At 41.4% G+C, this 258,929-nt stretch overlaps 6 protein-coding genes and 2 long non-coding RNA genes across 24 annotated transcripts in view; 5 read left to right on the top strand and 3 right to left on the bottom strand.

The window, feature by feature from the left end:
• The window catches only part of mtpn (myotrophin), a 16,884-nt gene extending 3,446 nt beyond the window's left edge, over positions 1–13,438 (top strand). The window contains exons 2-4 of the mRNA XM_037760598.1: positions 2,031–2,144; positions 4,368–4,451; positions 12,123–13,438. Of these exons, the coding sequence (XP_037616526.1) occupies positions 2,031–2,144; positions 4,368–4,451; positions 12,123–12,209 (285 nt within the window). The 3' untranslated portion in view covers positions 12,210–13,438. The remainder of the gene's footprint in view (positions 1–2,030; positions 2,145–4,367; positions 4,452–12,122) is intronic.
• Positions 13,439–21,854: 8,416 nt separating this feature from the next.
• On the top strand, positions 21,855–60,562 carry LOC119482751 (protein FAM180A). 4 transcript variants are annotated; one of them, XM_037760595.1, is made up of 4 exons: positions 21,855–22,004; positions 50,735–50,795; positions 58,052–58,149; positions 58,482–60,562. In XM_037760595.1, exons 1-4 carry the CDS (start codon positions 21,981–21,983, stop codon positions 58,809–58,811), a joined length of 513 nt encoding a protein of 170 aa, XP_037616523.1. In that variant the 5' UTR covers positions 21,855–21,980; the 3' UTR covers positions 58,812–60,562. The 4 variants fall into 4 exon arrangements, 3 of the variants coding, with proteins under 3 accessions (XP_037616523.1, XP_037616525.1, XP_037616524.1); XR_005205526.1 differs by lacking the exon at positions 58,482–60,562 and adding an exon at positions 23,591–23,752 and having other exon boundaries at positions 21,874–22,004; positions 58,052–58,122; XM_037760597.1 differs by lacking the exon at positions 50,735–50,795 and adding an exon at positions 23,591–23,752 and having other exon boundaries at positions 21,874–22,004.
• Positions 60,563–67,261: 6,699 nt separating this feature from the next.
• Positions 67,262–131,235, top strand: sema3c (sema domain, immunoglobulin domain (Ig), short basic domain, secreted, (semaphorin) 3C). Of its 3 annotated transcripts, XM_037760855.1 has the most exons (20): positions 67,274–67,368; positions 69,469–69,684; positions 72,873–72,983; positions 91,250–91,417; positions 107,269–107,429; positions 108,078–108,140; positions 112,877–112,996; positions 116,362–116,452; positions 117,872–117,991; positions 118,670–118,812; positions 118,898–119,012; positions 119,533–119,602; positions 121,297–121,441; positions 121,608–121,830; positions 124,067–124,155; positions 125,710–125,751; positions 125,984–126,141; positions 126,867–126,934; positions 128,476–128,606; positions 130,037–131,235. In XM_037760855.1, the coding sequence occupies exons 4-20, from the start codon at positions 91,288–91,290 to the stop codon at positions 130,460–130,462; spliced, it is 2,295 nt and encodes a 764-aa protein (XP_037616783.1). In that variant the 5' UTR covers positions 67,274–67,368; positions 69,469–69,684; positions 72,873–72,983; positions 91,250–91,287; the 3' UTR covers positions 130,463–131,235. The 3 variants fall into 3 exon arrangements, with proteins under 3 accessions (XP_037616784.1, XP_037616783.1, XP_037616782.1); XM_037760856.1 differs by lacking the exon at positions 69,469–69,684 and having other exon boundaries at positions 67,262–67,368; XM_037760854.1 differs by lacking the exons at positions 67,274–67,368; positions 69,469–69,684; positions 72,873–72,983 and adding an exon at positions 86,723–86,895.
• On the bottom strand, positions 79,679–93,659 carry LOC119482947. The gene is made up of 4 exons (XR_005205582.1): positions 93,382–93,659; positions 93,136–93,141; positions 83,137–83,145; positions 79,679–79,689 (listed from the first exon to the last, which is right to left on the bottom strand). It is a non-coding gene; the product is annotated as an uncharacterized LOC119482947 (long non-coding RNA).
• Positions 131,236–134,488: 3,253 nt separating the features above from the next.
• cd36 (CD36 molecule (thrombospondin receptor)) lies at positions 134,489–139,649 on the bottom strand. Its single transcript, XM_037761246.1, has 12 exons — positions 139,516–139,649; positions 139,006–139,166; positions 138,753–138,897; positions 137,749–137,904; positions 137,549–137,640; positions 137,251–137,300; positions 137,090–137,159; positions 136,644–136,831; positions 136,414–136,532; positions 136,253–136,326; positions 134,756–134,810; positions 134,489–134,659 (listed from the first exon to the last, which is right to left on the bottom strand). The coding sequence occupies exons 1-12, from the start codon at positions 139,636–139,638 to the stop codon at positions 134,489–134,491; spliced, it is 1,404 nt and encodes a 467-aa protein (XP_037617174.1). The 5' UTR covers positions 139,639–139,649.
• A 5,889-nt stretch (positions 139,650–145,538) lies between these two features.
• Positions 145,539–167,984, top strand: gnai1 (guanine nucleotide binding protein (G protein), alpha inhibiting activity polypeptide 1). The gene is made up of 9 exons (XM_037760720.1): positions 145,539–146,039; positions 157,644–157,686; positions 158,863–159,004; positions 160,520–160,677; positions 162,509–162,637; positions 164,489–164,618; positions 164,782–164,935; positions 165,362–165,586; positions 166,772–167,984. Exons 1-8 carry the CDS (start codon positions 145,922–145,924, stop codon positions 165,550–165,552), a joined length of 1,065 nt encoding a protein of 354 aa, XP_037616648.1. The 5' UTR covers positions 145,539–145,921; the 3' UTR covers positions 165,553–165,586; positions 166,772–167,984.
• A 42,556-nt stretch (positions 167,985–210,540) lies between these two features.
• Positions 210,541–258,929, top strand: part of magi2a (membrane associated guanylate kinase, WW and PDZ domain containing 2a) — a 238,717-nt gene continuing 190,328 nt past the window's right edge. For 3 of the 12 annotated variants that reach the window (XM_037759922.1, XM_037759923.1, XM_037759924.1), the window contains exons 1-3: positions 210,541–210,834; positions 213,052–213,101; positions 215,277–215,869. In XM_037759922.1, coding sequence (XP_037615850.1) covers positions 215,566–215,869 — 304 coding nt within the window. In that variant the 5' untranslated portion in view covers positions 210,541–210,834; positions 213,052–213,101; positions 215,277–215,565. The remainder of the gene's footprint in view (positions 210,835–213,051; positions 213,102–215,276; positions 215,870–258,929) is intronic. The other 9 variants (XM_037759912.1, XM_037759911.1, XM_037759926.1 and 6 more) reach the window with 8 other exon arrangements.
• Positions 215,879–216,917, bottom strand: LOC119482436. Its single transcript, XR_005205425.1, has 2 exons — positions 216,780–216,917; positions 215,879–216,298 (listed from the first exon to the last, which is right to left on the bottom strand). It is a non-coding gene; the product is annotated as an uncharacterized LOC119482436 (long non-coding RNA).

Here is a 258,929-nt window from a genome sequence, read left to right as displayed (position 1 = left end):
CAAACATATTGATTATGGCATTAAAAAATCTATTTCAAAATCATAAAAAATACATAGGTGATACATAGGTGAATTGATTTTGTTTCCCACCCTTAATGCATATACCCTTGGAAAGTTAGAAGTAGTTTTACATTTGAGGCTCTTCCGTTAACAGGGATGAATTTTCCATCCACAAGGGAGGATTTTCTCATATCTGATGGTCCTATTGTAACTCATAACCATTTCCTTATCTCCACAAGTCTGGGTGGAAACAACTGCAGTGCTTTATGTCTTTTCTATCGTGGAAATTAAACCATTTCAATTGTATCAGCTGTTGGAGCTGCAGCCATTGAAGGTAACATTTAAACACTATTAGAGGTTGAGGTTGGATATCCATCATGGCTAATGGATTCAGTGGGATTGGGTGTGAAATGAAGAATTGTCTTCAGTGGGTTGTGCTTGACCTTCAGTGGAGTTTGTGATAAAGGTGTGTGAGCGTGTGGCTATAATTATTCTGTGGTCACAGTTGCAGACCTGAACAGGTTTGTCTGCAATTGGTCATTCACATTCACATTCACTCACAGTGTATTGTACAAGCTGTATAAGGTTTTCTGCTTTTTTAATGGTTTGCATCAGAAATTTAATTTTTCATATTCTGACTTGTCACGGTAAAGCATAGGTGGAACATTGATGATGGCCCAGTTCCATTTAGGTGTGCAGTAGCCAATGCATATGAGCCATCATCCACAACACCAGGACCCTAGAATTTGCACGTTACTGAATGCAGACATAATTAATTATATTCACTACACCCGTGCTTTTCCTGCCATCACAAGTCCAATGCTGTGTTCTCAAATCGGATACTTCCATGTATATACAAAACACATGTATAGCTTATATTTGTATAGTTCGGTGTTCGCCGTTTCAATCGCAACCGCTGCAGCTTCCTCGCCTGTCATTTTCACAAGATTGAAACATGATCCCTCCCTTTCCACTATGTAGCATAGATGGTGACTTTGAGAGTGAGAAGTTTCCACCGTTCCACACTCAACCTTTTCACCGTTTTGAGTACAACATCCGGGTACTTAAAGTGCACTCCATTTTTCCATACCTCTCAGTGTGAACACACTCAAAATAGCAAGTGTAAGTACGGAAGTATGCAAATTGAGACACAGCACAAATGTCTGCTGTGAAAAAGGCCTATTGATGGTACTGCAGCAGGTAGAGGAATTCAGTTGTCAATTTAACTCAGCCAACAATGGATAAATTCCGACATTTGTATCATTTAACTGTAATGTGGGAATTAGGACCAGGAAAGGACAATATTTAAGCTGTAAAATAATATTATGATATCAAGTATTGCAGATTGTGTCTAATCTCACGCCAATATAATATTAACACAGTATCTTCCAGTTGTGCTATTTTCCTATTCCCTCCTTTGATCGGCATCTCGGCTTTATGAGATTTGCACTTTGTTGCCCCAGGGGAGCCAGATAACCAAGCTAGCTCTGTCATCCCCACATCAGGTGTTCATAATATGAGGTTCTCGTGTAACAAGATATACCTAATACTAAAAAAAAATAGCACATTCTACTCCTATATTCTGTTATGGAGGCCTATTTTCTGAGTTCATTAATACTTTTTACCCCCACTTGCCTCCGTATTTATTCAGACAATTAGTTAGTCATATACAGTTTTGAGGAAGACCTGAACTGACAGCCACAGCTGTGACTGATATGTCTTCCATTAGGTATTGTCACTGGAGGGCCACCTGGCGCACTCTAAGCTGTGTGTGTGGTTAGTGTGGGTGAGGGAACGACGAAAGGTGGCGAGTGTGTCTGTCTTTTCTCCTGGCTCCAAGGCTGACAGTCTGAGGTCTAACAGCTCCACAGCAGGGAAGTGAAGGGCAGCGGATGAATGTCAGTGTGAGCTTGCATCAACAGTGAGAGTGTCCGTTTCGAGATCTCCCTTTTAATGCACACTGTTCGCTTGTGACAGCGCCGAGTTTATTTATTTCAGCCCTGTTAATGTGTCGTCTTTCTCTTTTCCAGGCCGAAGACGTAAACCGGACCCTCGAAGGTGGGAGGAAGCCTCTGCACTACGCTGCAGACTTCGGTCAGAGAGAAGTGTTGGAATACCTCATTTCTAAGGGGGCCGATGTAAATGTAAGAGCCACAACAACCAGCTCCCATCACATTGTTTTTGATTTTGAAATCGATCTTTTTTTAAAGGTCGGCAGAGGGTCCATGGGGGTTCCGACCTGCACCCTCACATTTTAAATCCAAAGTGGTAAATACTACACATACAGTAAAGTATGGAAACACTTTGGGTTTCACACATTACCAGGAAAAGCAGGGTTGGACATCACGGCTGAAGCTGCATGCTAACTCTGTCATGGACAGGAAACGTTATCGTATTGCGGTAACGTGCGGTCAAGCCAGCCGTCACTCACATCTCCGTGGTCAAATCGGCCGACGCTACGACCGTAGATCACCCACATATACTGACAATTATGTTAAATGCATTCAAACGGCCCTGATGGAGCTGACCATGGATGTATAAAGAAAACGGAGCTGACGGGAGAGCTAGAGACGGACTTGGCGAAGTTAGCGGAAGTATCGACAAGTGACTACGTCCGGTTTTCAGAATAAGGTGTTAACAAAGGGAACTATATACAAAATACATTTATGGAAATAAGATTGATTGGATTATATTATAAGATTGATTGGATTATATTCACCAGAAGTATTTAACAGTACAATATAAATTAAAGGGGGAGTCCGGGGAGTTTATTGTGAAGGAACGGAAGGCGTGAAGTGGTGATGCGCTGCAGACTGAGCCTCTGTGTTATTAATTTATTATCTTCATAGAGTATCGGAGCGACGTAACCCTTGGCTACACCAGCTAAAACTAAAGCTGGCAGTATGTAGTCGGACTGTTTAGATTAGTTTGTCACATATCTTACCTGTAAACTCATCAGCTGGCTGAAACAAAACAGCCCCTCTTCCCTCTATCAGCCCTAATGTTAGCTGCAGCAGAGGGATGAGTACAGGAGGAAGGACTGATACTGACTGAAGTCTGTCTTCTTCAGTCTTTCTAAACTTCACTTAGTATTTTCATGTCAGGAATATGATTTATTTTATTAACATTTTAGATTTGTTTCCAGTGAGATTATTTAGGAGTTTATATGGTGACTTTGCTGTTTTAAACATTACTGTTGCTGCTCTAGAAACAACATTTAGGCCTACGCTACTGTATTTTAACATGGGTCATAATAGTGGTACTTGGAGAGCCAAATATTTTCTGAGGTTGGTACTTGGTAAAGCTTGAGGACCATTGGTCTAGTGCAAACAAACTGATAATGCTCACGCCAAATCAGGCAGTTAAACAATAACGTAGTCTGGCTGTTAAAACCAGTTTATCATATACTATTTCAGCCATTGTCCATTCTCTCATTCAACAATTGTCTAGGCTTCCCACGCCTCACATTTAGCCTCATAGGCCCCCTGAGCTTCAATAGTCTCTTCTGGTGTCGTTTTTTTGTAGTAGATTGATCCGTATCCACTAAAAGGGCACTTACCCATCCAACAGTATCGACATCTGTAATTCAGTGGAGCTTTTTTTTTTTGCAATTTGCAGCTTTTTCTAAAGGTCTCATGTGCCTGTTCAGTAACCAGTAGAATTGTATGTGCAAAGCAGCATGAATCTCCCAATACACTTCTAGCCAATTTAGCAGGAAACAAAGCTTTGTGATAAGTGTGAAACCAACTTTGGATAAATAATATACAGAACAATTCACAACACCAAGATGCTTGTCTGTTATTTATGGATCAATAGTGTTCTATACTGTGAAGAGTTTCTAGGGTGCTTCACATTAGCTAGGTGCATCTCACCCCATGCCTGAGATTGGATACAACAACTCAGCATCACAGCATCCACTGGTCCGGCCTTCGCAGACAGAAGGATTAAAGTTGTAGCAAACATAAAGTCTTTCCCAATCCCCAAAATGTTTGCGCATTTCTCTATTTCTCTTGATAACCAGCTCAGCTCCTGAAACATGACAGATAGATATAATGTTGAAGTGCAGTGTGCTGCACATGACATGGTTGGTTCCTTAGGTTTTCTAGGTTAATATGATGCTAGAATCTTCAATCTAGTTTCACTCTCAGAACAGCGGTCGAGTCAGCAGGCAGGCTGTCGGATTTTTAAGAGGTTAATTAAAAACCGACACAGCGTTTTGGAGAATCGATACAGTTTTGCAAAACATACTATCGCGATACTCATGTGTATCGATGTTTTCTTACACCCCTAATGAGGATTGGGGTCGTACCTATGATCTGCTTATACATGAAGTTTTTCCTCCCACTCATGCCTTCCCCCCTCCGCAGGCTCCAGACAAGCACGGCTGCACTCCGCTGATCTCCGCCTGTTTCGAGGGTCACCTCTCCTGTGTCAAGCTCCTGCTAGAAAAGGTTGGTACTTTTATTTGAGCATGCATTTATGAACACAGAAAGCGCTCCGGTGTCCTTCACCCCTCAGTGCATGTCGATGTGTCCGAGGCTCCATGTGAGCCATGAGTGCTGATGAGGTAACTCATTGGACAAAAGGCCCTTTAACACAGTCCTGTAGAGGCTGTGCTGGAATGTCCATAGAGCATGACACGCTGTTCACTTGTTTTGTGCGTGTGTTTTTGAAGCGGTTTAATTCACAGGTGCTCTGCCCTTTGCTGTATAAAAATATCTGCCCCGTCCTTCAGCCTCTGCCTCCCTCAGTAGTTTAGCTCTGTAACTATCTTAAATCCCTCTTCCAGTGTGTTTTGACATTTCTATGATATTCCATATTTATTTGAGTCATTTCCTGATTGATAGCCGATGCCGTTTTGGAGGTTTGCCAGCCTCTAACAGGTCCGGACGACGGGGAGCGTACAACTCTCAGCTCAAGAGAAAGCAAGAGACAAGTCCCGTTAGAGAAATCAACGAATCACAGTGCAGCCCAGTGCGGTGTCGGTGCTGGGAGCTGAGGCGAGAGCGGGCGGGGCCGGTGGGCAGTGCACCTCAAAAACTTCCCGAAACAGCATTTCTAACGGCGGACCTCGGCAACATGTCTATCCGTCCTCTGGTGCGCTGTGAACGGCGTGCGGCGGTGCGGCTCCTCGGTGTAGCCGCCAGACGACCGCCTCGCCAGGAGGACGCGTTAAAGAAGAGAGCGAGTTAGAGGGAGTCGCTGTGTTGCGCTAATTCTTGTCTCATATGTGGTCTGATAGAAAGTAAATTCATCTAAGCTGCTTTCATCTAAACTGGGTTGAATCCCCATTCTCTGTTTGAGAAAGAACCAAAAAACAGGAAGTAAAACTGTCTGGAGGAGGGCTTTAAATGATACCTCGGTCACATAGATGCATGTGCACACAGTTGTCACACCTGTTAGGAGAGAGACAATAGTAAATCAGGCACAGCTGGCACAGGCTGTAGAAATGCAACCAAATAACAAGCATACCATAATGAATGTCCATTCCAACCAACGTCATCCGGCAGCAGAAAAACGGATTTGTTCAGCTCCATCACAGTCGGAATGGAAAGCCTCATTTGTAGGTGGAGGAGCTTTCGCTTGGAAAGGCAACTCCTCTCATACATCTTAACGTTTGACTCAGAAGTACACGCACGGCAGTCGTATACATATAAATGACAGATCTTCTACGCATCTAGGCTGGCGGAGTTCTGTTTCACCACTGTCCAAATGAGCCAGACTGCAGTAGGATTGATGCCCCTGTGGACAATGAATGTCAACACAAATGGAGGCCACAATAGCTACTTGTCTTTTAAGACCTCCTTCAGCTTTTTGCCTCTGGTACTCTGTCACTTAACACTCATCTTTCATTAGAATAAAACAGGCATGTATAGCTGACAAGTGTTCCACGGTATATCAATACCAGAAATGTATCGCGATACCCTGTCGTTAAATGCTGTAAGATACCCCCCTTTATCAGTACAGATGCTTTAAGAATAACAGTGTTTCAGTATGAGCCGTGAGTTGCGTCGATGTGGCATTAGGATTGGGATCCCGCGGGAGCAGGCAGTTATAACTTTGCAAAAAATGGTTAGTTTTAGTCTGTTGTTTGAAACATAATGGCTCAAGCTCAGCCCCACTATGAGAGGGGGAGCCTTCAACTCAGAGGACTGCATGATGTAGATGGCTCGCACGCATTTACAGTCAAAAGTCTGCCTCAAACCGCGATGTGTCCATGAGAAGATAGATATTCCGGGGCTGACGGAGAGTGAGCAGCTGTCTGTTCCCAGCCAGGCTAAATGAGGCAGGGTAAATGAAAGCTCCTCTACAGAGTTGTTTCACGGCGGCATCATCTTGGCTCGACGAAAGCAATGGGACGAGGGGAGGGGGCATTCACAAGCTAAGTCACACCACCGATTAAGGAAGTCATTTTTTTTTTTTGCACTCTATACAATCACATATGCACCATTCAGGCCGACTTTAATCAGTTCTCAGTTTCAGCTGCACTTTGAAGAAGCCGTTTGAAAAAGAGGAAACCGTAATCTATGTATGGGAAAGACTGGTGTTTGGTTAGAGAGAGACACTTACGTGGTACTCCACTGCTTACTTATTCCTGTTGGCATCGGCTGTATTAATCCCCCGTTTTCATCAACACAGCCGCACGTCCCGGCCCTCGCATCAACAAGCCAGCAGAGCCTTGCAAGCAATCGGCCAGCAGCTGGCCGGCAGCTGGCTACTGCTGTCAGCTGGCCGTCAGTGCTGTTGGCTCAAAGATAAACCGAAAGAAGCTGCCAATGCCAACAGGAAGAAAAAGCAGTTTACTATTCACTCAGTTATTTCTTATGACGCTGGTAAGCATGAGCAGGTACATTTCTCTGTCTTGAACTTCTACTCAATACAAAACTTTTGTTTATTGCGGTCTTTAACCCTGCAATAGAAATGGTCCACCAGTGCCGAATGAATGCTCTGGCTATTATGGTTTTTATTTTAGATCGATTTAAACAGGAACTGTGGCTGTGTTTTTAAAAGGTTAAGCTGTATGTATCTGCGTGAGCCTTTTCTTGGAGGTAGGTCTAGTAAGAATGAAGAAGCACCGGCTGTAGTTCAAGTTCAGATCCGAGCCGTCTGCTAGATGACGCATTTTATGTCCGTAGGAGTTTTTAACATCACGTAGGTGTCGCCTCTACATCACAGCATGCTGTCCCCTTTTATAAAAAGAAATAAAAAAGTCTTCAAAATTGACTGCAGTCATTTTCCCTTTATTTCCCTCACCACCAGTCATATACATATCCACAGCTGCAGTACATCCTAAAAGCCAAAAGCTCCTCTTCATCTGAAATAGGCAGCAATGCAATTTCCACCTCTACATTGGAAATTAAAGCCCCCTCGGGTGGACCTCTTTAAAAAAAGCCTTTGTCTGTGATATCATATGAGAGAGGACAGGCAGCCATAGCTCATCTGAACAGGGATTACGGTGGCAGGCGGAGATATGAGCGAACCCACAGGTTTGCTCCTCTCATGGCGTCGCACTCATCTCCACTAAGCACCAACAGGGATTTACACCCAGAGGCAGCCAAAAGGTCATCAGTCACCACAGAGACCAGATCTCAATACATCTACCCCTGGCAAGCTCTGGAAAACTCGCCATGTGTCTTAACATGAGATGAATAGATTGTCCCGCCGCCGCCCTGTTGACCGTGCCGCTGCATATCCACTCTGTCTGGCAGCACCTGTAGCACCACATTACAGTGGATAAAGGGGAACCCACAGAGAATACTGAACAGTGACTATTCAACTGTCAGACAGTCTTGTGTTTGCACACAAAATGGCTTGGTTCCCTGGTGCATCATGGGAGCTGACCCATGCCCCCCCGCCCTTCCCCGACTGCGTGCTGTGCTGTTGTTGGCAATGAATTATGAAAGGCCATTTTAACCCCAATAGGTGACCCAGCCGTAAGATCCTGGCCGAGAGTGCTGACTACAGCCTGCAGTGGCCGCCAGTTAATTTTACATCAACAATGAAAGGGCACACACACATGAATACATCCTTTTTTTTTCTATGAGGAACTGTGTACATGACCATTGACTAGGAAGAAATGCAGTATTATTTTGCAAAGTCAGTTCCTTTTGTTGCCATGACTTTTAAACCTGTCTCTATAAGGTGCCCTTTGTGTGTGACCTCAATACAAAGTAGGATTGGCCATTTATTTTTCTCACAGTAGTAGTAGTAGTAGTAAGTAAAACAGGCGGGTAGCTTTGCCAACATGATTGACTTGACAATTTCTTTTTCTACACTTTTTTTTTTCTATCTGTTCAAGATGTACCTATAAGGTAGATTTGTCAAGTATTAAATACTCGTATCAACATGGGAGTGGGTATATATTTATTATTACTGTGATATTTAACATTGCATTGTGTCTGGCTTCTCCTGTCAAGCATCGCTGTGCCGCACACACAGCTGTGACCGCTCCGTCCTCCGCACGGCGATTGCCTCATTAACGTTATCGTTCCCTTATAGCATTGGTTTTAGATCCGAAGTATTGCCGAATTGGAGCTTTTGCTTTTCGGTTTGACACCAAAATCCTCCGCCATCACCTTGTCTGTCAACTCTCTCTTTTCCCGTGTGTGTGAAATCGGACTCAAGCTGCTATGTGCTGAGACTCCGTACGGAGGAGACACTTTCACTTTCAGTTATCAGCGTACGTTGTTCGACTGTATTGATAACACAGCACTGATACGCAAAAAATAACGAAATGGGTTTTATTTCTTTTTAAAAGGCAAAACGACGGTGGGGGCGGCAGGCAAGTAATGTAATCGGTGTATGTCCGAACACCGTGTAACACCGGTAACACCGACTACCGCGGGAAGCCTAACGTAAGCACACTTCATATTTTGTTTTACAGGAAGAAAAATGATTGGGTTTTGATATAAAAATACGAAGAAATTTATGTTTTGTTTTTAATATATTGTTAAATGAGTGCACAATATGACTGGGGATGTGACCTAAATCATTTCTTAAAGAATGAAATGTGACCGTGTGAACTCCAATCGGCCTAAAATGACTCTTCTTGTCTGCTTGTTTGATGCAGCTCCTTAACCTTTACCAAATATATTTATTTTACCCAGAGCCTAGCTGACACAGCTTCCTCCAGTACAGATATTGATCTTCCATCTTTTTTTTTTCGCTGGGTGTTATAAAACTTGCCCTCTTACAGATCGGTAATGTTTGACTGCTGCCAGCAGGTCAATAGTCTGATGTAAGCGTTGCATTTCAAGTAAGTTTTGAGCGATTCTCTGGCCCAATATTTGAACACCTCTGCATGGGAGGCCTTCAATTCCATTCACTAGTGGCATAATGAAAACTTAATGGACACTTTGGCAGGTCAGTGGCATTACGTTACTGACCCAGTGCTGCTTTGTATGGCTCCGTGATCCAGGATGATGATGCATCTCGGTTTGACTGGAGACACCCTGGGAGTCTATTCCTGTTCATTAGGCTGTGTCTCACTTGGCCACCAGCCTCTCTTTGACTGGATCATGTTTGGACAGTGAGGTGTGCATGAGGGGTCATTATTCAAGTTGGGGAAAGCTCATTAATGTAAGTGGTGTCAGAAGTATGCCACTGAGCTGGATGTCCATTGGGGGATGTAATGGTGTATCCTAAGAGGCAGGGAGGAGCATCAATCTGTGGCAGACCGGAAGGGGATGCTCATTTTCAGATTGTTTTACCTCAATAAGATGGTGCACACAATGTATACAATTCTTTGTCAGATAGATGCCTTGTTAGTTCCCAGGCTAGTATAGATGGTGAAAGGGCTAGGATAAAAGTGTAATGCTGTTTTCCTGCCACCTAAATGAGGCCTGTAGAATCAGTTACTAGGTCTGGTTTTGAACCAGCTACTAATGACCTCCCCGGAGCTGGAGAAATAAGAAAGCTTCCCCCCGTATCTTCCTGTCCTCCCCTTCAGCCCCTGAACTCACTAGAGTGGAGAGCACAATGATTGGTCACCAGGTACCTGATAGAAATGAGTCAGCAGCTATCGGAAAAGTTAAAGTGACACGACATATACTTTATCACTATTTATACTTTGGTTCAGCTAAGGAAACTTTGGGTCACCAGTCGCCCTAGTTCAAATGTGACACAACAAGGCTCTAACATAACTGAAGTGTTGACAGGTGCACACTTCCCAGAAATATGAAGCATGTTATGAATTGACGAAAACCGTCTTTTACTTTCTTACTTTCGTCTCCTTACCAATTAGGGTTTCAGATCTGACAGGTTAGCCGCTCATCCCTGGTAAATCTCTCCTGCTCGGGATGCGCTCCGTCACTCCTGTGGCATGGAATTTGCACCCAGACGAGCATCCCCACAGTGCCGGGCACTTGAACTGGGTCGCATTGTTTTTGATGCCCTGCTTCTCCACGCAACAATAGACTCTCTCTGCCGTGGCTCTGTAAGCCCTTCGCTAAGAGGCTAAAGTTGGCAGGCCAAACAAAGGGACGTCTCTCCACTCCATGCCCCTCCACTGCTCTGTCGCCCATTAAATCTTTTGTCACTACATGTGCATTCAACACGTTGCCTGTCTCATTCTCTCTCCATTTTACATTTGCGTTCTGTCGTTACTAATCTGAATGATGGCGTCCACTCACATCTCTGTCACGTTCACTGTGTTATCCCTCAGTGCTCAAATGAAATTGTGCCTCTGCGTCTGTGGCTTTGTTTTGCATGTTTTGTCTGGATAAAGTCAGACTGACAGGGAAGTGCTAACTGACTGAGTTACAGGAAAATAAAAGTGACAGAAGTTTTGCCATTTCTGTTTTGGGTAGCTGTTCAATAAGGGCCTGTGGCCACAGGCACTGAGGGCACTGTTGGCTCTCCATGGCACACAGTTGACCACCCCAATATAGCCCATTTCCAGCCCCAGGAACCTTACCTGTGTATCTACCAGGGTCTAAATGTAGTATCTGGTCCAAAGTCCTGGCTGCCCTGTGTTCCACTAGCTACTTTAACTCAACTCAATCTCTCATTGAAGGTTTCTTTCATCTGTCTTTGTGAGAAAGTGACAGCACTCGTTGACAAGCACTCGACTCGCCCTCTTCTGTCGAGCTGGGGACGTTTACTGACGATTAACTAGGACTTATGGGAAGTGGTGTTCGTTAAAGGCAATGTGTGTTTGCTTGAAGTTTTCCTACTTGTGGAACAGAGCCCAAAAGGTCCAGGTCCACTTCAGCTCTTTAGAAGTCCCAGCTCTTGGGGCAGTACATTCCGATGGCCCGTAAACAATCGGCGTCGAGTTTGCAGTGCTGAACTTTACTCTCTGGTCAATGACAAACTTCGTGACTGCTGCAACTTGTGAAGAGACGTCATTCACACAGCACATACAGCGGTTGCAAATAGTGTTGTTATTATTAGGACGAGTGTAGGGATGTCACGAGAACCGATACTTCGGTACCAAGTTGATGCCGAAACTCTGAAAACGTGGCTTTACTCATTTTTCTTCCCATCAGGACTCGAGACTAACAGCATACCATCATCCCTCGGACAATAGAAAATGTGTTTGGGATGCAGCCAACTCACTATCTATGCGTCCAGGGGACGCATCCTATTTTTTCCTCTGATAATGCTACATTTCGAACAACAAATCTGTGTTGAAATCAGCAGGACGAGAGCTAGTTAGTGTTAGCTGTTAGCTCCATGCAGGACTGTACCGCTTACCGGCTGCTAAGAGCTAACGCTAACTAACTCTTGTCCTGCCAGTTTCAACATGGGAGTTACATTATGATGCGTTCAAGCTCTATTCAATAAAAATGAGTATTGGGTAAATAACGGAGTGTATGTTGAAGTACATGGGATTTATTATTACTTGAGTAGTAGTTCTGATTTCCCGCGAGTCATGACAGAGCGAGATTATAAAAGAGAGGGAGTGTGTGCCAATGATCCTACCTCTGCATGTCTAGTACCTGGCTCTGTTTGGTGGCAAATGGGCATCGGACGCTTTATTCAACAATCTATAGATTGAGGTTGCCGCTCCTCACCTTAACTCCTGACTCAATGAAGTGGAGCTGGCAGCATCATACTGTGAGGGAGACTTGATGCACCTACTAAGCATATTTAATATTCAACTGTTCTCTCCTCCACAGGGAGCTGACAAAGACCGAAAAGGCCCTGAAGGCATCCGTGCCATCGAAGCCGCCGAATGCGAAGATATAAAGGCTCTGCTCAAGTGAGACACCACAGTGTGGGAGGTGGCTGGACAGGTGGGTGAACGGACGGACAGACAGACGGATGCAGTGGTCCCCTGACAGAAGATTGGACTCGTCCCTTTCACCCCTGATCAACCTCTGTCTTTAACACTGCTTTTGTCTGTTTGTCGGAGGGTCATTTTGTCTGTCTGGTGATTTTTCCTTTTACCTTTTTTGTTTTTCTTTTCCCCACATTTTTGGGATAGGGTTTTCTCTCTCGTTCTGGCCTCTGTTTGTAGCCATTTAACAGAAGAACTTGTCAATTATGTCTCCCTTAGGGACCAAACACTGGGGGAGCGCTCTCGCACCTGGATCCTAGAACACTGCTCAGACTAGAAATCACTCTGTAATGTAAACGCAAAGCTTAGCACTTAAAATACACATCTCTCATTTGCAGTTGTTTTTTTTACAACTTCAGTATAAGTATTGTATGGCCAGGGCTTAATCTCATAAAACGAACAGTAGTTGCACTGTATACTAGATAGAAAAGAAGAGAAAGGTTGTAAAGTTTCATTATATTAACATTATGTGTGGCCTCTTCCTCTACCTTCATTTCTTTTCTTTTTTTAATAGACCAAACTGTCCCTCCAATCCTATCTTGAAATTTTGGAAACGTTGGTTGAGAGAGGTCAAATTTTTCCTTTTTTCTACTGGGCATATCACTTGCATATCAAACGGTGTTTTTGACAAATTTTACGTAGCTAATGCATAAAATGAATCACCATGCTGGTTAACTAGAAAAGACTTGAATGTTGCAGTTTTAAGATCTGTCACTGAATCCCTTTTTTCGATGCGATGTTAACAGCACATAATAGAGTGAGGAATTCTAGAAATTAGTTAATTTCGTCATCCCTGGAGTGAGATTTCAGAGCGGAAATTCCTGTTTTTGTTGCGGCTTCTGTGTGTTTTTGTAATTGACGGGCTCTAGGGGGCTCTGAGCGACGGCTAAATGGGGGTTAGAGTTGAAAACCGGATGGTGGGGACCGTTGGCGTTCCCTTTGCCTTGGATTTGGTTAGAAGCCCTGCCTGTTTTTTGCTGCATGTCAAAATTGCCTCTGCTTTTATGCTATGAAACGGTCGCTGGTCCTCTCTTGGTTGCTTTCAAAAATGAATTACTACTATGTAATGGACAAAAAAAAAAAAGATGCTCTTGCTGACTTTGTTGTGACAAAAAGTCTGTAAAAACAGAAATAAAAATATCTATAAAAAAAAAACTGTCATCTGAACTTTTTTGAACTCAAAAAGCACCCAAAAATGTTAGTTTTTGAAACAAAGCAATCTATTGGAAAACATACTCTGCACTTATTTGACAGCTGACACTGAAAAAAAAGCCTCAGTTCACTCAGAATTTGCCACCTTGTATAAATGTAGCTGCCACTCAGTCCACTGTTTTCCATTACCATAGAATCACATGTTGTTTTCAGGGGACATCATGCTGTTTGACAAATTCTATCCCCGGTATTCTCGTAGCCTTGGGCGATCAAATCAGTATTTGTGAACTTAAGCGACCCTGTCCCAAAACATTAATAAAAGTGCAGGCTGTAATCTTTGTTGTCATACCAATCTACCGCCTCGAGCTGTTCCATTAGGAATCACAGACTGACTTTGACTCCCGCTAGATTTGTCCGGATTCAAATAACCCCCATATTATAATCGGAAAGTCACTTCTAATACAGAAAATTATAGCAATCACACCAAGTATTGTCATAACTGCTTTCATCAGATCATTTTGTGTGACCGCCGCATCGCAAATTAAACTCATGGCTTATGATAACAGAACCATTGTGAGGGATTGCATTGTCAAAAATTGGATTTTAATAAACAAAATTCTATGAATTAAAGGCCTTATTGATAACAATTTTATGTGGACGAATATTTTTAAAGAAATAATACACCCACAGAGCCTTTTAGAAAGGTGCTGAATAAAAGCGTGGCTTTTCCTGAACAAAATATGATTGTGAATTAATCATTTAAAAAATGTTGGCAGGTAAAAAATTAATGTTTTTGTTTTATCTCCGTGGAAGATATCAGACTTTCGGTTCCCACTTCTATCAAGGCTTGTGAGCCAATAGTAAAACAAAGTTGGTATCTCCGGTTAGTGTGGTAAAAACAGATAAATGGGTGAGATTGACGTTACGTGCCTGACAACACTTGTTGTGAAGTAAATTCAATGTAAAGGGAGAATGCGACATCTAGTGGCTGAATGTTATCAATACCACCTTTTAATCATCATGTGCCACTTGCAAAATGGGTATTTGGCACCTGTTGTCTGCTGTATTGTTCAGCCCACAACACACTCTGGAAAAGCAGTAACCAGAAGAAAAGAACACAAGCACATAAACGATCACCCCGCCTGATGATTTTTGAGCTACTGCGTCATCATACCGATCCCCACCACCACCACCTCTATGGGAACCGCTCGGGGCTCTCACCACCCTGGCAGAGTCAAGAGTTAAACAGTCCCTTTTTGTGGTTCTCAGGTGTACATTCATAAATATTTTATTCTTTACTTCCCACTGTTCTCATTTGAAACAGGTTGAAGACAGAAAACAAATCCCAAAGTAGGGTACAACAGCAGACAAACAGAAATTGACTATTTTTTTTCTGTTCTGTTTCATGTTCTGCTCAAAAACCTCTGCATATTTGATGGAAAGATGTTGATATATTTGTCATGCTGTAAGCTAGTGGTTCCCAACTGTTTTTTTTTGTCTGACATACCTCCAACAGGATGAGAAAAAGTACCCATTTCTGGTATCCCTTCGATAAATGGGATGCAGGGTTGAATGCCGGGAATTGCGATCTAGGGATTTCCCAGGATTCCTCGCCCAAATCTGCTCCGGTTTTCCCCGACACAAATACATTTTGTAACATTTAAGTTAAATTAAACATTTTCTTGTGTGTTTGACGGAATCACACACACACACATATACATATACAGTATATTCTGTATCTACTTTTTCCAGCACTCTGCTATATTACACTTGCGTTGAGTCAAAACTTTAAATCCAAAATAAAAGATGTCTTGTGAGTCACTTCATGCACATTCAGCCTGACACATTTGGAAAATTTGGAAAACCTCGGGATCGTTATGAAGTATAATCATATAAAGTTATGTAGGTTTGAACCAGTGGGCAACCTCCGGCCAAAGCTGAAGTGCCTTAAACTTGCATTCTTTCTAATAACCAGCAGGGGGCGACTCCTCTGGTTGTATAGAAGTCTATGAGAAAATGAGCCTACTTGGCACTTGATTTATTACCTCAGTAAACATTGTAAACATGAGTTTATGGTCTCAATCGCTAGTTTCACGTCTTCTTCAATACAGCATGATGTTCATTTAGTAAATTATGGTCCCATTTAGAGTCAAATAGACCATAAAGCAGGGGATGCTTTAGGGCGTGGCTACCTCGTGATTGACAGGTCGCTACCACGGCGTTGTTAGTATGTTCGTCTTAAAACTTTCACAATGTGTTTCCAGTTCATGAAAGTTAATTATAACCTTTTTGGTTACCTAAAAAATTCTATTTAGCTCCACCCTCTTGTGTCACTTCTGGTTCTAAAAAAACAAGACGGCGACGACCAAAACGCCAAACTCCAGGCTTCAAAACGGCAGTCCACAAACCGATGGGTGACGTCACGGTGACTACGTATACTTCTTTTATACAGTCTATGGTTTGAACCCTGCTTGTCCACATGACATGAGTTAATGAGATGATGAGAGTCCATGAGGTCGGAGGAGGAGGAGTGGGTGAAATCAATAGAAGCACGTAGCATGTGGTGACAAGCAGCATCAGGTCAGACAGACACATGCCTCTCTAGGCCACTTGCCGTGTTTGTGTACTCACGCCCGAGAAGACAAATCAATTATTGCAATGTGGGCAAACACCGAGATGAAATAACTCGGCCACGTTTTGACAGCCTCGTCTCCTCGCTTCCACCCCCCCAACCCCCAACCCCCAACCATCTTATTTCTGCTCGTTTAAATTACTTTCAAAGCAAACGAGCGAGTCAAACCGAGGTCCGCTCCTGTTTGACAGCGACATTGTTGGAATAATAAAAGACCCCCGTTTTTCCCTTTTGTCTTTGCCGAGCCATCAAATAATCTTGATGTCTGCAGAAGAAAAGCGTGTGATTCAGGCTGATGATAAATGTGAAATGAATCATCGCGGCAATACATTTTCATTTAGTCTTCGAATTGCTTTTCCGACCGGCTCCGCGGGCAATTCCCGGTGCTTTCCTCGAAGGCACTAATCCTGCTCGGGATCATTAGTTTAGTATCATGTTTACACTGTGCATGCAGCACGCTGGTCGTGTACTGTGCAGATCAGTGGTTCCTCAAACCTCTTTGCATTTCTTTACTCCAAAAAATATGAGCATCAGACCTTCTGAGAAGATGAAGAGAAGTCATACGTAACTTTAATTGAACTCTGCTCCCACCTGCTGTTTTACAAAGAAAACTGCGGGAAATGATCTCCTGAATCTGAGGGGGGATTTTTTGCAACAAAAAAAACATGCAACCACTGTTTTTTATTTAAACAGAAAATGATTAGAAATAACTAAAAACTGTATTTATGATGATTTGTGAAATACATCCCCTCACAGGAATAGAACCTAATTGATTGCTAATTGTCTCTCCAGTGATTACCAGATGCTGTAATTAGACACATGTGCCCACATACATGCAACAGAGATGTATGCACAAACACACACTCTTTGTGGCTCATCTGTTGTTTTTTTTCCCCCACACAGTTGCTACGGAGACCTTACGCTGAGCTACCCCCTGTGATCAAGCAGCTCAGAAATGGTGGTTAATGAAGTGGCAAATCTAAATCATTAGCATAATTAATATGGACTCCCGATTGCCTTTTGGGTATCTTCTCCCTCCCTCCTCGCTCTCTGTAATCTATTATTGACTCCTTGTCTGGCGCATTAGTTGAGCTTATGACTGATTTTCGACAAATCTATAACTTATTTCCCTAGTTGTAGTTCAGCAATCACGTGAACCCCGAAGTTAAGCCGACCGTGAAATCGAGCATTAAATCCAAAAGTGAATCCCGCAAATTGAAAAATCGCTGCATAAATGTGGTGTTTTGATTGAGCATTTGAATTTGGTTCATTTTGTTTTAATAAGACTTGTATAGCTGTGAGGGGGGGAACAGCGTAATTGCCTTGGGAGACGGTCTGTGTGTGTGCTCTGTTTTACTGAACATCCAACATTTAGCTGCTGGTTAAAAAGTTAACAGTGAAAATACAGAGACATACGGAGTATTTTGTCATTTTTTACAAAACATGCTCATATACAGATTCTCCATCTGCCATTTATAAACTTACCTTGTTAACTGATACCAATGCTAATATCAAAAATGTCTGTCAATTGCATGATTATCTGTTCGCTACAATATGTTGGATTCATGTTAATGTGTATTTAAAGACATTTAAATTTGTGGGGGAAAAATACAGGGGGGAATAAAAAAAATAATTGTCTAATCAACCAAAAATGAATATAAAATAATAATAATTAAATAATAATAATTAAAAAAAATGATAATGAGAAAATTTCGCGACCCCCCTGCAGTACCTCCGCGGACCCCCTAGGGGTCGCGAACCCCCTGTTGAAGACGTCTGCCCTAAAGCATTGGTTCTCAACCTTTTTGAGTCGCAACACCCCCATTTTTTAAAGTTTTATTTAGTTTGGATTACTAGCTCCTCAGCGTTGTCCAATGTGCTCTTGATGCTCACAAACACACTCAATAAAATCTATTCTGAAGTTAATTATAAGACTGGTACAGGCGATGTAATATAAAAAAAAGGGGCACACTAAAGGAAAAAGCACATAACACATCTTCTTTAAGCTCAGTTGAACTGTTTATGTCGTAATGTCTTATTATAACACTATCACACACTCAGGCAGTTTAACAGTCATTTTATAAGTCGTGGTTGAGAAAGATGGAGAATTGACATTTACATCGTTGTCTCCCAAGTCCATTGAGCAGCTATAAGAAGGCAGCAGGAGACATTTAAAAGCAGCCAGTTGTGCCCTGACGAGCTCATAATACACATGCATAAGCATAAATCTCTTCTGGGCTATTTACTTATCAGTCCCTCTTTGTTTGTACTCTGAGCCAAATCCCTCTAGATGCCTCGGTGCGAATGTTCTCAGCTGAACAGCCATTTGCAGAGAAATCGATGCAACCACAATGCTATTAGGAACATTTTAATTGGATATAAAAGCGGATTCATTATTACTGTTATGACGGCTGAGCAGCACGTCGAATGCAGCGTGGCTGCCAGCCACGGTCGCGCGTGCCGCCGAGCACTCAAGAGGAAGGGCTGGGTAATTTGTCTGAAGACGAGCGCAGTTTGACTTTCTGTTTCAGCCACTTTGTCAAATTTCACTTTGTCCACATGACTCTATTTCTAAACTTCTCTGGAGAAGCCAGATGGAGATTTAACAATTTTTCATGCCAAGTGGGTCCCACATGATGATGATGATAAACAATGACATTGGGATTTCTGTGCAGGCTACGAAAGATAAAGGCATATGCTTACACAGATCATAGAAATATGAATAAAGATAAATAAAAAAGATAGAAAAATAAGAATAAATACATAATGGATGATAATAAAGATAATAAAATAAATAGCTGATGGAAAATAAATCATCCAGGAGCCTTTTTACTTTACGCCAAAGTTAACACGATAATGTGTTAACGCAAATTCGTTTTAACGACACTAATTTCTTTCACACATTAATGCAACTTTTAGGTTGTAGTGGGCTCAGAGTGAAGATACTGGCATCATATGAAACTAGAAAAACATAATCCATTGGTACCAACCATGTCATACTAGCTTATCGCGAAGAAGGATAAATAACGCTCCGAACGTACGCTACATTTTGGCGAGAATAAACTGGCAAGGCCATTTTCAAAGGGGTCCCTTGACCTCTGACCTCTAGATATGTGAATGAAAATGGGTTCTATGGGTACCCACGAGTCTCCCCTTTACAGACATGCCCACTTTATGATAATCACATGCAGTTTGGGGCAAGTCATAGTCAAGTCAGCACACTGACACACTGACAGCTGTTGGGCTGCAGTTTGCCATGTTATGATTTGAGCATCTTTTTTATGCTAAATGCAGTACCTGAGAGGGTTTCTGGACAATATTTGTCATTGTTTTGCGTTGTTAATTGATTTCCAATAATAAATATATACACACATTTGCATAAAGCAGCATATTTGCCCACTCCTATATTGATAAGAGTATTAAATACTTGACAAATCTCCCTTTAAGGTTCATTTTGAACAGATAAATAATGTGCGATTAATCGCGATTAAATATTTCTAATTGATTTACAGCTCTATTTGTTTACTCAACATAACTAATCCACAGTCGTTTGCACTGATTCCATATTCAGCTCATGCCCTCCACAGTAAAGAGTGCGTTGCAGGTAATCATGAGTCCGATGAACCTCTGAAACCTGTAATCAATTCAGAGGGACGGAACAATCTGTTCCATGTAGCAGGTTAATATTACAATCATTAGGTTGATGCGATGTGCAATGATGTTTCGTTCACTTACTTGATTTTGTAGAGGTGAAAAGTTTAAGTCACAAGTTCCATGTAAAACAAAGGTGTTTGTTTTTTCACTGGAAGATGATTGCAGTTCAGCTACATGTCAGAGTAGTCAGGGTGTGTGTAGCATGATCACTTGGGACAGAAGAAACAATCGTGCAGAGAGGCATCTCACAAAATCAAGTATTAAAGTGCAGCGTCTGCGTCCTGAGATCGGCCACACTTCAAGGTAAAAACAAAAAGATCAAGCTAAAGTGGCCGAGTTACGGTCCTGTCACCACAATTGGATATTTGAGAAGTGGGAGGAAAAGTGCCGCCTGCTGCAAATATTGGTGTCTATTGGGACATGTTGATGGCAGGGTGAGAATTTGGTGTAATAGCTTGAATCCATGTCTGGGTGCCAACAACGAGGGTTGTAAAGGTGTTGTTTTTCTGAGCACAAATTACCCCAGAAACCTCAACAGTGTTTGCTGACCATGTAGGGCCGACACTTCACGGCCACAGTCTACACTTACCAGAGGGGGAAACCACCGAGTTATCAAAATAGGTCTGAGAACAGTGGAAAGCTATGGGATGTGTGAATTTGTTACAACAAAAACAGAAGAATAAAATTATTTTATTCTGAGAACAAAACTAAAATGAACATTAACATACACTTAATCTAATTACTATGTTTACTTCAATAGGGGCCAACTGTATGGCTCTACAGAGCTCTTTTATCTCATTGTGTTGGTTTTATGGCACATTTAACTGCATGGTTCAGGTTCAAGAACTGCATCAATATGGCACCACGATAAGAAACATTAAGAATAAGAAAGCAATTAAAACTAATTATGTGTTTGATAAATTTCTTGTGTACCGATGATAATTTATTCTGAATTTGTATTATTTTTTCTTTATATATATATGTTTTTTTTATTGTTCTTATTCATTTTATTTTATTTTATTACTTTATGAAAGTACCCCTGACATGAGCAGTTGTATACTGTTAATGTACTGATATTCTCTTACATAATAATAAAAAAAAAAAAGAAAAAAGGTGAATGGGGGCCTGTCATCAATGTTACCTGGTTAGGTCCTTTTTTGTTAATTTAAAAAATGACTTTGATTTAAGCCGTGCTTTGTGTGATTCCCTTACTGAAACTATTTTCCATCTTTTCTGGAAATGTACACATACCCGTAAACTGTGGCAAGATATTTGTAGGTTTATCTTGGAAAATGTTATCTGTGAATTTTAACTTCTACTGGACCTGCAACGAATCCTGGTTGAGGAATGGAACGCCATCCCACAGCAACGTGTGACCTGGTTGGTGACCAGCATGAGGAGGAGTTGCCAGGCTGTTGTGGCTGCATATGGATCTTCCACCCTACTGAGGCTTCTAACGGTGTATTAAATGAATAAAGTGTAAAATAGCCAATATGTCTTGTTTGTTCCTTGTTACTGATAGAGAGTTCAATCATCCAATCCACCAAACAACTCAAAACAAGAGTCAACACCAACAGGAGAATACACTGTTTACCACTGGCAGAGCATTTTGGCAATTTTTTCTTGGGCGCTACCCACATAATCAGCTGTGCTGCTCATCCCACTAATGCATGATCCTTACAAGTTGGACATCACTGTGAAGGTAAATAAACAGGCTTTCCAACCATGTAAAATACAATGCCAGTTAGCATTGTAAGAACAGAGAAATAATCCACCAAACACAAGTTTCCAAACTTTTTTTTCGGAGTTTATAATAAAAAATAATAATAACATAAAGAATAACTTCAGCAAAAATGTAATTAAAATGGTGAGACTGTGCTTCCAATTTAATGTTTTTACTTAAGTTATTTTGTATTTTATTTATTTATGTTTTATATTACTTTATTTTTTATTTCATTTTTTGTTTGTTTTTTATTGAGTTGTTTTTATCCCTTCATTTTCTTTATATGTATTTACTTATGTATTGGTTTAATTGTTTATTATATTGTTAACAAATGTAAAAATAAAGTTTATTTAAAAAAAAGGAGCTGAGGTATCGAGGCCCCGCCCACACACACACCTGAGCCAATCACGAGCCGAGATCGATATCTGTCATGTCCTCTATCAGAGGTTTAAAACAGGTGGTGGAGGTTAAAACAGAGCTACAAGAACAGCAAATGTTGGATTCATCATCTGGCCTGACACTCCAATGAGAGGTTAATGTTGCTCCTTTCTGCTGGAAGGGTAAGCACACAATTGTAAGGTAGACAACGAGCTACAACCTCATTTTAATCAACACATTTAACACATAACGTTGGTCTCTATGTGCAGCTGACTGAGAGACCAGAGGTCAGGGACTGTCTACAAAGTGCAACACAGAAAAGAGAAAAATATTCATAACTTCAGTATTATACAGTGTAGTACCACCAAAATTACTTCACACATCAATGATCTCTTCATGGTTGTACTACAACATTTAGTTTGGAAAAATATGCTTTTGCATAATTTTGGTGAATTTTTAATGGGGAAAAATATTCAATAACTTCACTTTTATAAAGTGTAGTGCCATCAAATTGTCTTAATTAGTTTAATAAGTATAATCAGGAAGAGACCATTGATGTGTGAAGGGATTTTGGTGGCACTATACTGCATAATACTGAACTTATTGAATATTTTTCCCCTTTAAAAATTCAAAAGAATTATGCAAAATAATATTTTTTCCAAACTAAGTGTTGTAGTACAACCATGAGGAGATCATTGATGTGTGAAGTAATTTTGGTGGTACTACACTTTATAAAAGGGAAGTTATTGAATATTTTTTGCCATTAAATATTCACCAAAATTATGCAAAAGCATATTTTTCCAAACTAAGTCTTGTAGTACAACAGTTGTGAACTTTCCTGACCAACTTGCTGCACCGCATCCTTTCAAAAACACTCACGAAGGACTTTCTATCTGCCATTTCTCTTCGTCAGAGTTAACGAGGACACCGTGGTGCTCAGGAGTATAGCTCTGTAGTGACCTGTGGTGCTGGGAAATCTTTTCATTGTCTTTCCTATTGATTCATTTCATTTTCTCAAGGCGCTGTTTGTTTGTCTGTCTCTGTGTGTGTGTGTGGCGGAGTGATGGAGGGAACGGAGTGACTAATAGTACAGGTAGCACTTGAGGCTATAAGACGGAGTCCATTATGACGGGGCTGATGTCTCCACTTGTGTCGTCCCCCTTTGACTAATGTCAGCATCTGCCATTGCTGCCATGCATCAGGACCATCTCTCTTCTTGTGACATCTCTGTCCTCTCCTCTGTCTCAGCAGGAGGACTGAAGAAGAGGGACACAGTCATTGCAGCTCTCTGTGTTTATTCACACACAGTCCTCCCTTCTGTTTTAATGGGAGTTTCTGGTATTTGTGGTGTGAGAAAGACACAAAGCTATTGGTAACAGAGAGGACTTCCAGGAGCTTAATCATCAAGGAGCATTGTGGCCTCATTAAGAGCAGCACAGTCAGCACATTAATGTCCTTCAGACACTGATACACTCCTTAATACGGCTCAGTAGAAGCCTTGTAATAGGACCACTCTAATAAACACAATTTTTTTTTAATGAAAAATCAACATATATAGACAACTCTGCGGAGATCCCAGGAGGTGGAAGAGCTCACATTACAGTTTGTATATGTGTGTTTTTTGTATTTGTGTTATGCAGAAGACCAGCGGTGAATCCTCCTGGCATGTCTCAGACAGGCTGTATTTCACAGCATTGATCAAGTCATTAAACAGTCAGTGGGGTGTTGTTTATCATGGTTATTATTTCTCTTAATATTGTGTGTCCAGGCCGAGGTGTCAAGTTGCAGAGCGTCAAGTTGCAGAGCGTCCTGTTAACGCCGTCCAGGAAGCTGTCTGAGGTCCAGGTAAAAAGGCATGCTGGAGGAAGAGACACCAATTTACCCAGTTTATCTGATCACGCTCCACTTCGGTGACTCCACCTCATGAAAGGTACTACTTCTACACTTCATTTCTAGTTTTTTGCAACTTTACAATTTGAAAGTAAAATCCAGAAGCTAGGAAAGCTGAAGCCAAAATCTATTCATTGGTGTAGGGCCCTTATGAAATCCGTTTTATTTTTTCCCAAATTACGTGTTTTCTGTTTTAATTAGCACATTTTGTCATCAGAGAAAGAGTCTAGTGGAAGAATAAAATATCATAATATAAGTCATAATATATTAAAAATTTGATGAATTTCACATTGCACTATTTTTTTAATCAATGAAAGTGTTTCAATACAGCTTCAAGCAAAACATTCCGTCCTTTTTGTAAAATAAAGAGCTCTAAATTTATTTTTAATTAATTAATTAATTAATTTTCTCCCCTCAACCCATGTCTTGCGCTCTCATTGGCTGTAGCTCCTCCACAGGCCATTTATTTATTCAAATTTTCAGTTAACTTTATAAGAAGCCGGGACCTCCCTGCAATTTTTGTTTTAAAATAATATTGAAAAGTTTTCTTTTAATTAAACATATGCTTTAATGCATTTCAATGAAGTTTTGTGTTATTCCCATTTTTGACACCAAAGTTTTAATTTTTTCCTGCAAATGTATATCGGTTCAAAATATCGATTATCGGTCTCCTTGATTACTAATAATCGGTATCGGTACTGAAAAAAAACATATCGGTCGATCCCTAATATGGATACAGGCAAGCTACCGCTACCTGGTTGTAGCCAGAAAGCAGAGGTTGGTGTACCGCCTAAAGTCTAGTCCAGACATGGCCAACCATGGTGAGAGCAGTAGTCTTTCTCTTCAGGAAACACAAAAAGAAGGGTCAGTTATTAATAATTTACTGTCTCTGTATCTGTCGAGAAGGCAGAAGCACCACCACTGCACTCCATCGCTCCTCCACTTTTTCAGATCACTGTTCAGACACACAGCATCTCCTAAGTTTAAAAGGAATAAGCAGTGACCATTAGGTTTTCTGAAACGGACCCCATACTGCCAGCGGAAGGTAGTGAGGTTTCAAATCAGGAAGATTCATCGATACAGAGGCCCCAGGGACTCCCGCTCAAAGCTGTCAGACAGATCGCAGCCAATTATAGGGCTTTTTTCAAATTATCTCTGAGTCCTAAACATCCCCATGCTCTGTCAGAGCTGGCAGTATAGCAGCAGTGGCTAATGGCTGCTGGCAGCGAGGCCACTTGTTTAACCCATCAGCGAAAGCTTCTCAGGGGAACTGATTACGCTTGTTTGCATCTGTCTCCTTTTTCCTTTTGCTTGCTGAAGGAATTAGAGAGGACCGCGATGCAGACGTATCATGGGTGGCAGGCTACCGAATGGTGGGATGAAATTACAACGTCAAGCCCGACTGATGGCGGAGGTTCAAGGTGTGGGAATTAAAAGGATGACGTATATTGTGTGTGGTAACGCCTTTGCATTTGCGCATATGACTGAGCCTTAATATATTAATGGGCAGGTCCATCTGTGTTCTCTTCTTCTGGAGTTGTATGTATACTCACATGTTCTGCGAGGTCAAATGTTTTGAGAATGGAGTCTGGTCTGGTTTTGAAGACCCCAATATAACGGCTTCAGTTACTGTAAGAAAGGCTTTCTGACGGCGAGGTAAAGCGTCTGTAGACGGGAGCAGCAGAAAAACGTATTTTAGCCACCTAAAAAAAAGTCAATATCAGTTTAAGTGTACACTATATTTAGAATATTTTTACTGCTTTACCTTGCCATCAGACAGCCCTTTACGTCAGGGGACGAAGCCGTTATATCACGGTCTTCAAACAGTAATTTTACCCCCCAGAGCACAGGAGTTGCCGGTCTACCGCTGCATTGATCGGTTAGTTTGTTTGTGTTATTGTGTGACTTTCGGATCCGAACTAACGTGGCGTCCACAGCAGGGCATTGCTTTTCTTCCGTGCCGATTCTCCTGTTTGCTTCTCCAAACTGGGAGCATGCCGACCGCCATCTAAATTACTGTATGAAAAGCCCATGTTTTTGGAAGGGCTTGGGAAAATAGCATTTTGACACTAAAACATACAGTACATGCTTTGACCAAAATTTGAATGTTCGGATTTTGAACACCACTGTGAAGCTACAGAATGATATGAAAACCTCAAAAAACTCCAAAATAATGGACCCGCCCTTAAAACATATATAAATATTGCAATACTTTCTTCAGTTCCAACATTGTGTTGCCTCCTTCAGCGATAGACAGTGACTGAACAGACATTTATTTAAATGAAAATCTTCAAGATTGCCACTAAAAAAACATTTTATGTTTGTTATTTTGTAACTTTCAGGAGGGTGTGCTCATTTTTACAACATGGCCTTTTACCATTTTGACCATAGACTGTATATAAGAAGTGGACGTAAGCACAGTGACGTCACCCATTGGTTTGTGGACTGCTGTTTTGAAGCATCGAGTTTGGCATTTTGGCCGTCACCATGTTGGCTTTTTGCAACCAGAAGTGACACGAGAGGGTGGAGCTAAGTACAACCCAACACTGAATAAGACATTTTCAGGCGACCAAAAAGGTTATAATTAACCTTCAATAATTGTAAACACACTGTAAAAGGGTTAGTTGTAAAAGTTGTAAGACGAAAACACGGACAACTTCCAGACCCAACAACGCCGTGATGGCGACCCCTAAAGCATCCCCTGCTTTATGGTCTATTTGACTCTAAATGGGACCATAATTTACTAAATGAACATCATGCTGTATTGAAGAAGACTTGAAACTAGCAATTGAGACCATAAACTCATGTTTACAATGTTTACTGAGGTAATAAATCAATGGAGAAGTAGGCTCATTTTCTCATAAACTTCTATACAATCAGACTTCTTTTTTCAACCAGAGGAGTCGCCCCCTGCTGGCTGTTAGAAAGAATGCAAGTTTAAGGCACTTCAGCATTGGCAGGAACATTACATCCTATATGAACCCTAAATATGTCTTATTTGTAAAGAGAAATCACTGAATTTGTTGAGTTTGAGACTCATTTATGCCGTATACTGTATTTACTCGCTCCAGTGGTCTTCGTGCAAAGTGACGGCGGTGCAAATACCTGCACACCTTAATTTTCCCTTTTGTTCTTTTACTGAGAGTCAAGCTTTTCCTCCAGGCTCGGAGGGTAATTCAATTGCAATCTTTTGAGAAGAATAGATTATGTGCACTCTATTAACCTTTTCAGTACCTTTTAGTCTTTTACCGCACACTTTATGAATGTCAATGCTGCATCCGAGCTCAGTGTTTGCCATTCTCGCAGTCTCGTACCGTGATGGATGTTGAGGTACAATAGAAAAATAACTACAGTTGGATATGCAAATGATGCAAAGAGGCTGTCTGCAGGGGAGAAATTAAATGTTTTGCTTGGAAACTAAGTCAGCTGTTTCATTGCACATCTGCTTCACATGGAGCCTCAGGTTTGGTGCGATGCCAGTAGAATAAATGTGTTGGTTTTGGCTGTTGGATGGAAATATTTCATGATTGTTTTATGCATGTTTAATTTTAAAAGCCAATTTTTAATCACATTGTTTTGTAGTGTTTTGCTCTTGTTATCATCGCTGAGCCTTAAGAGTGTTATTAGTGAAGGGCTGGCAGCTTACTAAATTGCTTATCACTTTTTAATGGATGATGTACAAATTGGAAATGGATTTCTGAGACTTTGTTTGCTCGCTTCTCTTTAAATATTCCCCACCTGTACCAGTGCGCCTACACTTCCAGCAATATTGTTCAGACGAGACTGGAAAGATAACGTTTATGTCACGACTTTCTCTCACGAAAAGTGTTCGAAAAAATGCAATTAGCTCAAGGCGAAAAGTGCGTCAAGCATAAAATACCTCTACTAATTTAACGAGCAACTGCTTCTTTGTTTTATGTAAGACTTCAAGGAAATGTTTGTTTGAAAGAACACAAAAGCAGCATAAAGAGATGTGATGTTAATTGACTTATAGCACGACTCTCCGTGGAGAAAAAACACACTGACTAAGACATGAAATGTTTAAAAAGTTAAAGATGCAATCAGTAACTTTGAGCAAATATGATAAAAAGTTCCTTCCTGCCCGTTCTCATTTGTTCATTTTCACTACGTTCAGTTTAATTTTCATTGTAAAAATGCAGTCGTTTTAAGCCCAACCATGTTGTTTTTTCATAAACCTAACTAAGTGGTTTTGTTGCTTAAACCTAAACAAGTGTTTTTGTTTAATTTTACAACATTTTGCACGTGTTTACTGCGACCGTAAAGTGACGCCGAGGGGACGTTACTTAAGTTTAGTGCAACGGCAAGGAGTCTGACAAAGCGTCAGCATATGACGAGTTGGGATGAGAACATGTTGGTCCTCCTGTGCTTCCTCCGCGCCCCGGACCAAAACAACCAATCAGAGCCGAGCCGTCTCTGGTCAACCTGTCAATCACTGTTAGCCAAACGTGCGAATTCCGATCAAACTAGGCAGCGCTGATCAAATATGAATCAAGATTCTGTTATTGTAACGCCTATTTCTCGCCTCAGATGTTTTCTTAAACATATTTTAGCGTACTGTTTAGCTGTAAAATGAGAACGTTTTCTCCGGCCGGTGGGCGGTGGTTCATTTATATCCCAACGTTAGCTTTTTAGTTTTTACTTCAGGCGATTGCATTCACTCTACAAAAAACATAAAAGTGGTTTTCATTTTTTTGGAGATTATCTTGCTGAACAAAGCGTGTAAGTATCATAAACGTTTGTTTGCCACAGATCTTATTTTCTGCAATAATCCAAAATCCAATGGAAAGATCCCATTGGCTTTTTGTGGAGGGAACCAGTGTGACGCTAACTTCTTGGTTCGCCTACAAATCATCCCTGCACCACTCTACTGGGAGGACTGGGAAGACGCAGAGAAACATGATCTTTTTTTTTTTTTTTACAGATTATCTGTCTCATGCACTACTGTCAGGATATAGTGACAATTTAATAAAAATAACTTTACATCATATTTTCTCAAAGTTACTGACTGCAGCTTTATTGACCAGATTGTGCCACTTCTTCTAGTACATTGCTGAAATTTGACGCTATGGATTTATGTATTATTGTCATATTTTCTTGCAGTCAGTATACAAGAAATCAGTACTCTTTACCATTTTGTACTATGTATAATGATTTTGCAAAATTTTTATTATTTTTATGGCATAATACACATGTGTGCTCTCCACAAGAAACTCATGAAATTGACTCGCCATTATCCACAATCTGTCATGTGTTGCAGCTGTGAGTGGCTCCTATTATTTCTTTTGAGAATTGCATTGTGGTAGAATAGTCCACACCAAACATCAAGCGTTTTAGAACGTACGCTGACTTTTTTGATTATATGAAATTTTTGTTCAATGTTAAAACACATGACACACTGAAAACCATGTTAGGAGTAGTATGTAGTGCGGAACTGGGGCAAAGCTGTGATAATGCCAGTGATTGCTATGTTTAAGGACACCTGACTTGGTGGTCACATGGGAGGAAGAAGTTATATATGTATCACCTGTGTCGCTTCAGAATGATGACTTGGTGTAGAAAAGTGTGTTTTTGAATCTGTTGCCATGAGGTTGAAAACGCATTCATTGTGTTTAACATTACAACTAATTCAGTCTCACAGGACATCTGTGATCCAGCTAATAAAATAAGACAGAACAACCAGAAATGATGAGATCTCATTTAAGTCTTTGAGATTGATGATCTGAAGTTTCTCTTAAAGGCTGATGAGATAGTTGAGGAAACAACAGATTCAACTTGTGACAGAAGATCCTCTCTCACATTTCCTGTATTGATCACTGCAGAAACTAATTGGGTCCGACGGAAGCAGCTGACCTTTATTTAAAGAACACTGGTGAAGGACTTTCTAACTGTGTTCTCTCTCTTGGTGTTAGCTTCACTTTTAGAGACCGACTCTGACAGAAGGGATGAGACACTATTTTCCATCCTTCTCTTTTTTTTTGAGATTATTTATTTCCAAAATAACTTTGCATTAATTCCTCGCGGTGCCGCCATCTGGCTATTATCTTTACAAGTGGAAAGCAAAACTGAACAGCAGGCATAGGTTTCTGTCTTTTATTTATTTTATTTTTATTTTTTCTTGAGTGTTTAGAATGTATCCTGGGAATCTTTGGGAAACTAATGCAAACTCAAATTAGTGTTTGAAAGTTTTTTGTATACTGCCTTATACCATGGTGTGGCTGAATATTCTGATTGACTGCGGGGTGTCCATTAATTCCTGATAATGAACACGTACCAAGTAGTTAGTCTGTTCACCGTTCTATGTATGCACCAATCTGACTTTTCAGTCCCAATACTGACAGCGATACCGAGTGCCGATCCGATACTAGTTTTTAATTAATAAGCTGTATGCCTCACTGTGTGGAAGTGCCTGGGATCATTCTTCTATGTGTAAGGCAACATAAGGCTTGACTTAAACATTGCTTTACTAACTTTGTATAACTAAATATAACAAATAAATAGACTGATGTGAATTAACTGAATTGTTAATTATTATTAAAATAATAAATCGTACACAAGTAATCTTCTTTGGCAAGTGACCATAGTATAAACAGGATAATGCTTACGTATAATAGGCCGTTAAAGGTCCCATATTGTGCGAATTTTCAGGTTCATACTTGTACTTTGTGTTTCTACTGGAGCATGTTTACATGCTATAAGGTTAAAAAACAACTTTATTTTCCTCATACTGTCTGCCTGAATATGCCTGTATTTACCCTGTGTCTGAAACGCTCTAATTTAGCACATTTCAACGGAACTGCAACGGAATTGCGTTGCTAAGCAACAATTTGGGTCAATGTTTACTTTTAAAACTGTGAAATGGTCTAAATATTGTGTATTTGTGACATCACAAACGGACAGAAATCCTAATGGCTTGTTTCAGCGGCACAGTTTCTGATTACGCGCTGTGTGTATTTCTCTGGGGATTGAGATACTTTGACCGTATTTATCCAGCACTTAAACCTGCTTTATAATAGAAAAGACATGAAAATCTCACTTTTTACAATATGGGACCTTTAAAGCTAATTCGTGAACAGCCCTTTTTCCCGTCTGCAAGACTTATGATGTGCTGATTAGACCTAATCACCATCACATAGCACACTGACTTATACGTGTCACATTTAGCACTACAACCAGGCTATTTGCCTCTACCATCACCTCTATCCAACCACTATTTCCCAAGATCATGTACATACAAATTGCACTGAAAACCTCCATGGAGCTCGGCACAAATGGCATGCCAACTCTGACTTTTAATTTGAGGAGTGGGCGGCAAAAAAGATAAATTTCACTTCCCTCTCTTCGCTTCAGAGGCCAGTGGTTCTTTTAGACAGAAATGAAGACTGGCTTCAATCTCGTAGTGATCACCGCTTGGTGCTTTTAGATGAAATAACATAAAGGAAGTGGAGGAAAAGACAGCAGCAGCAGCAGGAGGAGGTGTAAAAATAGAATTTAAGATGACTAAATGGAGAGATGGCATCGCACTAAAAATTGTGGCACCGGTTGTAGAAAATGATTATCCTCTTGTTAAGGAAGTGCCGCAATTTACTCCCTGCACATTCCCAAGAAATGAAAGCAATAGTAGTAGCACATATCTTAATTTCAAAATCAATATGTCATTAGGTATACCTCTATTGGTGAGTTGTTTTAAATTGCTTTCATTCCTCAAACAACCAGGTCATTTTGGCCTGAACCAATGGCATGGTTAGCATCATCTAACACCTGGAAGCCTTATTTACGCCTTTGTGCTGTAGATATGTGGCACGCACATCTAAAAAATCAGTATCAATCTCTAAAAATCACTCCATATATGTTTTGAGGTAAAAGTGACTCACTGCACGCGGACATACAGTAGCTGTTTGTGACAGCGCTACACAGATGTTTGCAATCTAAAAAAAAAAAAAAAAAAAGAAGAAACAATCTGGTGCTTTGACTGAGACTTTCAAAGGTCACCGAGTAAAGTGCTGACAGAAGAGCAGCAACTCAGGAGAACCTGGAGAGGGAACAGGTGGCTTTCAGGTGATGACTCAGATGGAAAAAGTGAAAGGAGGGGTGTAAAAAACTTGGGAGCTGCGGTGTTGTGCTGGCTAAGGTGTTGGGGATGGATAAGCTGTTAAAGGGAAAGCTACCATTTGGGAGCTCGTATGCTGGTTGTTCTGTCAAGTGTTTTCTTTTTTAGACATGCTGAAATACAGACATGCTGAAATATGGCTCTAGGGATGTTTTCAATATCTACTGGATGGGTTGCCATTACATTTTGTTCAGACATTCGTGGTTCCCAGAGGATGAATCACACTGACTTTGGTGATCCTCTGACTTTACCTCTAGCGCCCCCATGAGGTTAACATTTGTGTTTTTTAAGTGACATGTTCTGATGGATTGCCATGGACTTTGGCATAGAGATTCTTGTCCCGAGTTTAGCACCTTTAAGTTTTGGTTTATGCAAGTTAATAGTCTTATTGATAACATTTTTATATAGACGAATATTTTTTAGAAAATAATACATAAATATAAAAAATATTATGATTGTGAATTAATAATTTTTTTGGCAGGTCCAAAATTAATGTTTTGTTTATCTCTGCGGAAGATATCTGACGTTTGGTTCCCACTTCTAACAGTTCTTGTTAGCCAATAGTATAACAACGTTGGTATCATGTGGTGTCTCTGTGTCGTCAGTTAGTGTGGAAATGAAGTATAAATGGCTGAGATTGATGGTAAGTGGCTGGTTAGAACACAACATTTAGTGGCTGAATGTTATCAGTGTTATCAATAGCGCCTTTAACAAGTGCTATGAAATAAAATCATATTTATTTCCTAATAATCAGAATAATAAATTAGGCATTGGTCCAAAGATTAGAACGTCTGTGTGACTGGAGGGTTTACGGTTTGATCCCTGCACCGGCAGGATACATCTGAGTGCGGGAATGTAAAAGAGCAGTGCTTGCATCTCCCTCCTTAACACAACTCGGGTGCCCTTGAGCAAATCCCTTATCCCACAAAAGCTCCATTGGAGCTACTTCAGTGACTCAGACTGGTCGTACTGGCAGCTTGCAGGTGTAAATGTGTAACTGCATGCAGCAAAACTTCCCTGAATAAATAAAGGTTAAGACAAAGGACGGGTACAGTACAGCATAAACAGCTGTGAACTGAGACACAGGTAATTGAGTACAGGTCAAATTTAACATAGTCAATATGTAGTTTTATCTCATTATGTATATGTCCCTGTTACTACTTTGACATTTCATCATTTTCAATTAATCCTTTCTATACCTCTCAGCTGACCGCGTTCACCTCTCAGACAACTTCTATTAACTCCACAGGGAAGGTCATTTTGGTTGTTTATCACTACTTCTGGGGGTGAACAAACTTTTCTCTGAGCAGCAGCAGCAGCAGCGGGTATCATCTTCCAGCCTGAACTGTTGCTGAGTCTGAATGCTGTGGTCCTCAGTGTTGCATTGTGGTTAATGCTTTTCTATAGAGATCTAGCTAGAGTCACCCACCGGTTAAAAAATAAGCATCGCCATCTTTCATCGCCGATGTGTATGAACTGGTGTGGATCTTAACGGGGATTTTAGTTTGGAAAGTTGAGCATCTGCGGTCTTGTTTACAAAATCCTTTTTTTTGAAAAAAAAAATTTTTGCAAGTTTGGAAAGTCAAGACAGCTTTTTAGATATGTTCAGAAAAACACAAACATCCAGACCAAAAGGCCACTCAACTACTGACGAGACTAAACAGACTCAAAGAAAGTTGCTCTATTTGGGGTGATTAAGCAGCGTGGCAGCGGCAACATTTAGTTTTTAATGCCTCACTGACTTCCTTTTCATTTCTTGAGCTGTTTTACAGCCACAAACTGCCATTCTGTGCTTTTTCATAATTAAACAAATATCTCTTAAAAAAAAAAAACTGCCAATAAACAAATAAAGTCACTAATGAAAATGCTATTACATTCATAAGCCAGCGCTCAAGGGGTGTAATTTATATTATTTCAGGGCTGATTGTTGAAGTAGGATTGTGAATCTGCACTGAAGTAATTAAACTATATGAAAATAGTTTTAGCATCTCATGCATGTGTTGCTTTGTAATTTCCAGCTGGTTGGTAGTGCCACTAATGCTTCCAGTTTTGCCTCTTTCTTTCATTGTCGCTCCACCTGGAAAAACCAAACCATTTGTTAAGAGCAATCCCGTTGGCACGAACCGACCTGATTAATGTAGCCGTGGCGCCGGTCGGCTTGGCAGAGCAACGCAAAGTTTGGACTCGTGGAAAGCCACGGCGCTCTCAGGGTTGACAATTATTGATTAACGACGTGATGGAGAGCTCATTTGGAAAGAGTTGGAGCCATGTTGCCCAACGGGAACTCCAGTCATTCTGTTTGTCTAACAAGCAGCACGGCCACAAGTTGGTGATTTTTCTTCATTAAAAAAGTGAAAAATTAGATTTTTGATTTATGTTGAATGCACAGAAGGGTTTGTACATACAGGATTACCATAAAAATAGATGCAGGGAGACGATTAATCAGACTTAACGCGCGTCGTAGGTGACGCTTATTTCCCTCTGGCCGTGCATTCATGCACTCACAGTGTGTGCCTCAGAGTATGGCGCATGTGTGTGTGTATGTTTTATCTAAGTAGCTCTCCGCCCAAGGGGCATTTATATCAGCTGGTAACTGAGTCATCTGACCTGTAGGTTCTGACCGTCCTGCTGCTGATTTATCCACCACTGTCATAGTTTCTCATAGTTCAGCGTCTGGATGCTCTAATGTCTGCATTTCTAGACTGAATACATCATGACGGGTCAACAAGGTCCATCTCATTTCAAAGGCTCCTCCGCATGCATCTGAGGAATGCAGGACACAACCAGTGAATACTACGGACTAGTCATTACAAGTAATTTCACAAGAAATAGTCCGTTTTGCTTGTCCGAATCAGAGCAGAATTCATACTTTGGGTTTATTTCCATTTAGTCTAGTTCTGTTTTATAGTACACAAATTAAAGGGGACCAAATAAAAAAAAAAAAATTTGCTGAAGAGCTTGTACGAAGAAGCAAATGTATCTTATTCGTCTCGAGAGCTGTCACTTCTATGCAGGGAATCAAGGACGTTTGATATAGCTTACTGCTGTCGAAGTTTTTTCACATTTCCCTAATATTGTCTTCGTTCTCAGTGATCTATATCCGCATCAGAAACGTGGGAGAGAAAACAAGCTGTGCAGCTTTAAGACTTTGGTAATTCAGTTGTTCCTAATCTTTAAAACACAGACTTGTGACGGTTATGGAAAGATGAACACTTGAACATACATCAGCCTGATAAGAACTACCTAAAAATGATAGAAACCATCTTTGGGGAAAATGTATTTGACATGTACTTTGACTTTTTAGTTTGGCCCGCGTCCCATCCGCTAACATGGAGGGGGTGGGGCTTTATGACATATATATATACTGCAGCCAGCCACCAGGGGGCGATCCAGATGTTTTGGCTTCACTCTTGGGGAGCTGTCAAGTCGTCCATCTTTATATACCTTCTATGGCCGTGACTATCAGGTAGCAGTAACACACGTTAATGAGGGGCCCCTGAATGCATCGTTAGCTTAATTCTCTGTGACCATCTGGCTCAAGTCCTTCGATGTGGCCTTCAGGGCTCTGTGAAGGACCGACGTTTGTGGGCCACGTACTTGGATAGGATCCAGAACTGAGACATACTAAATATCCCAGACAGAAACTTCTGAGTACTTTCATCTACACATACAATAAGAAAACCTTCCCCCCCCCCACAAGCTCAGATTCGTGGTAGAAGGGGGTCATTTCTGGAGCATCTAGATCATCATGTCGTTCTTCTAAGTCCTGCTGAGATGGCAAAAGTTTCCCCCGATGTTCGCCATCCTCCACGCTCTCCTGTCAGCGCCGTGGAAACACCGGGACAGCTCCTCTCTGAGAACACTTTTGTTGAGATCCTGTCTCATCCCTGCCGTGCTCTCTCTTTCCTCAAGCCCCTCGCTGTCAGCAGTCACTGGCTTTTAATTGCACAGGGGCCTCGGCTTTGGTAATTATGTTGTCAAACGCGAAAGAGTAGCGGGTGCAAATAATGTGAACGGTACAGCGACTGGGCTCTCCCTGAGAGGCTGATTCGTCTTGATCGCGGGGAGACGACGTCGCCGCTTTGAGAGGAGGGAGAAAAAGAAAAAGCATCCCAGGAAGCAATTGAGCATACAAAGAACATTGTCACCTCATTTGCAATCAGGCAACTGTGGAAAACTATATTTTTCTCCATGCCTGAAATAGAGCCGCACAAAGAGAGCGAAGTTCTGTATTGTTCAGTTTTATAAAATAAAAGGCGTGTATCATGTTGTCAAGGAAAAGTGATAGTATAGGTGTTAATTATGGTGCAGCTACTTGGGAGTGTAATTATACAGAGTGTTGTGTTTATCTGAAGTTCTTCTCCGATTTTTGAGAAGTTTCACCCAACTTTTAATGCTAATTCACCCTCATGGGTATAAGTGCTGTGAGTAGGGAGCCGTGTTGGAGTTTTCTGCTTTTGTGTTGAGCACAATTAAATATTTATGTGTTGGACAAAGTGTCTTCAGGGAGGAGTTTGACAACCTGTTGGTGGGAGGCTTGAATCAATGGCTGGCAGTTTCTTGAACAATGGTGAGCCCCCCGGAGGAGACGCTGCAAGGTCGTCTTACATCTTGTGATGTCATCAGGAGGTCTCTCCACAGGCGCTCTCCATGCAATTTCGCAGAATTCAAGGGTTTTCATCATAACTGATATATACAGTTTCACTGGATAAAAAATCATTCAGCGGTTCCCTTGAAATTACTGTCTTGATACTTGGGTGCCGATTCGATACCCCATTCAATATTATGATTTATTGCGATGTTTCTTAACTTTTTCAACACTAGACCATGGGGAAAAGTCGAATCATACACTTTTAGGGACTTTTACTTTGGAAAATATCAAAAATGATACGGTAAAAATGTTTGATTTTCAGCATGTTTGCAGTCAGAGATGTCCTGAAGTCAAATATATCAGTCATTATCAGGAATTATCAATTTTTTTTTTTTTCTTCCAGCAACCTAAAATTCAATGAATAAAGACATTTCTCTCACAAATTAGTGGTATTTTCTTATTCATTTATAAGGGACATCTAATGTTTTATACTTCTGGTGAATATAATCCAATCAATCTTATTTCCATATATGTATTTTGTATACAGTTCCCTTTGTTAACACCTTATTTTCAAAAATGGACGTCGTCGCCAAGTCCATCTCTAGCTCTCCCGCCAGCTCTGTTCTCTTTATACATCCATGGTCAGCTCCATCGGGGCCGTTTGATTGTATTTAACATAAATGTCAGTATATGGGTGCTCTACAGCTGTAGCGTCGGCCGATTTGACCACGGAGATGAGAGCAACGGCTGGCTTGACCGCACGTCACCGCAATACGATAACGTTTCCTGTCCATGACAGAGTTAGCATGCAGCTTTAGCCGTGATGTCTAGCTCTGATTTTCCTGACAATGTGTGAAACCCAAAGTGTTTCCATCCTTTACTGTATGTGTAGTGTTTACCACTTTGGATTTGAAATGTGAGGGTGCAGGCCGTACCCACGCCAACCCTCTGCCCTTTTCTACTTTCATGTTTGGGCGCACTGCGGTTTGTTTTGATGAAGGATACGGAACAGATATGACGTCACGTTACTCAGACTACAACAATAAAAGCGATAACTTCCTTCTACCTCCGCACAGACTCAAATGAAGCAAATATATCGATTCTGGCATTAAAAAACTCTATTGAAAAGTAAGCAGAACTCCAGAAGCATCACATCTAATATTATCAACTTCATTGGCCAGAACATATTTTTAAAAATATATAAATAAATACTTTACCTCCAACCTAATATCTTTTCTCATCTGTTGCAAAAAAGAAAAAAATCTATTGGGATTCTGAGGCTGCGTGTGCTCTGTGCTGATAACGCCTTCAGATTTAATAAATACTATTTTATTTTATATATTGCAGTAAAGCTTTATCAGTGCAAAGCAAACCTCAGCCGGGGTAATGCAGGATTATGGGTCCAGTGTTGCCTCTCTGTGCCCGGGAGTGTGTCGCTGGCTCCGACATGCTGCGAGGGATGATGGGGAGGCTGCATGTTTGTTTGCCGTGTGAGAAGTGATCGATGGGGGCTCCTGCTTGCCAACAAACTATCAGGGTCAGTGTTCCCCTCAGCACTGGGGAGTATCGGCAGAGACAGAAAAAATCCATAAATTCCCACTGGTGGCCTCGTTCACACACGCTTGCATGAATCCATGGAAAATTCTATGCAGGCTCGCAAAGCCCTCGTCACACATGTAGATGAGGAATGAGTATGCACGGCTGCGGTGCGATGTCTTTGCCGGGGTCAGAACGGTCATCGCCGAAGGGGCCCGGAACGCAATCTCAGGGGGTCAACCACCAGGAGGCGTGACAAGTAGAGGACAAATGATGGTAAACAAACAAACAAACAAACACCGAAGCAGCGTGGCCAAAGAGGCGTAATGACCCCGCGTGACCTCGAACGAAAAAAGCGTAGGCAGAATCCTGACCCCGCGTGTGTGTGCATCTGCAGGGTTTTTTTCCTGACGCCGCTGTGCTCAAGGCTGGGTCACTGCCACGGTTTATTAGCCTATATCTGTGAGGCGTTGATTATGAAAATTGACCTTGAGGCTGCAAGCGAGAAAAACCGTGCATCCCTAACACCAAGAGGGAGGATTAAAGGGAGGGACGTTGACAGAAAGACAAAGAAAGTGAAAAACGGGAGGGAGGGGCTCGGGGAGTTAGAGCGAGGAGGAATCAGAGAGACATAATGGAATAAGTTATGAGTAGGCAAGATGGACAGATAGAGAGCATGGGGGAGATAAATAACAGAAATGACAGCTGGGGAGGAGAGACACATCTAGGACAGTGCTGCTTCACAATCTGGGTTAGTACGCAATGTTGGGGTGCAGAAAGATTAAAATGAATCCAACAGATTATCCTGAACTGGCTCCAACAGTCTGAGGATTTTGATTGAATAAATTCCAATTTTTTTTTGTGTTAAGTCCCTCCGTTTATTGTGTTGCCTTTTCATCCCCAAGCCCCCGTATTGTAAGTAAATGAGATGCTCAAGGCGAAAGTCAGAAGGAAGCTTTCGCTTCACAATTGCCCCTTAAAATCAATTTAGATCATCAGAGGGGAAAATATTCTAAGAGGCTTTGTTTTAAAGAGATGGGAAGGGGAGATGGCAGAGAGTGGACATGAGGACACCCTGATCTCCAGCACATTATCCTTCCTTCCTTCCTGCTGATACGGCAGATAAACCCCAAAAATAGCCTAAATATTAACTAAGAAATGTAGTAGCCTTTTGAAATTTCACCCGAAGCACAAAAGTGGTAGACGCATCCACACGTCTATCGTCTGTTTACATCCTGTGCCAGCAGGGATGCACCGAGAACAAAGACTTAGTTCAACATTTTGGGAAAAATAGACTTTTTCACTCTCTTGCCAAGAGGTAGATGAGAATATTGGATAGCTTAGCTTAGCATTAAAGACTGGAAGTACTGGGAGGCCGCTAGCCTGACTCTGTCCTAACCGAGACTGTATATAAGAAGTAGACGTAGTCACCGTGACGTCACCCATTGGTTTGTGGACTGCTGTTTTGCGGCCTTTGAGTTTGTCATTTTAGCCGATGCCATGTTGGTTCTTTGCAACCAGAAGTGACATTAGAGGGTGACACTAAGTACAACCGAACGCTGAATAAGACATTTTTAGGCGAACAAAAAGGTTATAATTAACTTTCATGAACTGAAAACACACTGTGAAAGGGTTAAAGTTGTAAGACGAAAACACTCCACGGGTCTAAAAAGTGAAGCCAATGCTGAAGTTGACTTAAACTTGCATTCTTTCTAACAGCCAGCAGGGGCGACTCCTCTGGTTGCAAAAAGAAGTCTGATTGTATAGAAGTCTATGAGAAAATGAGCCTACTTCTCACTTGATTTATTACCTCAGTAAACATTGTAAACATGAGTTTATGGTCTCAATCACTAGTTTCAAGTCTTCTTCAATACAGCATGATGTTCATTTAGTAAATTATGGTCTCATTTAGAGTCAAATAGACAATAAAGCAGGTTTTTTTCTCTGCTTTAGCTTGGGATTGACAGGTCGCTACCACGGCATTGTCCAGTCTGGGAGTTGTCCGTGTTTTAGTCTTACAACTTTAACCCTTTCACACCTAAAAATGTCTTATTCAGCATTCGGTTGTACTCAGCTCCACCCTCTCGTGTCACTTCTGGTTGCAAAAAAACAACAAGGCGACGACCAAAATGCAGAACTCGAGGCTTCAAAACAGCAGTCCACAAACCAATGGGTGATGTCACGGCCACGACATCCACTTCTGCCTCTGCAATTATGCCCGCAATTCTAACGGGATCAAAAAATGATTTGTCTCTTGCCGTTAACTCCCATTAACTCTTCCCATGGTGGTCCACCAGAAGGAGAGGCACTTTGTCTCTCTATAGAGGAAGGCGGGCTTGTCTGATTGCCAATTTGAAAAGTTACAGAGGTAGTCTCTCCAACTCTAACACCAGAAAGATTTGGTGGGATGTTCAGCAATGTGATGAAGACTTTATTTAAAGCATACTGACTCCTTTTTACAGCTCTTACTTTTTCCCACGAACACGTTCTTTTGTCCATACAAGCCAAGTCAAAATTGTCTCGGTGAATATAATATGCCCAGAACAGCTAGGGTAGCTCTCCAAGGCACTGATTCATCGACTAAATCTGTGTGACTAAAGATGTAACTGTTAGTTCATGACATTTGGACTTGTTACTGCTCCATTGGGTGGTCCCCGTTTCCCCATAACAAGACGGCAGAAAGAGAGAATCACTCACCGCAAAGGAAATCAAGACTTAACTTTTGGACATAACAACTGAGCTATTGCTTTTTATGGCAGCGCTGTATAGCTGAGTAGCGAGGCAGATCCCAGGCTATTTGCTGTCGCTGACTGGTCCTGAGGATGTGAGAGGGAGCGAGCAAAGCAACCAGAGCGAGTCTGCTCCGGAGGAAAAAGCCTTGATGGAGGGAAGCTTTGAGAGCTGACTTTACAGCTAATGAGACGAATGAATGAGGCGGCAGAGGAGAGGAAGGGATCACACATAACCTGAAAGAGAAAACAAAAACAAGAGAGGAATCGCTTATGGACACAAAACTATGACAGACTAATTACCAGCTGTTTGCACGTCTGTTTAGGAACACATGTTTCTTCACATGTTGTGTACTGTAGGCGCAAATCACGTCTCTTTGCTCATTTCATAAATCTGAGTGCATATGTCGCATGTTTGTGCTTTCATGAGGGCTTTGAAATGTAAAGATGGAGAGTTTAATTGTATAATCCAGACTTTGTGAGCCGGGGATATTGCAGGAGAACCGGCGACAGATCTGATCTAACAAGGCACTTTGCTCCGCGGTAGACAGCTTTGAGAGGATTGGGGGGGAGAGAAAAGAAAGTGTGAGATTTTAACAAGGAGAGAGATTTGGATTTGGTCGGCTTTGTGACTGCTTGACAGTCACAAAGACGGGCGCACAATGAAGAGAGAAAGGCAGGTTCAAGCTGAGCTGCCTCCTTCCCTCCCTCCAGATGTTGTTTTTGAAATCGGATACAGAAAGTCAAAGCTCGAACGTCGTCGGCGGCTGAAAAAGATGAAGCCCAGATCCAGTCACATGAGCAGAGAGATGAAATGATTTTGAAAGACGGTCCTCGCGTTCCCAGCTGTTCACTCCTCTGTGCATCCACGCCGCCCGCGTCGAGTTTAACATTGATCCGTTGCCACAAATCCACCTTGTTTAATATGTTTTTAATGAGACATGGCTTTCATCAATAGTGCTGGTAAGGTCACATGGCTCAAATTGGATTTTGAGTAATGGTATGTAATCGATACTTGTGGGTTTTATTGTTCATTCTGCTCTGAGAACAATTCTCAGCTGTATGTCGTATACATAACACATGGACACATTAATCCCCCCTTATCCATTTCTGACTACAAATTAACAACATTTCATTCAGAATTGTAGGATTATCATTAGTATTCAAAATCATAACTAGGGCTGCAGCTATCGATTATTTTAGTAATTGAGTATTCTACCGATTATTCCTGTTTTGATGCCGGTAGATGTGGTAGGGTGATAGTTTCATGTAGGATACTATCTGAGAGAGACCCCATTTTTTCGTTAATCACATTTGATTGCCCCGTTGAGCATGCAGCCCCGCTCCACAGGCGCACCACGCTGTTTTGCCCGATGCACTTTGCCGAGGCGTTTTTGAAGCGGCCGCGCCTGTAGCGCCACGTCTCAGTATGATCAGCCCCTAAGGCCGTAGTTATCTACCTTTATGCAACCTCCTCTTGTACTTGATCTTGAGTACTTTTCATCATATTTCCTGCTTATATCTTTTTTCCTTTTTACTCTTTCTACTGGCCGTTTTTTATGTCAGCTTCTTGGGATTACACTTTCCCACCGATTAGAAATCATTCCACATATCTGTAGTCCAACTACGCTGTGTCGGTGTGTTTCTATCAAAGGGTATAGGAGGTGCCATTGAACTACAATTTTATGCACAAATTTTTATTATCATCTGTTATCACACGGCCGTGTTGAATACTCGATTCTGATTGGTCAATCACGGCGTTCTGCGGTCTGTAATTTCTGTATAAAAGACCGTTGCTATGGGCGCAGTTCAGATGTCGGACTCTGGCGGACCGTTTTTGTGTCAAATTATTGATCTTCAGTAAGTAGCTGTGTAATATGCTGCAACCATGCTTAGTCACACACATGTGTTCTGCTCTTTCTGTATTTTTTTATTATCATTTTTGGTAGTTTATTTCCAAGTATGTAGGTAATATTTTCTAATATGTAACAATATTTTATCCACAAACTTAATTTTGTATGCTCCTATTTAGCCACCCCACACACACAACCCCCTTTTCTGTCCGGAGCTCCAGAAATGATCTAGTTTTCCTTCACCATTTCCGTTTTTTCTTGTGTTGTAAAGTGCTTCACATTCTTCAACAGAATGATTCAAATTGTCACAAAGTAATTGCTGCAAAGACAACCTCGTGGCCTTCAGGGGCCCACGAGGGTCAGGCGGCACCCCGGAGAGATTTCCAGCTTTGACCAGTCGGAGATTGTTTTCGTCAACCTCGGAGGTCGAGAATGAACTGTCGAGCTCAACTTGGACAAGAAGCCATAGAAGTGCTCACAGTAATGGAAAGTTCCGTGTCAAATGAGGACCGTGTTATAGAGTTGAAAGCAGAAACTGAAACTAAGACGAAAATAAGCAGTGAAAAATATTTTTAGTAAACTGAAACTAAATAAAAACTATATCCTTTAAGAAAAACTAAACTAAACTGAAACTATATTTCCTGGGTAAAAAAAGGATTAAACACCTGACAACCGACTTTACTGTCTTTCAGAGGCTAGAGTGAAGATACTGGTATCATATGAAACTAGAGAGGAAGTCCATTGGTAACAACCATGTCGTACTAGCTGGTCACGCTCTATTTAATCTAGGCAGCCCACAAAAAGCTGACTGGGTTGTCTTATTTTACATTTTGTGGGTTGATAGGCACCCTAGATACCCAAATGTATGAGTTTTTCATGATATGTCCCCTTTAAAAAGGTACTTATTTAATGCTAATTGATGCTTATATAAGAAACTTAAATGTTAAATAGGAGATTCTGTTGGCTAATGAAGGTACAGCAAAACTGAAAAAGTTTGGCATGGTATCTACCTATCAACTTCTTGGTCTGAATCTGAGAGGAAGCCGCTCTACTCCCTGTGTCACCCAGCTGCTGCCTAATAACTAGAATAATGATGGATGTGTATACTTCATTTCCTGTGTAATCACCGCAACGCTCATGCTCGAGAGTGCGTCGGCGGGCTTGTGCATGCTAATGAAAGGCGCTTATGGAGTCGTGGTGAGAGGCAAAACACATGGGCAGAGCGCTAACATCTGTCACTGTGATCATGACCGATGCACGAAATCGGACTCACGATTTTCCAGCAACCATCATCAGCCGGTCATAAGTAATGAGGATGTGTTTGCCGAGCTCGATCATCAGCGCCTCCGTATTAACACACCCCGGAGGGGGAGTCGTCACGATGCGAGCCAGAGGCAGCGGAACAGACAGGGCCGAGAGTATATAACGAGGTAATGAAAAAGCTTTGGCACTATGAAATATATGTTTCGATTTTTCCCCAGGAAGTGTGTACTTTTATTCCAGGGAAATTCCAAGCAGTTGGCCAAAGAAGAAGAGGGATGGTTCAGACTTTTTATCGCTGTTTTTTCCTGCCTTGTGGAATATTTAAAGGTTTTGTCGTCATGGCTGGTGTGGCTCTATTTCTTTGGTTGTTTCTGCACCTTTGTACCTACGTGGTACAATTTAGATCATGCGCTGTAACTTTAAGTATCAGAAATCTATTGGGAACCATACTGTAGATAGCATTCATTCAAGACCAATGTTCCCTTTATCCTGGTTCAGTTTCATGACATATGACTGACTAAAAATACTTTTGACTGAGAGTTTGAAAGTTTTGATGGAAAAACTTTCAAACTCTGCTTTCAAATCAGCTTGACTTCTCTGGTTTTAAGCAGTGATTAAAATGCGTTCCACCAGCAACGACGTCCAGTATGCACCTCAGGCCTTTAAAGGGACTGTATGTAAATTTTTCACGTATAATTTTTTTTTATTGCCAATGTGTGAACAGGTTGTAACCTAAAAAATTAGACCTTTCCTGACGTTTTTTTTTTTTTCTATTTCTTAATGTGAAGAATGCGGGCCGTTTTTTCCGGGAAAATCCAACAAAGGTGACGTCATGCGCGGGTGACGCATTTATTTTATTTTCAGTTACAGGGCTAAAAGTGTGCAACCATAGCTAAGGTTCGGTTAGAAATGGAGTCCTCTAACACCAACTAACATTACTGCCCAGCGCGTGAAATACATAGTGATATTGTGGTTTTAGCTGGCTAATGTTGCTAACGTTAATCAACACGATGCCTGTCAATCACGTTCAGTCTCGTGTGTGTCGTCTCGCTGTTTTGACCGATGCTCGCTTGCATCTTCGTAGTGCGTGCACAAGTGTGAGCAACAGGACGCTGTGTCACTGTTAACAAACAATTTGTGATTTCTACATAGAGTCCCTTTAATTTTATTTTTTTTTTTCACTTTAAATGTTTATTATCGTACATATTCAGTTAGTCATACGATGTATACCTGAGTGCGGCACAACTGCTTATAAAGTCAGTGAAAATATGCTAATGGCCCCAAAAAGATGCTAAAGTTGCCCGGGGCGAGGCAAAGTGAGTCAAGACGCCTCCACGCTGATCCTGAAGCTGTATGACTTCAGACAGGAAGCAGAAGAAGTCTGGAGGGGAAAAAGTGAAGGAAGTGAAGTTCCTGGAGAGTCTGAGTCGGATCTGTTCAAGCAAACACTTTTTTTTTTGGTTTTATTGTTGTCCTGCCGGCGGACCACAAGCCAAATATTTCTCAGTGTAATGCAAAAGTTTTCTTGGACTTATGTCAAACTTTAAAAAAAAAGTATCCAAGCAGTATATTTTCCTTCATGGCCTTTTCAGGGCTCTGTTGCTCGACATGCTTGACATGAAAAATAAAATCTGCACTCTATTTCAGTCAACTTTAAAGCACATGACTTGAAACTCGGCATCATCATCTATCTGACACCTGCGCCTCTTGTGGCACCTTCTTCAACCTCAGCGGACAAAAAGCTTCCCAGCACCTGGCTCGCAGAACAAAGCCCGCCGCTCTGCGAGACATCACCAGGATGAATGAAAGATGGAGAGCAGCAGAGCACCGGGCTGAAACCAGCCAATGAGGTCAGCTCCGGGTCTGTGTGTATTATTATTTGTGTGCAAGGTCGTCAGACTGAGGTTGGGAGGTGAGTTTGGAGAGGAGGGTTGAGGTGTTTGCTTTTGGCCCTGAAATGGAGAGCCGCGCAACACATCAAAGCTTCTGCAGCCACCGACGACCCCAGATGGGTCAGAGTGTGGCCTTTTGCTGATGATGCAGCACTCTCAGTAGAAACAGGTAGAGAGGCACTTCCATCTAACTAGTGCTGGGAAGACACTATATAGGTATGACTAAGGAGAGGAAGGAGAAGAAAATGTCTCAGGGTCATTTGTGGCGGTAAAAGAAGATATGCTGGGAAAAAAGGGCCATTATGTAAGGGATAATGTACAGAATGTAAAGAATCCCCGACAGGTCAATGCTTCACCCCTGCGCTTCTCCCTGTCTGGGATTCTTTCACAACAATGACCGGCTCGCTGTACATTATCCCATACATATGTAGCTACATACTTCTGAGACATTATACCTGGCTGACCATAACAAAAACAAACTACTATAAAACAAAATATATAAAAATCAAACCTTTCTGAAAAACTGAAAGTAAAATCAAAAAGTCAAAACTAAAAGAAAATAAAAACTAAATTGAAATTCCTAAACTATTACAACCTCGGTTGAAAGCTCCAGAAGCAAGAAAGAGATGACAACTGACACTGCAAAAATACATTTTCATCACATTTATTCAGTGATCTGCAACTTCAGACAGCTGATGAATATTTCATCAAATCATCACGCTGTTACTTCTTGTCGCTGATTGTGACATAAATCTGCGCTGCTAAAGAAAGTTATTTATTTAGTCCTCCAGTGGCTGCCATCTGGACCTGGAATCAGGTCATTATAAATTAACCGGTCAAGAATTACAAGCGGGAGTACAAAGGAGGACATTAGCAACGTGATCTTCACCAAGACGTTAATTTCACTGCAGTTATAAAGCTTTATTTACTCTGATGACTAATTACGCTCCTGTATGCCACAGTAATGAGACAGGTGGTCTATTTAGACTGTGTAGCTGTCTCCTCTCCAGTGTGTAGTGTATTTCAGGCAGACAGGTAGCTACTTTTTGTTTTTTTTGTTTTGGGTAAAGAGACACCCGGCACCCTTCGAGGCCAACCATGATAATGCAAGCTGTCCAAGACATGCCAGCTCCATTTAAAGCCCCGACGCTGAGCTGCGACTGCGCTTCTATTCAGATGAGTCTTGATGAAATTGTTTGCGGAGGTTGTTGATGGACAGTTGAGGTAATTATTCTGCTTCAGGTATGATGATTAGGCACACTCGGTATTTGGTGGAGTTTTTTTTTTTTTTTTTGATGCGTGATGTGCCTCCTGCCTCCTGCCAGCCAGGTAGAGACGTGCTCGACAGCCTGTTCTCACTCCGGCCTCGCTTGTTGTGACGGCCGCCGTGCTGCCACTAACTACGGTCAATCAATATTTTTTAAAACTTCCAAAGAGTTCATTTTCCAAACTTTTTCTCACTCTCGGTCCAGCTCTCTGAAAGACAATTATCCTCATGATGCACCTTTCTCTTGCTCCCATGTTCCTGCGTTTTCTCACCTCTTCTGCTCTAACTCATTTAAGTGAATATGACCTTCCAAAAAAAAATATCTCTGACTTGTTTTTCTTTCATTTTCACCTTTTTCAACCTTTCGAGCAGGAACAAAGTCTCATTTACAGCGAAAGCCCGACAAAGGCCAAAAGCTTTTCAGCAGAGCTTTGGTTTGGGAGATTAAAAATAATTAAAATGTCTAACTCCTAACCTCGTAAAGGCTTCGGCTGGGTTTTACACAGACAAGCAGAAGTGAACTGCAGTATATAGCAACAATGTACATACTGCTCAGTTAATAGCTGGAGGCTGTCCTCCAGGAAGTAGTGTGTTTTACATGCAGCCTCCTGCTGTGGCCTCCAGGCTTCACTTCCTGCAATCTGTCAGAAACAATATTCGCTGTATTATAGCAGGTACTTTAACTTTGAGCCATTACTCAGAACACTTCCCATGAGTTATAGTCCCTAGGCTGGAAACAAAAAGTACAACACCTCAGCATTACAAATCTCAGCATCTTCTATATTTATATCTGAGAAGTGAAGCCAATGCTGAAGTGCCTTCAACTTGCATTCTTTCTAACAGCCAGCAGGGGGCGACTCCTCTGGTTGCAAAAAGAAGTCTGATTGTATAGAAGTCTATGAGAAAATGACACTACTTCTCATTTGATTTATTACCTCAGTAAACATTGTAAACCAATGTAAATTATGGTCCCATTTAGAGTCAAATAGACCATAAAGCAGGGGATGCTTTAGGGTGTGGCTATCTTGTGATTGACAGGTCGCTACCACAGCGTTGTCCGTGTTTTCGTCTTACAACTTTAACCCTTTCACAGTGTGTTTTTCACTTCATGAAAGTTAATTATAACCTCTTTGGTCGCCTGAAAATGTCTTACTCAGTGTTTGGTGTAGCTCCACCCTCATTTTTTTTGCACCCAGTCAATTCTGGTTGCAAAATCACAACATGGCGACGGCCAAAAACCAAGGTGGCGATGGTAGGGCTGTCGCAGTGAAGGAATTTCACCATAACGCAATATGCAGTATTATTGAATTTTTTTTTTTTTTTTTTACAAATTACTTTATTTATCCTGATTTTAGTGCTATATAAATAAGCTTTATTTCTAGGCTATTATTAAGTATATTATTGCTTTTAAATGACAAAGTTGACCATTTGAAATTTAAAATGAATTAAATACTTGTTTATTGTTAAATGCAGAAGAACACAGAAAGGCAATGAGGCGCATCGTTTTCTTTCAGCTGCGCTTTGGTTGCGTCTGGTTGTAATAATAATACGGAATATCAAAAGGACGGACCCGCTGGTCTATGTGTATTCATTTGTCCTCCGTATATCGTTACATGTAGGATGTGACAGTTGGTCGTTGTGGAGTTTTACCCAAAGTTGAACATTTTTCAACTAAAAACAAACGCCATACGTGCGACGCTCAGCGCAGAATAGACGCTCAGCACCTCGTCACGCTGCTTGAGCTTTTAGCAAAGTGTAAATATGCAGCACACAAAGAATTCAAAAAAGAAAAAACATGAAGATAGCGGTTGTTGCAGTTGCATGCCTGCGGTTGCCTTGTCAATATTGCGGTTATTGCGACAGCTCAACGGCGACCAATATGCCGACCTCGAGGCTTCAAAGCAGCAGTCCACAAACCAATGGGTGACGTCACGGTGACTAAGTCCACTTCTTATATACAGACTATGATATTTGCACAGGTCTCAGGTGAGGCATTTACCTATCATACCCTGACTCACAGCTTTGTGAGGTGAAACTGCAGCTGGAGACGGTTTTGTGCGACGCCAATTTGCCTATTAAACGAGCCTCACGAGAGTTCACATGTACGCCGGCCTCGTACCAATTTGCATATTCGAGGCATTCCAGTGATTTATAGCACAGAAGCAATTAAACTAAAGGATGTCTCGAGGGTCCCCACCTGGTCTGAACCCAAACAACCCTTTGATCTGCGTCGAGTGGCTGCATTCATTCACATTGTCAGACCTTATCTGAATAGAATTCAATTATTTCTGAATTCATGCAGCATCATGCAGAGTTGGGGTGAGCGGGCGGCAATCACTGCAGGATCTTGGGAGAAGTTTTGGATCTCTCTCAGGATGTGTGTCGAACAGTAACACTGCCCCCTCATGGTTGTAACCGGAGAGGTTTTTTTACAGCCTTGTGTGTGGAGTATTTGTGTGTTTCTGACCCCAAACATTCAGGGGTCAGCATTTTTTGCGTTGCACCTGCAGGCAAACGGGAGACGAGAGCTGCAGCGGGGAGGCCATTTTTAGGCTTTTGTTTTGTTTCGCCCCTCAGAATGCCATCTGCCTTCGCCTGATGTGTTAGTCATGTGAATCACATGCAGAGTTACAGCTTGTGCACTGAGGCGTTCTCCCAGCTTCCTCATCCATGTAAATGCCTTTTATGTTCTGCAGGCTTACAGAAAAAAAAGAAGGGCATCATACCTTCACATCTGCTGGGAGTAAATATTCAAACATATGGCGGCGACTAGATTAACATGATTATGTTTTATGTCTCCTCATCAAGCAGTTTTTTTTGTTGTTGTGTTGTAAAATTCCTCCACCACTTTATTTACCAGCTTTGGAGCATTAAAACTGAGCACATGAGTTGAACTTTTTTTCCCACACAGAGACATCAAATTGCTTTAAAAGTATCCAGATAAACGGATCCCACGTGTACACTCAATATTTTTATCGCCGCCGACAGGGAATATTTAGCTGGAAAAATGTAGCGCCTCATGATTCAAAAATTGCGCACGCATACCAGACTTCATTGTTTATTCTAAGAGCACGGCGTCGATAAGGAATAGTGCACTCTTATCAGCGTTACATTGTTAGAATAAACATTTAAGTTTGATGTCTGCAGCTTCAATTTGAATAATTAATGGTTGCTCTCTAATCTGCACATTACTGGAATAATATCTGTATTTTATTTTAGCAGATGCAGCCTTTGATGCCGAGCCAAGTATTCAAACCATGTGAAATCCACAGCACCTACACAGTCTATTATGTGCGTTGGCACTAGAATGGGGACTGTGTGTTTTATTGCAACATATTCTGTGACAACAATGAGCACAAGAGGCTGTGGAGGAGAGAGCATAAACACGGGGAAAAGAGTCTCGACAGCCTTGAATCAAGATGCTCTGAGTGGTCCTCGACAGCCGTCGTCGATGTTGACTGTTGACACGTATAGCTGTTTGTTTTCCGTCTGTTTTTTTTTATCGTCGTCTGGTTGCCGCACGCCACCTACGATCAAACGGGCCTTTAAAGTCAGCACTTTGTTGTTTGTGGCGCAGAATTTCAGTTAATTAACCTAGAATTTAAGCCAAAATACATGAAAAGAAAGGTTTGTTTTAAGGTTTAGGGGGGAGAAAGATGATTTCCCATTTTTGACAGAATACATTAAAGGAAAAAAAAGATACTTGGATCTTGTTGTAATGGACCAATTGCATGCTAACATGCTGATGTTCTTCTGTCGTCAGGGGTCGCCACAGCGGATCACCTGTTGCCATCTTGTTGGTTACCCGGCCCTCGACCGATCTGGTAGGAAAGTCTGATTTTATCACCCACATATTTGATTTAGCGTAGGTTTTATGCCGGTTGCTGGTCACACTGACACAAATTTATGTTATTGCCAAAATATTTCACCAACCACTTAGGGTTAGGGGGGTTAGGGTTAGGTTAGGGCAGGGGTCAGCAACCTGCGTCTCCGGAGCCAAATGCGGCTCTTTAGCCCCTCTCCAGTGGCTCCCTGTGGATTTTGAAAAAAATCAGTGGAAATGAATAACTGTTTTTTTGTTTACATTTTTTCATTTTTATTTATCATTGTTGTAGGTCTATGGTACGACGGTACGACGGAGTATTAGGGCCACATTGAGGGAAAAAAAATAAATCTGAGATTTTGAGAATAAAGTCATATTACAAGAATAAAGCATAATATTACGAGAATGAAGTCATAGGTTTACGAGAAAAAAAGGCGTAGTATTATGTGAATAAAGTCATAATATTATAAAGTAGTAATTTTAGGTGTTATTTAATTTTTTTCTCCTAAAGTTATGACTTTATTCTCGTAATATTCCGACTTTTTTTCTGGTAATATTATGACTTTATTCTGGAAACCTCAGATGTTTTTTCCCTCAATATGGTCCTAATACTCCATCATACATTTGAACTTTGGCCCTCACTGCATTAGACTTATATACTATTTACCTAGACTCTACACTGTGTTACCTTCATCACAATGATCAAATGTTTTGTGGCTCCAGACAGATTTTTATTTATTTTTTTTGCCTAAAATGGCTCTTTTGATTGTAAAGGTTGCTGACCCCTGGTTTAGGGTCACCAGCCGTCAAGCTGCAGTGCTCACGCGGGCAGTCTGGCCCAAGCGTAAGGACACCATCTGTCTCTTGTACTAGCTCTGGTTTGGTTCTGGCTCATGGGATGCCAATATGTTCACTCAATCAATCGGCAGGTCAGTCAGCCACTCATTCAGTTAGTCCATCACCTCTTTATCCAGTCAATTGGAGAGTCGCACAGTAACCGAACCAGTCAGCCAGTCGAGCAGTCAGCCAGGAGCTGTGAGAAGAGTCCAGCCAAGAGGGCAGGCGTCCTCCCAATCCTGATGGTTTCCAGATGAGCGCCCAGACGGCCAGGCCTGAACGGAGAACACACACACACAGAAAAAGAAAATAAGAAAAAGTGAGAGAGAGAGAGGATGGAGGGAGGGAGGGAGGTGGCAACAGAAAAAAAAACAAATGAAGGAATGATCATGCGTATGAAACTGGTGCGTGATGTGAAATGCCGAAACTCAACAGTCAGTCGGAGCGTTTTCATCCACCGGTGTGATGTTCGTCCCCTGAGTGAGACGGGAAGAAGAGTGTGTGTTGATTTTGTGTGTGTGTGATGATCAACATGAGGCAGTGGTGGGCTCTGCTCATCACTGTTTACCTGTCCACGCACCTGGCTGTCACTCAGCACCACAGGAAAGGTAGGTAGACTTAACAGACTCTATGCATACATTATATCTCTATCATGATCCCGTAGACGATTTGCATCCTTGTTTAAAATATTAGAAAATGGAAACAAACATTTGTGATGGTTTAATCTTAGTTTGCTTCTGTGTGTGTGTCTGTGAAGGAATGTATTTATCTATACTGGAAACACTGCGACATTCAGGACATCAACAGATCGTTTTCTAATGAAAAATGACCGGCCTGTTGTTACTGGATCCACTCGCTGAGGAAATTCCTTTCTCAACACTCACATATCTTGAAAACATTGGATAAGTCACATGATGCTGAAGCCAGCTACAGTAGAGAGACAGGGACATTGACAGGAGTTTAATAATACTTCGACTAATAACAGTCATATTGTTTGATTGCATGTCCTAGAGTTACTACGAAGCTGTTTTGTAAGAGTTTTTGTCCAACCCTGTCACCACCAGTAACGTGAAACGATTGGTTAGGTTGAGGAAACAAAACCACATCATGGTTTGTAGCATAACAACTAGCCATTGATGCTATTGTACAACACTTAGGGCTGTCAATCAATTAAAATATTGAATCACGATTAATCACAAACTAATTGCACATCTTTTATCTGTTCAAAATGTCCCTTAAAGGGAGATTTATCAAGTATTTAATACTCATATCAACATGGGAGTGGGCAAATATGCTGCTTTATGCAAATATATGTATATATTTATTATTGGAAATTAATTAACGACACAAAACAATGACAAATATTGTCCAGAAACCCTCACAGGTACTGCATTTAGCATTAAAAAAAATAGGCTCAAATCATAACATGGCAAACTGAAGCCCAGCAGGCAACAACAGCTGTCAGTGTGTCAGTGTGCTGACTTGACTATGACTTGCACCAAACTGCATGTGATTATCATAAAGTGGGCATGTCTGTAAAGGGGAGACTCGTGGGTACCCATAGAACCCATTTTCATTCATATATCTTGAGGTCCCTGGGTTATTGTGAAGGACAGTATTTGTGTAAATTTGACATATGTGACCATTCTCCAGTATCTCCAATCATCACTAGTCTCCCCAGTATTTTAATATCCACCGTGTCAGATCCTCTATCTCATGTTCCCTGGCGATACTTAGTGACTTCATTGCAGCTTAGCCTCTCGTAGATTTGTCTCACAGTGGGGATATTGACGGGGGGAAGTCTGTCTACATTGTAAATGGTAGATTTTGCATCTGAGCTGCTTGAAAAAAAGCCGTTTATTTGGATTTTAACATCATTTCGAGGTGAATTTAAATGCTAAGCAGAAGATGGGACCGTGCGGCAACGATTTTATTCCCTCCCGTGTCCTTTTCACCCTCTTTTTACCGTAAGCCGGAGGGATCCAGACGTCCATTTTGTTTGTGTTTTTGTTTGTTTTTCTCTCCCCTCTCTCTCTCTCTCTCTCTCTCTCTCATCAAGACATCCCTCCAGCCAGGAATACCATTTAGCCCTGCTAATTAATGGATCTTTGTTGTTCCCTCATCTCCTTGCAAGCAGTTAGCGGGAGATTACAAGTTCCCTGCCTGTGCATAATGACATTGGGGGAAGCCTTCCCGTCCAAACACTGATTGTTTGAAACGCTGGAGGAAGGGAGGGGAGGCGTTAAGGAATGAACAGGCTTTGGAAGGAGCAGCGGGAGTAGCTGAGATGTTGTGAGGAGAGGCCTCTGTATTAGATATCCCCTCCCTGCCCTGCAGTGGCCCTCAGCTTTTCCCCACTCCTTATCATCAGCTGACCTCCACACCCAGCTGTGCACCTGATCCCAATCCTCTCATCAGCTCCTCCAGTTCCCTGCCAGATAGTCTTCTTCTGTCTGCCTTCCTCTTGTTATTATTCTTCGCCTGTCTTCTTGGACTTCTAGCCTGCCTGCCTTGCCCTTTTTTGTTCTGCTTCTCTGTCCTGACTCCCTGCCATGTTTTTGACCACTTACACAGTGAACTTTGCTTTTAGCTTAAGGCTGGCCAACACTAAAAGATTTTTCAAATCTTAAGCCCTGTTTACATGTATACAGGTATTTTTAAAAACAGATATTTTCCCCTCCGTCCATGTGACCTTCAGTTTACAAAATATCTCCGTACTAACTTGAACGCAAAAACAACTTGAAACGCGTGATATTTCCTGCTTTGGCCTCCTGTGACTGGAGCATTTTTCAAATGTAAAGTAGTAATTAATCCGAGCAGTGCTAACAAAACGTTAAAAAGCTGGTACTCTGCCATCTTTGTTATTATTTATGGCGCATGCTCATTACACAAAGCAACAATGGGCATGCACGACATGAGGAGAGGACGTCACCGTTTCCCAAACGCTCCATTTTACACGTCCACACAGATACAAAGTAACCGGAGTTTATAAAAATCCGCACCTTAGAAGGTGTTTTCAAAAATATCCATTTTTGTGACCCAAAACTCCATTTGCGTGCGGACGAGAGGATAAAACACAGAGGAAAATATCACTTTATAAAAATATCTGTATACGTGTGGACATGGCCTCAACAGATAACAATGTTATGATAAATTTAACAGTTTTTTACCGATAGTGTGTGCAGAGCAACGATTTGGATAAAACAGCACACCACACACTAACAGATTCATGAACAACAAGAGTCCCGACTCTCAAAACTGTGAATCTCGCAAAATCTCACACGATCAAACGTGATTTTAGCGGTATTAGTTTTTGCACTACTTTTACTGAAAATTCTCGAAGAAAAAAGAAAAATGGATGAAATCATTGAGACACGTTAAATATACACTTGTGTTGTTGCCAAAAATTAAGTAGTTGGTCCTCCATTTCTGAGGTCCATCTTACTACTACTTTATGCTTCGCGTTTTGCATTAGCCCATGCATTCGCCCATGCATTAGCCACGGCCGCCGTGATGGAGGTTGTTGTCCTTCCTTCTTCAGTCAGGTTGGTTCCCAATTGGTTATCGTTATTTCCCACGTGACTGAGTCATCGGCTGTCCTCAGGGTTTCCCAAATACAACAGGATATCCGATCGTAAATATTGAACATTTCATATTTGCGATTTGAAATCTGATGATGATCTGGGGATGTAAAAAACATTCTTAACATACGTCACACCAGGAACATCTGGAAAGATCATCTTTAGAACCATCAAACAATCGGGGCTTTACTGACCATTGTTGGGAGGGGAGGGAATCATAGTGTAGTGTGTGCCCGGCATCACCTGTTAGTTGTATATTTGAGTCCTGTACCTGTTTCACTTAGCCGTTACAAATGTGCAACATTAAATTGATTGTGTTTTCCTCGCAGGGATTTCTAAATGTTATAAGATACATGGCCTGTGTCTGGAGCGGCGCTGCTCCAACCATGTGAGCATTAACCAGCAATAACACTTTATTGCAAACTGCTGTTTCCCGCCGCTGGAAGCATCAAACACACACTCTCCTTGCATGCCAAAGCGCCATTGCGTGCAGCAAACAATGACAGAGAGTGGTAGACACAACCTTTATGTAAATTTGAGATTATTCATTTTAAATGTAAATCAGCATCGGGTCGGCCTCCAAGGTGTCATTTCCCCGCAGCTCCTCGATCCTTTAACAACATAACCCTTGTTCTAATGAGAACACTTTCCTCTGGGTGTTGTTTTGTTTACAAAGACAATTCCCCGCCGGAGCCGGAGTGTCTCTTAATACGACTGCACAGGCATCCCTCCTCCGCTGCCGATCGTGCATTCGGGAGTCACTCGCTCAACGATGAGTGTAAATTTACACCTATAAGTTGTGATGCACACGTAGCTGAATGTCAATGTTGGATCTGGGGAAATATCCTCAGCACTTTTATTTGGTGTTTGGGGGTGTTGGAACAATTTAAAGAAGGATTTATGTGCATAACACTCAAATTACAGTTTTTTTTCAGCTGATTCTGATCTTTTTTTGGAGTCTTCATTGTGGAGAAAGTCTCGAAACAACTTTTTTTCACGATAGAATTTACAGAAAATATTTTAGCACTCAAGAAATAATTAAAAATTTCAGTGCAGGTTTGTTTGGTGCAGATTTTAGAGGTGAAAGGTTCAAGATAATATGTTTAAGGATTACGCAAATGTGCCAAATTGGCAGGCAACACTGGAACATACAGTAGAGCAGCAGTTTTTCTTTACATTCTGAACGGTGGCTGGGTTGTGAAAGCAAAGCCGGAGCTGAGACTGGCAGTCGCCCAAGCAGGAAGCAGGTACATGGGGAGATCAGCCAGTGCATGTGGCTTTGGCTGGCCTCCCAAATGCTATAAAGCCTAAATGTATCTGGCCGACGAGGCTCCGGGCAGCGGGGCCGATCATTACTGCAGAATTGGCGAAGCGGTGCATCGTAGATGCCGCCGTAGGGTAGGAGGCGGATTGTATCCGAATTCGAGCCCAGTGTTCATACTGTATACCTCATTGAGATCCGTGTGTCGGCTTCCACGCCGAGCCAAGCGCTGGATGGCAACGGCATATGCTAAGAAGTGGAAAAAGAGAGTGAGATGTCTGGAGGAGCTCAAAGGCAGCTTCAACTTACTTCATTTCGCCGTGAATCCCCTTTCAGCTCCAATCGACTTTGCTTTTCACGTCACCCTCCTGACTGAATTGGTCTTGGAGTCTCACACAGAGGGCGTTATAATATGAGCATATTCAAAGAGTCTGGGACCAAATGAGTGTTGGATTACTCTGCAACCTTGTGTGACCCCTTTACTTTCTTATTTCAGCCTTGTTTAGACTTGACCTCCGAAAGATTTTCCATTACCAGTGGGAATATATGCTCACTATCAACACAGGGCTGAAATGAGAACACAAATATGGTGCCGTAAGATCAGGCGAGTTCATAAATCATTCTTTGGACACGTATGCCCCCCCTGATTTCATTAAGAATTTAGAGCCAGCGAACTAAAAGATGTCTCTTTGAGCAGCTAAAAGCTACAAAGTGTGAACTTTGGGGTTATTTTTTTTGAGGGTTTAAAATAAGTCCAACTTTAGTTTGTTTTTTCAGAGTTTAAAAATAAGTTCTTATATAAAGAAAGTACTGAATTTCAAGTATTTACAGAGACAATGTCACTAGATTATGGGTATAAGGTGAATAGTGTAATAAGTAGTCAAATCCTTTAAAGGTGCAGTGTGTAGGATTTGGTGACATCTAGTTGTGAGGTTGCAGATTGCAACCAACTGAAACAAAAATAATGGACCCGCCCTTTAATGCTGCTTTATAGCTAAACGATAAATTGATAAATGTAGTGAATTATAACATAGAATACTTAAACTGAGTAAATGTACTTAGTTACTTTCTACATCTGGATTAGAGGTGTGTGACCATGTGGAATTGCCTCTGGTTATCACCTCCAGTAAAATATGGATTTCATGGTATTTTATCACAGAGATGTATCCGCAGCAACTGTTTCCACTAGCTGAGAGCGAGGGGGTTTCATTCCAACCCTATCTGGACCCCTCAGATTACGGGGTCTCTGGTCTGCTACACATACTGGACCGGCACTCTGAAATCCGACCAAATGAGGTCAGCGGCACCTGCCCCTCCGTGAGCGCCGATATCTCACCTCTGGGTGCACCGGCCACTTGCCACTTGTAAATATAGGAGCATCTGTGGCTCTGGTCGAAGACCAATTACCCTCTGCCCAGTTGGAGCCAGATTCTATGTAACCTGCATAATATTTGAGCAGTAATGTAGCTGTGTTTACTCAACCTCTGGCCCACCCACATGTGTCGGATAATGTGGTGCCTAATTTCTTGAATACGAGGGAGATCCTCTAATCCAATTTCCTGTGCTTGTGTGTTCTAGCTCTGTATCCATCTGCGTATAGGATAAAACGCGGGGCGTATTCGCTGATCAACCCAACGTTCCAGCGTTCGGCGGAGGATGTCAGCCTGCTATATGAGGTCAGTTTCAGATCCTAGGTGTTGAAATAGTTAACGGCTCAGCGCTTCACTGCAGGAAACCGCTTTAAATATGTCGAGAATGTACAAAATATCTGTCCAAGTTACACATTTGCGGTCCATCTCCTGTCTGCTGAGAAACTCAAACAATGTGCGCCGCTGCTGTCCCGTTAATCATGAGCAGAGATGTGAAGTATGTGTTGACCAAAGATTTCCTGACATTGTTGAAAGGATTATGATTTAATATCTTATATAAAGTCAACATAGAGTCTCTTTGGTAACAATTTATATTCGTTAAATAGTTCCTTAGTATTTTTCTTCATGGATTCTGCCAGATCCTGCTCGCTGGAATGCAGATCCAAGGTGGCGAGCACGACATGCTGATCCCAGACGAGGAGCTGGCCTCCCTGAGGAGCGTGGAGAAGCTGGAGGTCATCTGCGAGGACGTCCTGCCCAAGAGGCTCTCAGACATTCGCCGCTTGACGGCGGAGCTCGGCCAGCGCAGACAGCGTCTGAGCTGGCAGGACTTTGAGAGGACGGTGCTGACCCTGGTGTACGCCATTCAGACGCTGGAGCGAGTCAGCAGCCAGCAGCAGAGGGAGGCGTGGACGGACGCTGCGGTGCAGCTGTTCAGAGCCGTTCAGAAGGACCTCCGACCCTCTTGAGGAAGAATCAGAAAAAACATTTTTTTGTGGTGATTTCACTCGCTCATGGTCACCTATATATGACTTTGTACCAGTTTTATACATACCCTACTTACTAATTCTATACAGTATACACTAATTGTACTAACAAATCCAACAATAAAATCACCTCAATCCGTTAACTCAAGGTCTACTAACTGCTGTGGTAAAAGCTAGTAAGTGGACCTTGAGTTAAGCTTGTCAAAGTGTTTCCGAGGTCAAAAATGAACTTTTAAACTCAAGAAGTCGACGCTACTTTACTGTTTTGTACGAACAAATGGTGCAACACACGAGCTGTCTGTGAAAGTTCAACTCTGGAATTCACAAAGAGAAAGCGAAATATTGTTCCCCAAAAAGATTTCATCCTTTTTTTCTTTGTTTTCTGTGATCTTCCTTAAACTGTCTCACCACTATCCATAATTTACTGTCTTGCAGCATCTCCTCCGCTCCCTTTATGCAATGCTTTATGGGACAACACCACCACCACCAGCAGCAGAAGCAGCACACACACACACAAAAAACCAAGTGTATTTCGTATCTGTCCCAATGCACAAACTTGCAGTCTGGAGCACTGAAGTGTACATTTACACCTCCCCGATTGGTAGGCAAGTTTGTCCCATGACTGAAAAATGACAACACACAGTACACTTGGTGCTGAATTCACACCAGAGCAGCAGCAGCGACATGAAAAGCTGCAGCAGTCGCTCCCGAACTCGGCGAGCTGCGGCCGTTTGATTCTGCGTCGAAGTGCGGCCAAATTAAAGTTGGGAAAGGTTTAACTTGTAGCGACAAAGTGCAGCCAGACAGTAAACAGATCCTGTGACTCCTGGGACATGTTGATCTGTGTTACAAAGAATTTCTTCCCGCCTGAAACACATGAACACGTCTCACGGCCTCAGAAGAATGTTATTATTGCGGTGAGCCACACTTCTCCGCTGGCTGGTGTGAATTAGCCAACACTTGATGCTCACATATCTCGATTCCACTTTGAAGCAATATTCAGAGCTATCCTCATAATATCGACTCCTGTCAAACATGCAGAAGTTAAAGTTTATACCATGCTTGATTCAGCCTGAATGTTATTATTTACGCATAAAACACTATGTAGTAATGGCAGAACCTCAAAAAATATATATTCTTCTTGATGAAACTAGAATATCTGAGTGTGTAAAAACCAGTATGTATCCTTTTGTCAATGATTGTGAAAAATATGTCGCTTCTCTTAAAGGTGCAGTGTGTAGGATTTGGCGGCATCTAGTGGTGAGGTTGCAGATTGCAACCCTAAACGACTCATTCTAAGGTAACGAAAACAATTCTTATTTTCAGGTGATTATACACTAAAGAAAACATACCAATAGATGCCAATAGATCCCCATGAATGCTACACACTGTTCCTTTAAGATTTAATCAGATAGAAACCATTCAAGATAATATCACAATATCTCTTTTTTTTATGTAAAGTACATCTAAATGTGTCTTGATAACTTCATTTAGTTGCATTTTTGCCTTTTATTAGACAGTCAGAGAGAGAGAGAGAGAAGGGTATGACTTGCAACAAAGGTCTTGCAACACGAGGACACCCTGATTTAATTGCTTTATCAATGGTATTACTCCTCCCAGCTCATAAATGTGCAGTTCTCATCTGATTCTAACTGTACTGTACATTGATCCTACTTATTTGTTCATTATGTGGAAATGAAATAAAACCAGCCAAGCATCTGTGCTCCCATGTATTTGCCACATTATGGCCCTCATTAATCAAGTGTGTCCCAGCGAGCTCTGATGCTCGCGGCCTTAACGGGCACTCGGGCACTGTGGCGGTTACTGGAAATACGTCACGAAAAGGAAGAGTTCTCGGCAAAGAGTGTGGATCCGTAGTTTGCATACTGACTTTTCTGATTATTCTGACCTTTGGCTAACTTTAAATATATGCAGCACATTAGTTTGACAACTCCACGCCGAGTCCCCTCCATCACCACCACCACCCCTCCTGTGCTGACTGCGTACATATTTGATGTCATCAAATGACTTTAGGCGGCATTAGAGGCTTCGCTCCGTCTAGAAAAGATTGCTCATCTCATTTGATTTGCCAGTAGAAATCCCTTTGAATGAAAACTGCAGATTTGTACTTAAAGAGTCTGTGTACATCAATACCCCTGATTGCTCATTTGAGCAAAATGTTTGATAGATGTTTGCTTCAAAGCTACTCATTTCCCCCCACTCATTTTTGGGAAATAGGTACTTTCCGTAATGGGCTTTCGTGCAGCTCACTTATCTTGGAGTGGATAGAATATATATATATATTTGTTTTGTGCTGTTTTACCTCCTTGAGGCAATTGGTTTTATATTTGCTTACATTTTGGTTCAATTCAAGCCCTCTCAGTGTTTGTCATATCCTGCCTCCAGAGCTGCATATTCTCTACGAGCATTTAATTTCTGAAAATGTATATGATGATCACAGGATTATTTTTTTGCTCTCTCTTTCTCAGCATGTCGGCATTCATCCGATTGCCCCCGAGCTTTTTGGCGCTGACTCGGGAGGACTGATTGATGAGGAGGTAGTGGAGGAATTTCAGGATGAGCCTTCACTCCCTGCACCGCTTTAACGATGATGATGAGTTTTGGGATGTTTCTGGGCCTAAAGAAGCAAAAACAGTAAAAAGCTCAAGATTTTTCTTCCCAGTATCGACACTTTACAGCCTCTGAGACAATTCCCAGATTGTATTGCCTCGTAGTTTTGGATGGTATTGTTATTCGCCTCTGGCTTAAAGTGCAACCATAATTGTCTGAAAGTTTTAAAATGACTCACTTAACTGCATCGCTTCTCTTTATCTCCATCTCCTCCTCTGTGATTGTGGTGCAGATTTAATAAGAAAAATGAGGCTTTTACCCGGGTTATTAACTTATCAGTATAGTACATGAAAAATGAGTCTGTAATATTTTATCCATTTAGTGTATTATCATAACCCCGCAGCAGCATAATGCATGTTGAGAGAGCAGCACCAAGTGGCTGCAGACAGAGCTGCAGTCTACATCTGAAACTTTAGCTTTGTAATCTAAATTATTATCATCAAAATATACTTAAAGTATCAAAATATAAAGTACTAATTATGCAGAATGGTCCTGTATATTATATTATGGGATTACAACACTGGTGGAAGAAGTATTAAGACCCTTAACTTCAGTAAAAAGAGTAATACTACAGTGTAAAATCACTTTATTACAAGTAAAAGTCCTGCATTCAAAGGCTTACATAAGTTAAAAGTGCAAAAGTATTAGCAACTAAATATACTTAAAGTATTACAAATTAAAAGTATTCATTATGCAGAATGTCCCATTTCGGCATGACATATATTGTATTATTGAAATATAATTAGTGACATAGATACTATAGTATACACAATATATTAGAATACACTGTAAATATACCGGACTACTACAACTATCTTAGAAAATCAAAAAATGCATGTGTTCATCACTTTAATGTTGCAGCTGGTAAAGGTGGAGCAAAGTTTATGTACTTTATATATACTGCTGGGTAACTTAACATGTGATAATACATCATATTATTTATTTATTTATTTATTATTATGTATCATAGTAAAAAGTACTATATTTACTTTCAAAATAGAGTAAAAGTATAAAGTAACATAAAATGTAAATACTCAAGTAAAGTACAGTTTTACAATTTACTTGAGTAAATGTACTTAGTTACATTCCACCACTGAATTATAATTAATGATGCATTAATATGTATAACACTTTAATGTTGCAGCTGGTAAAGGTGGGGATCATTTTAATTACATACAAAAATAATATCTTTTCCTATATAACATTACATTGCAAAAGAAGGAATCTGTCTCCTCTTCCAAGCTCTGCAATATAAGATCACGAAACCATCCTAACACACAACGTATGTCTTTTTATAACCATCCAATCAACAGAAATCCATTAGAGCAGAGAGCCATATAGCCCTTAAAGCCTTATATAATGAGCAATAAAACATAAAATGGATTTTCATCTTCATTCTTACCTTAATAGCATAATAAACAATGCCTCTCCTCTTCAGGGAGACCATTAAACCGCCCTGTTTCTAACAGTAATGTGCCTTGAACATTATATCTGTGTACATAATCTCAATTATCAGATGACCGCTAGGTGGCAGCATTTCCAAATGTTATTCCCTGTTGGACCCTTCATGTTATCAGTCATGATTTTGTCTCTTTTTATTTATTGATTTGTGCAGATGTTGTGAGGAATAATGGGCCCAAAGGGACAGCTGGACTTAAAGTACTAGTGCAATATGTATTAGTGGTAATACTCTGTCTCCAAATTACAATATGTTTTTGTTATGCTGACAGAAGACATGCTGCCAGAGACGTGGCATTTCTACTTTAATTCCTTTTTTGGGGTGTTTTGAGGCGCCTTAATTAGAGCTGAATCTTGTCAAAACTGGTAGGAATATTTTGTGATCACCTGAAGTTGTTTTAACTCAAACTCATCAGCTGCATATGTTTTACCCCACACAGCTGTCAGACATATTTGCATGCTTGCTGGCAGAGAGGAACCGACAGGACATCACAACGTGTCACGTGCATACGCTCTGTGCTTTTCTGCAACTCAATATCTCATCCATTTATGAGATGATCTGAAAGATTGGATAGATTTTTTCCTCTTGTCTGCCACTCAGATGCCTCGCGGTTTAAGTTGGCGTTGTCTCCCCGGATATTATGAGCTAATAATTCAGCCTCATCAAACGCTCTGGCCGTCCCATTAAAAACATTCCTCTGGCAGTAAATCAGCAAGCGGCAGTCCATACAGGGCACATTCTTCTCTTTGAAGATCCTTTGACACGATATGTTCATGTGGAAATAGTAGTTTTCTTATTAGCCAAATCACTGTCAATCCCAGTGGGAATAAAACACTGAATGAAAGCTCAAAAACACCAGATGTAAAGGAATCTGGTTTATGAGCTGGTGTCATGCCAGCGTCTTGAGTGGGCGATTCTGCAGTTTTCTTGCACTGTTGATACCAGTTTAAAGGAACAGTGTAACACTTTGAGGATCTATTAGCAGAAATTGAATATAATATTCATCACTATGTTTTTATTAGTGTATAATCACCGGAAACTAAGAATCGTTGTGTTTTCGTTAGCTTAGAATGAGCCCTTCATATCTACATAGGGAGCAGGTCGTTTTCAAGGAGGGTGAAAAGAAGAGATGTTGCGCATCATCATCATCATTGCGCATCATTTTATTGGTGGTACAACACATGCGCAGTGTGCTGCACGAAACTGAGCCAATAGCAACGCACGACCGCAGCTTCAGTTACACTGTACAGGTGTCATACCCCATAGCTCAAGACCCGTGTGTCAGCCTTTTTCAATAAGCCTTGGTCCTCTTCACAGAGTCCGCCATGTTGCTCCACCATATTTCTACAGTAGTCCAGAACGGACAAACCAAATAGTTCTGGAGAGAGCCTTTCGCACTTTTACGTTACCTAAAGGTCACCGTAGTTCTCTGACACACTTCTGAAAGTGTTTTTATATATATATATATATATATATACATATATATATATATGTATATACAGTATATATGTGTGTGTATATATATATATATATATATATGTATATATGTATATACAGTATTTATGTAATAATTAAAAGTATAAATCCCCAAATAGACCATGAAATAAGGAATAATCCCACATCATTATTCATGTTCAACATTAATTAGTCTCAGTTATTCTCAGACGGATATCGCTGTTTGTTGTGTGTTGAGGTGTGTGTGTACAGAAGCGCGGCAGCGGCACTGAAACGGGGGAGATGGAGACAGAAGAAACCTTTGCATACCTTCGAATATTTCTCAGCGAAGCTTCGAAGCCCAAAAAATGATATTCGGGACAGCCCTACTTCCGTTGCTCCTAAAGTAGTGTTATTATGGTAAGGATGTGAGCGAGGCAAACAGCGTTACCACGGTTTTGCACTCGGCCGCTCACGTTACAGCAGTTTTGGAAAGGGAGGAGTGAGCGGAGCAGCAGTTGGTTGCAATCTGCAACCACACCTCTAGATGACGCCAGAACCTACACACTGTACCTTTAACTGACACCGCCCTGCATTGTCTGAAAAAATGACTCTTAAAATTATGATTGTGCGACTTTACCGCATTATAACAGTTCATTAGTTGAAACCACAACTCTAGAAATGGTCATTTTTTGCAGTCCTCTTATTGTTAATGTGTCAAATGTGGTGTGAATAATAGAAGCTGAGCCTAGAAGAGAGACGGCGCCAGAGGGGTTGGATGGATTGATGGATAGATAGTTGGATGGATGGAGGTGGGATGCATTAGTCAGGGAGTGGGATACCTCGCTGTGGCGGAGAACTAATTACACAGCGTGAGCCAAGAGCAGGGAGGCTGCTCAATACAGCATCCTGCTCTCTCTCCGTCTCTCTGTCTCTCGCTCTGGCTTCCAGGAATCAACTCAGTGTTTCACAAAAACATCACAGCAGCTGGGAGACCATCAGGGGAAATCAGAAACAAAAAAAAAACACAGTGTTGTGTGGATTGTCCTGATACAGGATTCAAATCATTAAAAGTATTTGTCAATATTGTTCATTTATGTTGCACACAACCATCCCAGTTGTGGGATTCTTTTCAGCTTTCCCACCGCGGTGATTTGTTGGGTATAACCGAGTCTTTGATAAGGGCAATGGGAGAAAGTTGGCAGGCCGTGGGATTGAGGATAATGCTCTCTTACCCTCCCGAACTCTTATCACACATTGTTATTATGGAGTTGTGGTATGTGTGTGTTTCGACACAGCTGCCCGGGTGCCTGATTTGATTTGGCTTGGTGCAGTCGAGTCCAGCCACAGGTGGAGCGTTCTCAGACGGCCCGGCGTGATGAGTGATTGATAATGCTGCAGTGTGTGGATGATGTTCTGGGTGCCTTATCTTACAGACTCTTAAAATCTTTTTTCATTCAGCCTCCAAATTAGATACAATTGATGTTATTCCTATGGTCTAAGACAGTCCAATATACATTAGTAAACATGAACAACTCTCTCTCAAATCCAAAAAACTTGTGTGCTAAAACTCAAATTTGTGATACCCTATGACATCACAAGTTTGAGACGTTATTCTCTGGTTCCTGGCTTTGAGAGAGAGTAGCTCATGTTCACAAATAATGATTGAACTTACTTAATCACTGGAAATAACATATTGGAATTCTTAATTTAGGTGATGTTCCCCTTTAAATGCGAGATTGGGAGCATTTCTATTGCCTCAGCACGGCTCTCAACATGGTGGCGGCTAGCAGCTAACGGTCAAAGAACGTATATTGCCAAGAAGTGAAAGTCAATTGTCCGTTCCATTGAAACATCCAACTTGTCAGGCTAGGCTAATTCTCTGCAAGAATATGAGCAAGTGTATTTCTCAAAATGTGGAACTATTCTTTTATGAGAGGCCAAATTACTCTGTGTAGTGTACATTGCCTCAAAATAGGCTACAGCAGTATTCAGTAGATTGCAGCACAAAATGTGTAGGAGTCCTGTCTTTCTCTCCTTCTTGCAGTAAACAGCAGTTGTACCCACTTGGCAGAGCGCCGTGACAGCAGTAAATTCACATTTTAACTCGTCACCGTCGATGGAGACGGAAGCCGTGACAAATGGCATTTTCCATCTCATGTTCTGCTCACAGCTCTTTGCCTTGTCATTTACTGAAGACGTATAGGATTAACAGAGGGAATTTAAAGGTCCCATATCATGCTCATTTTCAGGTTCATGTATTTTAGAACATGTTTACATGCTGTACTGTTCAAACAACCCTTTATTTTCCACATTTTTCACCCTGAATATGCCTGTATTTAATCATAACGGCTCATTTCAAAGGTGTTTCAATACTTTCGCAGTATTTATATAGCACTTAAACCTGCTTTATAATAAAAAAAGACATGAAAATCTCACAATATGGGACCTTTAAAACGTAAAAGACGATTGTTTTTGGATTTTGATTTGCTTCAGATGTGTTGCGCGTTGTCTTGATTCAATCAAACATCTCTTGTCATGCTCAAATCCACGGCTTGCTGATGAAATGTTATAGCAGGGTGAAATCACTGTGGTTCAAAGCTTTTCTTGACCCCAGCCACCCTGGTCCTCAACACTTCATCACATAACCACTAAGCCATCCATATTTCCTGTAATGAATCCTTCCACGTTAGCTCCGTATGGCCCCTTTAGCAGGCATGCTTTTGATATAAACTCATATAAAGTTTCATAGCACTCTTGATATGCAGGATTGTGGGCTGCAGAATCCCTCCTAATATAGCTCTGCAAATTTTGCAAACTCACCCAGCTCGCGGAGATTTCTTTACGAATGAACTATGGGCCAAAGATAGACCCTGGCGGGACTCCGTGGAACCAGATCCTGCCCGTGTGAGTGATGAGTAAACAGCCGAGGCAGGAGAGCTGGACTCCGAACGAACGAACGAACGAATGTTTGTTGATACTCAGCCTCGCTTCCGTTGAACTCTGTGATCAATGGTAAGTGATACAGCAGCGGCAGGTGGCCGAGACTCAAACACTTGACTGTAGATTAATCCAGCTCCTCTCTTTGGCGCGTTTCCCTGTTTAGAGAAGAATTAATCATTAAGTGACTCAGCGGCGTTGTTTTAACTGCAGCCATCTTAGTTTGGCTTTAATGAACGTTGTGTTTTAGCGTAAACACGCTCAGGAAGCATCAGAGCGGGTGTTTGTTTCCTAAAGAGCAAACCGTGAAATGCAGTGTTTGTGTGTGAGGACTCCTGCCCCGGCCAAAATCACCAGAGGGCTGCCTGCCTCATTATGTGTTTGGTGTCAAACTGACTGTGAAGAAGTGCACAGGGCCTCTGGGAGTCATATACCAACCGTTAACTCACACTTTGCTTACGCTCTCATTTCTCCGTCTGATTTGTATATCATCTGTGTACACTCTCGAGGTGTAATAAACTGCGCTGGCAGATGTCCTCGTCCTCACCCTGACCTCAAAGTGTTAAGATATGTCCCTGCTTCCACTCGCCCTCAACCTCTTAGAAAAGGGCTTTGTTTTCCTTGAGAGAAAGGAAACATTTTTACAAGGAACAAACGATAGAAAACAATGATTCATTGGCCTCCAGTCGCATTTTACAACGGTCCAATTTGAAGAAGCAGATGTGGAAGCAGTCACAAAGTGGCTCCACAGATGCTTTTGGGTTTTGGAAGTTGGACAGCTAAAGCTCTGCTCACCACACAGCAGACAGACACTCGCTCTGACATGTGGGACTGAATGTTCATTTAAATCCCTTCTTTCCAAACTCCGACCTACTGAACGTTTAACTTCAGCGTCACGGTGAGTGGACAGGTGGGGTGTATTCTTCCAGAAGAATCTATAATTGGTGTTTATAATTAGGTAGGTGAGGTATGTGTAGCTTGTGGGCATTCTTTTGAAAAGCATATATGATGGGGTTCCTCCAAATCCAGCCCACTTTAACCAGGAAATCCTTGTCTGGTTGCGGTGCCAGGGTTACCCAAAGTCACATGAAAGGTTTTAAAGGTCCCATATTGTAGAAAGTGAGATCTTTTTATTATAAAGCAGGTCTAGGTGCTATATAAATGCTATGAAAGAATCAAAATGCTCAATCTACAGAGAAATACACACAGCCCGTATTCAGAAATTGTGCCTTTAAACGAGCCGTCGGGATTTCCGTAAGGTTGTGATGCCATGATTACGTTGCATATAATCAAACCAAACCAGAACTGCTTATATTAGCGGACAGAATAATTACCATAAATTTGATGGTTTGTTTTTCTGCATTGACCTCATAAAGAACGTACTTAATTTACATTATTGTTTTAATGAGCTTTACTACTCTGCATGGCTGGCTTAGTACTGTACGCCATGAGCAATGTTGCAGAATATGCAATCAATACTGATCTTTCAATACAACTGTATGTAGATTGATTGTGCAGGTCTTGGCCTAAACAAAGATCTCCATAAATAATACCACAATCAATTTAGTAAGTCAATATTATAGAATGTATCTTCATTAATACCCAGATTGGATATATCCTCATTCTTCAATACAGCTAATGTAACACTGGTTGCTCTTAGTGTTAACTGTAAACTTGATAGTTACTGAATTACTGCTACTTTTGGGACGAAAATTGGGCGACTTTGGATCATCTTTTCCCTGAACTCCCTACTGCTACTGCTTAATACGCACTTCCAGCTTCAAAGCAAGAGTTTTCTGTCCTGCTGTCGCAACTTCGGACCGCTGCAACTGATATGCATATAGTCCATATTTTGACTCTATTGTGTTGGTATGTGTGTGCTTGGCAAATGTCAGTAAGCTCTAAGGCTGCTGTCGGTTTTATTGCTTTCCCACAGATATGCGTGTGGGCAATTATATAAGAGTAAACACAATATGAGTGGAATTATAGCTGGTTTTATTTTCCCCGAAAATGTATAAACAATATCCATTAATAGTTATTTACACTTTTTACACAATTTAATTTATTGCATCATAAAAATATAACCTATAATAATGTGGCTCAAGCCTTATTTGATCATGTTTCAATGCCAAATGCCAGTAAGTACATTAATTTACATCGTCTCTTCCTCTCTAGTCAAAACACACCTTTGGCTCTCAGTGCGACCGTGATTACAGCGGCGGCCGCTACAAAGTCACCGCTTTCCTGCTGAAGCGATTGACCCACTTTGAGGCAGATGGACGTCCAACCCAATCTGGACCCTGAGACAAAGATGTCCACCCCACAGTCCCCCCCCTGGGAAAAACGAGTCCATGCTGACCCAATCAATCAGAGCCTTGAATGGAATTACCTGTGAGTATTCCTGATCATCCACTCGGCTAATTAGCACTGTTCATCTGCTCGGGGTTGGAGACAGTCCCACGGCACTCACAGGGTCAAACTAATTAAACATCTTGGCTCTATTTGGCTTCTACCCTCCTCCTCCTCCTCATTTACTGAGCAACTCTGAGGGGGTTGGGCGGGACATTTCTTTTGGACTGTAAGACTGGATTTGATTATTGATCCGGACCTGAAGACGTTTGAATGTTTAGACGTCTGCCGAGGGGTCACCCTGCAGATGTAATCAAGAAAATGGGGAGTGACAGGTTGCAGACCTCGCTGTAATTGAATTGTGTGGCAGGCAGAATGACAAACAACTCAAAGTGATATAGAGAGAGGGGGAGGTGCTGATCAGAATGAGGACTCATGAGTGATTTACATACTTTAGCAGTTTGTCTTCCTTTGGCAATCAACGAAAAGCTGACGGTTGCTTAATGATGGGCGTACGTACGGGTGTTTCTTCCAAATTTTTGAATAACCTCCAAGCTCCAAATGATACCTTAATGTTGCCTCTTGCTCACATATGTTTATAATCCTCGTGATGGCCTGATTGTTTGCTGTAATGAGCCTCATCTTGTGATGGAGCAGGGCTAACAGTGGACAGAGCAGCAACAACCCCCCATATGAGAGTGAAGTCATCGCTTCTATAATATAATCTTCTCTCCAGTTCCAAGCTTTAGAAGGTATTACACTCAACAGCGTGAGTGATTCAAATCAGAACTAATAAGGAAAATGGAAAATTTGATTGCCAACGGTTATACTCAGCTGCTAAAAAATGCTGCATTGCCTTCACGCTGCAGGACCGCTCTCTGGCAGAGGAAGCAACTGGAAGTCTAAATGATACTGCAGATCTTTTTAAAGCACCAGAAAATACATTTAGGTAAAACTGTGATTAATTTCTCTAATCTGAATTGATAGCAAGAACATATATTTGGCAATGTTTCAGCAATCCAGATGGTTATTTACGTGCACTGCCTAGTTCCAGCAAGCAAAGCAGTAGCGATAATTAAAGGTATTCAGATGACATCGTCTTACTGCTAATCCTGCGCGTATTGATTAAGCCGTCTGAGCCTCTATCGGTGTGTTACTCAGGGTTTGATTGGCTTGGTCTTTAGGGTGCCCGCGGATTGAAATGTAAGCACGAGTAAATAACGGCTACTGAAGCATTGAGCCATGTTAATAAAGCATGTCAGTCACCTGAATGACTTGAATGACTTGTTGCTTTGTTAACATCAGTCCAGCTTTATTAGAAAAGAAGGAATAGTGTTAAGCTTATGACACATTATAACTTCATAAAGTTTTTATTGTGTCACACTTTGAACCAGGGAACAGATATGAACAATGAACATTGAACACGACTATCTACATGCCAGTCTTGCCATGAGATTATTCCAGCTGTGTGTCACGCCTCTTTTATTTGTCGTGGGAGCTGAAAAGACTTCCGCAAAGCATACAATGGAGTATCCTCGTTTACAGCTCCTCCAGAAGCCTCCTCTCGCCTCTCTCTCCTCTAACTTTTGAAGATCCTCGAAAAGTCAGCGTAATGAAAAGCACCCATTGTCTCAGTCTGTCTCTCTCTGTCCCTCCTCTCCAGCCACATTCCCTGTTCCCCAGGCCTCTTCATTGCCATTTTCCAATCATCCACCAGATGCCCTCGGACTTTCCCTCCTTTCCCCATCACCTGACTGCCCCGCCCATCTGCTCACCTGCATCTCATTCCCTCATCAGCCCCTCAGTACATATACCGGCCCAGTTCCATTCATTCCCTGGCAGACCATCATAGTTGCCATGTGTGCCTTTGTGTTTCAGCCATTTGTATCTGATCTGTTCCTGTTTTTTTTCCTGTTACCTGTTCTGGATTTACCTGGGTCTAGACCTGCTTTTACTTGCCTCCCCCTCGTTGGATTTGCTTGCCTCTATGAACTTCCTTCCTGGTGTCGACCCTGGTCTGCCTCACAATTCTGTAAGCCTATATATACGATCTCTGCTGCAATAAATCATTGTACTCTACCAGCCAGTATCAGCTTTACCCTGCACACACCAGCCGTGACAGCGATATAAAAATGTTAACCTACAGATATGAACCCCAAAATACTAAACTGAATGCACATGCATACTATTCTGAAGTAATCTGTGATGTAACTCAAGTGTTACGTTAAAGCCCTCTCAGCTAAAGCAGTGTCAGAGTGGCAGAGTGTATACGCAAGCTCACTGTTAAAAACCTCGTCCGTCAGAATGAGTAACAACAGGGCCAATTACAATGAATTAAAGCTCATTGAATTCTAGTATATGCCGATGACAAAATGCTTTCAGACGTTGATTTATCTTGTGATTGGTCATGCTCGTCAGTTGACCCCTGACCTCAGGAAGCATATAAAACAGCAGGAAGTTTACGCAAGCCCCAATTTATAAGTGATGGGTGACACAGGGCCAATATATACTGTATACCCTCCCTGCTGCTGCCATCCAGGCACTCTAATCTGATAAATGGGCCTTTGTTTCACAGTGATTTATACATTATGGGGATGTAAGTCTTATACGCTGAGTCTATACATTTATTGAGAACAGTCATGAGAAAAAAATATGACATTATTCATCATGTGAATCTATAAAAAAATGACTGGAAACTGGAGCTGGTAGAAGTATTTTCAAAACTTTACATTGTTGTAATTTATGGTTTGACTTTACTGGTATACAGTTGAGACTAATGTAGGGGAAAAAGCAAAACCATAATGCTATAATGAAGTGGAAAAACCAGTATCCCTGGCAACACATCGCGTTTAGAGCGGAGCCTCATTGTGTTTTTCAGTGTAAAAACAGCTGCATGAAATCAGCTTTTATGCGGTAATGACACAAATAACAGTATTGGATTCACATCTGCTCACTGCAAAATATACCTTCCGTTCATCCTTAAAGCTGTAGCACAAAGTATCAGTAGTTGCTGGATTTGTTCTGTGAAAAAAAGGGCAAAAGTTGATATTCCTGGTGCCTTTTTTTTAGGAGCGTATTCACTAAGTGGAGGGTCTGTGTAGTGTTCAATATATAATAAAAAAAAAAAAGAAGTGCACTAGGAGTTGCAAGGCCAGGACATGCTGAAACCATGACCTACAAGCTGACACATAATTTGAACATGCTCTTGTACAATGTGCTTCCTTCCACAGGTGAATGGCTTTGGTGGGCGTCTAGGGGCTGGTTGGCGGTCGGAGGGGAACGGCGGGTGAAGGTGAATGGAAGAAAAGCGCTGCGGCTCCTCTGGGACTGGATAATTTGAGGTGGGTATCTGGGACCTGAAGGTTCACGGTTCATGGTTAGTGGTTGCCGGGATTGCGGCTCCGTGGGGAAGTCTTAGGCGTGTCAGAGGGTTTGCAGTCACCTTCCAGTCCCAACACATGGGAGCTGACATCATGCATCTGTGTCTAATGCCAGGGTCGGGTAAGGGATACGACTTGACCTTTGGCCTTTGGTGAAATTCAGCCATTCGTCATGCGTCGCCGGATCAGGGGCTGCAGCTCCTGGCACATCTGTTCATAATGCAGGTAGCGTGTGGGGGCTGCGGCTTCTGTGAATCCGAAACAATCTGCTGATGTATATAAATTGATGGCAGTTGAGCCATGTGCTTGTAGAGAGAGAGAGAGACGCTGGCTCTCAGCCTAATGAGGTTGTATATCCTTTGAGTTTCAGCCACTCTGAGGCAGACAGTACTCACCTTTGAACTTTGGAAAAAACCCAAAAGAATCCTGATGAGATGCTTTGAGAGATAGTAGAAAACGCCAATACATCAGGGGGCGTTATTTTTGCCTGTTAATGCATACAGTATCCATCCATCTTCACACTTCAAACAATGCCAGGATTGTTGCAAAGTGTCCCATTTAGCTGTCCGCTGGTGTTAAAATTGATTGTGGAAAAGGAGCCTTTAGGGAACTTCAGGTGTTTACATTGTCAAAGACGGATGACGCAAGCTCCCTTTAGCTTGAGCGCTCTGTGTACACACGTTAACTTTTTGTTTGGTTATCTGTGATGCAAGACTTCCATAAACTCTCATAGTGCTGCTCACAGAACAGAAGAGAAGTTTTATTAACAGCATTTATTTAGTTGATTAAAACGATGAGCGGTTTTGAGCGGTTTCCATCACGATAAAGACCCTGTGAGGTTGAAACTAGGTGACGTTTTAAACGATATGCCCGACTAAATAAAAGCTTTTAATGGACTGTGTGACATGTTATGGTTTTACTGTTTCGTTAGTGTAACTGTGTTGACATATTAGTTCAGTCAACGGTAGACAGGCTCTCACCAGAGACTGGTGTTCGAGACCGGTGAGTGGTTTTGTTGCCTAAATTTAACTGCGGACGTTTGCGAAAAGCGGCATACAAATGACACGTGAAAAGGCTAAAATGCGTACTCATGATACACGGAATGTCCGTGTAATGTCGTGTTATTTGCATGCCTTCCCGTGAGACTGGGTTGTATAATTACGGCATTGGGTGGAGCACTCTTTTAAGGTTTCTTGGATTTACCACGTGTGAAACTGATGGAGCACTTGGCCTCTTCATTCTTCTTTATGCTCTCATAGCCCTTTTGATTAAAACCATTCACGCCATTAGCAGTCGATATGTTTTTGACTTGTGGAAGGAGTTACCGCGACAGCAAAAAAAAATCTGCATCTTCTCCATTTCTCGACTCGGTCAGCGAGGTCAGCCTGTGATTGACACCAGGACCGTGATAGACAGGTGACCCCCTGACCTTCGATGAAAGCTCAATCGGACAATCACGACCCTCTAGAATTGACGCTGTCAGGATCTCCTTAAAGCCGAGAACGCCCACAGAATATATATGGCCATCAAGCGTATTGAACACAATGGAAACTATTAAGTGACCTTGTAGCTCTGAGCCGATTGAGAGGAAAATCCCTGTGGAGAATCCCCCCCTCCACCTGATTGAAATTCCTGTGGAGGAGCTGCGTGGAGATCTGAAGTCGCAGCAGTGATCCACAGTGACAGTCAAATTACAGGAATTCAGATGAGGAAGATAAAAAACTTTTATCTCTGTCTCCATCCTAAACTATTCGCCGAAGTCATGTAAATTATGATAAATGGCGCTGGGGTGGAATGTACTTGTCGGAACAGGCCTTTTCGTTTCCTTTTGAGGACTGTCTCCGATTGATATGTAGTATCTCAACAGTATCAATCACCGAGGGTGTTTACTGTCAAAGTAATCACTGTAGATCTTATCTAAGTTTGGGTAAATCAGCCACTCTGCTGATCTGAGAGTTTAACTGGAGGTTAAACACAACATGTTCCTGACACAAGAGAGAGGAAAACCAACTGATAAGAAAAACAACTCTTCCTATCAGCTGATTTTGCTCAAAGTTATTTTTGGAGGGTCAAACAGTTAGGTTGATTTACCCGTCATTAGCTTTCCAAGCACTGTCTTTGATGCTTTTTGTTGTGAATTGCGCTTGATTTCAAGACAGAAAGCAGGCATGTTTTGCATTCCAAACAATATGTAGTTGTAGGATGAATGTTTGATAGTATTTTCATTGTTAAAAAAAAAAAAAAAAAGAGGGACACTGTGACAATTCGGGGAAATGAGGGATGAAATTCAATAAAATGCAGCAGAAGGCACAGTAACGAGATGGGAACTGGCATGGCAAGTTAATGAGCTGTGGCTGACGGGCTAAAATGGATTTGCCTCCGTGATGATGATGTTGAATGAGAATGTAGCAGGACGGGTGGAAGTGTCCTGTGTGTATAGCATAATGTACCGTCTTATAGTGCTCAGTCTTCAAGTCCGCCTTTGTCTCTCCGGCATGCTCGTCATTAAAATAACTTATTTAGCTGATAGCATCTGCTGAGTGGCGATGTGTTTGCACTGTGAATAGCAGGCTTTCACTATGAGGAGCATGTGGGGAATTAAATGAGTTCATAGATTTGGAGATAAACCCGCCCCGCACTTGCATATATACAGAAAAGATATGCCAGAAACACCTATATAATCAATTTAGATTTCAAGATTGAATGAGGGAGCTTTTTTTAACCCAGACCTGAAGTCTGTATAACCAAACTTATCACAGACCTGCTAGACCTCATTTCACTGATTCCAAAGCTTTTTCCTGACTTCCATGCTGGCTGCTCAAAGAAATCCGGAAAATCCTCACCATCTATCAAAACAACAGGGACAAAAAAATGGCTCCTGTCTTCTCCTACATCAAGGAGTTCATGTCTTCAATCTTGACTTGACAATCTGGATGAACACATCAACTGGATGGACCAGGTGGTTCAAATTGGGTTATGTGACCTCTTTTCTGCACAGACGCTTCAGTGTCAGCGAACTTTTGGGGCGCCCCAAATACAGAGCTCCACTGCTTCCTCTTTTCTAGTCACAACACTATCCTTTGATGTTGTAACTTCTTATTCTACTGTACAAGAGCCTGTCTTCTTCCATCAGGAACCCAGAAGGCTGGCTCCACTCCCCACTCTTTCCTTCTTTTTACGGGTCCCGGAATTGGTAGCAAAGCAACAATAGAGAAATTCTGTAAAATACAGATAAAGTGCAGCAGCAATGACGACGCGGAGCGTTCAGTTTGTTATCCAGATTGTCTCTGGGCTGTGGGTGGACGTTTCCCCGAGACTACCCAGGGCAAAACTGTTCCGATGCCAAACGTTCCACTTTGGTGCTGCTTACATTTGCCACTTCTCTTCACAGTACATATGAAACATCAAATAACGTAATTGTCACCTAACACATAAGTGGTTGCACAATTTTAGGGAGTAGCATGCTTAATTCCACCCACCCACTTCGAATGTTATCAGCCGATTGAATGGGTGTTATCAGCGGTTATCAGCCTCATAGATATGGGTTAGACGGGGCCTTCTACACCTACTAGTAGGTGTAGAAGGCCATTATCATCACTATTGACTTTATATATCACTATTGACATGTATGATCACCAATACGAATACAAGAAGATGACGACGACCTCCAGTGGCCGTAGTAATTATGACGAGAGCAAAGGAGGAAGGCAGGTGGCGTACTATAAAGAGCGACAAAGCCCACATGGAGTGGCAGTCGGGGGTGAAGGATGGGACAAACAAATGCAAACTTATACCTGGGAGACCGCTGTTCATGTCCCGTGTGAAACCAAAAGTCAACATTGACTTATTTTAGTGTGATTTTGTTCCTTAACTTATATAATTATTTTAATCCAAACCATGATCTTTTCCTAAACCTGACCCAGGTAGTTTTGTTGCCTAAACCTAAAGCTGTTTTGTTTGAATTGATAATGTTAAATTTCCCTTTCACAACGTGTTAGGTGCAGTTCAGCCAATCTGAAGTATTAGAATGGTAGTGATAATCGCTGATAATGCCCATTCAATCAACTGATAACATTCGTAATGGGTGCACCACCAATCTAGACTGATATCCCTATCCCAGACTGCCTTGTAATGATTGTAAGGCTTTCTATTGAAACATCGAAAAGCTATTCCTCTCCAAAGACCTGCTGCTTATTACATCCTCCTGAACATATGCCAGCCCCATGATCTCCAGGCATACTTCAGTCCTCCAAGATTACCTGGCAGGAACAAGCTTCTTGGAGTGACAATCTGGACCTCACTGTCATCGTCTCAGCTTGTCTACTTGTCCTGAATTTCATACTCCTGAATATCCATTACACTCCGTAGACATTTTTTAATTTCCAGCTTTCATTGGAGCAACACCACTGCCATCTTCTTAAAACTCCTCTCTGCACTCAGTCCCTTCCAAGCTCTTGTGTCATCCGTCATCTTCAGACCTGCTCTTCACTTCAGAGACTGGTGGCTCAGTAGCTATCAAACATCAGATATTCAACCACCTGAATGGTATCCAACACTGTCGGCATTCCAAACACCCAAAGTCTCTGGCCACCACTTGTTTTCTAGGAATCTCCCCAGAACTACAGTCCAGTTCGGTGTCCAACAACTCTCCCAAACCTATCATTCTTACAACCTCTCCTCCCTCCAGCAAGTCTATTATCCCAGGATCTGCTTCCAGGACTCTCCTCCCAGCAGCTGTCACTTACCCAAATCCAACCACTCCATCCAAAAATCTGAGTCTCTGGGGATGGTTGTCTCATCGTGTCTAATCCCAAAGTGATCATCCAGACTAAGAGCCAAATACCCAGCATTGGTCTTCTCAATACAACGTTTCCAAAAAATCCCTGCCACCCAGGCCTGTTATTGTGTTACTCATTTGAATGTTTTCCAGCCTTTTGAAAAGCTACTTTGCTGTGTTTCATGTTTTAATCAACCCTGTCTCCTACAAAATATGTTCCCATACAACTAAACTGCATTCTCAAATACGTTTTGAGGGAAACACATTTACTCCTGGATTATGGTTGCACTTTTAAACGACTAGTGTGTAGTATTTGGGGGATCTCTTAGCAGAAATGGAATATCATATTCAGAACTATTCTTTAGTGTATAATCACCTGAAACTCAGAATCGTTGAGTTTTCGTTAGCTTAGAATCCTTCATATCTACATGCTCCGCCATGTTTCTACAGCCAAACACTGGCTCTAGCAAGAGTCTTTCGAGTTTTTACGTAACCCGAAAGCCACCGTAGTTCTCCGAAACGCTAATGTGAGCCACAGAGCGCATATCCGTGGTACCGCCAGCCGCCGTTGCTCCTAAAGTAGTGTTATTGCGGTAAGGATGGCCTCTGAGCCAGGCGAACGGCGTTACCACGGTTTTGAACTAGGCGGCTCACGTTACCGCAGTCTTGAGAAGGGAGGAATGAGCAGAGGGCTACTCAGATGGTTGCAATCTGCAACCACACCTCTAGATACTGACACATTTTACACACCGTACCTTTAAACTGTTTTTAACACATAGTTAACTTTCTAAATTGAAACAAAAAATGCAACAAAACTACGTCGTTAGGTTTAGTAAAAAAAAACAAAACAAAAAAAACATCATGGTTTGGCTTAAAATGATCACAAAATTTAACAAACTACTTGGTTAGCTTTGGTTAAAAAAAAGCATGATTAAAATAAGTGAATGCTGAATTTTTGTTTCACAAGGGACATGAACAGAGGTCTCCTGGACAAAAGGCTGGTATTTTGTTGACCTATCCACCGCTGTGGTCTTCTCCCTATGCAGACATTACAAACGTATTTGTGATACATCAAAAACAAACGTAATCCGCGACAAAATACGTTTCCCTGAAAACACAATGCAGTTTTGTTGTATTAGAACGTAATTTTTAGGAGATAGCGCTGTTTTTTCCCCATGAAACCAGGAGTTCAACTAAGCAATGTCGTATTGTACATTGAACAACACACCTTCACACTGTCTCATAAATTCCATACATTTCTCACATTTATGTGTATATTCTGTTACAATTTATTCGGCAAATTGTGGAAGATAAATTGTTACATGTCAGTCCCTTGGGTGAGTTGTGTCACTTATGACATATTTAGGTTTTCTACAGTGTAAAAGAAACCACCAGCGGAAGGAAACCATCATTTGAACACAAAGAAACTTAATATTTCAACTCCAGGCTGGATTCCAAAATTTCCAAAAAACACCAAATATGTCACACTGAACTGCAGCGAACAGGTGTACAAGACACCTAGATTATTGTGTGTTATGTGATTTCATGGTGCATTTGAATAATTTCCCTTCATACAGACATGACATAACTCCAAATAAGCCTTGGAACAAACAGATGTGGAATACACATGTGTCATTGTCATAACAGTCTGAAGAAAATTGGAAGCTACTTGAGGGGAAACCTAAATTCATGAGGTTGGATGTAATCTTTTGGAAGTAATCCTGCTGGTCCCTAAAGACAGACAATGATGATTTAAAGCATTACAATAAGCATACATCAATAAATGATCAACACAGACCACTTCTCTATCCTGATGCAGAGCTTTTATATCTGGAAAATTGCTTAGAAACCAGTGAACAACATATAAATCCAACAGGCTTGTAAAGCTGCCTCTGGAAACCACAACTACTGTAACAGTGGCTGTTTTACGTGTAACTTCATTAAGTTTATTAGACAGACTAATAAACTTGTGGATTGCGTTCTCTATTAAATCTATTAAGTAAGCGTGGAGCTCTGCCGTCTCACGTGCAGTACAGCAGCTACACAAGAAGCAGGAAGTGGAATAAATCATAACCAGATTCCATTAGTTCCCATGTGGAAGTTAATGCCTCGAGTAGAGAACTTTAAATTTGATTTATGATGTCCCCCCCACCCACTGAGATGGAAGTGTGGAGGACAGGAAATTATGGGAGAGGAGACACACATGAGAGATCACCAGTATAGTGTGTCAGGTAAAGCAGGGACAGATGGGCTCCACACCGGCAGTTTTCTAACCACGGCGCTCAATTTTGTGGTCAAAAATAGCCCAAAATCATGCAGAAATGTACCCTCCCTTTCTGCTAAACACAGTGGTACAGTACAGTGCTGCATGTTTACGAGTGTTACATAAGAAAATACTTGTTTGGTATCAAAGAACTCTGATTCACCTTTCCTCATTTTGTTAATTTATATTGAATTATAGTGAAATCAAATAAAGACCCCATTGCCTCATGGGTTATGGGAAGGTTAACAACAGGAATGCAGATCAACCTGTGTGTACGTAATCCTGAAAATTGCCTGGAAATTACTTTTCGCTAATGCTGCGGACATGTCGGGGCATTTGCTGTGGACGTGTTGGCATGGTGGTCAAGGTAAGGCCGCTAGCCACGGTGCAGGACAATGACTGCAACAACAAAACTGGAAGAAAGCGTAGAGCCGGAGATAAACTTGCTTTTAACTACACATCGTAAGCGCATGCCGCTGCCTTGTGTATCCTCAGCACGTTCTCATTCCCAGGATTTCCAATACCGATGCTTTGTCACGGCTGTCCGCATCTGATACCGCCGCACAAGACACCTTTTAGTGCCGGTATGAAACGCAACGAGCTTTCCATTAACTACAATGTAAACCCATCCGGGGCAACAGTAAACGCTCTGAGAAAGTGCGCCGGGAGTGACTGTGGTGACGTAGTTTAAAAAACAAAAACACACTAAGGGCGGGCAGAAGGGGAAGTGGATGGGTCCAACAAACACAGGGCCTTCATCCAGGAGACCGCTGTTTGTGTCCCATGCGTAACGTTAGTCAGTTAGTTCTTTTATTGACACAAAAAGATAAAAAATTTGGGTCCAAATAATATACAAAACAAAGATAAAACTGTGATATACACAATAAACCCATTAGTACAAATTAAGAAATATTATATTGCACTCAACTTAAACTTTGTTAGATTAGTCATATACATACAGGTACATGAAATTTGACCTCTGCATTTAACCCATCCTTAGGAGTAGTGGGCTGCTGTAGAGCAACCGCGGAGCAACTAGGGGTTTAGTGTCTCGCTCAAGGACACTTCGACATGCAGACAATAGGAACCGGGGATCGAACCACCAACCTTGCGGCAACCACTCCACCCGCTGAGCTACAGCCGCCCCAATCAGCTGTTTGTTCATGTCCCGTGTTCACAACGTTCAGTGTCATTTTCACTTTACAAGCGTAGTAAAATTAAGCCTAACCATGTCGTTTTTTTTCCGGCGGTATGTGACGAGCTGGGATGAGAACGTGTTGAAGCCCGGTCGGCCACACGCTAGTGTACATTATCATTAACTGGGTTTAGATTCGTACCTACAACATGTGGGTCTGGTTGTGTTTTTTTTTGCAGAGGTTAGATAAATCACTGTGATGAGTTCACTAATAGTTTCCTCTCTGTAGCTCATCACCAGCGTTGTCTGTCCTCTCCCTTTTCACCTTTCCTCATCCCCCTCCTCTCTGTGCCACTCTGTGATGGACCTTTATGCTTCATCTGCAGCGTGAGATCGCACACCGCTGATGTCCTTCCATTATGGAAATGACCCTCTCACAGAGAAAGTCACACTCTCCATCTCATTTTTCAGCCCCAGTCGCTCCGCATTACAGAGCAGAGAGCGGTGCAGGCTCCATCAGCACGCAGCGCTGTACTCGTACAGTAATGTATGGATTCCAGCGGATGACTTCAGACACGGAGAAAGAGGTGCAGGGAGATTTCTCTCAAGCTGTTTTGACACGGAGCGTGACTCTGGCAGAATTCCTCACCTCTTTTTGCACGGGTGGCCAAACCACTCGATTAATCTCCACAGAGTGAGCTGTTGAAAGTGAAGGGCGCTGCCTATTCCTGTTTAGCATTAATCAGATCTGCCCTTTGGTGCCCTACTGCTAATTAGCGATCCCATTATTCATGCCTTTTTGTTTTCCTACACTTTCACAGGCTTACAGAAGTGTCAGCCACAAGTATGCACCGGCTGCACAGATGGAGCGAACATATGTATAAATCAGATCAGCTGCCCTGATGGGAATCATTTGTTTTTATTTCTAGAAACAATATGTGCAGCATACCAATCAGTGAGAGGTTCAATCACGCGTCAGGCTAGAAAATGGCAAGCTGTTTGTCTCCTTGATATTTCAATAAGAATCATTATCAAGCTATCATCAACCAGCTAATTGGGATGTTTTTTGACTGGAATGTCTATGACCGCTCGCTCATAAAATAAGGATTAAATGGAACATTTTATTACTGTTGGTGATAACCTCTCAGACATATTTTGGAGAGTGTTGGACAGCCCATTAAACTCTGTCAGAGTAGACCTGTCAACACTGAGCATGGACTTTTGAGTGAAGTAGAAGAACCGTAACATCCACTGGTTCCAATCTAACTATAAAGCGAGAAATCTCTGTCTGTCTTTCTGTATGATTTTCGCATAACTCAAGAACCGCTCATCCGGTCGACTTCACACTTTGTGGTGGGTGTGTTGATGGGGACCCAAGGGGAGAGCAGTTTCAAATGTGGTGCAATTTGGCCAGATCGTGGCACTATAACAATGAACTTTATGTTTTGGCCTGTAGACAGTAAGTAAGTCCATTTCTGGGTCCAGATGAATCTAAATTATCTATATAAGCCACGTCCATTTGCGTCTAGATTGATTTTCTCCTACACATTTTTAGCAAGAATCACAAAATTTGGTACAGAACATCTCTGGATCAAGCCAGAAAAAGTTACTGTTACAGATTTTTGAGGTTCCATATAGTTTTGCTATAGCTGGCCTTTAAATTTAGCTAAAATGTTATGGGCAGGGCTTATATTAAAAACAATGTCATATCTCCTGAACGCTTTGTGCTACTTCGACCACATTTGGTGGACATGTGTAGATATGATGTCTGAGTGACCATGGCCAATTTGGTGCCATTTGGCCAGTAGGTGGCGCTGTAACAGCGTCATATAACTACAAGGGAAAGAATCTCTGTCTTTCTGTGTATGTATGCATGACTGCCCTTCGCATATCTTGTGAACCGTTCAAGGGTACAAGAAGCCATACCATGGTTCTCGACAACGCTGCACTTCTGCACAGCACTTCTCTGGGCGAAGCAATCGGCCCGTTCCGAACGGGCAATGCACTAGTTTCTTAAATGTGAAGACTTGCCGCTTTTCTGTTTTATATCATTCTAAAGAGGACATCACCGTACGCTCTGAGAAAATTAAGATTTTTCTGACAGTTTATAGTCAAAATAATCATTAGTTGCAGCCCCACCAAAGCTTCAGATGCCTGTGATCATTTTCTAATAAATATTGGGAAACTATCTACTGTAGAAAGAAGAAAAATTTGTCATTGGAAAGCTAAGAAACATGCAAACCACAGAAGACTTTTCTTTGCTTACAAATATGTGAGCGTTCCTGGTTGTTCATTTTTATAGGAAATTAATGGATTTCCTGTGTTCTGCTGATCCTGTTTCTTTCAGTCTTAGGTGCACAGGAAACCATAAAAGAAAGCAGTGACCTATAATAAAGTCTTACAGCAGTGGTGATAGTATATTAGCATGCTGCAGTTGAGCCTGTGATCTTGCCAAGTGCGTACATGTGCATGTGATACGGCGAGCATCATGGGAGGGCCCCCCCTGACCTTGGCCTGCGCATTTAACGTCAGCGTGACGAATGCGTAACATCTGCAGTGCTAACAAGGGACAGGTTGTGTGTGTGTGCATGGGCAAAAGATCAAGCGGGAGAGGAGCATTGCATGCCGCCAACACCATAAGCCGTGCCACCTGCAAATTGTGCAACAGAGACGTTGTTGCGTGACCAGACTGTATTTGTGGTCTGCAACGTAACATCATCATTTCTGGAATATAAACCGCTTTGCCACACATCACATTTTTGAGGATTTACGATCATTTACTGTAAGACACAGCTCCCTGTAATCATGTTACACCTACGTGGTGTTTGTCGCCCGGTTACGCTCTCTTTGGCTCATCACACTCATTAAGTTAATTTACTGCCGAAGCTCTGTCGCGATGGGTAGTAAAGGATACTCCTCATCTCTCTATTTCGCTCTCTCCCACCTCTTTTCCATTCTTCTTCTCCTCCACCAATGCCCAGCGTTCATTCGGGGCCCAATGAAAGAACCTGCACGGCTCTAGTGGGCTATCCTGACACTTTAATTGGAGAGGCGTAAATCAGGCTCCATTGTCAGGGAGAAAGGTAATTATTTCCTCCTGTCTCAGCTAAGCAGCGATCCCCTCTTTCCTCCCCCCATTTCACTTTCCCTGTCTGTCAGACGCTTTCATCAGAGACCTGGCTCATGCACTCCCTTTTCCTCTCTTTCCTGAGCTGTGATTTTAGCAATTAGCTTTAATTCTATACCTCAAAGTGTAAAATCCCTCACATCCTGGGCTCATACCTGCAAGTGAAGTCACATGTGACTCTCACACAAATGCATCCATTCATGAAAATGCATAGTTTTTCCTCTCTCAGTATGGAAATAGTTCAATCAAATCCATATTACTAACACATCCAAGTGTTTCTAGACTCCTGACTCCTCTGGTTTGGGCTCGTGTTGAAGCAACAAATCTGTCTTGGGATATAAGCGTTTATGTTGATGCAGCGTTTGGCATGGTTTCAGACCCTCTGCATCGCATTTTGAGATCCCTGCGCTGAGCAAGCTTTCCCCAACGAGCCCGTTAAAAGCGATTGTGTACGTTTTTTTCTTCTCTACAAGTCGGGCTTTACGTGCTCCTGGTTTGAAACGGAGCGTGCTTCTCACAGCGAAAAGCATAACCTCATCTTTTTTTATAGCTGACCACATCGGATGAAGAATGTCCTGTGTTATTACTTTACTTCACTGTCTATTATGATGATTTAATCCATCACTTCCGTGGCAGGATTACTCAAAGGATGATATTTGAATATACTGAATGGTAAGAGCAGTTTAAGAAAGAATGGATCAGCAAAGGAAAAAGGAATATAACTCAGCCAAGCTTGATATTCAGGGTGAAAACTCGATATTCCCATCAGTCACAGCTGCACTTTGTGTTCAGTGCAAATTAGCAAATATACTCCACCAATTTAGCTTTGCACTCTTGTAACATTGTCATATTCATGATGTATGTAAAAAAAAAAAAGTGTATGAAAGAGATCATCCTTTGTTATTCCACACATTCTTCTTGCTTATCAAATCCGGGCGCCTACATTACCCACAGTGCATCTCGATCGCCGACAGTTCGGTCTGGGCTTCGCTAATAGCGGCCAATATAGCCTCTAGCCGCTGCTCATGCATGAGCAGCAGGCTACAGTTGTCCTGGTAAGCTCATGTCTTTCTTACTCCACACTAGGGATGTCACGGTACCAGAAATCTAGTAGTCGATACCAACATCAGAGAATTTACACGATTCTCCATACCAATTCGATACCACGGTAATAAACCCCAATAAATCCCATGTAATTCAACACGAACATTACAAAAAACAGAAGCATGTAGCCTTTAAGTAACAAATAAAAAGAAACGTCTATAAACATTGCAAAACAGAACAGTGGCATGTAGCCTTCAAGTATTTAAAACAAACAGTATCGTCTGGATGTTTGTCTTCGAGGTGCTTTGCTAAATTGGAAGTATTTCCTCCTTTGGAAAGAAAAGTACGACGGCACCGTTACCGCACCGCATACTGTTTTTTTGTGAATCTGTTATTACTCCTTGTAAATCCGCCTCGAACGCAAAGTACTCCCATACCCGACTCTTTTGCTATTAGTTTTCTCAACGAGTTGAGGCGGAGGTAGCCCTGCAGCAGCTGCCATCTTTCACGTCTCGTGTTGTTGTTTTTTTCCGTGATGTTATGGCGTTCTTCTTCTTCCTTCATTTCACGGCAGATGAGAACACTGCTCCCATTAAATCCAGAAGAATCGCGTCTCCAGTATCTCCGCTCCGGTACCAAATGGCCATTAAAGGCATCGTTCGGTACCGAAGAAAACGAGTACCGTCACATTTTTAGAATTTTGGTACCGAGTTGGTACCGAAGTATCGGTTCTCGTGACATCCCTACTCCAAACCCCCAGATTTCTTTTCTTTTCTGACTTTCTGATGCTGACTCCACTGACATCACTTGGCTATTAGAAAGAATGCAAGTTTAAGGCACTTCCGCATTGGCTTCACATCAAGTCGCCGCCTGGTGTGAATGCAGCCAAAGTCTTATTTTGACCATTTTCAGTATGACTCTCCATGTCTGAGTTGTAATTTCTTGGCATAGTTTTATGTAGCCCTGGTTGTTAAAACAGTTCCAGCAAATACTTACAAGCTGATTCATTATTATGGAAACTCTGAATATGTGGCTGAAAATAGACACAAATTGAGAAAATGTTTTATTTCATATCATGGAGAATGGAAAATGTGATTTGTGCTCATAGTCCTGAATGTGTCTGACCTTTTTCCGGCTTCTCTCTCTGCATGAGGTACGAATCCTCCACCTCTCTGATGTGTTGAGCGGTTCATGTTAAAGTTTGCTGTCTAGTTAACAGAGGGAGGGACGGGGGGAAGATCGTGGAGGGGAGGGGAGGAGGACGAAGAAGAGGAGGAGGGGAAGGGGGAGGAGGACTTCAGTGGAGAGTGTGTAATAGGACACCAGCCCTCTCTGTCTTTTCGCTCTCCTCCCTCTCTCCTCTCTCCTCTCTCAGTCAAGCCTGCTCTCTGAGCTCTTAGATGGAATAGCAGCATTTTTTCCTCTTTGGTGTCACTGGTGGAAACTGGAAACAAGGTGTTTTTTTAAGGGGGAAATAAGATCTGGTTTGGTACCTGGCTTGTTGCACTGGGAGGAAGCTCCTGAAAGGTGAGTTCCTGGACCAGGGACTGTCTGGATCCTGTCTCTCTGTAGGTAGAGGGTCTACCTGCCTGCTGTACACTGCACCATATAGTGGAGCAGACACAATGGATGCAGAGAGAGAGGCTAACAGGTGCAGAGTCCCACCAGTGAGAATAGCTGGAAGTAAACTCAATCTGACTGTTGTAGAGTCTGCCAGATGTAAGAAATGTAACTTGCTGCTGCTTTTAAATCTTGTGCAACATTACATCAGAGTACTGTGGCATGCTTTGGGAGTCTATTTTAGATATTACCAGAATGTGAGTCGTGACTTTGTTGCCGTTTTACCTTCATAATAATAGAAAATGAGTGTTTTAAAATGGTTATTTGGTGAGGTTAGTTTAGAGAAGCTTTCTGGTCTTGCATAAGCTTTAATTGACCTTTATTTATTACTATAAAAAAGCCCTTTATTTGTGAATCAAAGGTTTTTTTTTGAGGAGGATTTTCCAGAATCACAGGATCTGATCAGTGCTGATCACAAGATTCATAAGTCTGATAGTTTAATACTTGAAAAACACACATTTTACTGTTCAGAGCTGCGCCCCGCTAGTCATGAGTGTGTGTGAAGGAACGTGTGGTTTGTAACAGAGCCGCTGACACACTGAATGACAGGGTGTGGTATGGACACACACCGTCCCGTTAGAGACGGGACAGACGCAGCAACTTGTCTACCATCTTTAGTCTTGTTTTCCAGTCAAGGAAAAAAAAAAAATAGAGCACAATACTAAATAATAAATCCAGATGGGAGGACTTTTCTGCTTCCATTTCTCGTAGTTAAATAGTGTTCATGTGTTTAAAGCATTAACCAAATGGGGAGCCAAACAATCCCAGTTTAGAAAGATGAGGGGGAAAAAAAGACTTGTACAGTTTTCTGCTTTTATCAGTATTAGTTTTTGAGCAGTGCCTCTGAAATAGTGAGATGGAAAATTCATTAGGCTGCCAGCCAACGAATGCACAATAAACACAATTATCATCACTGGAAATATAACTCTCCACTCCACTGACCTCCTTTTGTGGAGACATCGCAGAGATTTCCTGGCAGACTCGACACTGGAATTTCTGGAGCTCAACATAATTAACGTATTTATTGTTTTTGTTCAAACACTAATGCACCTTTTTATTGGTGGACCCATTAATCCAGGCGAGCGTTACGGGGGCGCTCCACAAGTGTGATCGAAGGCTGGTTAGTGAGCTCATTCATGTCTCGGGAGTGGTGATCATCAAAGGAAGGAGCAAAAGGAAGTGTCTGAACCTGAGCTGGTGGGATGTCAGAGGACGCTCGGAAGGAGACGAACTCCCCTGACGATGAGTTTAGCAGCTGTGAGACCAGAGATTCTCCCCGGGAGATCACGCATCTCTCTGAGCATGCTGGGAGTTTAAACAGTTTAAAGGGTCGATTCACTTAAATAACAGACTAAGTGATTATTCTCACTTAGTGGTAACTCAACCCCGAACGCCAGACGAGTCTGTAAAACCCCAGATTATATTCAATTTCAATCAACATTTTTATGTCCAAAGCTTTTTAAATTTCTGCATATGGCAACTACAGTTTATAAGCTATAAACTATGGTTGTATGATTAAGTTTAGACAACAAAAAACACCTGTTTAAAGTTGGGGGAAAACCATGTGGTTAAGGCTAATAAAAAGGCATGTTAACTGGTCTCCTGCATGAAAGTCAGATGTGCTACACGCCCATCCAGCTCCCCTGCCTCGCAACACAAAACACACTACTCACTGCGCTGGCTCGGAATAATGTCATAAGATGTGGGTTAGTACAATATGGACATCATTTCTTGGATACTGGGCTGGATGTGTGAATGTTTTGGGTTTTTGTTTTGCCACATAGTTGTCTGACATTTCTGCCCCCCACCCAACACAAATTGAATTTTCTTTGTGACTCTCACAGCATTAAAAAATTACTTTTTTTACAGAATGTTTTGTCCTGAAACAGAGGTCCACATTCCTGTGGATAATCCAAAGACATCAGCAGTTTACATCGAAACTAAGGCTGTAATCGCACATTTTTTATTTGTTCAAAATGTACCTTAAAGGGAGATTTGACAAGTATTTAACACTCTTATCAACATGGGAGTGGGGAAATATGCTGCTTTATGCAAATGTATGTATATATTTATTATTGGAAGTCAATAAACAACACAAAATAATGACAAATATGGTGCAGAAACCCTCACAGATACTGCATTTAGCATAAAAGATAGGCAACAACAGCTGTCAGTGTGTCAGTGTGCTGACTTGACTATGACTTGCCCCAAACTGCATGTGATTATCATAAAATGGGCATGTCTGTAAAGGGGAGACTCGTGGGTACCCATAGAACCCATTTTCATTCACATATCTTGAGGTCAGAGGTCAAGGGACCCCTTTGAAAATGGCAATGCCAGTTTTTCCTCACCACAATTTAACGCACAAACCATGACATGGTTGGTACAGATGGATTCCTTAGGTGTTCTAGTTTCATATGATACCACTCTAGCTTTAAAACCGCGCCCGCTACAACCTCCGAAAGTTCGATTGCCTTAATGCGTTAAAGAGATTAGTGGAGTTAAAACAAATTTGCGTTATCGCGTTAACTTTTTTACAGCCCTAATTGAAATTACTCTGCACCAGAGAAGTTCTCTCTATTCTCAAACACTGTAGGTTTATGACTTAAATCACAAAAAGGAGGACTTAAAAGCAAAAAGTCCTGAGGGTCTTCGCACGGCCACATACCTTGGAAATTGAATTATGCATTCAAAGAGCTTTGCCTCAGCTATTAACACAACTTTGAAAGGAAAATGCTCAACATTCAGAGACTTAAAAGTCTAGCAGTTGACTTGATTTTGCTTATTGACACTTTTTTTTCCCCTCAAATGACTGAAAAACACGTCCAATTCCGTTTACCTATTGTATGGAAATGGAGGCAGAAATTTCAGACTGATATGTCATGTGAAACCAAAACTATTTGGCTGCATAGCACTACAGGTAAGAAAGGAAATATACATTGTAATTTGGGTGAGCCAGCCCTTTAAGAATGGTGACAGAAGCCAGAGCAGGACCAGGGCTGAGCCTCAGGATGGGGTCCGAGCCATCCGACGCCCGAGCTGCAGCAGGCTCTGGGGGGAGGGTGTGTGTGTGTGTGTGTGTGTGTCTGTGTGTGTGTGGATGATGCAGTAATGCAGCGGCCGGGGCCTCATGCTGTTTTATTTCTCTCCAGCGCAGCCAAACAGATCTCCTTCCTCTGCAGTTTTCCATCTGTTGTCCTCATGCACCTGAACTGTAGAATTCCACCTCCGTTATACATCAGTCACGCTCCACTCCAACCACACACACCCACATCTCAACCTATTTGTACTCTACACCCCAAACTGAAATTTTCATAGCATCTCCTGGCACATAAATTTTTCATTGCACATCTATAAGCCATGAAAGCAGAGATCCGCCCCCCTTGTGTTTTCTTTTTGCATGTAAAAAGGGATAGTGCGGTGTGTTTTGTGCACACAGGTGTAGTGTAACAGCCAGTTTGGGTGGTTAAAACGGCCGAGCCTTTCTCCAGCAGTGGAGTTTTGCATTGCAGGAGTTGGCGTCCCGCAGGCAGTACAGTACCTGCCTCGATCAATTATTGAGCCGGTCTTGTCCTGTTATGGAAGAGGAACAAGAGGAGGCTGAGGGGAGGCAGCTCTTTTGTGCAGATTTAACTCATCCATATTTAAGAGACGCACATCTGCAAGGATATACTAAGTGATGGGATTTAACTGACATGTTGTGCTCTCATCCATGTGCGTGGTTTGTGCAGCGCTTCGCTTTATAAGTCAGCACAGCTGGACCTGTCAGGCTGAAGATTTAACTGTAAACGTGTATTCTCTGTGTTATTTCTGTTCTTTTGCATAATTGATTATCCTCACAGCAATGGATAGTATTTAAATTAAGTAAATATGATCAGATTGTGATGTGTTTTACATTTCCAGCAGCAGAAATTACTTTGTTTGTTGGGAATACCAACGGCCAGCGATTGCTAAGATGGTCGAAGAAACAAAAGCATAAAAACTCGGTCCTGTCTAGAAGGTATCCCAAGAGTTGTGAAACTCTCGCAAGATGATCTTATATAGTTAAGGTTAGGCGAGGTCGTCGGGCAGCGTGTCTCGTGAGAGTTTTTGCAAGTTTTTGCAGATTTCAGATTACATTTCGCAATTTGCGGGTTACCCTCTAGACAGGACCCAAAAACTCAAGATGAAGATGACTTTGTTTTTTTAGTAATATTACAGATTTCCAACAGGAAAGAAAAACTCAAAATCTTTTATTCTCTCTTTCAAACGCCTCCAACAGGCGGTGTTGACTGGTCGCGGTTCCTGAGCGGTGCAGTCATGGGCAGGCCGGAGGGGCTGGCCAGGCCACCTCTGGTGTTAGCTTTGGCGCTCCTGGCTCTCTGTCTTCTCTCCACGGGGGTCTCCAGCCTCCCACAGCCGCTGCCAAGAGTCTTCCTCTCCTTTGAAGGTAAGAAGAAATAAAAACAAGCAACCCCCCCGAAATTAATGCAAAACCAACTTGGAACTCTTTGTGTTTCAATTCAATATTCTTTATTGGCATGCAGATGTAATGATGTCATGTGTTTTAGTGCGCTAATGCTGAACAAATGGTCGATAATCGAGGCTAGCTCGGGGCCACAGATTACCTGGATTTAGCAGATCTGCAACTATGCTGTTGTTTTGGATCAGACTAATCTATGATAACGTTTCAATCGCACACTTCAGGCCTTGAAGCTTCATTCTTGTTTGTCCGATATCCTGCTGCAAAAAGTCAGACCTGGTGGCAGTGCTTCTCAGACCTACCATGAATCTAGTTAAACTTTACGTACACCCTTCCATACACACTGCAGGCCTGTGGGCATTGTTGCTGCATCTGGTTTTGATTATCTTGTTTAATTTCTTTGATTATATTATGAATTTCTAATGCTTCCTTTCAATGAGAGTGTACTATAGGGGTCTGCATGCTTGCGTGAGTCAGTGTGTAGATGATCTAGCCGATCACTCATGCCCCCAACCCCCACACCCTCGAGCTATGAGCCGTGCAGTAACCTTTTCACGGTGGCTGGATAGTGTGCAGGGGCTGAAGGAGACGTTTGATCACCTTTCACTACCTCTCGCTGTGGATTAGTCAGCGCAGAGCAGCTGAGACTGTCCGTCAGCGAGGTTCCTGCACCCAGACAGTTAATAAAGCCTTGCGGTGTGAGGCTAAAGCAGGTGTTTTCTTTCTCTTTCAGTTGCCTCACTTGTGACACATCTTTTCCCAATTTGTTCTTTCTTTATATATCTTTTCACTTTTCATTCCTTCTGACTTTCTTTCCTTTCCGTGCTTTCTCTGATTATTGTTCCAAACATCTGAAACCAGCCCGCAGTCTGTTTCTGCTCTGCATATTGTCTTAGTTAAATATGGCTAAAAAAATAATGACTGAATACTGAGGGGAAAACATCCCTATCACTATGTGGTTTTGACCACTCAAGTCCCATTATCCACTCACCCTTCACACCTCCAGTGTTTCCAAATAGCCGGCTTAAAAGGTCAGAGGTGACCATGCTGAAAATGAGCCAATCCCTGTAATCCTGGAGCGCTCGATTCCCCCCTTCAGAGTGCGGATTAGAGTCGTCACTGTAGTTGCGTTCGCCTCAGGGAGGACCATAAATGGAGACTTTGTGATGCACTAATACTTTAAGAGGCTCTGGACTTTTTAATGTTTATCTGTATGTATGATGAGGCGAATGTGTGTGTTTCGCTGCGCTATAATTACCCACATTTAGGTGAATTTATGAGAAAAGAGGAGGAGAGATTGTTGAAAGCTAAGGCGTGAATTTACATTCCAGCTTTGATTTAGCACCTGAGCTTAAAACCCCAGGGTGCTACGAGTAGATGCACCTTTTGTTTTTGAGTGAGAAATCATTTTGAACTAAGGGGGATGCGGGTCGTAACTCCCTCTTGGCTGCAGGGGAAAGTTAGGCAGATGTAGGGAGATTCTAAAGTCAGGTTTATACTTCACAGATGGCACGCGCACTACGAGCGCGCACAAAGACTTTTATGCACAACGCATTGTCCGAAATCCCAGAGGGCAAACGTATAAAATATGTAGTGAAAAAGCAAGAAGTCAACTAGTGTTACCGGCAAAAACGACATAAACCAAACTCCTCAATGCCGAGGAGGACTTGTAATTAACTGTAAACTCATATCTGATATTCATGGACATACTTTATCAACTTTATACGATCCCTGTACAGAAAGGAGTCATATATTAAATGTATTATAATGAAACAAAGGTTGAAAAGTTAATATCCTGTAAATAATTTGATTCGTCTGGCAAAATATTCACTCACATGTAAATTTCTAAGATCTCGTGCTTTAAAAGCATTTAAAAACGAATTGGCCGTCTTTCTATATCATTTTTAATTCTTAGCGCACTTTAGTACTACTTTAGTTTATTGAACTTATTTCCCAAAAGAGCTGTTAACGTTAAATATCAGCCGAAATGAAAAGTCTTTCTTTAGGAGTCATACAAAGTCATACGTTGTGATTTATGAGTATCATCTGTATAACGGGGAACCCAGACCTGTTAAATCGAGCAATATGTTAATGGAGTCTGGACTCCAATAACTCCGGTGTGTATTTTCTGAACAATGCGCCGTCGGACAGCAGTCCCCCGTGTGTGTGACGTTATTGGTTGCATGTGAGGCGTTTCAGGGCAGAGATCTGTTCAAACTGATGTCAGATATGGGTCAGAAAACCAGAAACAAATCTGAATTTAAGCACTGTAATGTGAAGGGCCCAAGGTGGAGGCTCATTTCTCCCATAAACACTGGAAGCCCTTGCCGAGGGAAGAATTCAGGGAGTTTGGGCTTCATCCAAAACAGCCAGATAGATGTATAAAGAGTCATCGAAGAAGACTAGAAGAGTCTCCGAGGAGAAGGAAGCGCAGGTGGTTTGGCACCTGCTGGTTGGCCAAAAGGTTAGTCTGGATTCTTCTGCTCCCAGATGAGAAAACCTGTTAATTAATACGAGCTGGAACATCAAGAAAGTAAACCAGCGAGTGAGACGTTCAGGTTGTACATAGACGCTTGAATATCCTCCCCCCTTTTTTCTCCCCGTGTCACTGCTGTAATCCAATCCAGGGGTAAGGCAGGTTCACGGCGTCGACTCGCGTCCTGCAGAGAAGTTGCTGTCTCTGACATTCCTCTCTCGCTCGCTCTGCTTACTCTTGTGTTCCTCAGGCGAACGCAGCCAGACCACAATTAAAACCGCATAATAAACAGTGAAAAATGCAGCGAACCTAAATAATAAACCCTCGAGCGGCGCTTTTCTCTTCCCGTGCCTCGGATAATAAACACGGGCCCCCTCCGTACAGAAAAACTATTTAGGGATACCCAGTGTGATAAAAGATACAGTAATTACTCCTCTACATTTGCTTTAAATATCTCTACTCCTCTCAGTGTTTATTTTGGCCTGTTTTGATGTATTCGCTGTCAGAATGAGGCTGAAATGTAAACAGATCTGAAAGAGAAAGTTTAGCTGCAACTGTGCAGAGAAAAAGAAACTTTATGATCAATGTCTGCTTCAAACATTAGAAATATTTTACTATCCACATCTGTGGAAAACAATCTTGAATATCTAGACTGATATAATTGGTATACTAGATTTGGTCTTATCACTTTTCATTTTGTAAAATGAAATCCCAGAACTTCCAAGAAGCCTGACTTGTTTTGACAATTAAACAGCCCTTCAGCCTTGTGGTGGTGGTGGTGGTGGTGGTGGTGGTGTTGGTGTTGGTGGTGGGGGATGATCGAACATGTAGAGGGAAGCAATTCCACAACTTGGGTCTGGCCACGAAAAAAAGGCACGGTCACTTTTACGCCTGGAACGACCGTCTGGGATGGAAAGCAGCAGCTTCTCCGATGACCTCGGTGTTCTCGGAGGACAGTGGGGATGTAAAAGGTCACTGAGATACGCTGGAGCTAGCCCGTCCAAGGCTTTAAAAGTGAAAAGTAAAATCTGTAGTCAACTCTAAATTTCACTGGTAACCGGTGCAGTGACATTAAAATATGGCATGATTTTTTTTTATTTTGTTAGCAGACGTGCGGCCGCAGTTTTGCGCCAACTGGAGGTGTGAAAGAGTAGTTTGACTGACTCCGAGATACGGTGTGTTGCCAGGCGAGAACAAATAAAAGCGTTGATTATTGTTGAATATCTATAAAAAAAACATGTGCTTGACCTTGCTTAAAACTCTAAGATGGTAAAAAGATGACTTAAGAACAGTTTTTATTTGTTTATCAAATTTAAAATTGGGGTAAAATAAAATGCCAAGACTCTTAGCGTAGGGTTTGACATAACCAGAGAGCAGTTCTAGGTCACCAGCTACATAAGTATCTGGTCTGTCCAGCAGCTTCCAGAGAATGCATATTGTTTAAAATGATGTATAACTAACTACTTATGTAGACAAAATACTACATTAAGGAGTGTTTAAGAAGTTGTTCTATTTACATTGCTTTCATTTGCAGTTTTGTTCCAAACAGGCTGATAGGAAACAGCACGTTTAATATGTTGCATATTGGTTCCGCTACTGTATGGGAGTTTGGCCTCGCCGTTGCCTGAATACCATTCCAGGAATGGTGGGATCAAAAATTCAGCCTCATTTATCCCTTCAGTTGGCAGCTGGTGCAGTGGTCTGTGTTTATGATCGGGATCATTTAACCTCATCAGCGGTCTCACCCTGTTCTGGCAAAACTCCAGTATTCAGTACAGTATTAACTTAGAAATACATACAGTGTGTATAAAAGATGTTTATTTGAAAGTGAGCAGGCCTGCGCATGCTTTCATGTAGATTTTTGCGCACACGTGTTTGGCGGAGACAAAGCAGAGATTGATTAAGATGATGGTTGTAGTTTAATGAGCGCTCCCTCACACCGGCACGAGCCACATGGGCTTCATACACGGCCTGAACAGAACCAGGCGTGGAGATCAGGGAGCGGATACACCGGATCCCTCCGCCTCCACAGCTTTTTTCATGCCTCATTACTACCTGCACTCACCCCCTATTATTCATTCAGCAATGATACTGCTCATATACACTGTAGGTGGATGTCAGTCTGCTGAGGGTGTTTACTTGTTGGAGAAAGAGTCCGTGTTTGTCCGTGTTAAGTGCCTGGATGTGCATTCCTTCGACTCTATTGGATTTCAGTGGACAAAACTTTCCGCTGATTCATTGTTAAAACTGTGGTTTTCCAGCTTTGCAAGTTATTAAAAGAAATCTGCAGGATATTTGATAAGTGCATACTTTAAATACTCGAAGCCCAAGGACTGTTTTGAGGCTTTCATCCATCTGAACAGTACTGTGTTTTCTGAATCCATTCTGCCTGAGCAGTCTGAGCCGGCATTACATTAACCTAGGCTAATGTGTCAGATTTAAATCCAATATGAGTGGAAGAAGGAATAATTTGATGCTCAGGAACTTCTTTTGCCTGAGGTTTGAAGGGATAGTTTGGATTATTTGAAGTGTGGTTGTATGAGGTACTTATTCATAGTCAGTGTATTACCGACAGTAGACGGCGGTGTATGCAATATTTAGAATATTTTCTGACAGCGAACTGAACTGAAAGTGAAACGTATCTATGCTGTTTTTGTAAAAGGAGTCTGGTGGCTTTGGAGAGAGCATAGATAAGTTTCGCTTTCAGTTCTGAGAAGGAAAGGGCTGTCTGACGGCAAGATAAAGCGGTGAAAATACTTTCTGTTTCTCCACACTGGGGATGTGCCGACCGCCATCTACTTCAGGGCTCGAAATGAACTTCGTTGTCCCTGTCTGTCCCGCAATTGTCCATAATTTTACTTTCAACTGTCCCAGAACTATGTGAGTTAACTCACATCACTTCATTGACTCACTCTGATCCACCATGGAAGTTCTGCTAGTTGTTTCCTGCACTTATATCTGAATAAAACATTTAAATCACCCTAGGTGTTTGGCTACAATCAGTTTTCATTATTCTTTTAGTCATAGGTTGATTTACTGTTTCTCGTTTATTTCTAACTGTTTTATAGATAAATGCATCACTGCAAACTGCAGTGCAAAAATGCAAACCTGTTTGTGATTGGTATACAGCGATGGAAATTTACATACACTAACATATTTCACAGAAACTTTAAAATAGTATCAATAATCTTTCCATTTTTTTTCTAAATTGTGAAGCTGTTTGTAAAGTCTGTTAAATATGAGCGTGGCTTCACTCTCTAAAGTTGGTAAAAACAACCATGACGCATAATATAATTTCATTTGTAATGATAAGTTTCTCTACCGTCCCAGACACTGTATCTTTGTGTCCCAGGTGATATTTTCATTGTTCCCTGGATTTCCTTAATTTCGACCTTCATCTACTGTAGGTAATACACTGACTATGGATACCTCATACAACCCCACTTCAAATAATCCAAACTATGCCTTTAATTGCTTACGATAAATCATCTCACTTTTGTCTTTAAACAGCCAGTTATATGAACATCGTGATCATCCAGCGACGCAGACTCCAGACTTGGGAGGGTTAACGGCATGTGTCGTCCTTTGAGGTCAAAAATGTCAAAGATCAATGCTGACGCGTAGCCAGAAGCACGCCAGGATGTCTACGTCTTTGCCTAAAGGTTAATTCTTTGCTAACGTGGGACAGCTTCCTGTCTCTGTTTTACATTAGACCTGCACATTAGCATCTCCACTTCCCTGTGGTGAACATAATAAAGCCTGTGAAGTTAAAATCAGTGATGCTCTCTGATTATAGGGAATTCCTGGCAGGGCAAAGCATAGGCCTGTCAAATCTGTCGGCAAAGGGCACACAGAGACATGCTACAAATAGCTATAGGTTAGCGGTACATGTGTGTGTGTGTGTTCTCCGAGCCTGAATACTGGTGCATACATGGCATGAAGAGAGCTCTTTCTTTGTGTCTGTATGCATCTCCCCCTGACTCATGTCCTGAGATGTCCATCTAATTGCCTGAGTTGCAGCATGGACGTTTTTCTGCAGGGAGTGCGGTGAGCTCCAGCTTGCAACGCCTCGGGGCTGACAGCGAGAAGAGATGTTTGACAGCTCCTCTGTCAGCCCGTCTTTTCTCTGTTTAGCCATTCCTGCGTCTGACCTTGCTAGCCCTGTTGAATGTTTTATTATTCCTCCTCCTGAAACGTGTTGAAAGGTAATCAATGGCCATCAATACGAACAAAGACAGCGTCCCGTCAAGGGTAGCCAAGGTCAAACTGGAACATCCTTGAGTCTTAGATTGGCATCATCGCAAAGCAATTACCTATTCTTTATGAAACTATTTATGCAAGTCTTTCCTTTTTGTTGTGTAGTGTATTTTGTAAGCTTAGGTTATGTAATTGTTAAATAACCGCTTTCATATTGGAGCTTTTCCATCGGCTGAGCTTTAGAGGTAAAAAACAAAAAATCTCTGACTTTAGACGGATTCCTTTTCCATTATTACAATATTTTACGACTTGAACGGATTTCTTCTTTAAGCATCTGGATCTACAGCCAACTTAAAAAAGCTTTAACAGGTGCATTTGTCATTGTTGCCCTCGCAGCAACCTTCACTCAACACCTCAGAAGCAGCCCCTCGACCTCAGTGACATCATGTCACTGAGGAAATACCGCTTTTTTAACCTTGAAGATGGCAAAGCGGAGTCCCGCCCGGTTGAGCTCTTTTCCCTTTTTCCTTTGGCCGTCCTCCATGACCAGTAAACACATCAACTCTGAGAATCCTCTGACCCGTATCTCCTGCAAGCCTCCCCTCGCTCCGAGAGCCTCCCTGACTGTAAAATCCCAGAGATTTACTGTCTGCTGGAGATGAGCAGCAACTACAGGCTCCTAGTGTGGGCAGGTGAAAGGTCACGACTAAGAGACGGTGGTACGGGTCGGGTTGTGTGCGAAGAAGCAGTCAACGGTGACATGTGAAGGGGAGGCCAGGTGCTAATTGGAGCATCGGGGACGCAAACTAGCTGGCTTGGCGGCGCAGCGTGATGGACAGCTTGTCAGCTCAAGTTTCGGCTCCTACAGGGAACATTAGCCAACGCCTCAGCCGGGTCAGGCGTGCAACGAAACCGGCAGTTGACATCGGTGCTGGATAACATCACGCCGCACAAACACACACACACACTTAGCCAAGGGGAGAAAGTACACTCATGTCATATTTAGACGTCTGCTTTGGGAAGCCAATGTGAGGGAATACATAAGAGCTCAGGCATTCTGTCCTGCCATATGATTCCCATTACTAAACGTCTGGATATAGATAATTGGCGACAGACAACAATTGGAAAATTAATGAGACGTAATAGATATAAAGCCGACGCTGGCTTCTGTCCACGACAAGGACAGTAAGCTTGTGCATGCTGTTCACATTTCAAGCGCTGAGAATGTGGAGTATGCGTGTTGGACAGACAATCGGACGACTCTGTCAGCCAGGCGCCCTGGGTGGTCTCCACGCACTGCGACGACACCTTAACTTCCCCTCTGCCATACAGTATGTATACGCCACCAGTCATTACTGTATACCATCAGGCTGGTCCCCAAGGAGAATGGATGGTTGTCTTGTTAAGGCAGCAGCCATTACTTATCTCTAGAGGGGCCTGCCAGTTGCCAGGATAACGTCTTTTACTGGTGCAGTATGCGCGAGAGGGCCAGCACTGTTTTAGGTAAGTGCAGCCATCCAGAACTGAACCAGAAGAGCTCTTAGCATCATCCGGGACAAAGAGCAATGGCATTTGGCACCAGGTTTGAAGTCAGGCCTCCGCCATGAAACTCACTCCATCTTTGAGAGGGGAGATGAATTGCGAGGGGGCGGTATAAGCCTCTGCTTCAATATTTATCAAGACGGGGCGATTGGGGTCCTCCCATCGGCTGCCCATGGCAACCACAGAGCAGATTCTCCTCGGACTGAATGGAAACAAGCCTCATTAGCATGGAGTTAATTTATTCATGCTGGCCTATTCAGGTACAAAGCCAATTGATGAGGGCTTGCATTTGCAACGGGGAGACACCGAGGTTCATCCACCGTCCAACCCTGAAGTGTTAATTAGGTGCAGGGACCTTTTGGCTTGCGTTCAGACACTGGTGTTAATCGGAAACCCCAACACTCCTGCAGTCCATTTGTTTAGAGCTGCTCATCCCTGCTTCACAAGGGCTAAGCTAAACAGTAGGGCTGGGACGATACACCTATTTCCCAATTCGATACTACCACGATACTTGGCTGCCGATTCGATATGTGTTGTGATTTTTAAGTATTGCGGTTCGATATTTCGATTTATTGCAAATTTTGTTAACTTTTTTAACACAAGACCATGAGAAAAAGTATAATCATACACTTCTAGGCACTTTTACTTTGGAAAATATCTAAATTAATACAATAAAAATGTTTGATTTTCAGCATGTTTGTAGTCAGAGATGTCCTGAAGTCACCAAATTGTCGCCCCATGCTGATTTATCACCTTTTTATGTGGACAGAAACGTCTGTTGATGGATTTCATGAGGTGAATCTTACAATCCACAGCTGTGTTTTTCAGTCTTAACCACATTCCCCTACTAAATTAACCACAGTTTCCTTTCGCGTTCTTCCACCTCTTGTTATCTCCCATCAAATTGGAAGAGAGGATGTTGTAGTGACACCAGCTCGGTCGGTTGGCACCGTCTACCGAAACCTCAATCCCGGGCGGTCCAAAACTACAGTCGCCTCTCTCATAAAGATCCCACATTCTTTCCAGAGACAGTGAATCTCTAATTTTTACGACGCTGCATTATAACAAACCGCTCCTTGTACGGACATGCCAAACCAGAACCATGGAAGCGTTGTTTACTGCTGTTAAACTCGGCCTCCAAAATTATTCGCGTGATCAAAAAAACCAAGTCTGTCAGAATGTCTTATGGGTTGAAAACCTGAGGGAAGCTTCCTTGTGGTTGTTGCCTTTCCTCTCTTGGCTATATAATCACAACAGGGAAAAAAAAAAAAGTGAGTACTGCACACTTTAATTGCTGCCATACAAACAGGGGCACAAAAACAGGTTCCTTTCTTTTGCCCACATTTTTTCTTTCTATTTCTACTTGGCTTTTCACCACGAACACATTAAAGAGCATGTTTGTTTTTTACTCTGTGAGTCTCTGTGGCTTGTTGCCTCTTTGGGTTATTACTCTGCAGCCTGTGCCCATGAACAATCAATTCTCCGACGGTTTACAGTGGGCTGAATTACCCGCCACAACGATCACAGCTTGTAGTTTCTTCAGATATCTTTGCTTCAAAGCTGAAGTGACAGCACAAACAAAAAGTGCGGTCAGCTGTCATGAACCAAAGGGCTGCATTTCATTTTGAAACTCCAAACATTATGTCAGTCGGGGATCAATTTGACATGGCGTACATGTTTAAAGATGAATGTGAATTCATCGGGCCACCCTTCAAATGACCATTGTAGGGCTGCAACTAACAAGTATTTTCTTTGTCAATTAATCTGTCAATTATTTTCTTGATTAATTAGCTGCTTGGTCTATAAAATATCAAAAAATGGTGAAAATGTCGATCGGTGTTTCCCGAGGGATTTGGGAAACACTGATCGACATTTTTCACCATTTTCTGTCATTTTATAGACCAAACAACTAATCGAGAAAATAATCAACGGATTAATCAACAATGAAAATCATTGTTAGTTGCAGCCCTACAGCCCATCCTCCAACATGTGAGGATGAAAGTTTCGGCCGATAGGATCTCCTCTGCAGCAAAGAAAGCAACCTGCTGTTTAATATTGAATGAGCACCATTCTGCCCAACAAAAGGCTTTTGTGCTGCTTCCGCTTGACCACTTCACACAAAAAAAACACTTCAAAGAGAGAGTCTCGGCTCTCCAGACGCCACCTTGCCCTTTCCCTCTAACCCCACCGGCCGTCGCATGGATTAGGGTGGATTGTATCACCATTGGTCTGCCATCCGACCACTGGGGCACTATGGGTCAAAGCTCAAAGTCAAAGGCAGGACACTGGGGACTGCTGTGAGGTCCGCAGGGAGGCGTAAGGCCCACCTGCCCACATACATAATAGAAAACCCACCAACTGTCAATGCCTGCTTCCTCTCTGTCTTTTCAGTTTGTCTCTTTCTCCACCTGCAATGAGGACAGAAAGACAAAACAACACAGAATAAGACATTTCATCAATCACATTACCTCAGCTTTTCCAAATCCTACCATAAAGTGTGCGATCCCTTTTTCTTTTAACAAAGCAGGACAGGTCTATTATTCTATTATCTATTGTTTAGCCCTTCAGCATCTGCAAAATTCTTCCATTAACCAAAAAAAGCGCTGTCCTTAACGTGCTGCTCGCCTGAGTGAGTAATGACGTCCACAAACACTTTAGACACCCTTCCCTCTCGGGAAGTTGTGTGATCTCAACAGTGAGGAATGCACATGAACTCAAGACTAACAAACCACATGTGGTCCAGAGGGTTTCTTCATCACAGACACGAAAAAAACAATTGTACTCCAACTTTGTCAAAGTTAATGTGATAATAACGTGTCAACGCAAATTTGTTTTGACTCCACTAATTTCTTCAACATTTTAACGCAACTTGAGATTTTTAGGTTGTAGCGGGCTCAGTTTTAAAGCTAGAATGAAGATACTAGTATCGTATGAAACTACAAAACCTAAAGAATCCATTGGTACCAACCATGTCATACTAGCTGGTCGTGAAAGAGGTTAAATAACGCTCCAAATTTCCGCTAAATTTTTGGCGTTTGCCATGTCATGATTTGAGCATCATTTTTATGCTAAATGCAGTACCTGTGAGGGTTTCTGGACAATATTTGTCATTGTTTTGTGTTGTTAATTGATTTGCAGTAATAAATATATACATACATTTGCATAAAGCAGCATATTTGCCCACTCCCATGTTGATAAGAGTATTAAATACTTGACAAATCTCCCTTTAAGGTACATTTTGATTAGTAATTTGCGATTAACTATTTTAATTTGACAGTTGTCTGTCATCATTCCTGCCATCTAATTATGAAAATGAGGAAACTTTGAGGTTGTAGTGCCAAAAAACTTGATAAGATGCCACTGGTGGAATGAATTTGGACCGAACACTAGTAGCAGTTTCAGTCTACAAAGACCTCATACGAAGGTTATGAGCTGGCATTGGTTCTGTAAACACATGGTTCCAGTGTATATATTGCATGACTGAAAAAACCTTGACAATTGTTCAGCCCCCCTCTCACTGATGGAGCAGGTGCACCATCTGGCAAAGTGAACTTTTGATGTTGGTCTACAGCGCTGCAGCAGTGCTGGCATGACTCATCTGTTTGTATGAGATTGAAAGCAGAGCACCGAGGAAGTTACTGGATCCAACGGTATGTGGTCTCCAGAGGGTTTCGGTTTGTCTCTCAGTGGATCCATGTGACACACCCCTGCTGCATCCCATCACAACACCGGGCTTAACTGGCCTTCCACCCTCACGCAAAAAATGAAAGTCTCCTATTTCCCCCCGCTGAGAAAACAATGCAAAGTTCACCATAATATTAAACGCGCACCACACCCCTCAGAACAATTTGTTCCCCCTTGTGGAATGTTCTGGAGGGATGCTGTCAGAAGTAGAGCTACAGAGACACGCACCATAATGTCAAAGTCAATTAACAGTGGAGGGATGTTGAGTCAGAGAACTTCCATTTTACAGAGAACGAATTAAACAAAAGGAAAATGTGGCCTTAAAAATAGAGTAAATAAACTTCATTCCTAAGTTCAAAATGTGTAAATTTAAATCCCTATAGCATCAGTTAACTTACCTATTAGTAGTATTAGTACACCACAGTAACCACAGTTAAATACCACAAATTTGTAACATTTAAAGAGTTAATTTGATTATTTTCCATTTATTGTTTTCATATTTAATTTTAAAAATATATTCGGACGGACCTCGGTTTCCTCGGACTTGCCAGTAGAAATATATGTTTGACCAATAAAATACTTTCGTCCAACTGATCGCCGTCATTTTGCATGATAATTAGCCATGTGCTTCTATTTGTTGCACGGAGAGTGTGTATTTTTGGGGCCTTGAAACAATGGCCGTTTATTTTCGGGGACCGAGGGCTTTTTTTTCTGTCCAATGGGACATTTTTCGGACTATTCGTGTTCTGAAATATCAATGGGCCGTCTCCTTCTCACCACCCAGTAATGTACAACAAACACAGCTACCTCAACAACCAAATAAAGGACAATATATGGCTTGTGATCGTCCCGCAGCTGGGATACGATGAAGACGGTAATGTAGTTGATATGCACTTGTTATTGTTATATGTTGGTCACGGAACAGGGCTAGCCACAACAGCAAGCATTAGCATCACATTTGGGGTCCGTTAGTTTATGTATTGTGTCGTTAACGTCAGCCTCTTAGAAATTCTGTCTGGATACGTTTTTTGTTGTGTGGCGTGAACACAGGCACTATTTAGGAGGGCCTCATTGACGAAAATGGAACACGACAACGCGGATAAATTCGTGTGTATAGTTGTCATGCGGAAAAATTTGTATGCGGATTTTCCCGCACCGCATTGTTGCACCTCACTGGTGAGAAATGGCTTTTAAAACGGCTACTCCTATTGACCTTTTCAACGGAATTGCATTGATAGGCAACAGCTTTGGTCCATGTTTACTTCCTGTCAGCTGATGTCATTCACATACACTGCAGCGGGACATAAACTGGGACACATTTGGAAAGTTTACAACTGTGAAATCGTCTATAGCAACTAAGTTCTGCCTTAACTAACTATAGCTGGAAAACTTAGCTGCTTTGCATTTTGTAGTTAGTAGAAAGCTTCGTAACAGATACCTTTTGTTTCACCCTTTGCCTTTTTCCTCACCCCAATCTCACATATTGTAAAAAGCTGTGTTTTTTTTGGCTTCTACCCACTGAGGTAACTCAACCACTCTGCTGTAATGTACGATTGTAAAACTCCTGCTCAGACCATCCATTATAAACAGCTGTATGTTTAATGATAGCTGCCATCTTTAAGCTCCAGAAAAATCAGCAAGAAGAGTGTTTAAATTAAGATTTACCCCCATGTGTAAGAACGAGGTACAGTATTGTGGTCTAAAAGGTTTTCCTGAATCCCCTCCAAGAACTTATTTTGGGAAGAAATATGATTTTTTTTTGCAGAATTCGTAGCCCTGTATGTTTTTAATTAGTGAGTCTTTCACCCTTGGTGGCTCACACTCTGGCAGAGAGTCTTTTCAACATTATGAAAATATTGTCTCTCTGTGATGCTATCTCTTCAGCTTTGAAGTATGAGGCTGATACGATCTCTCTTTATAGACGTTTCTCTTTATTAAACACACATCTGCTTTACAGGAGGCGTCCACCTTTAATTTTGTTCCTGGCAAGTCAGGTAGAGTCGTATTATGTTCTTCATTAGGCGCCACATGATGCTCTCGTTTGGATGATACAGTGTTCAAAAATACCGTGCTCCTACTTCAAGACCTATAAGGCAACGTAGGTAAACACGGAGGATGTAGAGAGTGAAGAATCGTGGGAAACTCTCCTGCGGCTGAAGTGGTTAACTCGTCTTTATTTCAAGTTAAACACTCCAGTCTTTAGGAGGCGAACGCCCCAAACAACAGCCTGTGATCAGAGCGAGGGGTGCCACGGAGAAAAAAGCCACTTTCCTCCGAGATAAAAGGACCCGGCCTCAAAAGCGTATGTCACACAATAATGAAAATGTGACTTTAGCCCAAGGCATAGAAGCAAAGCACATGCAGGCAACCTGTTTGTTGATTAGAGGGGTGGGGGGGATACAAAGAGAGCTGAGAGAGGGTCAATGGAGGGGAGGAAATGGAGGGTGTAGATCTACATTGCCTCCCCCCCACGCCCCCTGCTCTCAGCGCAGATTGAAAAAGTGATAAATATGCATGAGTTTGGCTTCGACAGTGAGGGCCTTTGATGGTATGGTTGAGAGTTTTCTATCTCTGGAGCAAATAGGCTGAAAATAACTGTCTGAGCATGTTTACTTTGTGTGTGTGAACAACATGCGCTTTTAATGAGTAGAAGTTTTTCATACTGTATCTCCCCTGAACAAGTACTCTGTAGTCACAGCTTCTCTTTAATTGACTGACTGAAAGTCAAAGTATTAATTTTAATTCAAATAAATGTCTGTTAAGTCACTATCGGGAAAACACAATGGTGATTAAGCATATGGCCCACCGATAAAAGCCTTTGCATTTGCCGTATTACAAACTGGGTGTCTGTGGCGACCATAGAAATAGAATAGGAGTAGAACAGACATTGAACTGTTTGCCGTGTTCGTTTGACAAGAACAAAAGAAATTGCCGATAGTTATTATGGTGACAACACATGTCAGAGGGGCCGTAAAGTGTGTTGCACCGCCGCTAAGCCGGCAGTGAAGTTAGTCACAGAGCCGATTCAACGTCTATTAAGGCCAATTAAAGCTTGGTTTATGGTCGCCGTAGTGAAAATGACGTCATCACGGCTCTCGTCTCTGTCGTGCACCTCTGAATTTTTCTAACCACGCGTCAACTATGTACTTTTCATTTCAACATCTTCAAGGGAAGACTGGCCGAGCAGGTTCGCCTGTACAGACATCCCTACAACTGCTCATTGAGAGACCACAGGGACAGTCATATGACATTAAATACTTGGAAAGAAATAAGCAACACACTGGGGAAAGAAGAAGGAAACTACTAAGTAAGACTACAAGTCTGACTAAAGCAAACTTTTGTTTCGTTACCTAAAATGTTGAGGTTTGATAAAGAGCTATGATCAGACCTGACCGACCCTACATGAACCTGCATAGTTTCTGTCCATGTCCGAGCCGAGCCTGAACCACAGCAGCAGTCATGATATTACACAGACTACCAGGTCTGTATTTAAAAAACACTGGTAATTTGGCGCGAACCTGGCCCGAGTCAAGCCCAAGGGAGTTTTGAGAAATTACAGCGAATCAAGAGAATCAAAGCTCTAGTTTGATACCAACTTCAGTCACCCTCAATATGAAATTGCAACAGAGAGCCTATACTGTGTGAGAACTGACATGTGTTTAAAGAGCGGCATCCAAATCCTAAAAGTTCCAGCCTTATTGAGTTTTCTTTTGAGATCTCTCTTTAAAACCCGTGGGCTCGTGCTCAGAGACCTAATTTGGAGGTCTTGTTTTGATCAGAGAGAGATTAATGTGAGCCTGTGTGTAGCTTTTTCTCTTGAGTTTAATTTAGGTAGGATAAAACTTCTCTCATCTCAGAGTGGAAACAAGCTTATTTGTATGTTTTGCTAAGCCTTTTTTTTCCTCTGTGTGTCTCTCAGACCTGCAGGACTCCCAGTCCTTTGAACACTACAGTATATCAGACAAGGCCATGGACTACAGGATCCTGCAGATGGACGAGGACCAGGACAGGATGTATGTGGGCAGCAAAGACCATGTCCTCTCCATGGACATTAACAACATCACCCATGGCACACTGAAGGTCAGCAGATGCTTATTATTAGAGCATAGCATCTCTTTTTTCCTCTCGCCACGACAAAGGAGAATATAAAATGTTTGTTAAATTTAACATTATGTCAGTGCACATTATAAAAACTGCTGCACTATCATTCTAATCTGTGCAATGATATGCAAATTGCCGTACATTTGCCGCGATCAGAACCATTTTAGGGTTATTCAAAAGAGCCATAAACACGCTGGAGCTCTCTGATAACTGATTCTGTATGCAGTGAAGGAGTTATCTTCAGTGTAATTGACAGGCATGAAGTGCATAAACAGATGGGAACGCATTTAGGGTCCCCCAGGGAGTGCTGCACCGCATCCATTTTTTTCGGAGTAAATTGCTTGATATATTCATCGCGAGAGACCTTCAAGCACCTCTCCCGGGTTTGAAAGCTCACTCATTTTGCACAGACGGTAGCCGGCTGTAATCGCTGACGCAGAAACTTCTATCGGAAAAACTTTTACAACATTTGTTTTGTTCGTTTTCCACAAATTTTTCTCTGTGATTTCTGTCTGTGTAAACATGATACGATCAAACCTCAGCGTGGGCATGTTCATGTCTCTCTCAGTCTGTTACTGACTTCTCTACTTGTCACTAATTTAAACACTGTGCTGTTTTTCTCATCAGGTGTTTTGGCCGGCGTCTCCAAGCAAGATAGACGAATGCCAAATGGCAGGAAAGGATCCAACAGTAAGAAGCCTCAACTTTTCAAACCCTCATTTGTTTTATTTCTTGGGGCCTTTTACAGGTCAACCAACAAATATTAACTCATAGAACTAAAGCTTTAAAGCAAGGATTCTGTCTGTCTGTGTGTCCTTCGCATATCTCGAGAACCATTCATCCGATCTACTTCACACTCGCCAGGTGTATTGCTGAGGACCCAAGGTAGCGTTGTGTCAAATTTGGTACAAATTGGACAAGTTCATAAACTAGTAGACTAAGTCGAGCATGTCGTCTGCAGCGCGCCGTTCACTTTTGATGCTGGATATACGCCACAACTAATCTCTTCTTTACTTCCCTGGAGTCAACAAGCGATGTCTCGACAACGTTGCAAGCAGCAGTAGCAGCTCTGAACGGGCATGCGCTCCAAATGGTCACGCCCTGGGGCACGGGCACTGCACTAGAAATAAAAACATAGAGATTCAGATCAGGGTTATTATAGTAAACTAAAACAGAAACTAAAACAAAAATAAGCAGTGAAAAATATTCTTAGTGAAAAAACTGAATAAAAACTACATTCTTTAAGGAAATCTAAAACTAAACTGAAACAACTGTGCCCGGTTGAGTAGATCAGCTCATGAAGCTGATAATAGTTACTCTGCCAACAGTAAATATCTTAACAAAAGTTCGGGCTTCAAAAGTGTAATGGATAACTTATGTTTCATCTTTCATAAACGCACCTTCTCCTGCAGATTTGAGCCTCCCTCTTATGTTTTTTTTACAATATGACCACACCTCACATGTGTAACAGATCATCTTGCTTGTGTTGTTTAATGTGTTATGTCTGAAACTGAAAGTTCAACTGAGACTGTTTGGGGAGCCCAGTATGCAGAAATATTCAAACACGTCATTTTTAGAATAGGCGAAAATAACATTTATATTGCATGCAAAAAACTGCATGTTTTCTGCCCCAAACTGCATGTGATTATCATAAAATGGGCATGTCTGTAAAGGGGAGGCTCGTGGGTACCAATAGAACCCATTTTCATTCACATATCTTGAAGTCAGAGGTCAAGGGACCCCTTTGAAAATGGCCATGCCAGTTTGCGCCTGCACCTTCTAACAGAGGACTGGGATATCTAGCTGCACTAGCGATGCCGCATTCACAGAACCCCATACTGTAAATAGTAGCTGATACTGAATTTTCTGCCATTTGGCTCGATATGTAGACTAAAGGTCTTGTCAGCTGTTCCCGGATCAGCTCCTCGTAGTGGGTCTACTGCGAAACAGTGCACACCGCCTCCCGGGATTTCCCTCTCCCATCTGTGAGCTTGTGTCATGTCCAACCACATGTGCAGCAGCAGATGTCTACAGGGTCGCCGACTGGAGACCCGCAGTCCTCCTGGCATCGGCGCAGTTTGTCAGCAATGAGAGTGAGGCGTGGGAGGAAACGAGGGCCACGGAGCGCCGTAGAAAAATAAACCAGAATCAAAGCTCGCAAATGGGACGCAGCTCATTGACGCCCGGCCTGATTCTGAGACGCACTTGTTAGCTGCAACACGGTTTAATGAAGGCGTACAGCAGGACTCAGAAGACTGATTCCTCCTCCGCCTTTGTTCTCCTCTAATTGGGTTGTTCTGGTTGTACATGTTGTCTGTAGACGCTGCAGTGCAGAGAAGTTTTTAAAGAAGAAACCTCCGGAGCAACTTTTTACATAAATTGAAAGCCTGAACGTGTAATTGACTTTCACTTCTTGGCAATATACGTTCTTTGATCACGCTACGACCAGCGCTGCCCGTTTGTCCTACATCCTGCAGCAGCTGGGGTAACGGAGCCAGGTTTTTGTAGAACATGCTGTAGCAGAAATAGAGAAGAAGCTGTTTCCAGTCACTGAGTGATTTGTGTTGCTCTGAGTCACAGCCTGCCGCCGACAGGCTCCCACAAATATTTGGGTGAGCCATCTTTGTGTGGAGCCACCGAGCGGCCCCATCTCCCTTCTGTCATCCCTTTTTTCACTCACAACTCTGCCAGTTTCTCTTCTAAAACTTTCTTTTTTCGGTCTTACTATTTTTTCCACTCTTCTTGGTCATTTTTTCCAGCTCTCGGTTTTCTTCTCTACCGCAGTATATTTCATTTTCTCTCTCCCATAATGCTGCTCTTCTTTCTCTTTCTTGAATCAGAGCACCCCCCGTCTCTCTGTTATGGTTACCCTGCACATCTGTATATATTAAGTTCCTCTTTTCGCCGATAGAATCTGCGGTCACGAGGGGCTCCAGTCCAGAGAACGACCGCACATTGTTTGCACCGGAGGGTGCCACAGAAGGAGACATACTGTAAAGACCAACCAGGTTTATTAACCCGGTACCGGGTTCGGCTGAGCTGAGTGTTGAAACACAGCTTTTAAAAACTTCATAAAATGCTGTGATGGTCTTTTTTCCAAATTGTTTCTAAAAGACGAGGCCTCAACGTTACTAAAACAACACTCTAAGGGTATTTTGTGCAAACAATGTTTGTTTGGCAATGATTTCAATATTTTAGTTACAAAATCATACAGCATACATTTATAATATTTTTGACCATTTATATATTGAATGTACATACTTGAATTTGGATTCTTTTTTGTTTTCTTATTTACATTGTTATTGATCTTATTTGTTATTATCTAAGTTTTACTTGATCATATTTTATTATTATAATAAAACAACTCCATTTGGAGTCAAAATTATACAATTTAGTTGTTTTTTATTGATTTTATACCGTGCACAATGGTAGAATGTGATGATGCACAGGGTAAATGTCATGGCCAAAGGCTCCATTGTGTGCACATAGCCTCCTGTAGTGGATATCAGTAGTATTTTATAGCCGGATTCCCTTTCAGGAAGTGGAAACCCCATTTGGCACACTTTGGGTGTCCAAGTGGCCAAATGGAGAGTCCGCCTGGTTCTATCTTTACTAAAACCTTTGTACAATCTATGTGCTTTGTGTTATTTATATCTGCTTTGGCACAGTTGTAGTCAAGGAGTTGTTGAATGAATTCAGTGACATGACTGTGCATTGCATCATTGCTATAATGGTGTTTTCCACTGTCTAATCTAGAAAACATCTTAGGCGAGGATAAAAATGTAATTTTTTCCTTTTGTTCATCACAATTTACTCCGGCATAGTAACAGTCACAATGTCACTGACACTGGGGATGAATTATCTGAGGTCTTACCTATCCATAGAGACCAAGATCATGCATATAGACCTGGTAGTTGTGGAGCAATTCCTGATTTATTTTGGGTATGTCTGTCGAACCACACCTTCCAGCACCCTAGGGCTTGATAAGTCAAGTCTGTTAGCTGCTAGCTCGAAAGTGTCCACTTTAAACGCAATGTGATCCGCTCTTGAATTTGAGGCTGGATGCTGTTTATCTGGCACAGTCACGAAGGCTGTGTGCGTGTGAATAGGCAAGAGGAAAATAAAACAGGATGATACATATACTGTATATACATTGAAGGAGGAGGGTGTGATGGGATGAATGGGTGATAAAAGTGAGGAGAAAGTAAGACAGACAGACGGATAGAGATAAAGAGGTGGAGCATAAATAACAGAGATGGGCGTGTGACGGTGAAAAGTTGTTTTTGCGTCGATAGCTCCCGGTGGAGCCGTGCACCGGCCGTGAGCTGCAGCAGCTGCCATTCCTGCAGCCGCGGCCAAGTTCCTGACGGCTCCCTGGATACGTCTTCCTCTCCTCCCCACTTCTTTCTTCTTCTCTCTTCCTTTCTCCGCTCGTCTTCTGCAAGCTCAGACTTAATTAGCCACAAAGTCCAGCACTCCCGCTGCTGCCGTTTGGGTTTGGGGAAGTGAAAGCAGAGATGGAGGGAGAATGGTAATTGGCCTTACCTAGATATATCACATATACCACTGACACTCTTTTTCCACTGGCCTTAATACCAGACCAGTGAGCTGTGGGATTGGTCGATTGTATAGCCGTCATAAGAAGTGAGATAAGTTCCCTCATATGGAACAGGATACTTGAGCAGAGATAAACAAGTTCTGGATGTGGTATTCACCTTGGCTGTATACCAGGAAATAGACCTTATCCTCTGGTATGTCTGTTGTGTCATAGCTGAGATGAAGGAAATATGAAAGTAATTATTTTATACAGGGCTGTAATGGATTAGAGGAGTGTTGCCAACTTCTATTCATACTGTTATTTAAGGTTTATTTAAGGTTAAATAACATTAAAAGGTGATCAATTTGATATCCAGAGCATTAACATAGCAGCAAACAACTATTGTCTAAGTAAAGAAATAGAGGAGTAATGTCTACCTGAGCAGAGAATGAAGTCACTCTCCCTCTGTGTGTGTTGTAATCTGAGTTTCTCCATGCTTTGTTTACATTTACATAGTTTACATACCGCGTGTGCATTTAGTGCATGTTCGTGCATGTGAGCGTGCCCCACTGGCTCGCTTACCTTTAAAGGGACACTACGTCATCCATTTGGACTCAAGGATGAACTGATTAGATTTTGGTGGTCAAAAGCCTAACAAAACATGCTTTTTGCATAACTCAATCATTAATTTTCTAATTATGACAATTCCACAAAAATGTCTAACAGGATATAATGATGAAGTGATGACATTTTGGACAGACATGGATGTAAACTGCAACATGACTGGTTGGCCGAGGCATACAACCACAAGGCGGTAATTCTAGTTAATGTTGCTCCTGACCTACTGAACTCTTTTTTGTGTATCTTTTTGTTTATCTGTGTTTTGCAGCACGGCTGTGGGAACTTCATCCGGGTGGTGCAACCTTATAACAGAACTCATCTGTTCATGTGTGGCAGCGGAGCGTACAGTCCCGTCTGTGTGTACATCAACAGGGGCCGCAGACCAGAGGTGGGAACACAATGACGGATTCACTTCACTAAATATACAAAACTCTTGACGGTATAAACCATGTTTTGGGGACTTTTGAGGAGCTAGAGACCTAAACTATCCATGTGTTTGGTAGATAATTCACTCCAGTTGTCCATTAACATACTTTGGGATACACTGCAGGCTGCTGAATGATACTCCACCACTAACATGACCTCACAAGTGAAAAATAAGAACATCTGGTACCTTTAATCCTAAACTGTAAGTATTTATACTTCAAATTAAAATAATGTGAAGGGGGTTTGGTGGTGGAACATTTTAAAAAGCTAAAAATAATGATCACGCAGCGGTTCCCCCATGTGGTTATTTAAAAAAACAAACCTAGTTACATTAACTTAATTGAGTTAGTGTAATTAATGTGCTTATTACGCAGTTAGGACAGTAATTGATAACTCTCTTCTTTTTTGTTATTCCCTAAAAAATAGCGTTGAATGTTAATGTCACCCCTGAGGGCAATAAAATGAAAGTAATGGGAATACTGCCACCCAGAGCACGTAAACAAAAATCATTTTCTGTGAGAGAGATTAAGTAATCATAAAAATCCCTCAAGGGATGTGGATGAGAAATATTTATTTTTGTAATAAATCGGATTTTATATAATTATTTAGAGGTTCAAAACAAAATAGAACATGTTTTTGATTGATAGCGGCAATAATATGAAATAATAATAATGAATTATATTTATATTGCGCTTTTCAAAGTACTCAAAGACACTTTACACGGGTAAAAATGATCATGTAAAACAGCACACTAAAGATATACAACACACACTTAGAAGAAATAAAAATAGAAAATTCAACACTCTCCTAGAAGGAGTAAAACATTACTATCATTGAGAGTCACCCAGTACTGGAAATGTATGAAGCGCATATGAAATTGCTATAATCACATCAAAGTTTATCTTTGCCTGAAATTAATTCCATGCCGGCATCAGATAGCGATTGTTTCAAACAATAGCGTATTCCTTTACTGTACCACGAGGAATTTAACAGTGTCACCACATGATAAGAAAGACTCCATAACTTTATAAGAGCAAAGTTTTCATGTCACCACATGAGAGGCGATGCTGAGGATAAGAGGGAGAAAATGGAGCTCTAGTGTCAGGGATGGAGGGCTGATTTCTGGGCGCTGCGCTCTCATCTCCGGCCACACAGCTCTGGAAGTGAGCGTGGGGAAGCCCTCCAGGAGGAAAGTGCTCACTGAGTTGAACAGCATTTAGCCACAGACTGCCGACTGCTGCCAAACACTAATAAGCAGAGCAGAAGCGAGCGAGCTCCCGACCAGGCTCTTTCCCGCACTGCGGTGCCTTTTGTCATTTGGGGTTTTTTGTTTGAAAGGCAAACTGCTCCGTTTGCAACTTCTGAGCTCAAACATGTCTCAAGAAAAACGGATCTGTTAAGTATAACAAGCTGCTGAAGCGGGAAGTTGACGGCTAGCTCACTGTGTGGACCTTTGCCCCGAGAACATGCCCCAGACTATTATGTTGTTTTGAAACTGGATGGGATGGCTGCAAAAGACAGTGCTCCTCAGATGCCAACCCAGCCGCCAGAAAAAATGTTGGCATTGTACGTTTTATGCAAACCACGACGTTTCTGAACCAAAAATATGTTTCATAAATGTGTTTCACATCAGCCTCATGTCACGCTTGCAGAAAGGCACAATGCCACAGGGTTAACGTTGTGAAACGATTGGTTGGGTTTAGGCAACAAAACTACTTGGTTAAGGTTAGAAAAAAGATCCTGGTTTGTGTTGAAATAATAACGTAACTAACATAGATAAATATCAGCCGTCCTTAGCGGACTTAATGGTGTTACGTAACAAGCGTATCTCACACGAGATATAAACAGCGGTTTCCTGGGTGAACGTCCTGTGTTTGTTTGACCCATCGACCACCGCTCACTCCCGCACTTAGTGGACTTTGTTATACTCGTTGTTATGCCACTTAACTTTCAATAGGCAATGGGATTGTGATGTCACCGACAGCAAGTTTTTGGAGGATAAAGGGTAAGACTGCCATCCGCTGGCTGTTTACAGCACGTTTCAAAAGGTAACACAAAACACGAATAAGATTTAAAAGCCGAAATGTTGTATATACAGTATACAGTCAGACACAAAGGTAGGCTAACCTTATGGGTTTCATTTTGCAAGATAAATGGTAGATTATTTATGCAGTATTAGCCAACGTTTTGTCAGTATTCAGTCAGCATAACATTAGCTGGATTATCTTTGTCCGGATGATTGCATAGTTGGTATTTGGCTTGTAATTCGCCCCTTTGTCTTTGTCCATTGACCAGAACCATTGACAGATGACAGATGAATAGACCGGTGATAAACAGTCAACTGTAGCTCCGTACGCTATTCTCCAAAAACAGCCCAGACTGCTCCGTGCTGCCCGTTTCCTATAACGGTTGCTTGATATAATACTACATCACTTGCTCTGACCGAATGTAAATTCGTCAACATTCAACATGTCCGTCGTTTGCCGAAACATACAATGCCAACATTTTGTTCCTGGCGACTTGGCTGCAGATGCATAGTGAATTATACACACTGCAATAAATGTCCATCTGAGTCAATTAGTCTTTTATTTAGTCCTTAAATCTTTTAAATTGTGCAATACCTCCACTCCAAAGTAGTTACACTTGGATCACAAATCCCCCAGAAACATTTATCAGTACAAACAGTTGTCACGTCTTGAAAGAAACATCCAAGTGAACCAGCAATAAACACAATGCATTTTTGAGTACATGGAGGGCTTTAATGGTTCATTGCAACATCAAATTGCTTTTTAAAAGGGATACTTTTTGGAGTGTAGAGGTTAATGACCGATGGAGTCAGTCCACCTCTTGGCGAACGGAGACATTTTCCTGGAAAAATTCTCCTCGGCTGACGTCACTTGCTTCCCCGTTCAAGGAAGCAGAACCACCACCGTGGACCAGACCTAAATAGGACGAGACAGGAAGCTCTATATTTCTCCCAGGTTACTGTAAAAGGCATTTGGACCGTCCATTCCGCCACAAGGAGGGAGGTTTTAAACTTGGCAGCCTTTCCACCTGAGATGGAGAGATGGCTATCCAACACGTTAGCAGGGAAATTCCTCCCAAATGCAATTTTCTTTTTACTGTCCCACATGGGCCAGTAGAGGTAGACCAGAACCGTTTCTGTGCTTAAAACCAAAAGGGAGGGAAACGTGAGCAGGGCTACCTTGTGGGACGTTCGGCACGCTCATACATGCAGTTTTATTGATGTAGAGGCCACTGGACGGAGTAGCTTTATCATATAAATCTGTCTCCACAGTCTCTGACTTCCTCTTTTCTCTGTCGCAGGAACAAGTGTTTCACATCGACTCCAGGAGCGAATCTGGAAAAGGGAGGTGCTCCTTCAACCCTCAAGTCAATACCGTCTCTGTAATGCTCAGTAGGTGCCTCCTACCTCCACCTTCATGACTTCACTGCCTTTTGTTTTTCTCTACAGTAACAGAGCCCTCTTTGTTTGTGGCCTCCAATGTTGGTACTTTAATTTGTAGTATCTGTGTACCCCATTCAGTAGTGTGTCTCCTAGCAAAGCCAGCCGTCAAATGTCAGTCAGTATCATTATGTCTTTGCACAAAAAGTGAGGAGAATTCAAACACCGACCACCAGAAGCTACAACCAGGTCTGGCCGCTCCCTCTCTTTGCTTTTGATCCCTGATTGGTCGAGGAGTGTTGGGTTGCTGTTGACACGGCTAAAGGCGACACATTGCACCCTCAGCTCTGCTTTCAGACACCCGAGCATGGCCGTGTCAGCAGCAGCTTTGCCAGCTAGTGAGCGCCTTCAGAGATGCACCAAGAGGGAGTCAGAGGGGAGGGTGGTATAACCTAAAGGGGCAGGAGGGAAGGCGCTCTGCCAAGTGGGATTCGAGGTCAAAGGCAAGGCTGTCAAAACCGTGATGCCTCAGAGAGTCAGAGGCAGTGTCTGGGCCACAGACTGTATATAAGAAGTGGATGTAGTCACCGTGACGTCACCCATTGTTTTGTCGACTGCCGTTTTAAAGCCTCGAGTTGGCTTCTTGGCCGTCGCCGTTTTTTGAGACAGACAACGCCGTGGTAGCGACCTGTCAATCATAAGGTAGCCACGCCCTAAAGCATCCCCTGCTTTAAGGTCTATTTGACTCTAAATGGGACCATAATTTACTAAATGAACATCATGCTGTATTGAAGAAGACTTGAATCTAGCGATTGAGACCATAAACTCATGTTTACAATGTTTACTGAGGTAATAAATCAAGTGAGAAGTAGGCTCATTTTCTCATAGACTTCTATACAATCAGACTTCTTTTTGCAACCAGAGGAGTCGCCCCCTGCTGGCTGTTACAAAGAACGCAGGTTTAAGACACTTCTGCTTTTCAAACCCGGAGGTTGCCTCCTGGTCTGCACTCGATAAAATCTGCATTTCATCTCCCCGTCCTCATGTTTTAGACTCTCTGTGGCCGCCTCAGTGCTGTCATCACTTGCTCCTTACCAAGCCAGCTTGGATGTGCGCCACATACCCCTAATCCTCCCCTATAACTTGCCCCACATCCTCCTAAACACATGGTCTGGAACGGATGGATGATGAAGTGGAGTAAAGGAATGATAAAGAGCTGTGGAGTACAAAGTCTCTTATTAGCAGCAGAACACATGCAGACTGTAAACCCAGTCATAGAATAAAATATCTGTGTATTTTATCCATATTATCTTAAATGTCCGAGGCTGTTTCAGTATTTTCTTGGTTTCTAGAAGCACTGTAGATTGTTGTTTTTTTGGGGCTCTACAAAATATGTGAGCATATTTTTGATTTGCTGTGTGCTTCCTTTAGACCAGGAGCTGTTCTCAGGCATGTACATTGACTTCATGGGGACGGATGCTGCCATCTTCAGGAGCCTGACAAAGAGAAATGCTGTGCGGACAGACCAGCACAACTCTAAGTGGCTTAGTGGTGAGCACAAATATTCTCTAAAGATTTTAAATGTGTATATATTAGGGCTGTTGATCGATTAAAATAGTTAATTGCAAATTAATCAAATTTTTTATCTGTTGAAAATGTACCTTAAAAGGAGATCTGTCAAGTATTTAATACTCTTATCAACATGGGAGTGGGCAAATATGCCGCTTTATGTAAATGTATGTATATATTTATTATTGTAAATCAATTAACAACACAAAACAATGACAAATATTGTCCAGAAATCCTCACAGATACTGCATTAAGCATAAAATATGCTGAAATCATAACATGGCAAACTGCAGCCCAACAGGCAACAACAGCTGTCAGTGTGTCAGTGTGCTGACTTGACTATGACTTGCCCCAAACTGCATGTGATTATCATAAAGTGGGCATGTCTGTAAAGGGGAGACTCGTGGGTACCCATAGAACCCATTTTCATTCACATATCTGGAGGTCAGAGGTCAAGGGACCCCTTTGAAAATGGCCATGACAGTTTTTCCTCGCCAAAATTTAACACAAGTTTGGAGCGTTATTTAACCTCCTTCCCAACAAGCTAGCATGACATGGTTGGTACCAATGGATTCCTTAGGTTTTTAATGCGTTAATGCGTGAATTTCCCTTTTATTTATTGATTGTTAAAGTCTCTGTGTATTCTTGTTTTTCATCCAGAGCCGATCTTCATAGACGCCCAGCTGATCCCAGACGGAACGGACCCCAACGATGCCAAGTTGTATTTCTTCTTCCGTGAGCGGCTGACGGATAACAGTGGAAATACTAAAAATATCCACACCATGGTGGCCAGAGTGTGTCCGGTGAGTGCCTTTTGCCCGTGCCCAAAATTAATCAACAGTGCATGTTTTGTGGTTTCGAGTTGCTATGTGCAGCTTTTGTGTGCAGAGTGACATCGGAGGACAGCGGAGCCTGGTGAACAAATGGACCACCTTCCTCAAGGCCCGGATGGTGTGCTCAGTCCTGGAGGAAGACGGCACCGAGACTCACTTTGACGAACTTGGTGAGTGAAATGAAGTAACAGGAACACCGTGTTATATATTTCTTTTATTTATTGCGTGACTTCCAGTGTCCCATTTTGTTTTCATCGTCCGTGAAACAAGTTTAAAACAAACTCTTAGAAAATACGAGACCATTTTAATTCCCGAAAGCTCGCCTATTTTCGTTCCATGGTTTTCCAGTGATTGCTTTCTCCATAAACAATCCATGAAACTTCCTTTGTTTTGTCTGGATTAGGGCTGGAGCCTGTTATCAACTTCCATAACAATTGTTCTGTTGTTTTTGGTTACCTTGTCTTCATTTATGAGCATATTATTCCAGACCTTCCTGAGCTGAGGCACTCTGAAAACTACAAACACCTCAAAGCTGCTTTTCCATTTAGCTCATCAGGCATCAATCTGTCAACATGTGCAGTTATTAATTCATGCATTCATCCCTTTTTGGCGACCTCACCTGCAGGATGAGGTGATCTGGGATGTAGGGAATTTGTCGAAGGTATAACACATGTGTGTTTTCCCTTTCAGAAAACGTGTTTTTGCTGGAAACCGATCAGCCCAAGGGCCTGTTGGTGTTTGGAGTCTTCACATCCACGAGGTAAGGCCGCCGGGCGATGAGGCCAACCGTAACATTCCTGCAGGCCTCGGCGGTTATGTTAATCACTGACTGGATATCAGCGGGAGGGGATGTGCTTGTCAAAGGGCCCGTCACATAGAGACGTCATGTGTCATGTTGCAGAACAGCTTATTCAGATGATGAACTATCAGTTTGCAGCGTCTTGGTGGCTTCACCATATGGCCTTCGTTTTGATGATCGTAGGCAGCACGGCATTATTTCGCTGAACGAGTGCAAGAGATATATTTATAGTACGCATTGATACAGAATATGTATTACATGATACGTATTGTTGGACGGAGCACGAGTACACAGCAGGATTTGTGAGTGCAGAGAGAATTTCATTACTGCATTTTCCAGAAACAAGAGCCTTGTTCGTCAGGATTCAGAGAGAAAAAGGAAGGAATATGGTCACATATTTCTCTTTGAATTATATCTGAGAACCCAACTCACTCATGATATTTATATATACCGTGTTAAAAAATTACTAAAACTCACTTTTGGTCAGCCGGTTCTAGAGAAAGCAGAAGAGAAAGTGACAAATACAATATCTTTTACCTCTCCAATGTGCATTATGTTTCTGTTTTTTTTATCTATTTATTCTTACCTTTATTTGGTAGTATGACTTGTATGTCTTTAGCAGTGGCGGAAGGAGTACTCCGATTTTTTAAGTAAAAGTAGAAATACCATAGCCTATAAATACTACATTTCAAGTAAAAGTCTTGAATTCAAAATGTTACTTAAGTAAAAGTACAAAAGTTTAACAGGAAAATGTAATTAATGTATGAAAAGTAAAAGTAGTCATTATGCAGAATGGCTCCTTTCACAGTGTTTTATTATCATAGAATATTATATTCTGTTTTTATCACTAACAAATTCACGTAAGAGCTTTTTATAATTTTTGATACTTTTTATACTACCTGGGTAGTTAAGTAGTATAGCACCGCATCGTATCATATAATCAGATCATTTAAAATGTAACTATTACTGTCAAGTAAATGTAGTGGAGTAGAAGTAGAAAGTAGCATAAAATGGAAATACTCAAGAAAGTACAAGTATGTCAAAATTGTACTTAAGTACAGCACGTGAGTGTACTTTGTTAGATTCCACCACTGGTCTTCAGAGACAAAGGAAATATGTTAAATGCAGCAAAGGCTCCCCACCAAAATCCAAAACATCGAAGTTACACGGCGTCCTAAACCACTCGACCGCGTGCTCTGATCTCTAATTGAGTTTGTCTGGTTAACCCATGCTGACGCTGCCACAGGCCCTCCGATCGATCCACTCGTTAGCTCAGGATCATAGAGAGGTTACAGTAGAGTATCCCTGCTTAAAGAACACAGCCAAGCCAAACAGTGAGGTCCCTGAGGTCTCTTACCTCGGTGTTATTCCTTCCTCCACACTGTGATTCTTCCTCCGTCTCCACTTTGCACAATATGCTCCTGCTTCCATCTCAACAAAGACTCTTTTATGTGTGAAGCAGTGTGTGGTTTTAAATGACTCTGCCATCAGATCAATGAGGGAGAAATAGGTGAGCTGTCTCCACCGGAGAGCAGCCTTAGTTCCACCCCAGACTGCACATCCGTAGAAACAGAGATCAGATATTGTAGCTGGGTGGGTCTCGATGTTGTGAGTGCGTTGTGTTTCATTGAAAGTATGCATCTCATTTCCTCCAGCTCCGTGTTTAAAGGCTCGGCGGTGTGCGTGTACAACATGGCCGACATCCTCACCGTCTTCAACGGGCCCTTCGCTCACAGAGACGGGCCCAACTTTCAGTGGGTGGCGTTCCAGGGGCGCATCCCGTACCCACGGCCCGGAACCGTGAGTTCATTTCTAGACCATTCATTCATTCATTCATTGGTTATTTCAGTGCTGAATTCTAAAATAAAATATAACATAACGTCTATTATCTTAATAAGCACATGTATAAACTATAACATGTATTTTGTCAATGACGACAATGACACACTTCCTTTTGTTTCTCCAGTGTCCCGGTGGAGCCTTCACACCTGACATCCACACGACGAAGGAGTTCCCGGATGACGTGGTGACCTTCGTACGGAACCACCCGGTCATGTTCAACCCCATCCACCCAGTGGGGAGGAGACCTCTGGTGGTCCGGACCAACGCCGACTACAAGTACACATCAGTGGCGGTGGACCAGGTGATGGCTGCCGACGGCAACTACCAAGTGCTCTTCCTGGGAACAGGTATGAATGTAGACGGGTCCTGCAGATTACAGCCAACTTTGAGGGGCTTTTTTTAAGCCTGTGAGCTTTACGAATCGATTGTTTCTTATGGCCACAACAAAATGTCTGGAGGTCGGGGTGGATGGACGGGTCAAACAAACACAGGAGCTAATATTAGCAAAGATGATTTATTAGTGTAGCTCTAATGAGCATGTTTATGTCACCTCAATCCTTTAACCAGGTAGTTAGAAGCAAAACCCTGTTTACAGTGAAATGACGGAAAGTAGCAGTAACACAATCCCTCTCTCTCATATGTGTCGACAGTGAGGCGTTTTATAAGTAAATGATTGTTGAGTGGAGTCCCGTTGCCACAGCTGAGAATCAGATAATCAGATAACAGAGGTGATAGTACACTGTTGGTGGATTTCAAAACACAGACGAGACGGCATGATACAGCATGTACTATAGCGTTAATTATGTCTCAAAAAGGTCATAGACAGGGCGATAAGACAATGTCCTTGAGGAGAGGACTTTGACCTCGTATGGCTTAATTTTATTAACCCCCTGACCGACTTTTCTCTCTTTCAGAGGCTGTAGCAAGTTCAGTTTTGAGTTTTGGCTAAATACTGCTAAATAAAGTTAGGCTAAATTTTGGTGAGGAAAAACTGGCATGGCCATTTTCACAGGGGTCCCTTGACCTTTGACCTCAAGTTATGCACATGAAAACGGGTTCTATGGGTACCCATGAGTCTCCCCTTTACAGACATGCCCACTTTATGATAATCACATGCAGTTTGGGGCAAAAACATGCAGTTTTTTGAATGCAGTATAAATGTGTTATTTTCGCCTATTCTAAAAATAGTGTATTTGAATATTTCTGCATACTGGGGTCCATAAACAGTCTTTGAATTACATAAATTGTGTATGACTGTAAAGCTGAGACTCTTGTGGATCCAATGAGCCCAACTATAATCATGTGTGATGATGTTAGTCCCCATAGTAGACATTTCATTGTAATGAGACCATTTTTTTAAACCTGACCTCACTGTATAAAATGACCTGTGGTGACCTCTAGGATAATCACAGCCTCATGAAACTTTACAGCCACAAACTAGAGACCTAGAGCATTCAGAGGATGGATGGCTTTCCTAGCTAGATTGACAATAAGGGGTTTCTGAGCAGTTTACACAACAGAAGTGCTCGCCATCCAATCACCGAAAAATGCAATTCTTGCAGAAATGTCAAAAGGTCAAAGGTTTTTTAAACCAAATCACAGCATCGCTTTTTCTATGATGTTTTTCAAGGTCTTGGTGTCTTAATGTGGTATTTTGGAGGGATTATTGATCATTTTTATCAATACTCGACAACAACTGTGTTAATAACAACAACTTAAGTTGTAGTAGTTAGAACTAGAAGAACTTGACACACAGTGCTGAGCTGAATCTCAAATTAATCGTCAGGTTCCCAGCTTTCAGATGACGTACACCACTTCTATGTGACATCTACTGTTGACCTGCTATCTCCCCCTAAACAACCCCTATACCACCTAAAAAAAAGACAAAAACGGGTCTGTGTTATCTCACAAAATATGTTATCTCACCTCGCAGGCAGAAAGTTTCCGACTGATTATGAGATTAAATGTTCCAGAGAGCACAATATATATTACATCTCTTGTTTCTGTGCTCACAACATGCTGGTTAAACAGTGTGTGTGTGTGCACATAATTATGCGTGCGTGTCCACTTGTGCACGTTTGCATTCAGCAAGCAGCTCTGGGATTCTCTCTCTCTCTCTTTCTCTCTCTCACAGCTGCTTGTGTTTATCAGGCAGCCTCTCCGTTCTGGTTCTCCTGCCTTGGATTGTTGAAGAGAAGCCAGCGCTGTCTCACCATATCTGAGCCCCCCGAAACGCTGCTTTGTCTCAAGGATGAGGGCGACGCTCTTATCGGGCGTTTTCAGGAGCTCTTACTCCTTCTCCCTGCTCCGCTGCTCCGACTCCCAGGACAAAAACAGCCGTATTGATGATGCATTTCGCCCTTTCCGTGGCCCTCGTCCTCCGTTGCATGGGCTTAAGAGCTTCCATTCCCAGCCCTGCCACAGTTGATTTTGCTATGAAAACTGGCCCTGGCTATCATGCCTAATTCAAAAGCAAACATGGGCAAAGGAAAACAGACTTTTAAGTATTCTAGTTTCACTGTGAGTGTGAGTTTGCCGTATCTGTTTCACACAGTTGTTTAATGTTTGCTCTCTGCCCCCCAGACAAAGGTACAGTACAGAAGGTGATTGTGCTGCCAAGCAATCAATCCCTGCATGAAGATCTGATCCTGGAGGAGCTGGAAGTGTTTAAGGTCAGCTGTCTGTTTTTCTCCCTCGTACTTTCATCCTTTTTTCTTTCCCAAAATCAAAGGCAGAGATGGGGGGAGGAGGAGGGCGCTTGGCCACGACACAAAGGCCAGAGGCGGACAGACAGACAGAGGCAGGGTGGCATTCAGGAGATGGATGTTCTGCAGCGTAGTGCAGCGCAGAGTGATGGGAAACATGCTAACAGACGGAGAGAGTCTGCTCGTTGCCCTCGAGTGAACCTCCGCACATGCTGCTTTATCAAATAACTGTGATCAACCAGTGATCAGACGCAAAGGCTACTTTGATCTTACGCTCCACCTGGACTATAGGGTCCTTTCAGTCTGAGGTTTATTCTCAAAAAATGGAATATGTTCCTTATAGAAAGTTACATCTGGCGAGAAGCTGATCCTATATGGCTACCATGTCTATTTTTTCCTCACCAATTTTTAGCCTAACTACCAATGGATTCCTTTTCTAGCTTTTTTCGCCAGCGGGCCATCGGATTGTTAACAGGTTAATAGTTTACATAATATAAGTTTGATACTTGGCGTCCGTATTGCCGTGCAAAATATCGCAATACCATGCTGTGTCACTTTTTTCCCCCACCCCTACTGGTAACGCCATTCTCCTCGCTCAGAGGCCATCCTTACCATAATAACACAACATTAGGAGCAACAGAAGTCAGACGGCGGCTGGCGGTGCCACGGTTTTGCATTCAGTTTCCAACCCGTTCTAACCCCAACTCGTCACATACGGCTGCTTCGTCACGTCCCTTGGCATCACTTTATTTTTCACATCAAAGCTAATATAATTACACTTGGTGTCACTTTAGGATCAGGCAACAAAATCACTATAGTTAGGTTTAGGAAAGAACTACATGGTTAGGCTTAAAACAAGAGTTACGGATGTAACTACGGTTCTATGAATTCTGGATGACCGCCAGAGGACGGTGCTTTAGCACTGGATATCTCCATCCAGTGCTAAAGCACCGTCCTCTGGTGGTCAGGAAGAATGAAATAGAACTACTACGTTTGTAAAATGGAAATGAAACTGAACGTTGGGTTTACATTATAGTTAACGGAAAGCCCGGTGCGTCTCATACTGGCGCTAAAGGGTGCTTTGTGCGGCGGTATCACATGCCGACGGCCGTGACAAAGCATTGGTATTTGACGCCCTGGGAATGAGAATGGGCTGCAGTTTCACAAGCGTATCGGAGAGCTACGGTGTTTGGTTTGTCCGTTCTGGGCTACTGTAACATGGCGGACTCCGTGAAGAGGACCCGCTCCCTCTGTAGATATGAAGGGCTCATTCTAAGCTAACGAAAACACAACGATTCTTAGTTTCAGGTGATTATACACTAAAGAAAACATAGTTATTGATATTATATTCCATTTTTTGCTTATAGATCCCCCGAAATGTGACCCACTGTTCCTTTAAGTAAAGTCTGATAAGCTGTTTTCCCCGACGTGTTCCCAACTATTACTTTAAAAGCTTGATTGAAATAAGTTAATTATGTCTAAAAGCTCTGAACTTGGCTCTTGTACGTGCTCTTTTTTCAGAATGAAGCTCCTGTTACAAACTTAAAAATATCCTCGAAAAAAGTAAGTGTCCTTCCAACATATTAAGTGCAGTTTTATTATTTTAATATGTCATTTGCTGTCCGTGGCTACTATGTAATGCACGAAACACAATCTCTCCCGTGCATAATAAGCCTCCCAGAGGCACGGAAATAATAAGCCATAATTGTTTCGGCGCTCTGTCCCATTTTCCTGTCAGCCGGCCACTTATTAAGACAAACAGCGCGGCTGACATTTGAACTGTTTACTTTTGCAGCAACAGCTGTACGTCAGCTCTGAGTTCGGGGTCTCGCAGGTCTCCCTGCACCGTTGTCACGCTTACGGCTCGGCCTGCGCTGACTGCTGCCTCGCCAGAGACCCCTACTGCGCCTGGGACGGGCTCAGCTGCTCACGCTTCTATCCCACCGGCAAAAGGTACGCAAAGGTTTACAGCTTTAGGGTTTGGTGCCAGTATTCAATACCTTTAAATTTCATGCAAAGAAGTATTATGTGTCCACCAAGGACTGTCCTCATAGGAGCATTAAAAAAACAATTTTTACACCCCCAAAACGAATCTTTCAGTGTTCAGTATTTCTGCTCACTTGCGTTCACTTTTGCCTAATTTGCCATAAGAATGAACCTGAACATGTTGAATGAGGGCAACAGATGATGTACAACAACATGTCGAACAAGAGTGCTGCTTACAATATGTGAGGGCAGAAAGATCACACGGCTGGAGTCCGTCAGTGCTCACTTCAACATAAGTATGTCACTAATTCTGCTTTTGTTGTTTTCCCTCCGCCCGTCTAGACATAACACAGACGAGGAGACTCTGAGTGACACCTCGATACCTCTCTGGTCTTTTTAGTGTCTCTTGACGTTCCCAGTCAGACGCAGGTCAAGTTTAGTTTGGTCGCAGAACAAAAGCCTCCCGCTTTCCTGCGGAAAAATGTGTCTGAAATGTGTCAGCTGTTTACTTGTTCTTTTCCTCAAGCTGTTCTATATGAGTGTGCACCGCTGAGCGGAACAACAGTCAGATTTTCCTCATATTGTGTTGGCACTGACATCTCCTTCCACAGTTTCTGTACGAGATGAACATGTTGTATTTGTTCTGTATTTAGCTATTTATACTCATTGCTATTTTTCTCTTTTTTTTTAAGGAGAAGCAGGCGGCAGGACATTATGCATGGAAATCCACTCACTCAGTGCAGAGGATTCAATCTAAAAGGTAATTTAAAGCTGCATTAATCTGTATTTTTATATTAAAGGATCAAATGACTGTGTGTAATGTGAAAGGTGTCGCTCGTAGGGACAAACCCACAGAGAATTTTCACCCAACTTTATATTTTCCCTCTTAGCTTAGCCTCTATTTCAGGCAGTTTGTTTTCAGCTCTGATAAACCCACTCTAAGCTACCGGCTCTGCACCAAAAAACAGACAAAATTAGCAAGTGGCTTGCAAAGAAAAGCAGCTATAAAGGCAGACTTTTTTCTCAGGAATTAGCGGAAACCAAGACAGTGTTAATACTCAACTGACATTCATCAGGTAGAGAGGAAATCAACTCCAAATTAACCTTTAAAAAACAGTCCGTTGTTTGCATGATTCTCTTTAAATCTAAAATAAAAACCATAACAGCTAGAGCATTCTGTCTTTTTGCAGTGGAAAGCTACGGCTTCTGTCTTTCGCGTCATCACGTTGTACGCTCGTGATGATGTCATCAAGTTACATAACAAAACTATCAAATCTCCTTTGCACTCAATCTGCTCCTGAAAATGAGCAGATCTCAAAAACGAAAAAATGTGCATAGTTCAAATAACTTGTGGAGTGTTATGAAATATTTTGTTCATGTTTCTACATTTAGAAATCTTTTGGATTAATATGTTTTGTGGCTTTATTTTGTAACATTTGATGAAAAAACATCTCTGATTTTTGTATTTTTTGACACAATTTCAATACTTTTGTCAATTAACCATTTCTATTGCAGAGTTTAAAGGGTTAATGCTAATGTTGCTACGTGTCAGCAAGATGTCTAAATAGGCAACTGGTTGCTAACATGTTAGTCCTGACAAATTGATAAGGTACTGTATATGTCAATGTTGTGTTTTCAGCTTGTTTTATGTGTCCAAAAAAAAAGAAATTATGCAGCTTTGAATATTTACCTATGGTATGTATTTATAAAAAAATATTTGTCATGTCAGAGAAACTGTACTTCCAACAGATTGGCAAAACTGCCAGTACAATTAATACAAAATGACTGTTGCTGTTTACACCGAAGCTGTAGCTGCAACTCCTGTATGTTTCTGTGAGTCCAGGTGCTGCACAACATCCCTCACTAACGTTCACCCAGTAGTACCGACAGGGTGCACTTTAATGAGAGCGGAGGATTCGCTCCCCAGAGTGTCCCATTTTCCATGAACAGTTTACATGTCTAAATTAAAACGAGCTCGGGGAACCAACCATATGGCCATTACCACTAATTAGTCACAACCCTGTCACACATCCAGCTGCGTGATGAACCGTTTAGCTGCGACAAAAACGACACGGTTAAATGAAACGAGACGGAGTTGCGGCGACGCATCGCCGGTTGTTTTGTCAGTGAGCAGAAAACTGAAGGAGTCTGGGTGGGGTTTGGTTGTGCTGCAGGTGTCGGACTAAGCTTTTTGTCAACATTTCCCTCTCACAGATTTGAGTCCATCTGCGGGGTTTGTGTCTGTCATCAAGTGACGTCTGACATCACTCCCTTGTGTGTGTGTGTGTGTGTGTGTGATAGCTTACAGAAACGCAGTGGAGATGACGCAGTACGGCGTGAAAAACAACACCACCTTCCTGGAGTGTGTTCCCAAGTCTCCTCAGGCCTCCATTCGCTGGCTCATTCACAGGGACAACGACAGGAGGAAAGAGGTCAGTTTGACATTTAGAGAGGCTGACGTGGCACATTGGACTCAATGGAAATCCACTCCAGATATGCAGCTGATTAAACGTCCTTCTGGTGTTTTGGTCACGTAGTTAAATATTACATAAAACATAAAACGTGTCATCGTAATCAAATGAGCTCACGTGCTTGATCAGGACTCGTATGGCCCCGAGGAGTGACACGGTGAACGTGGAGCATCATAATGAGCGGAGATACAGATCAAACATGATATGGACCTTGACTAATGACTGGATTCTCAGCGGGGAAACAAATATTTGACACTCCTTTAATCCCCTGAAAGGCTGTTAAAGATTAAATAAAGCTGGGCAAGAGTGCGTCTGTATGAAAAATCTTTTATGGATTAAGTCCTCACCTCAGTGGAGCGGACTCGGCGTAATGGCCGTTTTATAGCCGTTTCCCCGTGAGAATAGAAGTTGGCCTCAAAATAAATCACTTTAGTTTTATGGTGTGTAATCATTGGAGTCTTTTACTAAACTAAGGTCCAGCTGGTTTTAAAGTAGACAGTGGAAAAGGAATAAACTGTTGCATTTAGAGTGTCAGTATCAGTTTAGTCTCGTTGTTTTAAATTGACAACGACGAAGGAACTTCTTTCAGCATCTCCACTTTGACGGTTTTTCTTCTTTTGTTTTGACTGCATTTCAACTTCTTTCAGTATTTCAACTATTCCAAACGTTTCAACAGCAAATTTTCCAGGTTCTCCATCCGTCTGTACGTCCGTCCGGTCCATTCTCGTGAACGTGATATCTCAGGAACGCCTTGAAGGAATTTCTTCAAATTTGGCACAAAAACGTCCACTTGGACTCAACTGATTAGATTTCGATGGTCAAAGGTCACTGTGACCGGACATCCATCCCATTCTCTCAAAAGCGATATCTCAGAAACGCCTTTGAGCAAACACGTTTTTGGCCATAACTCAAGAATTCATATTTCCCACAAATGTCTAACAGGATAAAAAGTGATGACATTTTGGACAGACATGGATGTAAACTGCAACTTGACTGGTTGGTGGAGGCATACAACCGCAAGGCGGTAATTCTAGTTTTTAGTCAGCATCAAGAGTAACTACACCGGAGGGATGAGCACCATTCTTCCAAAAGATATTCCCTCATTTGGTGTTTTGAGGATGGTGGTGGAGAGCACTGTCTGAACCTGGGAACAATCACACCCCCACACATCGCTTCAAAATCTCTCATAGGTGTTCAAATTGGTTGAAATCTGGTGACTGCAAAGGTGATACCATAATGAATAACATTAAAGCGACCCCTTTAATCTGACTTTAGTATTTATTCATGTTTTTCCTTGATTTGTCACCTGACCATACTGTATAGTTACTGCATGGATAGATTTCCAACCGTGTGGATGGGGTTATAACAGAACCTCATTGTACCAACGACAGGTGAAGCTGGGCGACCGCATCCTCTCCACGGAGCACGGCCTCCTCATCCGCTCCGTCCAGCTGTCCGACCAGGGCCTTTACTACTGCCTGACCACCGAGAACAGCTTCAAACGCACCGTCGCCAAGATCCGCCTGCGAGTGTTGAGCGAGGCCATGGTGAGCGTGCTGACGGACAAGCAGCAGTCGCCGTGGGCCTGGGCCAGCTCGCTGCACCCCAAGGCCCTGCTGTCGGCCTTCAGTCCATCAGAGAGCCTGGCGGTGCAGCAGTACTGCAAAGAGAGGAAGCAGCTCCAGAACCTGCAGCAGAGGCAACAGCAGCAACCGCCTCCGCCGCCCGGGCCTCTCAGGGGAGACATGGCAAAGCTGAAGCCCCTGCTGGACCGGAGGAAGGGCCGCAACCGCCGCAATCACCTCCCAGAGGTCTGACACAAGGAAGGTACAGAAACTGACACCAACACCTTCCTCTGTTACTCATTTTCCAACATCTCAAACTGAAGAGCTGCACCGTGAGGTGGGTGTCGGGAGTCGTTGTTCGGCTCTTTTTCTTGCATGAGGTACTGTGACCAGATGGCTGTGACATACACTAATACACCCGCACAGGCGCCCGTTTGCCGTCGCAGTCGCAACACAGACTGAAGTGGCCCCGTTGTGAGTGCCACTAATAAACTGTTACGATAATACACCTTGAAAACGCAGCTATGGTCTTATCATACTTTAGATATTAGAGGGGGAATTGGACCGTCCGGATATTAGCTCACAATGGATTTGTTCTTTATTGGCAAAAAGAGGAGATAGTAAATAGAGGAAATTGAAAAGGGACAAAAGGGAGATGCATGCTTGAGAGCGAGTGCCCCTCTCAAAGTATAATATTAGCATTTTATTAGATTCTACTCACATTTCTGTATTTACTTTAAACTAACAAAATTGTCTCTGTTCAGTGAAATGGCTTCGTGGGCACACATCGGGTAATAAAAAGTCAATTTGTGAGAAAAAAATCATGTTTTTTTTTCTCATGTGTTGACTGCCTCACATAATGTCTACAATAGCACTGTTCATACAAAGCACAGATGGCAATAAAAAGTGTTATATTACAGCGCTGAAAGTTAAAAAAAAAAAGGAAATAGTTCAAAGGCCAAACTTAAAGGGTAACTTAAGTATTTTTCAACCTGGACCCTATTTTCCCATGTTTTTGCATCTAAGTGACTTTTTGAAATTGGTCCAGTTTTGAAGGATAACGCTGTAACGTTACGTCCACTAAAAGTGTTTGTTTTTGCCGCTGACAGGCTCCGATTGTTATTATAAGTGTCTGACAACATTATGAAAAGGACCCTACAGAGAAATAAAACGTTCGCTAAAAAGTCCCGCCCAAGAAGAAGTTTCACTTTGTGGAAATCATCTAAATATTCAGCCGTGACATTGAAAATCTTTGAGATAACACTAACGCGTAGTTCACATTACAAGACTCTAGCCTTAATTTTCTGCTCCCTGTCATTTAGTGGAGCTCCCCCGACAAAAGCCACAGATCAGAGGCAAATCAGCGTTGGCTCGTCGCTCGCACATCGGCGCTCGAGTGTGGAGACTGCTGGCTACTTCGTAAACACGTGCCAACGACAACATCAGCAATGTGTCTCGCGTATGGTATAACGTCACTTACCGTGTGTTTCTCGTGTGTTTTCGTGACAAAACGTAGTTTGGAGACCTCATCGGGGATTCCTCCCGGTGAAAGATCTTGTAGTGTGTGACCTCCTGTCCCGCCGGTCAGTCATGTAGTGTGAAAACCATCAATGACTTCAAGACACCTGATTACAAGACAGCAAGTAGTGTAGGGTGAACAGTTCGCTACGCTTTCTGTACTCCAACACAACAAACTCTGCCCGTTTTCCACCATGGATGTATTCCATTATTCCACCGGCAACACGTCACCTCCTCAGATTTCAGAATTCTCCTTGAGCGAGACTCTTTCCATAATGTCAGACACTTATAATAACAATCAGAGCCTGTCATGGCAAAAACAAGCACGTTTAGTGGACGTAAATGATGCTGCCAGCTTGCCCCAATAGGATTACATTGCAGCCCGTGAGCAGCCGTCATCTACAGCGTTCTCCCTCAATACTGGATCAGTTTGAGAAATACCAAAGTTACCCTTTAACATCCAATAGTAGTAAAATACTGAGTACCATATGAAATTCTGTGTGAGCTGTTGCAAACATCTTACATGATCTCTCCTGTATTTATTCCTATTACTCAGACGTACATGTAAGAGAATTGTATTATACTGTACTTCTCGCACAGAAGCATGTTTATAGAAACTCATCAGTAATGTAGAGGTATCCTAATCCTTGCCTGGATTACATCTGAGTATCTAGCCGATACGCACATTTTAGTTTTACAGCATAGTTTACATCATAAGGTAGATGCTGAAATGTGACAGTATCCTTCTTTGGATCCATATTGTCTACAGCAAAGTGGACACTTTTAATTCAGAAATAGTAATTAATTGACATTTGTGAATAGACTTTTTTTTTTTTCAGAAGTGTAGTTAATGTAGATAGTTGTTGCTTGTGTACAGAGTATATTTTTCTTTGTTTCATCCTTTTAATTTAATGTTGTGCAGATTTTTTTGTGATAATGTGTATATAATTTCAACATATTTCACCAGCTACGACTGTATCTGCAACTTGCAGAGACATACAGTATTGTTTTCATTTTGAGAAAAGACTTTCTAGTTCTACCTTCCCTCTAAACAGATCTCTGCTCCGCGTTTTAATAAAGCTGTGCGACCAGCATCATGTCAACTTCAACTCAGTGTTATGAAACCTATGTATTTCTATTTATTAATGTCATGATAGCCTGAATAAATCTGTCCCGATGAATCTCAATTTTACAGAAAGATCATGCATTTTATTGTCAGATATTTTTATTAGTTTAATTTCTCAAAATGTAAACTTCATATTTCTTTTATGTTGGAACAAACCGCAGCAAAAGTGTCCTCTTGGGTGCCCTTCTAGTGGAGAAAATGTGATGTAGTGCCCTTCCAGTGGAGAAAACAGGATAAAGTGCCCAATAAGGTGCCCTTCCAGTGGAGAAAACGTGATAAAGTGCCTTCAAGGATGCCCTTCCAGTGGAGAAAATGTGATAAAATGCCCTCTATGCTGCCCTTAAATTGGAGAAAATGTGATAAAGTGTCTTCTGGGGTGCCCTTCCAGTGGAGAAAACGTGATAAAGGGCCCTCAAGGGTGTCCTTCCAGTGGAGAAAACGTGATAAAGGGCCCTCAAGGGTGTCCTTCCAGTGGAGAAAATGTGATAAAGTGCCCTCTAGGGTGCCCTTCCAGTGGAGAAAACCTGATAAAGTGCCCTCTAGGGTGCCCTTCCAGTGGAGAAAACCTGATTAAGTACCCTCAAGGGTGCTCTTCCAGTGGAGAAAACCTGATAAAGTGCCCAATAGGGTGCCCTTCCAGTGGAGAAAACGTGATAAAGTGCCCTCAAGGATGCCCTTCCAGTGGAGAAAACGTGATAAAGTGCCCTCAAGAATGCCCTTCCAGTGGAGAAAATGTGATAAAATGCCCTCTATGCTGCCCTTAAATTGGAGAAAATATGATAAAGTGCCCTCAAGGGTGCCCTTCCAGTGGAGAAAATGAGATAAAGTCCACTCTACAGTGCCCTTCCAGTAGAGAAAACCTGATGAAGTACCATATAGGCAAGTAAGATTCGGACCGAACAGTAGAATCGAAGAAGCCCAGGAGGCTGCAGCAGGTCATTTAAACCCCATAAAACCGAAGAGAGGCTTCCTGCTGGGCAGAAATACTGCTTTCTCACCAAACAAACCCAAGTACCGTTGAAAACCACCGTATAATCACCCCCCCCAGCCCATTTTTATTACTCTTTTTGATTTATGGGCCACTCGAGGTAAAGAGGAAACCAAGTAATTTTGCACAATGTGGAGGTTTGTTTCAGCAGCGGGACAGTCTCTGCTGTATTTCGGGCCGAGGGGGATGTAGACCAGATCTGATGGACTGTTGCCGGGCAGGAAAAAATCCAATACTATATAACAGAACACCCAATAAGAAACTCCTTTTCAGCTTTTATTCATTTTGAAGACACTAGTTCAGCAAAGGATACGAACATTTGCGCAAGATTAGATTACATTTCTTTCACAGGATGTCAACCAAACCCATCTCTCCTCCTTTTAAGAGGAGTCTCCGTCTGCTTTCCCTCTAAAGATCCCTGATTGAGTTCATGTTACAGTGTTTTGCAATTGAAATAATACTCAGCAAAGCTCTTGAGCTTTACAAAATCACAGTATTCCTATCCTTGGTATCAAAGGAACATTATAAATAACACTGAAATTACAAAAAAGTGCAAGTCTATATCAAAAGTTTCGATGTCCTGTAGCAGCTTAATTGCACTGTGCCCTGCACTTCACATACAACAAGACACTCCTGCACCATTCGTTCACGCGATCTTGCTTTCGCTCCTCCTCACCATGCAGTAGGAGATGAGACACAGGACGAAGATGGACACACCTGTTCCCAGCAGGGCCTTCTGTATAATCTCCAACATCTGGATACGGGAGATGAGCTCCTTCTTAAACATGTCCGCGGTTTCGTCATCCAGAGCAGCCGTCTAGTTACGTGAGACGGAGAAAGACAGAGTGGCTGTTTATCATGCGTCACGAGCTGACAGAATTCATGCCTGCAGGGCGCCGTATTTTTATCTTACCTCATTCAGCCAAACAACAGGGAATATGGTGTAATCCTTGACTTTCTTAAGAACCCTGCAGGGAGAGAGTTCATTACTTGGTATTCAGTGCAAACTTTTCTTGCTTTGTTTTTTAGTTTTTTTTGCATGTATTTGACAGTGACAGAAGAGAAGACAGACAGGAAATGCTGGGAGGGAGAGAGAGGAGGCGGATAACATACAAACTTTCTTAAAGGGGACATGAAAAACTCCCTTTTTCAGTGCTTGTGCACATATATTTAGGTATCTGGAGTCAGTTTTTTGTGGGCTGCCTAGATCAGAAAATGTGTGAATCAACATATATATATATCTCCACCCACGGCTTGACCTTTGCAAAGGTGCACCATATTTTTCTCGCAAGCCAATCAGAGCAGACTGAGTAGTACAGGAATGAGTCCTAAAACCCAGAAATGAGTTTGCATTTTTAGCACTTCCGGCTCCCTTGTCTCAAGGTCAATGTTTTTTTTTAAGTTAGAAGCCTGAAATAAGGTCTGTGGTTAACACAAGCTTAAGAGATTTTAAGATTTTATTCTACAACATAAAATACATCAATAGATACGCCATTTGTTAATTTTGTAAATTTGTAACTTTCAGAAATGCTTCTTAACAGCGACACCTGTGGCCATGAAATCAACGAAAGTCAGCGTCGGGCTCGCGCTTGCTCGCTCTAAATATACCTGAACGAGCGTCGCTCAAAACAGTGAGGCGACACACGTCAGCTAAAACCACAATATCACTCTATATTTCAGCTGCTTGGCAGTAATGTTAGCTGACCAGACGAAGGTCTCTCCATGAACATGATTTAGATCTGATCCTAGTGTTGGCTTTTCCTGCCTAAGTGCAGGCTGATGCAGCGGGGCTCTGCAGCGAGTCTCCTCTGCTCTCTCCGCCCGCAGCCGGAGAGAGCAGAGGAGACACCGGCACCCGGTCGGTAACGAGAAGACAACGTAACTCTCTGAAGAGCTCCGTCACTTCACAAGGAACGGGAAAGCTCTGTTGGTCTGGAGGAGCTGCAGCAGTTATTTCTGCACAAACGTCCCCTGTACATTCACTAGATATTCTCAGAGCTAAACTAACTCTTCTGCAGTGTGTAGTGAGCGCGCGTTCACGTCTAGAGGTGGAAGACGCGCGCGCTGTCTGAGTGAAGGAGAGCAGGCAGCGGAGACGAGGCTCCGGCCACACGCGAGCGCACATATGCAAACACGCATGTGTGCCAACCCGCTACATTTATACGCTTTAAAGTGGCTAAATGAGACTGCTAAACTAAATAATCCTCGTCCGCCTTTACAGCCTCATTGTTTATAATGGTGTTCATTCAGTCGTTTAAACGTCATTGACACAACGTGGGGTCGTATTTTTTTTAACATGCGAAAAATTCTGGACGAAAAATGTGCAAAGGCTTTTTTAAATCTCGCCAAAAAAGCGAATATGCGTATTTCCCAAAATCTTTTCCTTTTAAAAAGGTGACGTAGAACTTACGTGATGATCTTCGATGGTCCGTACATCATATTCACTTGAATTCTCTTGGCAAACCTCAAGGTGAACCCAGTTGTCTGGTGGAAAAATAGCACACAAAAGAAAATTTGCATCAGAGTTGCTGCCCCCTAAAAGTAAAAACAAAATCACAAAGATATACTTACAGGTTCCACATCCAGGTAGGTGGCGTGGTGCACCTCGCTGGGATTGAGGCCCAGCACGGCCTCTCGTAGGTACGGACTGCCATGGAGGAAGTGGGGCAGGGAGATGTAGATAGGTCTTTCTGTTTTAGACGGCAAAGAAACAGAACAAATTGAAAAAAATACCAAGCTGCTGAGCAGAATGGTAAAACAGTAGAAGAAGGATGCCACAACAAAAACAAATGCAAACTGACTGTCTTGACAGGTGCTGATGTCCAGGACTCCAGCCAGGGTGCAGTTCTTGGTGGTCTTCGGGTCCCTGCAGAAACATTGGTTGTCTGGGTTGACCGTAGGAGAGGCCAGGGTGTCTGGCATGAGGCTGAAGCGATACACATCAATCCCTTTCAGATCAAGGGTCCCCTGATAGCCAGCTGACACAGACCTGAAGACAAAACACAGATTAGGTCAAAAATCATCCAGAAAATGACCTCCAAGTGCCCTGTTGTGCAGCTTAATCCAGACTGTACATGTTTTGGTATTGGAAAGCTCTGACCTCTAGTGGTTACTGAGAGGAAATGGTTCTCAAAGCGAGATGTTGAATCTCCCGTCGCTGACACATACTGCCCCACTTCATGTTAACAAAGCAGTCAGACTGCATCAGATGAAATTTCTGCCACAAAAATGTGAAACTCTTCATCACCTGCAGATGTCTGATGAGAAGAAATAGAGAGGCTTCTTCTTGTCCACAAAGGGAGGGAATGACGAAGCATCTGAAAAAAAGAGGAGGGAAGAAAAATGAGGTCAGTAAGGTGACTCGTCTGCATTTCACAAAATGTAGTTATGTGCTGCGTGAGCCCTTACCTGTCCCGTTGATCATGTTACAGTACTTGTCGTCCCAGAAACGTAAGCTCCTGTTGGACAAAAATTCAATTTGTCAGATTTGATTTAACAGCCTAAAATATTATTCGAAAAAAAAAAAGCTGAATTCTCACATCATAAATCTGTACAGCTCGATTAACCTGATTTGATTACACAGCCTAAAATATCACCATTTAAAAGGCTGGATTCTCACCTGTCAAAATGTGGAACCTAATTAAAAGATCAATGCCTCAAATCCAGTCTCAATATCTCCTTCACTTGATTATATCATCAGACTCACCTCTCTCCTCGCCACCTGTCAATTATTCCCACTTTTGAGATGTCCTCCTTTCCAGTGTAGACATTGAAGTAGCCATCATATGTACCATTGTACTAGAAAAAAACACATAAATCATATAATTGCTGAGGTGTTACTGGGTAGATCTTGTCTCTCTATACTGTGTTTATTATGTGTACCTGTAAGGCTATATGTTTACTTACTGGTGCAAATGCGCCCATAGTTTCTTTCAACATGGGGTCTAGGTAACCCCACAGCAATTCTTTGACCGTACGGTGCTGGAACAAGGACGAGTTGCTTTTCTTTATCATATTCTCCAGCATATAATGAAAAAACTTCGGAACCAGTGAATAAGCCCCCTGGAAAGAAAAAAAAAAACAGAAAGATTTGTGATGGTGTCAAATATAAAAAAAAAAAAGCAACAGTATGGTTCTGTATGTAAAACTGCTGTGCACACACAAAGGCGTGGGTTGACACGGGAGATAAGCCAGATGATAACCCTCTTTTATGACACTGCATAATTACTTAAAAACATAATAAAACAGAGTTGGAATTGCTCAAGCTCCTCATTTGAGCCTTATCAAAGTTTGAAGGGAAAGCTCTGTAATACCCACAATCAAAGAGCCATTTTAAAATTATGACTACCCTGCAAGATTCTGGTATTTTTCAACCTGGTTCTTGGTTCTGGTTCCTGGCACACAGATTTGTTTTCATGTGTTTTGCTGGTGAAAATGAAACCCAAGTTGAAAAATACCTAAATTTTTCTTTAACATTTCAATAGCACTGGCTGCCAACCTGGAGGTCAACCTGGGGGTCGTGACTGTCCATGGGGTCAAAGTGACATCTGAGGGGTCGCAAGATGATTAATGGGATTAGGAAGAAACACCGCTGTGTCTATATCGTACAAAATATTCTCTCATCCTTTGCTTTTCTTGTGAAATTCTGGATCGTTTTCAGCCCTATAGGCTATAAAAAAACATTTAAAAGGAACAACCTGGGAAGCCACACAACCTATAACAGAGGGTCACGTGCCAAAAAAAGTTTGGGAACCACAACTAAAACTGGGCAGTTGCATACCAAAGCAGCCCCGCCGCGGCGGCAGCACAGCGTGATTTGGCACGGCTTCGTCTTGGCCTCGGAACAAACCATTAACAATAAGAGCTGAGTCAAAGTCAGGAATCACCGCAGTGAGGTGACACTCACTTACAGCCACAGCCAGGTTGAGCGAGGTGATTTTGTCTTCCTCTGGTCCCACGGACATGGACGGCTCAAAGATGGCGCCCAGGGGCACCAGAAAGGAGACCGTTTGATTGGGGTAGAATGTGACGTTCTCTTTGGGGAGATATCTTGTCCTGGAAGATGGAGGAAGGGGGGCCTTGCTTAGACATTCAATTTTATGTATCTAAATTATGAATCCTTTCATCAAAATGTTATAAAAGAGGTAAACAAATCAGCCTTACCTGTACGTGTAAGGTCCTCTTTCCACGACCACTGGAGTCGAACCGTTCTTCAAAATCTCCTCAGCGTTTTGCACGTCAAAGAACCAGAACTGCCTGTACACCTTTCCCCCTGTACTCACCCAGTTGTCATAAGCTGTCGTTCCAGGCTCTATGACGGCTTCCTAAAACCCCCAGAAGACACACACACACACACACAGACGGTCTATTTTTAACATTTCTCAAGACTGTCAGCAGGCCAGCTGCCCCACTGATACATGAAAAGGGTGGATGCTCTGCTATAAAAAAAAAACATTTAAACTGCATTTTTCCCGAAAATCACAGATCTTTTGATGGATGAAAACAAGACGCACTTGGCTTTTCTGCACAGCTTCTTCTTATTTTCCCGTTTGAAGTAGCTTTTCAAAAAAACACTCTTCCCTCTCCTGATTCACCTTGATCTCCGCACACATTCACACACAACTCGTGTCACTCCCTATCCTCCCAACATAGGGTGAAACTGAGCAACCGTACCTTCATCACCGTCCCCACAATGATGCTGTTCCCCACCGGGATGAGGACGCCTCCCAGGATGGCAACCGCCGCCCCGAACACAGCTCCGGCTATCAGCCCGCACCTTCTGTTACAGCAGCCCATGGTGGTGTGCGTTTCCCTCCGTCAGTCCGTCTGTCTGCCTCGCAGCCTGCTCTCCTTCTGTCTCTGTGTTTGTGGTGTGTGCTAGTCTATGTGCAGCTTTGTCTGTGTTTGTGTCCCGGCAGGCAGCAGCGGCAGCAGCAGTGGCACAGACAGGCTGTACCATCAGAGGAGCTGACAGAGCAGCCGAGGCCAGGTAAAGGTACAGACACCTCTGGCAGACGCCAGACTCCTATAAATGAATAAGTTATATAATCAAACGAAAAGGTTCGAGGTCCAGCTGAGAGTTACTCCCCTCCCAGGTATCAGTAAGGACTATCTCACCTGCTGATAACAGCCAGGCTGAGGAGAAAGGTTGAAAAAGGAGTTCAAAAAATAAAGCTAATTCAGCCATTTCTGTCTTGTTTCATTCATTTTGTTCTATTCTAGGAGTAGTAAGATGGATTTGAATCCTCATCAAGAGGATTTATCAGTAGGTGAGATATCAGCTCTAGATACCAAAAATGACCTGGATACCTTCATAGAGATTTCATTCTTATTTGTTCCTGCTCTTGTTTCCTATCGGTCTCTTATCTATTCGTCTCTTGTCTCTCTCTCTCTAATTTCTGCTCCGAAGCTCCGAGCTTACAAGAGACAAAAAAGGAAAAGTAGGAACATATAAATGATTAAGCGTATCCTCATTGTGTGCAGAGACGGTTGCAAAAGAAGGAGCCTATCTGTATTTGTGGCTGTGTAGTTTCATAAGAGATATTAAAATTAATTGCTCTTTATCTCTTTTGCCGACATTTGGGTCATGCTTGTCTTAATAAATTATTGGAACATACTGTAAATGACTTCCTTGCAAATGTTGAACCTAATCAGCAATATTGATTGTGCACGTGGATCTTTTTTTTTGCACTCTTTGCCAAGATTTAAAGTAATGAATCAGACTTGAGTTTTGCATGATTTATCATTTTCCCGTCCTGCACTATCTGCTGTCACAGTCAACATTCACTTAAATCTGGTTTAGCTAGTGTACAAAATAAACCTAAAGTGTTTATGATGTAGGCATAAGTGCTTGAAAAAGTTACTCCAGCACTTCCAGAATGTTAAGGGGACAAGAATGGTAAAAAATCTGTGCAGCAGAGTGGATATATCCTTGTTTAGTTTCTAAGGGTCAAGCTCCAAAACACTAGATCCTACATTTCCCATAATGCAGCTGAATAGTGCCTTTTCTGTACACCCTCCCTCTCTGATAAATGCACGTGTCTGTTAAAATCCACACCCCCGGTTTGTGACACAGGCTTTCTCGTATAAATTTGTCTCGAGCCCAAATCGTAATAACCCTGATGACATCGCTAATTAGTCGACATAAGGATTGCGTGGGAGTCGTTCTCCTCCTATCTGTCAAATAGAACATTTGATGCCTCAATTGATTCATTCATCTCCTCGACTGCACAGACAACAGTTGGCATATACCTCAATTCTGTTCTCTCTGACAACCCTGTCTCCTGCAAAATTACATTCCTGTACAACTAAACTGCATTCTCAATTCTTTATCTAAACGTATCTCTCGCTCATCCCAGCCCGGCGAGGTGGGAGGTCCGCAATTCTGCAAATGTGAACCTTATTATTGCAATAAAACTCCGAAAGACAGATGCTCTCTGTGAATTCACGTTTTATATTCTATAAAGAGGGAAATTTCCACCACAGTTTTTATTTAAAGATTCCCCCTGGCTCTGATATTGTTTTGTCTGTATTAATGACTTAGTTGTTTGTATGTGATATCTATTGTCAATAAAGATAAAACAAAAACTCCCAATCACCTATCTCCCAATCATGATACTTTGGTGCTGATTCCATATGTATTGCGATTCCGCAAGTATTGCAATTCGAAATTACGATTTATTTAGATTTTTGTTCACTTTTTTACATTTACTTTGGAAAATTTCTAAATTAATACAGTAAAAATGTTTGATTTTCAGCATGTATGTAGTCAGATGGTCACTAAACGCAACATAATGTTAATTCCAAACGGAAATACCAAACATTACATTAGTGTTGGCTAATCACGTCTTGTCTCGAAGGTAAGCCCAAAGTGCTAACATTAACCATTCAAGGTCATTGCCTAACCTTGACCATCTCGCAAGAGCTTTACAACTTGGGGGTTACCTTCTAGACACGACCCTAATCACGTCAATGAGAACAGGTGAGTTCCGGGTTAAGGCACCCTTTAAAAGGGGCTGTACACTGCTGGGTGGTAGGATCGCCTCCTACCTCCTCCATGTTGCTGATGGGAGCCTAACTTCTACTTTGGGACAGTCTTCCAGTTAGTATTTGAAATGCTGACACTGGTTCTGCTTTTAAATCCTGTCTTAAGACACTTTTTGGATGATTTATTTGTATTTCTTTCATAGTTTTTCTTTTAACTGTGTACTTGTATTTTGCTGTTTCTTGAGTTTTCTTTTATATTTGATTATTTGTCTTCTCTTTTTATGCTGTCTCCCAGCTTGAAAAGTGCTATGCAAATCAAATTGTTATTATTATTAAATATAAAATTGGTGAAGTGCCCCTTTAAAAGGTCAACCTTTTCAAACACTCCAACCCTGTAATGTGCAGTATTTCCAGCCCTATTTACTGCCCTGCAGCACCGGGAAGTTACATACTGTCCCCATTGGAGGGCAGCACCACCATTCCCTCACCACACACTGCATGTTCAGTACAGAAGGCCTGCCCATGTGCTCCATCCCACCCAGTGTCTCTGCCAAGGACCTGTCTCGCTGCCAAAGACCTGTCTCCGTCTATTCAAACAAACATACTTGTCCATACAGTTTCAATCTCACCTGACTGACTTCATTGTTGATCTTGCAAATCCAACTTCAATATTTGGATTGGATTTCAGTTTGTGTGGGCACAGACTTACAAAAAAGAAGTATTATACTTTAAGTAATAAGTATACTAATATCAATGTACTATTAGTATACTTGTAAGTGTACTACTTCAATACTTCTTGGGACTAAATTGGCCCACTTTTTTTAGTTTTTAAAGTATACTTTTAAGTAAATGTAAGAGTAGTAAACTTTGAGTAAACAATTAGTTTACATCCAAGTTGTATTTTGTAATATGAACTATACTACAAGGTATACTGTTAGTTTACAGCTATATACTTGTAGCCCATTTTGTAGTTTACGAAAGTACACTTTAAAGTATACTCTCAGTAAACTACTAGTTTAATAGTTTTTACTGCAAGTATACTTGTAAGATTTCTTAAGTGAACTTATACTTAGCCAAATATACTTTTCAGTGTAAGCAAAGTATACTTGGACTTTTTTGTATACTTGCCAAGTACACTTAGACTTTTCTGTATACTTGTCGGTATAAGCCAAGTATACTTGGACTTTTCCGTATACTTGCCAAGTACACTTAGACTTTTCTGTATACTTGTCTGTATAAGCCAAGTATACTTGGACTCTGTATACTTGCCAAGTACACTTAGACTTTTCTGTATACTTGTCGGTACAAGCCAAGTATACTTGGACTCTCTGTATACTTTCCAACTACACTTTGACTTTTCTGTATACTTGTCGGTATAAGCCAAGTATACTTGGACGCTCTGTATACTTGCCAAGTACACTTAGACTTTTCTGTATACTTGTCGGTATAAGCTAAGTATACTTGGACTCTCTGTATACTTGCCAAGTACACTTAGACTTTTCTGTATACTTGTCAGTATAAGCCAAATATACTTGGACTCTGTATACTTTTATGTAATGTATAAATTTACACACATAGCCTCACAAAAATAGAGTTCACAGATGAAAGTAGACTCTAAAAACGTCTAATATAAACAGAGGTATATTATCTTTTATCACTAGGTACATTTTCTGTGGTATTTTTTGTGTTACTTAAAATGACATGACCTTTTTTAGCCTACACGGGATGCACCCTCTGGCTCTTGTTATCTCAAACCTGGAGAGAGGCCTGGACGACAAAGACGGAAACCTCCAGCCAGCATAGGATTAGAATGGAAAGGTCAAAACCACAAATTTGCATGTACTCCTTAAAAGCCACGTTCAAAATGAAAATTGCATGGAAAGGCAGGGTTGTTTACACCAGGAGGATTTCTGTGGAATATTTTGAAGTGAACACCACCCACCTGCAGACCGACTGTTGACTTTGAAGACTCACACTTGACTTTGTCAGGACAGGCTAAATTATTTAAACAACAAACAATGGTCATGTACAGCTGAATGGGTGGGGGATGATACTGACTCAGGTAGAGGTTTGGTTGGTTCCCATGGGAACAATACCTGCTAGGAATGTAGGTTTCTTAACAGGATGATGATCAGAGAAGTGTTAATATATGTGTATAATACTGAAAATATATGGAATATATTGTAATATAGCTCTAAGAATGTTAGTTAAACTTATTAACTAATACTCACAATGTAAAAAAATATTATATTTATTGTATATCAAAATAAAAGGCACATGCTGTAGCCAATAAAGTGAAATTGTGAGTATTTATTTGAGTACTGGTGAGTAAAGCTGTGGGTGTGCAGGTTTGAATTGCATCCCTTTGTCAAGACGTTTCCGGTTTGGGCGTCTACCTCCAAAATAAAAGCGTCAGAATTGTGTTTACTTTGGGTTTTTTTTACCTGTAAGAACTGCACATAATAGACTTATAATCATCCAGTGAAAGTATTAATCATGTTTTTTATTGTTTCCTTAAGAAAAAAAGACTTCAACAACCTAAAAATATCATAAAAGTAATTTTTTAACTTATGAATAAAAATAAATAAAAATAAATTAATTAATTAATCAAATAAATGCACACATACCAGATTCCCAGCACATACTTATATCAGATGTTAGTCTTTTTATTAATCATGTTTTTTATTGTCTCCTTATGAAAAAAGACTACAACAACCTAAACCACAACGAATAAAATAATATGTACATATTTATATGAATTTATTTATTGAAAGGATAGGATAGCCCCTTGAGATGTAGCATCTCATTTTCGAGGGGGTCCTATAGACACAAATACAAAACACATGCAGACAAAACAGCATTACATAACAAACATACACTGCAAATACATAGATACAGACAGCTTGCTCACCATCTCCCACCCAGACCCCCATCAGCCCTCTGCTGTTATACAAGAAACATTTGATACAATGACCATATTTAAATCAATTACATCAGCATAAAGAACAATTGCAACAGTTTGTCTTCAGTTTATATATAGCACAAATAAACTGAGGAGCTTTATATTGGAATGACCTGCATCTGAGTGAATATGAAGATCTACATGGAACCAAAAACTGTTTCAAATAGGAAGGACAATTAAAATAAACACATTTGAAAATAAACTGAACCCAGTGAAATTGCCTTCTAGATTTCAGCTGCAACCAATTAAGTGATTCTTATATGGAACAATGGTGAGTTCTATATGGACACCTCAAGACAAATCTACAAAGAGAATTATATACAACATTAAGGGGCCTAAGGTAGGTGTCAGAGGTGTTTTGATAGACAATGTCAGCATAATCAATAATAGGTAGTATCAACTGAGAAATTATTCTTTTTCTGACTTGAAAAGTAAAACAATTAATTGAGCGATAAAGTGAACTCACACAACCATATGTTCTTTTTATAATATAATATAACAGATAGTAACTGTTAATTAAAAACAAACTATTAAAAAGCTAAGGAGAGAAAAAGGTAATAATAATAAATATAAATATAAATAAATAAGTACATAAATAAATAAATAGTTATGATGATAAGAAATAATTACAAATAAATAGAAAATAGTTAAATGAATAAAATAAATCTTTAGTCTTTTTTTAATATTAGGTTTGTGGGAAATGACACCTTTTATTTTGAAGAATCAGACCGGAAGTGTGACTGTTGATGCTGCTGTTGGAGCTCCACAGAGCAGCAGCTCTCTCAGTCGAAGCTCTCAGTCGAAGCTCCACATACAACACCAGCAGTCACCGCCGCAGCGAATGGAGGCGAACGGGTGGAGGAGACATCACTAAGGAATTGTTTCACTATCAAACACATCTTTCCCTCTTTCCGAGGAGGATTTTAACCGCTTACGGGAGAAGAAACGCCATATTACATCTTAAAAACCGCTTCCCTTTTTGTCCCCCTTTCTGAACACATCGATCGCCTGTCATTTAAAAAAAAAAAAAAAAAGGGCGTGTGTGTGAGCGGGGCGAAGGCTAGTTTTAACCATTTAATGTGGGTATTTTAGCTCTTTTTTTTACACCGTCTGGGGTCTGAAGGATCGAAGATGGGATGCACGCTGAGCACCGAGGACAAGGCGGCGGTGGAGCGCAGTAAAATGATCGACAGGAACCTGCGGGACGACGGAGAGAAGGCGGCCAGGGAGGTCAAGCTGCTGCTGCTCGGTAAGATGATGATGGGGTTCGGTTCGGTGGGGCGAACTTCGCTGTGTGTGTTCGCCCACAGCAGTTGGGAGCTTTACAGTACACAAAGAGGGGGTTGAGCGAATGTTCGTTTACTGGTTAACGGTCAGTTTTTTAAATGGTGGTGTTAGTTGAGAGAAGTGTTAACTGGAGTTTCAATTCCGCATCGCGAGCGTACTCTCCAGTTAACCGTCAACTCTGGTCCCTGAACGCAACATAATGTTATTTCCCAATGGAGATACTAAAGTTACAAGCCAAAATATGACAAAACACAACAAATTTGTGTTTAACTTGTGTTTTAATCCATTTTATTCCAATTTTAAGTCAGAATTACATATATGGCAAGTTTTTTTCTTTCTTTTTTAACCTGTTGTTGGCTTTAAAGCCATTCATCATCCTCTATAGACCATTTGTATTGACTAAATCCATTCAACAATTGCACATTTCCTCTGAAACACATTTCTTGGGACATATACTAGGGATGGGACGATACACCTATCTCCCAATCACGATACTTGGGTGCCGATATTGCGATTCCGCAAGTATCGCGATTTGATATTACGATTTATTGCGATTTTTGTTAACTTTTTTAACACTAGAGCATGGGAAAAAATGTAATCATACACTTGTATGGATGTTTACTTTGGAAAATTTCTAAATTAATACAGTAAAAATGTTGATGGTCACTAAACGCAACATAATGTTAATTCCAAATGGAGACACTAAAGTTACAAGCCAAAATATGACAAAACACAACACCAATTTGTGTTTAACTTGTGTTTTAATTCATTTTAATCAAAATTTCAGTCAGAATAACATATATGGCAAGTTTTTTTTCTTTTTTTTCCCACCTGTTGTTGGTTATAAATCCATTCAGCCTCCTCTATAGACCATTTGTATTGACTATCTCCCAATCACGATACTTGGGTGCCGGTTCGATATGTATTGTGATTCTATATTCCGATTTATTGCGATTTTTGTTAACTTTTTTATGTTTACATTGGAAAATTTCTAAATTAATACAGTAAAAATGTTTGGTTTACAGCATTTATGTAGTCAGATGGTCACTAAACACAACATAATGTTATTTCCAAACAGAAATACTAAACATTACACGCCAAATTATCAAAAACACAACGCCAATTTGTGTTTAATTCGTTTTATTCAAATTTTCAGTCAGAATTACATACATGGCAAGTTTCTTTTTCCCTGCTGTTGGCTTTAAATCCATTCAGCCTCCTCTATAGACCATTTGTATTGACTAAATCCATTCAACAATGGCACATTTCCTCTCGTCTAGTCCAGTGCAATGCAGTGAAAATAGGCTTATGACACAGTAGGGGCCCAGGCCTGACTCAATGTGACAAAACTTTGTTGGGTCCAGTCATTTTGAGGTGTTTAAAAGTCCAATCCCTGGTTTTAAATTCAATGTTGAGACTAATGAGAGGCTAAAGGGATTGTTCTTCTACATTTTTCTTGTGTTTGACACCTTGTTGTCTTCTCATCTCAAGTTCAATAATAAGACATATCTCAATGTACTTCCACTGAACAGCTAGGACAACAAGGCTGAACAAATAAAGGTGAGGAATAGCCAGGACTGTTATTTAAACAAGTAGTGAAAATATAGGTGTATATGTAAATATTCATAAAAAGCAACAATGACCAACAATAAAATCAGAATAAAATAAAATGTCTACATACAAGTCAAGTGTTCTGGAAGTTGTAAACAATACAAATAGTGCAAATAAATAAATAATGTGACAGAAAATGAGAATGACATGTAATCAAATCAGGGACATTGCAGTTACACTAGGTAACCAGGATGCCTCGTTTGAAGTTATTTTGGTATTAAAAGTCACATTTGTACTGTCGACCTGCTGTTATTTTTTGTTTTTGAACAGCTTACATATAGTTTACAGGGATGCTTTTTATGTTTTATATATATTTAATATATTCTCTGTTGATGAGAAGAAATGACTTTAAGCAGAGTATAATATAAAACAGTTTTTACCGACAATAATGCAGACAGTGTGTGAAAATGTTTTTTAATCATGTTTTTTATTGTTTCATACAACAACCTAAACCACAACAAATAAAATAATGTGTACATAAAACGGATAATAACTGTAAATGTAGAAACAAACTATACAAAAACAAAGGAGAAGAAAAAGAAGTATAATAATAAAATAAAAAATATGAATAGATGAATAAAAATGATAGATTAAAAAATATAGTAAAATAAATTTTAAAATTTATGAATACAAATAAATAAATAAATAGTAGTGATAATGAGAAATAAATTTAAATAAGGAAAAAAGGTAAATAATAAAATACAAATATAATAAATAAATACAAATGATAAAATATAAATGTATTTTTTAAATTTCTGAAAAAATAAAAATAAATAAATTCACACACCAGCATTAAGAAACATACATAGATGTGTGAAGCATATTGCGCAACAAATGCAGAAAATTACATATAATAATAAAGTGCTAGTTCTAGTTAGATGCCTCACATTAAAATAGCAGTCATTTAAACTAAATAGCCATTGATCAACTTTAATAAGTAAGCAGCTGTGTGACAGGACACGCTGATGGAGATATAGTGGCCTCATGACCCTTTCATTACTCTCAGCAGTGTCCAATTTTGACTGACCTTTTGTGTACCAAACCATTTTCAAACCCTCCTTATGTTAGGGCCTAAGAATCCACCACAGGCTATTATTTTGGTAAATTGATATATCTCTTTAAAATCAACCACGGGGAATGTATTATGAATGGCACAGTCCTAATTTCTTGCGTTCATTACATGTATTTCGTCGGCTGCTTGCTTTTAGAAAGCAGCCATGTGTAAATTTAAGGCATTACTTACATGTGGGGAAACACTGTTATCCTTACAAATAGAGGCCGTAGGTGAAGAACATTTCCATCAAGCCCTTAGGTGGCTAGCTTTGGGAAATGTTGACATGCACACACATGGTATGTGGGTTACCAGGACACGGAGGCTGAAGCCAATACCAATATGAGGCAAACATCTGACACAAGGCACAGAATAAGTGCTGTTAGTGGATTTTGTGGACAGATTTGTGAGCCAGAGCAAGATAAACATTACTTCACGTTCTTTGCGTAACACTTTTTTCTACCATTCTCATTCGTATTGTATCACACATCTCTCTTTGCATTTCTTGGGATATATATATATTGGGGCTGGAACAATACACCTATCTCTTGATTGGGTACTATCACGATATGTATTGCGATTCTACAGGTATTGCCATTCGATATTATGATTTATTGCGATTTTTGTTCACTTAACACTATAACATGGGAAAAAGTTGAATTATACACTTATAGGGACTTTTACTTTGGAAAATCTCTAAATTAATTTTTGGTATTTTCTTTTTAACTTATAGGGGACATGTCATGTTTTATACTTCTGGTGAATATAATCCAATCACTCTTATTTCCATATGTGTATTTTGTATATACAGTTCCCTTTGTCAACACCTTATTTTGAAAACCGGACGTAGTCACAGTATACTTCTGCGAACTTCGCCAAGTCTGTCGCTCCCGTCATCGTTAAAAACAAAGCGTGACACATAGGTGAATCGATTTTTTTCCCACCCTTAATATATATATAACATGTTGTGTGTCGTTGGTATTGCTTTGTTTGAACACGTATGTACATATTTTGTCTCTAAAGATAGACCAAATTCCTCAGGTGCTTGGAGGCCAGATGGGGCTTGCTGATTGAAGCGAGCAAGTTAGGTCAAGTTTCTGCTATGCTGCTGTAGGGTGGAATATGAGGTTTCATCAGCCTTCACTTTGCTGCGACACAAGCCATTTAACCACTCTGGTTTTTGGTAGAATAGCCATCGTGACAGTAGGGGTGGGAAAAATAATCGATTCACCTACAGTATGTATCGCGTTTTTTTACGACTTTAAAATAGATTTTTTTAATGCCAGAAACGATATATTAGCTTCAGTTGAGTCTTTGCTCAGGTAGAAGGAAGTTACCGCTTTTATTGTTGTAGTCTGAGTAACGCAACGTCATATCCGTTCCATATCCGTCAACCAAAACAAAACTGCTGCGAGCCAAAACCCAACAACACGAAGGTTCTGCATGGATGCGACCTGCACCCTCACATGTTAAATCCAAGGTGGTAAAAACTACACATCCAGTAAAGTATGGAAACACTTTGGGTTTCACACACTGCCAGGAAAAGCAGAGCTAGACATCACGGCTGAAGCTGAAGCTAACTCTGTCACGGAACGGAAACGTTATCGTATTGCGGTAACGTGCGGTCAAGCCAGCCCTCACTCTCATCTCCGTGGTCAAATCGGTTGACGCTACAACTGTAGAGCACCCATATACTGACATTTATGTTAAATGCATTTAAACAGTCCCGATGGAGCTGACCATGGATAAATAAAGTGAACGGAGCTGACGGGAGAGCTAGCGACGGACTTTGCGAAGTTAGTGGAAGTATACACGTGCGGTTTTCAAAATAAGGTGTTAACAAAGGGAACTGTATATACAAAATACTTATATGGAAATAAGATTGATTGGATTATATTCACCAGAAGTATAAAGCATTACATGTCTTTTATAAATCAGAAAGAAAATACCACTAATTTCTGAGGGAAATGTATGTTTTCTTTGATTTTCATAAATAATCCCTGACAATGACTGATATATTTGACTTATGGACATCTCTGACTACATACATGCTGAAAATCAAGCATTTTTACTGTATTAATTACAATATTTTCCAAAATAAAAGTCCCTATAAGTGTATGATTCGACTTTTTCCCATGGTCTAGTGTTAAAAAAGTTAACAAAAAAATCGTAATATCGAATCAGCATCAAGTATCGTGATGGTATCGAATCAGTAGATCAGTGTATCGTCCCGGGCCCTGCGTGACAGTTGCATGCCAGCGAGGTCGTGTGGCCCCCCGTGCGTGGCCGCCTCGGCGCCGTTTCCTGCCGTTTGTGTTTGATCCAATCAGCCTCTTCAGGTTACCCGCCTGAAGTGACACACGGGCAGGCTGGGACAGCGGGAGAAAGGGCTGTAAGAGGAGAACACTAGCTAATGACTAAAAGCATTAAAAATGAAAAAGCTCTGCTGCAGAGAGAGGCCACAGTTCGGAGTTGTTTACCTTGCGGTTATAAACAGTCACTGAATAGATACTGTTTTGGAGTAAGCAAGCAATTCTGGAGTTTCTCTAAACACACCCTGTCAACAGAGATAAAATAGTCAGCAAAACATGTGGCTTGGCAGTGAAAGGCTGGCAGGGGGGTTGTAGAGATATGCTACTAGAAGAAAAACATCTTGTGTATCACACGGAGGTGACCCCTACCAAACAGATATTTGTGTATACACAGCAAACCCTCTGAGTGGCAGGTTCATTCGTTCACCTCCTCTGTCTTAAATGTTAATCACAGGCTTATGTGTGCTCGCTGTCGCTGACGTGAAATCATTACGCTGACGTAACACCCCCCCCGATTTGCATGAAAATGATTTGAATCTCTGTGAGTCGAATCCAAACTAGCTGGCAGGTGTCTTTGTAGAGAGAGAGGGATTTTTTTTTTTCCCCCTGAACATATTTCTCATTTCGCTCTTTCTTTGGCTCTCGTTTTATTTCCATCATCTCCAGGACCTAATTATCCTACTATTCATATCTACATGCTAAAATAGATTACAATCTCCTCAGCCTAATTACTCTTTCTATAGCTGGCATGCAACGGTGGGAAGATATTATTAATAATCCTTAGCCTTTATCTAACATTTGTTCTCTTTTTAATGTTGCCATATTTTTTAACCGACATTGCCAAACATGTAGTGCATCATCTTAAAGACAATAAACATGAGAGAAGCTAAATTGTTCGCATTCCAGTATCGCTGTAAGCATCATTAGACATCTCTGTGAATAGTTCTGTCTGTGCCAGTGTGTGTGTGGGAAACAATCTTTTAGCTATCGACCTGCTTGTCGGCAGATCGATCCCTCTGGTCATTTCCCCCTGGTGGGTAGCGCTGCTCGGAGGCTCCTGGAATCCTTCATGAGTGACTCATACTTAAATCCCCCCCTGTCAGAGAGGGGGGGGGGAAAAAGAGGAATTGGATAGTGAGTGAGAGAAAGAATATATCATAATGGGAAAATGACTGTAGGAGGCACAGAGAATATAAAAGAGGAAGAGGGATGACGGAGTAAGAGTGGAAAACACACAGTGAGAGAGAGGGAGGTGGATGGTGTTGGGCTCCTGCTGCTAATGTGGCATCACTAATGTGGTTTGCACATTGTGCCAAGCCCTCCTCAAGTCCTTGGACTGCTCCCCTAAATGTGGATGTGTTGGGCTATAGCCTGCCAAACCCCCTCGCAAAAGAATGTATATTGATGAGGGCTGTCAGACGATTCAAATAGTTAATCGTGATTAATCACACATTTTTTATCTGTTCAAAATGCACCTTAAAGGGAGATTTGTCAAGTATTAATACTCTTATCAATATGGGAGTGGGCAAATATGCTTGCTTTATGCAAATGTATGTATATATTTATTATTGGAAATCAATTAACAACACAAAACAATGACAAATATTCTCCAGAAACCCTCACAGGTACTGCATTTAGCATTACAAAATATGCTCAAATCATAACATGGCAAACTGCAGCCCAACAAGCAACAACAGCAGTCAGTGTGTCAGTGTGCTGACTTGACTATGACTTGCCCCAAAACTGCATGCGATTATCATAAAGTGGGCATGTCTGTAAAGGGGAGACTCGTGGGTACCCATAGAACCCATTTTCTTTCACATATCTTGAGGTCAGAGGTCAAGGGACCCCTTTGAAAATGTCCATGACAGTTTTTCCTCGCCAAAATTTAGCCTGAATTTGGTGCGTTATTTAGCGACAAGCTAGTATGACATGGTTGGTACCAATGGATTTCTTATGGACTGAAAGCGACTACCAGACGCCAGTAAAACGTCTGCCTAAACAAAATTCTAACTAATTTCTCTTCTAATGTCATACACTACTGAAATGGCCTGTGTTCAACACTAAAATACTAAAAATATAATGAGCGTTTTCAGTCCAAAATGGCGGCTGCGGCTGTTGTAAAAAAAACACAGAAGTTTCGTCTCTTTGCTTCTATACTCTTTAGCCACAAACTCAACCGTGTTTTCAGTCCAAAATGTCCAAAAAAGTCCTGAAAAAGAGGCATTTATATTAACTTTAACTTGGTTGGAATGCAAGAACCCATTGCTAATTCTCATCTCCAGCAACATCTGGTTAATCTATAAGTGGAGAAGGCCCAGGCATGGTAGCCATTTTAATCACATTTGTTTCCATACTGCCATTGTTATAAATCCCCGTCCTCGCTGCGTTGGGCAGCTCAACCAAGGGGAAGTTTCAAGAGAAAAGATGTGTTTGCGGTTGGTAGATAGAAACGTCTCTGTTCTCTGTGGTCGAAGAAGAAAAAAACACCCTCCGTTTTCACTGGAAGGCTGGTTAGCTCGGATTTTCCTAAAATAGTTTGAACCGCCAGAAACAGAAAACAGCTGTTCCAGTGGTTTGGAGTCTGTGGCTGTTTTAGGGTGGGTGTATCAAAGCTGTGGGTGTGTAACATGACTCTGCATGAGGACCGATAGGTCAGGCACGTGGTGCCATGTAACCCTTAAAGGTTTTTCTATGTGTGTGTGTGAGTCAAAGTCAGGACGACTCTGTGTTTTGTATTCCTCAGGCCTAGAGGCTTTGACATGTCCACACCCTCATGATATCACTGGTGTAGAGAGGCCAGAGCTGAGTCACTTACATAAGCTCAGAGCTCACGTCTCATCGATAATACTGAAGACTCAGACACTGAATTTCTGGTGTTCGTCCAATTTTAACCATTAGAGTTAGTAGACTTATTACCATAGTAGTTGTGCCACTGGTTTCAATTTCTGTAAACTGGTGTTTCTATGAGGGTTCTGTACTATGAACAGTAAAGGCAAAAGATTTCTCTGACACAACTTGCCACTACATTTTTCATAATTACTGTAGATTCCCACGATGATTCATCAAACGTCACTGTTTATTTACAAAGTCATTACAACATTCAAGTATTTCTCAACCGATGTGAAGCACATGATCCTTTCCATTTAATTTAAGCAACAGTTCACTAAAACTTCCTCAAAGTTAGCTATCTTGATACATGGGTGCTGATTTGATTCGATATTACAATTTATTGTGATTTTTGTTAACTTTTTTAACACTAGACCATGGAAAAAAGTCAAATCATACACTTTTAGGGACTTTTACTTTGGAAAATTCTCTAAATTAATACAGTAAAAATGTTTGATTTTCAGCATGTATGTAGTCAGAGATGTCCTGAAGTCAAATATATCAGTCATTGTCAGGAATTACTTATTAAATTCTTTCCAGCAACCCAAAAAAAATCAAAGAATAAAGGCTCGCTGCGGCCGGCGGCTGTTTGTTTTGGTTGAAGGATACGGAACGGATGTGACGTCACGTTACTCAGACTACAACAATAAAAGCGGTAACTTCCTGCTACGTCCGTATAGACTCAAATGAAGCAAATATATCGATTCTGGCATTAAAAAATCAATTTTAAAATCAAAGAAAGAAATTAATGAATCGTAATTCTTTTTCCACCCTTACCTTTTTTTTTTTTAAAGCTGCTGTCGATAACTGTCTAACGCCTCTGTTCCTCAATATAGTGGAAGAGTAACTGTACATTTATGTGTAAACATGTACATACTCCTGTTAGCAGGTTATTTGGCCAAGTCTGCCGTTCATGGATGTATTTATGCCGCCCTTGCACGACATGTCACCTCATTTTTGACATCTCACAAAAGAGAAAATGACACACACTCTGATGTTACAAGCCAAAAACTAATTTTTTCCCTGTCTGCTAAAAAAAAAAAATCTTCATCCTGTCCAGAGTTTTACAAAAGCTAAACCTAACCTGACCTAAAACCTTTGACCTTTGGGTGTGGACGTTTACAAAAAATACCTGTGTACGTGTCGACAAGGCCTAAGTTTAAACGTCAGGGAAATTAGTCATTAGGAACATGCCTACACAGAAGTCAAACAACTAGGGATAGCTAAAAGTTTCCTTTATAAGGAGGCTACCTCGAACGTTAGTGTGAGCTCATAGCCCGCCTTAAGTGGATTTTCCTGCGTCCCACATTGATAGCCACCGCGTTTGGTATGTGAAGTGTCTGTGGCATTGTGAAAATGGCTCTTGGGCATGCCGAGAGAGGTGCAACTGTGCCAGCTCACCGGCCAGCCGGTATCTTTCCGTCTGTGTTCAAGTCTCACAGGGATTCACACAGCCAGTGTTTGGCCTCAGAGCACAGGGAGCTGCCACGGTACCGTCACCCCCCCCCCCCTCCCTCCCTTCCTCCAGGGCTCTCTGGCACCCGAGTGGTGACACGTAATTAAAATAATGTGTCCTCAGGTGAATCACATCCAATTATCCTGAAGGTGAAGTGCCAGGGCTGTACTATCAGCATGCAGTTACTGCTGAGGGGAAGTTTGTAGGAATGCAGACAGATAGTGTGCACACTGCAGCATATTTATGTCTTCATTTAAAAAATATATATATATATCAGGAGGGAGCTGTTACTTACAGCGTGAAGCAGGCTCAACTAGTGTCTTTTTTTTTGTTGTTTTTGCAACATGAAGGAAAGTGGAACTAGATTGGGCAGATGATTTATTATGCAAGAGCAAACCATCTTGTCTCCGCTGACAGCATCACGAGGTCAGAGATAGCGGTAGACTTCGTGATATGATTCCACTTCCTCTTATTCGGTTTCTAGAGCCAAGAGAGAAGTCGGGGGTGTTTACTCGGCGAATAGCGACTCTCAAGTGGCTTGAAATATGGCAGAGGAGCGCTACGTCAGTGACAACTGGCCTATTGCCTCGCCATAACCTCCCTGTAAGTCTGTAATACGAGGACACTGAGTGCACATTAGTAGATCTAATGTAGTTTACAGTAATATGCATTAGAGGACAAGAGTCTAATGAATGTGGTTTGTGAGGACGCATCACAGATGGCTTTGATTTGTAAATCATTTTTTACAAAAGGGCACTTTCCAAGTGACTGGTTACAGTAGAGGAAAAAGAGCAGCAGATGCATAATACATAATGGTCCCAGTGGAGGCCAAACATGTCATGCTCACAACCACAAAGCCTCCTCAGGTGACTGCGGGCCTCACACTAGAGATGTCCTGGGTATAACGAGAGCAGTTGTCATGGCGCCGTGACGTTTGTGAAAGCAAAAGGCGTGCCGACGGTATGCTCTCCCCACCCGACCCCCCCTGCTCTCTTCCTCATAGTATTGTCTCATCGGTCAGCTACACCACCGTCAATCTAATTAGTCGCCGGCGCCGAGTGTCCTCACATCCTGAGGTGACGGCATGTTTTTCGTCACTTCACGACACTGTCAATAATAATCTGTTTTATGTGGTTGGTTGGGCACCACGTTAAGACCAAGAACCTTATTTGATGATTTTGCTGATAAACTTCCAAACACACAGTTCCCTAATACAATAGATTCAGTAACACTAAAGTAGAGCAAGCTCTATCACAAAACAAGTCATCTGACCGAACCCATTGAAATTGACTAATCAGTTTTTTAGGCAGGAACTAACTGGAGCAGAGGCCAAACCAGACTCCTTTTAAAGGAACAGTGTGGAACAGGATGTTTTCTTTAGTCTATAATCACCTGAAACTAAGAATCGTTGTGTTTTCGTTAGCTTAGGATGAGCCGTTCTACATAGGGAGCGGGTCCTCTTCACAGAACCGCCATGTTTCTACAGTAGCCCAGAATGGACAAACCACTGTGTTAACTTTTCCTGCATGGACCGGAGTCGGTAACGCTATTCGTTCCCGAGTTAACCCCCGTCACTCCACTCAGCAGCCGGGAAACAAGACCCAGGAAACCTCTGTTTGTCTTAAAGAGCTGCATCATTTATTTCTGCACAAACTGCAACTTCCAATGTACATACGTTACTCTTACAACAAATGGCACTAGATGGGGCCATTTGCGTTTTCACGTCGGGTTGGTCTGAGTTTTTTGAGTTGTTATATCATTCTGTAGCTTCACAGTGGTGTTCGCTATGTAGTCAAATCCGGGGCTTAAAGAGACAGGCGCTAAAACGGAGCATTTTAGACAGAGAGTGAATACAGGTATATTCAGAAAGTCAGTATGAGAAAAATAATGTGTTTTTTGAACATTAAAGCATGTAAACATGTTCTAATTGAAACCTAAAATACAAGTATGAACATGAACATGAGCATGAGCTGTCCCCTTTAAACACCGACGTCATGAACACACTCATGTTTCTCAGTTCTCCTTTGGTGGTTATGCTCAGGTTTTTTCCTGGTTGCTTGTTGTTGATCATTGTATGGAAGCATTGTAAGTGCTTTCCTCGGAAATGTGCAAATAAAGGAAGTGAGCTGGGTGACGTAAGGGGTTAAAAGATGAAAGAGAAAACACTCGGCTCGTTACAGGCAACATTAACCTCCTGAAATATTTACACTCTCCAATAAACCTCTTTGTCTTCTCTGTCTTCTCCAGGTGCTGGTGAATCAGGGAAAAGTACAATCGTCAAGCAGATGAAGTGAGTTCATTTTGTCTTCTGTTGCATCTGAACAATCAAAACAATTTTTATTTTTTTCATCCAGTGTATAAACAATGACTTGTCTCATCAGATGTGCATATAATGGCACACAGAGAGTATTCATTTCCCACAACACAAACAGTGTCAAACACCAATCATGCTTTTATGGCGTCTCTCTGGGTGATATTACGCTCTATGAGTCGCATCACAAACAGGTACCGTGCATAATGGATCATGATGACAACCCAGCAGAATACATTAGTATTAAACTCTGCCTATACATCATCCACATGCCGCCTGGCTCCTACATATGAATTACATTTTTTCATAAGCACCCCGATGGATACTCATCAATCAGCAGAAATACACGTGTCAGATGCATTTCACTTATACATTTCTAAGCAGCTGTTCAGCTGTGATATTTTTTTTTTTTATTGTCTCTTTACCGGTGAATGATGAGCAGAGCTGTGACAACACTGTTCCGGTAGAAATGTTACTCAACATGAACAGTCATAAATCCACTGGAACACCAGTGTGCTGAGAGATATTGTGGTACTGCATCTGTCTGATTTAAGGACATTATTTATACTTATTACACAGCTTTGTTGAATGCTCTATTCCGATTGGTCAATAAAGGGGTTTTACGGTCTGTTATTTCTTTATAGCAGACCGTTGCTATGTATAACAGACCGTTGCTATGGGCGCAGTTCTGATGTCGGACTCTGGAGGACCATTTTTGTGTCAAATTATTGATTTCTTAAGTAAGCAGTCGTGTAATATGCGGGATAATGTACAGCTAGCCGGTCATTGTTGTGAAATAAACCCCGACATTCCACAACAATGACCGGCTCGCTGTACATTATCTCTTACTTATATTCTAGCATGATACCACTGAAGGATTACATTTATATTGTTAGCGGGTGAAAGTTACTTTATGCACTTTTTAAATAATGAAAGGATAAGTCTAGTGATATTCTGTATTTTCTGATTATCACAGAATCCTATGAAAATACCAAATCAACAATGAATTGATCCAATTAACAAGTAGAGCTGAAACAATTAGTTTATGGATAGAAGTAGGGCTGCAGCTGATTATTTTCTGTTTCTTGCTGTATCAGACAAGCTTTTTGCAGTGCTGGAAAATGGCTCGACAGCTGACCGTGTTTTTTTCTGCAGGATCATCCACGAGGCCGGCTACTCAGAAGAGGAATGTAAGCAGTACAAGGCTGTGGTCTACAGCAACACTATCCAGTCCATCATTGCCATCATCAGAGCCATGGGGCGCCTCAAGATCGACTTCGGAGATGCCGCAAGAGCTGTGAGTGACGGAGAGAGGGGGAGAGTAATTTGGTGGGTTTAGAGTAGAAACCCGAAGGGAGTTTGTGGTGTTGGAAAAACAAGCGGGTACTAACATTGAATAGTCTGTCAGCAAACGCTCCTGGGAAAGTAGTCTTTGAATGTAGTCAGAGGTCTTTTCAGGTTGTCTAAAAGTCATTTAACCTCTTCCGAAAGTTGGGCTAAATTTCTGGCATGGCGATTTTCAAAAGGGGTCCCTTGAGCTCTGACCTCAAGATATGTGAATGAAAATGGGTTCTATGGGTACCCACGAGTCTCCCCTTTATAGACATGTCCATTTTATCATAATCACATGCAGTTTAGGGCAAAAATAAGTTATTTTCGCCTATTCTAAAATGGTGTATTTGAATATTTCTGCATACTTGGTTCCCTAAACAGTCTTGGAATTACATAAATTGGGTATCACTGTAAAGCTGAGACTCTTGTGGATCCAATGAGCCCAACTGTGTTCATGTGTGATGATGTTAATCCCCATAGTAGCCATTTCATTGTAGGGATATATTTGAAATTTGACCTCACTGTATAAAATGACCTGTGGTGACCTCTAGGATAATCACAGCCTCATGAAACTTTACAGCCACAAACTAGAGACCTAGACCATTCAGAGGATGGATGGCTTTCCTAGCTAGATTGACAATAAGGGGGTTTCTGAGCGGTTTACACAACAGAAGTGCTCGCCATCCAATCGCTGAAAAATGCAATTTTTGCAGAAATCTCCAAATGCCAAAAGTTTTTGAAACTAAATCACAGCATTGCTTTTTCTATGGTGTTCCTCAAGGTCTTGGTGTCTTAATATGGTATTTTGGATGGATTATTGATCATTTTGATCAATTCTCTAGTGGTAAAAAATGGTTAAATTTAGCACCAAATCTGTGTAACAAATGGTATCAACCCAAAAATTGCTGCAACAACTTAAGAGACATAATAGAGCATGGGAATGGCCATCACAGACTTATATAATAATGTTCAAAGCCCTTATACACTTTCAAAAATTATTTTAATTAATTAATTTCATTTTTTTTTTTACTAAAACAACTTGACACACAGTGCTGAGCTGCATCTCAAATTAACCTTCAGGTTCCCAGCTTCCAGATGATGTACACCACTTCTATGTGACATCTACTGTTGACTATTTATCTCCCCCTAAAGACCCCTTGTAACCCCTAAAAATGACATAAATAGGTCAATGCTAAAGAGGGGTGGAGTGGAAAAAGGTTAAATTATATTTTCAAGTCAAGTCAAATTAGGCGACATAATGTTTTTGCACTTAGGAAGTGAGAAATGTCCCCGCTTGCACACAAGACAACGAGATAGGAGAACAAATCATTTTGGTCATTTGATCAACAGCTGGCTCTAAAATGTCCTTATAACACCTGTGACTGGCATTTTTACGCAGATTCATGTTAATAATAATGGTGGTCTAATGACTTTGATGGTTGATTTATGATATTGACTTTCATGCGGCTCCCTCTCCCAGGACGACGCACGGCAGCTGTTTGTGCTGGCGGGCTCAGCGGAGGAAGGCTTCATGACGGGAGAGCTGGCCGGTGTCATTAAGCGGCTGTGGAAGGACGGAGGTGTTCAAGCCTGCTTCAGCCGCTCCCGCGAATATCAGCTCAATGACTCGGCAGCATAGTGAGTCACAAACACACACACACACACATAAACAGCCTAGGTAACAGTTGCATGGTTCTCCAAGCATTCTGAGTCACTGAAAAGACTCGGTGGTCCTGCACACACCGATTTATGTCAACAACTTTTAATGACAAAGTCACATCAGCTGACCAGACGCCCAAATTACTGCCATTCCATTGCAAACGCGCAGAAAGCTGCCGCCTCAACTTGCCAAACACAAGTTGTCCCAGCGTTCACCCATGCTCAGAGAGCAGAAAGCTACAGCACCATGCATCTGTCTGGACTTTTACTCTGTCAATATTTGCCCTCCTCTACCGAGCCTGAAGAGCGGTGCCTGGAAAGACAATTTAATCTTTGACCTTCCACCTCAGCGCAGGAACATTTGTCACATGCTTTAAAAAGAAGTGATCACACCAACACAGAGGAAAAATCTGCATCTAAACTGCTCCATTATTTTTCCTTGACTAGCCTGAATCTTTTATATATTGTGCAAGAGCCCTTGGAGTTGAAACAAAATGATATCATCACCACAAGGCAGCTCCTGTGTTTTGTTGCTGTTGTTGTTGTTAGGAGAAAAAAGCCATTTGCCTTGTCGTGCCGCAGCAGAGCAGACATCAGCGGTTACGTCGCAGGCCGAGGGAGCTTTTGGCCTTTTTCTAATTGGTTCCTCTAATCCTGCTGTCCAGGGGCTTTTTTCATGAATAGGAAAACACCATTGCAAAAGCGTGTGTGTTTCTTACTTCACTTAATACCTTTGGAAGACAAACAACGGGCTTGTTTGCGTGAAGGGGAGATTACTTGTGTTTGTCTGCTAGCGGCTAGAGGTCACTAATCTCTTTCTGTCCATTGTGATTTATCAGCAGTAACCTTGAGGTATTTGCTCGGGTCATAATACACCCAGAGAGTGTGAAGATGTAGGTTTATGTGGGACATCCTGTATGACTACAGCATATGTGCCCATACAGTGACAACACATATTATACTGATATTAAAGCTTGCAAGCAGCAACACATAGACCACCAGGCTCCAATCTCACTCACATTAAACTCACATTAAAGGGATGATTCAGGTGTTTTGAAGTGGGGTTGTATGAGGTACTTATCCATAGTCAATGTATTACCTACAGTAGATGACGGTCGGCACGCCCCAAGTTTGGAGAAGCAGACAGTAGAACCAGCACGGGAGCAAAGCAATGTGTAGACGGGGGCAGCAGAAAAATGTATTTTAGCCTCCTAAAAGAAAGGCTCACCTAAAAAAAAATGTATTTCTGTTTAAGTGTACGCTATATTTACAGTATTTTCCAACAGCGAACTGAACTGAAAGTGAAACTTATCCATCTCAACAGGTATTTGGCAAAATGTGGGACAAAAAACTCATTCACTTAACTAGACCAAGCCCTGCTTACTGTGAGGCAACAGCTCTAACCACTAAGCCATCATGTCTAAATTTACCTCAGGCAAAATATGTAACTTATCTTGTGTTAACCGCGTGTTCAGCTTTTTATCTTTACGTAAGTTTGGTCGAAACTCTTTTGTTGGAACTGACATGACACATTTCTAAAAACTTGCGTCCTAATTTAACATAACGTGTCATCTGATATACGCTGAACTCATTTTCTTGTAAGATGTTGCTCCACAAAGACGTATACGGTTTCAAACAGAGTCTGAAATATGGATATGCATCAGGAGTTGTTTGTTCAACTGGAAGTTACACACTTGATACTTCTGACACATTTTGTTTCCCCTCCTGCCGTCTTTCTCACTCCTTTTTCTCTTTGATGTTTTTTTTTTTTGTCCCTCCTCACGTCCTTTTCTTTGTGTCCTTCTCTCAGCTACTTGAACGATTTGGACAGGATATCCCAGGCCACCTACATCCCAACTCAGCAGGATGTCCTGAGGACTCGGGTTAAAACCACGGGCATTGTGGAGACGCACTTCACATTCAAGGACCTGCACTTCAAGTGAGAATGCCTCCGCTGTACAGTAACAACTGGCTTCGCCTCAAAGTGTTTTCATACGATGGCTTAATGAGCTTTCCTTCCTGTCGCTGACTCACTCACTCCCATAGAAATTCCCCTTGTACATGTACAGCTGTATGTTGTGACACAGTGTGCGAAGGTGTCGTGCGCATCAGCGATGACTCAGTTGTGGCCCTCTGTAAAAAAATACAGACAGGAAGTGGAGGCAGCAGCTCTGATGATATCATGATAGCAGAAGTTTGGTAGCTGATGCCAGTCTCATTGAAATTCATACTGTTGGGCCACAAAACAGAAGAGAAATACATTTAATATGGTCCATAAACACTCAGATAAAAAGCCTTACTGAGGTTTCCGTTCGTCTTTTTTTTGCGATTTTCAGACAGCGGCTTAAATACGCTGTCATGATGACACACCATTATTGTCACAGCTGTATTACAACACATTACAGTACTTCTGTAAAGTAGTCATTGCTTTATGTAATGTAAGAATTACACAGCAGTGGCTAACCAGTTAGAGCGAAAGCAAAGTATTCCTTCTTCATGGTTCTAACAGTTTAAAGAGGACCTATTATGCTTTTCTGCCTTTTCCCTTTCCTTTGAGGCCAATTCATTACGCGTGTCTGTGAAGGTCCACTTTGGTCTGCGTGGCGTAAATATCGTCATATGTTATATCGTTTTTTTGTGCATGTAAAATGTCTGCAAAGTAACAAAGCCCAAAGTCCACGCCAAAGGGAGTTACTCTCCCCCACAGAAACACTGCTCCTGAACTGCCTGAAATGCATTGCTTAAAGCCCCTCCTTTTCTTCTGTAACATGGTGATGTCACCACGTAACACATTTGCTAAAAATCTGCCTAGCGGCTAGTTTGGCACGCTCTCAAACAAAGTTAGTTAGAGCAGAGCTGGAGCGGAGTCGGAAGAGTTTGGTTCAGTTGACCAACCACAACAGAGTGGGCCAGCTTGACCAATCAGAGCAGACCGTGCTTTTCGAGTGGGCGGGGCAGGAGCTCAAACAGAGCGTTTCAGACAGAGGGTGAATAGAGGTGCCACAGCACAGCCGGTATGAGAACAATAAAGAGTTTTTTTTAACATTAAATCATGTAAACATGTTCAAGTAGAAACCCAAAATACAAGTATGCACCTGAAAATGAGCATCACATGTCCTCTTTAATGACTTTGAAGATAAACACAATGAAAATGGGGCTGACCTTACGAACAAGGATGTCGTTCTTTCACATGTTGTGACGAGTTAAATGTGATTACTTCTTTTATTTGCGCACCAATTATACATCCATTATTTTCTTTAACAATCCCTCCCCAGTCCTGCCTTTTTAAAACCTTAGTATTTCCAGATGTGGGCTTTTGCAGTTCAGTAGACCAATAGGAGCTTTTACAGGAGCTAAATGGGGCTTTTGTTGGCCACATCTGCAAGCAGTTATATGTGATTGTTTCATACAGTGTCCCTTTGGGATCGGATTTGAAAGTGCTCTTCATTGTTGGATTTGCTCGTCTTGAAAGAAATCGTTCCTGAACGTGAGAAATGTATGAAGATGTATACACCATGTGTCACTTGGGTGTGCCTTGTATAGAGAGTGGCCCTACATTAAACACTTTAACGTAAGCAGTTTTCTCTACACTGTTAAGATTTTACCAAAACTGTTTTCAAGTAACAACAGACAAAGAATTTCTGTTTTCTTTCTATCACTTACTGTCATCACTGAAGCAAGACCAGACGAGCCACGGCATTTATTTTGCCATTGGGTTTCATAAACAGTGCTTGTATTGTGTCTGTATGTCTGTATGCTGATGACGTGTTTACTTCCTTCCTCCCTCCAGAATGTTTGATGTCGGCGGTCAGCGGTCTGAGAGGAAGAAGTGGATCCATTGCTTCGAAGGCGTGACCGCCATCATCTTCTGCGTGGCCCTCAGCGACTATGACCTGGTGCTGGCTGAGGACGAGGAGATGGTGAGCGCTCCAGCCTCTGACTCATGGAATAACATAATAGCAGGCACTCTGTGTTCGCACTCAGCGGGGAACTTTGTCTCTGTTTACTGGAATCAATTCATGTTTATGGATCAGCGAGGCGAAACACAATGATCATCTTTCCTTTTTTCCTTTCCCCCTTCAGAACCGGATGCACGAGAGTATGAAGCTGTTCGACAGCATCTGCAACAACAAGTGGTTCACAGACACCTCCATCATCCTCTTCCTCAACAAGAAGGACCTGTTTGAGGAGAAGATCAAGAAGAGTCCTCTGACCATCTGCTACCCAGAATACGCTGGTGAGATTGGCAGCATTTTACAGAAAATGTTTGTCAGAGAGGGTTGTATCTTCCTGCCGTCTTCACATTACATGAAGTTGACAAGCAACCTACAGAGATTTCAGGAAGTTACAGCTCCCGGCCAAGAAGTAGTTCAGCACCTAACCCCTGTTTAACCCCTCTATTTTACACTTTGGACTTTGTTTAAACAAGATACATGTGTAATGAATGAGCCATTGTCTAACTACTCCTGTAAGCAATCAGCTTTGATATGCAACCATATGACAAGAAATGCTCACACAGTTTCTCCTTTTTACAAGAACAAGCCGAATGCCCAGTTAGCAGGATGAAGCCCAGCCATGTCACCGAGTCCTAAACACAATACAAGTATACAATTTCAATCCCTTTTCCTATGTTCTGACTTCCTGACTCTGTACCTTTTTCCAGGCTCCAACACGTACGAGGAAGCAGCTGCCTACATCCAGTGTCAGTTTGAGGACCTGAACAAGAGGAAGGACACCAAGGAGATTTACACCCACTTCACCTGCGCCACAGACACCAAGAATGTGCAGTTTGTCTTCGACGCCGTCACCGACGTCATCATCAAGAACAACCTGAAAGACTGTGGTCTCTTCTGAGGAGAATGACGACGAAGATAACCTTTTTTTCTTGGTAAGGAACTCTTCTTCACCATCATCATCATCTCTCCTTAATCTTTCTAACAACCAGAGCTCGACCGCAGCGCACCCTTTTGCCTGGCTCACATGTGTGTATGAACACATGTGGCTCTGTGTCATGGATGAGGGCACATGTCAGCGTTATTGACTGTTCATCATCAGGACGCAGTGGGAGTTGCCGAGGAAACCGTGGGAGCCTGGCTTAAAGGCCCAGTGTGTAGGATTTAGTGGCAGAAGAACGATAGCCGGATTGAACTGAAATCGCAAACGGTACTTTCGAAGTTATTTATTTATTCTTATTACACGGCTTTGTTAAATTCTCGGTTCTGATTGGTCAATCACGGCGTTCTACGGTCTGTTATTTCTTTATAGCAGACCGTTGCTATGTATAACAGACCGTTGCCATGGACGCAGTTCTGATCTCGGACTCTGGAGGACCATTTTTGTGCCAAATTATTGATTTCTTTACGTAAGTAGCTGTGTAATAAGCGGGATAATGTACAGCTAGCGGGTCATTGTTGTGAAATAAACCTCTTCAGGGTGATGCAGTAGGTTTATTTCACAACAATGACCGTCCCGCTCTACATTATTCCTTACTTATATTACTAAAAAGCCCAAGAGAGCTTGTGAAACGTAGCAAACCAGCTAGAGATGTGTGTGTGCGGCGCCGGCTGGCTTACGTCACTGCAGCGTTCCTATTGGCGGTGCGAATTGAAACAGAAAAAAGCCTTTGAAGGTATGTAGTTCTCAGGGAGATACCCAGAACAGTTTGGTCCGAAAAAACGCCTATAATTATGAATGCTATATTCCAAATCCTTCACAATGGTCCTTTAAGTGCGTGCCTACATTCTGGCTTTTCTCTCTCCAATGTGTTTAACAAATTGGCTTCAAAAAGGTTAGTTTCCACAGCTTAAGCTTTCAGAATCATGGAGGAGCGTAGCTGAATTTGACCACTAATCCATGATAATCAAACGCATAATTAAATGGCTGAAATCAGTGCCTTTCTTTTATCCGAGGCTTAAATACATTTTCTGCTCCATATAGATGTTTGTGAAATGATAGCGGAAAGGTCGAGCTCTCCAAAATCTCTCTTTTCTAAAAAGACTCACACACCCATCCCTCCTCATTCTTTCAACGTCCTTCATGGTTTTCTTTCTCTCTCCTCTTCTTCTGTCCTCAGGCAGTGGAGCCAGTTTATTGTGCATCTTTGGTGGGGGAAGATGAGAAGAGTCGGGGAGGATCAGTCACGGACCAGTGCTGTACTATATGCCACTTTTAACAGCTTTATTTATGTTTTTGTCTTGGAACATTTTTGAACTAGCGTTACGACATTTGTGTAGGATGTTTGTATCATTGTAAAAAACGTCACCGCAGAAATTTCCGCACACTTTTTTAAAATTAAAATTTTTTTGAGGAGGAGATCATGTTTTTTGCTGTTCCTTCTGCCGCTGTCTCTGGAAAAGGAAACTTCGCTGTTGGTGGAAATGCTTCTTTTCTTCCTTCCCCCTTCAAAACCGAAAGGGAAGAAAAGGGGTACGACTTTGAGTCCAGTTTGTTGGTACTTGTGCCTTCGCATGCCTTTTATTGCGGTCGTAGTCCCGATGCTTGTTCTGTTGCCTGCTGAATTGTTCTAAACATAAAGAGGTAAACCGTTTTCATACGTTAGTGTCCCTGCTATCTTCTATGTGCACACCACTGAGCTATCGGGAGGAGGAGGAGGATTTCCCTCTGGTCTAAAAGGTACATGGGTCTCCATGGTGACCAACATGTAGCCTCCACAGTCCCCTACTCCCATCCCCCCCACCAAGCCATGACAATGGAAGGCCTCGCTGGCCGATCACGCAGTACAATACTGAGATGTATATTGTTACATTTGCCCCGCAGATCTAGGGGTTCTGGTTTTTAAACTGTACAAAATATCCATTCTTCCCAACCATTCGGAAAATGGTAAGTTGAGCTTTATAATACGCTCAAGTGTTTAAAAGTACAAAGACCAAGGTTGGCACATTTTAATGTATATTTTAATGTATTTTGGAGGAAAGTTTTTGGTGTTGAGAGGAAAACTGAATCACAGAAATAATGGCTGTAAAGGCGAGGGACGTCTGAAATGTTTCAAGGTTCAGACGCCATTCCCTGGGTTGGATACGAGATGCATTCATGACGCCTTTTCATTCAGGTGATGGAAACTATTAAGAACGGTCAAGGGAGCCTGGTCTGTGATTTTTAGATCAGCACTACTTTGCCAAGAAGAGCGATATAAATATGGTCCTGGAATCTGTTCATATAAAGAAAAACTGCCACAACTGTCAATGTATGTGTATGTTCTCCACGGATGGAGAATCTTTGTAGACTCATCTCCCTTATTTTGCTAATAAAAAACCATTTACAAACCACATGGAGTTGCTGTATCATTATCCTTCAACAGCTAATGAAGCATTTTTACACTAATGAAAGCTAAATTATAATTAGCTGCTTAAGCACAAAGCAAGATAAATCTGTTTAATTCTGTCTCTTGCATCTTTCCTTTAAATGTCATGCTGCTATCACATGCTCTCCTAATGCAGAAATACATCATTTAATGTCTGTTAATTACCTTTTTAAATATGCTCACGGATGTTTTCTTCTATCATGGATCTTCTATGCAAAATCCCTTTTTATTAGTAGATGCTTTTATCAGTAATAGGTCATGCGCTCCTGCTTTGATGCTTCCGTCGGACTGTATGCCACTTGAGCTCGCCATACAGAGCAGGTACTGTTATACATCCTCTATGCATTTCTTATGAAGCAAGCTACCTTGTTATCTCCAAAACAGGGAGTCCCACAGAGGCAATTAGAGACAATGCTGTCAGTTCTGCACACAGCCTCCATCACATTTGTATTCCACCGTGGCCTTTAAGGCTGCGCTACCTGCGGTAGTACTCAATGGAAAGGTTTGTTTGGATGAAAATTGATCATGCCTGAACATTTGGCCACAATGAAAAGGTTAACTTGCTTGTACTGATATAGAAACAAAGTTTAATTTTCCTATTTGACTAATGACTGTGATGAAAAGTACTCTTCAGGCTGTCTCCACTCTGTCATCGATGTGTCTCTATGATGGGTGTCACCCTAACGCGATTTGCATTGTAAATATGTTGTGACATGATCTGTGAATGTCATCAGTGATGCCTGCCCTTTCTAACAATACCTCTTCACAGACCTAATGTAAACCCAAAGGGACAGAGCTGCACAACTACTTTGCATTAGCTGATTTAGGTTACATGGAGGCAGCAGAACAAGCTGTAAACACATTGACATTAGCATATAAAGTTGAATTTGTTGGCAAACAAATTCAAATTGCTTATTCATGCATCCAGCTTACACAGATCAGCATTCAGTCTTGTAACTTATCTGACCACCTGGCAAAAGTAAGTACAATATTCGCTCTCCTTTTAGGTCTGTTTTGGTCTCCACCAACTCATGATGGAAATATGATTAGCTGCTAAATGCTCCACTGTGGCTGCCAGCTAGAGGCTGGATCTAACTTTGTCTGCTGCTGGGTGCTGGGCAGGTTAGGTCTGAGGTGTCTAGAAACTGAGGTTCAACCAAAACAGTGAAGTTGTACTGTAGGCCCTAAATACCAAAACAATGAGGTAAAAGACGATAAAAAAAAATTGCAGAGACGAGTCTGGGTGGCATTACCATAGATAGAAAGCAGTTGTATATATATAAATAAATAATAATTAGTAGTATTATTGTCATGATTGTGATTGTTTATTTATTTATTGTATTATATTTATATGTATTATTATTATTATTATTATTATTATTAATAATAATAATAATAATACATATTATTAACATTGTTATTATTATTATTATTATTAATAATAATAATAATAATAATAATAATAATAATAATAATAATAATTTATTATATATATGAATATATATATGAATGTATATATATAAATATATATATATATGTAAAAAAGTTCAAAAAGGTTTTCTTAGATTTTTTTTTTTAAATCGCAATATATCGCCTTACTTACAGTTTCGCAATATATCGCAATATTTTGCATCGTAACCCCTGTATCGCGATACGTATCTTATCGCCAGATTCTTGCCAATACACAGCCCTAGTGTTTATGATTCTAAAGCGTGCTACATAGACTTCAGAAGTGGCAGACAAAACAATTGTGTGGCTAGTAGAAATGTTTAGTAACCTGCCACAGTGGCATGTGAGGAAAAAACTTAATTTTAGACCCTGCATGCAGATGTCAGATATGATTTATTTTTCAGTTTGTTTTGAGCTGGAAGACTGAAGTGATTATTTGACAAAACATTGTGATGATAGTTGCCTATTTTTGCAAAAAGAAAATATTGTACCTAATGGTCTTTAAGGTATAGGTCCACCTGATTTTCACTATCTACAAGATGATTTCAGGCTAAAATACTGGATTAGCTTTAAAGCGACATTTAGTAACATATGCTATCTCTGCTGCAACAAAACCCTCAGTGTTTTGATATTGAGCAACAGGGTGTGTCATTGCTTATGAATTCTTTGATTTCTGAGAAGAAGAATGTGTCATTACTTCCCTCAAAAGTTACATAATCTCACTTCAAAAGAAAGTTTCAGAAGAAATTAAAGAAATGACGTCTTCTAACACTTCCTTTTGCTTCTCCTGCCATGAGGGATTCCCATTTTTCCAAGTACAAATAAGCCAATTGGGCGCCAAGAATACTTTGCATGTGTTTGCACACACCTGAACACTGCTGATTTGCATGTGTGCTGGTACACTCCTGTGCAGCAGCAGCGTTAACCCCTGACATCCCCGTGTTTGAGCTTCAGTTACAGCTTGACAGAAAGGTGGAACGAGTCTTTAGAGAGATAAATGAGAGGCTGGGTTTACAGTATGTGATGCTGGGCTGTGAAGGGGGGGGGTTTGGCTCCCAGGTGTGCTGCCAAATGGAGGAGTTGAAGTGTGTGTATTAAGGCATATGCTGTATTAATAGCACCTTTAAAGATGAGAGAGGGAGAAGAAGACGGGGTTGGCCATGATGGAGCAGTGTAAAAGCAACACGGGTGACACTGTTGAGGTTTCTCTGAGCAGGGTGGGGGATGTTTGAAGTGTGTGTGCGAGGGAGAGGAGGAGGGTGTAAATAGACGGAACAATGGAGGCATTATTTCACTGTTGATCCATCGCTGTGTTTACTGTCTGCTCTCCCCTCAGTCACTTTCTCTGGGGGCAGCAGTTGGCAACAGAGATAAGACAGGCTTATCAGCTCTGCAGCCATGTCGGACAGGACGCATTGTAACACCAAACCAGACACACTTTCCGTCTGTGCTGCACATTCTTCAACACACTGGATCTCTCGGGCAGTACAGTCGACGTCAGTCTGTCTCTGGGGCCGGCCGGCGTGCACACCGATTATTTATGGTTGTCTCTTTTATCGCATAATTCTTATATCTTCCAAGCAATTTCTATTTTCTGCTGCTTTACCCACGCACTCCGAAGTGGCCTCTCACCCCGCTAGTAATGTGTAAAGTCGGCCTGTCTGGGATATATAAACGGTCTATTCACTAAAGTTAAACACGTTATCTCACACATCCCTAGGTCATTTTTTATTTCTGTGTCATACCACATATTTGTCCCATACAAAGACGCATTAAAGGGACAGTTTGGGTGTAGTGGTGTTGTATGAGCTACTTATCCATAGTCAGTGTATTACCTACAGTAGATGGCGGTCGGCACGCCTCCAGTTTGGAGAAGCAGACAGGAGTTACCTAACGAAAGCAAAGTAATGTACTGCAAAATGTATTTTAGCCACCTAAAAGAAAGGCCCACCCAAAAAAAATCAATATCTGTTTAAGTATACGCTATATTTACAATATTTTCACCGGTTTACCTTGCCGTGAGACAGCTATACATTCTATGCTTGAAGCCGTTATCTATGCTCTCGTCAAAGCAACCAGACTCCACTGAAAAAAAGAGTAATTTCACCTCACAGTGAACGGGAGTTGCTGGTCTACCGCTGCATCGATCGGTTAGTTTGTGTTATTGTGCAGCCCATTCACACGAAAAAGCTGTATAAATGCCACGATAATGCGCAAGGCGTTTTAGTGTGCAATAAGTACTTCTTTCTTGATTTCCGCGTGTCATTTATACGCCATGTATCCTGTACTGACTGCAATGTAAACACATCTACGTATAAATGCTACGGTAAGAGTGACGTAGTATACAAAAACGAGAAAGACCACTTCTGGAGGGCGTGGATGGATGGGCCCAAAAAACACACAACCCTTAACCAGGAGACTGGTGTTTTGTTTTTTAGTGACATTTGTCACGTGTTTTTTAGTGATGTGACATGTCATAGTGACATGTTTTCTATACTTATGTTACGTCGTTTCCGTACGTATTTTACTTAGTTTACGTACTTAATATAAGCCCAACTCTATGCTACATTGTTTCTGTAGGTATTTTACTTTCTTTACGTACTTATATTAAGAAGGAAAAGCCTAAAATGCGTTCTCATGACACGCAGAATGTCCGGGTAATGTCATGCTATTTATACGTCTTCCCGTGACACCAGGTTGTGTGATAGGTAGAATTTGATTGAAGAAAGCTGATCAGCTATAAATAAACTTCTAGTAATAAAAACAGTTATAGTGACATAAAAGATTAATTCATTGTTAAATGGGTCATAAAAACAACTGAAATCCATGAAGGGTTAAAAACATTTAAAAGGTTTGAGTGTTGAAAACAAAGTCTTTTTAAAAAGATTAAAAACACTTTAAAAACATTATAACCTCTGTAAATGTCAGAAGATCTCCTGTGTCAGGGATCTACCTGTTAAGTCTGTTCTGAGATTGATTAGCCTGCCGAGGCCTGAAGGGGAAGCTCGCGACTACGGTGCTTCATTCTCGCGAGACTGCCAGAGAGTAGGCATCGTGTCACGAGTCTCACTACAAATATTCCCCTATTCAGGTACAGAAATAAGTATTTCATACTCAAAACGTTCAGATATGTTTACTAAACTGTTGAGTTCTGTTTTATTAATATGCTAACCTAATGTCGAGTGTTTTGTAAGTTTTATTGACATTGTACGAGCGTGAAGTCAAACACTGGTTCAAGCTAGATAGCTCTGTTTGATCTGCCGCACAGGATGGCAGTGCCGCGCGACTCATCGCGTGCGTATGTGTGACGACATAGTATGAGCCAGTGAAGTGTATGTGTGTGTTTAAACGTAAAGATGATGCATTTATGTGTTAATTATAAAGTGATTGTTTAAGACAAGAAATTGACAGAGGGAATTTAGAGTAATTAATGTTTTATAGGATATTTTTGTTTCATTATTTTTGCTTAGATATTTAATGTTTATTGATTTACAGACTTGTTTGCAGTAATATTTAAACTGTTGTATTGAATTTATCCTGTTTGATAGAAAGAGTGACAGATGTGAATTTGTTTATTGTTTGATTATCTAAAGAAATGTTAAGTAATAGAAGAAAATAATAATTGTTAATTTGACCAAGTGTGAAAACGAAAATGCACAAAAATGCAAAACATAAATTATAAGAATTTATGTCACTGTTAATATTGTTTAAGTGAATTAAAGATTCTCATGGGACTGCCAGAGAGTAGGCATCGTGTCACGAGTGTCACTACAAATATTCCCCTATTCAGGGCACAACAGTTGCATTTTCAGTTTCATGCTTGAATTGTGCAGAACTGATAACCTGAGAGACATTTTAAAGAAAACCAACATTGTGCATGCGCTCTGTGTAATAATCACCAATCAGAATTGTGTTTGTGTATGGATATTATGTCATGACATTGCAGAGCAGCCATTTTTAAAACATCAAGTTCAGTCATTATCATTAACCTGATTAGCTTTTTATTTCATTCATACACGTGAGTGTGTGACAGATCGGTTGTGTGTGTGTGTGGGCGGGTGGAGGTTCTGTATGAACTTGATGTGTTTACGTCTGTGTGTGTGCACGTACATGATGTGTGTGTGTGTGTGTGTGTGCACGCTCCAGCTGGATGCCTGCTGTCTGTCTGTTCTTCTGCTCGTCACCTGATATTTGCTGGCCGTGTTCATTCAGTCCGCAGATTCCAGCTTTCATCTCCACACACACACGTAAGCATACACACACTCTTCCCCGTGATGTCATTGATTCGGAGCTCCATGGCAACAGTGAGCGAGGAGGCAAAAGGGGGAGAGAGGGAAGCAAAGCGGAGAGATACTCCTTCATAGTGACGGGATGGAGTTGTTATAAATAGCTCCTGATGTTTCTAGGTGTCCGACGACAGAGGCGGGCGGGGGCGTACGACAGGGCTGAGGTGGTTTCACCTGGGAACATTGTGTCTTTGTCAAGTGGCAATTTCAGTCCACTCAAGAGTGACGCCAGTCGTCTATTGGCCCTTTAGGAGAAACTTTTCGTCGGTAATAGGCATGTTATTTCAGGGCTCCATCAGCGCAGTAGGGGGAGCAGAAAGCAGAAAAGCGCCGTGAGGTTGAATGGGCTAAAAATGGCTCACAGATGACATGGACACCCTTATTCGCTCCGTTCATAATAACTTTCTTGTTCTTGTCTGTCCTCAATCAGTCTCTTTTTTGTATCCATGTGATTAGTATTAATTTACCTCCTTTCTGTGTTGAATTTGGTGCGGAGTCTTTCTGAAAGCGCTTCTTTCTGCACTGCAGTCACTTGAATGTGTATCTTACTGTTTCTAGCCTACCAGTGGTTTTCCAGCCTGGAGGTCAGGAGCTCTCTAACGCATCAGGGGTCGAGAGATGATAAACAAAATAAGAAAGAAGGAAAAACATGAAGTCATCTTTTTTATTTATTTTTTTCTCTGACTTTTCTCAAATGTTTGCGTGTTTTTAGCCTGGTTCTAGACCTTTACATCTTCGGTGTCGTCAGCAATTCAATTAGCTCTGGTGCTCATTGATGTTTCCTCGGTTGCGAAATCAGCCCCGTCAATCAGAGCTTTGTTGGCAGGATTATCAATGGGGATCTAGATAAATAGGTAGGCAGGTAGGTAATTGATGTCATCTATTTGAGCCAGAATCCATTACAACCAAAGCAGGCAACAAGTATAGATTATCTAGAAACAACAGGTTGTTGTTATGCTTAAGATACACATCTAAATGCACAGAATCTAAATTTTTAAGAGGAACAAAGTGGCTGTCAAAGTTAACGTGTAGTAACGTATTGATGCAATTCATTTGGGATTTGCATCTCCATTACCCACATGAGGTTTGTGTGTAACCATGGCTGTAACTAGTGGTGCATTATTTTGACCAGCAGTGGGAACTTCGGTCACATGCATTGACTGCAGTTGTTGTTGCCATGATTTGACCTTTTTTTAATGCTAAATGCAGTACCTGTGAGGGTTTCTGGACAATATTTATCATAGTTTTGTGTTGTTAATTGATTTCCAATAATACATATATACGTACAAGCATATTTTCCCACTCCCATGTTGATAAGAGTGTTAAATAATTGACAAATCTCCCTTTTAAGGTACATTTTGAACAGATGAAAAATGTGCGATGAATTTGCGATTTATCACGATTAACTGTGGACAATCATACGATTAATCACCATAAAATATTTTAATCGATTGACAGCCCTAGTTATTTCCACTGATAAGACCAATTCAACATCCTCTCCCAAACATAAAACCAATTATATGAATAAAATGTCAAACCGAATAATGACGTGAAAACAAAAAGGCAATTCAGTCAAGTCCAATCAGGCGATATAACTTTCATAGCCTCTTAAAAATATCCAAAAGACACAATCTGAGAAGGAAAAAATCATGATGTATTAATATGCAACATGAGAGGAATGGTGGAAACCACCGGTCTGTCTGTCGTTACATCTGTGTTCATTTGAAACTAAGCCTGTCTACACAAAATCTCTTATTAATAACGGGTAAAGGGCACACTGAGTGTCGAGCTGAGTTCCAGAGCAGGTCTCTCTCTCCGTCCTTCACAGTGTGAACAATGGTCCAGTGAGAGCAAACAGGCTTTGATGAGGACGTTTGGGATTAAACAGTGCATTTCCACCCTCTTAACATTCCTGCGTGCCCACTACTGAGGAACAGTAAAGGTCCTGCGCCAGTCACATGAGCTTTTCAAACTAAAAAACTGTGGACGACACTAGCCAAAGTATTACGGTAGCATTTATTTCCCCCACACAAATACCAGTCCCAAAATAACTTGGTATTACTGCTGTCGTGAGGCAAAAAATGTGAAGTTTCAATCATCATCTCACATTGAACATGGGGTGATTGGGTTTTCGAGAGAGCTAAAGACAAACACTGTCACATTCATAGTCACACATACTGTGCTGCCATGACTAGGAACTCATCATCTTTGTCTAATGACAGATAACAAGACCACAGATACCAATAGTCTGGTTTCCCAGATTCATCAGAGTAACAGAGGACGCGGTGCCAAATCTGGAAGGTGTTATGAATCAAGTAGTATAAGAAAATATAAATCATTTTTGAGCTTCTTGATCATTTTGGTTGGTTGACAAAACAATCTCCACTGGGTTCTGTACTAGTGTTGGAGACCGGTGTTTTGTTTTTTAGTGACGATTGTGATGTGTTTTCCGTACTTATGTTACGTTGTTTCTGTACGTATTTTATTTAGTTTACATACTTATTTTAAGCCCAACCATGATGTTTTTTCTAAACCAAAGACTAAGACTGGGTTGCACCAACAAGGATTAATTTACCCGAAGATTAGTTCTAATCGGAGTTTAGCAAAACTAGGTTTAAGGTGAGTACATCCAAATTTTAAATTAAGCAGAGCTCTATTGCACTATTAGAAACTAATCTCAGTTTAGTAACTCCAAGTTTAAACTAAATATAGTTTAGTTAGCTAGCTAGTTAAAAAGTCAGTTAGTTAACCTAACATGATGGCAGAGAAGCTCTAATTTCTCCTCCTTTGAGAAAAACTTGTTGGCCGAATTAATCAGCAATATGACCAAATAATAGAAGATATAAAAAAAAAAGGACAACAGCTCTGTAAGGAAAAAAACAACAAAAGTTTTGGTGCAACAGGATTCAATTTAATCTTTCTTAATTTTAAAGTTTGTTGCAATATGATTTAAAGTTGAACCATGATTTAATCAGGATTAAAAATGTATCCTTTTCGGTGCAACCCAAGTAGTTGTGTTGCGTGGCGTACAAATGACACACGAAAAGCCTAAAATGTGTCCTCAAAATGTCCTTGTAATGTTGTACTATTTATATGCTAGTGGAGGGTCCAATGAAAAAATTAAAATTGTTCATTTTATTTATTTATTTATTTATTTATTTATATGATTTGTCCCATCCTGATATTTTTAGTACAGCTGGAGAGATTTCTCAATCTTTTTTCTGTACTTAATTCATTATTTCATTATATTCAAGTCATTAACTGAATTAATTGAGCTAAAACAAAACAACTTTCTGTTTCTTCGCCACACATGGTCAAACAGGGATGTTCACAACAGCTTTGATGCTCCTGTGTGAGTCTACTGTCTACTGAATGGACCCCCCACCCCGTCTTCCCCACCCCGTCCTCCATGTACTCAGCCGGTCCGTGGGCAGCAGCCTTCTGCTGCTCTCACTGTGAATGAATCACTCCTTATTCATAACATCGAAGGCACCAAATTATTGTTTTGTCGTACCGCTTCTTGCAATTAAGACAAACATTCGCAGTGCACGTTGTACCAGTGTGGGAGCGTCTTTACCTGAACTCGCCACCTGAGTCGGTGGACGAGAAGAAGTGAGATTCATCCACTCACTCGAAAGCACAGCTTGCGTCTACATATAGTAAATATGCTAATGGTGATGGTGCTTTCAGCTGGAATACGCGTTGTCATCTGTATTCATCAGTTGATGATGTGAATCATAAAGAGATATAGTTGTTAATGGAACAGGGAGTGGAGGCTCGCAGGGTTCAGACCAGCACTCATCTATATTTAATCCTGTAAATGTTCATTTAGAGGCACTTCCAGAGGAATCCGATGCCTAATTACAAAGGGGAAAAAAAAAAATCTCTCCGAGGCAAAGCACATAATCAATAGGAGCCGTAATTATCAGCCTCTCTCGCTCTGTGTCTTTTTAAAATGTTCCCGTATGTTTTATGCCAGAAAAGTAGCTTTAATTATTTATCACTGTGTGATTGCTCACCCGCACGTCCACACGCACAAACGCCCGCCTCATCTCTGTATCCGGAAATTGCTGTCAGGGTGGTTGAGCAGAGGCAGGCCGTGATCTGAACAGGGAGGAAGAGGAGGAGGAGGAGCTGACTGTCAACAGTAAACAGTGTCAGAGTGGATACATGTCGGCCGCCGGCGTCCACTTAATGGCTTTATGTGCTGTGCACATTAGCAGGGTGCCGCACTGCAACATTATCCAATTTAACTTGCCGTTTAATCGAACTCTGACTATTCTAATCTCTTTCTTACCAGAGCTACCAGCTTTGTGGGTAGGGCTGGGACGATACACCTATCTCCCGATTCCATACCATCACGATACTTGGGTGCCGATTCGATTGCGATTTTTAAGTATTGCGATTCGATATTACAATTTATTGCGATTTTTGTTAACTTTTTTAACACTATAACATTGGAAAAAAGTTGAATCATACACTTCTAGGGACTTTTACTTTGTAAAATATCAAAATGAATACATGAAAATGCTTGATTTTCAGCATGTATGTAGTCAGAGATGTCCTGAAGTCAAATATATTATCATTATCAGGCATTATTTATTACATTTTGTTTTCCAGCAACCCAAATATCAACGAATAAAGACATTTCCCTCACAAATTAGTGGTATTTAGTGGATTATTTAATAATAGGATTTTCATTGTCGATTAATCTGTTGATTATTTTCTCGATTAATCGATTAGATGTTATGGTCTATAAAATGGTGAAAAATGACGATCAGTGTTTCCCAAAACCCAAGATGATGTTGTTTTGTCCACAACTCAAAAATATTCATTTTACTATCATAGAGGAGTAAAGAAACCAGAAAATATTCACATTGAAGAAGCTGCAATCACAGAAATTTTGACATTTCTTTCTTCTAATATCAAAAAAGTTGATGATTAGTTTAATAGTTGACAACTAATTAATTGATTCATTGTTGCAGCTGTAACTGTGAGGCGATTTAACTGATTTTCAATGCAAAATACCTTGCTTTTAAAACTTACTTTGGTCAAAATGTTCTTTATTTCCCAAATCAAACCATGATCTATTTTATTCTGCCTTGTTTTGACATAGTGACACTTTTGGAAAGCGAGATAAAAAAGAAGCGAGGCAACACCAGAAACACTTTTCCCACTTGTTTTAAGAAGAAATTGTGATATTTCTTTCATTAAATTTGACATTTTTGAAAGTATATCTAATAAGAATTGCTTGTTGGCTATTGTTCTGCCCAAAATGTGGTGCAAAGCTGTATTGAAATAGTTTGATATTGGACATTGTGTCTCTTCCATACTCGTAGCTCCCTCTAGAGATACTTCTGCATCACTGCATCAATGTGAAGTATGAGCTCACACACTGTGGTTCCCAATTAGTGTGAATTTCCTGAGCTGTAATATCATAACTGAGGCCAGATTGCAGAGGTGTTTGGATGCTATTGGATTAGACTGTTGCCACTTCCTACATCTCCAGTTGCTGGAAGATGCAGCTGATGTCACACCACCTTAATGTTGACATAATACAGCTCTGATTAATGTTTCCCGCATGAGTCAGCCCCCACACACCCACCACAGCTCGCTGATAATCTCATCTGTTACCAAGCAGTGTGGAGGAGATGATGCGTGGCCATGGGGTGGATATCTGGGTGTGTGTGTGTGTGTATAAATATTTAAAGCTGCAACAATTAGTCGACAGAAAAACCATCTGCCACTATTTTGTTAATTGAGTAATCTAAAGTAATTTTTCATGCAGAAATGCCATTTTTATCCTCTCAAATATGGAGATTTCCTGCTTTTCTCAATTTTATATCATATTAAACTGAATATATTTTGGTTTTGAACTGACAAAACAAGACATTTTAAGCCATAACCTTTGACTTTGAGAAACTGGGATTCATTTTTCAATATTTTTCTGACATTTTATAGACCAAACAATTAATGGATCAATCTAGAAAATACTCGGCAGATTAATTGATTATGAAAATAATAGTCAGTTGCAGCCCTATAAGTATTAAACTAGCTAAAAATGTAGATAACATTCATGAGAAAAAATATTTTTTGTTCTTGAAACACACTTTATATAATTAGTAATCATAATAATGCATAATAAATACCACTTTCCTAAACAAAGCTACAACTGCCGCCGTACATATACAAGTATAGTGAATAAAGTAAAACTTTGTTAATGTATATAGTGGGTTATCGTTATTCTATGTTTACATTATATATTTTCTAAGTTAGTTGTAGTAGTCTGGTGTATTTAGTTTTTATATTTAGTTATTCTAATATATTCTTTATATTGTGTATTCTATAGATATTATCTCTAGTGTTGATATGTATATTTACTGTGTATTTACTGTTCCTGTACATTGACTGGATAACCTGCTGCTGTAACACAATAATTGCCCAATTTGGGATCATTTATAAATCTATCTATCTATCTATCGATCTATCTATCTATCCTAATATGTTGACATCATACCATATGTTTTGGACAGTCTGAATATATTAAATTATGTCAAATAACTTAAACACACTCTTTCTGTTTATATTGTTATGTAAATACTATGTCAATAATATTTATTTAAATTACATTTTTGCACACTGGAAATATTGTCTTTATCAAACACAAGTACAGCATAAATAATTAGCCTCAGTTAATGCAATGCTCCATATACACTCACCGGACACTTTATTAGGTACACCTTGCAAGTACCGGGTGGTCTTCTGCTGCTGTAGCCCATCTGCTTCAAGGTTGGACGTGTTGTGCGTTCAGAGATGGTATTCTGCATACCTTGGTTGTAACGAGTGGTTATGTGAGTTACTGTTGCCTTTCTATCATCTCCAACCACTCTGCCCATTCTCCTCTGACCTCTGACATCAACAAGGCATTTCCGTCCACACAACTGCCGCTCACTGGATATTTTCGCTTTTTCGGACCATTCTCTGTAAACCCTAGAGATGGTTGTGCGTGAAAATCCCAGTAGATCAGCAGTTTTTGAAATACTCAGACCAGCCCGTCTGGCACCAACAACCATGCCACGTTCAAAGTCACTTAAATCCCCTTTCTTCCCCATTCTGATGCTCGGTTTGAACTTTAGCAAGTCGTCTTCACCACCTCTAGATGCCTAAATGCATTGAGTTACTGCCATGTGATTGGCTGATTCGCTATTTGTGTTAACAAGCAATTGAACAGGTGTGCCTAATAAAGTGGCCGGTGAGTGTATATTTGGACGTATATTTGTCATTCTTTTTTTTTTGTGTTTTTAATTTGAGAGACGTTTTTTTTTTTATGTTCCCTTAATTAGTCCCTCTTCATCACCCATCATTCATTTTTCTCTAAAGTCTGACATCGTCAATATTACACTTGTTTTCCTCCATTCATTTCACTGCTTAGACTGTAAATAGTCTCAAAACCTGAGTCTCTGTATCCTGCAGCAGCTCAGTTGCACATGTTTTATATGCAGGAAAGGTTATGGATCATGTTTAAAATTCAAACACTAAAGCAGGGTCAGAATAGAAGAGAAAAAAACAGCTAATGATAAACTAACCAATGAAAAGAAAAGTGTCAAGTCTGAATTCAGAAAGAGCCATTTGAAGAATGTCTAATCAAACTGCAAACGATGCCGGTATAAATAGCCAGAGTTGATGGTGTGTGTCCTTTTATTTGACTGCTGGAGCTGTAAAAACTCATTAAAACTCGTTGGTACCTTCACCTTGCCTAGAATAATTTTGTTGTTTTGTTGTATTTGAAGAGGAACCAAGTTATTCATAGAACATTTTTTATCTATCCTAAATGTACTTGAGCAAAGGTCTGCGTGGTGAGCACAAATTAACCCTCAAACCTCCGCCATGCAAAACAAAAAAAAAGAAGAAAGAAATGATGGTGGCTTCAGCTAAAAGCTTTCCCCGTGGGCTCTACAACCAGCAATTAACCTGCAGCGGCGTTGCCTTGTCTCATGTAGGAGGGTGAAAAAAACTCTCAATTAGGGAGTATGACTCAACCCGACGCTGAATAAAAATCAGGATTGAATGTAAAATGTGTTTGGGAAAAAAGCTCAGCAGCTTTCCTGGTAAATATGTGAAGCTGGCTACGTCTGTCGTTGTGTATAACTGTCGTACAAACTGTCATCATTTTACAATAAATCAGCAAATTTACAAGCAACAATTCATTATGTGTACTGTGTATAGAGAAAGGATCATTACTACACTCTTACACTGTGTTAATTAGGCAACTAAACTCCACCACATCTCCATGTTTTTCACCACGCATACAGAGATATATTACAGTATGCAAACACTGGACCCCTACGGCGGCATAAATATCCCAGAATGCAATGTGGTAGTGACGACAACGTTCATAACGGACAGCTCTGTAACATCGATAACACTTCAGTTTAAGTGTACGTATAAGATTTCACTTTGCTAAGTGGTTTTAAATTCGTTCAGACATTGATTCTCACAAATCATCGTTTTGGTCACATGAGGTTGGCACGGGTTACCATGGTTACACGTCTCCAACCGGCAATGAGGCTCTCAGGAAGTGACGACGTAAAATTACAGTTCAGTCAGTGCGTCCAAAAAGATGCATACTACTGTTTATTCACACAAAAGTATGTTGAACGATAGTACACATATTGGGTATGTAGTGCATAGTTTGAGATTTCAAACAGTCTTTTTCATACTTAATCTTCTCTTTCTTCGGTTCCCATAAAGGGACTGGCAGAGATGATTTATGTCTTTTGATAGCTGAAATTCAGTCATAGATCCTGTAAGAAAGCTCTGCTTAAACTAGACAAAAGAGTAAAGGTGATATCCGTCAGCACTTACAAGCTCTTCCACAGTAGGCTTTTGTATACGTTTGGTGTATTCTCGCATTCTCGTGTTCAATTCGTATCTATTTCTGTTGCCTTGACTGTTATATATTCCATTAGTTGCTTCTTTGCACATGGAACTATTTATGTATTTTCCATTTTTCGAACCACTACTCCACCTCTCTGCTTCTCTTCATTCAAGCTTTTCCATTTCTCTGCAACGTGAAGCACCTTTTAAGCACCGTGTTCAGAAAGGTGTTGCATAAATGGGGATTATTATTGTGACGGTGACGACACGGACAATTTTAGTGGGTGTAGCGGTTGGCCTTTATCATGTGCTGCTGTGAACCGTTGATGGCTATTTAAAGGACTCCTGCACTGGCATAGCGATGACGATAAAGACCCCGTGTTGCTGTGGAAACGGCACATCAACCAAGGACACGCGTGGTTGGCATCCATCAGAGGATGCGTGTGTTTGTTCTCGAGCCCACCCTCCCCTTTGCTTCACCGCGGAGTCATTTCATCACAGCGAAAAAAACAAGCCCCACAAAGTTTTTTTTTTGGGAGGTTTTTCCGGGAAGGGAGGCAGAGAAAATGAACAGATGTCCCCTTGAAATACGACATTGTTTTTTTGATGTTACACCACTCTGTTCCTGTTTGCCAGATTACCCTCAGTGAGGCGGTTGATAAGGGAGGAATCCCTGTGTCTAAAATAAGCCAAACTAAGCAGTATGACGCCATTAAAAAGTAGCGTCAGTAATCAATATGTGATCTGTGGCTTTGATATCAGCATGCAGCATTGCTTCAAAGAAGGGAAATGGATTTGTGTGCGAGACAGTGAAGCGACTGATTGAATAAGTGAAAGTGTAGTTTTGTCCACGACTTCCTGCCGTCCATCTCCCCGTCTGCGTGTCGCCGCGTGGACATCGGGATAAGCTGCAGCGCGAGCCGTTCGATTTGTGCTGCGGGCCGTGTTTGTTTCCCTCCCCGCCGATGTGATCGTGCCTCGAAACAACACCCCGTTGTTTGCCCACGGAGGGGATCATGTCTGCCGTTGCATATCTATCCAAACTCCCGTTCTGAACGATCGTCCTTGGCTCTTTTCAGACAGAGAAACTCATTGGAAGTCACATCACGGGGCTGCCCACAGGCGGTAGCTGGGGAGGAGTGGTGGAGGTGGTGGTGGGTTAGAGCCTATATTATTAGTTGTTTCAGTGTGCTGGTCACATCTGAGAAAATAGGAATTGAATTATGCTTCATTCCATTTTCTGACACACTACAGTAATTAGGAAAGCATAAGTGGATTAAGCCGTAGACAACCCCGAAGGTTGTGATATGGCTGTAAAATTTATCTTCAATCAGCCGGCTGATAGGTCGATCACTGCCGATGCTGTGAGAGGACCGGTGGATCAATAGGAGAAACTAACTAAGGCATGAATCGCTGGCAGAGGTGAGGAGAAGCTTCTGGATCAATACAAACAGTCACTCAGCTTCTGCAGCTTCTGGCCCGGCGCCGCGTGAATGACAAACTCAGTGTGCACGCCAGCGCTTTATGTTGACACAGCAAGAAGTTGACATGAAGGTTCTTCTTTCCCAGATTAGATGAGTGGATTTACACCTGCAGCTCATCCTGACATCAAGAGCTGTACAACCACACGTCTTTGAACATGTATTGTTTTTATCTGCTGAGCTCATGCTCATTGATATTCTCTGTGTGTGTGTGTGTGTGTGTGTAAGTCTTCCTGTGCAACAGATTACAAAAGCATATCAAGTTTCTTTCTGGCACACACCACTTGTTTTCTGTTTCCACCAGCAGATGGCAGCATGGCTACTTCACTCCACTGGAGCTGCCTGCCTGAGATATTTTTCTGCTGTATCACCTTAAACTTCCTCTTATTGATCTTTTGAATCATTCATTTCTGAGGATATTTTTGAGCTTGAAGAGAATAAATTTGTCAGATAGAGAGACATCTTGATTAGTGTAGCTTCTAGTGTCTAAGCTTGTGCCTCTACATATAACAAATAGCAATATCCGTCTGAGAATAACTAATAATAATTAATGTTCAATATGAATAATGAGTAATGTTGTTGGATTATTCCTTATTTCATGGGCTATTTTGGGATTTATACATTCCTTTTACATACTTCTATATAAAAACTACAAAAAAAAAGCATTTGAATAGTGATTTGGAGGTCAATAACCATGGCAACGGTCAAAGTTTCGAAGCTTCAAAGCATTCGGGTCAGCCCTAGTAAAATGTAAGTTCATATTTAAGTTGTCTTGGCAACATATTTTACAATATTAGGCTATTTAATATGCTATTAATGAATTTATTTATATATTTGGCATACTTCCCAACGGACATTTTGGTCGTTGATAAATCTGCCGGACAACTACACGTGATACCGGCAAAAAAAACGTCATTTTCCGGCCAACGTAAACCTCGATCTGACAACGTGCCTCATCGTTTGCTCGTCTGCTCTACAGTGTTGGCCGCATCAGAGGACCTCTACCTGCAGGCAGAGGATGATTATTCACTCCTAATCATTCAGTCTTGGGATTCAAACTGGCAACCAACCACGCTAGTTGGCACAGATCGGGTAGAGAGGCGCTGCAGTGTCTAAATTGCTTCCACAGGGCAATCCCCGTTGTTTACACAAGTTGCTCCTGCTTATCACAAAGTCATTACAGCCCGAGGCGGTTTATAAAACGAAGCGCGGCCCAACAAACAACAAAGAGTGTGTTGAAGAGCAAGGAGCAGCAAACTGGTCTCACTGTGCAATGGTGTGAGTTTGACACTGCAGTGACTGTGTGTGTGTGTGTGTGTGTGGTGGGAGATAGAGGGTGAGCTTGTGAGCGAGCTCCTCCACTGAGGAGAATGCGTGTTCTGCTGCTCATGCTCCGCTGAAGCATGAAAAACACTGTCGACAAGCCGGCTGGCAGCCAGATCAACACACACATACACACACACACACACACACACACACTGTTGGTCAAAGATTTGAACCTCTTCTTCAAATAAGATGTGACCTCTAAGGATTGGAGAAGTGGGAATCAATTATCAATACCTGTGTATCTTTATTGCAAGATTTATGCTGCATTAGAGTTTGATGATGTGGCTTCAATCAATATCACAATAGTACTGGGCTTCTTTTGAAAAATGGATCTCATGTGTATCGATACACATGAGCATGGCATTATTATGTGTTGTGAGTCGATTCTCCGAAACACTATGGATTTTTAATTAACCTCTTTAAACTCTGACAGCCTGCTGTCCTTGCCCGGCCTCTATTTGATCTTTGGGACGTTGTAGCGGGCTCAGTTTTAAAGCTCAAGTGAAGGCATCATATGAAGCTAGAAGACCGAATGAGTCCATTGGTACCAATATCATCCTAGCTTGTCACCACGGAGGCTAAATAACGCTCCAATGTTACACTAAATTTTGGCAAAAAACTGGCATGGCCATTTTCAAAGGGGTCCCTTGACCTCTGACCTCAAGATATGTGAATGAAAATGGGTTCTATGGGTACCCACGAGTCTCCCCTTTACAGACATGCCCACTATTTAGCCTATTATTTTACTTTTTAGACCGCTTCTTCATTTAACTTAAGTCATGTCAAATGTAGGCTATTATATGGCTATTTAAAACATATGTCTGGTATTTGTTCTGTATGTCCAGAATAATGGAATATTAATGGCCATATTGGCCTAAAATAAAGTCTAGCGTAAACCCTGATTCAGACATACAGTATATATATGATGGCTATATTGAAAACAGGATGAAATAGGCCTCTGCTAACACCCGGCGTCTCTCCTCACCTCCTGCGCCCTCTTATTAAAAGAGGAGCTCTTGTAATCTTCTCGTGTTAGAAGGAGCTCAGTGTGTTCTACAGACTGACGGGTGATCACAATAAAGATCAGTAATGGCTTTCTCACAGGGACAAAGAGTTTTCTAAAATAGAGGTTAGCAGGTTGGAAGATGGAAGAAAATGAATACGGCGTCACTCTGCTGACTTTCACGTCTCTGTGCGTCTGACACGAGGATCGTTTATCCCTCCCTATTGGTCCACACGCTGCTCTGAAGTCAGACGGGGTCGCGGCTCTGATACTGATTCCTTATATGACTCTCAGTAATCTCTGTGTATTAGAGCGTCATGACTCACTGAGATGAGCTGTCAGTTTCTGCTGGAGAGGCAAGAAAAGGTGCAGGGGATTCAAATATAGTTTTGGATGATAACACACACACAAGCTCTTGAGTGCATTGTGTAGATTGGTTCTTGTCCTATTGTAATTAAGGATGCAGATAAAGGCTTTATGATGAAATATCGGCTTAAACCAGAAATGAACATTTCCTCCGACATGACAGGCCGATAAGATGACACAATAGTGATGCACGGATCGACCCACAACCAGCTTACTAGAAAGTATCACAGGTTTGGGCATGCGGGTTAAAACGTGACAAAGCAGCGTTCCCGGTAAGTTATTAATAACTTAGCTTACAGAAACATTGTGTTGCCTTGTTTGAGCCTTGTTTTAAGAAAATTGTGCATGTAAAATGAGCCATGTCAGTCATCTGCATGTATAATATTATGCAAATCTAGCAAAGAGATGAGCAATCGGTAGGCAAAACCAATCACTATGCAACATCAAACAGTGTCACAAGACTGTGAAAAACAAGATTGGGCCAGAGCAATACTTCTCCTTTTACAGATAGTTATGACAAACCGAAGACGATAAGCAAAATCTTTTTTATTTGAAGTGATCTTTGAGGTCTGTCCTTCAACTTAAATCCAGACGCCTGAAACTTAAAGGGTGCATCCAGATGCCAAAGTGACTCCAGCAGGTAGAAGACGGTAATCCACTTTGCCAACCGAGAATCAATTGAAACATCAAAACATTGTTATCCTCTGCAGATTTAAAAGAAGGTCATTCATACTTTTTTATCTCCACTTTAAACTGCTCTGACTCTCGCAGCTTTCGAAGATACCTACAGTTCATTAAGAATTCAGTAGTTCAAGTTGGTGCCGTTTATCCAGAGTTTTATAATCTCTTCCAGGTGGAGTGAAGAGTTAAGGTGCAGGGTTTTTTTAAGACTATAACTCTTTAAACTCTATAAACTTTCAAAATTAAGACTATATTTCCTAAAAACTCCACTTGTTCCTGTTGCAAAAAGCATTCAGCTGAGACTATTGTACGTACCTATAGCCGGAATAGATAAAGCATATCAGCACATTTTCCCTTGAAACCCAACCCGTTGGTAGGGAAGTTGATAGCGGCCCACAGAGACTGCCAGTGCTCTCTGTAATGGTCTGGGTTTGTCACATTAATTATAATGTGGAAGCAGAAGAGCTGCAGAGATGGAGGCTCATTTGGAGACACTGCCAAGTAACTTTTTATGACAACTTTCTCTCAAATTCTCATATCAGCTTTTAGCTTTCACCCTCAAGACCATTAGTGTCGAACATTCAAAAGGCTGTCATATTGTGTTTGTTTTATACGTCTTAATTGCAGCTTTTTTCCTGTGCAGGGTTCTCTAATAAGATAACACTGAACATTTAGTATTGATTTTGGGTTTTGGCTTCTGAACAAGAGGTTTTTCTGTTTTTTTCTTAACACAATAGACTTGTCACAGCAGACACTTTGACTCACAGCAGGCTTAGTAGATGGCTTAGTTCCATTAAGTGTCAGTGTAAGCCGTGTCAGTGAACCAACACGGGCAACACAAAGCCATTCCAACTCTTTAATGGAGTTGAGCCATTGTTAATGTTATTAATCACACCTGTGATTTTACCTCTAACAACCAACTGCATTATTAGTAGGGCTGTCAATCGATTCAAATGTTTAATCGGGATTAATCGCATGATTGTCCATAATTATTTACAAATTAATCGCACATTTTTAATCTGTTCAAAATGTACCTTGTATTTGATGCTCTTATCAACTTTGGAGTGGGCAAATATGCTGCTTTATGCAAATGTATGTCTATATTTATTATTGGAAATCAATTAACAACATAAAACAGAGACAAATATTGTCCAGAAACCCTCACAGATACCCTCTAGATAGGGTCATTCACGTTTCCGTGTTTTTGCGTCAGCCACTGTAGTTCTCCGACACGCTTGGCACACAGGAGAAGTTTCAGTTGGTTGCAATCTGCAACCTCATCACTAGATGCCGCCAAATTCTACCAGTGTTATTATGGTAAACTAAAACTAAATGGATAAAAGTAGTGGAAGATATTCTCAGTAAACTGAAACTAAATAAAAACTAAATCCTTTAAGAAAAACTAAAACTATATTTCCTGGTTAAAAACTAATAATAATCAAATAAAAATGAACGTAAATTCATTTCAGTTTTAGTTTTTTTTTAGTGTATGATATATCACTATTAAAAAAAAGGAGACGCCATAAATTTCCTTGTGACATAGAACCACAGAAATTGAACGGACCTGACCTTTCAGGAGACGGCGCTATGCTGCAATTGCTTCATTTCGGACACTAAAGTAGTGCAATGATTAAACATTATGGCCATTCCCCACGCAGTTTTCCAACCATGTATTTTGTATGTAGCTACGTACTTCTTGGACATTATACCTGGTCCTAATAAAAACAAACTAAAACTACTGTAAAACTAAATATAGAAAAACTAAAACTAAACCTTCCTGAAAAACTGAAACTAAACTAAAACTAGCAAACACACTCTGAAAACGAACTAAAACTAAACTAAAATGAAAGTCAAAAATAAAAACTATTATAACCTTGGATCCTACACACTGCACCTTTTAATGTTTTTTTTTAGTAGCTCTTGTTATTGCACATTTTGAAGAATTTTTATTGCACTATTCTGGACCATGGCAATGTAGCATTTAATTTTTATCCAAAGTTGAGACCAATTTCTCTCACGCCTGATGCTCTCATGCCTTTTTGTAAAGCATTTCAGAAACTATGAATGATTTATTATCAATAGTAGGAGCTATCGCTACTTTAGCGGATGGTCAGTGTTGCAGGGAGAAGCTGACGTTAACGGCGTCCACGGGGCATCAGCGCCGCCCTCTCCTGAAGGCTACGGCTGTTTGACTGTTATGAATGCTCGCACCAGACGATAAATGCATCAATAGGTAATTAATTAGCGAGCTCCCGTGTTATCGGCCCGCACAGAGACCGGAAGCGCTGACAGTCAAGGGGAGAGAAATCTGTCATCCTCACCCCCCTCCTCTGTGGTTCAGGATGATGCATAATCATCTGCACACACACAGTCTGGAGTGTGTGTGTTTGCAGTTCTTTTGAGTTAGCAATATCTCATCTCCTCTTCACCTTGTCTGTACTTTCACCTCATGTTCCCTCTGAGAAAAAAAAAAAAAACTTCTTGAGAATAGCTGAACTCAGCCTGTTTTGCAAACAATACCTCGTCCGGCCTTTTATGAAGCCCCGGCACGACCTATCCACCTTTGAAATATGGCAAGATTGAGACAGGAAGTTGCTGGATGTATTTTGTTCTTTTTATCCCTGTGAGATACAGAAAGAATGACAAAAGGAGGAGATAAAAGAAGCAGTGAGTGCGGTGTGTCTTCTTCCTGTCCAGTGCGACGAACGCACATCGACTCACAGACGTGCACTTATGCACTCATTCATATGCACTTTCGCATTATTTCATGACTCATCTTTTATGCATGGTCCTGTTGCCGCATTTGCCATCGCTCTCTGCTTTAGACAAGAGCGGGATTGCACTCAGCGAAGATTGGAAAGATGTTGCTCGTTGTGTTGGCACCCTGAAGAGGATCTGAAGTGGAAGCCGGTGGTTTCGGGCAGACAATTTGCGGCCTGGCTGTGAGCTTGGGTGTCTCGTGACAGGACCTCTTACGATCAGTGCTCGGGTTGACCTTTTGTAGGCTGGTGACGAGGCGTTTTTTGCAATTTCTGACTGTTGTGCTGCTGAATTTGTTTCCCCCAGAACTTTTGCAGGCATCAAACATCTCAGGCTACACTCAGGAGGACTATTAGAAAGGGATAATCACACGTAAATATATTCCATTTCTGCTAATAGATCCCCCGAAATATGTGACACACTGTTCCTTTAATACATAGTGTTCACGCATTAATTAATGTGGATGTATAATATTCATAATTATGTTTTCTACAGTGTCTCTACAGTATAGCACAGAACAGACAAACCAAACACTGGCTCTAGAGAGAGACTTTCATGTTTTTTACGTTACCTGAAGGCCACCGTAGATCTCCGACACGCTTGTGAAACTGCGGTAACGTGAGCCGCAGAGTGCAAAACCGTGGTACCGCCAGCCGCCGTCTGACTTCTGTTGCTCCTAAAGTAGTGTTATTATGGAAAGGATGAACTCTGAGCGAGGAGAACGGTGTTGCCCCGGTTTTGCACTCTGCGGCTCATGATATTACAGTCTTGGAAAGGGAGGCTTGAGCGGAGAGGTACTCAGTTTGGTTGCAATCTGCAACCACACCACTAGATGTTGCCAAATCCTACACACTGTACCTTTTTAAAGGAATAGTGATCTTTGGGCAGCTGTTTCCTCGTGCTTCCAGTTTTTATGCTAACCTAAGCCAATCATCTATGGGCCCTACCTATACCATTGAATCTAATATGGAAGGCTAGCGTACATTGTTTTACCGATGAGAGGAAAAAACAAGAGCCTGTTAACTCTGCCTAAATGCATTTATCTGGTCTAATTTATAAAGTATTTAACTTAACATTTCACCTTTTGAAAACCTCCAAAAAGTGTTTAACTTTTTACTATTTTCCGGCAAAGTAGGAGCTGGAATGTCCAAATTACCTCCGGTATCTCACCAGCGCAAACAATCCCAAGTCTTATCTTCTGTTGCTCCCACTGATAAGCGCATAGCCACGACGAGAAGAGAAGAATATAAAATAGAAATGTAAAGAGGTGACAGAAAATAAGCATCGTAGGAGGGAGAGACGGGGAAAGAGCAAGAGGGGTCAAGCGAGACATGAAAGGAGGATGGAGAGCCGGTACAGAAATACTGCAGCAGGTAATGTAGCTCCGTTCAAGTATGAAGCAGGTGAAAGGACAAACAAAGCCCTTCAACATTTCCTTTATAATGAATTGCTGCTCACTCGCGTCATTTTTCTTTTCTGTGCCTCTTCATCCCTTTTGCAGCCAGAGTGATACCCACTCAGGACGCCGTTAGCCTGGAAACGCCTTGTTCCTGATGCTTGACTACAAAGTGCATTTGCCTGCATCCAGAGCCGGCGTTAGTGACATCTGAGACAAATAACGTGCACGAGGGAACAGGGGAAACAATTGTGCCTGCAGTCAGGGCCGAGTTCAGTAGAGAAGGATCAGCCTCGTGGCGTCTTCGTGGTGTCATGACCCTGCCCTCTGGAGGGAAACATGACACACTACAGTTCACTCATGTAAACTTTGTCAACACCCTTGTACCATTTCCATTGGCTCTGTTAATATAAGTATGAGGCATGCTGAAAACATTGCTACAACCCCAAGGCTCTCAGCTGAGGATGCGAGACATTGGTATCGGTATTGGTATCGGTATTGGTATCAACCCAGAATTTCACAATTGGTGCATCCCTAAAAGGAAAATACTAAAAAAAGTCACTGATTCAATTTTGGTGGTCAAAAGTTCAAATCATTTGCTAATTATGACAATTTCATACTAATATGTAATAGGATAAAATGATGAAGTGATGACTGGTTGGCGGATTCATACAACCATGAGGCGGTGATTCTAGTTTTTAGCAGATGTTACTCAAACAGGAATAAGTAGCACATTCGTTGGGGATTATTTCCAGCAGTGGATTAATACACAATTGGTGCTCTAATGAGTATTTACAGCAGCAGAATGGTGTGTGTGTGTGTGATTGATTTAAAACAGAATATGTGGCCGTGTTCATCATAATGAAGGAACATGTCACCCAGTGTGGCTAACTGGTGTGTTTTAACAGTTTTTTGACAACAATGGCACTCCAGACGATACTAAAAAAGAAGACTTAACCTTTAAACTTTGGGCCCAAAGTGAGTCAAGTCAACACTGAGTGTATAAAACATGAAAAGTTGTGTAATGCATTAGAGTCAATTCTATCATTAATACGTACATCTGTTGGCATTTTTATGAATATTCCATATTAATTCTTGATTCCATTAGCGCTTCGGCATAACAGACATTGTGTTGAGAGAAAGTGAGGCTCTGCTGAAATTTAGCTGTTAAAAACACAATTTTATTGGGAGGCTCAAAACATCCTAGACTTAAAAAGTCTGCCTCACTCTGCAGCAGTAATGCCTGTTTGCAATAATGACACATTACCAAGAGGCATTTTTAGACTCAAGTGCGACTTCACAGCACATCATAATAATCTTTTTGATCTTATCCTAATATACCCACTTAACCCCCTACCTACAGTCAGAGGGAGAAATGCAAAGAGGCGTTTCCTGCACTGCAAACCCGTCTCTCTCAGCCTCAATACTTAATTCCAGCTTCTTATTACGGCGCTAAGCAGGGACTTCAGAGCCCATCTAGAAAGGAGGCTTTGAGAGCTTGTTTTTGGCTGCGGTCCTAGTTATGAATTTCTCATTGGTATTCCTGCTTTACAGTTTAAAGTAAAAGTAAAAGCCATTCCCCACGGAGAGCCTGTCCCAAAACGCCCCGAAACAAACAGCTCACCTCTATTACAATACAGCCACAATTCCTTCATTTATTCCATTTTTAAATCAGCAGTTTGGTCTTGCGAGTTGTCCCTCAGGGCGCTATCGTTGGACCCCACCAATTTCCTGTCCGTGCCCAGCGTTTCCCACCACCACCACCACTGCTGATTTGTGTTTGTCGAGCTCTTAATGTTGTCACAGTCTGTTTTTAATCATGAGCCGTGTTTGTCCAGACCCAATTCAATTATTCATCATGTTTGCTCGACAAGCTGCTCTGCTGCGATGACACCGTTGGTGCGAATTAACACTCTGAGACGCGATCCCGACTTTACTGTAGCATAGTAATTTTTAGAGTTACAGTCAAGATATCATATGAAACTAGAAAACCTATCCATTGGTATCAACCATGACATGCTAGCTTGTCTGGAAGGAAATAAATAACGCATCAAAGTTAGGCTAAATTTTGGTGAGGAAAACTGGCATGGCCATTTAAAAAGGGGTCCCTTGACCTCTGACCTCAAGATATGTGAATGAAAATGGATTCTATGGGTACCCACGAGTCTCCCATTTACAGACATGCCCACTTTATGATAATCACATGAAGTTTTTTTGAATGCAGTATAAATGTGTTATTTTCTCCTATTCTAAAATGGTGTATCTGAATATTTCTGCATACTGGGGTCCCTAAACAGTCTTGAATTACATAAATTGGGTATCACTGTAAAACTGAGACTCTTGTGGATCCAATGAACCCAACTGTATTCATATGTGATGATGTTAGTCCCCATAGGAGCCATTTCATTGTAGTGAGACCATTTCTTGAAACTTCACTGTATAAAACGACCTGTGGTGACCTCCAGGATAATCACAGCCTCGTGAAACTGTACAGCCACAAACAAGAGCCCTAGAGCATTCAGAGGATGGATGGCTTTCCTAGCTAGATTGACAATAAGGGGAGTTTAAACAACAGAAGTGCTCGCCATCCAATTGCCGAAAAATGCAATTCTTGCAGAACTCTCCAAATGTCAAACGTTTTTGACACCAAATCACAGCATGGCTTTTTCTATGGTGTTCTTCAAGGTCTTGGTGTCTTAATGTGGTATTTTGAAGGGATTATTGATCATTTTTATTAACTCTCAAGTGGTAAAAAAAAATGGTTAAATTTAGCACCAAATCTGTGTAACAAATGGCATCAAGCCAAAAATTGCTGCAACAAGTTATGAGACATAATAGAGCATGGGGATGATCATCATATACTATTATCATAATGTTCTAAAACCTTACACACTTTCACAATTTATTTTACACACAATGCTGAGCTGCATCTCAAATTAATCTTCATGTACACCACTACTACTATTACTGTTGACCTGCTATCTCCCCCTAAAGAACCCCTGTATCTACCTCAAGAAGACAAAAACGGCTCTATTGTGCGTCTCAGAGGGATAAACTCCGTCAAACTAAGAAACAAGAACTAGTAGCCGTCGTCTGAGTCTGGTGTGGTCTGGAGAGGAGGTGTATTCTGTGTTGTAATATCTCCCAGAGTTTCATCTGTCAAAGACAGGACCGGCACTCACGAAAATAAAATCAATAAAGCAGATTTTAGACGCTGGAGTTCGCCCTCTGGGGAAAGAAGGAAGGGGGAGAGACGGGCCGAAAAAAGATAACGAGAATAGGTAAGAGATTGTGGGGAGCAGCTGGAACAAAGTATAAATACACACTGAGAATACATACAGTACGTGAGTCAATACGTGAGTATACACCCTGACAGATGAGAGAGGAAAATTTGATCTCGCTGCTTCTATTCCATCTTCCATCTTCACACGAGTCATTCATGCCTTTCTCCATCTCCTGACAGCTTTCTCTCTGCAAGTAGGTCACTTAAAAATACAAGGCTGGAATGAGAGAAGTGCAGTTTTTTTTTTAATCTTCTCCTCCCCAATGACAAGGGGGGACAGATTCACGTGTTTGCATATGTACATGTGTAAGTCTGTTTTTGAAGTTAGCGATGCGTTACAACTCCCCCGAGGGGTTTTCACTCTCCCATCTTTCATATTCTTTTGTAGATCTAAATTGTCATAATGCTCACTGTTATTCGATAAAAGATGCAATCCCGAGCGGCAGAGTCAGACAAAAACATTTTCATAATGATATATTCAGCCAACTAATAATAAGGCCCGCCAGGGTGGGAGTATGGGGAGGGGGTAGCGTAGTGCTAATACTCCTAATCCATCCAAAATCCCTCTCATCTGTTTCCTGCATTGATTGCCATGAGGGAGAACACGCACCCTCTACTAAATTACTTTTCTGTACTCTTTGTAGCTACACAATTAACTCTGCGGGCCCAATTATATATAATAATACAACTGCAGACAGAGTATTTTTAGTTGTTTTTCTTTTCATATGTGGGCATTTGATTGTACACATTTAAAATGAACCTCACTGCATCACGGAAAAAAACAACCTTTTCTACAGCGGTGTTATTTTTTCATTTCAGAAAGAATAAAGTATTATCATACTTATTTTTATTGTAAAGGTCGAATGTACTCCTGCTGTTTTGATTGCACTTAAGGAGTATTTCAAAAGCTTAAAGTAGCCTTATATTGTGTGCTGATGCAGAAAATAGACGAACGAATGGTCGGATGGATGCAATAACACCAAGTCCGTATTTATTTAAAAAATAAATACGACCTCACGTTGTGTCAATCACGTTTACACACCGACTCTGAAACTTTCGTCCGTCATTAAAAGACAGGTTGGAACAGAGAATCGTGGAATTTCACTGGTATTAACTACTAATTTTCTGGTATTGTGACATCCCTATTATCTGCAATCCTCTGTCTTACGGTTTCCCTTTTCGAATGACGAATACAGACTACCGGCACCTGCTGGTGTGGAGAGTTATCTCATCTCACGCAGGCGCAGAACGTACGTGCTAGTTGACCGTTAGCTGTAGTCTTTGCGGTGTGTTGGGGCGAAGACACAGGCCGCTAGGTTTTTGATGTCAGTTCGGGCCTTTTAAAGTTGAAAGGTGTTCCGATTTTTCTGTCAGAATCACCGCAATAAATCCCACAGAAGTGAAAGCTGACAGTAAGGTGACAAGTTAGTAAAGCTCTCGGCTGTTTCTTGTGCCTCTGTTTATATTTCTCCGTTGCTTAACAAAGTCACACGTTCAACTGAATTAAGCCTCGCTCGTTATGCTCAGTGTCAGTCACCCGACTTCAGTGGGGAAGTGTTCATGTGTGATATGATATGTCGACATCCAACCAGACTCTCGTGCTCTGTGGCGTGATGAGGAGCGTGCTCATCGTGTTGGACACGCTTGCTGTGGGTGTCATGTGTGGCTCTCACTGGGCGATGACCAAGTGTGTGTGTGTGTGTGTGAGTGTAAGTGTCACTGTTTGGCTTTTGCTGCCTACAACGCTGACAGGCGTCAGTTTCAGTTCGACTGTCAGATTGAGGCTTTTCATGTCTTTTTGAGGCCGTTGGGGCGGGTGTTAGTGTCTCCACAAGTGTGTGACGTCTGACAGAATTAGCAATGGGGCTCTGAGCGACCATTGCTGCTGGTGCAGAAAGCAATCTGTCAGCATGGTATTAGGAGGGGGATTGCTCCCTCGTAACGGAGACTGCTGTACGACTGTTATTCTTTTATAGAAACTGCAAATAAGGGGGAGGAGAGAGAGACGCAGAGAGAAAACAACGTGTTTGTTAGGCTATATCTCTGTGAAACAGCTACAAACACACACATTTCACCAAAACAATGCCTGGATCAATATAAATGAATTTCAATTTCTACTTGCCTCGTCCTCTGAAATGAAATTTGACGTAGCAGACAGCAACAACATCTGTGTTCGTTCCATTCCCAGCTGTGTTTCACCCTCGGCTGAGGTAAAAAAAAACCTCCAGTGCCCTGCGTCGCTCTGATAAGCGGCGCACCGTTGTTCACTGGATCGCCTCCATTTAGCCCGTAATTCTTCTCTTTTATACCGCAGAACAATTCGGTTCTGTGCGTGTCACTAAATGGACGTACCTCGCTTTTGAGATAAGGCACAAAGAACCCCCCCCTAAGGTGTCATATCTGAGCTCCTGGAATTAGGCTGGTTGCTTATGAGCTGGATCAGAGCGTAATCAGAGCGGTGGCGCCCGGCCGAGCCAAGAATATCAACCCTTGGCCAGCTCAGGTGAATCAAGCCTGAATGCAAAAAGGAATGCATTCTTGTTCCTCTACTGTTTTAACACATGAAGACGGATTTACCCTTTTAAAGGAAAATCCAATTACACCTTAAAATCTCTCTTTTGTAAAAGTGTATGCAGTCACTTAAAGCTTGTTAATCTATATTTATTTATATTATTACTGAATCCAATGAGTGTAATGTAAGAAGAGGTCCGTCATGGTGATAGGCCCACAGAGAATAACCACTCCACTTAGCTCCAGGCCGCCTCTTTTAGCCCTTTGTTTTGGCTTAACGGGTCAGTATTTAGCCTCACCAACACAGCATGAGCAGAAACGTGTTCTGAAGAAAAAAATGACGGTACACTATCTACCCTACCAATCAACTGACAAAGCTGTGATGAAAGTCAAATATGGAGACCAAAACAGAGCTGAAAGGAGACTGAATGTTGGACATGAATTCATCAGGTGGCCAGAAATGTCATTCTAAAGGGGTGAAGCTTAAGCTTAAGTAAGCTATACCAGCAGTTAAAGGTGACAATGAGTAGGGGAGTTTTTCTGCCACCTAGTGGCCATAGTATTGTGATATTTTGTGTGGCAATGTTGTATCGATACATGGATGTTAAGTATTGAGCTTTTAGTATACAGTATAAACTGTTAACCTCTTAACAATCCGCCGGCTGCTATTCTGTCATTCAGAGGTTGTCTGTCTTTAAGCTTATGCTAAATGTTGGCGAGGAAAAACTGGTATGGCCATTTTCAAAGGGGTCCCTTGACCTCTGACCTCAAGATATGTGAATGAAAACTCTGAGATGAACAGAGTGAAAACTGTATCTTATAAAACAGATGTTGACAAACTGCAGTTGAAAAAAGGTAATAAATCGTAATATATCTTATCGCAACACTCAGCATATCGCAAAATGTTTAAAATCACAATAAGATCGTATCGTGACTTAAGTATTGTGATAATATCGTAGCGTGGGGCCTGTGGTGATTCCCACCCTTGATAGCTTAGCATAAAGACTGTAAAAAAGGGGGACACGGCTGGGCCAGCTCTGTCCAAAGGTAACAAATAGCTAGCACCTCTAAAGCTCACTAATCAACATATTATATGTTGTTTGATTAATCCTTAAAAAAGTGTAATAATTCACCATTTAACAGGGAGCAGTGACGTCCTGAAGTCTCCGCAGTTTGTCTAGCCACTGCTCACAGCTGAAAAATAGTCCGACATATAATGTAGACCATCTGTACAAAATGAGCACAAAGAGGCTCTGATTCTCTGTTGATGCAGACGACGTGGGAGCGTCAGTAACACTGGTGCTGAAGCTGCTCACTAACAAGACAGGTCAGCTACAACAGGAGCAGTCATTGGTCATAACAACCTTTTAAGGAGAACTTCCTGGTCTCGTCCCAATTCTCCTCCTCTCAATTCCTGGAGGTGAAACTTGTGAAAACAGACACAAACTGACAGGCTCGCGGTTCCGAATCACCCCTTACCTGTCGCCTTGAATGACACCATCTCCTCGGCGAGCTCATTGGTAAACATAAAGTGTGTTTTTGGTAGCCAGATTGGAGAGGCTATCTCGCTCACTCACATATCAGCTTGACTGGATAGGAGAGGATCCAGCACAGGAGCCCATTTTAGGAGGGTGATGGAAGTGAAGTAATGAGGGGACCTTGTAGGAACCTTATTGGCTCTGTCTTCACTTCACCCAACTCTCTACCAGCGTATCACCCCCAGAGCCTCACCTCTGATCCCTGATGCCACCGGTGTCACAGAAAATCATCCAAACCTGCTGCAAGGTCTTGCTGTGTGTTGTTTTGCCTCCCAGTTGTTGTTCCTTCCTTTCCTACCTTGCAGGGCGGGAAAAAAAAGTTTCTCTTGTTATATGTCCTCCGCTCTGAGCAGAATTTTAATTTGGTTGACACTCGAGGCTCGGGCAAGACAAGGCAATAACTCATCCTGTCTGAATGCTGATGGCAGAGTTTAGCCTTGAATGAAATCATCGGAGTTCAACTCCATTGAATGTTCCAAATTATCCGCTGAGCTTTAACAACCTCCCGTCCCGGGTCAAATGCAAATTTAATGATATTTTTAATGGACTTTGTGAAAGTCTGACATCTGTCTCACTCTATTTCCTGTCTGTGCCACTTCCTCAACTTGTTTTACATACTGTAGTTGTTTTACATACAGTCGGCGGTGTGGTACTCGTGGCCGACCTTTGGGAGGTTATCGCCGTAATGAAAACCATTATAAAGGTTAATAACGATATCAGATACACACATTTGGAAAGGCAATTTACACTTTAATTCTCCTTTTAAGAGATGCAAATGTGTAGGTAAACCATCAGGTGATTAATTGACTGATTATATTCAGCTTAAGTTAGTTGCAGTGTCTCGGTAAGACAATGCAAGGCAAGTTTATTTATATAGCACATTTCAGCAACAATGCAATTCAAAGCGATTTACATCAAACATTAAAAGAATCGAGACAAAGTGCAATAGAAATACACCATAAAAGGACATTTAAATACTATTAAAACAGTTATTAAAGAGCCAAGAGAATAGAAAAATAAAAACAAGCTAAAATAGAATAGGACAGGCAAGACATGAATAATTATTTGATTTAATAAAAGGCAACAGCAAACAGAAAAAGTCTTTAGCAAACCTGCAGTTTTCTGGGAGTTTGTTCCTGATATTATGGAGCGTAAAAACTGAACGCTGCTTCTCCGTGTTTAGTTTTGACTCTGGGGACAGAAAGCAGACCCGTCCTGGACGACCTGCGAGGTCTGGATGGTTCGTAATGTAGCTGAAGATCAGAAATGTGTTTTGGCCCTAAACCTTTCTGTACTTCTGTAGTATTTTCTGTCAATTCTTTAACAGACGAAACCGATGTAAAGACCTCAGAACTGGAGTGACGTGATCCGACCTCTTGGTCTTAGCGAGGACGTGAGCAGCAGCGTTCTGAATCAGCTGCAGCTGTCTAATTGATTTGAAACTGTTGTGTCATCATCTTCAACGGGACACTCGCTGAGTCACCTCAACGGCAACCAACCATCTGCCCTTCGTCAACTGTGCGGCATAGTTTTGCAAGCTGCCAGTTGAGGTAGCTCGTTATTGGCTGTAGCTTGGCTATTTAAAACGGCGGGTTTGTGCAGGATGTCCCATATTGTTTTTTAACATTGCCGATTAAAGAAGAGCGCTGACTTTTAATCGTTAATCCAAAAACGTAAATGAGGCAGACTTAGGGGTGGGAATCAAGAGACAGATTTTGAAAAGAACGGTCAAAATTGAAGCAGCAGAGGCCGAGATAAGAGTCTCCAGTGTGTGTCAAGCTCCAAAACAACTGGATCCTACATTTCCCAAAATGCAACTTGATAGCATCTTTTGTTTTAGATTTGGTATGCCCACTTTTTCATAATTTTGTGTCATCCTCCTACGAGGAGTTGCGGCTACTCCTCCACATTACTCGGAGCCCCACAGTCTGCTCTGTTTTATCTGTCAGACGTAGCCTTTAGAAAATCTTCTCCAGCTTTAGGGCTTTATTCCTAAATGTATTGGAGCCTGCGGGAGTTTGTCAAATCTCCCTCCAACACTTCACCCCTTTCCTCCACCGGCAGCAGCCATGTCTACCCACGAGCTCCCGGTGTCTGTTTAAACCAACATCCTTATCATTTAACATATTCGACTCTGAGCAAACACCACGATTTCTTTTGGCATCGCTCAGTGAGGGGTCTGCCTTGTGCTTTAGCAGCGAGGAAACCCTTTCATCTTGCCTTTCCTTGTGATAAATATTCATCAAGATGGTAATCGTGTCAACTCCTGTGTTTATGGTTGATGGATCTCTTAGTTATTTTAATTGCCTTTCATGGATATTTCCCTCCGACACATTGATTCATAAGGCGTAATAGTGGTTAGCAGCAGGAGGAGGATGTGATAGGTGATGATGTATACTTCCAGTGGCAGCCTCCAGGCAGCTGCTCTATTCTGAGTGACTGACGGTTTGGGCTGAAGGTAAGAGGACGGCTAAATCTTCACCGCCACTGCTGCAGAGCCAGTGATTACTCTCCTGCAGCGGGGAAGCATAAAGCATGCTGCTAGCGGTGTCAAGGCTGCAGCTGTATGGGCTTGGACTTGAGGCTCCAGAGGAACTGGCCCCCCTGGTATGGCATGGATAGCTGCCACAACCCCCCCCCTCTCCATCCTCCTAAAGCAGCAGTCCACCAACCTTGAACCAAGATTACTCCTGTCACTCAGACAAATGGTCAAGGTTAGGATTATAGGGCTGGATTATGTGTCCTGGATGAGCACTGCATTCCTGACATACTCTGGAGGTGACCACACTGACATGCACTGGTATTCAAGGACACGACTATGGAGTCCGTATTGTGCCATCCACATTATTTTGATATTTAAAGCATTTAATTATGATTTAATACATACATTTTACAATCTAATTCTGAATTGATGCATTAAAATTGCATTTAAATTATGCATTAAAGTAAAAAAAAAAATAAATAAATCTGTTTTAAATCAAATCAGAGTTCGTGTTGCTGCTTTGTGGGTTGAATCTCATTAAATTTTAGGTGCCTTACACGTCTCCAAATTAAAGCACAATATATATATATATGGATATATATACTGTAAATGTTAAAGGATAAGACAAATTACTTTACTTAGACACATTAGTGAACCAAATAACAAAAAGTAAAATTCAAAGACCATCTCAAGATTTTATTTATTTATTTATTTATTTAAACAATCTCTGTCCAGGTGAAAACGCTAAAACACAATTGAAGCTGTCAAGACCACTGGGCAGGGTCTTTATCGTTTTAGTGTTGGATATCAGCAGTGACCTCCGTAGCACATTCGGACACCTGAAAACAGAGTTTCTGAAAATCTTCAACTTGTCCGTTTTCAGTGACCTAAAACACTGTTTGGGTGTGGACGAAAGGCGTAGAAAAAGCTACATTTATAACTAGAATTACCGCCTTGCGGTTGTGTACCTCCGCCAACCAGTCAAGTTGCAGTTTACATCCATGTCTGTCCAAAATGTCATCATGTCATCATTTTTTCCCATTAGACATTCCTTTGAAATTGTCATAATTAGCATATGAATTCTTGAGTTATGGCTAAAAACGTGTTTTGTGAGGTCACAGTGACCTTTGACCACCAAATTCTAATCACAACATCCTTGAGTCCAAATGAATGTTTGTGCCAGATGTAATACGATTCCCCCCAGGCATTCCTGACATATCATTTTCACGAGAATGGTATGAATGTACAGACAGGCAACTCGAAAATACAATGCCTTCGGAGGCTTAAAAATACCTGTGTACGTGTGGACTAGGCTTAAAGCTGTAAAAATATCATCAAGGAACTTTTATTAATTTTTGTTACACTGACAACACTGAAAAGTCCTTCAATTTTTTTCTCTCGGCACAGTTGGGACTCCATAGAACAGGTGAATGTGAGTAGTCGCACACAGGAAAACATGTATTTTATACTGGTACAGACGTCTCTGAGTATTTCAGCGTGGAGAAGAAGCCACTTTGATACAGAGAGGAGGGAGGTTTGTGTTGCCTTCAAAGACCCCAATAAGCTGTCTGCCCTGAGGGAAACAAAAACCAGTCTGCACTCTACAGCAGGGGTCACTGTTGAACTGAAGCATCCGTTTAAGTTTGCATCCATCTGCCTCTCCCTCTCTCTCTTTTTCCCTCCCTCTCCTCTCCTCTCCCTTCACTGTCAGAGAAAATGTAGCATGACGGAGCTGGAACAATAGCTTGATTTGATATCTAGGTCATGCAAAATCTTCTAATCTTAGCAAAGAGAATATTTATTAACAGACTGCTGTTAAAGGATGGATTGGGGATGAATAATTAAGTTGTGGGCTGCATCTGCATGACAGAGGAGGCGCGTACGGCGGAGTGCACTGAGCTAGGTGCTACCTTGTCAAAAAGGCTTGAGGGGGAATGGGAACAGTGATGAATAAAAATAAGGCATTTGATTAATGTGGCAGGTTTGGAGAGGGATGTGGTTTGGAGTTTTGTAGGTCACGGTAGTTAGTCAAAAAGGGTATGTGAGGGCTTTAGTTGATATCAGAGGTGGAAATTCTCATTTTTGTAGTGAACATGACCTTCAGGTGAGTTCACGAGGCTGCAGAGGTGTTCAGATTGCACAGCGATGCCTCGCGCTTTGGCATTTTGTGTTGGAAAATCATTTGACTAATTCATTCTACGTGAAATGTCACTGAAAAGGAGTGAAAATACTGCAGCGACATCAATCCCAGCAATGGGCTGTGAGACATTTTGACATGTCAGAGTAGGAAAAGCACAGGTGTAAATAAGAGAAGTCCTGGTTTCAAGTCTTGAGTTATTCAAACCTTGTTTTTGTTGCAATTCTACACTGACAATGTATTCCTTATCTTACAAATGTTTGTCTTTTATATATTGTATTCCAACTGCGACCCAGCCCGGTCCCTCATAAATCAGATGAGCATTTATCCATTTCCCCGTGACAGTGATGTAACAGTGACTCCTGACCAAACGAGAAGAGAGGATCTTAAAGAGCAGCTGATCAATGAGGGTCTTTAGATGGCGCTTTGTGAACAGAATACCGAAAAAGGCCTCTGGGAAAAGCTCACCCGGGGTCGCCCAATCATTCAGCAGAGGCTCAGAGAGTCCGTTAGCCGGAGGCGAGGAGATCTGTCTTTAAACACAAACTCCTTCACTCTGGACAAACGGGGACTAGGGAGGGCAAAGGGGCACTAGCTTGCACTGCTACGAGGTCTGAATATTAATTAGAGGGATACTGAGAGCGCCGCTAACCTCTTCAACTCCGCTCTGTTGGTATTTTCTAAACATCGAGATCAACTTTGCTCTCCGAATCCTCTTGCCTTCATCGAGGTGCCAGTCGGTGTCGTCTGTGCCACTAGCTGCAGGCGATACCTGACCTCTCAGCCCGCTGCTCGAACTTTGGATGCTCCCTCCGTCTCAGCAGTTGTTCGGGTATTTTTGAGTCCCAAACCATGGTGCACTGATGTTTGCACGTTGGATTAAAGAACATTACTGGCTTTAAATTTGGGATTATGCAAGGCTGTGATGTGCCCACAGTCAATCGTGTCTGTTATGGAAGAGATGTGTATATGTTAAAGTGTTAGAGGTTAAAATGCTCCAAAATAGGTCTGGCATAAAATATCTAAAGAACGTATAGAAAGCTGGGTTAGTTTCCAAAAAGTCTGTTTCATTTAAATGTATTTCCAGCCCGGTCGCACGAAAAGGCGTCCAAATGACGCAATAATGCGCAAAGCAAAAGCGTGTAATAAGAATGCCGTTCTTCCTTTAGGCGTGTCTTTGTACAGCATGTAGCAATGTCAACGCATCCATGTAAATATGCTACATTCAGAGCTAGTGACGTAGAATAAAAAGTAAGAAAGACTGCTTGTGGCGGGCGTGTGGGTCCAACAAACACAGGACTTTCAACCAGGAGACTGCTCTTCAAGACTGGTGTGTCGTTTTGTAAGCTAGGTTAGTGACGTTATTACATGTTTTCCATACTTATATTACGTTGTTTCCGTATGTATTTTACTTAGTTTACGTACTTATTTTAAGGCCAACTATGACGCTTTTCCTAAACCTAACTAAGTACTTTTGTTGTCTAAACCTAAGTGAGTTAAGTTGAGTGAGTGAGAGTGTTGCCCACTGCTGGTACTGCAATTTCATACACGCATGTAATATTCCCGTTACACTGACACGCTATCCTCTGGTGGACAAGCAGGTCTATTGTACACTTTGGCATTATATCACGTTGGTAGATTCGTGGTTTGTAATTATAGTTTTGTATAATTTTTAGGGCTCTCAAAGTTAATGCGATAATAATGCGTTAACGCAACTTTAGATTTTTTAGGTTGTAGAGGCTCAGTTTTAAAACTACAGTGAAGATACTGGCATCATATGAAACTAGAAAACCTAAGGAATTCATTGGTACTAACCATGTCATACTAACTTGTCGTGAAGTAGGCTAAATAACGCTCCAAACTTATGCAAAATTTTGGCGAGGAAAAACTGTCATGGCCATTTTCAAAGGGGTCCCTTGACCTCTGACCTCAAGATATGACAGATATTACAGACATGCCCACTTTATGATAATCATATGCAGTTTGGGGCAAGTCATAGTCAAGTCAGCACACTGACACACTGACAGGTGTTGTTGCCTGTTGGGTTGCAGTTTGCCATGTTATAATTTGACCATATTTTTTATGCTAAATGCAGTACCTGTGAGGGTTTCTGGACAATATTTGTCATTGTTTTGACAGAATTTCATGCTGATCGAAGCTGTAGAAGTGCTTATTAATCATGTATTTCTATAGTGTAAGACCCTAAAAATCCTCTTCCATATTGACTATTTTAGCTCAGAGTAGTCAGGATGTGTCTGCAGAGAGGCCATGAAAAGAAAAAATGCCGTTAGTTCCCACCATAGAAGATAAAACAGGTAAGATTAATAACCATATAGCCTCCATAACTATTGTATCCCGTCCAAGGTGACTGAGAGGCAGTTTAGAATTGTTTATCTTCTCAAATGATAAGCATGGCACAAACATATAAATTATCGCTCTAATCTTTGCCATTCATCGCGATTCCACTTAGAACTTTTTATGCCTCGGGGGATTTCGATCAAATCAATCATGAGAAGTGTGAGAGGAGTGCCTAAATAAATATCTGCTCTGAATCCAGAATGCAGATGAGACAGAGAAGTATGTGACTCTAGTCTTGTCAGCTATGGGGATAGGCTGGACTTTAGCTTGTATTTAGCTTTGTGTTTGTAATTATTTTCTCAGGTTGATGTGCTTTCATTTCACATAAGTTCTCACTCTGTTCATTGATGAATGTTAAAGTCAATTTATATAAAAGTCTGGCTGATCAGGGTCTCCTATATTCCCCCGCAAATATTGTGCAGGTATAAAGAGCGGTATGCAAAGACTTACAGTCCTGAATATTAATGCTATGATGATGTTATTTTGTGCGCCAAGGTTTTATAATACTAGTTATGTCTGTTAGCATGAATGTGCCCACACATATATATAATAAATTTATGTTCTGACTGGATAAAGTAGAGTGCAGAATAACAATAAGTAAGCCGCACACATTAAACTTCAAAGATGTTATTATTCTGCTGCGGAAGAAAATTTACATTTTGAGAATTTTGTGATATAAAAATGGACCTTTGGTCTGAAATAAAGCACTCATTGTTCCATTGATTGATTAATTGATTCATTAATACACCAATATCATCTAAGTTGCACCTAAAATAAAGACAGAGAATGCAAAAAAAGGATATTAGGGCTGTCAAAGTTAACGTGCAAATAACACGTTAACGCAAATTTGTTTTAACGCCTAATTTCTTTAACGCAACTTCTTAGGTTGTAGCGGTCTCAGTTTTAAAGCTAGATATTGGTATCATATGAAACTAAAAAAACCTAAGGAATCCATTAATACCAACTATCTCATACTAGCGTGTCGGCAATTTTCAAAGGGGTCCCTTGACCTCTGACCTCCAGATATGTGAATGAAAATGGGTTCTATGGGTACCCACGAGTCTCCCCTTTACAGACATGCCCACTTTATGATAATCACATGCAGTTTTGGGGCAAATCATAGTCAAGTCAGCACACTGACACACTGACAGCTGTTGCTTTGTTATGATTTGAGCATATTTATTTATGCTAAATGCAGTACCTGTGAGGGTTTCTGGACAATATTTGTCATTGTTTTGTGTTGTTAATTGATTTCCAATAATAAATATAAACATACATTTGCATAAAGCAGCATATTGCCCACTCCCATGTTGGTAAGAGTATTAAATACTTGGCAAATCTCTCTTTAAGGTACATTTTGAAAAGACAAAAAATGTGTGATTCATTTGCGATTAAATATTTTAATCGATTGACAGCCTTAATATCTACGCAAACAACAGTCTCTTTGTAAATATAGAGGAGAGTATGTGTATGCTTTCATTGAGCGCTAAAATCACCTTGAGCCATAAAGACTGAGACATTCCAGCTTTTGAAGAACATCCAATCAACATCACAAACTTTTTTTATCCTCCCGTTCATACACCGACCCGAAACACAACATGTATACGAATTAATCTGTTATTATTTAACAAATATAGACGATTTCAGAGGAAGATAAAAGTGCGTTTTATGAGGAGCGAACCGGAAAATATTAGACCTAATCTCTAACAGACTGAAAGCAATTGTGACGGGATATGAGAGGCGGATCTATCAAGCTGTCACGCTGTTGATTGCATGGCAATAGTATCATCGCTCCCCCTCTGATGGATGATGGACCCTGTGAAGACCGACTGGTGGAGACAGATTACTGTGATAGTGTGAATGTAACTTTCCCCCAGTGAGAGGGAGGCAGAGCCAGACTCTTTCCAGGCTTCGAGGCAGTTAAAAGCCTTCACCGTGGGAAAAGGTACTTATCTGTCTAGGCTGATAGGGCTGTAGGGAGGAGGAGGAGGAGGAGGAGGTGGTGAGAGCCAGGACGAGACTACTCCAGAATCCTGCCGAAATCATTCGCCGTGAACATAACAAGGACATAAATTGAAAATCAGACAGTCGAGAGGAGACAATCATAACGGTGGTCAGAACTGAAGGTAAAACACAGTTATAATCATGCAGAGGGCAATCAAATCAAAGGCCGGTGGACAGAAGCCCTGAGTTTCACCCTGAGCTTTCTCTGATTTACTGGAAGTGTTATTAGGTGCATACAGACTAATTCATCAGTGGACAGAAAGCAGCAGGAGGCCCTGCAGTGGAGCTGCACAGGAGAACCACAACTCTTACTGGAACTACCCAGAGGCTTCACTTTATTTAGAGGCACAGCTCTTCACACTGCAAAACAAAAGACTTTTTATTGCATTAACAAGTCATGTCAAGTCACTGTGCTCTTACCATTAGCCAGGGAATAATATGTATGACACTATCATTTGTATTGTAATCCAGGGTGGGTGTTCATATTGTACAGATTTTAAAAAAAAAATTGGTGGCTGGAGACAGTGGGGCAACCTCCAGGTCTGAAAATGTAATCCAATCCAGAAGTGCCTTAAAGCTTCAGTAGGTAACAATCTTGTGGCTTCATTGGGAAAATAATAACCTTTCAGCATATTGTAATTCACGTGTTCTGTGAGAAAACTAGACTTCTGCACCTCCTCATGGCTCTGTTTTTAGACTTTGGAAATTCTAGCCCATGACGGGAGACTTTGGCCAATCACAGGTCATTTCAGAGAGAGAGAGCGTTCCTATTGGCTGCGCTCCAGCTGGTGGGGCGGTGCTTGGTTTTTCCTCAAGAGGTCTCAACGTGGCTGCCGGCTAACAATCTGTCTCATTTTACAGCTAAACAGTACACTACGAGATGATTCTGAAAAGATTTGAGGTGAGAAGTAGACATTACAGTAACAGAATATTGATTCATATTTGATCCATAATATTCACATAGTTTGACCGTTTGATCGGAGTTCACGGGTGATTGACAGTCGGCTCTCATAGACGGAAGGTGGACGGCAGGCTCCAGATCGGTTCTGATTGGTTGTTTTTCTCCGGTCTGTGAAATCTTGCAGATGTCATTAGGAGCACTGGAGGACACCGGAGGACACCGGAGGACACAGAGGCGCATGATTTTTTTTGGATTACCTGCATGTCTATGAGAAAGTGACCCTACTTCTCACTTGATTTATTACCTCAGTAAACATTGTAAACATGAGTTTATGGTCTCAATCGCTAGTTTCAAGTCTTCTTCAATACAGCATGACGTTCATTTAGTAAATTATGGTCCTAAAGCAGGGGATGCTTTAGGGCGGGGCTACCTTGTGATTGACAGGTCGCTACCACTGCGTTGTCCGATCTGGGAGTCTTCCGTGTTTTCGTCTTACAACTGTAACCCTTTCACAGTGTTTTTTCAGACCCTGAAAGTTAATTGTAACATTTTGGTTGCCTAAAAATGTCTTATTCAGCATTCGGTTGTAGCTCCACCCCCTCGTGTCACTTCTGGTTCCAAAAAACCAAGATGGCGACGGACAGAATGCCGAACTCAAGGCTTCAAAACTATAGTCCACAGACCAACGGGTGGCACGGTGACTACGTCCACTACAATCTTTGAGCCCAAACAGCCAGAAAATGAATAGATAAAGTATAGAATAGGTTTTTCTTTGCCACCTACTCTCTTTTGTCTCCACACTGTACAATGTCCCCAACCTGTCTCTGCCAGAGATGCTGTTGGCCGTCTCCCAGGTTCCAGCTCTACATCTCTTGGCACCCCTTCATCTTCGGGGGTCAAGCAAAAGGGAGATGCAGAGTGACGGACTGGACCTTTCCTGCGCTGCAAGGTCGAGCAGATGGCAGCGGAATAAACAGGTCAGATGCCTCCGATGGATTGGCCCGAATAAGACAAACTGACCACACTGACGGCTTGGAAAGAGCAGCTTTCGGCTCAATCATTCGACCCGGTACGGAGCGCGACGTTTGTAAAACGAGCCGCCAAATCCCCGACAATGACTCCGCTGGAGCTGGAATGGCGTTGTTCGCTCAGACAAAGTGGATAATAACTTCCTCGTTCATTGGCAGCGGAAGCCATCATCAGGCAATTTCGCTTTATTCCTGACCAGCTTTAATTATCCTGCAATGAGGCCTGTCATAACCATTACATCATGTAGCAGAGCAGTGAAGCAATCCCAGGGGCGGCATCACGGGCCGAGCCAATGAACTCCCATCTGGCCGCGTAGATGTGACTGATGGCTGAACGGAGTGATTTCCTGCAATGTGAATCTGCGGAAAGGAACTGTGTGTGTGTCAACGTTTCCAGGAGAAATTACAATTATATGAACAGGAATTGAGAAAACGTTGCTCTCTAAACATACACATTATGTTTAATAGTCATATTCTCATCAACCCACGCTGGCGCTCATTATGCATCGCAGCATATCTCGCACAGTTTAATCCCACACTGTTTTTCCAGTCCTTTCGCTCCCTGCACTGTTGATGCTCTCTCCTCCTCCCCAGCACTTATTCTGCCACGCGCAGAGCATTCCTCTCCTTGTTCAAACACTGCCTCCAGAATTCCTGCCCTTGTTAACGTACTCCCCTTCTCTTTCACTTTATTTCTCTTGTTTCATTTTCACTAAATCCGCAGTGCTCCCACCTCTGGAATGCTGCGGAGGCTCTTTTCCAAATCCCGCGGAGGAGAAAAGTGATGCATTGTTCGACGATTTATTGTCATCACGACTCAAGGGCAAGAAAATTGTTTTGAGGATAAATTACTGTCTCTTTGATAGAAATGTTTCGACACCAGAAATAAAGCAGTCGATACCAATACCAGGGAAAAACAACGGTTCTCAATACCAATTTGAAACCACGGTATGTACCCATGTACTTCAACATCCACTCCTTTAATACCGTTTGCATACTGGTCATATTTCCTTCTCTATTATCTGTTTTATATTGCTGTGAAAACATCTCCTTCCAAACAACTTGATTTATTCAAGTGTCTTGCCAAAAACTACATTTTACAAGATTACATTTGAACAAGGGCTCTCAATCGATTACAATATTTTATCGTGATTAATCACATTTTTTTATCCATTCAAAATGTCCCTTAAAGGGAGATTTGTCATGTATTTAATCCTCTTATCAACATGGGAGTGGGCAAATATGCTGCTTTATGCAAATGTATGTATATATTTATTATTGGAAATCAATTAAGAACACAAAACAATGACAAATATTGTCCAGAAACCCTCACAGGTACTGCATTTAGCATAAAAAATATGCTCAAATCATAACATGGCAAACTGCAGCCCAACAGGCAACAACAGCTGTCAGTGTGTCAGTGTGCTGACTTGACTATGAAATGCCACCAAACTGCATGTGATTATCATAAAGTGGGTATGTTTGTAAAGGGGAGACTCGTGGGTACCCATAGAACCCATTTACATTCACATATCTTGAGGTCAGAGGTCAAGGGACCCCTTTGAAAATGGCCATGACAGTTTTTCCTCGGCAAGATTTAGCGCAAGTTTGGAGCGTTATTTAACCTCCTTCGCAAAGTAATTGACAGTTTTTGATCGTCTATTCAGTGGAAACATTTTGAACTCTTAAAATGAAGTAATGTCTACTTGTGACCCCTCATAACAGGTTAGATTGAAGAATTTTAACTGGCCCAAAAGAGATCAGTGTGTCCAGTATTTCACTAGAAAAGAGCAAATCTCAGAGTCAAAATATTCCTTTCATCTTTTTTTGTCTTTCAACTGAAGTTCTACACTAAGATCACGCGATGACAACTCAACCAACTCCCAACCTGAGTGAAATCTATTCACTGATGAAGGCCATGAGATGAGGATAATAGCAACAGAAAAACGAATAAATGGGTGCTACTGTACTACTACCTAGAATGTAGAGGTTGGCTCGGCAGCACTATAAAGCACCCAGTATCTCTCCACCACATTTGTTCTATCTGTCTGTGTGGAAATGGCTTTGAAACGGCACACTATATGAAAAATACCTAATAATGTGACCACTGTTTACATGAGTTTGGGTGTTTTATCTAGTACCAGTTTTGAAAGAGGCAGAATAAATGACACTTGATCACACTTTGTGTGGGAAAGTGCGCTTATCTCAAGTCATTACCGGAATTTTTCATTTGTTATGAGAAAAACACGGCTCAAAGAGGATTATCTTGCCACGGCAGATAACTCCGCAACGTAGCATAGCTATTATCATTGTATATCTATACAATTATGGCAGCAAACTGTCATTACGGAGCGTGAGCTCGGTGACTGAATAAGAAGAGGCTTTACAAAGCAGATTGGAAGTTTTAAAGATGTCAACCCCGTGAAGGAAAATACCCACAACACACATTTGTTTGAAGATGGATTACACTCAGACAAGTTCTCCGTTTGCTTTACGTCCCTTTCCTCTAGTTCGAGATAAACACAAGGGGATTTTTCTTCCCTTTTCGAGCCATTTCTTCTGGCGAGTGACAAAACTATTACAGCGAACTGAGTGCGCGTGTATCACAAACGCTGTTAGAGGGAACAGAAATCTGAATATCATTACGAGGAAAACGCTGAGAAATACACGATGCCCTTGAAAAGAGTTTCACAAAAGCTTCGTTCACCAAAAGACCTTGAGGGTGTTCAAGGAAATAAAATCTTTTATTTTTCTGTCAAGTTCACCTGAAATAAAATAATGAAAATATGTTTGAAAGACTTCTGTAGCAACAGAGTATTTGAATCAGGCGACCTTTTGTAGGCCCTTGTCCAACCAGAAATAGACTGTAATTGATGTAGCCCCACTTTCAAGGGGAAAGGAATGACAATGCGGCTGGAAAAAAGCAATTTGAGTTGAGTCAGTTGATCTAACTTTCTGAAGCTGAAGCATTTGAAGTGTCTGTAAGCAAATGTCAAAAAAGAAGAGACATATTTGTGGTTTGAAAAAAAAATTATTATTGCTGCTCTGCTGCCATGCCAGTGGAAATACCTCACTCCTCTCTCTCTCTCTCTCTTTTCCTTTTTTTTCCATGGAAAGCTGGATTTGGGAAAAGCCTTGCCTCTCTCCTCCTCTCTCCTCCTCCAGCCTTCACATCCGGGTCAGTTGGGTTGGTTGGAGCTGGGTGCTGCCTTCAGGTACTCCTCGTAAAACTTGTGAACTTCGAAGTTGCTTTTTAGTAATCTGCTTACACACAGACCAATGTGTGGTGTAATCAAAGTTGTAAAATGAACTATAATGTAAGTTTGTATTGATCAGTTGATTTGTTTATGCACTTATATGAAGCATTTTTAAGCTATAGCACATGACAGAAGGCACTTTAAAGTGGTAGAAGTGCAAAAATATATAAAACTATTTTTTAAAACGTGATTTAATGTCTGCAGGTGATAGCACTTATTTGGAAAAAAAAGCCAATCAGTCTCCTAAATTCTGTTTTTTGGTCGTTTTTGATTAATTGATTTTTGTTTATTTATCTAAATGAAGCATTAATACATGCCAAAAGACACTTTTAAGTGGTAGAACTGCAAAAACAAACCCATAAAAGTAATTTTTAAAACATGATTAAATGTCTGCAGGTGATTGGAAAAGCTTTTTATGAACATTTTAGTCGACGACAGAAAGTTAATTGGTAATAATGTTGTTTATTAATCATTAAAGCCATTTTTTTAAAGCAACAAATGCCAATAATTCTTTAATTTAAGCTAAAAAAGTATATTTTTCATATCTGATTTAATGTCAACAGGCGATTGGAAAAGCTTTTTATGTACATTTTAGTCTATGACAGAAAGTTAATTGGCGATAATTTTGCTTTTTATGTACATTTTATAGTTAGATGGTCATACAAAGTTAGTTAGTTTGTTAATAAAGTTTCTTTTATTACAATAAAATGAATTTGCTAATATAATATTGACATACAATGCCAGTATAGGTGTAGGTCTATTAAGTTAACACATTTTATATAAGATAAGATAAGATATACTTTTATTGTCCCCGTGGGGAAATGTTTCCTGGACTCCGTCCAACTGCAGTTACAAACACTAAATTAAAACAGCATCAACAACAATAATAAACGATTCCACACAAGACAGGGAAACAGTTCCACAGAAACAGATGTTTCAACACATACACAGTCCACGTACAAAATGACACCTACTATCACACACACCATGGCAGATATTGCACCCAGGTAGTGCACTGCACCGTCTACCGTCTTGCCCATATTGCACAGACAAAAGCCCAATATTACACAGATGCAACATATTGCACTGTCCCTATTTAACATATTGCACTGTCCCTATTTAACATATTGCACTGTCCCTATTTAACGTATTGCACTGTCCCTATTTAACGTATTGCACTGTCCCTATTTAACGTATTGCACTGTCCCTATTCAACATATTGCACTGTCCCTATTCAACATATTGCACTGTCCCTATTTAACATATTGCACTGTCCCTATTTAACGTATTGCACTGTCCCTATTCAACATATTGCACTGTCCCTATTTAACATATTGCACTGTCCCTATTCAACATATTGCACTGTCCCTATTCAACATATTGCACTGTCCCTATTTAACGTATTGCACTGTCCCTATTTAACGTAGTGCACTGTCCCTATTTAACGTATTGCACTGTCCCTATTCAACATATTGCACTGTCCCTATTTAACATATTGCACTGTCCCTATTTAACATATTGCACTGTCCCTATTTAACATATTGCACTGTCCCTATTTAACGTATTGCACTGTCCCTATTTAACATATTGCACTGTCCCTATTCAACATATTGCACTGTCCCTATTCAACATATTGCACTGTCCCTATTCAACATATTGCACTGTCCCTATTCAACATATTGCACTGTCCCTATTCAACATATTGCACTGTCCCTATTCAACATATTGCACTGTCCCTATTCAACATATTGCACTGTCCCAATTTAACATATTGCACTGTCCCTATTCAACATATTGCACTGTCCCTATTTAACATATTGCACTGTCCCTATTTAACGTATTGCACTGTCCCTATTCAACATATTGCACTGTCCCTATTCAACATATTGCACTGTCCCTATTTAACATATTGCACTGTCCCTATTCAACATATTGCACTGTCCCTATTCAACATATTGCACTGTCCCTATTCAACATATTGCACTGTCCCTATTCAACATATTGCACTGTCTAAACATATTGCACTGTCCCAATTTAACATATATTTAAACTATAATGATTTTTAGTTGTTGAGTGGCTTCCATGCTTTCTCTAAATAACCAGACTCACATTCTGTTTAACTTCTTTCTCTAGATCGCTTTTTGAACACCGAAGCTGCCAATACCGACGTTTGAGCCATCCCATGAAGGCAGCACAAGTGTAGCAGCTCCCAGTTCAACGCAAAGACAGAAGACTGATGATGATCCAGCTGCTGTGCGCGTAAAAGTGTGCGCGCCGACAATGGATACAACTGTGGTTTCCTGGTGAAACTTGGAACGTTACATTGTTACATTGTTGCGGAGAGTTCCACCAGAGGGGGACTTCAAAGAGCTGCTATAAAACTAACTTCTTCCTCCACCCGCACTCATGTGATTATCGAGCCATGTCCAAGAGCCTGAAGAAGAGGAAGAACCACTGGACTAACAAAGTCCACGAGAGTGTCCTCAGCAGGAATGAGGAGGAGGGGGAGCTGGAGCTGGAGCTGAAGGGCGGCGCAGAGAACGGACAGTTCCCGGTAATAGGAGAGCTTCTCCCGGGCAGCGCGGTGTGCCACAGCGGTAAACTCTTCCAGGATGAACTCCTGCTGGAAGTCAATGAGACCCCGGTGGCTGGACTCACCACCAGGGACGTCCATGCTGTGGTCAAACACAGCAAACACCCCGTCCGGCTCAAGTGTGTCAAACAAGGTAAGCTGCTTTTTTTTTTTTTTTTTACACCAACTTTCTAACCGACATTTTTGCAAACCGTTAGCTTTTTTTGACATGCTTTTGTGTTTTGACAGCAGTGCTATTGTCTCCTAAAACTCATATGCTCGATGCTTTAAACAAACCATGCAGAGAAAATGAACTTTTTGTTGTGTTTTTCTGTCGTTAGCACCCAGGAATTCATATTATTATTGTTTTAAAAAGGTGTTTTTAGGCGTTTTTTTGGTGTGTTGTTTGAGCTAGCTTTTTTTTATTAAGGGGGTGTGTTACATTTTGGGGCAGTCAGGAAAATGCACACTCCCAGTGTTCCAAGTGCACATCATCTTTGTTCATAACTAATAATAACAAATATATAATACCATTTCTAAATGTCACGCAGCCACTAATAGGTCAAGATATCCAAAAGCACAGCTGACAAACATTGGATTAGATTAGATGTTGGATAAGATTATATTGGATTGCTTTTTATCAGACTTTTTTGAAATGCTCCCCAAATCTGCTTCACATGCACACCAAAAAAAAAGCACGCTTTTGTGTTTTGACAGCAGTGCTATTGTCTCCTAAAACTGATATGCTCGATGCTTTAAACACACCATGCAGAGAAAATTAACTTTTTGTGGTGTTTTTCTGTCGTTAGCACCCAGAAATTAGTATTATTTCTACAGTCGTTGTTGTAAAAAGGTGTTTTTAGGCGTGTTTTGGTGTGTTGTTGGAGCTAGCTTTTTTTTTAAAGGGGTGTGTTACATTTTGGGGCAGTCAGAAAAATGCACACTCCCAGTGTTCCAAGTGCACATCATCTTTGTACATAACTAATAATAACAAATATATAATACCACAGTAATATTTTTCTAAATGTCACGCAACCACCATAGGTCAAGATATCCAAAAGCACAGGTATAATACCGCTGACAAAACATTGGATTAGAGTAAGATTATATTGGATTGCTTTTTATCAGACTTTTTTGAAATGCTCCCAAATCTGCTTCACATGCACACCAAAAAAAAAGCAAAGCATCTCCTGTCCTGACATATTTTACATATTTTACATATTTTTACAATCACATATTTTGTTATATATGTATATAGAACAGACAGAATGTTAATTGGCAATCATTTAGAATTTTGTTTATTAATCATTAATGCCATTTTTTTTTTTATTTAAGAAGATATTTTCTTTTTTAAAATACAAAAAAACAAATGCAGACAAATAGACATGACAGCATTGAACAAATAGAACAAAACAAACAAAATTAATGCCATTTTTTTAAAGCAACAATGACAAAAAATCTTCAAGATCCTCAAATGTGAATCTTTGCTGATTTTCTTCATCTTCTATGAAAGTAAACTGAATATTTTTGAGTTTGGAACTATTGATCAGCCAAAAGAAGCAGTTTGAATACATCTGGAAACAATTTTGTACTATTTTTTGACATTTCAGTGACCAAACGATTAATCAAAAAAATAACAGACAATGGGAATAATTGTTAGTTGCAATGCTAGATGTATAAATGTCTGTGATTCTGCTAGGGATGCACCGATACCAACACCGGATATCCGGCCGATACTAACTCAAATAGCTGGATCGGACATATTTTACATCACATATTTTATTATTTATGTTTATAGAAACAGATAGTCGATAGACAGAAAGTTAAGCTTTTGCTTATTAATCATTAATGTAATTTTTTAAAATTTTGTAGTTTAAGCTTCTCAAATGTGAACATTTGTTGTCTTCTTTAATAGTAAACTGAATATTTTATGGGTTGGGACTATGTATTTTTGTTTTTTTAAGTAAAAGTTCTCTGATTGCAGCTTTTTAAATGTGAATATTTTCTGGTTTCTTTACTCCTCTATGACAGTAAACTGAAGTTTTTTGAGTTGTGGACAAAACGAGACATTGGAGGACGTCATCTTGGACTTTAGGAAACACTGATCAATATTTTTCACCATTTTCTGACACTTTATAGACTAAACAACTAATCGATTACTCGAGAAAATAATCAAGAGATTAATTGACAATGAAAATAAAAGTTAATTGCGGCCATATTGAGTACATAAACTTGAGTTATGGATAATTATAATAGACACTTTTTACTATTTTTTAACATTTTAATGACCAAACATAAATAATTGACAATGAAAATAAGTGTTAGTTGCAACCCTAGATGCATAAATGTCTGTCATACTATATGTGGAAGTAGTTGTGAGTTTCTTTCCTAAAGTAGAGAAAATTGCTCTATATTTAACCTTTTGAATCACATATATATCCTTTTGTTAAGCGGACATTCAAGTATGCAATATTTATTATCCAATTTGTGCTACATTAAGTGGGCTAAATTGGATTTGGAGAGGATATTGTATAAATATTAGAGCAAGTCCCTATTTCAACATTATAGTGGTGTCATGAGAAATGAAGAATACCATAAAGTATGATAAGGTCACAGATACAGCAGAAGTCCCCTCAGGAATACTTTTTATTCGAGTGGGATATGGAGTGGATTGCTGAGTTTGTGAGTTTTGTGGTTTCACTTTCAGGCACATGAAGCCAAGATTGTGCTGTCCAAAGTTGTTGGAGACATTTTTGAGTTGGATGCAGCAGCTGTTGACTTGTTATGAATGTAAATGTGCCTAACTTGCACCAACTTCATCCGACGCTTGTTAACTTCGTCCACTGAATGTGGAGCTGTTGTGTCGCGGACCCACTCGTCTGGCCGTCTTTGATCCTTGCAGCTAATGACGCTGGGTGTCTTGCATTGTGAGCTGAGAGGAGGATCTGTGGGCGCTCATTTCGGGGTGAAAAAATCAGCAAAACCCTGTAAGAGGCTTTGGATCAAAGTCTGTGTGTTTGTATGTGTGTGACGGTGTGGGTGTGCGTTCAGCGGCATCACACCAGGGATTTATTCAAAAGGCAGCCATGCCTATATCAAACTAATATGTTACTTTTTCCCATGAAATATTTATATCCTCCAGTGATTGCCCAAGTGATTGATATTCTCCCGTTGCTCGGCTCGTGTTTGCTCGATCGGCTGTCAAGTTGTTTTTAATATGGTTGATATGTACTTTAGTAAACATGTAGACATAAGTAAATATTATGGGGGAAAAAACACCCTTGCAGTGTTCAATAACAAATATTTTTCACTTCTCAGCACTTTTAAAGGGATAGCTTGGGTGTTTTGAAGTGAGGTTGTATGAGGCACTTATCCATAGTCAGCGTATTACCTACAGTAGATGACGGTCCGCTAGCCCCCAGTTTGGAGAAACAGACAGGAGTTACCGCACGGAAGCAAAGCAATGTACTTCTGTGTATTTTAGCCACCTAAAAAAAATCAATATCACTTAAGTGTACGCTATATTTAGAATATTTTCGCCGGTTTACCTTGCTGTGAGACAGCTATACAGTCTATGTTTTTGACAGGGAACTGAAGCCGTATCCATCTATGCTCTCGCCGAAGCAACCAGACTCCATTGAAAAAAACAGTAATTTTACCTTGCAGAACACGGGAGTTGCTGATTTACCGCTGCCTCGATCGCTGTTTGTGCTATTGTGTGACTTTGGTGAATCCGAACTAATCAATGTCCAGCAACCCCCGTGTTCTGCAAGGTAAAATTACAGTTTTTTTCAATGGAGTCTGGTGGCTTTGGCAAAAGCTTAAATGTATACGACGGCTTCGGTTCCTTGTCGGAAAGGGCCGTCTCACGGCGAGGTAAACTTTTGAAAATATTTGAAATATAGCGTACGCTTGAACTGATATAGATTTTTTAGGTGAGCCTTTCTATTAGGTGGCTAAATACACTTTTCTGCTGCCCCCGTCCACAGCAGTACATTGCTTTGCTCCCGTGCTGGTACTCCTACTACTGCTCTCCAAACTGGGGGCGTGCCGACCACCATCTACTGTAGGTAATACACCAACTATGGATAAGTACCTCATACAACCACACTTCAAAACACCCAAACTTTCCATTTAACTCCTTTGATCTGTTTCAGTAGATTCCTTACTGAGGAGAGAGAGTCAAAGAGCAAAGTACAGTATCATCTATTAAGGTTACTGTCAAATCTGGTGTGCACTTGCTAGTCTGCTAACATCGCCTAATGTTACGTGTATATGTTGCGTAATAATACATATTCTTTGAACCTTTAGCGAGCCACTCAGAAATGGGTTATCGCGTTATCTTTGACAGCCATATTATGTACCCATTTGATAAAGAAAATTATTAATTGATCGATATTGAAAATATTAATTAGTTGCTGCCCTAAATATTGAGGCTGTCCCCTAGTTTGTCTGCCATTGTTCTTCAGTGTTAGCCACTTTCACATTTGCATGATGACACTGACTGATCTTTCTCCTATAATCCCAGCAACTACACACAAAAAAGCAGTTCCCTTCAATACCTTGATTATATATGTTGAAGTTGTATGTTTGCTCAAACTGCAGTAAGGACCTGCAAGTAGTTCACCATGTATATCGGATCCACAGACAAAAGTGTCGTCAGAAATGTTCAAATGGATATTTATACTTCTTCTTCTACAAAAGCTAAGTGACTATCCCCTGTGATTCATTTTTAATAAAAGCCTTATACAATATTGGAAAGCATTAACTGTCAGAAGGAGCCACAGAAAGTGTTTGAATTAACAGCCCGCTAACACAACACTTCTTTAACTTGTATCAGCGGAGCTTTTCCTCCATTGTGCTTAATGTTGTTTTCCCACTCAGCTTTACAGATGGTTGACAAATCACTGAGATTTAGATAAATACTGGTTATTGTTGGAACCACTAGAGCTGAATATTGTGCTTGAAAAATTGTCGCATTTCTAAGCACAAATATAATTAAGGGATAAAATAACATCCGGCAATAATGATAGGGTTTAAATTCTGAGCAGTATTTTTCTACATCAACATCATCAAAAGCGTGCTCGAGTTTTAGGTGAAGGTTTTGGTCAAACTGGGATGTAAACAAAACCTTTGCTCACAGTGAACAGCTGCTTGGTTTGTCCTTTTTACCAAATGCATCCTTTATTAACAGACACTTCAAATAGACAAACTGCAAAGTTAAAACCCTCTCAGATATTGGGTTACAATGAACCAGCTACGTCCAAATAAAACGGTCATAAATCGTGCTTTGTTTTCCCTGAACAGGGTCGCTGACCAGTTTACATGCCTGGTCAATCTCCAGAGGTTGTTCATGGCCTTTTTTGAGTAATACACCAAGTGCTTCACCAATGTCACAACTGTAAAAGTGCTGTCACTTTCTCTTGGGGATCTTCTCTGTAATTAAAAAAAAGCCAGTTCAAGATTCACTGTTATAGTGATCATGAATCATGTTTATGCATTTAATCGCTGACGATGTACTTTAATATGTCTTTAATTTTTCACGGCGTCTGAAATCCTCGGGCTCTATCGCGTTTTATACACTCTCACACATGCACACACACACACAATATTAAGTCTTTTATTAGTCTCTGAGGTCGAGGATTAGATTAGATTGCCACCAGCAACCAGGCCTGCCCTGTAGGACGTAATTAGGATCTCCACAAAACACTGATGGGTATATGAGAGAACATAGGGCACAATTACATTCCCAGAGACACTGTGAATTCCCATTAGAGAAGGACATTATGGATAATGTAAGCATGGGACTGAGACTACTTCCTGTGGCTAATGTGGCCCCTGTAGATTTGATGCCAGTAAAGGTCGCTCTCATTAAATTAGATTTAATTAGAGAGCAGATGGGGAAAGCAGGCAGTAGGGGTGTAATAGTTCACAGAATTCACGGTACGGTATGTACCTCGGTTTAGGGGTCACGGTTTGTTTTCTAAACCGACTAGCACGCTACAGCTGACAGACAACAACTGGTGCGCCGCCAACACTTTCCAGAATTTCTGTTCCACATGTGCGAGCAGTAGACGCAAACAGCTCTTTGAGTCGCAGAGCGTACCGAAACGACGTCTCATACCGAACCGAACGTCCTGTACCGAATGGTTGAATAGGAATGCACGTACCGTTACACCCCTAGAAACAAGTGCAGCAGGAAGTTATCATTTTAAATCAACTTCCAATCAACTTGGAGCTTCATTAAGCTCTACAGGTCGATCACAATTAAGGGGTTTGTTGGACCCTTGCATCATAGTAACCCCGTCGAGTGCTGCCAGCATGTTTACGCTGGACAAAATCGAAGCTCAAGAATAAAGGATGATTCAATTCTTATCTGCTGCTCGGTGGATATGTTTTAATCCTCCAGGTACACACAAAGCATGCAGGCAAGTATGTGAACAATGCCTCTTGCATCGCAGCCGCCTGGCAAAATGATAAAAAAAAGCAAGTATCTCATAAGCGCTCCGAATCCATTCTCTCTCCACTCAGTCTTACCTTGGATAATCTGCATGAAGAGTAAACATTGAAACTGTCGCTTTCTCTGTAATTCATAAATATTGCTGCCAACGCATCAAGATAAATTAGCTTTATATCATTGTAAGCCTGCTCCTTTCCCTCCATCTCTCCCTCACACACACACAGAGTGAAATGGCCCAGTTCAGCTTCCTGTTTCGGCTCCAGTGAAGGATTAATGCAGCCAGCTATGGAGGCTGTCACTGCATCTTTCACTGCCGCCACAGTGAGAAGCTCTTGCCGCGGCTGTACTCTAGTGTATGCTGCTGATTGAGCCTCGCTGAGTGGTGTTGGGTACAGGTGAGGGCAGACAGTTCCAGGTCAGCCAAAGGCAATCGGTGTGCTCGCTGGGTACCCACTTAGCGTTTGCTGTTGTTGGGGGAAAGTCATTACAGCAGCCTGAGCACGGGGAGCTTTAAGCAAGGCAGCAAGAATGGCTGCACCTTTCTAGTTTTAAAAGGTTGTTTTTAACTAACGGTGTGGCTCTGGGGATGGCCGCGACGGTTGGTCTGGTGGTTCACCACTTTGTTCCAGAGTTAGAATATCTTAGCAAGAATTGGACAGATTGTCTTGAAGTTAGTGGAGTCGTTAATTGGATCCTAATTTAATAACCTACACTGCAGTCTTATTCAGGTATTTCAGGAGATTAAGTTGAATGGAATTTATGATTCCGAGGGCTATAAGTCTACAACAGTGTCTACAATTACAGTAATTTCCCAAAAGTAACTACTGTATACTAATTTAGCTGTAGTATAAATACAGTGTATGTTCACCATTTTATACCAAAGCCAACCAGTGTCATATCTGTGTTGTGAGGCATCATTGGATAACACACTTTGGCCTGTTCCGATTGCAAACATGGTTTGGATTGAGATTGTATTAGACTAACTGTAACGTGGAATATTAACCCTCAGAGACTGCCCATGTCAGAGGGTCTGACCACGATCCCAACCGACTTCAAACTTACGCAAAATGTTGGCGAGGAAAAACTGTCATGGCCATTTTCAAAGTGGTCCCTTGACCTCTGACCTCAAGATATATGAATGAAAACAGGTTCTATGGGTACCCACAAGTCTCCCCTTTACAGACATGCCCACTTTATGATAATCACATGCAGTTTGGGGCAAGTCATAGTCAAGTCAGCACACTGACACACTGACAGTAGTTGTTGCCTGTTGGGCTGCAGTTTGCCATGTTATGATTTGTGCATATTTGTTTATGCTAAATGCAGTACCTGTGAGGGTTTCTGGACAATATTTGTCATTGTTTTGTGTTGTTAATTGATTTCCAATAATAAATATATACATACATTTACATAAAGCAGCATATTTGCCCACTCCCATGTTGATAAGAGTATTGAATACTTGACAAATCTCCCTTTATGGTACATTTTGAACAGATAAAAAAAATGTGCGATTAATTTTTTGATTTATCGCGATTAATGGACAATCATGCAATTAATTGCAATTATGTATTTTAATCGACAGCCCTAATTTATACATAAAAATCTTGACATACACATCATTGTTTCTATCTTATTCTGTCTTGTTCATAAGTCTTAACTTGCAGTCATACTTTACATGACCCCAGGCCTTATGTAATGATGTCTCAGGTCCTCTTGGAATATCCTATACTAATATAACTCGTGTGATGGTTGAGTCACTCTTCTTGTGAACTGCATGCTGTGTGGAAGCAAATATGTAGGATAAAGTCATTTATACGCCATCAGCTGGTGTCAGCTGAGACTGAGGTCAGCCTCATTTTACAGACAGGAATCCTCACCATAAAAATCTATACAACACAGAAACAATTCATGATACAGCTATCCAGTACAGCTCAAGGGAAAACCAGTATGTTATGATACTATCAAGTCAATGGCGCGTGTCCAAGTAATGGGATGACTGATGTGAGTGATGATGAGTCTGGACTGGTCACTGGTCTGTTGGGGGTTTGAATGATGGGACGGGGCAATCCCTGAGAAGTTGTGTTGAGTCAGACACACACGGTTGCGTGGGAGTCCGGTAATGATTCTCGGTGCAGTCAGACTCATCTGTCTTCTTGTCAGGGTCCCATTGAGAGTGCTAAGTTGTGCCAGCAAGTGTAACACAGAAAGTGTGATACAGACTCACACACACACACACGAGCATATAAAGAGCTGCTATCCTCCTGTGTGTGTGTGTGTGTGTGTGTGTGTGTGTGTGTGTGTGTGTGTTGACATGTCTCTGGGGCCGTAGCACCACTTACCACATGCTGTCCAATCATGCTTGACAGAGGTTTTGGTGGAGAGATGCTGTTGTCGTTGCCTCTGTTACACTGTCTGACTGCCAGGCTCACCTCTAGGGACAGGTGATGATAAGACACACACACACATAAGCTCACCCACTCACACATATAACTGTCTTTCCCTCCTTGTCAACATCAGCCATCTGTTGTTGTGGCAAGTGGAAGTATTCCAAGGACTGAGAAATAGGGAGGCTGCAAACTTTTGTGTGTGTGTGTGTGTGTGTGTGTGTGTGTACTGTACATGTGTGGCATGCCAGACTACGAAGGGTGGGGGGAAAAAAAAATGATTTTTACAATTTTGAATTTGATTTTTTAATGCCAGAATCGATATATTTGCTTCATTTGAGTCTATGTGGAGGTAGAAGGAAGTTACCGCTTTTATTTTTGTAGTCTGAGTAACGTGACGTCATATCCCTTCCGTATCCGTCAACCAAAACAAACGAGCTGAAACAGGAAAGTAAAAAACGTCGGAGGGTCTGCGTTGGATATGACCTGCACCCTCACATGTTAAATCCAAAGTGGTAAACACTACACATACAGAAAAGTATGGAAACACTTTGGGTTTCACACATTGCCAGGAAAAGCAGAGCTAGATATCATGGCTAAAGCTGCATGCTAACTCTGTCAGGGACAGGAAACGTTATCATATTGCGTTAACGTGCGGTCAAGCCGGCCGTCACTCTCATCTCCGTGGTCAAATCTGCTGACGCTAGAACTGTAGAGCACCCATATACTGACATTTATGTTAAATGCATTCAGACGGCCCTGATGGAGATGAATGGATGTATAAAGAGAACGGAGCTGATGGCAAAGTTAGCCGAAGTATACACGTGTGACTACGTCCAGTTTTCAAAATAAGGTGTTAACAAAGGGAACTGTATATACAAAATATATGGAAATAAGATTGATTGGATTATATTCACCAGAAGTATAAATATCACATGTCTTTTATAAATTAAAAAGAAAATAATTTGTGAGGGAAATATCTTTATTCTTTGATTTTTGGGTTGCTGGAAAACAATTAATAAATAATGCCTGACAATGACTGATATATTTGACTTCAGGACATGTCAGACTACATACATGCTGAAAATTAAACATTTTTACTGTAATAATTTAGATATTTTCCAAAGTAAAAGTCTCTAGAAGTGTATGATTCAACTTTTCCCCATGGTCTAGTGTTAAAAAAGTTAACAAAAATTGCAATAAATCGCATTATCAAATAGCAATACTTAAAAATCGCAATACATATCGAGTCTTGTGATAGTATCAAATCAGGAGATATGTGTATCGTCCCAGCCCTACAGACTTCACTGGTGTTTGAGTGTATTTGTGCCTCTGTGGTATTGAATTAACACTAACTGAAGGTGTCGAGGAAAGTCCAGGGCTATTTCTCTCTTCAACGGTGAAAAAAGGGTGGAGTTCTCCATTATCTATGCTCTATAAATGAATGGTGTCTGGAGCATAAAGAGACTGAGAATAGAAAGGGGCCCTTTACCTTTTCATTACAATGAATTATAGATGAATGGCAGACGGTGTGTACAAATAGGAGCTGTTGTGGTGTCTGTTTCTGTTGTCCCACAAAGCGGCAACTTCTAATCCTCCCTTGTGTCCCTGTGAATGGACCTACGGCAGCATGTCACATACAAGCACAACATGTGTAACCTTTTAAACTGTAAGTGTTATTGTAGGAAATGCTTTTCCTCACAACATACGTGATTCAAATTCAAGGCCACATGTAGCTTGATTTAGGACTTTAGCTACCTATGAACCTATCAGTGTTGAGATTCTCCTCCTGTCGTCACTGATGTCCTGACGTTGAATCAGAATAGTACGGTAGTACCGTTACTTCATATTTGTTCCGAGACCGGATGGAGCTCTGTGTATAAATGTGTGTATAAAAAACCATACGCTGTCTATAGTATAAACAACAACATTGTTGCCGTATTTATGCCTACATTACGTTATGTTGAGTGTTGATGGAGCAGCTGCATAGCCTGGCACTGATCGAGCCAAACTCCATTCAGAAAACAAGCATTTTAAAAGTTGTTTTCTTGTTGTCTTGCAAAACAGACCTGACAAAGCATGAATTCATACTTTTTACAAATCGGCATCATTGTGTTGTTATTTCGGCATCTTTTTGATCCGTTTATTGCAGTTAAATCACAGCACAATATGTTTATTTTGGGTTCATACTACTGTAGCGACGTGTGGCTTGCTAGATACAGAACAGACCATAAATCAGTCATCTAACTAATCAAGTTAATTTTCTGTTGTTGGACTTATCAGTTCATTGGCTTAATTGTTTCAGCACTCTCTGCCCATCTTGTGGTTATATAAACAAGTGTGATATTTTGTTATCATGTGAAAATCCCTCCAGATGGCCCAACATATTTCACTCCCAATAACTTTGAACCACTGATTCTGGCATTCTTGATGCGCTAAACGAAGGAGGATTCAACTTCTCGTTCTTGTTTACAAGGATGTGGTGGAGGAGAGAAAGCTTGTATAGTTTGATGATTGATGGATGAAACAATTAAAATTGAAATAAGCAGTTTTTTGCAGTGCAAGGCCGTGGAATTATAATGAATAAAAGACTCATCTTGATGTTTCTTGTCACTGTCATTGACACCTAAGCTGTCAGTGTGTGTGTGCGTTGCATTTTGAGCAGTTGATAGTGACTGATTTATCTACAGTGTACTGTATATGTACACAGTTTTACATCGAGTGACACCAGGGATCATTTTTCTTGCAGGCACGCTCATTTGTCGCAAAGCGGCGAGTCCCTATGACACCTCTTTAGTCCCAGAGATAAGATGATTCTTCCCGTCGTTGCAGCAAATCAATGTTGTCATCTCGAGTCAACTTGTGTTTTTCTTGCATGTAGAGCAGTCTCGTTTTGAGCCTCCTTCGGGCCTCTTCTTTATCAAAACCCAATCAAAGTCACAAAGAGGAAGTGCAGACCCAGCAGCCCTGTAGGCAGATGATGAAGCCAGAGTAAACACCAGGGTTGAGAAGCTGCGATGAATCATTAAGTGGCTACGGATTGCTGTTGTGCAACCTGCAAAATTTGATAGGTGCATCCCCCCTGGGTTCTCATATGATTTTGTAGAGGGAGATATTGTAAGATTTCATATTTCATGTTGGGGAAAAGTTAATATTCCTACACCCTCAAACTGCCGGTGGTAGGAATATAAATGAGATCTAAATGGGATATTTTGGAGCGAAGGCATTGGGGAGGGTGAAATTGGCTGACCCGCTCACAGAGAGAAGGGAATATTAAGCAAACTCCTCAGCCCACACTAGTTGTTGCTGATTCACCAAAAAAGGGAACAATCAATACGGAGCGATTAAAGCCTTTCTGAGAGCCGCCGTGGTTGGTCTGTCCCTCTCTGCCCGTCTCCTGGCACGGATCAAACAGTTTTGTCTTTTTATTCAGCATGGATGAGTGTGTGTGTGTGTCTGTCTCAGTGTGTGTGTGTGTTTCTGAGTGGATTAGGGTTGGACCGAGATGGATTTTTATTTTAAGGCTAATCGGTTCTACAAATGGTGGACAATGAATAACAAAAGATTGACAAAACATGCTCGTTGCCCTGGAAACAGACAGCAAATAGTTGAGAAGCAAGGACTTTTTTTTTACACTATGGAATCACAGTAGCATTGGTAAATGACCCTTTGTTAAGCTAGCTGCAGTAATTAACTACGTGAGGTGGTTGAAAACTCCCTTTTTAACACTGCCAGCTGATGCCTATGAAAATGAGAGACAAGCAAAATAATCTAAAATATGTAATTGATGGCTACATACATGATATTATGCAAAGCTACTAGGGCTGGTGATATGAGACTATATTGTCTTAGAATTTGGATATTGTAATATTGTATAAGTGTTGTCTTTTCCTGGTTTTAAAGGATGCATTAAAGTAAAGTGATGTTATTTTCTTAACTTACCAGACTGTATGGCTCTCACTTAGTCATTATATCTACATTACTGATGATTATTTATCAAAAATCTCATTGTGCAAATACTTTGTGAACGCACCAATGGTCAACCCTACAATATCGTCACAATATGGATTTCAAGGTATTTGGTAAAATATTGTGATATTTGATTTTCCCCATATCACCTGGCCCTAGAAGCTACATGTCCAAGCCAGCATCCTCACCAGTTGGTGATCACTTTAGACGATTATGGAGCTAAAGAAGCAGCATTGTTCTTGTTTTGCGCTATCCTTTTGTATTATGTGTAGGGCTGTACCGAATACCATCTTTTGGAGAAATATTGTTGTTGGTGACTTTCTCGCTAGATTTAGAGACTCTAGGAGCTCGTGCTGCTTGCTACTTTCATTGGAAACTCTGGGCTCGGTTCTTCGGTTGGATCATTTTTAAAAAATCTAGTGCACTCTTGCTAATTTCTCAAGATCACGGACCCTGCCTTTAATGCACAGACGTGACGGTGACATCAATCTTCTCATCTAACTCTCGGCAAGAAAGCGAACAAGCGTATTTCCAAAAATGTTGAACCATTTCTTTTAAACAGTGCAGTAAAACACAATATACTACTACAGTACAACCACATTACAGAATCTGATCAAAACCCTGTTGGGGTTCAGTGCTTCTTGTAGAAAATACTGTATTATTGATCGGCCTCGCAATAAATACATAATGAAACACATTACACCGTAGCCATCATACGAGCAGTGGATGGCCTACAGTACATTTACAGAACCCCAAAACTACACACCCCATCAGCCTGATTTATTGATCTAACTGCAGTGTTACAAGCAGTCCAGAACTGACAGAGCTGCAGTTTGTGACAAGATAAAGAGTCTGCAATGAGACTGTAAACAAGACATTGATTTACCGCCAGCCAGTATAGATCCTACAAGAAACGATGAGACACATAATTAGCATGTCTATTCAATAAAAACCTGCCACTGTCTCTGTGTTGTAACAGTCTGCACTAACAAGTCTATGCACTGATCACAGCCGTCTTAGGATTCATATTATCTGTGGATACTTTTTTTGGGAAGTCCTACACTAGCCTTCAGCTTCCTTTTTAGCAAACACCCTGTTAGTTTAGCCTGCAGCGAGGTCACCTCCTGCTGCTTTCGAGCCAGCTCACATCGTCACTCCTGGGAGGTTTTAACATATGCAGCGCCGTCTCAGGCTCTCGCTTTTCTTCCTCTCCCCCCCTTTTTCTCCGTCAACCTCCTTCCCCATTCACACGCTCATTTCATCCTGTCCTCTGAGGGGAACTGAGAGTGGCACGCTTAAATAGGTTCGGGAGATGAAGAGACTCGACTGCGCAGCTCGGGCCTGTCTGTCCTTGCGCTCGCAGGCATTATTCATGGCTTCCTAACTGCCAGCCGGAGAGCGAGGGGGCCTTCTGAAAGACAGCTTGGCCGCGAGACGGAGAGAGAGACACACCTGATGCTCAATAGATGCACGGAAACGAGGGAGCTGACAGACAGCGAGAGGGAGAAGGGGTGGCACTCTGCTTTTCACACTATTCTGGTTTTAATTTGATTGACAACCATAGCAGTGCTGTTTCCTGTTTTCTAACTCAGTCCATCAGATAAAGGACACGTTTTTAGGCATCAGCTTATGCTTCCTTTGGCCTGTTCTCTGATTCATTTGTACATGATTTTAAGTCCCGTTAGATTTCATTTCGCCGAGTTTGGTTATTGTTTTATTCAAATGAAAAGTTTCTTCACAAATGCTCCAGTAATAAGAGTATCCCTTTGACAGATGAGGCATAGTTTTATGTGATGAAAAATGTAATTTTCCCTCCACCAGAAAAGTTGAAATGAGATTAAGTTGTCGCTTTGTTTTTTACGTTGCCTTGCTTCTGTCATTATTGCAACAAAATGATTTAGTATAGCACTGTTGTAGCTTAAGTACAACACAAAATTATCACGAGAAGAAAATGAAAAGCAGGGTTTGCTTTAATTTGATGAAACTTTCGACCGATTCTCAAAGGAATAGGAAATGGATGTACATAGTAAATTAGAACCTGACCCGCCATCTGAGAAGCCTTCATTGGAAGCTGGAAAAGGGCACGCACTTTCAAAAAGTACTTGGCAGGTGATTGGATGAACCATCTGTCAATCAAACTCAGCCAGTCGGACACGGGAGAAGAGCGAAAACATCTTTTCCATCGAGAAAAGCCCTCACTGCCATAATTTGCTTTTCTTTCAATGAGGAAACACTCTCCAGTTCTGATATCTACGCTAACGGGGCGGCTGTAGCTCAGTGGTTCATAATGTATACATGTCATAGTCTCCTTAAGCGAGACACTGAACACCAAATTGCTCCCCGGGCTCGAGCTCACTGCTCCTAAGATGCGTTAAATGGTCCTAAGGATGGGTTTAATGCAGAGGTCAAATTTCATGTACCCTTATGTGACGAATCTAATAAAGTTTAAGTTTAACCTCTTTAAGAGCCATCAAGCGCCTCTCCGTGACGCCTCACACACGCCTAAGCCACGGCCGTAGCTGCCAATAGCTCCTCACGGGACGCTGATTGGTCCGTGGTCTGGCTTGCCGGACACAAACGCATTACTTGAACACTGACAAGATGGATTTTCGTGTGATATATGATCCTGGGATTCTCACGTGATCTTGTAAGAATCCAGCTGCCGTGCAAAGTCGAGTAAATTATGCATCTTTGAGATAACAGACAACAAATTTGACTTATCCATATGCCTTTTTTGAGTTTATTGTTTAATTTTTTTTGGTTATCTAGATCTGGAACTGTATATCAAAAGTGGCCAATAATATGATAGAGACAACAAATCTGTTAGATCTTCAAAATTGAAACAAAATGTACAGCTGATTTTTAGGCTGTGATCCAGCTTGAGTGTTTTCACATCGTGTACCTGAAGTATATGAAACCTCCACTTGAGTTAGACAATGATCTGTTCAATTAGACACAATTCATTTGTCCATTTGTTCCTTTTTCATGCCAGCAAGAGAGTGCTTTGAAACTTGGCACAGACTCAGATTGTCTTTTATTTTTTTTGGCAAGCAGCTGAACTACTAATCTTTCAAATGTGTCACACAGTCAGACCCTTTATTCTAAATCTCAATCTTTACCCATTCACTCCGCGCTCTTGACGTTTGCGTCTCGACTGAAATGACACATTTACGACTACAATGAGTGTTGCAGGTCGCTGGTTGCGTCAAGGTTGACAGTGTGAAGGATTAATATACTATGATTGCCATGGTAATACTCACCGCCTCTTTCACTATCGAAGCAAACAAAAGGAGGAAATGGAGGAAAATCTATTGTCACTCACTCACCTTTGATTGTAATCCGTGCCCAAAAGGCTTTCAGTGTGAAATAAGGTTAATTGTGTGATCACTCCACTTAATCATCCCTCTGTCTTTCTACTTATTTTATTGTCACCATAGTATAAAAGCACATTGAGGTGTGAGTCTTTTATCGACTGACAGCTTTCAAGAGACCAACCAAGCCACTTAGAGTAAGCTGCATTCGAGTGCAGGTGTGGGTGTTTGGATATCCAAGTTAGTCCAAGCGAATCAAACCCAAATCTAGTACTAAAATGGTGGTTAAGCAATTACACATCAATTAATTGATTAATAGTCTGTCATTTATCAAGCAAAAGTACCAAAAATGTGGTGAATTCCAGCTTTTCAAATTTGCTTTTTCCATAGTTTTATCATTATGAATTGATTATATTTGGGTTTTCGACTGATGCTTGGACAGAACTATCAATTTGAATGGATCACCTTGGACAGGGATTGAATTTAGTATTTTCTTTACAATTGTTGCAACATGTTTAAAATTGTATAGACCATTTTTAATGGAAAAATATTAACATAACATTTTAGATCATATTTAAGGTGCTAAATTTGAAATTCAGAGCATTAATATAGCAGCAAACAACTATTGTCTATGTAAAGATATAGAGCAGTAATGTCTACCTGAGTAGAGAATGAAGTCACTCTCCCTCTGTGTGTTGTAATTCAATCTTCTCTGTTCTTTGTTTATGAAGCCGGTCCGGCTGTGCGTGTGTTTTAGTGTATGTGAGTCTCTCAGTTATGCCCCACTGGCTAGCTTATGGCCACTGCTCTGTACTGAGCTCATACAGCGGTTACCGCCATACTTTCAAACCTTAATAGGGAGGATTTCTAATCAAAGTGCGGGGTCTGGGTGTCATAACCCAGAAAAATGTGAGTTTCAGAGACTTTGTTTCCTGCATTCTGGTGACGTTTAAAGAATTAAAAAAGCATAATAAGTACACTGCAAAAGTACAGTTTTTTTAAAAGTCTTAAATACTTTTAATTTTACTTTTAATTCTCAGGAAAGAAAACAGAATAATTCACCCCTCTGGCGTGAACTTAAGTGAAAGCTGTCATCCGTTTTCATTCAGTCATTCGTTCTTTGCTCCTGCTTGAGTATGTCTTTCTATTATTTCTCTCCATTTTTCTCACTCCCCGATGGTCCTTTCAGACACAATGCGACAACAGCACCACCATAACACAGTTACTGTTAGCTCTGTCAACACTGTTGCCGTTGCACATGTAGCATCATGTTGTATTGAATACTAAAGATGGACTACTACGCCTTGCACTACACAGTGACTGATTAAGTTAACTATGGCTTATGTGAAATCAGTTGTGTTTTCCGGTCCTTTTTTTTCCACAGTTTAGCTTACAATGCAAAGTCTGAGGTTAAAATCGATGTTTTGTGTTAGATGGCTGTCTTGTTTGTCCTGCTGCCAGAGTAAAATGCAGAAGAGTCTCTGGGCTGTTGGCCATACTGTACTGTGGTCACGCTCTGTTCTGAATAACCCGTGGTTCTTGGCTGTTATTTCTTTCCCCTGTGCTTGGTTTCTTTAAACATTGATTTTGTGCTTCTGGAGCTTTGCGCACGGTGAAAATATGTTGTCCAAAATATGCCCTCTTTGACTCCATCCTCCCAGCGCAGTTGAGTCAGACATTCTGAGCTCGGCGTTTGTAGTAGAAAGCAAAAACTTAGACTCGACTGCTGATTGAAAACTCATCCCGCTCTGGGCTACTGCGAGATCCAGTCCTGAAATCTATTGAATTTTAGAAACTCATATCTCTACATTTTATGCCAGGGAAGGGTGCGATGAAGAGAGTGGGAAACACACACTCACACTTTTCCCCACAAGTTGTCGTATAGCCCCCGGGACAGCAGAGCCACGCTGTGCTACTGTTGAACCACAGGGAGGTAGGAAAGGCACCAGGCAGGCGTCTGGCATCACATCGTCCTCATCTGTCCCATGAGTCTCTGCAGGACTGCTGTTATTCACCACAAGGTATGCAGTAATTAGACTGAGGTCAAGGGAGTGTGTGGCCTCTCTCCCTCCAGCCCCAATGCAACATCCTTTAAGAAGTGGGACGCCAAGTGTCGGCTGACTTCCTCCAACAATTAACAAAAAAACGTCCTGGTTTTACCCTCCCTTCACTCCCACGCTGCTGTTTGCCTTCATTAATATCCCTTTCTCTAACTCCCTCACCCTGCTCTCTCTCTCTTATTCTACTCTCCCTTTTGATAATTTCCTTTCAGTGTTAAGGCAGTGGGGACTTAAATGAAATGAGGAGAATGAAAAGAGAATTGAAGGCACAATCATCGTCCTCCTGTTCTCCCCTGAAGCTTACTCCTCGGGCATAAATATGGGATTTGTGCCTTTTAGTCTTTTCAGTGGCGCTACATTGAAAGGTCAATGTTTACAACTCTCCTGTTGCTCGTCGAGAATTAATCGTACCTAACACTCACATTCATGCACACAGTTGACTTCGTGCACTGACCACAGAAGAAACAGCTCGTGCGCTGAATAAGAAGCCTTTCGCATTGTCTCCCCTTTATTTAATGATCCTTTTGTTCACAATCTCAGTGTGCTAATTTTCTTTCAGATTCTCGTGTCACTTGGGTCAAACAGTTTTCTTTTTTACTACCTCAGGTCGCTCTTTGCATACCATGCTTTATTTGTTAAACTTTTTGGGTTAGCTTTCTTTTTTTTAGGGTGGTATATGAGTTTGTTTCTGGTCTCTTAACAGTCCGTCTATAGACCCTTTTACAGCCGACGTCACGATTAGCTGGAGGCAAAACAAAGGAAAGACTGGAGGCAAACACGAAGCACCTCAGAGTAGTGGGCAAAAGTTACGCATCTAAAATGTCATCTTGCTGTGTGGTTGGGTGCCAAAATCGATATCGCATACATTTGAGATCTAGCGAGCTACAATATCGGCGAAATGTTTCAGAGATGGAGAGAAAATGTTGCTAACAGCCAATGGCTCACGGCCACCGGCCTGCTGGTCGGACGTGGGAAAGGACGTCATCGGCTGTCCTCTTGGTTCCTCACACACTCCAGGATATCATAGGATCGTAAATGTTGAACATGTTTAATATTTGCGATTTGAAATTGGTGTGTCCAGGGTGGACTTCCGAGCCATTCGGGGGATGTAAAAAATACTCTTAACATACCTCACACCACAGGAATATCTGGCTGGATGATCCTTAGAACCAAATCGGCTTGATTCTCGTGTAGTGTGTGCCCGGCATTACTGTGTTTGCTTTCTCAAAAAGTGAAGTCTGACTGCTGTGGTGGAATTTAATGCTGCTCCTTTGTAACACTGGCTTCTCTACGCTTGTTAAAATGTCCAGTAGCCTCTGGCTCCAGTCCAGTGGCCTAGACCAGCGCCTCTATTAGCCGCTCCTTCAATCCACAGCCTGACTTCTATGTGAGCCTCCCCTGGTTCCTGCGGCAGACTGTATGGGTTTAGCCCAACCAAGCCATGCTTCTAGCCATTATGATGAGTGATGGGTCTCTATTATTCTAACTTGAAAGCACCCATTGTTATTCTGATTAGGCGTGTCAAATGAGGGCCGCATCGCTAAGCTTCCTTTCTATCGCTCCACTCGCTGTTCTACATGGTCTCTCTCTGCTGCTCTCTTACCTTCACTTCCCTCCTCGCTTCCTGTGCCACTGGGCATTGTGGGTGTTGTCATCCGGTCCCTGTAACACCCAGACCTGATGCTGAGAGGAGTTACATGGTGTTTTTTTCTGTATCCGTGATCGAATGCTGCAGGAAAAGCCTTGGCGCCGGGTTGGTCCCAAATGGGAGTTCGGTGCCAGTCACAGCTTTACCACCCCTGAAAAGATGCTCGGCTGAATAAGAGCAAAGCCACCTGAGCTGTGTGGACATAAAGCAAAGTCGCTTTTATGGAGGACGGAACCTGCCAAAATCAAAAATAAATAAATAAATGACTCGATAAATAAATAAATATGCCATTAAATGAACCAAAAAAATATTAGAAATAAATGTAAGAATTAATTAATTGATAAAATCTGAAACAAATTGATATTTGTTTTAATTTGCTTCTTTATTTATTTTTGAATTACTTCCCATATCAACTCTTCTATTTAATTTTCCCTTTTATTTATTTATTACATTTAATTAACTTTTGAATTTATTTATTTATTTTAAATGTATTTTTACATGTATTTAATCATTATTATATTTTATTTCTTTATTTCTTTAATTAATTATTTATTTATTTATTTATTTATTCGTTTATTTATTTATTTATCTATTTATTTATTTATTTATTTATTTATTTATTTATGTCTGCATGACAACCCTAGTTCGGTACATTGCATCCCTGATTCTGGGCCTGATGTAATTAACGGTAGGGCTACAATTCTGGTTGAGTGCCAGTAACATAATTGTGTCCCAGGGTTAAATAGGACCCTTGTTTACTGTGAAGTGGCCCCGAGCCGGCAGCTAGGGTCTACGGAGGAGAATGGAAATGTTAAAGTATTAAATAGATCCACTCAGGGGCATTACTGAGCTGACATCCACACACCAGAGCTCCAGCTGATGGTGATTGTATTGAGTATAATTCTCTGTTGCAATTTGCTTGGAGCGCAGCATCTCTTTACTATTAAACAACTCCCTATTCAGCTTCTACACAATATTGTAGGGGAGGCCTTTGATGTGGTTCCAGGTCCTTTACAACCATTAACTTTTGGCCCTGGATAAATCAGCATCATTAATGACTACATTCAGACTGCTTAATAAATGTGCTGTATCTAATCCATACATATGAGGTATGGCCAACAATGCAGTGCTGCTGGCCTACCAAGACTTCCACTTCCTCTACATAAGACAGGTTTCCACCAAGAAGGTCTAAGAGCATCTGTCTCCAAAGTAAATCTTCTGTTGAGTGTTTGATGGTTATTTATTTGTTCTTTAGAATATAACCGCCGTGAAACAATCAGAAAATACTGCTCACCCTCGCAATCTCTCTCTCTCTCTATTTTTCTGTCTTTTTTTTTTTTTTTACTGAGTCGGGAGGCCGACAGCAGAGCCTAACTTTACTTTCAATGTTCCCAAACAAAGAAAAATGTTCCCCCCTCGTCCTAAAATGGTCCTAAACATGGATGTGTAAAGAGAACTGGATACAGCGTTGTAGGCGGGCTCCCGTTCATTCCTATGAGAGTTGCTCAGTGACGCATGAAGCCAAAATGGCTCAACTGTCGAGTGATAAAGTACCCGGATCATCCATTAGGCCCATAGAGCAGTTAAATAGCGTTTCCTTTTTAACCCCGCGGTTCAGGGGTTCCAGCCTCGGTCTGAGGCTCATTCATATGAACGGAGGAAGGGAAATAACTCTGGATTCGGCTATTAGTGCATTTTACAACTTTTAGGATCTAATGATTTAAATAAAGGCTATTCAAGTGTTCATACTGGGAAGTTGATATACCTAAAAAAGAATTATCCGCTGAGTTACAGATGTCTCTTTCTCAATATAAGTCTATGGGTAAAAGTATTTTTGGACCCAATGGCATCAGGTGACGGACACGGAAGTTGTAACATTTGGTCACTGGGCGCTTGGTCCTAAATCGATACTAGAGTTGAAGCCGTTGAAGCACTGTGTTTGTGTTTGACCAATCAGTGACGGTCATCCCTGTAAACTCCACCCTGAAAGTTCTGATACTTTCAGAAAGTACTACCCCTCGACCAGGGCCTTTTTTGGGGGTAAAAAGACCCCGTAAAATGTCACTGCAATTTAATTTAGGCCTTGGTCCCTGTGGTCGAAATGCAATGAGCTCCTCAAAAGGTTCCTAGCTCGGGGGGAAAGTTCCTGCAGTGGAAACGGGGCTATTGTCAAAACCAATTTGGCCTTCTCTGTTGCACCTACCTGTATTTGCCTGACTGGTACACACTGAATGTGCCTTCTTCAGTTAACTCACACAATGACCATCTGTGCAGAGAGGCACTGAGACATTCTCTAAAACGCTCTCCTCTCTCCACTGAATGCTTTTCACGAGCGCTGGAGGATGAATACGAGTCCTGGCCTCTTGTCGTTGCACATTACAGTTGTGGGTTTTGCACTTATTTGCGTGGGAGATATGGTGTGTTCACCGTATGTGTGCAGGTCTGCATGCACGAAGAGCATGTGCACGGAAGAATTTTGGTGCCTGCCTTTGGGATTTTATATTCAAGGACGTAAAGGAAGATAGTCCCAAAAATATTTTTCACACTGTGTGTGTCTAACATGGCATGCTTTGCCTGAGCAAGCGACACAGTCACAGTCTTACAGTTTTACAACATGTTATTAGTATGCCAATGTGCCAAGGATGCTGTGTGTAGCGAGTGTGCTTTTTGGTACTTTCTCCTGCTCCAACATCCAAATCCTCTCATCTTACAACTGTGGCGCCCTTATCAACATGCCAACAGTGTAAGTTAATCCTCGTGCAAATAAACACAAACACTCTTTCTCTCTCGATCCCTCTTATCCATCCCCCCCCCCCCAACCTCCTCGCAATTCATTCCAGCAAACAAGCTTCCTTCCAGTGTATAAAGTAGCAGGGAGAGTACAGACTTGGCACATTGACTCTACAGCATTGGCCCGCGGTACTAATGAGGTCAAACAGATATACACAGTTCCCTAAACATCTCTGTCCAAGACATTCCAGCGCAGCCACTGTGCAGCCTGGAGGCATTTCTACTTGTTGTTGAATGCCGTTTCCACTGTTGGTTCGGCGAATTATCACAGCAGCTCGGCCCGAGGCACGTGGAGATTCATGTCTCAACGCTGTTAGGAAAGGCGAGAGTTTAGTGTCGTCTTGTAAGTTTTCAGAGCCTCCCAATACTAGACCCACAGGGCGGAGAAATGGCCACTTAATGCACATAAAAACTCTTTATTCAAGAACCGTACTAAACTGTTTATAGGCAGCTGATGTTGACCGCCAACAGCAGCTCCCGGTCATTCGTGGTGTTTGATACGGGTTTGAAATATCTACACAAGCTTGCTGTTTTGCTGTTGGTTGTAACTGTCAGATACCAGGCTGTCATCTAGAATATTAATGCTTTTTTTGGCCTAGTTTGTATATTGTTAAATTCCACACATTAACCATACGTGGAGTTTTACTACAAATAATAGGCTTAATACTACGCAAATGCTGTAATCTAGTAAAAACATTGTTAATTCAGATTAGTTACATTTCTTTTATTTCTGTCTCGTTGCTTAATGAGATGATTTTCCAGGGAATTTAGATGTTAGCGCACTTAATTCCAAAAAGAAACACTGTCTCTTTGCTAATCAAGTGAAGTGCATATCAGTCAATACCCATCCACTCTTTCATCCAAAACCGGCCTGTCCTATGCAAAGTTGCAGAGGATGGAGCATATCTCAACTTTTTTTGGCTCGGAGGCGAAGTCTAGTCTGGGACCTTGGTCAGTACCGATGTTTGGCCCAGATCATCCGGTATTGTGAGGGGTTTACAGATCCAGTCTTAAACCTCCTGAACTGTTCGCGGACTCATCGGGCCCGCCCCAATATGATATTTAGGAGTTAAAATCTGGATGATAACGTGGGTTCTTTCCAAGCGGGACCACAGTAGCCAATGAGACAAGCCAGAGCGCAGGACGGGTTCACTGCATGAAGATGAGATTTTTGAACTTTATGCAAATACAGCCCCTCCCCAACTCACCGCAACACTCCCACCATGCACTGGGTGACGCTTCCCCTGCTTTCCTTAGGAAATGAATGGAAAGTGTTGAGACGCCCTCTGTCACCTGATCTGATGGAAATGCGCCGATGAGCGAAACCGTAAACGTAAACAAAGAACTGTTCCCGCCTTTTCATTTTGAAAGAGCAACGGGCAATGAGGAAACTCCAACACTCGGTCACTCAAGTCAGTGACAGACTTTTGCGTTTGTAGTGCTGGCCCTCTGCGGTCCAGCCAAAAATAGGGATGCATCCCCTTGAAGGCGGTGTTAGTCTTGAGCCGTGACGGTACCTACAGTACTGTAGAAGCGAGTACTGTCACGTTTTCAGAATTTTGGCATCAACTTGGAACCTAAGTATCGGTTCTCGTGACATCCCTACACCCTTCAAATTAGACATCACCGCTGCTTTGTTGCTGAATGACACCTTAGCATGAACTTTAAACCAACTTTACAGAATCCAGAGGAGTGCCGTGTCCCCTCCTCCCTCCTCTCTGGAGTCAAAGGGACTCACAGCCACTGGAATGTAAAGAATGCAGCTGTAGCAAAAACAATGGGAAGTAAGCTCTTATGACAGATGTGCAACCTCATCTAAGCTTTAGTGGAAACCATTCAGGCAATATATTGTTTCTCTTCCCTTTCCAAAGAGTAGGACTGAGAAGAATTTACATGACAGCACCACAAGTGCCTGCAGCACTGATATCGGGAGGTTAAACGACAGTTGCTTTGTAGCAATCTTTGAACAGAACCTCTGTTCTTCTCTCTGCTTTAATGCCGTTTTCATATTCTCCGTTTTTTTTGCTGCCTCGTGTCTTAAGTCTTCCAGTAATGAATCTCTAGAATCAGCTCTGTGAGCCAGGACTTAATGATGAGTCATTTTTAAACAGACTGTTGAGATTTAATGAGGCATAACAGATTGCACATTGAATGAGAGTTTTTTTTATTCTAAACTATCGTGTCTTCCATATTAATAACTTGACCCAGAAAATTACATCACTTTTCCCTGCAAGGGCTGATGTTTAAATAGCATCCAAGTGCCTTGTGAGTAACCTGTTCAGACATACTGTATAGATACAAAGAGGCTGTCTGTCTCACTCCCCTCATGCAGTCTGTAACGTTTGGACAAGTTCATGCCATACCTGTCAACCTTGAGAGCTTAAAAAAAAAGGGAGGATTTCAAAACCAAAGGTCTGGAGGTCCTCCCCCAGATAAAATCTGAGTTTCAGAGACTTTCTTTCCTGCATCTGGTGACTTTAAAAGAGTGAAAATAACAAAATAATAAGTGCACTGCAACAGCATTTTTATGTTAAACTTTTGATTTTACCTTTAACTCCCAGGAAAGAAAACAATTCTCCCCTCTGATGTGAACTTTGCGTGTGAATCTCTGGCATAAACTAATATTCATCCGTTTTTATTCATTTTTACCCCTGCTTGAGTATCTCTTTCTCTTAGTACTCTCCATTTCTCTCTCCGTCTCTCACTGACAAAGGCATCACTGCGCTCTGAAACCCTTTATTTCCAATGGCTTGCGCCACGCCGGCTTTTGGGCGCTGCACGCTGTGGCGAGCCACAGCTCAAACATGAGCTCAAACTGCGCTGTGTCGCGAGCATGGACTGCTCTTCCGCCGGGAAACAACATTTGGTGTAGCTCTATTGTCATCTTGGTGGAAACAGTAGGAATTAAGCACACTATTCATTTCCAGAAACAGGCCAAGATAACGAAAAGGGAAAAAAAGGTGTGAAAATTTGCCATAAATTGGGAGAAATACAGGAGAAGTGGGACCCCGGAAGGAAACCAGGAGAGGGCAATGAAAAAACAAAAACGCGAAAATCTGGAGGGTTGGCAAGGATGGTTGGTGCTGACCACAACCGTTAAGTCGAAAAACACACCAGGCAGCGGCGAAGTGCGGCTCACTGCAATAATTCATGTGTATCAGTCGGGAAAACACGATGGCAACGGCCAAAATGCCGAACTCAAAGCTTCAAAACGGCAGTCCACAAACCAATGAGTGACGTCACGGTGACTATATCCACTTCTTATATACAGTCTATGGTCTTGACTCAGTTTTTAGTGCCACAGCACTCATTGCACATTGTTCATTAGTCCTTGCAAACTAACCGGAAGATAGACTCTGGCATTTATCTCGCATGGTGACAAAAGTTTGGATACTGACGATCAGGTGGCCACATGGGATCAAGCTCGCGGCTTTGCCTGTGACTGATTATCTCTTCTTCTGGCCCAGATGGCCTCACCAGGGCAACAAAGTGGCAAGAAGCCCTGGGACCCGAGAATGATCCATCCTGTCTCTAGTCGCCCACCCCCGATGGGCAGATTAATCACCAGTGCTACAAGAGACAACTACAGGCCATAAACTCATTAATAAGTGCTCTGCATAAAATACACTGCGAACAACGAAACAGTCATTCCTCTTTTGTTGACTTAGTTGTATATTTCTTTTATATTCTTTGTGCGCAGAGTCTCAAAGCTCTGAAACAGTCAAGACTGATTGCATTGATTCTGGCTGAGCAATTGGCGTCTTGGGCGCGCCCGTGTCAAAATAAAGATCTGCTCACTCACCTTATCTCCCTTGTCGTTCTCGGCGCTGTGACCTCCCTATCTGCTGCTCTCACTCAGGAGAGAAACAATGAGACGCTCTCTGGGTTTCAGCTGGGAGGAAATCTGTGCGAGCAGGAGGGTTTGTTTTGTTGTTTTGCCCGGGAAGCAGCACATAAGCCATTCATTCCCCGTCTCGCCTTTGCTTATTGGCTTAAAGCAATTAAAACCTGTTTGCGGCAAGAACAGCTCTCCTCAATTCAAGTTTGAGAGAAGAGAGACAAAGGACTGTGTCTTACTGCCTGCGAGTAAATAAGGAGACTTACCTACGGAGGAACAGTTTGAAGCACTACACTGAATCCAGAATGGTGCTGCCAGGAGGAAGCAAAACTACTCTCCATTTCCCTTCAGAGCTGTTTAGTACTCACCTTTATATCAATATACAGCTGTGAAATACTACATGAGCTCCTATTCAGTTCAAATGCACTTTAATAGATCTTCTAAATATCTGAAATGATTTGAAGGATGCAGCATCATTTTTCTTGTCAACATTTCGTCCTTAGTTTTGTTGACGATGATTGAACGTGCCGCCCTGGCTGTATACGGTATAGCCTTGGCATATGGTTTCCATCACGTTATATCGTTATTTTTGTGCACATTAAATCAGTCAGTAACACAAAGTGTCGTGCCCTTCAGATTGGATGTTTTAATATCTGAGCACAAGAGACTGTTCCCGTCACAATGAATATACTTCACAGTGGGATGAAGGCAATCTGTCACAAAGTGTTTGTAATAACTGACATTTGCTATTTTATGTGGAAGGTTTTATAGAATGAAACAATACAAAAAGAATACAAAAAACCTTCAAGTTTAGAAAATGAGGATTTTTTTTTAATTGAAAAAACATTCAAATCACATAGACGCAACATTATGTTACAGAGAAACAGGGAAACTAATTTAAAGAAATCAATTAGAATGATGTAGCGCAAGTTATTAGCGTCATTTAGCCTCCTATTTTCACTCCAGCTGTAAAGCTGAGCCCGATACAACTTCCGAAAGATCGATTTAAGATGAGTAATCCAGAACAACAAATGGTTGAAAATATCATAATTATATTTTTGTATTGGATTGAGTAAAAGCAGTCTTCAATTATTTGTATCAAACATAGCTTAACCATGTCATATGATATGATATCTGTTTTAATAAAAGTGCTTGTGACATCTCACAACATTTAGCTCTCTTCGTAGAAAATACCGATATATATATATATATATATATAAAGTCCAGTTTTCTCTTGACAGGACAATCCAGGAGACGGTGTGTTTTTCATTCCAAAGTTTCAAATTATCTTTTCTCGGGTTTCCTGCCAGTGTCCACACCAGTCACCAGAATCTCACTCAGGCAAATACACCCTTGTCAGGTTTTCTAGTTCAGCCTGTGAGATTCTGTTCTAGCTGACGGCTGAGGCTGGGTAGGAGATAAAATAAATCTCACGGATTGTCACACAATCAACCAAATTTTAAAAAGTGCGTGTTGTAATCCGTGTTCAGTAATAAAATGGTGATTCACTGTGCGAGTGCCCCTCAGTAGCTGTTCACCTGACAGCACAGTGAGGAGAGGTAATTATCACACTGCCAAGAAGTGTCTGCTGTAGTGTCGGATTTCTGGCTGACCTCCAAAGCATCCTGCATGAAACTTGATGGTTTCATGGTGCTTCAAATTCAACATTGAGCTTTTTTTTGTTGATATGACTTTAGAGTGTTGATTATCATTATTTTTTCAACCTTGGAGTGTGGGGGAGGAATCTCTTAGTTGTGCTGATTTCTGCAGGTTTTTCCTACCTACCTCCATTACGGTTAATATGACAGGTGTGCAAATAGAGCAAATCTGTGGGGCCTCAATTAGGGACGATGAGATGCTCTTCTCTGTTGAGGAGCCACTATTTGTGATTAAGGCTGATGAGGCAGGTCTATTTTAGCTTAAAGGAACAGTATGTTTAGTACAACAGTACAGTACAGCATGCATTTAAGGGTGATCTATTGGCAGAAATGGAATTTAATATTAATTAGTATGTTTTTTTAGTGTAAAAATAAGAATCGTTGTGTTTTTGTTACCTTATAATGAGCCATTTATATCTACGTATGGAGCGGGTTTTGCCAGGTTACAGGGTTCAATGTTGTTTCTCACTTGCCCGACCAGAAATCTACTTGCCCAAAGCCAATTTTTTACTTGTCCCTATACAAATTGTTTTATTTATTAGCATAAAATAGTAAAATATGCAAGTGGCTGCTAGACTTGCTTCCCTCACCAGCCCAAAAACAATGGTAATCTATTTAGTGGCTGCTCGATTCCACCAGCCACAGTCGCATGTAGACAAAAAAAGTTAATTTCCAACACTGATTAGTGGTGATCAAATAACAACAAAGACCAAAGTTAATTGTCATGTTTAATTTTGATTGAAGTAAATTAATCTGTAGTTTCACCCACATCCTCTAACGCCACTAAACTAAACTCCTGTTTCCAGGATATTTGAAATGCTCACTTGCACTTCAGTTCATAAATTTGGTCTTTATCGGTTGTGTCTGGAAGGTAACCCACGAGTTTGGGAAACTCTCGTGAGATGGTTAAGGTTAGGAATTGATCTTGAATAGTTAAGGTTAAGGATAGGTCATTGGGCAGCGAGTCTTGTGAGAGTTTTCGCACGTTTTTGCCAGATTTCACAATTTACGGGTTACCATCTAGACACGACCGTCGTCATCATTTTCTCGCGAGTGCCCGATCAATACTGCACATGTGCAGCTCAAAAACAGAGTCGAGAAGCACCGCTGTGCCTAATGACGGCCCAACAGAGCCGCTAGCGTGGCTGTAGAGTCTTGTTTTTTACCTTTTATTTATCCAAGGAATGTCAAATGAGCTTGCTGCCCTTTTTTTCATCAAACCCTGATGTCACAATCACACCTGGGAGTTGGACAGTACGGCCATGCACTCGTGCTGCTGGCCTTTTGCAGCTGAAATTTAGGTTGGGATTCAATCAAGTGGAGGTGCTGTTCTCAGCAGATCTGATTTGGAGAAAGTAGTGCATTCCAAATTTCATCTGACACACAGAGAGGCAGGCGGGCTGGCCGGCTGTGGCTCTAAAGAAGGTGAAAATGGCGGCAGAAGAAGCTCACAGAAGAGAACAAAGTTTTCTGAAAAATGTCAAATGGTTGCAGGCTGTTTATCTTTCCATGAATACTGCATTCTGTAACCTTTGCTGTGGCTACTTTTTTTGCCGGGTGGAAGGAAGGTCACGCTCCCAAAAGCTGTCTTTGTGTGGACAGCATTTGTTTACTTACCACATAGTTACAAACAAATTTAAGTTACGTTTTTATCTTTATTTTGTGTCACTTCTGTCGGTAAAGATTTCAAGGTTTGTGCTTGTCCCTCTTATCAAGTACATTTCTGGTAATGTGAGAATTAATAGCATATTTCAAAGGTCAGCACAATGTTTCACAGAGCAGTAATGGATACTACATGTCCTCATGACACTTTTATACCGTAAGTCTGCTTGAATATTTTTCTCACACAACATGCATCATTGCAGCATCTTTGGGAGTGTACAGTATATACAGTGGTAGAGATCATCGACTGTTTAAAATATGGACGTAGTGTCCGTGACGTCACCCATTGGTCTCTGAAGAGCCGTTGTGAAGCTCAAAGTTGGTGCCTCCGTCCGTCGCCATCTTGGCAGTGACGACACAGCCTAACTCCCGGCTAATCCAAAGAAGTGGTTCGTCGGTGGAGCTGAGGTGACCCGGGTGATGTAGCAGAGCAGACAGCTAGCAGCTAGTGACGTGGTACGTCACACACCTGTCACTCAAAGCGGCCACGTCCTTAATTATGCCTAAATGTCTTTGCACACCAAGTTTGAATTTTTCAAATGCGTTTTTTAAATCCGTCATCTGATAATAAATGTTACGCACATAAACCTTTCACACTGAGTCCGATGCGTTTTTATTACTCTATTCGTTGCGAAAATCAGAATCAAAAATACTTTATTGAACCCCGGGGGGGATCTTGGGATAAAAAATGTAAGAAAATAGAAATAAAGAAGGACGTAAAATGTTAATTATGTCAATAATGCTCCAATATAAACACAGTGAATGTAAAGAAATATAAGTACTAAAATTAGAAATAATAAGTGTGTCTCTGAGTGGTCAAACAACTCTCTTTTTGCCCTTTTGACGCATGCGAAAAAATGCAAAAAATCAATCCTGTTCCGAAGTCGATGTCTAAACATGATGGACACTACGTGAGGCTGTATTTATTTTTAAACGTGTGACAATTTCAGGCAAGAAATACAGACTTGGTGTGCAAAGGCCTTAACTTTAAGCCTTAATATAATTAAAACGGGTGAGTTGTATAAATATTCAACCCCCGTACTGTTTTAATTCACGGGGAAATTAACTAAAGAGACCAAAACCGTTTTTTATTCCAGGCTGTAACATGTTTATTTCTGCTGTACATGTGGGCATTTTAACATGGAGGTCTATGGGGATTGACTCACTTTTAGAGCCTCAAGTGGCCACTTGATGAACTGCTGTTTTTGGCACTTCCATGTTGGCTTCATTTCTTCAGCACCGGAGGTTACCGCTCGGTAGAGATATTATATTGCAGTACATGGGAAATTTGTGGTTGTGTATTGTAATGTATGGACTCCACTAAGGGGTTTAGCATCTGTAGAAGTGTTTTCTGACTCACCAAGCAGCTGCCACTATTACTCCACTGCTTCTGGCTTCATGTCTTTATAGCACGGCAAATCGCTTCAACTCCCTCGTCGACTTTCTTTTTTATGATGCAGAAACAGACGACACATCCACACACATTTAAGACATGCAGATTATGCAAGCTCACACCCGCCCACTCACTCAGAGTCTCTCTGTGGAAACTCACGGCAAACCTGGGAACCACAACATCAGTTTACCCCCTCCCCTCTTCTTGACATTACCGGACATCTCCGATGCTTCCTGTAAGAAGAAGATCTCCCTTTTTTGGCAATTTTTATTCCCTTTCACTTTGCTGAAAAGAATACATATGCTGGAACTGACTTTTCTATGAGCCTTTCACTCATTCATCCATCTGCTCTGAAAGCATTAGCTCTGCTTCTGCTTCATGAAAAGCGACAGCCTTTTTTTTCTTCTTATTTGAGCTGTGAAGAAATCTTTCTCCGTGTTGTAAACCAATCAGAATCCAAATGAAATTCTCTTGTAAGTCTACATGCATCACTATTTTTTAATCCAAAAAGAAATGTATTTTCTTAAAAAAAAAAATCGTGTTTGAGGCTTTTTGTTTTGGAGAGAAAAACATACAAGACAAGAAATAATGTCAAAATCTGCCTTCACACACAATCTGTATTCAAATTTTGCACAAAGCTGCTCAGAATTCATTTTCCATCCATACCCCCCAAAGCTCTGTCATCTGGCGCGTCGCTCGCTGTGACACACACACACTCACATATCTGTTAAATAACTGCGCTTTCAGTGGTAATGTTTTGTTGCAAACCAAACACTTCAATATTTGCTTTGCACTCCAACCATAACAGCTCCCTCGAGACCCCCCGAGGCGTCTGTATCTCAATGTATAATGTCCCACTCTCGGCGGCTGCCTCTTGCATATACAGCGTGGTCAGCCATCTCCATTCATTTCCATAATCTCCGGGCTTTGTGTGTCAGCATGTTTGTATCATCACATCATCTGTCGGGAGCTGTGGGGGTTAGAAGTGATAGGAGGCTCTCATCGCATCTTGACTCCGTAAGTAGCTCCTCGCAGAGTTGGGATGAGATGCCACTCAAACCGTTGCTGTGTGTGTGCACAGTGTGTGTGTTTGTTGCCGTGTGTGTGTGATGGATGCCGACGTGCTCCAGATGTTACCATTTGCAGAGATGCTAATGGGCTGTTGTAGCTCGGTGTTTGGGCAACAACAAGAGGCTTTTAGCCCGAAATGGTTTTATGAAGTGACACACGGGAGCTTTTACATTAACTTTTATATTCACAGACAATTCTCAAATACAGTGGGCTCTTGCATGTGGAGGTGTGTGTGTTGTGTGATGTTGGCTTCATTGATAAAATAAAAATCAACTCCCAAACTAGATTCTGTGGGAAAATCTTCAAAAGTTGATATCAGCTGTCAAAAAAAAAAAACAATCTTGGGCAAATTTCTAAACTCCCACACAGAATAAAAACATTAGACTCCACAAGTACAACAGCTAACAGCAAAACATGCAACAATACTGTAACCACCAACCTTGTTACTTATTTAAAAAGGCAGCACAGAGTAACAGCCTACAGTAAGCAAGGCAAGGCAATTAATTACAGTGATCAACCGCTTATATGGATCAAAAAGCTCGGGACAGAATCATTCCAATACAAACACTGTTTAAATAATTTGCTTATAGTGATCAAGTTGCCCGCTTACAGTGTTCATTTGGGCTCTTTTCATACATGATAACATATGGAAAAACATTTTAAAACTACGTTAGACTAATGTTAGTTGAATTTGTATTTTCATTTTCACTTTACCTCACAGAGCATGTTCCCTCCGGCTGGATACACGTGCTGCGTGCACATTGATATCATGACGGGAACAGGAAAGTCATTTTCTCTGAATGAAAAAACTAATGCGCACGGGGAAAGCACCTGTGGTTGACGCTGCCCTCGTCAAGTGGATCGATAACGCCTCATCACGTAATGCCCCCAAAGTGAAACTTTGCCGATCCTCAACCGACTCTGCGGCACACATGCAGACCGCCGCCCGTCTCCCTCCATGATGCTACCAGCCCCGGCAAAGGGACGCCGTTCTGCATGCACGCTCGCGCTGCAGAGCCGGCCAAAAAACGCCAACGCCTCTCCCTCGGTGAGGGAAAAGGCGGAAGAATTGGCAGCGAGACAGTAAATAGCAAAGCGGTCCATTTCATTACTTTGTAATCATGTGATAATATATATACAAAACAAAACGCACTAGTCATACTTTAACATGGGAGAACGCGGTCAACGTTGTTTTTGTAGCATGACCACGAAAATGACATGTGCGTGATGAAAGATTTTATCCATGTTGCCAACTTGCGAGGAAATATTTAAAATCTTCACGGATTGTTTATCTTCAAATCTGTTAACTGATTTTGAATCAGATTGTGGATCATGTATGTAAATAAGCATCGAATCATCTGAGAGGAAAAGACACACATCGCACTTGTGTGCGTGTGTTTGTTTGTGTGTGTCGATCCGACATCTCCTCCTTCACATAAGTGCACCACGCTTATCGCCATGGTTACTACCTGAGGAGGGGTCTCATCATCTTTGTGAGCAATTAATCACCCAGCAGGATGAATCCTGGTCATCTAATTACAGACAAATTAGATGGAAGTAATGCCTGAGAGGGATGTGAAGGCTGCGACTGGCTAATATGATTCCTTGTGATCTGTGTTACAATCTGTGCTTCCTGTGTTTCAATGCAGTGAGTACAACCCAGTGTGCTACAGCTGTGAAAGCCACATACTAAATATTGTGTATCAAATGAGATCAAATTAAAGGGAAATGTAAGTTTTGAGGCAGAAATCATCCCATCATTTATTTTGACAAAGAAAGGATCCGATTAATAGAAACTGAAACACATTTAGGCCCCATTAAACAGAGCGCTTCCTAGCAGCCTGGGGCGGCTTCTTGTAATTGATTTCAATGAGGGGGATTTCGCACGCTGCTTTTGCGTTGCTGAGCGCCTCACGTTTTTATACCTCCGCACTGGCGACAGCCATGGAAGGAGGCATTGTATTTTTGGGTTGTCTGTCCGTCCGGTCCATTCTTGTGAATGCGATATCTCAAGAACGCCTGGAGGGAGTTTCTTCATATTTGGCGCAAACATCCACTTGGACTCAAGGATGATAGATTTTGGCGTTCAGAGGTCAAAGGTCACTCCGACCTCATGTCCGTCACATTCTCGTGATATCTCGGGAACGCCTTAAGCGAATTCCTTTGTATTTGGTCGGGATCGGTGTATCAGGTCGGGAGTTGTCCGTGTTTTTGGCGTAGAACTTTAACCCTTTCACAGTATTGTTTTCAGTTCATGAATGTTAATTATAACCTTATTGATCGCTTCGCATTCGGTTGTACTTGGCTCCACCCTCTCGCGTCACTTCTGGTTGCAAAAAAACAAGATGACGAGCCAAAATGCCAATTTCAAGGCTTCGAAATGGCAGTCCACAAACCAATGGGTGACACGGTGACTACGTCCACTTCTTATGTACAGTCTATGGCCTTCAAAGAATAACGATGGTATGATAGCTCCAATATGGTTCAATCTCACGGCAGAACAGTTGAGAAGTGACTTTGGGCCGTCTGAAATGTCGTCTTCCCACCACAACATCCCAGAAAGGTCACAGCCGCTGCCACTCTTATGTATGAGGTGCCCATTGTGGCCATTACTGGAGCATTAACCGTGTGCATTTTGTTGTTTTATGGTAAACATTACCTGAATCAATTTTTACGCAGCTCTATTTCTTCGTATGGATGCATTTACCTCTATTTACTTGCTCAGGAAATGCATTTATTCACTTTAACCTTTCTGTTAGAAATGGGAGTAATTCCTTCTTCTTCTTTTTTTTTTGTGACATTTCAAAAGTTGGCCCTAAAATGTGCTTGACAGTTTGGTGGAAACACAGCTGAAATAAGTTCAGTCTCAGCCTGCAGGTGCTTTGCTGCTTTTCCGTGCCGAGCCTCTCTCACACACACACACACACACACACACACACACACACACACACTCATAATCTATCCTCAAATGTTTCTTTTCCTGTGTTCGCTCTTCCTACACTTCAGCTCCTTTTCCCATCTTTTCTTTCTTGTTAATTTCTTAGCGTTATCTCATCCATTCCTGCCAGTATGGAAGCTTTACTGGGAGTAAAGGAGGCTTGCCTGTTGCCAGCGTTTAATAAGCAAGTTAGCGCGTCAAGGATACTGTCAAAGGCTCTGCTGGTGTAGCAAAGACACTGGCAATTACAGCCAATCCAAGGCCACAACTTCTCCTGCTGGAGAAGGAGAGAGGCTGTGTGTGTGTATGTGTGTGTGTGAGAAGAATTGTGAATAGTGAATAGATGCAATTTGCTGTGCTTTTGTTTGTAGATGTGTGTTTGTGTGTGTGTGTGTGTGCATTCAACATGCCAGACACTCTGCTATGCTCATCCCACTATGAAAGCCCTGCAGAAACAGGGCAAGACGCCTACTCTCCCACTAAGAATAGTTTGCAGCTTTCGATAATGTGCCGTGCATTCAGTGTACAGTTGTTTCTCGTTGCAGAGAGGAAGTAAAACGCGTTACTTGATGGTTTTACATCTGGGTCCATTATGGAGGAGCATGTTCATGTATTTACAGTATACTGCTGTGTGGCAGCATGATCAAGCATGATACCATGAGTCCAGAGAGCAAACGTCACGTAAGCATCAGAATCTTGTGACGACAGCGTTCACGCAACACTGAAGCGACTGTCTGCACCGGTTCCATCTGGTCCGAGCATTTCAAAGCCTCGAGTGGCGAAGGAGCAGCCGAACTGTCTGTGCTGGGCTCAGTTTCCCTATAGGCTCTCGTAAAGTTCAAGAGAGAGGAGAGAGGACGATACTTTATTTGTATGCCACTTTTCAAAACACTTTACACATTAACAGAAGCAATAAATAAACAGCAATAAAGGAGAAAACATGCCATCAGAAATAATAAAAGCAAAGAACAAGGTCAAATAATGAGAAAATAAAGATAATATGATGACAGTTTGATAATTAAATGATAAAATGAATGATAAAACCGTAAAATATGTAGTGAATTCTAGTAATGTAGTAAAGTAGTAGTGTTTCATTGGGCACCAACCTCGCCTTTACGCACGTATTGTTGAAAAAAATAGACGAAATGAACGCCACAGGTCGCAGGTTAACGGGTGTGAGACTCGGCTGAGACGCAAGCCTGCATGGAGCCGGTGCAGGCAGCTTCATGGATTGATGAATGAGAGCGTTTCTGTTGCATAAGACGAGTGCAAGTGCAAAAACCCGTCTGTCACGCTTGCGATCTTGTTTAACCATGACTACAATCATTTCTTAACCTTAACCGAGTAGTTTTAGTTGCCGAAATGCAGCTTAAATGTAACCATAGAGGCGGCTGCTCTTGAATGATTATGTAATGGTTTTCGATACCGTCCTGCTGGTAGGGGGTGTCAGATAAGTAAATGCTTATGGAACACCAAAGAGGTAATTATTCGTCACCTGGTGACAATTAGAACAGCTTTTCAAACGCCGGGGAAATTGAGATGAATTTGGCGTTATTATATATTTCTTAGGGCTGTCAATCTATTCAAATATTGAATCGTGATTAATCGCATGATTGTCCATTGTAGGGATGTGCATTCCAAGCAAAAATACTATTTGAAAATCACTGGGAATTAGTTGATTATTATTCAAAAATCGCAGTTGCTGCTGACTGTCATAAAGTAGTAAGAGTCTGCACACTCTTTCAGATTGTGTAGTTTTCATCATCCTTGATTCTGGAAATGAAAACTAATTAAATCACTTACATTTAGATAAAGGAAGATCAATGCCACTTGTATTTCTGACGGACTCTTCTACATCACGACTGACTGATTATTAAAGAAAAGGTAGAAGACATTTGAAAAGCTGCATCAACTCACTTCTCTCTTGTCTCTCTGATTCGTTTAAAGTGAAGTGAACACAATGTCATTTCTGAGCACACGTCTGCCGTTCCTCTCGTACATTATATCCAGCAGGGCTTCCTTTATCCAAATAGATAATTATTCTCTCGCTCAAACATCTGACTTCTGTGTCCTCCACCGATCTAAATGAAAAATAGATGTCATTATGCCTCTAATGCTGAAATTGAAAACTCTGAGAATGTGGGAAATTGTCTTGCTCTGAAGACTGAAGCAGGCATATTAATGTGTCCCAATAGTCAGGTGGATGTATTATTGTGATGTTTAGAGCTGCGAGCTGTGATTGCCTCCAGCATCCATCTCAGTGAGAAAATCAAGCTGATTTGTTTTCAGGAGGAAAAATGAATGTTGGTTGACGACTGAAGGAGCTCACTTTGTGCTTAACGAGCGGTCGGGATATGAAACGTTGTCAGAGGGAATGTAAAGTGTCATTTGTCTTTAATAAAACACTCTGCATACCTTTAATAGTGATAAACAACACTGCCACAACTCCTTCAGAGAGGAGCCACTCTGCTGCTATTCTCTCAGGTGGAGGATTATGGGCCTTTGGGGGCTCTGTGTCGTAGACAGTTGGCCCGTGTGAGGATGAAGCCTCGAGGCGTTTCACGACTGAAGGTGACCCGAGGAGCAGACGTATGAAAAATCACCGCTGCCGCAACGAAGCCGAAGCTCTCGGCCCCAAAAGACACAGCACATTTACGTCTTACTGTAAATAAACTGTAATAGGGCCGGGGATCAAACTTAAATACAGTTTTTTTGGTATCATAACGTGTCTGCAGCGCTATAAGGCTATAAGATGTCGTCAAGTAGAACGTTGTCCAGAATGCTGCTTGGTCAGATTGTTACCAAAACTCAGGTATGTAGTGGTGGCAGGTATTGAACATTGTCAAACAATACCCACCTGTAAAAGCCCAGTGTGTCTCATACAGGCGCTAAAAGGTGCCTTATGCGTCCGTTTCAAGACGTCGAGGGTTTCTACGCAAGCGTTAGTATTTATAATGTGCTATGTAAAGACGTAGAGGAGTAATGTCTACCGATGTTCTCTGTGCTTCGTTGACATAGCCGGTCCGGCAGCATGTGCCTTTTAGTGCATTTTTCGTGCATGTGAGCGTGCCCCACTGACTAGCTCATGGCTGCTGCTCTGCACTGCTCTCATACGGTGGTTACAGTTTATAACACCATCCCGATGTAACCGGGTGATAATTCGAAATCCACATGAACCACTCTTTACGTCAGCATAAATGAAATCCACCGCACAGCTCCTATTTAAAAAGAAAACATGTCACTTTTCAAGCCTGTTATTCCCATTTCTTTCTTCCAAAACAGTGGTGAAGAAAACACCACGAGATGAGTTTTCATTTAAAACAAATTTATGACTGGTGTGTTAACTGCATGCCAAATTATTTAGAGTACACAAGGCCAAATTGCCTCCTAAGTTATCGGTTGCTGATAAGCAATGTAGTATTTAAAAGGCTATTTTTTTAAACAGAGTCTGGCGCAGGGCTCAGTCCACATACAACACACCCTGGGGCTCATCACTTCCAGCAAACTTCACGGAGAACAATGAGGGCGAAACAGCATCACCGATCTGAATATCCTCTGGTCTAGCTCAACTAAAAACACAGAAACACCGAACCCGTCAGCGTGTCGTTCACTACCGAGCCTGTTTGTAACCGGTACAGACAACAAGCTATCTTCACTAGTTCAGCTGACTTTAGCAGTTCACATAACAGACACTCAACTGTCCTGCTGTTATTACAGACATGTGAACTCACCACAGACTCAATTATGCAATTATGGTGACGTTAGTGTTTTTAGGTTGACTGCTGTGTATGTATGGAAGTGTCTGCAGTCCTTAAATTGTCTGCTTTGCGTGTGTAATTACAGTTTCAACCTACTGTATATGTCGTGTGATATATAACACAGGCTTACATTCAGTTCATGATCTCCTCTGTGTCTGGAGACTTCATTTTAATGTAGAGGAGGTGAGTGCTGAGCAAGCATCTCGTGGCTTCCCCCGCCACCTCCAGGAGATGAATAATCTCAGAGTTGCGAGGCAGCCTACGAATATGAGCCGCTCATTTGTGAACTAATTGCGCCGTCACCGCCGAGAACCGCGCCCGGGAGCGCCCGGGCACCGACTGTTTATGAGCAATTAGGATACAGAAGTCGCACGAGCGGCGGAAAGCACTTGCTCCAGGTAATTGAACCCGACAGGTTTGACACAAAAAGAAATGAAGACTGTGTCTGGGAATCTCGGAGTCAGATTGAGACGTAGCGCCTGCAAAATAACTCACTGCTTTAGACGTCGTTTCCTAGCGGAGGAGGTTTTATATTGGATTTACTCTGCAGCCCATTGACTTTGAAAGGAGGACACCTGAGATGTGTTGCCTTGAGCTACAAGCGAGGATCTACCTTCTATTTCCTCGGCTTCATGCACATGTATGTGTACTTGAGCTGAGAAAAATAAGTGATGATAAAGCTGGAGAGGGGAAGTCAAAAGGAGGCCAGTGAAAAGAAGTTTTATTTTTATCAGAAGTGATTATTCTGCTATTAGAAATTCATATTTTTTTTCACACAGACACATTTTTTTTTTATTCCTTGGATGAGAAAAAGACATCAAAGTCTTCTCGGGGATGGAGAAAAGAGCTCTGCATTATCACGTCTGCTCTGTTTTACTCTGTAAAGACCCCACTTTCAGAGCTCTTGAATAATTAAGGATATCCGAGAGTAGCTCTCTAATAAAAGGTAGTCCTGTGTGAGTGGAAGCAGCAGCACTCTCTCAACTTTCTCTACACTTTTTCCTCAACTTCTATCTCAGAGCTTAGCAGGTCATCCTAATGGACACGTTCAGCCCTTTTTGTCGGGGTTGTACAATCTTTGCTGTCGTCACCTATTTCCAGAGCAGGTAGTCAAATTGTTCCGCAGCGCAAGGTTGATAGTTTGAAGAAAATTGCTGTGTTTATAGAGTATGAGCCATTGTTCCCCTCGCCACATTTGACAGACTGTGATTACCGTCTTCAGCGCTGGCCTTATTATAAGGGACTCAAGAGGTAATCCGCAAGTAATGAGAAATGGACACAGGGTGGCTAAATAAAATGGCCTTCTCAACAACACGCTCGCACAAATTTACTGATCCAAAATCAATTCACAGCTATGATTTTGCTTGCTCATGGAGAAAACTTTCTTTTTCAGTTTGTTTTCCTCTAAACAGCCTCCTGCCGTGGTAAGACCTGTGACTTTGTGAGTCCTGACTTTCATGTTTGCCTTTGAAGAAGAAGCAGTTTATTCCTTTTCTCTGCGAAAAACCCATAATTCAGTACTGGCCCCGGCTCTAAAAGCCAAACTGACTACCTTTTTGCCTGTGGTGGTTTTTATATTTCCAGTCGAGTAATGCCCTTTGATTCATGGTGTGCGAGGTGTATTTAAAGTTGCGAAGATGCTCTCTCTGTTGAATCATTTATATCACTTAAAAATGGTTAAATCCAATAGCTGCTCCAAACTGTGGGTTTCATTTCTTTTAAACATCACCAATCATTGGCAGCACTCCAAAAATGCCAAATGGGATACTTTATGATCTAGCATTATTCTTAGGATTACTTTTGTTATTAATGATAGGCATCTTGTTGATAGGAAAGTAGCTTGAATCTTCAATTAAAATGTAAAGTAGTCACACTTTAGAGGCTGTTTGAACCCATAGCATTTATCCAGTTTGTTGGTGTTTTGAGGTACTGTTGACTCTTTTACCCCCCTTAACACTCTGACTTGAAGACACTGGTATCACACTAGAAAACTTAAGGAATCCATTGGTACCAACCATGTCATGTTAGGGGTTTTCAAAGGGGTTCCTTGAACTCTGACCTCAAGATATGTGAATGAAAATGGGTTTTATGGGTACCCACGAGTCTCCCCTTATATGTTATTTTCACCTACTCTATACTTAAATGGTGTATTTGAACATTTCTGCATACTGGGGTCCCTAAACAGTCTTGGAATTACATAAATAGTGTATCACTGTAAAGCTGAGACTCTCGTGGATCCAATGATCCCAACTGTATTCATGTGTGATGATGTTAGTCCCCATAGCAGCCATTTCATTGTAGTGAGACCATTTTTTAAAATTTGACGTCACTGTATAAAATGACCTGTGGTGACCTCTAGGATAATCACAGCCTCATGAAACTTTACAGCCACAAACTAGAGACCTAGAGCATTCAGAGGATGGATGGCTTTCCTAGCTAGATTGACAATAAGGGGGTTTCTGAGCAGTTTACACAACAGAAGTGCTCACCATCCAATCGCCGAAAAATGCAATTCTTGCAGAAATCTCTCAAGTTTTTTATACCAAATCACAGCATGGCTTTTTCTATGGTGTTCCTCAAAGTCTTTGGTGTCTTAATGTGGTATTTTGGAGGCATTATTGATCATTTTTATCAATTCTTGAATGGTAATAAATGGTTAAATTTAGCATCAAATCTGTGTAACAAATGGTATCAACCCAAAAATTGCATATAAGACATAATAGAGCATGGGAATGGCCATCATATTAATGACTAGAAGAACTTGACACACTGCTGAGCTGCATCTCAAATGAATCTTCATGTTCCCAGCTTTCAGATGATGTACACCACTTCTATGTGACATCTACTGTTGACTATTTATCCACCCCTGAACACACCCTGTCCCCCACACCTACCCCTCTACAAAAGAGGGTTAAGCCATGAATCACACTCCTCTTATTCTGAAAGTGTTCCAATAAGCAGATGCAAAACCCTTCATTACCTTGCAGTTCCTTTGATTGTGTTTTATCTCCTTGCTGGATCTCCATCATCTGTCAGTCCCCATAGATGGCAGTCTCGAGCTGCAGGCCCTGTTCTGCCACACTAGACATGATGTAGACTTTGAACACACACAGAAAACACACACACCGTCTTTCATGCTTACACAGCCTTTATTTCACACGAGCACACACCTGCTTGCAAAAATAGCATTCACCTAAAAAACGGGAAGAAATGGGACGTGAAACATGAGGCAGAAAGAATTGTTTTCGCCTCTGCTAAGTCAGTGGCCAGAGTGCAAATCAGAGGCGAGGAGTGGCTCGGGTCTTTGAACAGACTCTCAGATGCACATAAATGTTTAATCTCGTGTGCTAACAACTTGTGTTCAGACCTGATCGCTCACTATAAAAGGAAACAGGCATAATCAAAGCCTGTGAAAGAACAGGGAACATAGTTTGGTGTTTTACAACAAATACACGACTCCCGTGGCCTCTACTGTAGTTTTTTATGAGAAGGGGGTCACATAAAATAATCATGACACCCCTCTAATGACCCAGCAAACATCTGCACCTGCTGATGTGTCCTTGACTATGACGCTGGAGCCCAGATACCGACTCTGGGGTGCTGTTCTTCTTCTTTAACTTGAGCTGTGAAGCCAGGCAGGCAAAATAGAGAAGACAAATCTCCCCTCCACAGGATCAATAGTGTGTAACAGAAGAAAAGTATTTCATAGTCTTTTTAATATCTGAAACAATAGGCTTGAATGTAAAAAGACTGAATCATATAAAATGTGAATGTGCAGTGACGGAGAGAGCCTTTATATTATCCTGACCTTTTCTTTAGTGTAAGGCTGTGAAGCAGCATTCTAATTCACTTCTAACAGGGAACACAATGTTTTAACTGCACACAACAAAGAGAAATCTCTCTTTTCACAATGATTTTCAAATGTTATACACGTGTATTAAAGAGGACCTATTATGCTTTTGTGCCTTTTTTCTTTCCTTTAGTGTGTTATATATTTTTTTTGTGCTTGTAAAATGTCTGCAAAGTCACAAAGCCCAAAGTCCACGCCAAAGGGAGTTACTCTCTCCCACAGAAACACTGCTCCTGAAACGCCTTGCTTGAACTCCCACCTTTTCTTCTGTAACGTGGTGATGTCACCAAGTAACACATTTTGCCTAGCGGCACAGAACGTACACCGATCAGCCATAACATTATGACGACCTGCCTAATATTGAGTAGGTCCCCCTTTTGCCATCAAAACAGCCCTGACCCGTCGAGGCAATGGACTCCACCAG

Source organism: Sebastes umbrosus, chromosome 23 (assembly GCF_015220745.1).
Source record: "Sebastes umbrosus isolate fSebUmb1 chromosome 23, fSebUmb1.pri, whole genome shotgun sequence".
Lineage (NCBI taxonomy): Eukaryota > Metazoa > Chordata > Actinopteri > Perciformes > Sebastidae > Sebastes > Sebastes umbrosus.
This window is presented reverse-complemented; position numbering and strand designations above follow the sequence as displayed.

Bases quoted from the DNA above. Each gene is read 5' to 3' on its own strand.
- sema3c (XM_037760856.1), top strand. From the start codon at position 91,288: ATGGGCAGGCCGGAGGGGCTGGCCAGGCCACCTCTGGTGTTAGCTTTG. The intron at 91,418-107,268 runs GTAAGAAGAAAT...TGTGTCTCTCAG, and splicing joins AGTCTTCCTCTCCTTTGAAG to ACCTGCAGGACTCCCAGTCC. The intron at 112,997-116,361 runs GTGGGAACACAA...TCTCTGTCGCAG, and splicing joins ACAGGGGCCGCAGACCAGAG to GAACAAGTGTTTCACATCGA.
- LOC119482751 (XM_037760595.1), top strand. From the start codon at position 21,981: ATGTTGCTCCTTTCTGCTGGAAGG. The intron at 50,796-58,051 runs GTAGGAAAGTCT...TGTGTGTTCTAG, and splicing joins CCCGGCCCTCGACCGATCTG to CTCTGTATCCATCTGCGTAT. The intron at 58,150-58,481 runs GTCAGTTTCAGA...GGATTCTGCCAG, and splicing joins ATGTCAGCCTGCTATATGAG to ATCCTGCTCGCTGGAATGCA.
- cd36 (XM_037761246.1), bottom strand. From the start codon at position 139,638: ATGGGCTGCTGTAACAGAAGGTGCGGGCTGATAGCCGGAGCTGTGTTC. The intron at 137,301-137,548 runs GTGAGTCTGATG...TTTGTCCAACAG, and splicing joins GACAGGTGGCGAGGAGAGAG to GAGCTTACGTTTCTGGGACG. The intron at 134,660-134,755 runs GTAAGATAAAAA...TCACGTAACTAG, and splicing joins CTGTTGTTTGGCTGAATGAG to ACGGCTGCTCTGGATGACGA.
- gnai1 (XM_037760720.1), top strand. From the start codon at position 145,922: ATGGGATGCACGCTGAGCACCGAGGACAAGGCGGCGGTGGAGCGCAGT. The intron at 159,005-160,519 runs GTGAGTGACGGA...TCCCTCTCCCAG, and splicing joins TCGGAGATGCCGCAAGAGCT to GACGACGCACGGCAGCTGTT. The intron at 164,619-164,781 runs GTGAGCGCTCCA...TTCCCCCTTCAG, and splicing joins TGGCTGAGGACGAGGAGATG to AACCGGATGCACGAGAGTAT.